Genomic DNA, 288,358 nt, shown 5'->3' on the forward strand with positions numbered 1-288,358 from the left:
TTGCCAGAATTAACAACTGACCATGAAGAAGTAGATGCCCTTCTTTTGCTTACATGCAAAGCATGCATCAACTGATTTCACTTCCAATCATAATTAAGACTCCAGATACGGATGTTCTTCTTCTTTGCCTTGCACAACAAAATGATTTAAACTCTGATTCATATGTGGCAACTAATACCAGCCGATCATCTTGTTTGATCTCTATTAAATCAGTAGCAGAGAAATGCGGACCTGTTATTTCAAGTGCCTTACTTTCTTTGCATGCATTCACTGGCTGTGACACTGTTAGTAGTTTTAAGGGAAAGGGGATAAAACTATTTGAATTGATGAAAGAAACAGAGGAATTTCTTCAAACTTCACACTGTTAGGCTGCAACTGACATTTGACTGACAATTTATTCCAGCAAGCAGAAAAATTTGTGTGCTCTCTGTTTGGACAGAGAAATGTTTCTTCTGTAAATATTGCCCGTTTTAATATTTTTCACATGACTGGAAAATTTGATAATACTTTACCACCTTGCCAAAATAGTTTACGATCACATGTGGAAAGAGAAAATTATCAGGCTGCTATTTGGCGGCAATGTCTTCGCATTAATATTAATGCTTCTTCTCCAACAAACCATGGCTTGAAATGTGAAGATAAAGCACTAGTTGTTCATTGGAGCAGCCTTCCAAAAACTCCAACATTAATCAATTTAGTAAAGTGTAACTGTAAGAAGAACAGCCATGACCCCAGGTGATGTTCTTGTGTTCGTCAAACACTACCTTGTACCGACCTTTGCCAGTGTGTAGATTGTTTTAATGTAGTTGAAAAAAGAACGAAATGCAGCAGTTCAGTGAAATAGAAAATTCTGACTCCTCAGATGGTGAATGATAAGATAAGCTTTCAGGATTAGAGAAGAATCAATTATTTTTCAATTCCTTTTCTAAATGTATTACTTCATAACAATTTTGTTTCAAAATAACTAAAAAATACTCTTATCATATTCTTTATACATATACATATATATATACACTTGTGCCCGATATTATTCATACCCCTCGGATCTTTGAGATTTCTATAAGAATATTGCTCAAACCAGAAGGTAGACAATATTAAAGGGATTTCAAACAATAAATCAAGCATAAGCATTTAATTTAAACTCAACAAATAAATAAATTATGCAAGTTTGAAACAGTATACAAAGAAAAACAATAATGGCACTAGTTCAAAATTATTCATACCTCTCTTACTAATAGTCAATAGTATGCCCTTTATTCTTAATAACTGCCTGTAACCGTTTTGGATATTTATCAACAAGGTTTTTACAAGCATCAACACTGATTTTTTACCATTCTTCAATGCAGTAGTTCTCCAAATCCCTCAAATTTCTAGGTTTCCGCTTTTTAACCTCAGTTTTCAATATGTGCCAGAGGTTTTCGATAGGGTTCAGGTCGGGACTCTGGCTAGGCCATTCCAAAACATTAATTTGATTATCCTCAAACCATTTCTTGACTATTTTGGCAGTATGTTTTGGATCATTATCCTGTTGAAGGACCCAGTTTGGTCCTAAATGGAGCTTCTCCGCATCCTGTCTAATGTTTTTCTGGAGTATCTCCAAATATTGCTCCTTCTTCATGGTTCCATCTATCTTGACCAAACTACCTGAACCACTAGCCGAAAAGGAGCCCCAAAACATTAGGCTACCACCACCATGTTTCACCGTGGATATGGTGTTCTTTGGGTTGTAAGCTTCTCCTTTCTTCCTCCAAACGTAAGAAGCATCCATATGGCCAAAAAATTCAATTTTTGTTTCGTCAGTCCACAAAATACTTGAGAAAACGGACTCTGAAGAATTCACATGGGTCCTAGCAAACTTTAGACGTGCTGCAAGGTGTTTTCCGGTGTGCAATGGAGTCCTTCTTGGTCTTCTTCCTTTCAGACCATTTTCATGCAGAGTCCTTTGCAATGTTTGCCTTGATATTTTTATGCCAGAAGACTCCAGATTTTCTAAAATGTCCTTAGTAGTAGTGGTTGGATTTGCATTAACACTTCTTACAATATTCCTGGTGGCTCTAGCAGACAGTTTCCTTTTCCTTCCTCTACCAATCAAGTTGTTTGTTGTGTGGTGGCTCTGGAATTTTTTGATGATGCTCTGTACTGTTGCTGTAGGGACCTCAAATTTCTTGGAAATTGACTTGTAACCTAAACCATCCTTATGTGAATTCACAATTTTAGTCCTAAGATTATTACTAAGCTCTTTTTTCTTCCCCATTCTAATAATTTTTATTCTTTTATTGGTTTTCAGTTGATATCATTTTAATTTCTGAAAAATGCAAAAAACGAAATGAAATTAATCAAAGGTTGTATAAAAGCATTCAAAATAAGAATCAAACAGGAAACAAACAGTCAGAAACTCGATTAATACTGAAAAAATAAGGGGGTATGATTATTTTTTAACATTGCAGATTTTATAAATAGCTGTATATTTCTTTTATTACAAGTATCCCGAGATTTTAAAATGACGAAAATGATCAGAAGAGGTTTATTAAGAATATGTATCAATATGGACGTAAACAATAAATTCTTACAAAGTTACACCTAATAAACTCAATTTTCAAGGAGGGGTATGAATAATATCGGGCACAACTGTATATATATATATAGTCAAACTTCTTCTAAGCATTAAGGTTTGTATATTAGTCAATGTGCTTGTGTGACAAAATTACATCAAAAAGTAAATGACCGTCCAAAATGAAGAAAAGTCATTCAATCACCAAAAGTATTTGAAAACAGTTTTTCCATCTATGATTTTTGAAAGGCACAAAATTTGGAAACATATATAAATGCTTTTCATGTCTTTTGTCAAACAAATGTAAACTGCAATCTGAGAAACTGATACAACAATACAAAGTAACGTTATCGTTGATATGGCTTTACACTAGTTTATAAAATTATTTGCTAAAATTCCTAATTTAATAAATAAACACATCATATAAGAGAATAGACATATCAACTTCTTGTTGATATGTCTATTATGTGTTAAACCACTTATTTAAATTTCACTTTACATAAAGTGAACCATGAAAATGGATTTTTTCCGTAAATGATACACCCTGTATTATTATCCTTTTTTTGAAGCAGTGCGCACATTTAGCCTGGAGACCTCTTCAGATTTTAAATCAGCATGAAAAATACTCCTAGAAACACTTGAAATTTTCTAATATGAATAAAATGTCTAGCAACTCAAAAACTAAGCCCTTTTTTAGCCTCTGGCTCATAGTCTATATGTATACAAATGTAGGTAAATTTGTGCATATTTTATTGGTTTGAAAATATAGGATCTTTTTTACGAATTGTATTAAATTTTAACTAAGGGAATACCGATTAATCGGCAGATAATCAGTAATCGGCCACTTTGTCGATTAATTGATAATCAGACAATTTTCCAATTAATCGGCCGATTAATTACTTTTCTCCTTCCTATTAAATTGAAATCATTTTATCACTGCCAAGTGACTCATCAGATAGCTTTGACACGTTAGCATAGTAACTGTTAATTTAACTTAACATTTAATTAAGTGTCTGGCCACTGTTATGGCTTTTTGTCTTTATTAAATAAAATTACAACATACAATTTCTAATTCTTAAATGGATATAATTAAACAATCAGATGGGAAAAATAACTTACAAACCAACTACAAAGTACAAATTGTAATTATTTAAGTGAATAACTATAAGCTGAAGTTCTGCACCTGCTGCTGCTATACTTCCTCTTCTATTCTAGCTACCTGCCTCCTCTGTTCTCATAATCTCCTCAGTATTTAAAGTTGAATACTTTTAAATTGTGATGTAGAAACATTAGACTTCTCTATTCTTATGACGTAGCCTGTTCCTCATAGGTTCATACACATTACCACCTATACTAAAGGGACTCTCACCTTCCAAGGTGGTCGATTAATTGGTAATCGGTAATCGGCCAATTCGAAAATCGATACATTCCTACTTTTCACCATAGAATAGTATTATAATCTCATAAAAAAGCCTGCAAGTTTTCATGTAGTTTTGTTCCCTAGAATCCATGAGCAATATACAATTTGGGTATGAGTATATATATATATATATATATATATATATATATATATATATATAGAGAGAGAGAGAGAGAGAGAGAGAGAGAGAGAGAGAGAGAGAGAGAGAGAGATGGATATACTACATTCTTAGCAATTTTATAAGTTCCAAATCTCAGCGACTATTCATCAGAATTCAACAAATGAAGGCTCGTTGAAAAGGTAATGACCTGAATTCTGCAGTGGGTTGTGTGACATTTGCTCTTAAGGTCGCACATCCAGAGTCTACTTTTGACACTTTTTACAGCCATAAAGTGTTTCAATCATATTCATTTGTTTTCCTAGTTTTGCATATGAATTACAAAATATCTGATATTTCCCATAAACCTCTGGCCTTGATAGAGGGGAGACTAAAACTTACTACTATGGTTTCAAATGATCTGAAATAGCAGCAAGGGGAGATTTGATTCCAAATATTTCTCATATGTTATATCTCTCCTCTTTGATTTTCATACATAAAGTAAATTTCACAGGGTATAAAGATTATTTGATACTGGAAATATTCATAATCGGACGCTATTTCCAAAAGAGAGGAGATATAAAATATCAGAAATATTTGGAATCAAGTTTCCCCTTGCTGTTATTTCAGATCGTTTAAAACCATAGCTAGTCTAGTCTGGAGAATATATATATATATATATATATATATATATATATATATATATATATATATATATATATATATATATATCTCATAAGCCTGATAATCCTAGCATGGATGAAATGTGGAATGTTCTGTGTAGCTTAATCGCCATATATATTTTATAACAATATATATATATATATATATATATATATATATATATATACTAGCATGGGTGCCCCGCGTTTCCCGGGTGTTTGGAGGTATATGCTGAGCGAAAAAAAAAAAAAAAGGTCAATTTTTTAACTTTGACCCCTATTATGACCCCTTAAAATTTATCATTTTGGGCTCAAATCAAGTTATTAAGTTAGAGCCATGTCCAAGGAACCTATATCTAAAATTTCAAGTGTTTAGACCCCAAATTGTCGGAGGAGTTTGGTAGAGTTCTCAAAGGTCACATCATTGAACTTTGACCCCTTAACAGCCAAATTTCTGGCCGAAAACCGATCACATCGATTTTCCCAAATCTCAGTGCTCTATATATCAAATTTCAAGTCTGTAGACACAGACGCACAGACAGACACACACACAGACATGTTTACTTTTATAGATATACTAGCATTTCAGCCCGGCGTTGCCCGAGTGTTTGGATGTGTATGTTGAGCAAAAAAAAAAAAGTGGTGGTAGGAAGGCAAGCTCGAACCCGTCCCGCAAAGGAGGAAAAGAACGGGGTAAAACTTAACGTTTATGCTGTTACGACCACCGCCAAACCGGAAGCGACATTTTTTTAAATTAAGGCTAGACAATCTAAAGGAGAGGATAACTTTCAAAAATATCAGCGAAAAAAATCCCCCCCTGTAGAAAAGTGCCTAGTTGAAGGGGAAGATATTAATGTTTTTAGCCACTTTTTCGATATTTGTCATATGAAAGATCGAACTTTAAAACGATACTGATATTGGTAAAATCTGTCGCCTCTATTGAAAGTTTAAGGCAGACATGCAAACAGGCATACATACATTTATATATTGGTAACTAAAAATTTTCCACCCAAACTGATGAAAAAAGCTTGCCCTATCTCTGAATACCCTTTATGTAAAATTTCAAATATTTAGACCAGAAATTGTCTGAGTAATTTGAAAGAGACCGCAGAGGTCAATTTTTTAACTTTGACCCCTATTATGACCCCTTAAAATTTATTGTTTTGGGCTCGAATCAAGTTATTAAGTTAGATTCATGTCCAAGGAACCTATATCTAAAATTTCAAGTGCGTAGACCCAAAATTGTCGGAGGAGTTTGGCAGAGTTCTCAACTTTGAACTTTGACCCCTTAATCGCCAAATTTCTGGCAAAAAACCGATCACATCGATTTTCTCAAATCTCAGTAACCTGTATATCAAATTTCGAGTCTGTAGACTAAAAATTGACAGAGTTATCGCATAGGGAAATGTACACAGATACACAGACACACACACAAACACTTTCACTTTTATATATATATATAGATAGATATATAAGGAATTTTGTTATTGTGTGTGAGTTCGATTCCTATGAATTCGAAAAGGGTTGGGTTGATTTTTGTGAAATTTCACACAAAGATACTTTATGTGCATCGCAGTGTTCTTACATGGGTTTTGTATTGAAATGTCTTCGATAAGTATTGATAATCGAGATAATCCAATGAAAAAAGGAACAGGTGATTTTGACCAAAGTTAACACCTTACATAGCCGTACATCACAAGTGCATTTGAGAAGTTTTATTACCGTACAAACCAAAAGGTTCGACATATAAAATCAATAGTAGGTTCCTTGATATGACAACATTTGATATGGAAACATTTGTTTGTTGCATGACTCCAGTAGAAGTTTTAATTCTTGTTGTGATAGTTATATTCTTTATGTAAGTGAGAATTACATCCAAAATGAGAATGATAGTCAGAATAATCCAAATAATCATTCCTCATCTCAAAAAAAATAGCGAGACATCTTTAAAACTATTGTAAACTTGTAAATATGTAATTGCGCTCATTGCAATTGGTAGTGTATTATGGTGATAGTAACATTTTTGAAGTTCATTTTCTTTTTCTTTTTTTTTTTTACATAGGAGTCACCACTTATCAAGGCCCGGGGGCCACTCGAGGATAAGGGTTATTGAATGCACAGTAGTCAATGGGATAATATCATAGTAATCGTTATTAGTTGAAATTTGGTAAATTTGACTACTTCTCTATTTAACACAGATTCCAGCAACTTACTCATGACGCACAGGAGACTTATTGGTCTGTACTGAGAAGGAAATGACCGATTACCTGAATTCTTAAATACAGAGCATACTGATGAGGTTTTCCAGGGTGTTGGGAAGCAATTTTCCTTCAGACAACACTTAAACAACTTTGTAAGTATGGGAGCTAGTTCTGGTTGAAGCTTTTTCAACACTATAATTGGAATGCCGTCAGGGTCAGTTGCTTTACTGGAATCAAGGTTCTTGATTAGCTTGGCAACATCATGCACGAATATTTGTATGTTGCATAGTTTATTTTTTGTTACAGGAGGAAATAGGGGGGTTGGTGGCTTTGGTTGCATAGGTTACAATTAGCTGCAAAGTTCTTGACAAAGAGTTTGGCTTTGTCTGATGCTGACGAGATTACCTCAGGTCCATTGATGATGGTTGAGATAGAACACATACTTCTATTCAGGACCCTATTTGCTATTTGCCAAAACTGGTGGGAACTAAGCCGCTGCTCAGCTACTTTGGATTTAACAGACGGAGCATATTACTTTCTTGCATTTTCAGTTGTGTGTGTGCATGTGTGTCCGTGTGTGTGTGTCCGTGTGTGTGTGTGTGTGTGTGTGTGTGTGTGTGTGTGTGTGTGTGTGTGTGTGTGTGTGTGTGTGTGTGTGTGTGTGTGTGTGTGTGAGAGAGAGAGAGAGTTTATCTTCTGGGTTGCTGAGATCACTTAAGATATAGCAGCAAGCTTAAAGGAATTTCAGTATGAAACATTCCGGTCTTCTAGTATATCATGTTTTTTTATAAACTAGTTTTAATTCCACATAGGATTGTTAATTTTTTGGAGTTTGAAACGATTTTTATGTGTCGGAAAATATTTTGAGTCCACATGTTCATGTGAAAACCTATTTGCTTTGGAAGTGATGAAGAGAAAGAATCTCAATAAAATGGGAAAAAAAAAAAGGGTAACAATCAAAACCATTTGCTTTTTAGCATTCAATCACGTCGCATCTCGATGTAAAAATCCAACACCAGGCTACCATAAAAGAAGTGAAAAGAAAAGAAGAGGAAAGGGTAAATCGAACGAACAAAGACAAAATATTTGCTTCAATCAGCTCTCATCACATATATAGTAAAAAAAATGTTTTATTCTTTTAATCATGTTTTCATCACTTTTATTTATCTATTTTCAACAGTTTAACTAATTGTGTACGTCTAGGTATATCCAAAGACACAATCATCATCTACATCTCAACCAAGCTAGGATCCATACTAAAAAAGAAGCATTCAAGATGGGTGCAAAATTTGTCATGATTGGAGATTTTTAGTTCTCTGTTACTGCAAAAACTTAGATACCAGGATTGGAAAGTTGAATTGAGAAGTCAGCGCCTCTGAGGAGAGACACTCTGACCTACAAAACGTGGCTGCGCAACCCTGTTGGCATTACCCGGTAAGGGCGATTAGCAATAAAGTAATCCCATCTCAAAGAGAGAAAGCAAAACCTTGGAGGATGGACATCCTAGAACTGTACAAAACTGGCATCACACCGTAATCAGCAGCGACCAGATTATTACAGGAAAGCTCTAATCTCTGTTGATTTTGAGGTCGAAGATGTAAATCTCTAGCCCATGGACTGACTACTATTCCTCTGTTCAAGCACCTCTGGCGACTGGCGATAAACCAATATCCCCCCTCAAATGGGAAGGTAATGCCTGAGAGCATGGCCTTCTAGAGCTGAAACAGGACAATACTTCATTTAATCAAGGATAAAGACCTATGCTAAGTTAGTATTTAGATAGTATGTATCTTATAAATACATTAATATTCAGATATAATATTAATTCTGTAAATAACAGAATAATTAAATAGTAAATAATGTTTATATTCATAATTAATATTTATTTTATAAATAACTTTTAATTAATAGGTCCCGAACTGTCATCTAAACTTCAGCCTGTGTCCCACCGACGTAATGTGGCACCCATCTGCCTGTTTTACAAGTATCTTTATGGTGGATGCTCTGACGAACTACAAGCCTTTATACCCCCTCAATGAAAATACCCCCGACAAACCCGGCAAGCAGCAAAGTCCCACCCCCACACAGTTGACATCCCTAGATGTAAGAAAGCCTTTTACTCTAATAGCTTCTTCCCCAGAACAGCAGGACTTTGGAATTCTCTTCCGGTTTCCTGCTTCCCCAACTGTACTGACATGCAGAAGTTCAAGTGTAATGTAAACAGACATCTTGCTGCTAAACTCCCTACATAGTACCCCTGCAACTTAGGTCCCTGGTAGTAGCCCCCTACATCAAAGTAGCAACGAGCCTTGTTTGGGGTGAAAGTGTAATAAAAAAAAAATTTTTTAATTAATTATATGTTCTCATAAACATGAAAGGTTATATAAAAATAGAAATAGACATATTTCCGTAATCATTTTTACAGTTTCACAGAAATGAAAATACCAGAAAGGGAGGTAACTTCGTTTTTCATTCTTTTTTAATACGTAGTTCCTTCCCTTTGACTATGTTTCGAAATGGTTACATTAATATCAGATGGAAGCTTTTTTTCCTTGCCTTTTTTCTGTTGTTCTTGGCCTTCGGGACGGGATCAAAGTGTAGTATCTGTTCTGCAGATGCTGCACTTAGGATAATTTGTACCAGTCAATGGAGGGGAAATCCTCTATACTGGGACAATTATTATTTTTGGTAACCAAAGTGCCTCATTTTTGTCTACTTTTAGGGGAGCTGGTTTTTACTCCACATTAAAAACGGTCCTGTTCCTAATTTGCTTTGGTGGAGAAGCAAATAAATGCAATAAATATGGCAACGGCTCCCTACTCAAGTTTCATTTTTTTATACGAGTTCAATACCTAAATTTATATCTTAGTCACAAAAAATAGAAAAATCAGTCATTATGATTAAAATGAAATCTACAATACACGCATAACACACACATACATACATTAAAAAACACGCATGTTCGTACATATTTTTTTTTCTTGTACTAGAAAATAAAAAATAAAAAAATACTTTTAATATAATTAACTTGTAAATGATGAGGGTAAAATCCCTTCAAAGCGTATTGATGTTATATGAGAAATTTATAAGCTGTGTATGCATTACAAATGTTTCTTTTCTGTTTCTTATGTCACACATTAGTACATTAGGGGTCATTTCGAGTTAAAAGTTTATTTACTGTACCCATCTGAACTAGAGAAAATCATGATTAAAATGTGTATGTCTTGTGTAAATAGCTAACGAAGAATATGAAATATGGTCGGCGTTCAGTAGACCGACAGGGGATAAAAAAGTCAGATCGAATGTACCGGAAAACGAAATGAGACCAAATTGAAAACTCTGAAATTTAAAAATGAAAAAATGTTAATGGTTAATATTTTTTAAATAAATAATTTAAACAATTGTTTTATTTTTTTACAAATGTGAAATTCAAAAGAATTAAAACAAATTTTATTTATACTTATGTTGAATAAATAAAAAAATTGTTTTAAGTAAATATTTTAAGTAAAATGTATTTTTAATTTAAAATGAAAAATAATTTAGACAACTTTTAATGTCCATTTAGCTGGATAATTAGACATGATGAAGCGGACAATAAAGCCATTCTTAATATGGGAGAAGGGGACACTTTCAAGTTGTCTGAGACGAAGGATCATATCTCACTTATAACCATCGTCCCATCTGCGGAAGTTAAAAAGAGTCAAAAAAAGCAGACAACTTTGACTAATAAGTAAACAACAACACAAAACAATTTTTTATTGCATTATGTTTGTCCCCTTCGAACTCATCATGGTAAAATCCCTTCAAAGCGTATTGAGGTTATATGAGAAAATAAAGCTGTGTACGCATTACAAATGTTTTTGTTCTGCTGTCTCGGCTTCTGTATTCCTATTTCTTTTGTACCACATATTTTGATTTGTGGCATATGACATAGTTAAAGGGGACCTTAATTGTCTTCCCATTAAGGCAGATAGACTTTCTGGCATGCCAGCATGCGGAATTGTTCTATAACTTAGTAATAATCTTGGTAAGAAAGCATCGATTTTCTCCTTCTGTTGCACGCATGCTTTTATGCCCTTCTTTAACATCTGGACCATCCTTTTCGCTATCCCGTTACTTTGAGGGTGGTAGGGAGGGGTCTTGTAAGGTCTGCATCATATTTTTTCTTAACCATTCATGCAACTCAGCATCAACAAATTCTGGCGTGTTATCCGACACCAATGTTCTCGGTGTCCCATTTCTTGAAAATATTACTCTTAATATTTGTTTTACGGTGGTACTTTTTTTATTAGGTACTCTCACCACTTCAGGCCAACCTGAATATGCGTCTACTAATATTAATAATAGTCCTATTCCATTGACATAGGCATGATCCATGTGTACTCTGCTCCACGGTTCTGCTTCTCGGAGTCACACATGTATTTTCTTTTGCTTAAAATTCCTGAGTTCTGCGCATTTTGTACATCTTTTTACATAGTCCTCTACGTCTCTTAAGTACCCTGGCCACCATGCTTCCAATTTTAATCTTCTTTGCATAGCTGCCACTCCACAATGTACATCATCATGCACATTTTTTATAGCTTGTCTCCTCTGTGTTTCTGGGGGAACTACTAAGTCTCCATTACATATTACCCCGTTTTCTATAGTCAGTTTATGTCTTATTTCTTTGAATGGTCTTTCAACCATTGAACAATTTCCCCAGCGATTCTCTTTTATCCTCAACACTATTCTGTTTAAAACTGGGTCATTTGTAGTTTCAGTAGCCATTTTATCTACAGACATTACATCACTTTCTAAAAAGTGCAGGAATGTATCTTCAAATTCCTCGTCTTTTTTGTCCTTATCCTCTCTATAAAACCTCAATCTAGATAAGGCATCAGCGTGCGGTATTGTATTCCCTTTAACATACTCAATGTCAAAGTCGAATGCCATCAGTCTGATCGCCCAACATAATATTATGGACGTTGTAACTTTCGGTAGTTCTTTTCTTGGGTTGAAAATAAATTCCAGTGGTCTTTTCAACAAGAATTTTTTTCCTATCAAGAACTGTCTTGCTCTGTCTATTGTCCACACTATGGCTAGTGCCTCCCTTTCTATATTAGAATAATTGTGTTCAGTCGTTGTTAATCTCCTTGATAAGTACATTACGGGATGACCATCTTGTGACAAAATACCGGATACGGAATGCTCATTAGCGTCAGTAGATAGACTTATGTCCTTCTTAGGGTCAAAAATTTGTACTATTGGCTTTTTTGCCAGAATCTGTTTTAAGTTTTCAAAGGCTTTCTGTTGGTGCTCTAACCAAATGAACTCCGAATTTTTTTTTTCTTAACTTCGCAAACGGTTCTGTCAACTCATTATATTTTGGTACATATTTTCTATAAAAATTTACCAAACCCAAGAAAGACTCCAACTCTTTTTTTATTTTTTGGTGTAGCCACTTTTAGAATTTTCTCTATTAGTGCTTCATCTGGAGAGATCCCTTCCTTTGATATTGAGTAACCCAAAAATGACATTTCATTACTGTTGGTTACACACATTTTTGTATTTACTGTCATGCCAGCGTCTCTTAGCCAGTTCAGTACCTTTTCAGTTTTTTTTCTTTAGATCATCTTCATTTAAATCTCCAACACACATATCGTCTGGATAACAGATGGTATTTTCAACATTTCCTATCACTTTCTGAAAAATTGTGCTTGCCATTTGTATGCCATACAGCATACTTTTCCACCTTATCAGGCCTATAGGTGTGTTTATCGTCATCACTTCTTTAAAGTTTCATCTATGGAAATTTGGTGGTAAGCTGATTTTAGATCTATCTTCGAAAATACTTTCATTCCAGCAAGTTTATGTAAAGCTACTTCCACATTCGGAATAGGGTACGAGTTGGCGACAACTTTATGATTCACCTTTATTTTATAATCTCCATAAATTCTCAAGTCACCATCTTTATTTTTTAATACCACAATGGGTAATGCCCATTTACTTCCTCCTGAAGGAGCAGGTTCTAATAAATCTTTCTTTATTAACTTTCGCAACTTAGCTATTACTAACGGTAATAAATGCACTGGTACTTTTCTCATTTCATAGTAGGAGAGGGGAACATTTACTTTTAATTTCAGGCTAGCTTCGTAATTTTTTAATTTTCCTTTTTTTTTTTCATTTCTATCTCATTAATCAACGTTGTTGAATTTATTTTTAATACATCATTCCCCAATAGTCCATGCGTTTTTCAGCAATTTTAACTATAATGGATACTACTTCATATTTTCTTTTAATTTTATTGAACCTTCAAAGTAACCCATAATTTCTATAACTGAGCCATCAAACTGATGTAATTGTATGTTGCTTCTTTTTAAATGCGGTTTTCCCATTTTTCCCCACAAATTTCAGGGAATTATAGTTACTTCACTGCCAGTATCTATCTGCATTTCAAAAACACAATTGTTGATTTTCATTTTTATTTTTGTATCTCCATTCCTTGATCCAGTATTTTGTATATCATCCTTCTTTACATTAAAAATTTGTCTATTTTCATCCTCTATTCTTTCCACATTTTTCGTTTTACATACTTCTTTGAAGTGATTTTTTTTAAACACTTTGAACATGTTTTTCCAAACGCTGGGCATTTTTCTTTTTTCCTTTCATGAATTTTTTCACAGTACGTACATTTTTTTCTTTTTGTTTCTACCGTATATGTGTCAGTCATTATTTCTTCGTAGGAGTTTTTTTTTTTTAATTTTGGTTGTTGGTATGTATTAGTTCCTGTTGTTGTTTAAATTCTAGACACATATTCAAGGGCATGTTTGTAACTGTTCCATTAGCTTATATCTATGTGCCGAATTATGCATACCTTCAACCAATCTTAGTTGGAGTAACTCTTCTGTAGTCTGTTCTTTTGTTCCTAGTTTTTCAAAGTCACAGTATTTACTCGCTCTTCTTAACCGGTGTAAATATTTTACCATCAGTTCATCCACTTCCTGCTTCATTGTCATAAACTTGGTCCTTTCTGCAATCACCAGTCTTTTCTTTGGCCTCACGTTTCCCTTGATAACTTGACTTATTTTTTCGAAAGTCATTTCTTCTAGTTCTCGAGGGTAAACCATTGTAGCAACCTTCATAATTGCTTCACAACCAGCGTTAGCCATGAACAAGTTGGTGATTTCATTCTCCCTTCCTTGTTTTTTGTTGTCTTTCAACTTTTTGCTTCTCGTATTAGCATCCAAGTATCTACGTATTCCATTATTTCTTCGTAGAAGATTTCATTCCTCCCTCCTTGTTTTTTGTTGTCTTTCAACTTTTTGCATCTCGCATTAGCAGCAAAGCAGCGAATCCAAGTATCTATGTATTCTGGGTCTTCAAAGACCAGAGAATATCCTATCGCCGACGCCATTGATGTCATGTATAATGCTAAGCAAGCATTCAACAACCACCTGTTCTAGTTGGTGTCGGTTTATAAATATGAGCCCTCTGCTCATATGTAAATTATACTTAATTTGCATATCACTACACACACTGAAAATCTTTTTTTAACTTTATGATTTAGTTTATCACATACGCTCTAACTTTTGAGTTTGCCATCTCTGGCAGCTTGTACTCTGCTTAGATCCTTTCAAAGTTGTTTTGTTTGCCCATTTAGATGTTTCCACATCAGGGCGCCTTCTTTTCTTCTTTTTTTTCCATTTTCCTACTCCAAGCAACATTGATACAGTATTAGCAGCAGCTTTAATGATGTTTGATAAAAATGGCAGGACTTCATTCACCTTGGTAATGAGAGATTTTAGTCTTCTCCAATTCACAAATTGGAACTTCGGCGGCTGTTCTAAATTGCCAGCTCTTATCTTCTCATCTATCAATTTCTTTATTCGTCTTCCCATGTTCAATCATTTTAATAATTGTTTCTGTGGAAAGAGTATGATTGCGGAAAGGTTGAACAGTAGTTCCATCTACCTTTGGCACTTCATCAACACCATCATCTTTATTGATATCCACATTCTCTTTCTTAATTTCTCTTTTTAGATCTTCAATTTCAAGGGCAGACAACCATCCCTTATTACCTGGGCTTGTCGTGAAAGTTTTTGTTCTGTTATTTTAAACAGGCCTAGTTCATTCCATATTTGGTGCATTCGTTTTCTGTATCACCTGTTAGGGGCACCACTCTTCATATAACACTTCATTATAATTTTATTTAAGGTTTTAATCCAAATTCTTCTAGCAATAGTGTTTTGAGAGTTTCTCTGGATGATGGCCTGGGAAGCCTCATTCTTTCTCCTACCGGACATAGGACCTACACTTGCTGTTGATGTTTTGATCCCATTTACGTCGTTTTCAGTTTGATAGTTTTGAACACCCATATTTGAATAATATAAGGAATGGTTTGTTCAAGGTTTTCCTTCCTTGATATTTTTATTGCAATATCGTCTCAGAAATGTTCACCTGGGCTAAAGACCAAGTTTTGGCCATGAACGCCATTAAATCCCACCAGATGTCAACCCGGTATTTAAAACTGCTGTTGCTTGACATCAGGTACTTTCTATCCTTTAGATATGTTGCCTCCATTATGATTTAATCTTTGATCCATAGCTGGAGTGATTATTATAATGATAAGCATAATCACGGTTTTTATAATTATTACTAGTAGTTTTTTTTTTTCTTCCTTTGGGGATGATCAATCATTAATCCATTTTGATATGAAATAGATGGTCTCTATGTCTTTCAAGGTGCACATACATGGCTTATGTAACAATGTTATAAGAACTAGGATGGCACTTTTCCCCTTTTATAAATGCTGGGTATAACATGCTTCCAGCATATATATATATCTATAATATAAAGTTGAACGTCTGTGTGTGTGTGTGTGTGTGTGTGTGTCTGGTCACGAATAGGCTCCTATATGGTTGACTATTATAGAAAACTGATCACATATAATGATAGAAGATGTATCGAGACACAAGAATGGGTATGTTTGATCTGGCATAATGATGATTCATTAAATTTGTGAGGTCTGCATACGCGCCTAGTCCACAAAGTATGGAAATAAAAAAATTAAAAAATTAAAAAAAAACGTTTTCAAGTGTTTTTGATATAGATGTACATAATAATAGATTGATAAGTATGTTTTAACTTAAATAGGGATGGTATAATAAAATTGTGAGGTCTGCATTCGCGCCTGGTCCACAAAGTATGGAAATAAAAAAATAAAAAAATAAAAAAAAAACGTTTTCAAGTGTTTTTAATATAGATGTACATAATAATAGATTGATAAGTATGTTTTAACTTAAATAGGGATGGTATAATAAAATTGTGAGGTCTGCATTCGCGCCTGGCCTCCATAGTACGGAAATAGGCACAAACTTTAATAATGACTTTTCATATCTATCTGCGTAAGTATACTTTGATAATTATGTTTCAGTTTGAAGAAATATGGTATAATAAAATTATGGGGTGTTCGTTCGCACCTGACCTCCATAGAATGGAAATATGTCACAAAGTTTAACTAGGTTTTTTTAATATAGACCCACAGAATATTGTGATAAGTGTTTCAGTGTGAACAGGTATGGTATAATAAATTATGGGGTTCATCTATTTTATTTTTACTTTCATCATATTTTGCTTTGGTTTTGATACCCCCGAATTCGACGCTATCTCTTTACAACCCTTTCTTTTCATAACCTATCATACTTTCATAAATCAGAGTCCATTTTCTGTAGACTGTTTTTGAACCCGGTCAACGATGGGTACTTTTGCTAGTATATATATATATATATATATATATATATATATATATATATATATATATATATATATATATATATATATATATTCGGTACGTGCAATTTAATGGTGAAAACTGACAGCCAACATATCATAATTATTTTATAAGTTTCTGAATCCTTTTTGATTGTGTTTAAAAGATTAAAGTCTAAAGCTAATGTATGAGAGGAAAAAATGTATTTTTTCACCTGAAAAAATTATGAAAAATGTTTTCACAGTGAATACAAAAACTAAAAAATTCAGCTTAATTTGAAATTTAGATAGATTAATTATAAAAATCCTTGGAAAAATAATGATTAGTTTTCTGGATCTATTTCAAAGATTATTAATAAAGTAAAGTCTCAAGATACTGAATTTAAAAAAAAAATCACTTTGTTTTTACTTAAAAATCAAAGCAAGTTTCAGAATTTTACTTTTTTAATCCTAGCAGCCATCAAGTAGTTCCAGGAGGCAGGGTAGGATTCGACCCTTTTTTTTTTGCCTTTGTTAAGTGGAATGCCTATACTTCTTGATCTGGTGTGGATGACAGTGGCAGTGGTGGTGGCGCTGAGATTCTTTGCCTGTCATCATAATCAATTATCCCAGCAATCACCTTCTCTTGCCCTGTCAGGAGTGAGGAGGGGCGGTGAGCCAGAAAGGGCTTTTGCCCTTTTCCTAAGTTTTTGAGTTTTGCCTATTTGAGAAGGACGTGCTAATCATAACTCCATCAAGAAAAAAGTTTTTGACATTAAATATTATGTTCTGTATTTTTTTCTTTTAGGGAAAAACGTTAATTTTATTTCCAGTTAATTAAAAAGCAAGAAGTTTTTACCAGCTGGGAACCTATTAGTGTCAAAGGACTAACAGAACAACCGTTTGGTTTTTGAGATTTGGAAGACTATTCTACTGAAATTCCTTTCTCTTCAGGATATTTTTATTTTAAAAGAAAAAGAAAACAAAATCATTAGAATCAGAAGGTTCTAAAAGATTGTGAGGGTGCCTTTCAAGAAAAGGACTGAAAGAAAGAAAAAAATATTTTTAAATACCCCTTTTCGCATGTTTCTTTTCTTTCAGCTTTTACATACCAAGTAAGACTATTTTTGTATGATTGTTTTAAAGGGAACAAAGTATATATTCCCGTTCTTGATTTGTTACTATCGTTTGGATGACAAATTTGACTTTGTTGTTTCATTCGATAGAATTAGTTCTAGAATTAGTTCTAGAATTAGTTCTAGAATTAGTCTCTAAACTAGAGACCTTTTTTGCATGTTCTATTTTTTTTTTAATCTTTATAATAGGTACCTGAGATTAATTGTTAATCCTGCTCTGGGAAATAAAAGCAATTCAGCATTTTATTTCTTTCAATAAAACTTGACTAAATTAATATACTTTTCTGGTCTAGTTTACATTTGCTCCTTTTTATATTTTGCCTCCCTTTTGTTTATTGTCACTTTGTCTTTATTTACGAGATTTTGCTTAAACTCTCCAACACTTTATTTTATCCCCCCCCACCCCACCATTTAAAAAATATTTGTTACACCTAAAAAACGTATTTTAGTAATGACAACTACACAATACATCACAAGAATTTAGCAACAGCAACTGCCCCTTGTTGAATCAAAGCAAACAGCAAGCAGAATTTCTACGGAATCCCAAAATGTCAAAATGTCCAATATGACCCTGGGGCTCTGTGAGTGAGGCCGAGAGTCTCCAGAAGCCCTTTCTTAAAGAGGAACAAAAGCTTTATATGGAAAAATTTGATAGCTGCCGACATTTAATTATTGATCTTTTTTTACTGAAAAGAGATCCAATGTGTAACTAAAATGAAATAAAAATAACTCAACAAAAAATGCAACAATTTTGATTAATCGAAAACAAAAATGGTTGTAAACATTATCATTAGTTTGTGTTAAAATTTGAAATTAATGTTTTTTTATATTTATTTTAGAAATGATTTTGTTCGTGTGTCGCGGTTTCAACCGAAAAAAAAAAAAAACACTCATCAACAAAGGAACCAGATTCAAAGCATAACCATCACAGCCGACGACATTCTGGCGCATATATTGACATGAATAATTATCCTGTGGAACATCGTAAAGGTACAATCTCCACTCGAATAACTCCATGACTTTATCAGCTTCGTTTACGACTGTATCAACTGGATTTGTCATCTCTTCTTAGCCATTGTCGTTCGTCTTTTTCTTGCCTGTGTCATCTTTTAGTTGTAGGGTCGATTGTCACCGACTTTCGGCCCTGCAACAAATGCTCCACTGAAAACCTTTGCACTTCTCAGGGTCTCCATGGTGTCCTGAAGGTTGGAAAACTCTGCTACATGAGATAGGAGTTAATCAGTAGAATAAGAGATAACGTCAGTGTTTCTTTTCTTTTTTTTAATAACTTTAAATAAAACTTTTGTAAAATGTTGTACAAAACTTTAGTTTTCGGTACATATTGGAGTAAAAAAATAAATACACAACACAGAAATATTACCAAAGTCAAAATAAGTTACTCTTTTACTTAACTGCCTTTTTGTGTTTTAATTTATTTTAAATAAAAACTTATGTTATTTTTACTTAGAAATATAAGGATGTAGCAGTTAGCAAACTATTTACTATAAGCAGATCAATGCCCGGTGCCAAAGTGATTCGGCTACACTGACCAATCGGTTCGCAGAGCGCATTGATTTGAGCTGTCCCCTTAAGGGCTATTTTTAGCCCTTTGGGATCTCAGCTGCGATCGCCAGAGAGACGCCAGCAAGCGACCTATATAGACTTCTCTCACTCACCCCTTCCACTGCTACTTGTTGATGACTGCAGTCTGATGGCAGACGACACCTTCAAACACATTTACACTTTCTTTCTTTCTCTTCAGTCTGAGATACAATCTCGCCTTTTCTAAATAAACCCTTTATTATTGTTTTGTTAAAAGCAATGTCGTTTGGTCTTGTGCTTATTTAAGTAATTATTAGGAGAGAAATGCACAACACTTCCCTCCTATAAAATGGTGACCCGAAACGAATACAGACCTTTTGATTACAAAACGGCATTTCTTTTTTTGAGCAAAATATAAAAAAAACGACAAGGGACCAAATCACAAAGGCAGAAAGACTGGAAGATATATATATATATTTTTTCACAAAAAGAACTTTGACGAAAATAACGTTCAAAATCGAAGAAGAAAACAATAACAAAAAAACTTCAAAATGGTTTTCCCGTCTCTCTCTTCTAAAAAAAAAAAAACTGAAGAATTTTGTTCCAAAAATATCTATTTATTTATTTTTTAACGGCCAACTACACTGTATTTTTCACACACACACACACACACACACACACACACACACACACACACACACACACACACACACACACACACAATTCTTAAATCTTTCCTTTCCCAATCCATACTATTGCTATTATTCATTTCTATCTTACTTGTAATTCTTCTGACTTATTTTCCTTCATTTTTCTATCTCTCATTTGTGTCTCTTTGAAGAAGTTTTTTTTTTTTTACTTTTCGACTTGACTTTTTGGTCTGTTCATTTTACTTATTATTCTAATGTCTACCACCTTGCCTGCTTATGCGGATGACGTCCGAGTTTGGTTCGCTCAGCTCGAGTTGTATTTTTCAGCAAATGACGTTAAAGAGCATCAGCAATTGCCGCTATTATTTAGTGCATTCCCTGCATCATTGACGCCAGTGGTCAAAGACTTGATCACTGACACCCCTTCTAACTCCACATATGACTCGATAAAACGGGAGGTCCTGCTCCGGACGTCAGTGTCAGTGGAAAAATGCTTCCAAACATTAGTCCACAACGAGCTCTTGGGAGACCGTTTGCCTAGTGAGCTACTCTGGTGAATGAGAAAGTTAGCTGAAAACGTCCCCGCTGACAGTGCCCTTATAAAACAGCTTTTCTTTTCGATGCTGCCGGCTCAGGTGAAAGCCATTTTAGCTCCTATGTTGGAAAAAAACTCTGTTGACGTTGGAGTGGCATCGGCAGATAAAGTTATGGACTTTACCAAGGGTCCTACCACCGCAGCTATCCCCCAGACTTTGGCTGAAGTCTCTATGCTCTCAGCCAAAGTTAGGGACACAGTCAAGAAGCCACTTCCTCAGCTATACTTGACGCTCTCAAGCGGCTTACTAGAGAGGTGAGGAAGCTGAGTGTGACCAGATCACAATCACTCAGACGCCGCTACAAGAGCCTTTCAGCATCTCCACATCACCACCATCACTCTAGCAAGCCAGAACTATGCTTTTATCATAGTCGTTTTGGCAAGGACGCACGGCGCTGTACAATGCCCTGTTCGTATTTGAACCAGGGAAACGATCGTCTGGAGAACTGAGTACAGCACATTCTCCACAGACCTTCCAAAACTGTGCCTATTTTATCGCTGACTCCTTATCCCAAGCATGTTGCTTGGTTGATACAGGAGCAGCTTGCAGCATTTGGCCCCTGAAACCTCTCACTGAGAAGCTGCCAGTTTCACCCATCACACTGCAAGTGGTAAATCACTCGTCTATTCCCACGTACCGTCAAATTTCTCATTCCCTTGACTTGGAATTACGTAGAGACTTTACATGGGTTTTTACGATAGCTGATTTGCCCTATCGCATTATAGGCGTGGACTTTCTGCATCACTTCAACCTATTAATTGACATACGCAGACAACAGCTGATAGATGTTAATATGGAACTTTCTGTCACGGGTTCAAAATCGAACTTCACATCTATCAGCCCTGTATTTTTCATCGCTTCTGCCGATGATCCATATCATACATTATTAAACTCCTACCCGGAGTTAACTAACTTGAATTTTGTTCTGAGTGAAACAGCTCACCATATTGAGACCACAGATGCTCCTGTATTCTCACGACCTCGACGCCTCTCTGCTGACAAACTTAAAGCAGTGAAGGCAGATTTCAACCATATGCTACAACTGGGAACCATACACCCCTCGTCCAGTCCATGGGCTTCCCCTTTGCATATGGTCCTGAAACGTTCTGGAGATTGGCGTCCGACTGGGGACTACTGTTGGAAATTTATCCTCTTTCAGATAAATTCAACGCAAAAGTAACTAGGCTGAAAAAAAAAAAATAGCATGAAAAAAGGGGGGGTAAAGAATAAAAATATACAGGTCTTGTTTCAAAACAAAGAAGAGATTTTATTCACAATAAAATTAGTTGCAAGTTTTTCCCTTTGCAGGCATTAAATTAAAAAAACGCCAAGGTAACATATAATGAAAAAAATAACACTGGTTCTTATATTAAAATGTCGTATCCATGAACGAACACAATATTATGATTCAAAATCATAGTTCCTAATCACACTCTCATATGTAATAAATTTCAGGAACGTACTCACAAATTGAAAGCCAGTCAGGCACGTGCCTTTTTCTTTAAAGTCCTTTTAGAAATTTCTCTCCTTCCATTTACGTGCAAACCGTAGCCACACAAAATAAAGTTTTTAAAAAAATTACACTCCTTCCAAATACATGCAGACTGTAGCCACGTAGATAGTTTTCAGAAGCATGCCTCGTCGCATGTCTGGGGTATTCTTGCTGGGTTCTTTTCTTTGAAGGAGGCTCATCAAAATTCCAATTTTCAGTGCCGGGCAATGTAACAAACGTCCAATCTCCATGTCAGCGGAATTTCAAAAGAGAAAGAATCTTGCGCTGGGCTCATGACGTCATCACAGAGCTAGCATTTTCCTTTTCTCAAATTAAAGGGAGTTTCGTACAAATCCAAAATATACGAAACTAAAAATCATAAAGGATACAAAATACAGAAAAGCATAGATAAGAACCAGATAAAAAATAATAAATGTAAACGGGGGGGGGGGGATGCACCATTATTGGTACAAAAAAAATTCCAACATTCTCCCCCAACAGGAAATGGCAGTCAACCTACAGTTGGATAACACCTGTAAATATTATAATACACATTTTTTATTTATATATATATACATGTATGGTCAGAAGAACTCCAGGAAACACATGTCAGAACGAAAAAACAAAAAAATTCAAATAAGATTATTCTATAAAAATTCACATGAAAACCTTCATGTTTAAGGTTTGAACAGAGGAGTACCTAACCAGATTCACAAATTTAAAACTAATGATAAGATGCAAGGTTGCAACAGAAGTTTGAATGGAGAACATTCCGCCAGATAATTAACTATTTACATATAAAAGAGTATAAAGGCTTGAGAAGTTCACCTACCATCCAACCTCCTCATCCTTATATTATCTCTGGCGAACATCAAAATATCTCAGCTCCCTCGTAACCACAAGAGCCCAGTGAGATCAATACTGGTGCTACAAGAGGGACGAATCCAATCAACCCTATGCTTTGATAAGTTCTTCAACTTGGTGTAATGAAATAAAACTGAAACCCAAATTCTGCACAAATTATTCAAGGCAATTACAGTTTTAAACGTTTGTATAGCTATATACATATAGCCAAACAAACAAAGTTGAGTATAGGTGTCAGAAACACCCAGGTAGCTGGGGATTTAGTACTTATGGAAAACTCCTATCAAGGAGAGATCCAATCTTGTTGTATTCAGCATTGAAACAAACATCTCAGCATCAGAAAACTCACTCCTAACTAAGTATAAGATGGTCCTGAGTGCCTCAGAAACACCCCTGGACGAATCGATCTTGACTTCGATAACTCTTGCAATATTGCAGGAAGCTACGTCAAGGCATATCTTCAAAAAACATTTAAACACGATAACACCTGCATGTGACTCCAAAACAGGAAACATTCTACTTAAAGGAGAAACTTCATAGAATGAAGGTTCTGCAAGCGATCTCTATACAACATGTCCTACATTTTCGTAGGAACTCGGAGAAGCTGAACTACACACCCTGTAGTCAGCAAATTCGACAGGGTCCATCATGGGATTCTTTATCGAGTTACACTCAACGTGAATCTGGATGCTCCAGTCCATCTTGAGTTCATGTAACTCTTCCAAAACCATTCTCCTCTTGGTTTTTACATGTTGCCAGGTGGATATAGTACTTTCTGCCTTATACCCTTGATGGAGAATTTCTCTCCCAGTGCTAACATTAGCATTTAAAGAAGTGCACAAAACTTGCACTTTCACACAGGATTGACTCCTGTCCTTCAACCACTGACCATTGTCAAAACTACATGACCTGAGTAATATCTCACCGTCATGACTAAGTTCCTCAGTATTCTGACAAGGTTGTGGAAGATAACCACACATGCAAGTTTTCGAACTCACATGGTTAGAGGGTAAAACAATTCCAACATGCCATAGAAATCCCTCCATGAATTTCTCAATATTCATTCCCACACTTAACAAGTCGTGGACACGAGTGGTATCATTCATGATACCTGGGAATCTCACTCCCAATACATTTATACAATATTACTGGCAAACTGCCCGCCAAAAAAATCAAACTTCAGTGCCTGACTACGCAGATCCTCTGACGTGGCACTTGCAACACTGCTTTCAGACTGTGATGCAATATTTTCCAAGCCAAACTTGCCAGCACTCAGCAAACAGTTTTCAGAGTCTGGACATTCGGGCTTAGTAGTTGGTAACTCGCCAAGCATCTCCTTAGGGGTTTTGAATATCACAGGATTACACAAGAAATCACACTCCACACCATCTGCCAACCTCGAGAGAATGAATTGAACCTGGGACGAGAACACTACAAGCGAACAGTCCACGTCCTCATGCAAGGAACGATCACCCAACAACTCAGTTAACCATTTATCGATGATAAATATTCATCGACATCGGCCTTCATTGGTCTGATGGCAGACGACACCTTCAAACAGACATTTATACTTTCTTTCTCTTCAATCTGAGATACAATCTCGCCTTTTCTAAATAAACCATTTATTATTGTTTTGTTAAAAGCAATGTCGTTTGGCCTTGTGCTTATTCAAGTAATTATTAGGAGAGAAATGCACAACATTTCCCTCCTAGAAGTAGTGTTAAAATAATAATTAAAAAAATGGTTGTCTCCTTAGAGCCATAGTCGAACCCTGATGATTATTTAAAAATTGACAATTAAGCAAAATAATTGTAGAACATTATATTTTCCCATGATTGGTGACATTTATTAGATATGTTTGTCTTAGTATTTAGTATATTTTTCAATTTTTAAGCGATTATCGAGGCTCGACTATAACTCTGAGATCACCATCTTGTTCTTCATTTTAACCTTTAAGTAAAAGCAATGCTTTAAATAAATTAAAACACAAAAAAGCATTAAGCTTTATAGAAAAGTAACTTCACTTGCCTTTGGTAATCAACTACCGGGCATTTACTTAATTTACAATTTTTAAGCAGTTATCAAAACTTGACTATGGCTATATAGAGATTTTTTTTGTTTAATTTTAACTTGGTAGGCTTTGCACTATTATTATTTTTAAATAAAAAAAACACTTTAAAATAAGTTAAAACACAAAAATACTTGATTGAGATTGTCGGACTGACTTCCTCATCTTGGTTGTTATAGTTACAACGTTTCGGCCGTTTTGCCCTCCAGCCTTCATCAGGTGTTTTTGTATCGAACTAGGGAACCGTTTGTTAGGAGTCTCGAACCCAACCCTTTATTATTACGGGGAGTACCGTGTTCGGACTCCAGCTAGGCTCTGGGACATAGTTGCTGATTCTCTGTTTTGAATGTTACTTTTCACTGCCTTTTGGTAGCTGTAAACTTTGATACAACGTCTAGGACCACTCGGCCATATGTCACTAGGACAATTCTTAGTTGGTTTTTGTTAATGTTAAACCTATGTTGTTATTCCAGGTTTTCTCTCTCTATCAGAGGTGTCCAAATTGCATTCAGCTCTATGCTTGGTTTGCTCAGTAGGTTGTTATGTCCCAGCATGTGAGCTGTTTCTTTAAGTTTTCTCACTTTCCAGTGGGTCTCTGTTTATTATTTTTACTTCATCCCATGGGGGCGATGGTCCCCCCTCTCCATCCAGACATGGTTGGCTATACTCGATTTTTCCGTCTCCCCTTTAGTTACCGCTTTTCGGTGTTCTTCCACCCTTACTTTAAGGGGGCGGCATGTTTCACCCTTGTAAACCTTTCTGCAACTGCATGGGATGGAGTATATGCAGTTCTTGGTCATGTTCTCCTCCATGCAGGGCTTCACTCGTACCAGGTGTTGTCTGAGTGCTGACTCGCTCTTGAATACCGTCCTGATGTTGTAGGGGGCACATATTCTCTGAATCTTTTCGGAGATGCCTCGTATGTATGGTAGGCAGACCGTTGGAGGTTTTTAGGTTTCATTCTCCTTTCTTATACTATTAACACGTCTGGTGGATAGTATGCTATCGGGGTAGTTGTTACGACGGAGGGTATTCTTCAATCTGACCATTTCTTGGTGGTATGTAATGGTGTCGCTACTTATTGTCTCTGCTCGATGTTGTAAGCAGCATGCGATTCCATGTTTGATACTGTATGGGTGATGGGAGTTGAAGTTAAGGTATTGTCCGGTGAAGGTAGGCTTGCGATATACGAATGTCTTAAACCCATGCTCTGTGCGTGATATGAGTATATCAAGGAAGGCCAGATGGTTATCTTTTTCTTTCTCCATTGTGAACTGTATCGATGGTCTTATTGAGTTCACATGGTCTAGGAGAGCCTGAATGTCTTCCTGATGAGGCCAGAGTATGAAGGTGTCATCGTGTCTTAGCCACATGGTTGGCTTTAAGGGAGCTAAACCTAAAGCCATGTCTTCAAAGTATTCCATGTATATGTTCGCCATCACTGGTGATAATGGCGAGCCCATAGCTAGCCCCTCCTCTTGTCGATATAGGTCAGTACCCATTCTGAAGTAAATTGTTTCTATGCAGAATGTCAGTATTTCCATTAAGTTTGGCAATGGTACACATGTGCGCTCTTCTATGGAGAGGTCTGCAGCTAGTTTGTCTTGAATTACTGCTAGTGCCTCACTAGTTGGGACTTTAGTGAACAGGCTAACCACATCTAGGCTTACCATTTGGTTTGTACTGATGGGTGCTCCCTTGATCAGTTCCGTGAAGTGGGCAGAATTCTTTACATGTGTTGCTAACTTGCCTGCTAATGGGTTTATTATATCCACAAGGTACCTGCTCAGTGGGTGGCATGCTGAGCCTCGGCAGCTCACTATGGGTCTGAGTGGAATACCATCTTTGTGTATCTTGGGGAGACCATACATATGTGGTAGCTTACTGTAATGCTGGACCAGCTGTCTATATCTCATCGGAGCGATGTGTTCCTTGTTTTTAGTAAGGATTTGTAATAGCTTTCTTTCGGTTTTCAAAGTTGGGTCCTTCTTTATTTTACTGTAGCTACCATCTGCGATTAGGCCTGCCATTTTTTCAGAGTATTCCGACATGTCCATCACCACAGTAGCATTGCCTTTGTCTGCTGGCAGAATTATTATACTGCTGTCACTCTGTAGGGTTCTTATAGTCAGCCTATCTTCCCGAGAGATGTTTGATTTAGGAGGCTTGGCTTTCTCGAGTACTTGTCTCACTTTCCATCTTATTTCATCACCTTGGGTTGATGGGATTCTCAAGGCTATATCTTCCATGTGTGTTATGATATCTAAGAATGGAACGCGTTTGGTTGTTGAGACCTTTATTTAGTACTGCTTCCTCTGAGTGACTCAGTTGGTGGCTGCTGAGGTTAATGACCGCTTTCACAGGTGAGCGGTGTTTTGATGTTACATTCCTCTGGTCTTTGAGCTTTGTGAGCTTCTTGATTTGGCGTTCTTTGACCTTCTCATATTCTTGTCTGTACGATTTATCCAGATCTGATAATAATAAATATCGTAATAATAATAAAGGCTGGAGTTCGAGACTCCTAACAAACAGTTCCCCAGTTCGGTACAAAAACACCTGATGAAGGCCGGAGGGAAAAACGCCGAAATGTTGTGACTATAACAACCAAGATGAGGAAGTCAGTCCGACAATCTCAATCAATGAAAACACCTCATCTCAAAAATACAGACAATTACAAAAATACTTATTCAGGTAGGTAGAAAAGTAATTTAGCTTGTGGTTGGTTACATTTATTTGTTGTGTATTTATTCATTCATTTTGCTTTGTCAGCTATTCTAATAAATGCCTCGATAAATTATTTCTTTTTAAGTACTGGAAGCGCAATTAAATTCACTTATTAATCATATTTACAATTTATTACAAAAGTTTAAAAATTATTTAATTCATTGATTATACTGATAATTTATTCATTGAAAAAATGGTACTTATGCATTTAACGAACCAGACATAACTCATCGTTCAACTCGGATTTTCCCGGAACACAACATCAACAGCTTGGGTTTAGTTGCTATTTGACGTAAAATGGGGATCATCCAATCACATCGCCGCATGCTGAGTTTCAACTTGACGCACGTGTGTGCTGCCCTGCCCGAGCAGCAGATGAGAATTTGGATACCAATTGGAAGAGAGAAAAAAAAGAAAGAGAGAAAGAAACAGAAAATTCCATCATTTCTTACTTTAAATTCAAGAAACACTGACGCTTCAAGAAACACTGACGCTAAAATAATGGAGACAATGAACTTGACCATCCTATCTAACCAGCTCCAGACCCCAGAGGCTGTGATACAGTTTTGCCAGCAAAGAAAATTGATGGCAGAGACTATGAAGTGGTCAACCTGTGGCCAGTAATGCATAGTAGCCAAGCGAGCAAGCCTCACGGATGGATACGGCTGGAGATGCAGCAATGTAAAATGTCACCGTTGGACTACTATTAATACAGGGACCTTCTTTGCCAAATCGCAGCTGAGGATCGCCTATATCCTGAAAATTATTTATCTATGGGCATTTGAGATGCCGACTACAAGAAACCTCCAGCGCAAATGTGGGTTACGCCCATGCCACACAATTGTTGATTGGAAGAATTTCCTGTGAGACATTTGCCGGGATTACTTTCTCAAGAATCCCCGGCAGATAGGAGGCCAAGGCCATACAGTTGAGCTCGATGAGTCTGCTTTCAACCACTGAAAACATAACATCGGCAGACTTCTGACACCGGTCTGGGTCTTCAGTGGATACAACCTCATCGATAAGGAGGGTTCCTTGGTGAGCATACTAAATAGGAATGCTAGAACCCTCCTTCCACTAATGAAAAAAAAAATTCTATCAGGGACCACAGGCGTATCAGAATGTTGGAGGGCATATAGCAAACTGAGAGAAGAGGGGTATCACCAATTAACTGTGAATCACAGCCTTAACTTTGTAGATCCTGAAACACAGGCAAACAGCAAATCATGTGGCGTGGATATGGAAGAAAGCTAAGCAGCGCAATAAACCAGAATGTGGAACCAACCGGGAGCTTCTAGACATATATTTTTTAAAGTTCATGTGGAGACAAAAATTTGGTAGACAGTTGTTTGACTGTATATTAACTCACATCACCGAAAATGGATCTTCCTTGCTATCTTATCTCCGTCCACTTTAATCATCTGATGCCCTCTAAAAGTCTGAGAAAAATGTTCCTTCTTGGCATAAAAAAAAAATTCCAACTACTCGTAAAGATTCGGCAAAAAAAAAAAAAAAATTACCAGTTTTTTTTTTTTTTATGTAAATACTTGCCAAAAAAACAAAAAAAAATACAAAAAAGTTTGTTTCAACTTTTCTAAAGTGTAAAAAATACTTTAAAAAAATATTACTAATTATTATTCATTAAAAAAAAATTCTTTTTTATTAAATAAAAAACCTTTGCTTAAATTTTTTTTATTTGATACAAAAAAAGACATTTTCTTTAAACAGTTAACAAAAAATATAAATGAATGGTAGATTTTTTGCTTTTTACTTTTTTTTTCTGTTGATGTTTCTACTTTTAAAATTTTACTTTATTTTTTCTTTTACGTAGCCTTGTTATTATTTCATCGGCAACGCTCGGCTTTATCCGGCTGAAAAAAATAATTTAACATAACAATTATAACAAAGCATACCTCTAAAATTTGACACACAGTTTATTCTTTCTTTATTGCAAAAAGGAAATGCCTAACTTGCCTCTGAAATAGAGCTGGTAACAACCTCGAAAGGTAATAGTTCATTATCTTCAGCACAAACTGGTATCCGGATATAGCATTGTTTGAAGATTGGATTTATTGCAGCCGTTTAAAGGGGGTTGGTATGATGCCTTCTGATGAAAGAATTCGAATCTTGACTTGAGTCGACATTACAGAAGTTCATAATTAGTGTTCATTTGAAGGAAAGTCATTAATGACAGGTCAGTAATTGAAACCTTAAAAACGTCTCTGGGAGACACATATAATACTAACAGAGCCTAATTATTTAAGCTTAAAATAAAGTCTCAAGGAGACGAGGGTAGAAGCGCCCAAATGCCTCATATCCAGAGTGAGTTGAGTTCCTTCTTTCTCATTTGGTTGCATGTCTGGAACTAAAGAAAAAGCATTCAACTTCCTACCAAGCACATTGCTCGGTGGTTAAAACAACAACTAATTTGATTGGTCTAAACAAAGACAGTGGGTGAGCAAATCAACCAATGAGGAGCTTGCTTATAATTGTAGAATTTCTCACGTTGTTTTTTTATAATGTTGCCTATCTATACCTCTTTAAATTCATCGTTAGTAGAATTTATTCCATTTTTTTTTTTAAGATTATACAAAAAAATCTCATGCTTATGTTTATATGTTCATATGTCCAAGGAAAATATTAGAATATTCCATTTAAAATTTACACTACCATTAAAATTACAGGAAATATCTTTTGCAGTTATATTTTTTTGTAAAAATATTAAATAAGCAATGCTTAAGTCAACGATAACATCATATTGATTTCACTGACGCAGACTAAAGGGACTGTTTTCGTAATATTCTTGAAATATTTTTTTAAAACTATAATTTTAGTAAAGATGTTTTTGTTTAAACAAAATAATACATTTCTATTTAGATTCTAAAAAAAAATGTTAGGTTCATTACATTCTATACATTAATAAATAAATACTGAAAATGTCATTAAAATTGATTGATATCCTGAATTTTGGTGAATTTTTAAGTGAAAGGGGGTTCAAAATATTTATGCATTTTAGGGATCGGCCATTAATTTTCCATATACCTAATAAAATCATGTGCATAATTGTGCACACATTTATTTCTTGTACTAAAAAAAAAAACAAGAGCAAATATCATTTGATATAATTAACTTGTAAATAATGAGTTCGAAGGGAACAAACATAATGCAATAAAAAATTGTTTTATGTTGATTTTTGTTTATAGTCAACATTGACTTCCACAGATTGAACAACAGTGACAAGTAAGATACGAGGGGCGTGCAATAAGTAATGCCCCTGACTCAGTTGTCTCATTTAGCTGAAATTTTGCATGTGCAATGATTTATATCTCTACGGGTTATGTGTCAAATTACAGCTCTGAACTAATAGTGGTTTCTGTTTTACAGGTGTTTGAAATAAGTCAGGTGTGAAATGGAGCCTGTTGAATGTCGAGCAGTGATCCGGTTTTTGTATTTGAAAGGACGCACACCACAAGAGACTTTTGATGAAATAAAAGAAACTTATTGTTGTAATGCCCCATCATAATGACCTTGTAAAACGCTGGCATCGTGAATTCAAACATGGCCGGAAGTCTGTGGAAACAGCTCCCAGACCTGGTCGCCCCTCCTTCTGCCATTGATGAGGCATCTGTCTGTCAAGTTGAGGCTGCCATTTTGGAAGATCGGCGCATTAATATTCGCCAAATAGCCCAAGATGTCAAGATTAGTACAGGGTCTGTGGAAACTATCATTCATGACCATTTGCATATGCATAAGGTGTCTGCCAGATGGATTCCCAGGTTGCTCACACCATTCCAGAAGCGAGAACTTGTTGAGTGCTCAAGGATGAATTTGGAGATGTGCCAAGAAGATGAGTCAAAGTTTTTCAAAAGACTGATTACACAGGATGAAACCTGGGTCCATCACTATGATCCAGAGACCAAAGCCCAGTCAATGCAGTGGAAGCACTTGGACTTACCACCTCCAAAGAAGGCAAGGGTGCAGCCCTCTGCTGGCAAGGTCATGCTCACAGTCTTCTGTGACCAGGACTGAGTAGTGATGACAGATTTCTTGGCAAAGGGTACTAAAATTACAGGACCCTATTATGCTTCACTTTTGAGGAAATTAAGGGAAGCTATCAAAATCAAGAGGCGGAGCAAGATCAGCAAAGGTACCCTACTCGTGCAGGACAACGCTCTGGTCCACAACTCGCATGTCGCCAGATAAGAAGTACGGGCATGTGGTTATGAAGTCCTTCCCCATCCTCCCTACTCTCCTGATTTTACACTCTCTGACTTTCACCTCTTCCCAGCCATGAAGTTGTTTTTGAAAGGAAAGCGTTTCCCAGATGATGCAGCCTTGATTTCTGAAGTCACATCATGGTTGGAGGACTAACCTTGGGTGTTCTACAAAATCGGTCTCCAGAGCTGCATCAAACGATGGGAGAACTGCATAGCTTTAGGTGGTTCCTATGTAGAGAAAGACTAATAACTGTACCAAGTTTCGTTGCTCTACTACTATGGGAAGTGGGTCAGGGCATTACTTATTCCACGCCCCTCGTATGACCACTTTCTCTTAGACAACTGAAAGCCTTCCCTTACCTCATGTCAAGAATGGCTTTATTGTCTGTTTGATCATCTCTAATTATTAGGCAGGCGAAAACGGAAGGAGGGAGTTAGTATTTTTGACGGGGGTCTCTTTATAAAAATCTACTAAAAATCAAGTAATTATCCAATCAATACGAAATTTTCACCTATTATTGTGAAGAATGGACTTTATAATGGTGTACTTTTTTTTTGTCATAATCGATATTCATATATATATATATATATATATATATATATATATATATATATATATATATTTAAAAGAGTGTAGCCATCAACAATTGTGGTTTTTTTTTAAAGGTTTTCATCATATTTTTATTTTAAAATATTTTTATAACGCGTTTCGAGCTTAGGGTGTGCTCTCTTCAGATATTTTCGTAAAAAGTTTTTCTTTAAAATGGGAGTTTGTAGATATGCCTCCGCTGATATTAAATATGTTTTTCAGACTGATGCTATGCGTGTGTTCAGTGTTCAGACATTCTGTCTCCAACTGTAAGTGTTCACAGTGTCGGTCAAAGTTACACTCTTTTAAATATACATTTTTTCTCTCGTTGGAACTACACAACCATCACTTTAAATATATATATATATATATATATATATATATATATATATATAACCCCCCTTCTTTATTTGTGAGTACAAATATGCTTAAAATAATCAACCGAAACTGAACAAAATATGTTGCATTGTGGGAGAATGAGAATTATAGATAAAATAAAAAAAGAAAACAAAAAAAGTAACTGAGCACAAAAAAAAGAAAAACGGGTTTCATTTTTTTCATGAGCAAAGGAAAATATTTATTATAAACAAAAAAATTATCTTTTCATATTTTAGGAATATATATATATATATATATATATATATATATATATATATATATATATATATATATATATATTGATTATGAAAAAAATTAAACCCTTCAAATTTACATGGCTAAATGAAGTTTATTTAGTCCTATCAAGGCTGCCATAGTTTATTTTAAAACTATCATTACAGTAATATAAAAAGTTGGAATTATTTATAGTTCAGGTACTTATCTGTATATATAAATTCATATTGCTGTATGTCTGTTCACAATTTTAATTAATATATACAAAGCTTGCCTAACTTTAGTCTTACATTTATTTCTATATATAGTATGATAATTGCAAAAATATACCATTAAGAGATCACCTTATTTGCATATGACATTAAGAAAAATCGATTTTACTAAATAATGGTATCTTAGTTAATGTTTTTAGCGAGAAATTTATTTTAAGTATTCTATTTAAAATTGTTATTTAATAAATTTTTTTAAAATTGTTATTTAATAAATTTTAAACAATATTGATCATATATATTTAATTTAATTTATTTTGGAATTAATATTTTCAACAGCGACCTTTTTTTAAAACTTTTTTTTTTTAGAGTTATTTGCCCCTAAATGCTCACCATAAAAAAAACAAACGTTCACCAAATATCATTTGGTAATTTCATTAAGTTTCTAGCTGGAAAAATAATTCCGTGTAGATAGAAAAATGTTTGGCTTTTATTGTTTTTTTTTAAATATTCAAAAAAAAAAAACTTACAAAAAACTGAAAAGATTTCATTTGTTTATTTTATTCCTTAAATGGAGTGTCGTTTAATACCTAAAAAAAACGAAGATCTATTGCTTCCCCCCTAAATTCCACAATTTCCACTTTTTTTTTCTTTTTTTGCGTTAATTTCATCAATTACAAACTTAATTTTCTAATTAAAAAGTTAACTTTATACGACGTGACCCAGTGGCATTTAACCCCTAAAAAAGTAGAGATCTACTTTTTTTTCAGCCTAATACATTTAAACAGCCTTTATAAATATTATGAGAGAAGAAATTTTGAAAAAAAATAAAATAAATAAAATAACATGTTAGAATGAGGAATCACTTTTCTATATAAATTTAACGTAAAATGGTCACCAAGCGTTCAACGAGACATGTCACCGCTAGCATTTTTTCAAGTTGAGGGGAAGGGCAAAATCTGACAAATACAATTTGTTTTTTCTGGTGTGTGTGTGGGGGGGATTACATTGAAAACATAAAAATAACGATAAATTTAATTATTTTTATGAGACAATTCTCTACTTTCACCTAACAATTTAATAAACAAAACAAACCCCAAAATATGACAAATTCAATTTTTTTTTAGTTTTTGGGCGGGCGGTGGGGTTTACATTAGAAACATAAAGCGACAAATAAAAAGCAATTCGAAAAGCCCCCCCCCCCCTAAAAAAAACAAATCGAAAATTCCCTTTATTTAAAAAATAAACAGTAAAAAAAGTGCCCTTACAAAAAATAAAGGTAAATATGTAGTTTATCGGCATAAATTATTTGACAGACAAAAAATTATGAAAACTATTTATTTTTATATAAAACATTATTAGACCCAAATGCTGAAATAAAACAAAAAATAAATCATTTTTATGTTTTTTATCATTTTTTATTAGACTAAATCTGCATGCCTTACACGTTTAAAATTTGGCCTTTTTTAGGTTTGACAGATTGGCTTTTTTAAGGCCAAATTTTGCCTTTTTACGCTCTTTCATTACAAAAAAAATATGGCAGCCAAAAACATAGTTCATGAAAGAGCTTATATAGGCCAATCTGCCAAACCTTAGAAAGGCCAAATTTTAAAAGCAATATAGTGGCATCGAATAATAAATATAAATGATAAAAATAATAAAAATGAAATTTTTTTCTGGTTTTATTTCAGCCTTTGGGTCTAACAATGTGTTTTATATAAAAATAAATGGTTTTTATATATTTTTCTCTGGCAAATAATTTACGCCGCTAAACTACACATTTATCAAAATAAATGCACACATAAATGTTTATAAACGTTATTTTTTTAGGTTCACAAAATCGTGAGATTTCTTAGGACAGTGATCCCTTCTGCCGAGATATCTGATGGAGAAGGTATCAGATACTTCTTTTTGGGGGCGATTACATTTACATGTTTTTATCCGTTCTTTTATTTTTGAAATTGTTGTGGAGGTATCTACGTTACCCATGATGAAAACTTCATGCCAACCCAGGCAACGCCGGGTACCAATGCTAGTGTTATAATATTTTTGCATATTCTCATAGGAAATCATCCTAAATTTTATTTAGACAAAAAAAAAATTAATTGGTCTAAAAACATTTTTTTTTAAATATTTAAATGTTTATCGATTGAGGCAAAAGTAGCAGTGAATGGTATGGTTTTGGAAATTTTTAAAATTTAAATTCTATTAAAAATAGTAGAAAAAGTTTTATATTATTTTGCTTTGCATATGATAAAATTTATGCTTTTATCTTTCTGGAAAAACGAAGTTGCTCAAGAATAATGGATTTTAATAGATTTTAATTCATTTTAAAAAACAATAACTTGTTTTTTTTTTTTTTTTTTTTTTTTTGTTTTTTCACTTTTTGGCGATGCCTCCTACTTATCTAGCTAAATAGTCATCAGAAACCGGAATGTAAAAAAAAAGCAGGCAAACTTGACTATTACCTGTTTAATTTTTTTAAATAATATTCAAGCGTGGCCGTTTTAACTTAAAATCCACTTAGTGCAACGCATGTAAACTGAAAAAAAAAACAATTGTGAAATGTGAAAATACACTACAAAACACATAATGGAGTTTTATGTTATCATATTTTTTTTTCGTATAGCTCAAGACGAAAAATACTTAATACTATGTAATACTAAATGGATTTTAGACACAAAACCTTCTTAATGTCATAATCTTTAATATAGCCTGAAGAGTCCTAGAGTGGATGAAACGCAGAATATTCAGTGTAACTTATCCGCCATATATATTTTATCACTTACTATATATATATATATATATATATATATATATATATATATATATATATATATATATATATATATATATACTTCAGAATAAAATGTATTCTTTGTCTTACATAGAATAATAAAAATCTTTTGATTTGAAATTTAACCATTTCACGTCATAATTTTTTAAAATTTATTGAATGCTAAAATTTGATATATATGTGTGTGTGTGTGCATATATATATATATATATATATATATATATATATATATATATATATATATATATATATATATATATAAGAATTGTAGGATTCATATTTAAATTTAGTAAATATAGAATTTTTAAACAAAAATGTTTTTATTTGAAACAAGGAATACAAGAATTTTTTTTTAAATTTTCTTCGGATCGAAATGTCTTTAGCAAACGCGCATCTATTGAAAATTAGTTAAAAATATTTTTTAAAGGAACATAGATAAGGGCATCAATTATTTAAGCTGATCCAATGCAAGAATTAGATTAATCAAGAGAAGGATATGTATTTAAAGATACACAGTGTACGAGCCCTTCTAGTCTCGCACAAAAACATGCGTTCCATCTCAAGCCATATTTCTTGTCATATATATACGCGCACACAAACATATGCGCACACGCACTCACACGTAGATATATTCACATACACCCACATTCACGTGCATAAACACACACGCTAACGTACACACACGTACGCACACATACGCGCACATGTATGCACACATGGGCAACGTCACTTCCCCTTTAAAGGAAATCCACACATGCGCAAAAGACCACCGGAAACAACTATAAAAGCAAGAGACAAGCTATTTCCTTCCCTTTTCGAACCAGCTTCCAACCTGAACGGTCGACTGACCAACCACAAGCCCTTTTGGGGCGCATGCGCCCGCGCACATCACATCCCCTGCTGCTGTATGTGGGGTAAGAGCTAACAGACTGTACGCACACTTTATACGCTTTCTCTCTCCATGAACTGGATTGACTTTCTCACTCTTTTTTTCCCTTTTTGCTTTGATCCATCAACCAGACAAGTTTGCGTCCACAGCTAGTGGCCTGAAGACATTTCCACGTGGAACATGTGCGCGCAGCTTTACTGATGTCAACCCTCTATCTTTTTCTTTGTCTACACGCTGGACTGCCATTTCTGTTCCACTACATTACTCACTCCTCTTTCCACGCGTGGACATGAACACGAGTTACACCTAAAACATTCATTTTTCAACAGAAAATAAATGACATATTTATTTTATCCAGCAATTGAGTTTTGTTTCCTTCTTTCCATTCGTTTCATTATTTTCTTTTGTAGCGAGTTAGAATATTTATATTCTGGCCCGCAACAACAGTTTGAATGGTGTCCCAGGAATAGAGATGAAGATTATTTTTATATTCTATATTAGTTAATAATTCCAATATAGAAGGTAAAGCCCAAAATTGTAGAATCCAGCGTCCAGAAAAAATGGCAAAGATCCTTGGCAAAAGTAAAAGTTTACAGAAAATAAATCCCATTTGTGTTGGTATTTGGTAGTCTGTAAAAAAAAGTGTATGATAAAATTCAACCAGAATATGTAAATTTGATAATTTGCAAAAGAAAGCCATCGTACATATATAAATATATATTTATATTCAAAATTCAAAATGGCAATATAAATATTGGTATCAATATTAATACTTAGAATTTAATCCTATCCTGAAAAAAGTGCTCAATATTTGAGATAAGCATTAATATATGAGGGGAATTCTTAACAAAATAAAGAGAGAAACGTGAGTAAACTACATTTTATTGCAAATCAGTAAACGGGGAACAGAGGAGGTTTAACCCGTGGTTGTTGATGGAAGAAGAAAAACGTTTTCCTGAAGTTATGTTTAACAGGTTGATAGAGCAGCTAGAACCAAAAGAAGATTTCAAAGTCAATCGGTTAAAACTAATGTCTTATAAACAAAAACAAGAAAAGTCGTTAGATGATTTTGTAAACAGATGTAGACAACTCGCACAGAAATGTTTGTTATCTGATTCTGAACAGTAAACAATCGAACTTATTATCGACAACACTCCAATTCCAGATTCCCAAAAAGAGTTGTTAAGAAAAGACAATACTTAAACACCGGAAGAAACTGTTTGTATGACAACACATATAAAGCTTCTAACATACATTTAAAACAACTTATTGGCATGCTAAACAATAATGAGGATACAATGTAGAGGACTAGGATATATAAATCCTAATCCCGTTACAAAAGAAAAATAATGAAACGGATGGAATTGAAGGAAACAAAAACTCAATTGATGGATAAGATAAACGTGTCGTTTATTTACTGTTGAAAGAATGAACGTTTTAGATATAACATGTGTCCATGTCCACGCGGGTGTAACCATCATATGTTGCAGGATTGGTAGTATAGAAAGAAAAGGAAATGCATGTTCATCTCACTATCGTTTGTTTGCGTGTGGGAAAAGAAGTGAGTAATATAGTAGAAATGAGAATGATAGTCCAGCGTGTAGACAAAGACAAAGATAGTGGGTTAAGCTGTGCATCATATTAGCAGTTAGCTACGCGAATGTATTCTCAGGGACAAGTTGTATATATATAGAAAGAAAGAGTGAGAATGTCAATCCAGTTCATGGAGAGAGAAAGCGTATAAAGTGTACGTACTGTCTGTTGGCTTTTTGTCCCACATAGTAGCAAGCGGTGGGAGGCACGCACGTGCACGCGCATGCCAAAAAGGCACGCTGTCGGTCCGTAGACCGTCCAGCTAGGAAGCTGGTCTGAAAAGGGCTGGAAACAGCTTGTCTCTTGCTTTTATATTTGTTTCCAGTGGTCTTTTGCACATGTGTGTATTTCCTTTGAAAGGGGAAGTGACGTTGCCCTTGTGTGCGTACGTGTGCACATGTGTGAGTACATGTGTGTACGTTAGCATGTGTGTGTGTATACGCGTGAATGTGAGTGTATGTACATGAACGTGAATATGTTTACGTGTGTGGACGTGGGCGCGTATGTTTGTGTGCGCGTATGTATATGACAAGTAATATAGCTTGAAATGTGAATGCATGTTTTTGTGTGAGACGAGAAAAGGCTTGTGCAATAAGCACAACTGGTCAAACTATAAGAATGTTAAAATATTCTAAGAACGCCGGTAACTACCTCAATTGTGATAGAAACCATGAATTTCACCACAAGGTGTATCAGAATTTTTGTAGGAATTTTTGACACCCCTAACATGAAACTTCGAATAAAATATAAAAAACTCGTAATTTCTTTTTTAAAAGTGGGTTGTTTATTTTCTTTATGGATTATACTTCCAAAATAAAGTATTAAAGTTGTATTAAAAGTAATAGAAATATTATTTTTTTATTTTTTAAAAAAAAGTAATGAAATTAGTTGAATTTTACGAGTTCAGTATTTTTCAATTTTTAAACTTTAAAAATCTATCAAAATTTTTCTATTGATTCTAATTTTACGATATTTTCAGGGTCAATGTGAAATTTTATGCTCTTTTCAATAAACTGAATATAATATTTTAGACAAACGTTTATTTTTAAATTCACGCTCCCCTTTTTTGAAATGTCTATGAAAAAGTAAATAATTAATTTGTGTGCCAAAGTTTTATATGTCACAAATTGAAGGTAAAAGATCAATAAATAATATATTCTAATTTAAAACAAAAACAAAGAACAGTTTTTTTTAGAATTTACCTGTAAAGTCCGAAGTTTAAAACCTTTTTTTTTAAACCACGTTGTTTGTATTTTTTTTTTTTAATGACACCTTGGTCCTTGCCCCTTCAATTGAAAAAAAAATTAGGGTTTGAATTACATTTTTCGAGTAGTTATAAGTTTGGAAAGACAGGGGGTCGAATTAATTCACGCCCCCCCCATTTTGAAATGTCTATTAAAAAGTAAATAATTAATTTATGTGCCAAAGTTTTATATATCACAAATTGAAGATAAAAGATCAATAAATAATATATTCTAATTTAAAACAAAAAAAAATAATAGAACAGTTTTTTGGAAATTTACCTGTAAAGTCCGAAGTTTTTGTTTGTATTTTTTTTAATGAAACCTTGTTCCTTACTCCTTTAATTGAAAAATAAATTAGGGTTTGAATTACATTTTTCGAGTAGTTATAAGTTTGGAAAGACAGGGGGTCAAATTATTCAATATTTTTCACGAAGTTTCTGACACACCTAAGTCGTCTGACCAGCTTTTTGGTCCAGATGCAACACAGGCAGCAGTTTGTTTATTAAGCAAATTAAGACAAAGGTTAAGGTCACGAAGCAGAGATCAATAAAAAAACAAAGTCAGAACATCAACCATAATATCAGAGGAACTAGTCCGAGAAAAGGCAATGTGTATTAATATTGTTTTATTGAGGCATGGTAAATTGTAACAGAAACACTGTTTCTCTGTGCCTAAACCTAAACGTAGATTCCATGAACAAAGCTTCTTTCTTAGAACTGCACGCTCTTGATCTTCATAAGTGATGATGCCTATTTAAAAAATAAAAAAAAAAATTGTTACATGATTAATGATTTATTTAACATAGACTATATATAAGAGAACACACGTTAATGTCCAAGCCTCCAAGACCAGTTTTGGCCCTGTCGGTGGGGCATTAGAATACGCCGACTGCCCCCCTGCAGAGGGTAAAAGTCCATCAATGGGGGTCCTGGATATGATCTTAAACTATATCCAATGGTGAGGCCCCAGCTTGTGGGCTTTGGGGAGTGTGGAGCCACTCTTTAATTACCATTGCTCCCAGGTCCACTCTGACCCGGAGTGGTAGTACCTGTTAGGGTTCCAACTATGGGTTAAATAGAAACCGACGTGAAAACAACAAATATATTCTATTAAAAAATTTTTTTCTTCAAAATCTTTGGATTCGGTATTAAATAACCTGAAAAGGGTTGATATGCCGTAAAACAAAAACAACCAACCAACCAAGACCAGTTTTTCTCATTCCTAGCCAAAGGGTTACAGTTAATGTACATATGAAAGTAGTTCCATGATATTACTACATCCCCTTACTAAATAGAAAAGAAAAGATTGTTCAGATAATTGTTATGTGCAGTAGTACACTTGTTGTTTATATCTTTTTGACCTATGTATTTCACGGCCATTCCTTCTTGTGTTACATGTTAGCTGTTTTGTAGTTAATTGGTGTGAGATATTGCTTGTGTTAGTCCTATTGAAACACAAGAAATGCAGGGATCACTGGTAAAGCTACGGCTTACTAAGGGGTAGAGGAGAACTGGGAGAAATGAAATGCCTAATTTAAAGAACAAAGCAACCCGGAGCATAAACGTTTTATGTTCCATATGTTTTATCAAGCAAATTCAAGTACAGTCGGTGGGCCAAATGAACTGATGTCACAGACTAAATCCATCCTGCGGGCCATAGTTTAGTGACCCCCTGATCTTTGTTAACCTATATATATAAAAGACAAAATGGCTGCACAAGTTTTTGTATGTTCAAGAAAGGCTTTTTTCGTGGGGGTTTTCGATGAGGTTACTATTTTGGAGAACTTTTGTTATACTCCCGAGATGATAACATCTACAATTTGTGAACAGACGTCGTCTCTATCTTAATTTTGATTGAGTTTTAAAAAATTGCCCCCTTCCTGTCCTTTTGCGTGTTTGTTTGTCTTTTTTGTATAAATAAAGCAAAATTAATCAGATCAAATGCAGCTGCCCGGTTTTCCTGTCAGGGACATTTTGAATGCAATCAGCTTTGATCAATGTGGAGGAAACTCTTCACATCAGACAATTGCTATTCATTTGGACACTACCAGAGCTCCCCCTTTTTTGGTCTGGTTTTCCCAAACATCGTGGAGAAAAATAAATAAAACGGCAGGAAGTGGGAAGCTTAACTGGCTTGCAGCCAGAAGTTCATTTCTGTGTCTGCATGAACTCATTTACTTAACTATTCATTTCTGCAAATCAACTTTTTGATTGTCATCACTAAATTTGAACGCGTTTCACTTCCTGTCGCATCATAGCGTAGCAGTAAGATATCAGGTTTTCTTTCACTTTTTTTCCGCCTTCGCGTCACGGGTTTAAGCCTGCCTGCCTACTACAACTTTTTTTTTATGGCTCAGCAGCTACCTCCAAACACCCGGGCAACACCAGGCACCCCCGCTAGTGTATAAATAAACAAGGAATGAGAAAAGAGAAGGGTGTTAATAATGGAATAAGTTCATGGTTCTGGATGGAGAAAAAAATGTTAGAAAGTTCAAGTGAATGTTTCATTAGTAAGGAAAATAAAAATGTTCATTTATGAAGAATGTGTATTGTATATTGACATTAGGTCATGTGAATATGTGTATGCATGTGTGTGTGTGTGTGTGTGTGTGTGTGTGTGTGTGTGTATGTGTGTTATAATCAGTCTACATGTGTGTGTTCTGTAGCAACTATAACAACATAACGGTGCCCCCACAATGGATGATCTCCCAGTAGAGATAGTCTCAGCTCTATGCAGTTATAAGAGGGTGGGGATTCTAATGTTCTCTGGACTACACGATATGAAAATGTAATAAAATTACTGTACATACAGTATAGAAGTTCTTCGCTCAACGGGTTGATGTGTCGTCCTTCATGGAAGGTTTTCACCAGACGATTGATGTGATGTCACTCTCGGTGAGAAGATGAAGAGAAAGAAGCAAAACAAACAGTAGCAATGTTGATTGTCAGAGCAATAAAGGCAAATTTTGACATAAGCTGTTCTTTGATTTGTCAGACAATTGTATTTTCCAATGTTGTAATTCTGGTCTGTGAACAATCAACAATAGATAACAAGAATGAAAAACAGCCAATAAAAGAAAAAGTGGTGCTGTTAATTTCTCTCCCTCCCGTTCTTTTATTTTTTTGTCAGAGGGCTGGGGGGGGGTCGATCTTATTCTGAAATTGAGTTTTTACTTAATTCTTTTTTCACTCCTTTTATTTCTGAGGTTTTTATTGGCCAGATCAACATATTTAAGCTTCTAATTTTTTTTTGATAATAGGTCGAGGAAATATCTTTGACGTTTTGAATTATTGATGACAGTTTTCGTCCTAGGAATTCCATGCTGCTATTTTTCTAGAGAGTTTTCATGTAACTCCAGATAGAATTTTTTTTTTCATCTGTACATCTTTGGCGGAGATGATCTGCTTACACCTATCGAATTCTTGAAATAAACTCCACCGCATTCACTGACAAAAAGCATTCTCCAATCTCATGGACCAACTGCTCTTCACCTAATTCACTGATAATCTGCTGAGAAACAGCTCTGCACTGCCATTCATACTGAGAGTGTGGCCACTACAGCTTTATTTTAAAACTTTTATTGAAAAAATCAATTCAGGTAACTTGATTATGTAGTAGAGCTGACATCTATTCAATGTAGCCCCCTTTAACCTCAATCACCGCCTCGATATGGGTCCGGAACCGGAAGCATGCCTTTTCTACAAACGCTGGTTAGAGATCAGCGAATACTCGGCAGATGTTAGTGATCAGGCTGGCTTTGGTGTTATGGGAGGTCATGTTGGTGATTTTCTCAATGTATAACCAAATGAAGTAATCCAGCTGACAGCTATTCAATGTAGCCCCCTTTAACCTCAATCACCGCCTCGATATGGGTCCGGAACCGGGAGCATGCCTTTTCTACAAACACTGGTTAGAGATCAGCAAATACTCGGCAGATGTTAGTGATCAGGCTGGCTTTGGTGTTATGGGAGGTCATGTTGGTGATTTTCTCAATGTATAACCAAATGAAGTAATCCAGCTGACAGCTATTCAATGTAGCCCCCTTTAACCTCAATCACCGCCTCGATATGGGTCCGGAACCGGGAGCATGCCTTTTCTACAAACGCTGGTTAGAGATCAGCAAATACTCGGCAGATGTTAGTGATCAGGCTGGCTTTGGTGTTATGGGAGGTCATGTTGATGATGTTCTCAATGTATAACCAAATGAAGTAATCCAGTGGATTCAGGTCCAGGGAGGAGAGAAGCCAGTGAGAGAAGGGTGCAAAGTCATAGCACTCTTGAAGCAAAGCTTGGATTTCTTTAGACTTGTGGGCTGGCGCCAAGCCCTGCTGCCATACGCACGGTTTGCCACTGATTGCACCAGGGGATCACCATATTCTTCAGCACATCCAGATACATTTTTGTGTCTACTTTCAAGCCGATTTTGAAGATGTGAGGTAGCATGATGTGGCCCTCAGTTGAAACCATAACCGTGGGTGGAAACTTCATTGAGCTGTGCCCTCAAGCACTGAATCGTCCAGATTTGCATTTTGAAGGTGCTAGCAAGGGTTCTGTTGTCGTAACTTGGATCAGTAAAGAGCATGAGTTGTACAGCGGCGCTTCTCCGATCTCGCTCATTGAACATTGTGTCACTTTCAGACATGATAGAAGGCTCCTATCACTCTTGAGATTTGTACACAACTGGCCAACTAGTAGATGGCCTGTAACACAAAAAAAAAAAAAACGGTTTACATCAAACGGAAATGGAATTATTTCATCTTTTCTAGAATAACAATTTTATCGTTCCATCCTGTAGTGTGTTTAGTTGTTTTTTGTTCATCAAATTTCAAAGTAAATTTCTTTCAAACTTAAAATCAGATTTCTGTTTGCTTGTTTTGCACCCACCTCCTTTTATGGTATGTGTGTGTAAATATTATTTTTGTGCATATGTGGTGCAGTTCCTCTGCCTTGATATGCCCATTTTAGATGACAATAGCATCTTTTGATATAGCTGAGAACCATACCAACTATTGATATAATTTGGGAACAAATGTTATGTTTTAGTGAAGGAAAAAATAAAGAATAAATATATGGACGTGCATGCATATAAGATTGAAATAACCAAAACATTGCGAGAATAGAAGGGCCACCAGTTAACAAGTGCTAACTAAAACATAAACTTAGTTTTGCGAATGAAGAATTGCGAAAACGACATTTTATAACCAAACATTTTTATATCTTAAAATTTTATAAGTATATAAAAGTTGTTTCCAGTAAGTAAATGGTTTGTAGTGCAAACACATGTTTGGTTTTGGTTGAAGTTGAGTGAATAATCTCAAGTCAAAATGTTAATCATAGCTTGTGTTACTATTTTTATTGTTTAAAAATACTTAAGTTCATACATTCCTGTGAAAACTTATTTGCTTTAGGAAGTGAGGAAGAAAACATAGTGAAATAAACTGGAGAAAGAAAGAAGGTAATTAATTTGTTTGGGCAAAAAAAATTGAGTAAATAGTCTCAAGTCTCAAGTTAAAAATGTTAATAACATCAATATTTCTATGGAAGCAATATAGGTAAGTTGGTAGCAGTATGTTGTGTATCTGTGCCTTTAGTTACCTTTTTCTTGTTAGTGAGCATATGAAGAAAGCTAGTATGTGAATCATTGAGTTCTTTATCATCTCCTCCGGCCAAATGCATGAAGGGTTGTGTTGAGCAGACATTTTGGAATCTTGTTAAAGGTGCAGCCGACTTGAGAATTCTAGAGAAAAACGATTTTATTGACCAGATTCTATAAGAGTTTCCAAGTTTGCACTGATTTATTACTTTCACATAGATGTGTTACTTTTTGAGACTTGAAACGATTTTCATTGGTTGAAAATACTTAAAGTTCCCACATTCCTGTAAAAACTTACTTACTTTAGATAGCAAGGAAGAAAGCATAGCAGATGAACTGAAGAAAGAAAGAGGGTAATTAATTCCAGCCATCTGCTTTTAATCTCCTGATTCACTCCCACTACTTATTATGTTGCCTGGTCATAAAATATGCTTAAATATGATATTCTAATTAATACAGATTTCGTATTCATTATTATAGAGCTAATTCTCTATTAATTATTATATTGTACCCAACATAGAGTAGTGATTTCAAAAGTTAATAAAAATAATATGACTTGGCTGCAATCAGCTAGAATCGAAACCAAAACATATCGCTCTCCAGCATTATTTGTTACTATTTGAGCTAAGTCCATATGCATATTAAAACTTAAAAAATAACATTGTTAAAGATGAGTGTTTTAAAGATATAAATGTGTAATTGCGTATATGTAGAAGATACACGTTTAGTCGACCCATGTCTGCCAATTTTAACCAATTTGCAGCCATTTCTACCAGCTAAAAACCAAATCGAATTTGTTCCATTGGTCCAAAGCCGGTATGTATTAAGTTTCAAGCCTGTAGGCCAAAAATTGATAGAGTAGTTTGGTAGAGAAAATTCTACACATACACACACGGAGATAGGAATCAGGGCCAGGAACACAAGAATATAAGATATTTTGGTTCGGCTGACATCTTACAGTAGAAATGCAGTCTTAGTCTCTAGTCTTAGATTTCGCCTCTCGTCAAAGCCATGATAACGTACTAACCTGACAAGCACCAAATCCCATCTCTTCATTGTTCTACTCTAATAGTTCTTCCCTCAGATTATTAGACTTTGGAATTCCCTCCCTATTTCCTGCTTCCCTGACTGCACTAACGTGCAGAAGTTTAAATGTAATGTAAACAGACATCTTGCTACTCAACTCCCCACAATACCCTGTTAGACATGATTTTTAATAGTAGCCCCTTATGTTGCAAATGCCAATATGCCTTGTTTGGGTTGAACAAGAGTAAAAAACAAAAACAAAAAACTAAAGTGTGTTTATGGCTTATCATGAAATTGTGTTCCTTCGTCGTTTGAACTGGATCGCTAATTCCGTAGAAGTGCCGACAAACCAAAGTAACTTATCTTATATACTTCTTCCTTTAGTGTTCTAAATTAAACTAATAGTTTCACCTTGGCTGAGTATGGTTACAAACTATTAGTCATGAGTAAGTCACCTACAAGTGTTAACTTTTGTCACTACGTAAAATCATATTTTCATATTGGTAATTAAAGCAATGGATATCTGCAAGACAACATGATTCTTAAAAATGTTACATTGTGGTGATAACAGTTGTAGAGGACTAGGATATATAAATCCTAATCCCGTTACAAAAGAAAATAATGAAACGAATGGAATGAAGGAAACAAAGACTCAATTGCTGGATAAGATAAATGTGTCGTTTATTTACTGTTGAAAGAATGAATGTTTAAATATAACACGTGTTCATGTCCGCACGGGTGTAACCATCGTTTGTTGCGGGGTTGGTAGTATAGAAGGAAAAAGGAAATGTGTGTTCATCTCACGTTCGGGTCACTATCGTTTGTTCGTGCGTGGGAAGAGAAGTGAGGGATGTAGTGGAAAATGGGAACGATAGTCCAGCATGTAGACAAAGAAAAAGATAGAGGGTTGTCATCAGTTAAACTGTGCGCTATGTTAGCCATCAGCTATGCGCTGGTGTTCTCAGGGACAAGTTCTATAGAGGGAGATAGAGTGAGAAAGTCAATCCAGGTCATGGAGATAGAAAGCGTATAAAGTGTACATACTGTTTGTTAGCCTTTTGTCCCACATAGTAGCAAGTGGTGTGAGATATGCGCATGCGCGCGCATGCCGAAAAGGCACGCTGTCGGTCCGTAGACCAACCAGCTCGAAAGCCGGTCCTAAAAGGAAGAAGCTGCTTATTGCTCTTTCTTTTATAGGTGTTTCCGGTGGTCTTTTGCGCATGTGTGGATTTCCTTTGAAAGGGGAAGTGACGTTGTCCATGCGTGCGTGTATGTGAGTACATGTGTGTATGTTAGCGTGTGTGTATATACACGTGAATATGAGTGTATGTATGCGAACGTGAATATATGTATGTGTGTGGACGTGGGCGCGTATGTTTGTGTGCGCGTATGTATATGACAAGTAATATAGCTTGAAATGTGGATGCATGTTTTTGTGTGAGACAAGAAAAGGCTCGCGCACAGTTAACAGTTTGAGGTGACTCACTCATGGCTAATGGTTTGTAACCATATTCAGCTAAGGTGAAACTCTTACTTTAATTTACAACACCAAAGGAAGAAGTATATATATAAAAAAAATTAATTTCTTAAAATATGAGCATGAGGGGCATTCCAAAAGTAATGTCTCCTATTTTTGCATCACTATTTTCACCGGAGAGGTTTCTATGTTGGGAGTTTTACTAATTATTTATGATTAATTAAGGCAGAACAAATGTATGACAAAGCATGACAACTGCTCATGCTGATTCTCTATTATTATGATATTTAAGCACGTCATTCTAGCAACCTGAGGTTCTTGCGTCCAGAATAAGAAGCAATCGATTTTAATTTAGACTTTAGGGAGTTGAGTTAGTGCTTTTTGGGCACTCCCTAATAAAATAAATAATTCGACACAAGCGACTGAATAAACGAACAAACAAGTTCGTAAAACTTAACAAGGAAAAGGTTTATTGAAGGAAGTCAGGGTAAGATGCCCAAAAGATATAACTTGGATAAAACTTGTCTGCCTTTGCCCGGTAGTTATTCCCAAGTGGGAATTGTCGATACCGGTGTAGGCAGAGAGGGAGAGTGAGGAAACAGGTCTGCTCTCTTTGGCGTCTGGCTGGAAAGAGGAGGAGTTTTTTTTTGTCTGGAACAGAAGCAGTTAGAGTTCCTTAGGGGGTAAGGAAGGTCCCTGCACTATGCCTCTGATTGGTCAGTATGTGCCATATCACACAGTCAGGGGAGGCACTGATGCACAAGAAAAAAAGTTTTATTTGTTTCTGCTACAAGACTGACTGACATTTTGTTTTTCTTTTTATTCTACTAAAAATCTTTGTAAAAAATAAACATTTTTTTTTCTTTTTATACTGACAGGCCAAAATTTGGTAGAATTAAAACAATCCGTTGATATATTTATGCTTTATTGTCATTTTTATTTTTTTTTGTAAACATTTACTATTAATAAAAACACTATAAAACAAACATTTACCATTTTAAAAAAGTAAACAAATATTCATTCAACATTTAGGGTTTTTCTAATTATCTCCTATAAAATATTTTCATTGCAGAAATTCTCCTCTGGACTATAGGTTTTCAACAACAGATGCCACATACAAATTCGATGCATATACCCTGATAGCCACTATCCTATGTAACTTACGACCACCATCCCTACCACATTCACTTGTGATAATAAAATACTACATTATATCTGATTAGCAACACCATCACAATCGCCTCATCTACAAAGGAAGGAGTTCATATTTTTCTCCCTATTTATTTAGTCCTAACATTGCTACCAGTTGAGACCAGGACCAATTCTACATTTTCCAACGCTACTGTGATTAAACCACCCTTAACTCGATATCAGCTACATAGACATAGCATAATCTTACAAATTTCCAATCCTAAAATAATAAATTCTCCCCTGGCAAAGTCTTCTCACTCTAGTTTGCTGTAACCTGCCTATTCCCTTATTCCAGATTGGTGATACTTCACTCTAGCTGAAAACACTATCAATAATTCCCCCCATTCTTTATCTGTGCCTAAACCTAAATGTAGATTCCATGAACAAAGCTTTTTTCTTAGAACTACACGCCTGTGGAATTGTCTTCAGTTTTCCTGCTTTCCAGCTGACTACAATATGGTTGTCTTCAAGTCCAACGTAAACAAGTTCTTGATGAGCCGTTCCACTTAAGTTAACAAATTTACTGAGTTTCCATTACTAACAATTACTATATTGTCTAATTGACTACTGTACACTCTTAACCCTTATCCTCGAGTGGTCTATGGCCTTGATAAGAGGTTATGCCTATGTAAAAAAAAACCCAAAAACATATAAAATAAAATTAATTAACACATGGTGTGGGTTCAATAACTGGAGATATGATGCCTTTGTTTACTAGTGAGTACAGCTTTGCTTTAAATTATTCCTTAAGAACTACTGATATTTGTCGAGGCGAGTGCACAACCGGTGGTATTTTTGGATCTACATGAATGTTACATTCAGTAAGCCAATAAAATCAAATATTATGTTTCCGAATTTTTGAGGTGAAGATTCATATTATTTTGATTATTGTTCTCATCTTAGGTGTTATTTTCACACCATTCCTGTTGATGTAATCTCAAAACTTCTTCAAGAAGGTCGGAGGTTTCATCGACCGAAAAACTGTGCCCTCCAGATGAAAACCAGAATAATCCAAATAACAGGGAAATTCCCAAATCATTTTGCCTTTTGTTGGAAGATTTTTTTTTTCAGACTTGATTTTGCCACTAGTATTGGTTATGACGTTTTGAGCTCTAGCAATATTAATCCCTCAGAATTTACAACATGGAACCATGTTATTGTTGCAGAATTTTACTTCTAAATAATATGTCTTTCCCTGTGCAATTTTTGTTCCCTCAAAGCTGAATAGTCACACTGCAGTTTTTTTAAGGAGCACTTTTATTTTTTTTTCACTGTGGTAGGTTGCTAATAGCTCCTGTATCTACTTTTGCTTGGATATCTATTTGCTTTATTTTTTTTTTACCAGTTTTGAATTTAGCATTTACCTCTGTGGCATTTGAAGGAACATTGTCTGTGCTTCTACAGAATTGGGACAAGATTTTGTAGTTGATAAATGGAGTTTTCAAATAAAAAAACAATGGTTTCAACTGATTTTTTTTGTTAATACTAATAAGTTACAATGGTAGCTTCCAAATTATGCAGTCGAAATAATCTGAATATTACTGAATTATTAAAAAATAACAACTTTAATCGTGTTAGCAGATGAAAAATTGCTGCCATCTTGTTTTTATACAATGAAGCAAAAATAAACGGCTGGAAATGATAAATAAATGAACAAGTGACTGGTTTCTTTTAACTGAATGCTTGGTTTTATTCTTTCTGGCTCTTGGCAGTTCTGCATTTTTCTTTTGTAGGCTGACTTGTCTTTACGCCTCTTTCTTCTACGCATCTTAGAAAAATCTCAACTGTTCCATTCAAACTCAGAAAACTTGCATGCGAGAGAAAAGATGTCTTCTTTTTTTTTCATGCTCTCTCTCTTTCCCTTTCTTTCTTTCCATGTTCTCTCTCATACATACCCGATTGACCTATTCCAGGTGCTATCGTCGACCTCAGCTACCGAGTTTGACATACGTCAGCAACTTAACCCTGGAACTCTTCTTGCATTAACCAATCTTCACAGCAAAATTACAATTTTCAACATGCCGGCGTAACCCAGGATAGATTGCATGACATCTAGTCATTATTTGAGTGTTTTTCATATCTTTGGCGCTAAGGCCAACTTGTATTGCTTTTTCCAGATCTAGTCATGCATCTCAAAGCATTCTCTCTCTCTAAGCAAGTTATTTTAAATACCACATTTCAAACCATCTCTTATCAGTTTATCCGTGAGTTATCCAAATTCGCATTTATTTGCTTTCTAGTGCAATTTGGTCATATATTCATCAAATCTCTGATTTTCTTTCTGTCTGCAAATGAAGAATTGATGGGTTAGGTCAGATTTTTTTCTTGATTGGCAATATGCTGAATTTTTGCGATCACTGTTTTGATTTCATATTTTTGCGATTTCTTTTCAAAATTGAATGTAGTATAAATATTCCTGCTTTTTTTTTTTTTTTTTTTACCGATGCAGATCAACAAGATTGAAGCTTCAACTTTTTTCTGGTTGTCTGTCAAACTCTGTTGTTAGAAGAAATAACTGGACACGTGTGTAAAGAACAAGTACCTTTTATTGACAAACTGCGCTTAGACAGGTTAGTATGGAAGTGGGAGGTTGCGGTCCATTCAAAATAGGATTAGGGGGCAAAAGAAATACCTTCTATTTGACTATATACAACAAGGAGTATTATGAACTTGTCTGTTACGTCCCAGTGCAATGATTCTATAAAGTGTTTAGCCGGAGTAACAGATAATTAGAAGTGAGGATGATAATGAATATAGTTGAGAAGTTTTGGTGTAAGTTCAGAATTCAACCTAATTAAAAAAAAAAAAAAAATACAAATATCTTTATGATTTATGTGCCCGCCACAGAATGAAAATGTCATATTCCAAAAATCACGTAAATTGATCAAGTTCTTTATTTTTAACTAAAAAATCAAATTGCATGATGAAGCGAGAACGGTATGTTTAGAATTGCCATATTAAAAAAAAAAAAGTGAGGCATACATGACGTACTAATATATTAGTAGGTCATGAGACAACTCAATTCGAACTATCGAAATTTAAAAATTAGCCTTATAATGGCTTATAATGATATTATGGATCGTCAAAAATATTTTCTCCATAATATAAAAAAACTACTTCATTAATTTACGTAATTTTTTGAAAAATAACATTTTTGTTCGATGACGGGGACGTACAGTATGAAGATTTTTCTTTTTTTTTTTTTTTTTTTTTAATTAAGTTGAATTTTGGATAAGATACGAAGTTTTAACGTTGAAGTTGGAAAAGTTAGAAGCGTTAGCAATTAATAAGGGAGACAAATCTTGAAAAAATGTCACGGTTGCCTGCCTTTAAAACACTGTCTAAAAATCTTACAAAACAACATGGCGTCAATCCCACGTCCCACTCTCGTTAACATTCACCATCTTCATAATCATAAAAGGTTTACTTAATTTTTTTATCCCATCGAATATAAATTATTTGAAAAATAAGAGCCTTATATTATAATAATAATAATAATAATAATAATAAAAAAAAAAGATATACGAAAAAAAAAAATCGTGATGGTTGTTGTTGAGATTTTCTGCTGATGTTCTTTGTAATCATCATCATTGACAAGAGTAAATAGTAATCCTTAATTTTGTTACTTCCGGCGGAAGAATTACCTGCCCTTTTGTTGCTCCGCGCTGTAACCATTCTCAGTTAACCCCTCCCCCCCAACAATGGCGGTAAGTTGAACGATTTTTATTTTCCAACGCGTTATCGTGTCTTTATATACTTTATTTTCACTTTACTCGTTGAAAATTCTGACTTTTTATTGAAAATCTAAATGTCACTAGACGTATCCATCTTGTACAGATGTTCCTTGCAGTTTTATTCGAAGCAAAACTTGTGTTTTTTGTTTGAATGTTACCTCGCTTCCTTCTCTGGCTCAGTTGGCCTTTTCTTGTGTTTAAAAACGGAAACTTTATTCGAAGAAAAAGAATAAAAACAGTTTTATTTACGCATTTTAAAAATTTACTTTATCCTTTTAACATATTTGACCGTTTATTCGATTATATTTACTGAATAGCATTTACATTTCGAGTTTAAATATTTATTTTACATAAAGGAAAACAAAAACTTGTTTACTGTCCTTTTTATTTGTGTCCCTCATAAGCATGCCGGTAGTGGTCATAAAATGGGGACCCATTTTATGTGATAGTTATAACTAAAAAGCGACCCCTCACTTATTTTGGGCCACGTTGTGTGGGAATATTGAAAAAAAAAATCATTGTTATTATTGTCTAACATAAAACTTACTCGGTCTTTATGTTTTTTTTAGTGAGATAAGTCCTTCTAGTACTTTCTGATCGATCTGTTATCGGTCAATCAATCAGCGACTGCTATTCGTATAATTGGTGTTGACACATCTATCCTTAGGTAGATGATGTGGTTTCGAACCTAAGTCTGAAATCACTTACTACGTCTAGCCACACTGAACAGTAATGATGCGTCGAAACAGTTACATGTGGATAACTTGTACCTATCTATTAAAAAATAATTAGGCATTTTTTTTTGTACAATAGCTAACAAAACAAAACCATGTTTAAAAATATATACAACAAACGTGGGTTGTGTGTGTGTGTATATCTGTCTATCTATCCCTTTAACATTTTCTGATTATTGATTTTTTGATTTCATTTAAAAAACGATACTTGTGCATCTATGTTACTGCGCTATATTTATATACAGTATTTCAAAGTTAAATTCAATTTTTACGATATTTTTGTTGGGTTTGTATTAACAATCCACAGAGGTACGAAAAAGCTGTCAAAAACAAATACATAATAAACATTTTACATTGAATAAAAACACTAAAAACTTATCCAGTTAGGTAGAAAAGTAACTTCTTGCCTTTGCCAATATTTGTTTGTTACGTATTTGTTTTTTTGACAACTTTTTCAAACCTCAGACTTTATTTAAAAATCGATGCTTATTCAAATTGGCACTTATGGCGGCAATTAAAAGAAAATACAAAAAAAATCTGTATGGTGTATTATTGGTGTACTGTACTACTCGTTACAGAACGAAGATGTCATATTCAAAAAATCTTATCTTATGAAGCAAAATTAAAATTTTAAGCAAAACAATATTACGTATTTGTCATGCCGAAAATAGTAATTATATCCAAAAATTACGAAAAATCATTAAATAGAAAATTATTTAGGTTTGTATTACTACACATAGATTCGAAAAAAGTTGTCAAAAAACAAATATATAACAAATAAATGTTATCAAAGGCAAGATAAGTTACTTTTCTACCTAACTGGATAATGTTTTAGTGTTTTTATTTAATGTAACATGTTTATTCAGCTCGAAAAACATACAATGTTTACCGATGTATTTGAAAATTGCAAATGGCGTTAGCACAGGTCAGTGCGTCTGGGTCACTCTGGTGAAACCGATAAGTTTGGGGAAATGAGTTAAAACTAAAAAATACACAAAATACTGTTAAAACCCATATATGTCAGGCTATGTTACGCCGTAACATTGTTACGGTAACATATTGAGCTAGTTACATACAGTATTATTTTAGGTTTATAGTTTTAATTCATTTTCACAAACTTGCCGTGTTTACCAGAGAGTACCCCGCCATTTGCAATTTTCAAATACATCGGTAAACATCGTATGTTTTTCGAGCTGAATAAACATGTTACATGAAATAAAAACACTAAAAAATTATCCAGTTAAATAGAAAAAAGTAACTTATCTTGCCTTTGATAATATTTGTTTTTTGACAACTTTTTCGAATCTATGTGTACAAACCCAGATGTTTATAATTAAAAGCAATTTTTACGTAAAATTGCATTTTTCTTAGCCGTTATAAAGTAGATAGTAAGAGTCTATACGCAGGGGATATAACTCTGATCTAATATTTCAGATGACTTGTTTATCATGTTTATGGCTACAATATTTGTTGTCTTGGCCTTTTGGCCAAGATCAAAGTGTAGTTTCTGTTCTTCTTCCAATTCTTGTTCTCTTTCGGTGGAGGAGCAGTCAGTCCTTCACGACTTAGACAATTTTTTTTTTTATTTTTGTACTTTTTCTCCACGTTAAAAAACGACCCTGGTGTCTAACACTGTCCCGTGGGCATTGTAAATAGGTACATTTGTTGTCTAGACTATTAAAAACATACTCGAAGGATTTTCGTAATTTTTGGATATATTACTATTTTCGACATGACAATTGTTTTTGCTCAAAACGACATATTTAAAAAAAATCGATTCGTCAACTCTACCACAAAGCACTCCGAAAATTAAGTAAAAATCGATCAAGTAGTTATTTTTTAAACTAAAAAAAAAAAAAAAAAAAAAAAAAAAAATCAATTTTCGAGTTGTAGCGATTTTACTACTGAACTATATTGAACATAAGATTGATTTTTGACCTCGGCACTTCGATTTCAGTTGTCTTATTTATTTCATCGGATTTCATCATGTCCGACGAAAAACACCACAACTCGCTTAGTCGTAAAATTTTTCTTGAATAATAAAAACTACTTAATTGATTTACGAAATTTTTGGAATATGACATGGTTCTATAACGAGTACATTATTTTCTTTTAAGTGCTAATTTGAATAAGCACCTAAAAATATAATTTTTTATTTTATTTTTTAACTTTAAGCAATCGAATCGAAATTTTCGAGTTAATATTTGGATTATACGCATTTTTCGTTACACACGTGTTTGGTCACGCATTTTTTTTTCGTTTGAAATCTTATTGGAGTTTTTTTGTAATTTTTTGGTGCTTATGAACTGATGTTACCGTGCTTTTTTTTTTTTTTTTTTTAAATCGTATTTTCAAGTTAAATTCAAGTTTCACAATATCTTTTGGGTTTATTTACAATCCACAGAGTTACGAAAAAGTGGTCAAAACCAATAACAAATAAATGTTATCGAAGGCAAGATAAGTTACTCCTCTACATATCTGCAAAAGTTTTGGCTTTAGTTAAGCATCGGACTTCTTTGTTTACAAATCCATTCGGCAGAAGTGACGCAAATTTTTAGGTACGGATGACCAAAACTATATAATGTATCTTTTTTTAATGCAAATTTAAAAATAGTTTTATTGAAAGTCTTTATTCGAATTTTTATAACAAAATTATAACCTTTATAATAAAAACATGGGCACTTCTTTACAGGGGATGTGGACCTTGCGTAAACTGGTTTTAATTTAATGGCTGCTACCTGAGGTTTTTTTTTTCACTTTCTTCGTATATATCTCGTACACTTTTTTTTTTTTTTTTTTTTTAATCAAGCGTGTATTTGTTTTAGTTTTTGAATTTTTTTTTATTTCTTTAATTTGATTCATACTTTTATTTCGTGCTTGTTTTTATTTTATTTTCAAAACTTTTTTGAAGGTACTATGTAAACCAAAAAAAAAAACCAAAAGCATTTTTTTTAATATGTATGAAAAATAAATGTAACAAAAAAAAATACAAATATTTAGTGGGGAAAATATAACAAAACAAATCAAAATAAAATAAAAACACGAACGAAATAAAAGTATGAATCAAATTCAATTAAAGAAATAAAAAAAAGTTCCAAAAATAAAATAAATACACGCGCGATTAAAAAAAAAAAAGTGTATGAGATATATACGAAGAAAGTGAAAGAAAACCTCAGGGAGCAGCCATTAAATTAAAACCCGTTTACGCATGGTCGACGTTCCCCGTGAAGTGCCAAAACATGTTTATGCACTGTTTTTTATTTTTTATTTTTAAAAATTTTTTTACTAATATGAAATGAGATTTTGTATGTATGTGTATATATATATATATATATATATATATATATATATATATATATATATTTAGTATTGTGATTGATAATTTAAAAATCAAATTATAATTAAATTAAAAATCTGTTTCATAAGAAGCAACAACAAAATCAATTATAATTGATTTTGTTGTTGTTCCCTCTTTATGAAACAGATTTTTAATTTAATTATAATTTGATTTTTAAATTATCAATCACATTACTAAATATTAAATTAGCTCTAGGATATTTACCTATCGAGCTTATTATATATCTAAATTACAACGAGCACTTTTTCTTTCCTGTATTTTAATTAAACTAGTAATTTCACTATTACATTAAAATACAGTGTATAATTGAATACACTCTGCTCTTTAGACTATTGTTCTAATCTCCTTTAAATTATATATATATATAACTTTTAATGTGAATTCCAACGAGATTTTGTTTAAGGAGAGGTCCTTTTTTAAAAGTGCTACATCAATTTTAAAATCATAAACAAATTAGTCGATGGGATGATGTCAGCAGCAGAATTGTACATCACAAACACTGTTAAAAGACATAAAAGAAACAGCCGACACATTAACTAAAAAAATAGTTCGTAAATATTTTGTTTATAGCTATTCTATTTTTATGTTTGATGTAAAAAAAAAATAAATAAAAATATATATATAGAAACACCTCTGATGTTTTAAAAACAGCCCATAATATATTTTTATTGTAAAAGTTAAAAAAAAAAAAAAAACAGTTAATAAGTATAAAAAAATAAAATGTTCATAAACATATTTTTATTATAAAAGTTATAATTTTGGGTGCTAATATGCAGAGAGTAACCCGCGCTATTTTTTAAAATCGTATTTCCACGTTTAATTAAAGTTTTATGATATGTTTTTTTTTTTTATTCAATTGTAAGGTTAAAGTACAGAATAGGTACAAAACACCCTCCCCATGTTAAGAATGGCTTTTTAAATAATAACGGTATTATTTCAGCACGGATCACTCTTTGCATGAGTACCTAATTTTGTTATAAAAGTTCAAATAAAAACTGTTTGAATAAAAGTTCTATTTTTATATTCGCATAAAAAGAAAGTTCTATTTTTATATTCGCATAAAAAGAAAGTTCTATTTTTATATTCGCATAAAAAGAAAGTTCTATTTTTATATTCGCATAAAAAGAAAGTTCTATTTTTATATTCGCATAAAAAGAAAGTTCTATTTTTATATTCGCATAAAAAGAAAGTTCTATTTTTATATTCGCATAAAAAGAAAGTTCTATTTTATATTCGCATAAAAAGAAAGTTCTATTTTTATATTCGCATAAAAAGAAAGTTCTATTTTTATATTCGCATAAAAAGAAAGTTCTATTTTTATATTCGCATAAAAAGAAAGTTCTATTTTTATATTCGCATAAAAAGAAAGTTCTATTTTTATATTCGCATAAAAAGAAAGTTCTATTTTTATATTCGCATAAAAAGAAAGTTCTATTTCTGATTCGACTCCCTATAGACAGGAATAGTTAGTAATTTGAATAGGTTTTTAACAATGAGCTTGTTTTTATAACATTTATGTTCTATATCCATAGGATAAAAATGGTAGAAAAGATTGTCTAGGTGAAAATACATATTGCTTAAGTGTTTATAAAATTTGTCTGCTATTCTATATTTCTTGATTTCGAGCGGTTATCATCCTGGTCGGATGGAATCAGCTTCCACCTGAATACAAGCTGCATCTTAAACCATCGCATTCCAATTACGTTGATCCTGGACCAGTTCACAGAAAATGGCTAACCACTTCCTCCATGTTCTATATCTCATCTAGTTATCATTTTATTGGGACGTTCTGTATTTTTCATTATAGTAGGTATTTATTTGCTCCCCCACCGAACAAATTAGGCACAAGGCCAATTTTTATTGTGAGGAGTCAAGGGAGGGGGAAGGGAAAAAGGGGACCAGCTCCCGAGAGGAGGGAAATGGGAGCTGGTTAAAGGTCAAGCATGTGGGGTTGCCCCCACATCTGGTCTTTGCTAGTCATAGCTTGCAGCATCTGTCGGAACAGATACTACACTTTGATCATGTCACCCGGGCCCCGGAGGGCGTGCAGGCCGGTCTGGCTTTGGGCCAGTGTATTTTTCATTATAGTAGTGATAGCTATAAATATAAAGCTCTTCAAATACCTATTATGTTGCATGTTGGAACAGGCTATCATTAGTGGTTTGGTTTTCACAATGGGATTTTTATTGAGGAGATGATGCACAACCACCTAAAACATGTTACCAATTTTCGTAAGGTTGTCTTAGAATTCATATTTTTTTCCACGGACATGATTTCAGAAAACAACTCAAAAATGGACTCATTATTATGCATGTGGTGTACATTTACTGACAAAAAAACACACACTTGCTTTTTTTCGTAACTTTTAATATAAAATTTTCTCTTTTCCTTTAAAATCTTCCCATTATGCTTCACCCACTCTATCAAAAATATTTGGTACTTTTATAGAATTTCAACCAAACTGTTTCTGTTTTTGTTTTTTAATCCTAACCCTTTTATATTTAGTTTGGTTTGGTTCGGTTCAAATATGTAGAAGTACCGCTTATTCATGCAAAGATCTTTGTGTATCAATCACCAGTGAATTCTGACTTCCAAACACTAAATTTCTGATTTACATTGTTCAAGTTTAAAGGCTGTCTAATTATATGCACTTTAAAAAAAATTTAGTTTTGAAATATTTTAATATGAAAATGCTTAGAAGTTCAAACTTTTGGGTGTTTATTTAAAATGTTTGCCACAAAAAGAAATTGTTACTCGGTCCTCAGAGAAGGAGGTACTGCCTAAAAAGGTAATCTCATGAAAACAGCAGATACAACACTACTTCTTCAAAAGGAGGATGTAATGCCTTGAAGGATGATGAGAAATCAATGAAAATATATATTATGGGTAAAAAAACTAATGTGACTGAAAAAGATACAAACTTTCAAATCAGACAAGTTTGTTAATTTATTTTATATAAAATTAATAAAATTTTCAAATCTGTGCTATTATGTAAAGGGAACTTTGTGAGTTCGTTCCTTATAGACTCCAAAATGGCTGGGCTGATTGTTATGAAATTTCATACATATACCTAGCAGTGTTTTTGATAAGTTTTGTATTGGAATGTCTTTGATAAGTATCGGTAATTGAAATAATTTGATAAAAGAAGGAACAGGCAACACCTTACACAATCTAACATCACAAGTGCGTTTGAGAAGTTTTATTACCACACAAGCTGAATGGTCTGACATAAAATCAACAGTAGGTTCTGTTATATGACAACGCCGTCGTGCGAAATGAATATTTCTGTTTAGAACACAGTTGAACCATGGTACTTGACTTTTCCATTTTAACCTTTAATTTAAACTATTATATAAAAAATAATTTTATGAAATCAATAGTAGGTTCCCTACAGTGCAATGTAGTGTGGATTGTGTCACTGCAAGGAAGCACAGGAAGCAGTGCGATGGGTCCCCAGTTAAAGTAGGCAATTAATTGATTTGATTGAAAGTGAGATGTATCTGATTTCGATAACAATAAAAATATGGGAGTATGAAACATCCGTTGATCATCATTCAATCTCTAGCAATGTTGGGTCTTCCTGCTAGTTTGTATTAAAATGACTCTTCCTTTTCATCATTATCAGCTTAATGTCCATTGGTTTGTAGAGATTGACTTTTAAGCTAACATATCTCTCGTGAGATCTTTATACTTTTTCCTCTCAAGTCCATTGTTATCACTTTCTATGTTTTCTTTGCTGTTCTCTTGTGAACTGGAGTTGCTATCTGTTTTGCATCTACTAACCCAAGAATTCCCATCCATTCTTTCAACATGACAATACCATCACATTACGCATCATTCTTATATCATTTATTTCCAGTCACCATTTGTTTTTTAACCCTCCATGATAAGATTGCATACACATACCTGGTACTCTTTCCTTGGTAGACAGTGGTGTTGCTCTGCTAGTTAGTAAAAGCCGGAGTTCCCTAAATTTAACCCATCCACTCCTTGTAATCACACTAGCACGTGCCTCTCCTTAGTCTCTAATGGTATCCTAGTTCCTACATTCTTCCCTTATAATGTTGAATGTTTAGCAAGAAGACATCAAATATTTTTTTTTTTTATTTTTTTTTTTAGTTTTTAGTATGATTCGACCAAGAATTGAACCTCTGTCTCTGATTCCATTAGTAAACACTAACCATTATACTAAATGGTTACACAAGTACGACAAAAGGCATGAATATTGTGAATTGAAGTAATTGTTAGATTGCACAAGATGAGTTTTTTTTAACTAAAGGATGGTCTCATTCAGTGCAATATGCTTGTGTTTCGGTTTAAGTCTTTTAGGTCTGTTGAGGATATGCTTTGCATGGAGAGAAATGAAGACAGTTATAACAAGATCTGTATGCAGAACAGGAGACTTTGTTAGTTTGTTTACATGGAAAGAATGAATGAGAGCTTTTGAGTTAGTAAATGTGGCAGGCTCAGTTGGTAGGGAAAGGCCTAGTCAAAAATTCAGGAGAAATGGTCAGAACGAATGATGTAACTAATGACCTGGCCAGAGATGGGTAAATTTAAAAGTCAATTATTAAAAGCCTTCAACACATATCGGCATTTAAAATGGATGTTAAACCAAATATGATGGTGATAATATGAGCGTTTAGTAAGATATTTTTTCTTTGCCATTAATAATTAATGTCTGTTAAAGCGTAACTAGATTGAATTATTTTGCTTCTGAAATCTGACACAAAATAAAATGCATGTAAAAATGACTGAAAATTAATTTGGCTTTACATCTAGGCAGGAGCTGCTAGAAAGGATTTGTCCTGCCTTGATAGTTCAAAATAGACTTCGTAGCCTCATAGGAGATATCCTTTTCTCTTCCCTGCAACCTCTATCTCACAGAAGAGAGGCCCTGGATATGACTTTAAACTATATCCGATGGTGAGGCCCCAGCTTGTGGGCTTTGGGAAGTGTGGAGTCACCTTTTAATTGCCATTGCTCCCAGGTCCACTCTGACCCAGAGTAGTAGTACCTGTTAGGGTCCCAACTATGGGTTAAATAGAAACCAACTTGAAAACAACAAATATATTCTATTAAAAAAATATTTCTTCAAAATCTTTGAATTCGGCATTAAATAACCTGAAAAGGGTTGATATGCCGTAAAACAAAAACAACCAACCAAATCACAGAAGAGATGTTGCGAGTTTGTCTCTGCTGTATCATTATTTTCATGGAAAATGTTCGACTGAGCACAGGCAAGTTTGTTTATTAAGCAAATTAAGACAAAGGTTAAGGTCACGAAGCAGAGACCAATAAAAAAAACAGTCAGAACATCAACCACAATATCAGAGGAACTAGTCCGAGAAAAGGCAACATGTATTGCTGTTGTTTTATTGAGGCATGGTAAATTGTAACAGAAACATTCTTTCTCTGTGCCTAAACCTAAACGTAGATTCCATGAAAAAAGCTTCTTTCTTAGAACTGCACGCCATATGGAAGTGTCTACCGTTTTCCTGCTTTCCAGCTGACTACAATATGGTTGTCTTCAAGTCTAACGTAAACAAGTTCTTGATGAGCCGTTCCACTTAACAAATTTACTGAATTTCCATTATTAACGATTACTATATTGTCCAATTTCTACAGTACACTCATTAACCATTAACCTCGAATGGCCACTGGGCCTTGATAAGTGTAAAAAAAAAAAAAAATTGTAAAAGTATTCGGTCATAGTTTATTGTATTTTAAATTAAAAATTCTGCAATATTTGCTTTTTTTTTTTTTTTTTTGCTCGTGCTAAAACAAACATGGCGACAACAGTAGGGATACCTTGGATAATAAAAGCCTTAATATCTTAAAAACTATTTGTTGGGGATAATTATGAATGTGATATTTGTTCTAAACAGAGCTGAATACCCCTAAATATTTAAAAAGATAACTCTTTACTGGGTACTCTAAAACTATTTAAACTATACTTTTTAATGGCTGACATTTTATTTTTTAAATAAGGAAAAACCCACTATTCTAATCCATGGTGTCTCATTATGGGAGGGACAAGCTCCTCAAAATGAGGCACTCTGGATTGATATTTTTAGTTAAAAAAAAAAAAAGAAAACATCTATTTATTAATGTGTATTATGTTTTGTTCCTTGCATTAAAAACTTACCTTGTATTTAGTGTAAATAGTTTTATAAAAAGTTTTTTAAATATATTTAAAAAAGAAAAATGCACTCTACATATAAAATAAATCTAAACAGGTCTGTTATTTTCTATTCATTTACAGAGCTATGTGTGTGTGCAGAGATTCAGGCCAAACTAGTGTCGATCTAAATCTGTCCTGTAGTTGTTCTCTATCGATTGGAATTCTTGTCTTGATCAATTCTTATTTGTTCTATCTAAGGATGGGGCATACTACCAGATGTGAGGCATTCAGACGCTATCTCATATATTCCAACTGAAAGATCTCTTCAGGATTCTAAGTGTCCTATTTATAGTATGTTTTTTTGTATCGTTCTTGCATTCACAAAGCCTCTTATAAAGATAAATAGACACATCTGAACATGCTATTTAGAAATTAAACATGACACACCAATAAAAATGCTATTTAAAATTATAACATTACTCAATAAGTTCATAGATTGTGTTATCGATAAAAAATTTTTTTTTTTTTGCATGGGGGATCACCACTTATCAGGGCCTGGAAGCCACTCGGGGATAAGGGTTATTGTGTGGACAATAATCAATGGGATATCGTAGTAATAGTTGGTATTGGAGATTTGATAAAGTGTCTTACTTAAGGGGGCGGTTTGTCAGGAATTTGTTTATGTTGGACTTGAAGACATCCAAGTTGTAGTCGGGTGGGAAACAGGCAAACGGAAGAGAATTCCACAGGTGTGCACTTCTCAGAAAGAAGCTTTGTTCATGGAATCTACGTTTTGATTTAGGCACAGATAAAGAGTGGGGGAAATTACTGACAGTGGTTTTAGCTAGATGGGTGTTTATCGTGAAAGAGTGGCGAAGGGAGGAACAGAGATTGGAGCTCAGACGAGCACTTGCCATGGAAATAATGATAAGGCAAAGACAGGCTCTCAACGTCTCTTCTGTCGGAGAGAGGTTGCAGGGAAGAGAACAGGGCATCCCCCACTAATGTACGAAGTCTATTTTGTACTTTGTCAAGGCAGGATAGGCTGTTTTTAGAAGCTCCAGCCCAGATGTGGCAGCAGTACTCTATCTTTGGACGTACTTGGCTTTTATACAGATAGAGAATTGCATCAGTAGTGAGATATCTTCTGGAGCGGTAGAAGGATCCCACCATTTTCCCAGCGGCCTGGGCAACAGACTTGATATACGTCTTCCTCTTCAGATCAGGAGTAAAGGTCAAACCCAGGAGCTTGTCAAAACATGAAGCCTCTCCAAGACGAGAGCCATCCATTTCAATTGATGCTAGATGAGGAACAGAGCATTGATGATGTAAAGATAGGAGCTTGATTTTAGCTGCATTAAAAATAATCAGCCACCTCTTCCCCCACTGTACCATGCGCTCAAGATCAGAGGAGAGGGAATCAAAGAGAGCTTTGTCATTTACAGCCTTTGATGTGTTGCCATAGATAGTCGTGTCATCAGCATAGATTTCAACGAATGATTTAAGTATGTGTTTTGGGAGATCATTGATGTAGATCAGGAAGAGAGTTAGGCCCAGGATGGACCCCTGAGGGACTCCAGCATTAACACTGTGGGCCTCTGATTGCTGCCCATTAACCACTACTCTTATGAGCCTATCAGAGAGAAATGATTTAATTATTGAGAAAACATTTCCAGTTATACCGTAACTGGAAATCTTGTGAAGTAGGCCCTTATGCCACACCTTATCGAAGGCCTTTGATATGTCATGAGCAATTGCCCTAGAAAGGAAGCCTTTGTCGAGAGATTCACTAATCCTATGAGATATAACTGTTAGCACATCAGCTGTAGATTTAGCAGAACGGGAACCATATTGCATGTCACTAAGGAGGTTATTTCTGCCGAGGTGGTTGACTACTTCTTTATTTAATATGGATTCCAGTAAGTTACTCATGACACACAAGAGACTTACTGGAAAAAATATTTATCTCTAATGAGGAAATGATATTGAAAACTAAGGTATATTTTGGGACTAAATACAAATCATCTATAAATTAGGCATTGGATTGTTAGACAAATGTATCAACCTGAAAGGAGACTGTTGACAAATGAATTAAAATGTGCTAGATCAATAAAAATATTTTTTTAAAATTAAGCGTGATAGGTTAACTGGTGCATTTTATGCTCTGAAGCCTCAAAAACATTTTTTTTTGTTAGATAATTGTATTCTCTAAAACTTTAGTGCAATATCAAAAGTATATTAAGTTTTTGCTGAAAGCTTTTCTATATTGACATTTCTTCTTTGCAATTTATATTTAATCCTTGCCGATAACTCAAATAATGGCTGAGTCTTTTTTTTTTTTTTTTTACATAAACGTCACCACTTATCAAGGCCGATAGGCCACTCAAGGATAAGGGTTAAAGAGTGTAGAGTAGTCAAAAGGACAATATAGTAATCGATAGTAATGGAAGTTCGGTAAATTTGTTAACTTAAGTGGAACGGCTCATCAGAAATTTGTTCACGTTGGACTTGAAGACAACCATATTATAGAAAGCTGGAAAGCAGGAAAACTGAAGACAATTCCACAGGCGTGCAGTTCTAAGAAAGAAGCTTTGATCATGGAATCTATGTTTAGCTTTAGGTACAGATAAAGAGTGGGGAAAATTATTGATAATGTTTTCAGCTAGTCAAGTGTTTCTTGTGAAAGTTTGGCAAGGGAGACCATAGATTGAAGCTCAGTTGAACACTTTCCATGAAAATAACGATAAAGCAGAGACAAACTCGCAACATCTCTTCTGTGAGACAGAGGTTGCAGCGAAGAGAAAAGAACATCTCCCACCAGGCCACGAAGTCTATTTTGAACCCTATCAAGGCAGGACAAGTCTTTTCTACCATCTCCTGCCCATATGTGGCAACAGTACTCCATCCTTGGACGTATCTGGCTCTTATATAGATAGAGAATTGCATCAGCAGTGAGATATCTACTGGATCGATAGAAGGATCCTACCATTTTTCCAGCGGTTTTGGCAACAGATTTGATGTACGTATTCCATTTAAGATCAGGAGTAAAGGTCAAGCCCAGAAGCCTGTCAAAACTTGAGGCCTCCCCAAGACATCTTCCATGATGATAATAATATATGGCATTTGGGAAGTAAAGAAATTTAATGACTTTTCATTGTTGAGTTTTCCTGTGTCCCTGCAAAGTAATGTTAAAGAATAAATTAATATAAGTAAGCTCACATTTGCCAGAATCCTGTAACTCTGGATAATATGAGGAAATCAAGAAACTCGTTTCCAGTTATTTGTTTGGGAGTAATCGCTGGTTGGTTTGCTTGGCTGCAAGATGAGTGTGTGTGTGTGTGTATGAGAAAAATCATAGCTTGAAAATTAAGACGAATAACATCCTACCTGAGAGCTCATTTAAACTTCTCCGCTTAACATTTGCAGGCAATATGAATTGGAACAAATAAATTGAGGACATTGCTAAAGCAGCTGCAAAGGTGGGCTCCCTCTACCATGCTAGAGAATTATTTGCACATGACAGAATCCTATCTCTACAAAGCTATCATTCGCCCATGCCTTGAGTATTCATGCCATGTCTGTCCAAAATTTTCTGTGAATGTCTATTTAGCAGTTTTGTATGGTGCTGAACTCAAATTTGAATATGTTAAGGCCTTGGGGACTTTTGGGGCTAAATGGGGGAGAAGGTAAATGATGAACTTGGGCATTTCTTTTTTTTTGTATGGTGCAGAACTCAAATTTACATATGTTAAGGCCTAAAACTGTACCGTTTGTTCATTTTTACCAGGATTTGACGTCCCCTGGTGATTTTTGTGGCTAAATAGGAAGGGGGGTGCAAATGCTAAGCTTATTCATTTTTTTTTTTACGTCTCATTCACTGTGTACTCTCGGGGGACCATGCATGCTTCACTTGTTTCATCATACTTTCTGCAAATTAAAAAAGTCTTTGTTTTTTATAATTTCTTTCTTTGTTTTTTGTAAAATTTGAATTGAATACTCATACAGTTTTTCTTACATTTTTTTTTTCTCAAAGGTATTTTGAAGTTTTGGATATAAATTTTGTCACCAGAAGAATTAAGGGCCACGTATGTATACATTTTTTCCCCCTTTAAATGTGTACTAGTTGTACAAAATTAGACTAGGCTTTTATGTAAAATTTATAAAATGCCATGTTAAAGTTTCAATAAATGTTTGCTTTTTAATGGAATCGTTTTTCGGCTCAATCTTTATTGGTTTTAGAAATTTTCTTATGTTTATGTTAACTTTACGAATCAAATGTTAAGAATAATTAAGCAGAATTTTGCAAATTCATTAATATCTCCCATAAAAACATCTGGTTCTTGTTCAGAATTCCCCCTAAATTAAAAAACAAAAATAAAGAAAAAATATCTACATGATGCATGTACCTGTAACTAAATGAAAATATCATATTCCAAAAATCATGTAAATTGATCAAGTATTTTTAAATAAAAAATAAAATTTATTAGTATCTGAAGAGTGACTGTCTCGCCTGCCATTTTGAAAAAAAAAATTCAAGAAATAAAACAAGATAACTCAACAATTCATACTTACTAGATCTATGTCGTAATGCTTACAAATTTCTATTAATTATTTAAAAATGGTTTTCTTTATAAAAATAAAACTACCTATTTAATTTGATTTTTGGAATATGATATTTTTGTTTCGTCATGAGTACTTACATCATATTTTTCTTTTTGTTTTTAATATAAGAGGAATTCTAAACGAGAATCAAGCATTTTTAATTATGGATATATTGCGAATGTCTACAAAGTCTCAGACACGTCTGTACATAAAGTAATTGTAAGTTGTTGCTTTGCGAAAATGTATGAACACATAATCATGATTGAAAAAAATCATTTGAATTTTCAAACTTTTTTTTCAAATCTCTTAAATTAATATTACAAGTCAGGGCTCTATGGACAAATTTATTTTTAGTTGACCTTTGACAACTAAATATTTTCATTTACTAGCCAAATAGAAAAACTACTAGCCAAACCCACATGATTTTTAGAATATGATATCTTGTGTGACGAGTATGTACATCATAAAGATTTTTTTTTTATAAGTGTAAATCTAAATATACAACAAATTTTATGTTGATACTTGAAGGTATAAACATTCTAATTTCTTCAAATATTTTTTAAACAGCTTTCGTTAAAAAAAAAAAAAAAGAGTATATTGTTCTATTAAACTTTTATTGTTTAAATAATTTAACTTTGCTCGTTTTATTTAAAAAAAAAGTTTAAAAGATATTTTTCACTCAGTAGTATGAGCTTTGGAAGATTGTCAGTGAAAGAAATACAATCACCAAAAGATAAGCGTTTCATTATTTCCAGTCGGCACTTTGAAAAATCACTCGCAAATGCGACTGTTTCACTCGCAATGTAGAGCCCTGCAAGTTCTACTATTACTAATAATAGTAATATTAATATGAACCAAACTATTGCACATATGTGAGATTAGCTTAGGTGCCTGGCGTTGCCCAGGTGTTTTAGTGTGTGTTGAGCAAAAAAGGCAGGCTTGAACCCATGACGCGAAGGTGGAAAAGAAAGTGACCGTAAGTCTAAAGCATTCAAATTAAACGTAGACAATCAAAAAGATTACTTGCAGAAATGACGTTGCTTTTAAACCTCCCATGAAGGTTGTTTTTAATGTGGGGGAAAACCAGCTCCCTCAAAAAAAGGGCACTCTAGCAGTATCCACATAAATAATTGTCTCCGTATAAAGGGTTTCCCCTACATTGACCAACGACCAATTACAGAACAGATAGTACCCGGCCCGAAGGCCAGGCATTTGTGTTCGATTAGTTTCACTTTATTCATACAAAAAAGACAAACACACACTCGAAACCATAATACGGTGGGAATTTTTTAAAACTCTATCAAAAAAAAAAAAAAAGAAAAGAAACCGTTCGTTTGCGAATGTGAGATATTATGATCTAGGAAGTATCAAAAAACTTCTAGAATCCAACCGACACGAGAAGCCGATGCAAAAACCCTTTCATGGACATATATATATAAACGATCGCGTCCATTTTGCCCTTTATATAATAGAAAATTTGAGATCAAAATTAGAAATGAATTGTGCATGGTATTAATTAGGAAGAGTTTCTAAAATTATTATGCAAATGAAGCATCTGGATATGTGCATTTTGGGAGCGTTCCAATCAGTATTTCTAAGGTATTTGAAAATATTTTATTGTATAATTGAATTAAGATGTTTTGATATAAATATAGTTTGGGTAAAAGAAAAACAAAACTTTTGCATTTATTCATTTAGATAATCAATTTTGAATTGATGCTGTTCTTTTTTTTTTCTTTTTAATCTATTTATAAAATTATTAGATGTAAATAGCCTCAAAAACGTTCAATCTTTTAATACATAAACATTTCTCTAGAAATTTTAAATCCAGAAATGATTTTTTATTTAACTTCTTGAATGCTTCCATGTTCCTTTCATGGTACTTATGCAGTATAAGGACTGTGCCATATCTGCCATATCTGGGCAGTTTACAGAAACACGGGAGGTGTTGAACGAAAGTTTTCTTATTTTTATTTATTTATTTATTATTTTGTTTTTTTGTGCAAATGCTGGCTAATTTTTTCAGTAAAAAATATATTATTTCTATCCATATGAAGCTATTTGAATGAAAATTAATTAAAAACGAAAACAGTATTCTTGATTTAACCATCAATTTGCCATAAAAATACTCATTCTAAATCAATTGGCTACAACTTTTACTCGTTTTTAATGGGCTTTACAACTTTTACTCGTTTTTAATGGGCTTGTATTATGCATTTTTTTTCTTGATGGATGATGGTAACATGACTGTCAATCTTAAAGTATCTTTTGTGGAATATCAAGCAGAAAAAATATTCTTAAAAAAAACTGTTTTTAAATGACATTTTATGGGATTGGCTAATCTATTAAATGGAATATATCTATAAACAAAAAGAATTCCCTCCCCATTTTAATTTATTTATGTTAATTGCATTTTCAGCTCTTCTTGCCGGCCTTGCTGACCAAGATCGTCTCCATCTATGCATAGTCAAGTCTGAATGAAAGGAAGTTATTAGTTGCAGTGAAATAAAGTAAACTTTTCTTTCCTCTCTCTTTCTTTCTCTTATCTCTCTCTCTCTCTTTTCCTTTCTTTCCTTTCTCTATCTGTTTCCTTCCTTTCTCTCTGTTCTTCCTTTCTCTTTATAACCTTTGTTATAAACATTATCAAATGGTAGGTTTGGTACGTTTCAGTGTCACTAATTCGACATCAAATTAGCGCTTCGTCGTTATAATAAAAATTTTGTTTACATTTAAAAAATTAATTCAGTAAACAAATAACTTTTTCTTGAATAAAATTGAAATAAAAATCATTAAAAGAAAAAAAATCTTCTGAATTAAAAAAAAAAAAAAATAAGTGAAATTTTAATAGGATAATTTTCAAAATGTTTTAAAATTTAAATTCGAGCTAAATTGTTTAAAGTAAAAAAAAAAAACGGACTGGTTAAATATATTTTCTAAAAATGTTTTATTATTGATATTTTATTTAAAAAATTTTTTTTTTTTTTTTCTTGAATAAAATATTTAAAAATTTCAAAGAAAACGTAACAATTTTTAACTTTTCTAAGCTTTAATTCTTGAAAATTCTTTTTTTAAACATGAAAATCATTTATGGATTAATAAAAAGTAAAAAAATTTATTTTTCAGTCAATTTTCAAAGAATTTCAACTATTTTGTTTTGTTTTTTAACTTAAACTAACTGGAAATATTTTTTTTTTTTTTTGTAAAGCTTATGAAAGTTAAGTATTTATTTCACAGTTATTTGCAACAACTTTCAGGAAATAAATAGGTCTAATGATTCAACTTGCATTGATTCTTTTTATCCGTTCCTCAGCATTTCTATATCTTTAAATTTTTGTGGAGAGTGATATTCAGTGATTAACTGTTTGAAAAATGCATCGTGTCCCTTCTGAACTGTCTTTAAAACAAATTTCCAGATGGTAGGATGATGCATTCCTAGTTCTTACTGTAAATGTCAATGGACAGCTTTGGCGTGATGGTAAACAAAAAGTTTTGCAAAAAGATAATTTTTTTTTAAAAAGAGTTACAGTGATATGAACATTAAAAACTTCAAACAGTGTTTATTTAAAATACAACACAAAAGCAGACAACAACACTCAATCGTCTACGAGACTGTTTTTTTTTCATTAAAAAAAAACCCTTGAAAATAACCGTGTTTATTTAAAACAATACAAAAACAGTCAACAATGAGATTATATTTTCGTAATGTTTTTCATAATTAAAAAAAAAAAAGAACTTAATATTTTAAGCTTTTACTCCTTAAAAAGTTATAAAATCTTTATAAAAATGCTGACTGGCATGGTTGATGCTGAATTGTCCCTCTGCTGAAATGGCGATGCTAAAACATTCCTCTGCCGAATCAACGATGACAAAACGTCCCATTCCCCTAAATGATACATACTTCCTCATTTTTCTTTGTTTGATTTTGATGAAATTTCAATGAAATTAGTAAAATACATAAAAACTGCTATAAATTTCAAAATAATGAGCTACTTTTGTAATTTAACGAGCACATCAGTTGTATTTATTAATTAAAAACTGTCACCTTTTTTAACAAGCACATTTGCAGAACCTATTAATTAAAAACTCAACTTTTTTAATGAATACATTAATTAGACTTATTAATTAAAAACTGTGTTGGTTTATAGCCAGCTAACGTATTTCCTAACTTCTGGCGTAGTGCTACTAGAAACGGTGACAAAGTAAATCAGTTTCTTCTTTCATGCGTATATCTCCCCTGTACATGTACTTTTTTTTTTTCCATTACATTTTTCCAATCATTGTTTTTTTTTTTTTTAATGATCATTGAACAGTTTTTTTCAAGAATTGCTGAAATTAGTTTTATTTTTGTTAAAGAATTATTGAAAACACTTGTAATATTTTAAAACTATTTGGGGAATATTATGTAATAAATACATTTTTTTTGATGATGTCTGAAATTTTCTTATTTTGATTTCAATAATTTTACATATTTTCATAAACAGAGATTTATTATATAAATCCTAATAAATAAAGCAATTTTTAAAATTAAAAAAGAAACTTATTTTTATAATTACGTAAACATATTTCCCCTAAAGTTTCTAATAAAATAACTTATTTTTTTTTAATTTTCTTATTAAAAGTGTAAATAAAGATTGTGTTATTTTTATCTGTATATTTTTGTTAATTTTTATTGTATACTTTTCTATAATGTCCTTTTGTTATATTTTATTTCAATAAATCGCTTCACATTGGAAATACTGAACTATTTCAACTATTCTTTCTTGTATATGTTCCCAGAACTTGCTGTTCAGTCGACATTCAACTTTTTTTACACACTTAATTCCTTTGTATTATACTTAGTTGTGCACTATTATAGTTGGGAAAGTATCGACCCATAGTTTTGAAGAACAATAAAAGTGAAGTAACTAACTTGCCTTGTCACCATTTCGAGTAGTGCTATGTCGGAAGTACGCTAGCTGATTATAACCACTGTGTTTTTTTTTTAGAAACTCTTGTCAATGAACCTATTCATATAAAATTATCAATATTTTTGATTACATTAAAAATGTCTTTAAAGGATATTATCTTATTTTTTTCTTTTTTTCAGTTTAATAAGAGGAAACCAATCTTCTTTCTTGCAGGATACAACTTGAACGTCACAATCCCAATCTAATCCAATGATGCGACCGCCGTTTGGGGTAAGTTTGATTCTTCTACACCATCTTTAAAATCATCTTGGAATTTATTGAGACACATGGTTAGCAGTCATCATATAAAAACCTTTCTTCAACCGTTTGCTACTATATTTATAGTATCTCCATTTTCTGATTCAGTGGAGTCCATCATAGGCTTAATAGTAACTCTCACAGGCTATGGAATCTCCTTATCTGAGTTCCATTTTTTTTTTAAATTTTTTTTTTTTTGTTCTAAATGGGTATGGGGCAGAGTGCCAGATGTTCATCCTCTGTTTCGTACATTCCAGCTGAGAACTCTTAAGATTTTAACTGTTCTAAGTTTACTTGTTTGTATTTCTCCTGCACTTGAGTCACTAGGTATATTTGCCAGGTGTTTTTAAAATTCATTTTCATGATCTGGTTGCTCCTATAATTATTGGGATGATGGAGATCTTCCTAAGATTCCAGTTTCTTTTCCTGTCAGGTATAAGACCATGGTATTTTGTTATCTTTTCCCTATCAGCTCTGTTGGATTTCTTTTACCTTCTTGTCCCATATCACTAGGTCAAGTTTAAAAGCTCTGTTTTTTTTTTTTTAGGTACGTAGCTCGAGGAATTGTAAGGTTATATTGAATGGTGTATGACTTATTTTCAACTATTCTTTCTTGTATATGTACCCAGAACTTGCTGTTCAGTCGACATTCAACTTTTTTTTTACACACTTAATTCCCTTGTATTATACTCAGTTGTACACTATTATAGTTGGGAAAGTATCGACCCATAATTTCTCTCCAATTAATTGTACATAAATAATTCTTGATAGTAGGTATTGTTTCACTTGATATGCTCTAAGCAGATAACTCAGAGTAAAAAATTTTAACTATAATAATTACTAGCTGAACCTGTGTCCTGACATTGCTTGGGAAATATGAGGAAATCAAGAAATCAGTTATTTGTTGAGAGGATTTGTTGTGGGTGTAATCACTGATTTGTTTGCTTGGCTCGAGTGTGTGAGAGAGAAATGGGAGTATGTTGTTTTTAATTTACAATTTATAACTATACCACAGTTTGTTAAAAATCAACAAAGTTCACCCAGAAGTAAATTTTACTGTAAAGGACCTTATAGATTGTTTGCACCGAAAAGTACTATCTTTCAAACAGCATGTGTCAAGATTTGACCCCAATTATATTAGTTTACAAATTAGATTTTTCATTTATCTACTGTTGTAAATTTTTCAAACAATGGAAAAATCTGAATTTTGTATGTTAAAGCATTGATTTCTGATGGGAAAAATACTTTTCAAGCAAAGCAATAGCTTGATAAGTGTTATTCAGACTCTGCTCTGTCGAAAAGAGTTGACATCCTGACTTTAAACAAGATTGTAGACATAAATGAGAGTGAATATTCAGGTCGCCTTACATTAAAAATGTCTGCAAATTTTTTTTTCTAAATCGAATTTTTGAGATGAGGATTGATAATTTGTATTGTTTGGATTGTTCAAACTACTGTTCTCACCTTGTGTTATTTTCACAATGTTTTGGTTGACGTAACCTCCAACCTGCTTCAGAATACAATTGCAAATTACTTAGGATGTCTACCAATTCATGGCTGATGTAACAATAGCATACTACTATTGTGGATTAACTAAAGAGTTCCGTTCAAAATTCCACGCTGATTTCCAAGTGTTATAGAAAGACTCTCAAATTTGACAAAATAAACCTGAAGAAAATCGTAAATTACATCAGCTGAAATGTGAAAATAATACTCATGATTAGAACAGTAATCTAAAAACTCTAAATAATACAAAACTAGTTTTTGTATATCATGAATTAAAATTGTATGAAATATTAAGAATTAAGGTTTTCAGGAGACAGTATATTAACCATACATAAACATTTATTAATGAGAAAGCTGTTTCAAAGTGGATACCATGTCTGCTCTAATCGATCGCTGTTGTTTTCAACTATTTTAATGCAACAATGACTTTTTGCATCAATAATCTATAACGGATGAAGCATGAATCCATCACTTTACTCTGGAGTCAAATTGACAGCCAGCTGAGTGAACAGTAGCCGATGAAAGTTACTCAAAGTGACCAAAGATGCCAACCAGCAGGCAAGATTTTAACCACTGTAATTTTTGTATGTGCAAAGTATTTTGTTCATAGCTTATGTTGAGAACAGAAGAACCATTAATAGCGACTATTATATAGCATTATTGGTTTAAATGAAAAAAATTGCTACAGATGAAGATGAAAAAGTGCGATTTTATCACTAGTCGATTACATTGTTTTACAGACACCCTATTCTTTGGCTTTGTGTGAATGAAGCTGTTATACTAGTAATACACGGACGAAAAAAACGCTTTGGATAATCATGTTTTTAGTGTTTATATTTAATGTAACATGTTTATTCAGCTCGAAAAACAGTGTTTACTCTCTGTTTGAGGCGGTAAGTATTGGAAAATGAGTTATAAATAAAAAACCAGACAAAATACTGTTAGAAACTCGCTCAATATATGTTACTGTGACATAGGCAGATATATATTTGGCAGGTTTTTTAACATTATTTAGTCTAGTTTTTTATTTTTAACTCATTTTCCCAAACTTACCGTGTGAAAGAGATAGTCGGCCGCCATTTTTAACTTTCCAATACGTCGGTAAGCACTGTATGTTTTTCAAGCTGAATAAACATGTTACATTAAATAAAAACACTAAAAACATATCCAGTTAGGTTGAAAAGTAACTTATCTTGCATTTGATAACATTTATTTATTATGAATTTGCTTTTTGATAACTTTTTCGAATCTATGTGTACAAACTCCATTATTTTTTTTTTCTACTTATTAAGTGAAAGGTATTTTTACCACCTGCTCCAGCGTAGTATAAACGGCCTATGGAATAAACACCTTCAACCTCGAAAATAGAAAGCAACAAATTTATGGAATTTTCTTCGAAATTTTGTAACACAGTTTCTTATTAAATTAAAACTAAATATAACATTTGCTGACTTACCTGTTGAATACACACATATATTTATATATTGGGAGAGATGCTAGTCTAGCGGCACTGATGAGTTGTGATACAATGAAACAGGACTGTATGTCCATGACTACAACTATATATATATATATATATCTAAAACACTCTTTAACCCTAACAATAACACTAAGTTCGAGTGGCAAGCCCCCCCCCCTCAACAAAATAGCTCTGTAAGCCACATACAAACAAACAAAAAATAGATCCTTCCTTAAAGAAAAATGCACATAAAAAAATAAATTGGTTAACTGTCCTAAAATGCTAGAATGGCCTGGAAATGGTGAATTATTTTGCATTAAATTTTTGTGAAACTAACCCCCCCCCCATATTGTTTTTGTTGTTTTTGTTTCTGTCAAATCTTCAGTATGTTCATACATAATTTTCCTTAGCCCTACAAAGGCACCCCCCTCCTTGTGCGCAGTCCGAATGGCAACCCTCCCCATATTCTCATTGCATAGAAACCCTCTTAAAACCACACATAATCGTCTTAAAAAAATAAAACAAAAAGCATGGCTCCCATAAAACAAAAACGGTTAACTGCCCTAAAACACTAGAATGATCTGTAATGGGGAATAATTTTGCATTAAATTCTAAAATAATTTGTTTATCTTTCATTAAAGTTTTTCATGGCATTTCATGCATAATTGCCTAAAAAGGTAGAATCACATTTTGGAGGGGTGGTCAGAAAGGGTTGGGTGGGGTTAAACAGAAGGTGTTAATCTACAATAATACCAAAGAAATATTGCAATATATTCATTTTTAAATGGTCTTATGTTTAGATTTAAGTTTTTTGTACATAAAGCACATTACAATTCAACTTTGAGTTCCCCAACTTCTTTTCTGTTTATGGATACATGGCATTTTTAAGGAATTGCAGCTTATTTATGCACATTTACTGCAGATTAGTTGGAAACCATGAACTTTGGTAGATTTTCAGTCACATATTCTTATTCCTTGTACAAAAATACACTTATATGGTAAAAATTTCATTGCTTAGTCTTGTGTTTTAACAAAGATATGACAGTTTTACTGAAAAAGTAGTGTAAAAAAAATGTGACGAATCGCATATAGTCTTAAAGAGGGGAAAATATCCAAACGTGTGAGGCACAAAAATAGTCATAACTTCCTTAATTTTAATCAGATTTTTAAAATTTAAAAAGATCCTTTCTTAGCTCATCAAGCTCTTTCTATGTGTACCAATATTGAAATATTTCAAGCTATTTCAATTTTTTCATGTGTATTGCTAGTTATACACTAACTAGAGTTAAAAAAATCATTTCAGTCTATCTCTGTAACTTTTCATATAACTTTTATATAATGTGTGCTATAATTAAGGTCAGTATGAATATATTTGTGCAGATAGATTGGGCTGCCACTTACCAAAGCTGAAATCAACCCAAAGATAAATCAGGGTTTACACAAGCTTGAAAAGTCCTTGAAAATATGGAAAATGTCTTGAAAAGGCTTAGAAAATCGTATTTGTTTATGTCCAGTAAAAATTTGCGTTAAAATATTAAAAATAAAATCAAAATAAATGCTGTTAAATTATTTTTTGAATATTAATAAAAATACCATTAAACTATTTTTTAAATATTGAAAATAAAATTGAAATACATTGTATTATTGTTAATACAAGAGTTACGTCCCTTTATCATGAAACTGTCTGATGTAGTCCATATAATAACATCAGGTAATTTTGTGATAAAGGAACACAGCATAGTCCAATCTACGATGTGGAAAATAACATTTAATCGCACTTCGTTGGACAAATATGATGGAGCTAAAGAATGGAAATATGATTGTCGACAGGTATATTGGTTTCTATGTAAATGAAAATTACTTTTCCTGTTAATTATTAAGTTTTTTTGGTTTATTATATCATTGTTTATATATCAAATTTTGTTTTGAAAACTTGAATTTTGTCTGGAGAAGGCCTTAAAAAACTTTGAAAAGTTTTTGAAAATGGACATTGAAAATCTGTAAAAACCCTGTAAATGTTAATGAGAATATGTTGAGAGAATTGAAAATGGTGCAATGAATGAAAAAAAAAAAGTTCGATAAGTATTTGTTGACAGTGGATTTGAAGATGACTATAATGTAGCCCACAGGGAAGCAATCCCTTGGTAACATGTTCCACAGATGGGGGGGGGGAAGTAGTGGATACCACCAAATATAATTTATAGAAGAAATCTGTTGTTATTTAAAAAAATTTTTTATATACTTTATTGATTTTATTTTATTGCACTTTTACTATTTTATTTACATATTTATTTTTTAGATGGGGCCAGTTCCCCCTGGTCCTGCCCCTCCTGGTTTTATTCCGCCTATGACTGCTGGAGGACCTGGTCCTAATCCTGACATGATCAAACCTCCACCTATGATACCTCCAGGAATACCACCTTCAGGTTAGTCCATAGCTCTGATCTCCCTTTCACGTCTACAGTTAGCATATATTGCTTTAGATCTCGTGTGCTATTTATTATCAACCAGCAGATTACTAGATATTCGGAAAAAAAAAATATATGGAACTTAAAACACTGTCAGCCATGTTACAAGTCAGCTATTTTTATTTTTTGACAAAAAAGGATGCATTACTTTGAAAGAAAGGTACTTGCACAGTTTAATCAAGACATAAAAAAACGAAAATATTGAAAAAAGTTATATTGTATGTATGTTTATTTTGCGCACAAGGAGGGGGGTGCCTTTAAACAAAGTGATTAATAAAAAGCAAAATGAAAAAGGGATTAGAAAAAGACAGAAACTCTGTAAAATAAGTGAAAAAAAACCCTAAAATATTTATCTAAGTATTTTTTTCTGCCCATGTTTCAAAATAATCTTGTCAAATTTTGACAAATTTAAAGCGGTAATGGGATTACCTCCCTTGGCGTCGCTTCCTCTTGTGCACAAAATAAACAAGATGGCGGGATACGATCGATCTCATTAACATTTGGATTTTCCGCTGAAAAAAAAGTACTTGATCGAATTAAGTGAAATTTTTTTTTTGAGAACTGAATTATATAACAGGTACAGACACAACTTGATTTAAAAATTTTTTTTTTCAATATTTTCATTTTTTAAAGTCTGTACTGAAATAAATTTGGAATTATTCAATATTCATTAATAAAAATGAAAAAAAAGAACACATTTTTTTTCTTTTTGATCTCTAATGCATTCATTTAGTTTCTAGTGATCCCCTAAATGAATGGATATTATTATTTTTTTTCTACAACCAAGCTATTATAAGTGGATAGCGAAAAAATAATGCCGTTTAAGTAAAAATACTAATACGTACTTGCGTGTCAATGTCAAAATCAATAAAAAATGCTTTTCAAAAATGCTCAATTAAAAGATCTACTAGAACTACTTTTTACAAATAAGTTTTTATCAATCTGCTATTTTCTAATTTGAAATAGCAAAAGTTCAGTGTAAACAAGGGAGAAAAGTCAGTTTGCCATATGGAATTGGCAGTAATGAGACTAAACCGTTACAACTGCATTATTCGATAAATTTAATTTTATTCTCTAATCATTTTTCATAATTATTGGAATTGTAACTATACTTATATGTAAAAATTAAATGTTATGTTCTATAATTATATTCTTAGACATGAAATCTTCCATCAGTATGTTTTTTTTTTTATGTCTATTTGTGTATTTTTTATTTTTGTTTGCTGTTGCTAACACGTAATCTTTCTTTTCAGCATATACGCCTGCACCAAATATGCCACCATTTGTTCCACCCCGTCCTGGTGCTGGTGGAGTACCTTCTCGGCCTGGTATACCCCCACGTCCTGGTGTCCCTCCTCCCGGATTACCTATCCCACCACCAGGCTTTCCACCAGCCACAGGTAAATAATGCTTTATTTTAAAAAATATTTCCGTGTATATTGTTTTAGGACTTGTATTACATATTGATCATTCTCATATCATTTCTCTCCAGGCAATGAGTATCTTCAACCCTTATTTTTAAAAACATTTTCCATTTAGTTAGTTATGCTTCAGAGCAACACTAGGTAGTCTTGCTAATATAAAGTTAAGTGAAATTTGTTTCTTTTTTCATTTACACTTTTTGTTTTAGTAAAAAAAAAGAAAAAATTCATTTCTTTTAAAATTTATCCACAAAATTATAAAATCTATTTAAATGTAACCAAAAAATAATTTAAAATCTTTAATACTCGTAATTTATTTCATCAAAATCAATTTTTTAATTAGCTTTAATATTCTTACTATGAACTATGATGTTGTTGTTAATTTATAAATTGAAGTAAAGTGGATAAACTTCTGTTCATTTAATGTCACTTTTATTTTATTCAAGAGTTTGATGCTTTCTGATATTACGCAAGCTCGTGCTAGAAATTCATACCTAAAAATATCCTGTATCTCTACAAAGCCACCATTTGCCCATGCATGGAGTGATTTTGCCACATCTAGTCTGGTGCATCCATCACTAATCTTTCTCTCTTGAACAGCGTTCAAAAAGAGTCTCCAATCTAATAGGGCTTGCATTATCAACCAAGCTTCAATCCCTCGGCCTGTTTTACAAGTACTTTAATGAAATGTGCTCTGATGAATTCAATGAATTTGTACCCCATCAATGTACATACCACTAACTCGTTTAGCAGCAAAATCCTGCTCCTTTACTATGGAGATCACTAGATACTGGAAAACCTTCTTCCCTAACAGCTTCTTCCCTCAGACTGCTAGATTTTAGAATTTCCTCCCTGTCTCTCTGATGTACTAAAATTGCATAAGTTTAAATGTAATGCGAACAGATATCTCTCTCATCTCCTTACATAGTCCTCTGTGAATTTGGTCCTAAATGATAACGCTTTATGTCCAAGTGTCAGTGCCTTGTTTGGAGTAGACAAGAGTTTAAAAAAAAACAAACAGTTCACTCTCAACTTAATGTTCATCAGGTCAGCAATTTCCAAATTTCACTTTGTAATTGCTTGACCAATCACTTGACCAATCACTTGCTACCAAGTTTTCTTTGGCTGGTCAAGCTTTCTATAATTTAATACATTTGTGCAGTTCTGCAATGGTTTATGCAGAAAGATGAACATTGCACGTGACCATATCAATCAATTCATCTTTAGCATAACCTCCATGCCATGCTGGCAAGTTTAGTGCTTTCAGAAAATTTGATATTAAAGTCAAGTGGAAAGGACAACAATCTAAATAATATTCGACATTATTTGATGAGAATTAAAAGTTAAAAATCATCTGGTAAAAAAAATGTGCGAATTGTGATATAGGTAGTGTGACATAATTTCCGTTACGGACATATAATCTATATATTAATACGATAGCGTGTGTGTTATTTTCTGTGTCACACTTACATCCGAGTCGTTCAATTGTTATGTACTTCCATTTCTTGTCATAAATAATTTTACCAAGAATTTTTCATAAGTTTTTGTTTTGGTTTAGATTCAAGCTAATGGACCCAAGTCATATGGATATATTTTTTTTATTTTTGAAATCGCAACTTTATAATATATAAAAATCGATAGAACAGTAACTCTATAATTATATATACGAAATCTGCAAGAATTAAAATATCATATTTAAGCATACTTTATAACCGAGCATTTAGTACATTACTTGCCAGGCGTTCGTGCTAGCTTAAATAAATACTTTTGCAGTTTAAACAAAAAACTACAATAATATCAGAGCGTCTCCATTTACACTGAACATCCACAGAATGCCAACATCAAATTATTACATATGAATGAGTCTCCTGTGGAATTTGCACAGGTCCCGCTAGTCTCCATTATAATAAGATATGTATTTTTTTTTTTTTTGTTCTTTCTTTTGTAGGCGCTCCCAATGTTTCTTTACCTGGGTCTATCCCATCCCTTCCTGGCAGTGTGGGCCCAGGCCAACCATCTCAGCAGCAGACTCCTGTTGTGTCTTCCTCGACTGCTCCGTTAGAATCAAAGCCCGCTGAAAAGGTTTGCCATTTTGCTTTATCATTTAATTTCTGTGCATTAACATTAAATGTCATTCAGTATTATTTCTTCTTCTTCATTAATCAGGTCTTGTTCAAAGTTCCACCTGTATTAATATAACTAAAAAAAGACGTAAATTGGTCAAGTAGTTTTATTTTTTATAAAGGAAATCATTTTTAAGCGAGTAATAGAAATTTGAGGACATTAGTACATAAATCTTGCAAGTTTGAATTGTTTTCTCCCATGTTTTTGGATTTTTTTTTCAAGACGGTGACCTAAGACAGTTATATAAAATTTGATTTTTTTTTTTTTTTTTTTTTTTTTTAATAGTTAAAAATAAAACTACTTAATCAGTTTATGTGGTTCCTTCCACCCCTTTATTTGTTTTTTTAATACAGGGAAAATTCTCAAGAATAACCTAATTTTTTATTTTATGTTAACATTTTGTTGAGATATTTTATCTCTTTTTTATTTAATTAAAATTTTTTCCACCATAGAAAGTATGGACAGAACACAAAGCTCCTGATGGGCGTACATATTATTATAACAGTGCATCTAAACAGTCCAGTTGGGAGAAACCTGATGAGCTTAAAACTCCAGCAGAAGTAAGTATAGTGCTTTTCTATACAGTGAAATTCCAACAATCATAAATGTCACATATTTCTTGCACATATTTTTAATTTCACATTTTCCATAATTGTTCTGTTGTAAACTTGTATCTAATTGACCTCTGATATTGCCTCAGTGTTAAATGTTGAAATTACACATATATATATCAGAGTTCGCATGGATTGTAAAAGTCTTTGAATTTTGACTTTTGCCGTGAAAAGGCCTTATTTTTATTATTACCTTGAAAAATACTTTAAAATATGGAAAATTTCTTGAAATGGCCTTGAAAATTGCATTCTTTATATCCAGTAAAAAATTGTGTCGCCATATCTATAAAAGTGAAATTGTTTGTCTGTGTGTGTACATTTCCCTACCAAATTACTCTGTCAATTTTCAGTCTACAGACTCGAGATTTGACATAAGTGGTATTGAGATTTGGTAAAATCTTTTAAATAGGTTTTCAGACAGAAATTTGGCTGTCAAGGGGTCAAAGTTCAATGATTTGACCTTTGAAAACTCTACCAAACTCGTCTACCAATTTTGGGTCTAAACATTTGAAATTTTAGACGTAGGTTACTTAGACATGGGTCAAACTTTTTAATTTGATTTGAGGCCAAAGCAATAAATGCTAAGGGGTCAAAGTTTAAAATTTTTTACCTCTGCAGTCTCTATCAAATTACTCAGTCAATTTTTGGTCTAAACATTTGAAATTTTATATAAAGCGTATTCAGCCAAGCAGCAAGCTTTTTAATCAGTTTTTTGGCGAAAATTTGGCTGTCAAGAGGTCAAAGTTGAAAGAGTTGACTTTGGAGACTCTACCAAGCTCCTCTGCCAATTTTGGGTCTCTAAACACTTAAAATTTTAGATGTAGGTTACCTGGACATGATTCAAACTTTTTAATATGTATATATACATATGCATACAAAATTATGAACAGTACATAAGGCCCGAGCAAAGCTGGGCTGAACTGCTAGTTAAAAATAAAATCGAAATAAATACTATGAAATTATTTTTTAAGTATTAATAATAAAAATGGCATTAAAATATTTTTTAAATATTGAAAATAAAATTGAAATACATTGTTCTGAAATTGTGATAAAGGGACATAACCGGCCTAGTTTTCAATTATCACAAGTTTTTTTTTTCTCACATTTTTAGCGAGGGGGGGGGTGTTAAAATTTTCCTCTATTTTAGCTTTCATTTATAATTTAATTATGGGAGGTAGCGAGTAGTAACAGGCAGCCATAAATAAAATACCCCCCCCCCCCAAAAAAAAAAAAAAACTTCTCCTGTGTGGATAGGACTCCTCAATGGACCCTCCCCTCTTCCCAAAGAAAAATTGTGATAACTGAAAATGAGGCCAGGCCTCAAAAATGGACAAGATGGCAGCTATGTTGGTTGGAAATTTAAAAGCTGTTAAAGGAGTTAGTAGTTGAGATGTAATCAAAAACTACTTAAAAACACCAAAAAATGATGCAGATAGACTGCAAAATAATTTTTATTGGCTATGGTAACATTTATTTATTATATATTTGATTAGTTTTACCTTTTTTTTTGAATCACTGTAGATTATAAAACAAACCCCAAATTTTGTTTTGAAAACTTGAATTTTCTCTGGAGAAGGCCTTGAAAAACTTTGAAAAGTCTTTGAAAATCTGTATGAACCGTGTATATATATATATATATATATATATATATATTGAGGCTCAGATTTGTTTCAATTCACCCGTCTTGTTTGGAAATATTTGCTGATTCAGAAAAAGACAAAAACATCACCAACAAAAAGTAAAACACAGCAAGCTAGCTTAGCCTAGCATGTTTTTTTTTTTAAATCAACAAAGTTGATAGATGAAGAGAGTGAATGTGTTAAGTGATGAATGCAGAGAGAAGGGATTTGCTACCTGGTCTGCTGTGTGAGTGAAAGGGAAAATAAAATGAAATGCATTCCAATGAATTTAACAGAATGGAATAATTGTCTTTCCAATGTGAATGGAATAATTGTCTTTCCAATGTGAATGGAATAATTGTCTTTCCAATGTGAATGGAATAATTGTCTTTCCAATGTGAATGGAATAATTGTCTTTCCAATTTGAATTGCATAATTTTTTTTATGATTTGAATGGAATAATTGTCTTTACAATTTGAATTGCATAATTCTTTTACAATTTGAATCTAACATTTTGTTTGCTATTTTATTTTTTTATTAACAATACATATAATTAAGTAGTAAATTAATAATAATTCAATGTATATTCATCAAAGTTGAAGCGAGAAAAACCCAACATGAAATTCCTTCATAATTTTATCATTATACATTTCTTTCTTATGCTGAAGAAAGGTGATATGTCCTGAATTAAGTAAACTTTATTATTGTGTGTCATAATTCATGAAAAGTTTTCCCCTTCTTTTAGTATTTCTTTTTATCTCTTTTTGTTTTAGTTACTTCTGAGCCAGTGTCCATGGAAAGAATACAAGTCGGACACTGGTAAAGTTTATTACCATAATTCAGTCACAAAAGAATCTCGATGGACCAAACCAAAAGAATTAGAGGAGCTCGAAGGTAAAGAATGCAACTATTTCAACTTTCTTTTCTCTGTTCTGTAAAATTATCAGTTAAAACATAACCCACTCTGTACAGATTTCAAACATTGCTTTAGCAGAAGTTGACTTTGGTTTTTTTAAACTAATATTTTTAGAGGAATAAATTTATTGGAGTAAATAATAAAGCTTGTAAATATAACTCTTTATATATTAATATTGCAGTTTTTTTCAATAGTATATAACCTTTTTGTCACATATTTGCATAGCTAATACAAGTAAATTCGCTGTTAATTTAGTCAGGATTTGCACGGGCTTGAAAAGTCTTGACTTTTAAGGTTTATGTTGAAAAGGCCTTGGAAATAGGTGAAATGTCTAGAAAGGGGCTTGGAAATCATATTCAGTAAAAAATTTGTGTTGGAATATTAAAAATAAAATTGAAATAAATATTAAAATAAAATTGAAATATATTTTAAATATTAAAAATAAAATTGAAATAGATATTAAAATATATTTTAAATATTAAAAATAAAATTGAAATAAATATTAAATATATTTTAAATATTAAAAATAAAATTGAAATAAATATTAGAATATATTTTAAATATTAAAAATAGAATTGAAATAAATATTAGAATATATTTTAAATATTAAAAATAGAATTGAAATAAATATTGAAATAAATATTAAAATATATTTTAAATATTAAAAAATAGAAATAAATATTAGAGTTTATTTTTTTAATATTACAATAAAATCCAAATAAATATTAAAATATATTTTAAATATTAAAATAAAATTGAAATAAATATTAAAAAATGTATTTTAAATATTAAAAATAAAATCGAAATATTAAAATATATTTTAAATATTAAAAATAAAATTGAAATAAATATTAACATATTTTAAATATTAAAAATAAAATTGAAATACATATTAACATATATTTTAAATATAAAAAAAAATCCAAATAAATACATTCATCTGAAACTGCATCATATTATTATTTCTTGTACAAGAGTTATGCTCAAGTGTATTTATGCCGGTAACATAAAAATTTTGTGTGCTAGTGGCGATGAAGTCGCAGAAGTCGTTTTTGATATCGCTTAGGTTTTTTAAGTATTTCTCATGCAGAAAGTTGCCGAGAAGCTTTAAAAAATGGTAGTTGGTAGATGAAAGGTTTGGAGCATATAGCGGATGAGGTAAAGTTTCATAATTCAATTTGTTCAACTTCTGCAGGGTCAGTTAAACAATGTCTTCAGTTATCTCTTATTGAACTCGGGGAATCTGCACAGAATTTTCAAGTTCTATAGAAAGATTTCTGAGTTCAATGAGATACACCTGAAGAAAATCGATTACATCAGCCGAAACGTGAAATAATTCTACAGATTAGGATAAAAGTACAAATGATCCAAATAAAAAAAATGAGCAATTCTCATTTCCAAAATTCAGAACATGACCGTATTTGAATTATGTTAAAATTTAAATTATATTAAAATGCCAAATTGTATAAAAATTAAAAACATTTTTACAGCCAAAAAATATTTACAATAAATTGAGTAATTTTTATTTATTTAAAAATTTTTTCAGCTATGATTGTCAAGCAAGAATTAGACAAGTAAGTAATATTTTCATATCTCAAATTTTTTTCAAATATGTTTATTTACATACTTTTTTTTTTACAGCTTTATTTACATGTGTTTTTAATATTTATTAGATGTTTTTTAATGTTTATTCACAGATTTATTTTCACAGAAATAATCAATATTGAATGTAACATGATTTTTTCACATGCAATAAATTAAAATATGGAAAAGAAAATAGATCAAGCAAAGGACACAAAATATTCGTACAGTTTTCAGATTTAGTAAAAGAACATAATGTGGCAGTGTCGCCAACTTAACTAAGTTTATTTCTTATGACATTCAAAACAGGAAATGGTTTGGAGAAGTTAATATGTATGGTTGCCAAAAGTGTTTTTTTTTTTTTTAAGTGTGCTGGTTGACCACTGGGAGAGCTACCTTGAAAAAGCGGCTTTTTAGGGTTTATTGAGTTTATTTCAGGTGTAATCAGGTCTGTTGCGAATGAATATCATATTTAAAATTCTTGCTGACAAGAACTATTTACATTATTAACACGTTCACTATCCAATGTTTTCTCTAATAGTTATTTTTCAATACCCACCATAGTTTATTGGCAGATAGTTGGTATAATCATTATATAAGCCTATAGTATTAATATTTTTTTTATTCGCAAAGAAAACTTTGGAGATAAATACTCAAAGCTTGTGCAAGAAGATTTTTTTTTTTTTTTTTTACAAAATAATGAAAATTTGGAATTTTTTTTTGTGTGGGGGGATTTTTTGTAACAAAACTTACAAAAAATGGACACTTGTTAAAAAAAATGGGGAAAAAATTGTTAAGTTTGTAATAATAGTAAAAATGTGTTTCGTTTTAAGTTGAAAAAAAATAGAATTTTTTTTATTTGGAAAGAAAATAAAATAAAAATAAAAAAAATCTTGTAGAAAAGTTAAAAAATAGAAAATGTTTTATTAAAATTGGATAAAAAAATGTTGTTTGTAATGATAAAAAATGTGTGACTTTTTTTAAAAAAGTTGGAAAAAGGACTTTTTAAAAAAAAAAAATTTTTTTTTTCTTTGGAAAAAAAAAATGTTACAGGTGAAAATTTGGAAGCACAATTGTTGTCTGCTGTAAAAACTGACCCTCAACTGTTACTGAGCATGCTCAGTAATTACTTTTTACCATTGTAAATGAAGTTTGAAAAAAAATGTCGGCAAGAGAAAAAACTATTAGGGAAAATGTTGGATGGTGAAAGTGTTAATATTATAAACAGTTTTTGTCAGTGAGAATTTTAAATGTGGTATTCATTTGCAACAGATCCGAATATGCTTAAAACAAACTTAATGAACCCTAATAAGTAACTTTTTCAGGGTAGGTCTTCCGATAGTAAACTAGCATACTTTCATCTAAGTTTTCAAATAAATTGTAGCTATGTTATATTTTCAATAACATGGAACAGCAATGTCAAATAGAAATTGGCTAGTCAGAAGAAAAGTTTGATTTGTCAACTTAAATGCTATTTAGATCTGATTTTGAAACTCCGACAAAATCGCTTTGTATATTAGTTTACATTGAGTGAATTTGAATATCTGTGAAGGGCAGATAACTACAAGATGTAAAAGTTAGTCTAAAACAAAACAGGTCAGCTTTTTATAGAATCCAACTGTTCTCTTTTATTTTCTAGTCTTTGTCCAGTTAGTTTTGCTCCATAGTGATTTTGTGCATGTGTTCTTTGTACTGTTAACCAATTTACTTTAAAATATATTTTTTCAATTTTCAGAAAGCCTGTGGGTGACTTAAGTGTTAACTTAGGCTCAAATGTTAGTGGGGGTGTGTCTGTTGTGTCCTCCACCTCTCAACAGTCCACTCAACAAGCACACTCCACATCCTCCGGTGGAACACAAGTGTCATCCTCAGGTCCATCTTCAGCTATCCAGCAAGCTATCCAGGCTACGCTGGCTTCCATTGAACTTCCTCCCCAGCCATCAGGAAACTTACAGCCGCAGGTCCAGCAACAACAACAGGTTCAACAACAACAACAGCAGCAGCAAGTCCAACAACAGCAGCAACAGAAACAACAACAGCAGCAGCAACAGCAGCAACAACAACAAGTGCCACAGCGTCAACAACAACAACCTGCTGTAACCAATACGGCTGTGGCAGCCTCAGCAGGGACCGTCTCGAGCCATGGACAAAAACAGGCACCTGCTCAGGTGATTGTAGATGGTGGTAAGACAGACTCTTCCGCCAGTACGAGGTAAGGATTTTATTTATCTTTTCTTATTGGGTATATTATAAACAATCTAACTGTGCATTGCCCGGGAAGCAGTGTAGTCATTTTAATCTTTATTTTTTTTATTTATTTACCCATTTTAAAAAAACTTTTACTAGCATTATAAGCATACTGTATTTTTGTGGACATCGGCAATATTACATACCTAATGTGCTTCAACAAGTTATATCTTTTTTATTTGTGGGTCAATTTTTCAAAGAATTACATTGCTGAAAAGAGAATAAGAATAAGCATTCCAATGATGTTAATTTATTTTTCTTTTATGTGTTCAATGTTTTTTATGCTCCAAGTTAAAACTGAAAGAACTGTAAAAAATGACAACAGCAAAAAGGGAAACTGTTTTTTCAATGTTTACATTTCATATGTTATGTTTGAATACATATGTGCGGGGTTAAATTTGGATATGGCTGAAATTTTACAGGCTATATAAGCATAGAAGTCCATCTCTACTGGACTTTGATTTATATTTTTACGACCACAGGAAGCAAAGTTACGGCCAAGCAAAGTTGATGAAGAATATTTAAAAATTGATAAGATAAATCAGTATATATTAACCATTTTCATATAGATAATAGTTTCAGAATTATTTTCATGTATAATATGTAAATATTTGATAATTATTAATTGTGTGGAAATTTATTTAAAATGTTATCTTTTCTAGAAATTCAAATCCACTGAACGAGGAAAACGGCTTGCTATCGAGGCCACTTCGTTTGTATTCTCTTAAAAATAAAAACTGTTTTTTTCTGCTTTCAAAACGAAAGCAGAAAAATTAGTTCCATTTTTTATTCTGAGTTTGTCAATTAAAAAAAATTATTTTCAAGTTTTTCAAATTTGATTTCCAAACAATACTATTTTATTGGTTTTTAACGCTTTTAGTACACATGTACTAAAAGCGTCAAAAACCAACAAAATGTACGAAGTTATTGTATTTATACTCCTTACTTGTACTTAAGTGCTTTTTTAGTGGCAAAAAACAAAAAAAAACAAATATATAACAAATAAAAGGTACTTGTGCACCTATGCTACCATGCTGAAATCATAACGTTATTATTTAGAAACCCATTCTTAACATGTGGAAGGAAGGGTGTTTTATTAACTATTCTGTACTTTCACCTAACAATTAAATTTTATTACATTTTCACCCCAAACAAGGCAAATTGCGACTTTGGTGTAGGGGGCTACTATCAGGGGCAACAACTACTGGGGTACTATGTAGGGATTTGGGCAGCAAGGTGTCGGTTCACGTTACACTTGAACTTCTGCACGTCAGTACTGTTGGGGAAGCAGGGACCTGGAATGGAATTCCAGAGTCTTGCGGTTCTGGGGAAGAAACTATTGGAGTAAAAAGATCTTTTACATCTAGGGACCTCTACAGTGTGGGGGTGGGATCTAGTAGCCTGTCGGGTTTGTCGAGGGTGCTCGCGTCGTGGGGGCACAAGTGATTGCAGTTCGTCAGAGCATTCACCACTAAAATACTTGTAGAAAAGGCAGAGGGATGCAACATTTCGTCGATGGGACAGAGGCTGAAGCTTAGATGCCAGTTCAGGGCCTATCAGGTTTGCGACTCTCTTTTGAACCTTGTCAAGGAGCGAGAGACTAGTAGCAGATGCACCAGCCCAGATGTGGCAGCAATACTCCATACATGGGCGAATGGTGGCCTTATAGAGGTACAGGATACTTTCGGGTGTTAGTAGTTTTCTAGCACGGTAGAGAGAGCCCACCTTTCTTGCAGCGGCCCTGGCAATGCCTTCAATGTAATTGTTCCAACTCATGTTTCCTGTGAACGTTAGGCCAAGGAGTTTGAAAGATGGACTCTCAGATAAAGAGTCGTTGGCCATTGCTATGGGTGGTAGAGAGGGTTTCTTGTAATTATTGAATGAAACTAGTTTAGTCTTGGCAGCATTGAATGCGACCAACCACTTTTGTCCCCATTCCACTACAGATTGGAGGTCTTCCTCTAGTGTTTCTGCCATTTCTTTAGAAATGTGTTCATTCGTCTTCCTGTCGTGTCTGCCAAAGATTGTGAAACTTGAATTTATTTTTAACTCATTGTCAAGATCATTTTTTCGAATCTGTAAAACAAACCCGTTTTTTTTTTTTAAGTGAGGATATCTAAATAATAAATAGTTAGGCAGTTCGATAAAGAATTTCATTGTGATGCATTTTGTAAATTTTTACCTTGTTTCCACCTTAACATTTTTCTTTCAAATGACTACCTTTTAAGGTTTTTGGATATGCTGAAAATGAATATCGCATTTAAATTTTCTGCAAATGAGTAGCTTTCTGGATATTAAGCAATGTCATTTCTTATGTTATTGCTGGTGGCCATCTTGGTACGTGTGTTTGCGCATAGTTTCTCGGGGTTGCGCTCACGCGTACCAAGATGGCCACCAGCGATAAGATAAGAAATGACATTAATTAATATCCGGAAAACTACTTATTTGCAGAAAATTTAAATGCCATATTCATTTTCAGCATACTCTAAAACCTATAAAAGTAATCATTTTAAATTTTAAGGTGGAAACAGGGTAAAAAATTGCTGTTTTATTTCTTTGTTTACATAGTTGAATTTTCAGTAAAACAACAGAATAGAAATGACAAATATTACCATCAACTGATGAATATATAGTTGTTGCTTATCAGGATTCCTGGTATCCTGGTACTATGAAAGCTGCGTCAAGGATTCATGTAGAGTACGATTTATGTTTGCATCTTAGAAAATAGAGGTATATTTTGTGCCAGATAGAGGATTTATAAAATTGAAAATTAGACTGGTCCCAAAATGCATAAGTTCTGGTTGACTATGGGAATTTCCATCTTTTACAGAAATCCAAAATCTAAATGAAAAATTTTCTTCGATTTATTTCTGAGAATAATTCTTATCTACTCAATCTTTTTTTTTCTTTGAGGGGAGTAGTAAATACTGGCCATGAATGCTCTTTAGGCATTCAATGGCTATACCCAAGATTAAGCTCTCCTTTGGTTAGGAGGCAGTAAAATGCCTATTCTCAATAAAGCTATATTTAAATACCACTATTATAGTAATTAGTTTTGTTCATGAATAGACACCCACTGTATAATACCATGGCCAGTTTAAAAAAATTGAAATTTGTACATCTTAATTTATAATTCATGGCTTATGGTTAAGAGATACATCAGATTTGACTGCATAATCAGAAAGAACACACAATTTTACATAAGAGTGCCAAGTTTCATGAGAATAGCTTAAAAAATAAATAAATGGTGGCGAAACTACCGAATTTCTTTAAATGTTGAGGTCCATAATTTAGCCCAGTTTTTCTAAAGAAAAATGAAAAATGTTCATGAAAAATTATAAATTTTGGCACTTAAAATTCTCATAACTTTTGAACTACTGATGGTATTTGCATAATTCAAACGGTTTTAATCATCTTTTACATAGCTCCTTTCATGCAAGTTGATAAAATAATTATCTAAAAAGAAAAAATCAACTTGTAATGCTACTTTTACTGAACAGAAATACCATTTTACTTGTAAACAGCTTTATATTATTCATTCTTCAATTATAAATAAATTATTTCATTTGCTTATTTTGGTGAATATTGAAAAAAAATTTCCTATTATCCGTTGCTTAGACTGAACTAAGTAAATTTTTAAAAATTGTAACAAAGTGTGTTATTATATTGCCAATAACATAGTATAACAATAACAAATGAAAATTGGTTACTCTGAAGCAAAGTTAGATTATGCTTTGAAATTCCGGCAAGATAACTTTGTATGTTAGATTACCGAGTTATTTGAATAAATAAAAAAGATCTGCTAAATTAATTTAATTATAAATTTATTTAAATATTCATTAATAAATATTTTTGTTGTTGCTTTCCTTAATTATCAACAAATATTTTGTTAATATTAAAAAAATAATAATCATGCCTAAGAAAATACATTGAATGTTCTCTTTAATTATTTTTGATTTTTGGTAATAAACCTTTCTGATTTCTTTTTTTTTTTTTTTTTTTATTAGCAGCTCCGAAGATGAAGACGATGACAAGAATGAAAAAAAAGAGTACATCTTCAGGAATAAGAAAGAAGCAATTGAGGCCTTCAAGACACTATTGAGAGAAAGGGTAAGTTTTTAATTATCATATATATCATTATTTCATGTATCCACTTAGAATACATCTCCTTATACTATTTTATGTATTGATTTTCAGTATTTACTCAAACCGTGCTCGATATATGGGTAGAGATAGGTAATAAGTTATGAAATGCAATTAAGCTACACATTGTTTTTGTCCTTCATCCCCTTAACCTGACAAGTTCTGACAAGGATGAAACATGGAAAATTCTATAATTGCTATATATATTTTCCTAGAGAATTAAAAACCTAATGTAAAGGAAAAAGGAAAATTGTACGTTCGTTTTGTTCTTATTTAAAGACTTTATCAAAATGATTGATTTAAAGAGTGAACGTTTTTCAATATCAATGTTATATACACAAAAAATTAGCGTGCATATTTTTACTTGTACCATAGCAAAATCAAAACGTATGATAATTTTTTTTTTCTGATCTGCACTTTTTGTAGCCCATATGTAAATGATGATTTTAAATGTGTTCGAACTCAATCAAACCATTACAATAGCCTACTTAGTTCACACTAGCAGGGCTACTTCATGTTGCCCGGGATGAAAGTATAACATATTTCTATTAAAACTTCTGCCTCGCTATCTATTTTTCTATCTTTCTCATGTTCATCTTCCATAGGATTCCCTCCTTTCTCTTCTCATCTCCCTCTTTCTTCTCCGCCCAGTCCATTTCTCTCTTTGGACATACACACACACAACTTGTTTTTATAAATTCATCAAGGATGGAGTTGGCCTAAAGGAAATTAACTCCTTTTTATCTTTAATTATTACATAATGTAGCTGGGTGGAAAATCGACCATCTCCCCTTTCTGATGAAATCTGGGCCAGTTCAGGGTTGAAAAATGAATAATTCTTTTTAGATATTATTCATCCAGGACAATGCTGATCAAGAAAATACTTTGTAGGTATTTGTTCTCTTTTTGACTTTTAGCTGGATATACAAACATACGCATATACTCAAATGCATCTGCGCTTTATATATTAGATTAACTATGTAGAAAAAGTTACATTTATAGCTAGGCAGAAATAAAGTTAGTACACTGGATGCAACATTTTTGACCGCTCAAACTTGGCACGCAGTCTTCATCAGTAACTACTTCACTACTACAACTTTTATCTGCATCCTATATAATAAAATAAATGCATCTTCTATCTATATATATAAAAGGCAAAATGTATGTGATCATTTTATGTATGTCTCGCAAAGACTTTTTTCACCGACGGTCCCAGGGGGAGGGGGTTACTATCGCTTAGAAGTGTTCATATACCTCCTAGATAATAATATCTAGGATTTGGGAACGCAGGTCGCCTCTAGATTTATTTACGTCGATTTTTACAAAATTATTGCTATTTCAGCCCGTCTTGTGTTCATTCAGCTTTTTTGTATAAAACCGAAACTAATTCAAAGCTTAGGCTCTGTTCCCGGCATTTCCACCGGGAAACGTCCAGAAGCAATCAGCTTTGATCAATGTGGGGCCAAACTCCTTATATCAGACAATTGCTATTCAATCTGGACAATGGGGAGCTGGTTTCCCCCTCCCCAACATCTTGGGGAAAAAACCAGTCAAAGTTGGGTAAACAAACCCAAAAACTGCCCCACAGCAAAAGTTAACTGCGCGACTTCTATTTGACCTCATTAATGAGGTCAAATAGAAGCAGCAGAGTTAACTTCTATTGCGGCCACGTGTCAATTCTGTTTTTAATACTTCAATAAATAAATTCAAACGTGTTTCCGTTAGTATTTCGTGGTGGCCCAATGGTTTCGGATTCGATACTCATACTTACCAATACTTTTTTTTTTTATTTTAACCCTCCCTCCTCCGGAGTTTTGATTTACCCAAAACCACACACACCTCCAAACACCTGGGCAACGCCGGGTATCCCCAGCTAGTCTAATATATAAATGGCAAAATGTGTGTTTGTATGTCTCGTAAAAACTTCTGACAGACGCATCAGAACGTGACAAAATTGATATTGTTTGAAAGATCGATGTCTGGGACGACAATTATCGAAAAATTTGCCAAAAAGATTCTTTCATCGTCAACTGGGCCGTTTTTACAAGGAGGGGGTCACTTTTTTCGTCAACATTTTTGCAAGTCATTCAAACCTCGTGTGAACGACGTTGCATAAAACAGGTTATTTCGAACGCCCGTGACGTCACAATCGCAGTGGGCGCATCGATAAGACTGCTTTTTTTCACCTCCTTTTCCTCTTGCGCGTTATGGGTTTGAGCGTGTCTTTTACTCCTATTTTTTTTTTCGCTCGCACAAGTACTCACTGCTATTTTGAGTTGTTTTAATTCATGTTTTTTTTTTTAATGCTCAACTAACCCCCTTACCACACACCTCGACACACCCGAGCACCCAGAAGAAAAAAAAAAAAAAATCTTAACATCTGAGTTTCATTACAGTGTTTTTTGTTTATTTCTTATTAATTTTCTATTATTTTGTTCCTCAGGATGCGCCTTCCTCTGCCACGTGGGAGCAGGCGATGAAGATGATCATCAATGATGCTAGATACGGCGCCTTGAAGCACCTCAATGAAAAAAAGCAAGCCTTCAATGAGTATAAGACACAAAAAGCAAAAGAGGAAAAAGTGAGTACCACCTTTTTTTTTTATTATTTATTTTTAAAATTAACGTTTAGTCATAAATAGTAAGTGAAAAAAAGCTTGGTGTTTGTCCAAAATCTCTCTATATTAAAAAATAAAAATAAAGAAAAATCTATATAATGTACATACCCATGATGGAAAGAAAATATTTTAAAAATCATGTAAATTAAGTAGATTTATTTTTATTAAGAAAATAATTTTTTAAGCAAATTTAAATTTTTCCAGTGTCCCCATGTTAAGAATAGCTTTCTAAAATTTCACAAGTTTAAATTTTTGGAGTTATCTCCCTTGTTTTCAGCCTGTTTTTAAGATGGCACTGCGATATCATCGCTGTTTGTTTAGTTACAAAACTTGATTTTCTAATTTAAAAATGAAAGTATTTGATCAGTTTATGTGGGTTTTGGTGTATATTTTCTTTCTATCAGTAGTACACACATCCTACTGATTTTTCTTTATTTTTGTTCTTTAATATACAAGGAGAATTCGCTATAAGCACCAAAAGCTCTTTCCCAAGCTTAAATATAACCATTGTTTAACTGGTTTTAAAGAATTAATTGGCACGGATGGCCTGAAGCAGTCCTATGACAGGACAACTCTCTCTTCAGAAAGTCACAGTACTCGTTTATATTTCTAGGTGGACTGTTGTTATATCATCATGTTTTATATGTTGGCATATATTGGATGGCTTTTAGAAATTTATTTTCAATCTAATCCATATCTGGCCAGATTTTTATTGATTCTTCTTTCCCATGAATCTATCCTTATTTTCTCCCACATTTTCTTTGGCCTTCCCTCTTACAACTGACCCTGCTATCTCAATTGTTCTACACGCATCTCCTTATACTGTCCAGATTGAATCTTTGAGGACATGAGATCTAAGCATCTTTTTCAGATTCACATTACCCATCCATTGTATCATTTCTATCCATGCAACTCATATCCTCAATCCTCTCTGCATGATAAACCTTTTCCTTAGTTGACAGCAGTAATGTTCTGCTAGTTAGTAATAGCAGAAATTCCCTGAACTTAACCTTATTTACTAGAGTCTTTCAGTGATTATTGTTTTTAGTATTAGTAATTATTAATATTTTTTAATCTAAATCTGACACAATCTCATCTCAAGGTTGCTTCATGTTAAATTTGGTTCACTTCTGTTGGGATGTTTCGGAGCTTATAAGTGACACACACAATGCTTTGGGCCAAGATTATAGCGTAGTATCTGTTCTGATGCTACACTTCACCTTTTTTTCTGTTCTCAGTCAGTGGGGAAGAAATCCTTCATGACTGAGACAATTTTTATTTTTGTCCCTATCCAGAGTCCCTCTTAGAGGAGCTGGATTTTCCTCACATTAAAGGCGACTTTGTGTCTAACTCTGCCCTCATGCGGAGGCAAGTAAATAGGAACAATGCTCAATTCTACTGTGAATAAACAGCTTTTTTTTTTATCTTGTGTTTAATTTTTAAGTTCAGATTCCATGTATGGATCATATTTTGAATCATGTTGATACATATTGTTTATCAGTTGTCTTGCATCTCCCCCTCTCTCTTGCTTACTATTTTTTTATGTTTATGAAAATATATATCATATATGCAGTGTAAAAAGCAGCATTTTTCATGAGGACACGCATCATAAATGGTCCTCAGTTAACTGTAGGTCTCCTCAACAATCTGATAGTACCTTTGCTTCCGTCTAGCTGTGTTACAGTTCTGTTCAGTCCTAGATTGTCCACTCTCCTTGGCTTTACCATTTTTTCTTTAAGAAGGAGATTATTGCTAATGCACCAATGAACCTTGTGTTTAACCACTTGGTGAGGAGGTAAATAAATCTGAGGATAATTCCACTGATCCATTGTTTGGTTTTTCTTGTGATTTTCAGGAGGAACAAAGACTTCGCGCCAAACAAGCCAAAGAAGATTTGGAAAGCTTCCTTCTAAGTAGTGACAAAATGAATTCGACTGTGAAGTATTGGTAAGTTGTAAACAATTCCTCTTCAATTTTGTAAAACTAGTTTTGCTTAAAAGGTAATACTTTAATCAAACTTGGATTATTTGATCAGTCAGAAATTTTTAAAGATTTACTTTTTTCTTTAAATTTGTTACTGGCCATATTATAAGCCTAATCTTAGCCTATAAAAGAAATAGAATTTTAATGGCAATTTTTTAAAGCTTTTTTTAATGCTATCCATTTAATAAATTTTATAAAATTTGAATCATAATATTTAGGATTTTATTTTTCCAGAGAGAAGCAGTTTCATAAGTTGTCTTTTAATTTCTTTTTTTTCTCTTTTGCATCTAATGTTCAAACTTGTCATAATCAAGGCAGACATTTTTGTCTTGGATCAAAAGAGTTTCATAATGACTTTTTTAAGAAAAAAATTCACAAACTCTTCAGTTGTCTTAATTTCTTCTTTTGCATCTAACGTTCAAACTTGTCACATTCATTTTTGTGTCTGGTTCAGCCAAAGTATGCAACATAAATTCAAACTCTTCCAATCAAGGCAGACATTTTTGCCTTGGATCAAAAGAGTTTCACAATAACCAAATTTTTTTATCATTTTAAAATAGAAAAAAAAATCACTAACTTGTTTTTCTAATTCACTAGAATTTAAAAATAATTTATGTCCTCTTTATTTGAAAATTAAACTAAAAGGAAGTGTGCATGAATGTGTATATGTGTGTGCATATATATGTATATATATATATATATATATATATATATATATATATATAATTATTTTTTTTACTATAATAATTAAATACCTACAGACACTAGTGTTTCATATATAGTGAATAAATGACAAAAGACTATATTCCGAAGTTCATGACGTTGATCATCTTATAATTTATTCCTTTAATTCAGTTGACATTTACAATTCTTGACAGTATCTGTTTCGTATCACAAAATCAATCACTTAATCATTTTATCAATTAGTGAATCTATTTTGCCCACAACAATCTGTCAAAAGAAAATAAAGTGTGTTTTGATACTGTCAAGAATTATAAATATCAACTGAATTAAAGAAATAAATTATAAGATGGTCAACATCATGAACTTTGGAATTTATTCATTATATTGCTCTGTAATTACATTGAGCTTCTTAAATAAGGATTGGTATATATTATAAGGAAATAAAATATATTTCGACATATATATATATATATATATATATATATATATATGTGCATTTTATTTTTGTATTACCGTATCTTTCTGTTAAGTTACATTATTGTTTCGGCTATATGACCGTTTTTTTTTGGCCGGCTGTAGCGTCCTCAGACTTTTACAGAAATGTTCGCTATTTTGGGATGAAAAAGTGGAAGAGTGAATGAGGTCAGGGGGGGTTTGCGAGGAGGGCAGAAGAGGAAGGGAACAAGGAGGGAAGGTGGGTGGGGGCGTTTGGTATGTCGATAATGTTTTAGTTTTGGGGTTTAAGGAACTTGTGGGGGAGGGTCTGGGAGGTTCATTTCTGGTGTGGCTGAGGGCATAGGGATACATGAGGGGAAGGGGAATATGTGGGGGTGGAGGAGGGGGGTTACTTTAAAATTCGAGTCTTAGTGTTAAAGTTTTTAGCGTCTCGTTGGTGAGGTGATTTCTTGGTAAGTATGTCTTGATCTGTTGGGTGTTGCTTATGTTTGGGGTGGGGGCTATGATTCGGTTTATTTATTTTTAGTTTTTATTTTGTTGTTAATTGTTTGGAGAGGGTCAGCTAGCGGTCGCAGCCACGGGTACACACATGCACACGTACACACATATATACTTAAAAGAAATGGTCACGGGTACACATACATGCCGCCCTAGCGTGCAAATATATGTGCATATGTACGCCTGCATGCATAGACACCTGCGTTGTTCTCGCTTGCGTCAAATTTTCTTTAAGGTGCTAAGATTGGGTGCACGCGCGTAGGCATGGATGCGCACATACACAGATACATACATACATCGACGCCCCTGCCCCCAAGGAGGCGATTATACGGGCTTCTATGCGCATATTGACTCAGGCATAGAACTGTACAAGTGCCTTTTTATCAAACAAAAATAGAACTTTTATAATGAAATATATATTATGGACTGTTTTTCAAACATCAAAATTTTAAAATTAAAGTTTTATTCTAAAAAAAAAAAAAAGACGAGGTGTTTTTTCTTTTCGAGATATTTTTTTTTCATCATTGATCACTTTCAAATTTTATTCAACAATGAAATGATAAAAAAAAAAAACTTTTCGTTAAATATATTTAAAAAAAATTATTATAAAATATCTCTAAAGTCTATTTTTTATGTCTGTAAAAGTTTGTTTAAAAGTTCAAATAAAGCTTATAATTTAATTGAAAAAAAAAACACCTCATCTTTTTTTTTTTTTATTTTAAATAAAACTAACTTTAATTTTTAAATTTCGATCTTTGAAAAACAGTCCATAATATATGTCATTATAAAAGTTCTATTTTTGTTTGATAAAAAGAATAAAACAGTTAATAAATACAAAAAAAAACCAGTTCAAATAAACACTGTTTGAATAAAACTTATATAAAAAAAAAAGGTTCATTCTATACGGTTTTGGCCATCCGTAGATAAAAATATGTCTGACGTCACTTCCGTCAAATGATTTTGTAAACAAAGGAAGGCCAATCTACACCATTACAAAAAACATTGCTTATTCAATTGAAAATCATTAAAGCATGATCCCTCTTGATCGCTAATTATTTATTGGTTTGATTTTTTTTTTAAGCAAAAGTGTAAACATGCATTTTAGTGTTAAAAACATGTTTAGAAATTAAAATACGTTCTGATAAATTCTCTTAAAATTTATAAGTTATGTACTTAACATTAAAAAAAAAAAAAATGTAATTCTTAAAGTTTCATTCCTTTTGAATTTTTTAATTACCTGTGCAGTCTATCTGTTGATTATGTTTAGTTTCGATTTTAATCAGCCTGTTAGGAATCAGCCTATAAATGTGACATCGTTTTTATGTATGCCAAAGTATGCAACATAAATCGAGACTCTTCCAATCAAGGCAGACACTTTTATCTTGAATCAAGAGTTTCACAATCACTGAATCTTTTATCACTAAAAAAATCTCTATAATTAAAGAGGAGATTATGCTCACCTTTTTCAAGGAGACTTTTTTTTTTTTTTTACAAAGGAATCTCCACTTATCAAGGTCCAGAGGCCACTCAAGGATAAGGGTTAAAGAGTGTACATTGGTCAAAAGGTCAATATCATAGTAATCGTTAGAAGTGTAAATTTGGTAAATGAGATTACTTAAGGCTCATCAAGAACTTGTTTACATTGGACTTGAAGACGGCCATATTGTAGTCGGCTGGTAAGCAGGTAAACGGAAGAGAGTTCCACAGTTGTGCAGTTCTAAGAAAGAAGCTTTGTTCATGTAATCTACGTTTAGGTTTAGGCACGGATAAAGATTGGGGGAAATTATTGATAGTGTTTACAACCAAACGAGTGTTTCTCGAGAATGTTTGACGAGAGAGGGACCCTAGGTTGGAGCTCAGTCGAGCACTTGCCATGAAAATAACGATAAAACAGATAGGCTCGCCACGTCTCTTCTCTGAGAAAGAGGTTGTAGGGAAGAGAAAAGGACATTTCCTACTAATCTACAAAGTCTATTCTGAACTCTGTCAAGGCAGAATAAGGTCTTCCTAGCAGCTCCTGCCTAAATGTGACAGCAATACTCCATCCTTGGATGTACCTGGCTCTTATATAGGTAGAGAATTGCATCAGCAGGTAGATATCTACTGGATCGATAGAAGGATCCCATTATTTTTCCAGTTTATAAAATTTTTTTTTTTTTTATCAAATATTTAAATTAAATCAGTTTTAACAAAGTACAGTTTATAGTCTTTATAGGAAAACTAAAAGTATCTGCCCCATATTAAATAAAATCCATTCCTCAAGCTGAAGTTTTATACCATTTTTGTATCCTCATATGAAGATTCAAATTCAGATTAAATGATACTAATGTTTGTCTTGAATCTTTATTCTAATTTTGATAAATTACATGATTTTGATTCTAGAAAATGTTTAAGATTTAAACTTGTCTTAAAAAGAAATTGAAGTTGAGGGAATGGTTGTCTAATGACCACAAAACAATTTCAATGCAAATCAAAACATAAGAATAAAATACAAAAAAAAACTAACGTAAGGTAAACGAACAATGTAAAAATCGAAAAAACAAAAACAAAAAGAAAACAGAAAAATGAACGTTAAAACTGCTTTAAAAAATCTGAAAAATAAAAACCAAAAAAAAAGAAAAATGTGAAAAATGGCTTAAATAAGCCTGTTTCGATATTAAAATTTAAAAAATCGGTGGGTACCCAGGTGTTTTTGTGTGTGTGGTTGGTCGGGGGGTGGGGGGTGCTAATGAAAACCTAAGAATAAGCGAAGTAAAAAAAAAAAACAAATACGAACGTTACGTGAAAAATGGCTTAAATAACACTGCTTCAATATTAAAATTTAAAAAAAAAAAAAAAAAAAAAAAAGAAGACATCTCACATCACGATTCGAACCCAAAACGTTTAGATAATGATCCAACGATCTAACCAACTGAGCTAACACGACGTACATGAAATTGTGTCGGTTATTCAAATATTTAAACTAAATCAGGTTATGACGTCGTCTGACGCATGCGTAGAACTGATCTCGTCATGAGAGGACGGTTTTTGTTGACCCCCCACCCCCTCCTGTAGAAAAGTGTTGATTTCAGGGTGGAAAAATTAACGTTTTTGGCCAATTTTTCGATATTTTTCGGGCGAAGGATGGGGCTTTCATATGAGACCAAATTTGTGAATTTTTATTCTGTCTGTCGAAAGTTTTTAGCAGACACACAAACATACACACATACATACATACATTTTTGCTTTTATATATATATATATAGATGTAAATTATTTTAAAAACTATACGAATCAAATCCATCTTTATAACTTGTGCGTTCCATAGTATATGCAAGATATTTTGGGTGTAGTAAACTCCGCAATTGTTTTGTACTAAAATCATCTGAAGATGTTTTAAATTATTTTTACAGTTGTATATCTTTTTTTTATTGTGTTTGTATTTCTTTCCAGGAAAGCTGACAATATATTTGGTGATTACGAAGTTTGGAAAAGTGTATGTGACCGTGATCGGCGTGAACTCTTTGAAGATGTCTTGCATATGCTAGCGAAAAGGGAAAAGGTAGGAACAGTTTTGGCTTCTCTTTATCGACAACTGAAATACCAGATTTTAACAGAATTAAAAAACATTTTACGGCGATTGTGCATTATAGTTTACAAAAAGAAAATAAGGGTTCGAGAAAAAATTTAGAACAAATAACTTTTACACAATACAAGAAAACGTAATGTATTGACTTGCATAGCTTTTCAGTTTTGGAACTATTTTTAAGGGTTATATTTTTATTTATTTACACTATAATAGCGAAATTAGGAAAACAAAACATTGATTTAAAACAAAAAAAAACAATGGTATTTTCTGTCTTAATGTCAATTTCAACAAAAAGCAATGATATTGACTTAATTTGTATGTCAGAAGTACTTAAATATTACCGCATTATTTAAAGAAAAAAACACCAGTTTTTGATCTTTATTGTAAATAAAACTTTGCCGTATTTCTTTAGGAACGCATAACATGATAACAAGGGAAGTAACCCAGTTATGCTAAAACAACTCGTATTTATAATTATTTATTTTAAAATGGGCTATAGTTATGTGCTATTTACCTCCCTTTGGAATTCTATTTTTTATTTTTATTTTTTTTTTAGCCAAACATTTCAGTTTCGTTAATTTTCGTCAAATGTTTTTTTAATAATTATTTTTCTGCCTTATTGGTTTTCATAATTTTTGGATGTATTCATTACTGTAATATGGCAATTAAGTAGAGACTATTGCTTTGCCTTGAAATTCAATATTAAAAATTTTTAATTTTGCTATTATAGTACATTTGCACCATTTTTTTTTTTTTTCCTCAAGATTTTGTATCATTGCTTTGAATCTTGTAGAAATGGATTGAAGATGTTTTTGTTTTTTTAATGCTTTTAATACGTAATATGGAAATTTGATGGATGCTGAACAATTGAAAAATGTGAAGTTAATGCAAAAATCCAATTTAGTTTTTAATGTTTCAAAATTGAAAAACTAATATGGTCAGTGGAAGATTAAGCTCTATTTTAGAATTTCTCCTCTATTAAAAAAAACAAAAATACAGAAAAATCTTTGATATATGTATCCATGACATAAAAATAATATCATATTCTAAAAATCATGTAAATTGATCAAGTAGTTTTATTTTTATAAAGAAAATAATTGTTAAACTGTTGAGAATTTGTAGGCATTACAATATTGGTACTTGTACAGTTTAATCAAGACATTAAAAAATAAAAATATTGAAAAAAGTTTATATTGTACGTATCCGTTTTGGACTGAAGATCTCCGTAAAAAATTTCACTTAATTCGATCGAGTAGTTTTTATTTTACAGCAGAAAAACACGTTTTTATGAGAGCGCGTTGAAGTCAGCCATCTTGGAAATTTTGAACACGCCACGGGGAGATAACTCCATGTAAAACACCGACACTCCCTCCCCATCTTTAATACTAGCTTTTCTTCCTAAAAATCGAACCTTTTGCTCGATATCATAACATATTGTCTTTTTGCTGTAAAAAAGAAACTACTTGATGAAATTAAGTGAAATTTTTTTTTTCGGAGAACTTCATTCTATAACAGATACATACAATATAACCTTTTTTTTTTTTTTTTTTTTTTTCTCTCGATATTTTCATTTTTTAATGTCTTGATTAAACTGTACAAGTACCCATTCTTCAAAATGGCAGATGGAAGTCACTCCTCAGATACTTAAAAAAATGTATTTCCTTATTTAAAAATACAACTACTCAATCAATTTACATGGTTTTTGGAATATGATATTTTCGTTTCGTCATGGTTATGTACATCATACAGATTTTTGTATTTTAATATGGAGGAATTCTAGACAAGAACTGGAGATTAAATTTTTCTTGCGTTTGGTATGTTATTTGTTGTAAAAAATTTTTTCACTCCTTTTTTTCTTAACTATACTGCACAATAACGAAAAAAAGCTTGAAACGACTTCATCTTTGCTGACATAATTTTATTTAAGAGTGCAACATTATTAGAATATAATATTGATAACAATCTGACAATTGGTTTAATCATTCATTATCAAGTATATGCGTGATTAACCTAATGGATACTGGCAAGGACTATGAGCTTGATTAATGATTTTTATTTTTTTTTAAAATCTTTATATTGCATTTTCACCCCAAACAAGGTGCATTGCCATTTTGATGTAGGGAGCTACTATCTGAGACATAATTTGTAGGGATATTATGTAGGGAGTTGAGCAGCAAGATGTCTGTTACACTTGAACTTCTGCATATCAGTACAATAAGGGAAGCAAGAACCTGGAAGGGAATTCCCAAATCTAGCAATCCTAGGGAAGAAACTATTAGAGTGAAAGGCTTTCTTACGTCTAGGGATTTCTGTTTAGGGGTGGGACTTTGCTGCTTGTCGGGTTTGTTGAGGGTATTTATGTCGAAGCGGTAAAAAGGCCTGTAGTTCTCAGAGCACCTACCATTAAAATACTTGTAAAACAGGCAGAGGGATGCAGCATTTTTTCAATGGAATAGCGGTTGAAACTTAGCTGATAGTGCGGGGACCTATTAAGTTGGCAACTCTCTTTTGAACTGTTTTAAAAAGACTAGTAGAAGATGCACCGACCCAAATGTGGCAACAATACTCCATACATGGATGAATGGTGGCCTCATAGATGTACAGAATACTCTTAGGTGTAAATAACTTTCTAGCACAGTAGAGAGAGCCCACCTTTGCAGCAGCCTTAATAATGCCATTAATGTATCTGTTCCAACTCATTTATTTCTATTTTTTAAAATCTTCTTTCAGTTTAATGAAATCACTTGAAATATTGCTGATTTAATTATAGCTTTTTGACCCATTAATGTTTTTTTTATGATTTTATTTTGCCAACAATATGAAATATTATGGATAGTACGTTTCTGAACTTTTTATTGTGGTTCTTCGGACTGAAGATAAGATCAGTAGTCTGAAGACTCACAATAATATGAATACTATTGATGGATGTTATGATTATGGTTTGAAGAATGAATCATGTGGACAGTATTAGATTTTAGATGTTAAATGAATCTGAATTCATTCAATGTGTTTAACCATAAAAAGACTATTTTGAGCTTGACAAGAGAAACATAAAGGCTATTTTGAGTTTGAGTGGGGAAGACAAAAGAGCTATTTTACCCTTGATCAGGGAAGACAAAAGAGCTATTTTGAGGTTGATCTGGAAAGACACGAGCCATTTTGAATTTGATCGGTAGAGACGAAAGAGCCCTTTGGAGCTTGATTGATAGATGAAAGAGCTATTTTGAGCTTGATCGGAAGAGACGGAAGAGCTATTTTGAGGTTGATCGGGAGAGACGGAAGAGCTATTTTGAGGTTGATCAGGAGATATGGAAGAGCCCTTTTGAGGTTGATCGGGAGAGACGGAAGAGCCCTTTTGAGGTTGATGGGGAGAGACGGAAGAGCCTTTTTGAGGTTGATGGGGAGAGACGGAAGAGCCTTTTTGAGGTTGATCGGGAGAGACGGAAGAGCCCTTTTGAGCTTAAGCATGACAAATGGAAAATCTCGTATAAAGATGCTTGGCTGTATTTAAAATAAGATGTTATGCTAAGTGATAAGAATATTGTAACTGGAAGTATGACTAACCGACTGATAAACTCTTTCAAACTAAGAAAGGCAAACATCACCTAAAGATCAGTGATTTAATAGTTTGAAATAATTAAAGTTAATGTTTTCTTTTTTCAACTTGATTGTAACCATTTCTATTTTACTTTTCAGGAAGAGGCGAAGGCTTTACGTAAGCGCAACATCAAAGTATTTTCTGAAATCCTTGACAGTATGCCAAGCCTAACTTACTGCACTACTTGGTCTGAGGCTCAGCAAATGTTACTTGATAATCCGCGGTTTACTGAAGACCCAGATTTACAAAGTAAGTAAATTTTGTTGTCTAAAGTCTTTGAGGATCAATATGAAGATTTAAACAAAATGATCAGAAGGGATTTTATTTATCTCTTTGCCATGGTGGGAAAATGAGAAAAGACAGCGTCCTAGAGGGAGAGTAATTTGGAAGGAAGATGGTCTAAAGGGATGAATAGATAAGAACTTTTTGGCAACTTTTTGGCAAGACTTCTCTGATGGAAGATTCTTATTATTATTAATAACAGCCGCCACAATGGTTATATTTTGAATTCATTAAATTTTGAATGATATTTTGGCCGGCCATGTGATGCAACAGATAAAGTTATTATTTAAAAATCAGTTCTAAGTGATGGTCTGACAGACAACTAACTATTTTTAGGATTACAGTTTAAATGTCATGTTCTCTTTGCCTTGAATGGGACTTTACTCAATCCAAGATCTACAACACGCCAGGTGGTCATGGTTTCTCTTGCTTATGATATCCACAATTTTCATTTGAACATTAAACTTTTGCATCACATCCTTTCTTCAGTTGTCTGGAATGGGCAAGTTGGGTATTTCATAGTCACCAGAATGCATTTTACTTTCTTTCATTTATTCAGTGCTAAGCATATAGGTTATTAATATACTAGTGATTATATGTATGTGTGTAATTTTCTAATAAACAGCCGATTGTGATAATTTCTTGTTGACATATATATGCTAACCCCTCCATTCCATAAAAGGAGATTATGCCTAGGTGGATGGTCTCACGACAACAGAACAGCTACTACACTACCCCCTCCCCCTATAAAAAAATAAAAATTAATAAAATTAAAAATAATAATTAAAAATAAAGGAAAACAGTAGAAATTATTTCTGGGAAGATGGTAACATAATGAATGAACATATATTTCATTACCTTTAACTAAAAAAAACTAGTGGAGGTAATGCCTGGGTGAATAGTTTCATGACAACACAACAGATACTATGATACATTACCCTCCTGTTCTGAATTGAGTATTAAAAAAATTACCTTAGTCTGAAATATTAGATGTAGAGTGAGATTTTCCTATGTATGGTTTTAATAAAAAAAAAAAACAAAACTAAATAAATTTGCTGTTGATGAGACAATATGAAAACAAAAATGACTCCTCATTGTTGTTTGCTCTTGAATGTTACCGTTTGTCTACCTTAAATATAACACTCATCCTCGCTGGAAGGTCTTTTTTTTTTCTTTGTTCAGACTTGCAATGAAGTCAGAATTTGAACATGAGCCGTTTCTATCTTCTGACCATTTGCAATGATAATACCCCATTAAAGTGTCAATTGTTTTCATCTCAAATTGATATATGAATGCTATTGGGTTTAATTCAGTTCTATATGAAGAACAAAAAAAGAAAAATCCTGTTCACTATAATGGGTTCTTGTTCAGTAGTTCTGCTATATTAAAAAAAGTATACAAATATCTGATGTATGTATCCATCACAAAACAAAAATATCATATTCCAAAAATCACATTGATCAAAGTAGTCTTATTTTTAAATAAGAAAATTCAATATTATGAGTATCTGAGAAGTGATTGTGATGTCCACTATTTTTTTAAAAAAATCAAAAAAAAAAAAAAATAGAGATAACTCAACAATAATTCCTTTTTTTTTTTTTTTACATAGTAGCCACCACTTATCAAGGCCTGGAAGCCACTCGGGGATAAGGGTTATTGCATGTACAGTAATCAGTGGGATAATATCGTAGTAATCGTTAGTAATGGAGATTTGATAAAGTGTCTTACTTAAGGGGGCGGTTTATCAGGAATTTGTTTATGTTGAACTTAAAGACATCCAGGTTGTAGTCAGGTGAGAAACAGGCAAACGGAAGAGAGTTCCACAGGCGTGCAGTTCTAGGAAAGAAGCTTTGTTCATGAAATCTACGTTTTGATTTAGCACGAATAAAGAATGGGGAAAATTGACAGTGGTTTCAGCTAGACGGGTGTTTTTCATGAAAGATTGGCGGGGGAGGGAGGGCAGGGAGGGATTGGAGCTCAGACAAGCATTTGCCATTAAATAACGATAAAACAAAGACAAGCTCGCAACGTCTCTTCTGTGGGAGAGAGGTTGTAGGGAAGAGAAAATGGCATCCCCCATTAGGCCACGAAGTCTAGTTTGTACTCTGTCAAGGCAGGATAGGCTGTTTTTAGCAGCTCCTGCCCGGATGTGGCAGCAGTACTCCATCCTTGGACATACTTGGCTTTTATATAGATAGAGAATTGCATCAGCAGTGAGATATCTTCTGAAGAATCCTACCATTTTTCCAGCTACCTTGGCAACGGACTTTATGTACGTGTTCCATTTTAGGTCCGGAGAAAAGGTAATCCCAGAAGCTTATCAAAACATGAAGCCTTCCCTAGATGAGAGCCATCCATTTCAATTGATGCCAGATGAGGATCAGAGCGTTGATGATGTAAAGATAGAAGCTTAGTTTTAGATGCATTAAAAGTAAGCAGCCACCTCTTCCCCCACTGTACCACGTGCTCAAGATCAGAGGAGAGAGAATCAGAGAGAACTTTGTCATTTACGGCCTTTGATGTGTTGCCATAATGGTCATGTCATCAGTATAGATATCAATGAATGATTTAAGTATGTGTTTAGGGAGATCATTAATGGAGATCAGGAAGAGAGTTTAGCCCAGGATGGACCCCTGAGAAACTCCAGTATTAATACAGTGGGTCTCTGATTTCTGCCCATCAACCATTACTCTTATAGAGAAATGATTTAATTATTGAGAAAACAGTTCCAGTTATATCGTAGCTGGAAATCTTGTGAAGTAGGCCTTTATGCCATACCTTATTGAGGACCTTTGATATGTCAAGAGCAATTGCCCTAGAAAGGAAGCCTTTGTCGAGAGATTCACTAATCCTATGTGATATAACCGTTAGTACATCTGCTGTAGATCTAGCAGAACAGAAACCATATTGCATGTCACTAAGAGGCTTATTCCTGCTGAGGTGGTTGACTACTTCTTTATTTAATATGGATTCCAGCAACTTACTCATGACACACAGGAGACTTATTAGTCTGTACTGAGAGGGAGATGACTTATCACCTGAATTCTTAAATACAGGGCATACTGATGAGGTTTTCCAGGGTGTTGGAAAGCACTTCTTAAAGCAACACTTAAACAGTTTTGTAAGTATGGGGGCAAGTTCAGGTTGAAGTTTTTTCAACACTATAATTGGAATGCCATCAGGGCCAGTTGCTTTACTGGAGTCAAGGTTCTTGATTAGCTTGGCGACCTCACGCACAAATATTTGTATGTTGCATAGCGTGTTGTCAGTTATAGGAGGAAATACAGGGAGTTGATGGCCATCGTTGCATAGGGTAGAATTCTTACTTGATTTATGTTGTAACTAGTGTGGGTGCCTGGCATTGCCTGGGTGTTTTGGAAGTTTAAAAGAAAAAAAATGTTGGTAAGAAGGTAGGTTCGAACCCAAAGCCTTGACGCGAAGATAGAAAAGAAAGGGAAAAAACCCTGACATCTTAGCACTCCGCCACGACAGGAGAGGAACTGAAAAGTGTTTTAATTTAATGATTAAAAAGTTAAATGACACGTGTGTGAATTTAATGAGGTCAAACATCATGTGACTTCACTTTGACTGCAAGCCAGTGTTCCCAAGATGTTGGGGGAAACCAGTTCCCCATAAAAAGGGGAGTGTCCAAATGAATAGCAATTGTCTGATATGACAGGTTTTTTCCCCCCACATTGATCAAACCTCATTGCTTTCTGGACGCCTCAGCACGAAAGGCCGAGAACTCGACTTCGCTTTCCCAGTTTTGCTTTTTTATATGGAAAAGCCCAAGAAACACTTGGAGAGTAAAAAATATTGCGAAAATAGCATGTAAAAGTTGCCCAAATTAAAGATACACACGACCCCCTTTTGTAAATCGGAGATATTATGATCTAGGTAGCATATAAAAATTTCTAAGAAACAGTGACCCCCACGAGCGCTCCCACAAAAAAGCCTCTTCCGGACATACACAAAAAATGCACACACACACACATTTTGCCTTTTATATATATAGATGCCGACAAATTCCCAGTAATCTCTTAAATATTTTTATAAAAATAAAACTATTTTTGAATATAAAGTTTTCATTTCTTCGCAAGTACATACATCATGCACATTTTTCTTTCCTTTTTGGTCCCTCGACAAAAGGAGAGTGGACCTAGTCCATTTGTCTGTTCATCTGTCCGCACTCTTCTCAATAACTATGCCTTGAAAATTTTAAAAATTTCGCACAAACATTAAACATGCTATGAGTAAAAAAACTAACAGAACGGATTTTCCAGGTAAACTCCTGTTGCCCCCCCCCCCTCCCGGGGGGCCTTTCTGGTTAAAATGGCTAAAATTTACACTTCTGTGCTTATTAAAAAAAAAAAAAAAAAAAATTGGTGCCTTGGATTTTTATAAAAGTTTCTGAAAAGTTGTAACTAACTAATTTCTATATAATTTTATTTGTCTATACTTCGTGATAACTCCTGGGTGTGCCTCAAGTGGCTCTTAAGGCTAATAAAAACACTCCATTTTTGGGACTATTTTACCATATTTGCCCCGAATTTTCTGTGTATGTCTGTTTAGCAGTTTTGCATGGTGCTGAACTCTAATTTGAATATGTTAAGGCTTTGGGGACTTTTGGGACTAAATGGGGGAGAGCTAAATGATGGACTTAGTCATTTCTTTTTTTGCATGGTGCAGAACTCAAATTTACATATGTTAAGGCCTAAAACTGCACAGTTTGTTCATTTTTACCAGGATTTTTACCTGGGTGCTTTTGGGGCTAAATGGGGAGGGGGCGAATGCTGAACTTGGTCATTTTTTTATGCCTCGTTCACTGTGCACTCATGGGGGACCATGCACGCTTCACTTGTTATTTCTTAGTATAAGAGGAATTCTCGACAAGAACCCAAAACTGATTGGATTTGTAATTTGTAAAGATATTTTCATTTTTTTTTTTTTTTTTTTTCGTGGCCTTTTCCTAATTTCTGTAAAATGTTTTTTCCAATCAGATATGGATAAAGAAGATGCTTTGATTTGCTTTGAGGATCACATACGAATGTTGGAACAGGAATACGATGATGAGAAAGAGAGGGAGAGGAGGAGAGTGAGAAGGCAGCAAAGGAAAAACAGGGAGAGCTTTCAGGTAAGTCATATCGTTCTTTTCTTGGGAATAAAGTGTGTGGGGGGGGTAATTTTTCTAGGTTTGTCTAAAATAATCAATCATGCCTGTTTTCATCGTCTTTCTCTCTTACATCTGTGTTTGAAGATACTTGTTTCTTGATTTTAAACATTTTTAAGAAAGTGACATTTTATTATTGAAAACACAATTTTCAAGAAAATGACAACATTTTACTCTTGAAAACAATAACAAAGGATGATAAAATATATTCAATAAATAGAATCATCTATAAAACTATTTTTTAAGATCAAATAGGTTTAAAAAATAAAGTTCCTGGCCTTAAATGACCCTTTAGAGGTCATAAAAAATGAAGAACATATACATACTATTCACAATACATTTAATATACCAACAGCTGTTGCATAAACATCTAATAAGAAGCATATGTAATAAGAAGCCATAATCAATCAGGTCTTCAGATTGCCAGTAGAACTGAAAAAAAAATGATTTTTTTATTTTCACTTTTAATATCACTAATTTCATTTGTATTACACTACTGTATACCTACTTTTGCACCCCCTCCCACCCCACTATGTCAGAAGTTGAATATTGGCTTTTATTTTTCTCTTTGTTTGAAATCGCTGCCAAATTAGCATTAATCAACATCATGAAGCTGTGAAAAGTGTGTCAAATATGTTATTGATAATGTCTGACTTTCCTCTCCTTTTACGAAACTGGAATCACTTAAAAATAAGTTCAGGTTACAGCAGATCTCTTGCATTTGCATGCATTCCGATAATATTCTTAGAAAAGTTTGGACCTTCCTCCACAAAACTCTGCTAATAAATTAGACAGCAGTTCCCGAGCGCACCCATGATTACAACGATTTGCAAACAAAAAAAAAAAATTGAGCAAAAAGAAAAAAGTCTCAATTCACAATAGTGCTATTGCAATGAATATGTAATAAAAAAAAAAAAAAATTTCTCCCTATGTGTGGCTCTGGTGCTATCAGATCAGGCTGTCTGAAGATACTGGCTTTCTCACCTAAAATGCACCAAACATTTATGTTATGGTTTTTTTCCCTTTTTCCTTTGCAAAACTCAATCATGTTCTGCAAAGTCAAAAACAAAAACAATTTTCCTATACAACAAAAATCAACCCAAATTCCATGAATACATATCTGATGCTATAAAAAAACTTTTTGTCCAATTACTGGATTCAGCATTAAATAACCCAAAGATGGTTGACATGTCGTAAAACAAAATAACCAAACCATATGTGGCAGCGTTAAATGCAGGCACAGAGGATAACAAAACCAAAACATGAATAAAGTTGAATAAAGAAAATATAATAAAAATATCAAATTAAGCCTCTTGTAATAGTAGGAATTATTTGGCACTTCTTTGGTATTAAAACCAAATTGAATGGCAGTCGCAAAATTAAGTTTCCATTAAAAACTAATGTTATCTACTTAATTTTGTTAATTTCAACTAAAAGCAATGTTATCTACTTGTCATGTCGCAATTAGTAACTGCATTATTACATAAAGCATACTTTCACGTTCATGGCCATCATTTTTAGGGGAAATGTAACAAGAACAGACTTCAGTTATCTCCCCTTTATTTAAGCATAATTTGCAATTTCTTTGAAATCTATGGGCCACCGCGAAATACTAATGGAAACATGTTTGAATTTATTTAATTATTTAGAATTGGTAGGTGCACGTTTTAATGACTTAATGGGGTCAACTTTGACTACGGGGTAGTATTTTATTTACTGCGGGAACACTTTTTTTTTATTTTAATTTTCCCAAGATGTTTGGGGGGGAAGCAACTCCCCATAACAAGGGGATTGATCAAATTGAATCCCGAGAAGGCTGACGAAAAAAGCCTTTTGCAGATATACACAAAAAGCGAACATACACACACACACACACACATTTTCGCTTTTATATTTATAGATATTAAATACAATATGTAACGAAAAACATAAAAGTTTGACAGAAAGATAATTATGTTTACATTTTAAAAAATTCTACTTTTTAGGCGATTAAACTATTTTAGAAACTTAATCCTATTTGTATCAGAATTTGGGTAAAAATATTGTAATCTTATTTTGTTTTTATTGAAGATGGAGCATTCTACTGGATGCCAGACATTCACCCACTATTTCAGTCACTTCAATTGAGAGATCTTTTTAAACTGTTTTTTTTAATGCAATTGTTTGTATGTATTTTGCACTTGGTTCACCGGCAATATTCGCTAGATAATTTTTAGAATTCTTTTTCATTGTTTTTTTTTTTTAATTTTCTTCCTTTGAAGATTGTAACGTTGGGTATGGGGCAGCCAAACCAACTGCTAACATTGCCCTGCTTTTTATTGAAACCAACCGAGAGCTCTTATTTTTTTTTCATGAGACTGGTTGCTCATATAATTACTGGAATGGTGGAAATCTTCCTAAGATTCCAGTTTCTTATTCATCTTGTACATAAGGTCTTGGTATTTTATCTTTCCACTCTCAGCACTTGGTTAACCAAGCATCATTAGGGATATTAACTTCAACTATGGTTGCTACTTTCTCCCTAGTTTCCCATAAAACTACATCAGGCTCTGCACACACACACACACACACACATATATTTCCAAACAATGAACCTGATCAAATTCAGGTAATTCTTTCGAAACTATCAACAAAAAAAGTCAATAAATGTTTAAAATTACAGATCAATATCACCTTTATGCTTAATGTGAAAAATGTTGTCTATGCCAGCTGAACTCCTCGATGTGTGCTTAATGAATAAATTGTGTTTTTTCACTGCAAATCAATATATTTTTTTTATTAGATTTCACAATAGATGACCTTGTAAATAACCACATTTTATTGCATTCATTCTATCGTCATTCTTTCTTTCCTTTTTGATTTTATGAATTGTCAACCCTTTTGGATTATTTTATGATAGGAAAGGTGCTGTAGGTAAATTATTGATTAAAAAAAACTTATAAATACATTTGAAACCTTTTTGCATATAGGTTTGTGTGTATATACACATAAACGTAAACTTACTTTTTTAAAGTTCATTATAATTTTAAACAATTAGAGCACCTTGATCTAATGATCCCCCAAAAATTTGATTTTAAAGAAAAAGTGACTTGCATGAGGGAGCTCTTTTTTAAAATTCTTTTTATGGAAATCATTTCAGACAAGGCATGAAGCCACTTAATGTAACAAGCTAATGAGGAGAAAAAATGCTACATCAATGTAAAAAAAATATCCAATGATAAGTGCCAGATGGATAAATTTATGCCTAGAAAACAGAAATTTTTCCTCCTTTGCCAGAAACATTGCTCATAGAAAGTGAGGACTAAAGGACAGAATAAGGGAAGCAAGAGTTATGAAGCGGCTGAAAATAAATGTATGGTCTACGTTTTACTCTACTTGACTTTTATATGCAGATTTTAAACTCTCAAAAGATTTTCTGAGTTTGTATTACTATACACAAAGATTCAAAAAAGTTGTCGAAAAACAAATGTACAACAAACAAATGTTATCAAAGGCAAGATAAGTTACTTTCCTTTCTAACTGGATAATTTTTTTGTGTTTTTATTTAATGTAACATGTTTATTCAATTCGAAAAACATACAGTATTTACTGATATATTGGAAAATTTAAAATGGCGCCGCTCTCTCTGCTGAACACGGTAAATTTGAGAAAATGAGTTAAAAATATACAAAATACTGTTAAAAACTCATCGAATATATGTCAGCCTATGTCACAGTAACATATATTGAGTGAGTTTCTAGCAGTATCTTGTATATTTTTTAATTTTTTACTGATTTTTCAAAGTGGCGACTTGAAATAATAAAACGCTTATCTTTTGGCGATTGTATTTCTTTCATTGCCAGTCTTCCAAATCTCACTACTGAATGAAAAATATCTTTTCAACTCTTTTTTTTTTAATAGAACAAAGTTAAATTATTTAAACAATAAAAGTACAATATACTTTTTTTTTTAAACAATAAAAGTACAATATACTTTTTTTTTTTAACGAAGACTGTTATCCTGTGAATATTATTAGCCTGAGGAATCTAAGTAATGAACTCTTAGTATAATTATCCATGTCAATCAATGGCTGATAGATAACGATCTTTGTAATTATTGAAAGAAAGAAGCTTTGTGTTAGTAGGATTAAATGTTACCATCCATTTACACATTGCAGGCTATTTTCTAAAGTTTTGGACATGTCTGGTATAGAGCATTGTGTCCTTTTTTCCTTCCTTAGTTCATACATTATGCTTTAAAAAAAAGGTCAAATACAATTTTTAAAAAGCCAAATTCACAAAATTTGGCTTTCAAAAGTCCAAATTCACAAAATTTGACTTCAACAAGGCCAATCTGGCTACCCTCGATAAGAATGAGTGACCTCCCTTTGATGTAGCCTTGTTTTCGAATATCATAATATACGATCTTTGTTATAATGGTGTGAGAAAGGAAGTTGTAATTTTGATGTGCAGCAGTTCTTCACCGAAGAAAGGAGTCAGCGAAACGTTATGTAAACAAAGGGAACATGAAAACTAAAAAAAGGTAAATAAAAGAACCTTGTCTGCCAAGAAATGCTGGACTGAAGGAGGAGATTCTCTTACAATGTGATTTTAATATTTGTATTAAACTATGTAGCACAATATTACTTTCTATTTATTAGTGCTTAATAATTTATCTCATTTAGGTCAGTTATATATTTAAAATACAATGGATACTATTTTCAGAGAAATGTTAATAAACTCATATTAGCTGTCTGTTAATGGATTTTCTATTCAAAAAAACTTTTTTTGCTATCCAGAAAAATATCTTTCCATTGGTCCTTCTTATGTAAAATAATTTAACACTATTATTTCAACATAATAATTCAACAACATGATTATTGCTTTGAATTGTTAAAATTATTCAAATAAAAACTAAATAACAGCATAAGTAGTAATATTTCTTTACTTTATCTTTTAGTCCTCACATTCTATAAACAATGTCTCAGACAAAGGGAGAAAAATTGCTATTTTCTGGGTCGGAATCTATCCATATCATTGGTTACTTTTTGGTCTTAAAGTGAAATTTTTTAATTTCTTACATCAAGAGGCTTCATGCCATGTCTAGAGCGATTTCCATAAAACAACAAAAAATAGAAGTATAAGCAGATACATTTCCAATAGTTTTTCAAACAGGATTGCAGAGGTGGACTTGTGATAATGCTAGAAATCTGAGTCAGATTTTTTTTTAGTCACCAAAGAAATAACAGTGTGAATTATTTTAATTGGAATTCATTATTGAGATGAATATTATTTATTAATTTATTTATTGCGGACTATTATTCTCATCTTTCTTAGTTGTTGTTTCATGACGTTTCGGCCAACTATTCTCTGCGGTTCCCGGTGAGAATTGTCTGAAGATAGCGGTTTCAATCCCACCCAAAGCCGGTCAGAGGCTTAGACCAAAAACGTGGTGAGCCGACAACAACTACAGAAGGTAGTAATTGCTGATAATGCAATTAGGAGATTTGGAGTTCTTATCCCGTCGCTGTTACCAGCTGACAAAGGCCAGAGGGATAGTTGGCTGAAACATTGTGAAACAGCAATTAAGAAAGATGAGGATAATATTCTGCAATAAATAAATTAAGTGAATATTTGAAGACTTTAAAATAAGAAGTCAAATATTTTGAAATCGGCAATCCTGTTTTTAATTATTGATCTGGAGCTTTTGATGACAATGTTTCTGAATTGTTAACCTAATAGGTACTTTGACTAGTTGGTTGTACAAAGAAAAAGTTTCAAATGAAAATAGTTGAATTGATGAGCAGATGATGGAGTAATTATAATTATGAATAAAGAATTCAGTATAGGTGAGTATTTCAGTTTGTAGGTTATTAGTTCAAAAAAAAATTTTTTTTTGATCTGTCAAGAGGATCTCCTGTGATAGAGGAATTGTTAGTCTAGATAACCAAGGAATAGCATCCATTGTTCTATTGGTGAAGAAAATAAATAAAAAAGATTCTGGTTCATTTAAATACGCCTTTTCTGACCAAATTGATCACCGATTAAATCCTACTATAAATAAATGTCCATGTTTCTTTTTGTATAGAATCTTGCATCTATCAATATCAGCATATATATATATATATATATGTATGTATATATGTATCATATTTTTCTATCAAATCTCTTTTTCTGTGCCGTGTTATCTTACTTGTACAATTTTTGTCATGAAAAATAATGGTGATTCATACTCAGACATAACATTAATTTTTTTAAATGTATCATGGTTCTTGTCCAGAATTCCCCCTGTATTAAAATACAAAAATAAAGAAAATCTGTATGATTTATGTGCCCATGACAAAACAAAATATCATATTCCAAAAATCATATAAATTGATCAAATAATTCTATTTTTAAACAAGAAAATCAAATTTTATGAGTAATTGTCACTATTTTGAAAACAAATGGAGATAACTCCACAATAATTCAAACTTGTGAGATTTAAGTTGTAACTAGCTTGGGTGCCTGGCGTTGCCTGGGTATTAAAAAAAAAAAATTGTAGCAGACATGCAGGCTCGAACCTGTACTGCAAAGGAGGAAAAGAATGTGAAAAAAAAAAATGTGATGTCTTTGCCGTTGCATCCATCCCCAAAGCGGAAGTGGCGAAGGTTTAAAATAAGGCTAGTCAGTCGAAAAGAGGCGATGACTTTCAAAAATATCAGCAAAAAAGCGACCCCTCCTTGTAGAAAAGTGCCCAGTTAAAGGTGAAGGAATTAATATTTTTAGCCAATTTTTTTATATTTATCATCTGAAGGGTCCAGCTTCAAAACGATACCGATCTTGTGAAAATCTGTTGCCTCTGTCAAAGTTTTAGGCAGATATACATACATACATACATACATACATGCATACATACATTTAAACAGACAGGTGAGATTTATATAATAGAAGATTTCGAAAAATTCCCATTAATTGCCTAAAAATGATTTTGCTAAAAATGAAACTGCTTGAACAATTTACATGATTTTTGGAATACACTTTCGTTTTCTGGTATATACATCATATATAGATTTTTCTTTGTTTTTGTTTTTTAATATCGGGAGAATTCTGGGCAAGAACCCTGTTTTGTTTCATTTTTAAATATGTCTTCAGATATTTTTTTTATCTAATATCTCCCTCCCCTTCCTTTTGGTTTGTCTTTGGTTCTTTAAAGCCGAAATACAATACATAATAATGATAATTAAAGTGATACAATTGTATACAATTAGTTGAATACAGGTTGCTATTGTTTATTTCCAGATTGGTGAAAACTGTATTCATACCTTTTGCAATAGAATTTTCTCATTTCTTTGTTGACAATGCTGTCTTTTTATGTTTTTAGGTTCTTCTTGATGAGTTACATAATCAGGGAAAATTGAATTCGATGTCTCTATGGATGGATCTGTACCCAATTGTTAGTCAAGACCTCCGATTTTCCAATATATTAGGGCAACCAGGTAAGAACCTCCCTACTCTTTTTCTCTCTTCACTCCCCACCTATTCCGACTCCTACCATACATTCGTCCTAGATATGACCTTAAACTATATCTGATGATGAGGTCTCACCTTGCGGGCTTTGTGGAGTCACCCTTTAATTGCCATTGCTCTCAGGTCCACTCTGACCCAGAGTGGTAGTACCTAGGGTCTCAACTATGGGTTAAATAGAAACCGACTTGAAAAAAAAAAAAAAAATTCTATTAAAAACTTTTTCTTCAAAATCACTGGATTCGGTATTAAATAATCTGGAAAGGGTTGATATGCCGTAAAACAAAAACAACCAACCAACCTATCATACATTAAATAAAACACAGATTGCCTCATGGCTACACAAAATTTAGTATATTATTATAAGTAAAATATCTGCTAAAAGAGTAAGATAGTTTTTAAAAAATGGGGTTAAGTGTGTTGCTAATTACCTGCCTCATGACAGTGGCGTAGATGATTAAAGAAAAGATAGTGTACCTGAGGCAAGCATTTCAATGGGAGAAGAGTAAGTTAAAAGTATTAAAAAACAGAAGGGCGGGGGGCTTTCGCTTTCTTAAATTTCTAATAACATCTCAAATTTCAAACGGTACTTCAAAAGTGTTAATATTATTTTATTAACCATGTCGCATAAACCACATGTGGCATGAGAAAAGTCAGACCCTACGGAATCAACAGCTCAACGAACTTCTATCATTAAGAGATTTTTATATCTCCAATGGAAAAAAAAATGATGAACAAAAATTTATATAAAAAAACGCTTGAAAAGGACCTTATATAGTTGAAATGACCTGTCAACTAGTCCTCTCCATCCTTCTCCGTCCTCTGCACGTTTGTCTGCCTCCCTCAGTTTCAATCCTGTCCATTCTGTGATATGTCTTCTCATCTCTTCTTCTGTCTTCTCTTTCTTCCTCGTCTGACTTTTCCCTGAAGCACTGTGTTGGCAAGTCTCTCTCCTCTTGTTATGTGGCCGAAACATTTTAGTTTGCACCTCCTGATTGTGGTGAGAAGATCTTTAAAAGGCCCAATGACTTACCTTATTCTATTTTATACTTCCTCATTGGTTATATGGGTCTTGTAAGTAATGCCCAGCAGTCTTCTGAAGCATCTCATTTCTGAGACTTGAATCCTCTTCTTTTATACTACTGTAAGGGTTCATGTTTCGCAAGCATACAAGAAAACTGAATGGACAAGGGAACGCATGTTCAACTTAGCTAGTGTTGCAACTGTCATGGCAATTCTGGCTTATACTTCAAGTTTGAACCCCTCACTTGAAACTATTGCTGTAAGCAGGGTTGCGGAATCGGGGGGAGTCAGAGGTTTTAGCTGGAGTTGGATTTCTAGGAGTCAGTCAGAATTTTTCATCAGACTCCAACTCCTTAAGTCCAATAGATTTATTTTTTACACAGTTTTCCTGTTTGGTTTTACCAGTTGCACAATTTAGCAGTTTTTATAATGTCTTGTTCTTATTTTTTGAGATATATCATATTTTGTACTGTACTGCAATGCTTCTACTTCATCAAGCTATTTTCGTCCATTGGATCACTGCAACTCCTATATGGACAGCTGTTTTCGTTTTGGTTGTGACATCACACAGTATCAATGAAAATTCTGTCTTTGAGTGAGATCACTGTAGATTACATCGGATAACAATCGGATTGTAATCCGAAAGTTATCCAGTTCCTGAATCAAATGGTATTTGGCAATTCGATTAGTCTGGGATCGATCCAAAATTACAATCTTATCCCCCCCCCCCCCAAAAAAAACGAGCCTAAATCAATGAGAAGCAACCCAAGCTACTATAGCTCTTTATAGCTTTTTCCTGTTTTTCTTTTGATCCTCTTTCCATAAAGGCAATATTATCTTTTAAAAAATTTCTTCTCTGTGTCTTCATCCCTCTCTTCTGATGAGAAGTGTTTGATTTTGAAATGCCATGGCCTAAAGAGGTTTCCCTATGCCTAAATATCGTATTTCCTTTTGAACTGATAGCATAATAAAATTTCATCGTAAATTTTTTATCCCTTTGTTATCTTAACTTTATTCTATAAGGTTGGTAGAGTATATATGTGAGTATATTTATCATAAAAGTGAATGTTAAACATAAAAAATAATATACATAAAAAGTATTTATAAAATGCTTGCTGAATAGGTGTGGGAGGCTGGTATAAGGATCTGCCGAATAGATTTCCACATAGGGATCAAGAAGAGGGGAGTTGAGTCGAAAATATGAAAGGAGTCGGAGTCAGCATCCTAGGAGTCAGAGTTGGACTTTTACCATCCGACTTTGCAACCCTGGCTGCAAGGTATTTGAAATTCTTCATGGTTTCAAGCCTTTCTCCATTAGCAGTGATGTCAATTTGGATTCCGTTGTCACTACTTGTCATCATTTTTGTTTTGTTTGTACTGATTTCCATGCCGTAGCTGTAGAAGGTCTGTTCAGTGGCCTGACCAGGTTCTCCAGTTCTTGTTCTGAAACTGTGAGTCCATCTATATCATCAGCGAAACAAAGGTTGCTACCGATGCAAACTTTTTTTTTTTGTTAAAAATTTATAATAATATTAAAAATAATATCTTAAAAGTGTCAATATTATTTTAAGAAGAATATTGAGAACATAAAATTCAGTAATTTTTTTTTCTGTTTGATGGGTGGTGGGCAAGATGTTTTTAACTTAATTATCCTCTTATATTCTAATATTTAAGGGTTGTTAATGCCTTTAACACATTTCAGTGTGTTTTTTGCCATTGCCACCGGTGGTAGAGAAGGTTTCTTGTAATTATTGAAGGAAACAAGCTTAGTCTTGACGACATTGAATGAGACCATCCATATTTGTCCCCATTCCACTACAGATTGGAGGTCTTCAGCTAGTGTTTCTGCCATTTCCTTAGATATGTGCTCATTTGTTTTCCCCTCATGCCTTTTATAGAGCGTGGTGTCATCAGCAAATATACCCATCTCAGAAACAATTTTAATAGGTAGGTCATTTATGAATATCAAGAATAATAAAGGTCAAATATTATATTCCAAAAATAATGTAAATTGATCAAGTAATTTTATTTTTAAATAAGAAAATCATTTTTTAAGTGATTAATGGAAATTTGAAGGCATCTATTATATAAAAGGAGGTCATGTACATGTATCAAACTGAAACTGTTTAAAAACGCTATTATGCAGCGTCATGACAAGCAGTTGTGTCTGTAACAGCTAGCACATTTGCCAGTAATTTTTTTCCCTTTCACTCTTTCGCAGTTCAGGTTCAAACCCAGCTACTGCGGCCCATTTTTTTTTTTTTTTAACTTTCTGGTGGCATGGGCACTCACTGCTATTTTGATTGAAAGAAAATTTGTTTTGATCCTTTAATTTATTTTATTTTTTGTGGGAGAAGAGGGTCCAGCACACAGGCAACAAAAAAATGCTTAATATCGAGAGAATAGCTACTTCTGGCGGGGAGGTTGTTTTTCTTTTTTTGAACGATTCCGTTTTTTTATTTTTGAAATTGTTGTGGGGTTATCAATGAAATTGCTCAATATCCTTAGTATAGCAGCTGTGTCCAAACCAAACATCATATCCACCCGAGTAACGCCAAGTATCCATGTTAGTTACAACGTAAATCTCATAAGTTTGAATTATTATTGAGTTATCTTTCTTTGTTTCTTGAGTTGGTTTTTAAAGTGACTGGCAAGAAAGTCTCTCCTTGATTACTCATAACATTTGATTTAGAAATTGAACGACTTGATCAATTTATATGATTTTTTGGAATATTATATTCTCATTTTGTTATGTGTATATATATGATACAGATGATTTTTTTTTTGTTTATGTAAACTACCCAAATATGTCCTACGATAACTGGGTCCTTATTCTGTATAAGTATCAAAAAGTGAATTAGCAAAGATAATTAAATTTAGAAAAAAAAAAAAAAAAATCCAAAGTTAATCTTTTTTTGTTCGCAATATTTCCATATCTTTTTCTTTCTCTCTAAATTTTTTTTTCCAGCTTTGGGTTAAATAATGTTAGTGATTGAGTGAAATTCCATATTTTTTATAATGTAAACAAACCAATGGCTAAAGTTGCCTTTAGAACTGCCAGTAATCACTGTAAAAGGATTATAGAAAACATAAAAGAGTTGTATGCTAAATCCATCAAGTCCAAAGTAGAAGTACAGAGGCTTGGTTCCCATGAGTTTTGGCGAATAACAAACAAGATCCTAAACAAATGTGTGTCCTCTATCGTGACCATCATCAATGAGATTTAGGTGATTTCATCAACATCTGACAAAGCCAAATGCTTTGTCAAGAACTTTGCAGAAAACTCAACCCGATGCGATTAGGGCCACCTACCTCCCAAATTTGCTCCCAAAACTGAAAATAATCTGAATGACATTCACAAACCTGTTTGTGATGTTGTTTTCTTTAATAGGTTTTTACAAGTAGTCATCGATGGCCAGAAGTTTGAAGTATCAGTGCCTCAAGGATTCATCCTGGACCCAATTCTCTTCCTTATCTTCATCAGTGATCTCTCAAATCACATTCCTTTGTTGACGTATGTAGATGACACTACCATCTATGGTAACAATGACCAAGATCTCTCTCCGAGTCTCTCTCTTCTGACCTTAAGCATGTGGTGCAATGAGGCAGAAGGTGGCTGGTTAATTTTAATGCATTAAAAAGCAAGCTTCTATCTTTTCATTATAAATGCTCTGATCCCTATTCGACACCAATTGATATGGATGGCTCTCGTCTTAAAGAAGCTCCGTGCTTTGTGAAGCTTCACTCCTGATCTGAAATGGAAGGCTTGCATCATTCTACCGCTCCAGAAGGTATCTCACTCTCTATGCAATTCTCTACCTGTATAAGAGCTAGATACGTTCTAAAATAGAGTACTGTTGCCATATCTGGACAGGAACTGCTCGGAGGACCCTATCTTGCCTTGACAGAGTTCAAAACTAATCTTGAAACCTTGCAGCCTCTCTCCAACATATGTTGTGAGCTTGCCTCTGCTCTGTTGTTATTTTCATGGCAAGTGCTCACCTGTCCTTTAATCTATGGTCCCCCTACTTGTCTAGCTACAACCACTATTAAGAATTTCCCTTAAATCCCTTTGCTTAAATCTAAATGCAAATTCCATGAACAAAACTACTTTTCTAGAACTGCCTGCCTGTGGAACTCTATTCTGCTTGTCTACTTTCCAGCTGGCTACAATATAATCATCTTCAAGTCAATCTAAACAAGTTCTTGTTGAGCTGTTCCCTTTAAATAATCAAATTATATCCAATTTCCGATTGCTACACTCAATAATCCTTAGTCTTGAATAGCCTTTGGACCTTGATAAGTGGTAGTGCCCCCCCCCCTGTAAAAAAAAAAAAGACAAAACTATTTCAATCCTCTGTTTTATATTTCTATTATCTTCCACTGTTAATAAACAGAGAGTGACCAGATTAATAGTAGCTGAATAAATTAAGAGGGATGAGGCTGACACACCATAAAGAGAGGATGAAAATAATAAACAGAAAAGATGAGTGACTTAATGAACACATTCAAATCAAAATAATAAAAAAACATTTCCTTTTCAAAGATAATGATAATTGCAAGAAATATTTTGATGTCTATTTTGTGTGATTAAAACATACATTGATTTTTGCAGATTTAGTATAATAATAATAAATGTAGTAATGTTGCAAATATGCTGGAGCTAGTTTAATGCATTTGGAAAATAATGTTTTTTTTCTTGCTACGAATCACAGCATTGTATCCATCCATCTATCTATATATATATATCCTCTTTACACTGAGAAGCTTGATTTCACCTGATTTTATTTTTTCCCTCTCTTTTTTTTTTCTTTTTTCTGCCTGGAGTTTGTCACATGACGCCTCTCCCTCTAAATTTTAACATGTTTTATTTTTTAAACAAATAAGTTTCCTTATTCACTTGAGGACTGGTTTTCTTCTGTGAAAAATATTTTTTTTAAGTTGCCCGACGAGGACTTGTGGTTTTAACCAACCATCTGTCCAAAACATTAGCATGTCCAGTATCATGACCATGTAAATTTTTCTATATCAATAATCTAAATATAAGACAAAACAGCCGCACACATTTTTGTATGTCCAGCAAAGGCTTTTTGGGGGCTATCCTTTAGAACTTTTGATATACTCCTTAGATTGTAATATCTACAATTTGCGAACGGTTGTCTATAAGTTTTATTTGAGCGACTTTTACAAAATTCACGCTATTTTGTTCTGTCGCATGTTTGTTCGGCTTTTTCGTATAATTAAAGCGAAAGTCACTGATGCAAAGGCGTCAGTGGCCTTTCATGCCAGGACGTCTTGAAAGCAATTAGCTTTGATCAATGTGGGGAAAACTCTTCATATCAGACAATTGCTATTCATTTGAGAGTTCCCCTTTTTTTCGTGGGGAAACAAATCGGCGGAAAGCTGAACTGGTTTTCAGCCAACGTTCATTTCTGCACCTGTGTGAACTCATTCACTTAGCAAGTCAACTTTTGATTGGCATTGTTAAATTTGAACGCTGTTCGCTTCCTATGTCTTCTTAGCATTGCGGTAAGATGTCACGTTTTCTTTCACTTTCTTTTCCGCCTTCGCGTCACATGTTCATCATGGGTTAGAGCCTGCCTGCCTATTAACACTTTTTTTTGGAGGGTGGGGTGGGGGAGCTCAACACACACTTCCAAACACCCAGGCAACGCCAGGTACCCCTGCTAGTATATATATATATATATTTACAGTTTTACTATTTACCAGTTTTGCTATATATATATATATATATATATATATATATATATATATATATAATTTTTATATTGATATAGAAAACCTACTTTTCAATTTCAAAGTTATTAAAACAAACTTCTTAATATACTCAGTCATATATATGTGAACAATTAAATAAAGGTTAACTAATCTGCATATTATTTGAAAATTGAACTTTAATTATTTAATTTTTATGGCTTCTTATTATTTAGCAACATTATTTTTTGATTTTTTTTTGTGTGTGAGCATAGCTCAGATGGTAATAAATAAGGTTGGAGAGCTATATGTTTTGGTTTCTGTTCTAGCTGATGTCATGTAAATCATACATTTTAAAAACCTTTTTAAATCACTACTATATATTGGGTACAATATAATAATCAATAGAGTATTGGCTCTATGACAAATACAAAATTTGCATAAATTAAAATATGTTTACCGTATGTACTTGTGTATAAATCAAATTTCTGGGAGACGATTTTAAGGTTATTTTTTTGCGGGGGTCGACTTATACATAGGTAATGTTTTTGAAAATGCTGAAAAGTGACTTGGCGCTCAATCATAGCAAAGAAAACGCCATCTTGTTTATGCACTTACCGGTAATCCTAATAATTAATCGCACTCCTTCTGAACTCCACTGCAGTGTGTTTGCCAGTATGTAAGCACATGCGTGGCTTTTCAGTGGGAGGCTTAATAATAATTGGAATAGCTCTTGCAATCATCTTCTCTCTAGACGTGGCTATAGGCCTAAATTCGATATGATTTTTTAGTAGGTTAGGAAATGTGTTTTTGATGTCATTCTCTCCTAAGTTCAATAAGTTTTAACAGTTTAATGACAACCATTTAATGGCGCTTAACACATGCGTGTACATTATTACGGTGTATTATGGCTCGTGCAATGTATGCATTTAGGATATTATGGTACGTGACATAAATTATATCTAAAAACAATAACTGTGCCTGGAATCTACAGCATGTCATTGATCAGAATATCTAATTAGCAACATTTGTGTTCGTTGCATGTAAGTGTGCAGCGGGTTGGTTCTATATATGAAAATCGTATAAACCATACTTGCGTAAATGCACGTATTATCAGGTTCCCGAGAAGCAATTTATTTATGTCTTGCAAAAACACACCACAAAGGAAATTATCTGTGCAAGAAAGAGACATGAGACAAATCATTTAACTTGTCCGTAATCTACAGTCGACTTATACACAGGTAATACCTAAAATGATATAATTTTTGGTCTTAAAATGCATGTTGATGTGTACGCATTACATTTTTTCTTTTAGATAATTGTTATTTTATCAACTTGCATGAAAAGAGCTATGTAAAAGATGTCTAAGACCGTTTGAATTATGCAAATACCATCAGTACTTCAAAAGTTATGAGAATTTTAAGTGCCAAAATTTATGCTTTTCTGTGGACATTTTTCTTTAGAAAAACTGGGCTAAATTACAGACCTCAACATTTCAAAAAAAGTTTCGTAATTTCTCCACCATTTATTTATTTTTCAAGCTATTCTCATGAAACTTGGCACTCTTATGCAAAATTGTGTGATCTTTCTGATTATGCAGTCAAATCTGATGTATTTCTTAACCATAAGACATGAATTATAAATCAAGATGTACAAATTTCAATTTTTTTAAAACTGCCACATGGTATTATACAGTGGGTGTCTATTCATGAACAAAACTAATTACTATAATAGTGGTATTTAAATATAGCTTTATTGAGAATAGACATTTTACTGCCTCCTCACCAAAGGAGAGCTTAATTTTGGGTATAGCCATTGAATGCTTAAAGAGCATTCATGGCCGGTATTTACTACTCCCCTCAAAGAAAAAAAAAAGATTGAGTAGATATGAATTAATCTCAGAAATAAATTGAAGAAAATTTTTCATATAGATTTTGGATTTCTGTAAAAGATGGAAATTTCCATAGTCAGCCAGAATTTATGCATTTTAGGACCAGTCTAATTTTCAATTTTGTAAATCCTCTCTATTTGGCCTAAAATATAACTCTATTTTTTAAGATGCAAACATAAATCATACTCTACATGAATCCTTGATGTAGCTTTCATAGTACCAGGATACCTGGAATCCTGATAAGCAACAACTATATATTCACCAGTTGATGGTAATTTTTGTCATTTCTATTCTGTTGTTTTACTGAAAATTCAATTATGTAAACAAAGAAATAAAACAGTAATTTTTTACCTTGTTTCCACCTTAACATTTAAAATGATTACTTTTATAGGTTTTAGGGTATGCTGAAAACGAATATCACATTTAAATTTTCCACAAATAAGTGGCTTTCCGGATATTAAAGAATATCATTTCTTATGTTATCGCTGGTGGCCATCTTGGTACACCTGAGCGCGCAAACGGAATCCTGAGAAACTATGGCGCAAACGCGCGTATCAAGATGGCCACCAGTAATATCATAAGAAATTACATTGCTTAATATCCGGAAAGCTACTTATTTGCGGAAAATTTGAATGCCTTATTCGTTTTGAGCACACCCCAGAACCTTAAAAGGTAGTCATTTGAAAGAAAAATGTTAGGTAGAAACAAGGTAAAAATTTACAAAATGCATCACAATGAAATTCTTTATCGAACCGCTTAATTATTATTGTTGTTATTATTTAGATAACCTCAGTTAAAAAAAAGAAACGGTTTTGTTTTACAGATTCGAGAAAATGGTTATGACAATGAGTTCAAAATAAAAAATTATACAAAATGCTGTTAGGGTGTTAAAAGTATTTCGTATATTTTTAAGTCAAAATTTCAAAGACATGAGATAACACGTGGCTATTTTTCTTGTGCTTGTGTAATGCTCAACACTAATTTTTGAAATATACAAACATTTTACATTAAATAAATTCACTAAAAACTTGTTAAGAATGGGTTTCTAAATAATGTTAAGAATAGGTTTCTAAATAATGTTATTATTTTAGCATGGTAGCATAAGTCTACAAGTACCTTTTATTTGTTATATATTTTTTTTTTTTTTTTTTTGATCACTAAAAACAATTCTACCTTAAGTACAAGTAAGAAGTTATAAATACTGTGATAACAGAAACGCATGTACTTAGTACATTTTGTTGTTTTTTAACGTTTTTAGTACATTGTTAAAAATAACAAAATAATTTTGGCTTGGTATTGTTTCGAAATAAATTTGAAAAACTTAAAAATAATATTTTTAATTGACAAACTCAGAATAAAAAAATTAGTCTAGTAAAGCGAAAGCAGAAAAACAGTTTTTTATTTTTAAGAGAATACTTTTTTTAAATTTTTTTTTTTATTACATTTTCACCCCAAACAAGGCACATTGCCACTCAGGTGTAGGGGGCTACTATCAGGGTCAGCAACTACGGGGGCACTATGTAGGGATTTGGGCAGCAAGATGTCGGTTCACGTTGCACTTGAACTTCTGCATGTCAGTACAGTTAGGGAAGCATGATCCTGGAATGGAATTCCAGAGTCTAGCGGTTCTGGGGAAGAAACTATTGGAATAGAAGGATCTTTTGCATCTAGGGATCTCTACTGTGTGGGGGTGGGATTTAGCTGCCTGTCGGGTTTGTCGAGGGTGTCTGCGACGTGGGGGGCACAAGTGTCTGCAGTTCGTCAGAGCACTCACCATTAAAATACTTGTAGAACAAGCAGAGGGATGCAACGTTTCGTCGATGGGACAGAGGCTGAAGCTTAGATGCCAGTTCAGGGCCTATCAGATTAGCGACTCTTTTTTGAACCTTGTCAAGGAGCGAGAGACTAGTAGTAGACGCACCAGCCCAGATGTGACAACAATACTCCATACATGAGCGAATGGTGGCCTTATAGAGATACAGGATACTTTCAGGTGTCAGTAGTTTTCTAGCACGGTAGAGAGAGCCTACCTTTTTTGCAGCGGCCCTAGCAATGTTTTCAATATAATTGTTCCAGCTCATGTTTCCTGTGAACGTTAGGCCAAGCAGTTTGAAAGATGTACTCTCAGACAGGGAGTCACTGGCCATTGCTATTGGTGGCAGAGAAGGTTTCTTGTAATTATTGAAGGAAACCAGTTTGGTTTTGGCAGCATTGAATGTGACCATCCATTTATGTCCCCATTCCACTACAGATTGGAGGTCATCCTCTAGTGTTTTTGCCATTTCTTTAGATATGTGTTCATTTGTTTTCCTGTCATGCCTTTTATAGAGTGTAGTGTCATCAGCATATATACCCATCTCAGAGGCAGTTTTGTCGGGGAGGTCATTAATAAATATCAGGAACAATAGAGGTCCAAGAATAGACCCCTGAGGCACTCCCGCATTTATATCACACTGTTTAGATGTTCGACCGTCGAGGACAACCTGGATTTTTCTATTGTCTAAGAAGGATTCAATTATGCTAAGTATTCTACCAGTGATACCGTATGATTTAATTTTCCTGAGGAGATCCTTGTGCCATACCCTGTCAAAAGCCTTAGATATATCTAGAGCTACCGCTCTGCCCTCCCCCGCTTTATCCAGTGAATGGTATATACGTTCAGAGATTACAGTGAGAATGTCAGCTGTGGAACGGGCTTGTCTAAATCTATATTTGGTCAGTCAGAAGTTTAGCGTCTGTAAGGTGCCGGACTAGAGCATGGTTAATTATGGTCTCAAATATTTTGGCGAAAAGTGGGAGGAGGCTAATGGGGCGATAATTTAATGGGTCAGTTCTTTCGCCAGAATTCTTGAATATTGGTACTACAGAAGCATTTTTCCAACAGCTCGGAAAGCAAGAGTCATTAGGCATTTGTTGAAGAGTTTAGAGAGAACTGGAGCTACTTCGGCTGAGCACTTTTTTAATAGCACAGCTGGGATGAGATCAGGTCCGCATGCTTTGGAAGTGTCAAGATTTATTATGATAGCATGTACCTGAGCAGGGGTGATTTTTAGATCGTCTAGCATGGCATCTGTCCGCAAAGGAAAGTCAGGCAGGGGGTGGTTGGTAGGGTCCAGTGTGGAGTTCGAGGCAAACCGGCTGGCAAGCATATTAGCTTTGTCGGTTGCTGAGCAAATAACCTCGTGATTGTTGGTTAGTGGGGGAATTGTTGATTGCCCATTGTTTACTACACTGTTGTAGATTTTCCGGAAGTCACGATTTCCTAATTTTTGTGCTTTGATGCGTTTTTTAGTGGTTTCAGTAAATTCTCTCTTAGTTGTCACTATTTCTTTCTTAACGTTATTTCTCTCTTCTATGTACTTCTGTTTGTTTGAACTGGACTTATGTCGGTTATACCTTCGGTATGCATGCTGCTTTTGAGCAATGGCAGTTGCACAAGTCGACGTAAACCATTGGGGAGAGTGGGGCTTGCTATAAAATTTCCGCATGGGAACATGTGTTTCCATTGCTGTTTTGAACCATTCAGTGGTCTCATTTGCGCACTGTTCGGCAGGAAGAGAAAAAATATTTCCCCATGGGGCATCTCTGATAAGATCTCTGATGGCTTCCCAGTCAGCCTTTTTAAAATATCTCGTTGTTTTGAGCACTGGCTCTTCAGTTTTGGGTCTAGAATTTAGGGCGATTTCTACCATTATCACTGCATGGTCAGCGTTCCCGAGTGGGCTGTTAGCATTTGTTGTACAATCCTCGGGAACTGTAGTCAGAAACAGATCTAGAAGTGATGCTTGTTGTTCTTGCTGGTCAGGGAAACGGGTTGGAAACGTAACCATTTGTGATAGGGAGTGAGTTCCCCGTTAAGTGGATTTTAATTTCTATAAAAGATAACATTTTAAAGAAATTTCTGCACAATTAATAATTATCAAACATTTACATATTATACATGAAAATAATTCTGAAACTATTATCTAAATGAAAATGAATGATATATGTTGATTTATCTTATCAATTTTGAAATATTCTTCGTCAACTTTGCTTGGTCGTAACTTTGCTTCCTGCGGTCGTAAAAATATAAATCAAAGTCCAGTAGAGATGGACTTCTATGCTTAGATAGCTTGTAAAATTTCAGCCATATCCAATCAAATTTGATCCCGCACATGTGTATCCAAACGTAACTTAGTGTTTGAGAAATAAAGAACTTAAGTGGAACATTCGAATATCTATGTATCTCATATAGACTTCAGGTTGTGGGACCCTTGATTTCTGAGAACTTCGACTGAAGTAAAATAAAACAAAAAGAGATGTATGAAATGTAAACATTGAAAAAACAGTTTCCCTTTTTCCGGCTGTCATTTTTTACCGTTTTTTTTTTCAATTTTAACTTGGAGCAAAAAATAAAAATAAATTAACATCATTGGAAAGCTTATTCTATTCTCATACCATCAATATAATTCTTTTAAAAATTGACCCACAAATAAAAAAGATATTACTTGTTAAAGCACATTAGGTATGTAATATTGCCGATGTCCACGAAAATACAGCATCCGCTGGTAATGCTACAAGTATATGCAATAAGCGTATTTTGCGACTGGGTAATGTTGGACAGCCTGCTAATATCTTTATAAATCTGCCATTTGCTCACGCATGGAATACTGTTGCCACGTATGGGACAGCACATAAACCATTAATCTTCAATCTAATAGGACCCACATTGTCAACCAAGCTCCATCTCCTGTGCCATTGCCGCAACGTTTCATCTTTGTCCTTGTTTTATAAGTATTTTTTGTGATAATGTTCCAAATTTGTCAGTTGTATGCATTTGCACGATAATTTGTTAAAATGTTGTTTCTAAAAATACTCATACCTGACAATATTGTATACTTCTACGAAACTGCCATTCACCCATGCATGCAACACTGCTGTCACATATGCACCTGCACATTAGCTACTTGTCTCTATTAGATAAGATTCAACAAAGGAATCTCCAATCTAATAGGGCCTGCACTGTCAACCAAGCTCCGTCCTCGGTCCCATCACCACAATATTGCATCCCTGTGCTTGTTTTACAAGTACTACTATGAAAAGTGTTCCAACAAACTCGTAACACTGGTGCTCTCTCGATGTAGATAACTAACCGACTAACGTGACAGGTTGTAAAACCCCACACCTTCATTGTAGATGTCTCCTCGTGGCAGAGATTTCTTCCACTCTGAAAGTTTCTTTCCTCAAATCACTGGACTTAGGTATTTCCACCTTGCATCCTGTTCCACAACCATACTAACATGCAGAAATTTAAATGTAATGTGAACAAATATCTAGCTGCTAAATTCCCTACTTAGAGTGCCCCTACTAGGTATGAGCCCTAATTAACAGTTGCCTCTTACGTTTCAGTCGCAATTTGCTTTGTTTGGGGGGGGGGTATACAAGAAATAATAATAAAAAAAGTGACCATAATTTTTTAACATTTTTAAGTAAAGAACAGTAACTAAAACTAATGAGGCTACTAATCCCACCCTGCCTCCCACTCACAAATCCACCCACACTAATTAACGATGATAAAAGGGTATATAGTTAGTAAGACGTTGGTCAGATTGACTTTCTTAATTTGGCATGAACCCTGAATTTAAGAATGTATCTTTTTTTTTTTTCCCTTTACACTTGAGTATTATATTGGCTGATAGTTGGCGTTGTTTACATGATAGCAGCACAGTTTGATCGTTATTGATTAATAGAGAAGGAAAAAAAACAACAAAACTCGTAACTATTCAATAATGATAATCTAATCTATTGGTTTTTATCACAGAAGAAAAACAGGAAATGTTTGGTTTTTTTTTTAATATCTCATACTTAAACATATTTTCTTTTTCAAGAATTTTTACTTTTTTAACTTCAATATTTTTAACAAAGATTCAAGTTGTCTGAAAAATAATTGTGAAGAAAGATGATTTTTTTCTTTTTTTTTGTTTTGTTTTTATGTGTTTGTTTATGCATAAAAATGTATCTCAAAATAAAAGAATCTGGTGGTTAGTTTTTTCCATAATTGCCGGCTTGTTTATCTTGCGAGAGAGCATCACTCATTTATAAATGCTTCCTCTTTCTATATGAATATGAAACGGCTTCATTGATTTTTATAGATTTTGTATTAGCAGTGCCATTTCAAAAATGAGTTGTCAATGTTGTTTTTTTAAGTTTGTCAGATTAGTTTTTGGTATTTTTGAGATAAGGATAATTTGTATTATTTGGATGTTATTCTCACAATGTTTTGGATGATGTAACCTCCAACCTTCTCCACACGTCTTGTTGAACTTAGAATCTTTGTCAAACTCTAAAATCTGTACAGTATTTCAAATGCAACCTTTTATTTAATCCATAGGGGTAGCTTCCTTGTGATTCGTCAGCCATGACTGTATAAGTCTTAAGCAATTCATGATTGTATTCTTAGTATTACCTGTACTGAAGGTTGGGTCTTCAATGTTCAGAAGACTGTTGTTTAGAAATGACTAGCAGAGCTACGCGGCATTGCTCAGAGCAAAAGGTTAACATATGCTTCTGATATATACACAAACACTTCTATAGATTAATCAAGGAATGTGTCGGGATGAGGGAAATAACCTTTGAAAACAGATTTACTTTACTTTAGTTAATGCACCAAATAGGTAGAAAACAGCACCCCTCACCTCCCAGAATCTGTGCAGGTTTAGGGACAAAGAATGAATGATGATATTCATCGGAAGCAATGCAGATAAAGAAAATAACTTTGTGTGTGTTTGTTTTGTAGTACTGGAATTTTAGCTAGATATATAAACATACACACAGACAACTGCTCTTTAAATAATAGATTATTGCTTAGCATTTTTATGTGTTGTGTCATGTGTGCTTGCAAACAGATTCACAAATTCGACAAGATACATCTGAAGGCGATTGAGAATGGCATCGAAGATGAGAACAGAACTCTGAATAATCCAAATGATACAAATGTCAGATTTAATTAGAATAGTTTTTAATGGCATTTACTGTTCTTAAAAAAAAGTTGGGTATTTATATTACATATTTCAAACAGTCATCCAGTTAAAGTCAAGATTGTCTGCTCTTTTTGTTTTCTGGTTTCCGATCTGTAAAAAGGACACTTATGAAGGAACATAAGAAAAATGAACTTAAAAATAAATGGAAAGTAAATGAGAGAATTCTATTCCAGTAGTTGGTTTAATAAAGGGTTCAAATCAAATTCCTGCAAGTTTAACAACATTGAAAAAAGTTATCTGAAGAATGCTGGAATAGTGTAGCAATCAAAATGTGAACAAAACAACAACTATTTCAATAATATAAGTAACAACACTCTTTTGGTCAGGAAGAAAGGGCAGTATCTGTTCTGATACTACATTTCACCTTTTCTGCCCTCGGTCAGTGGAGGAGAAATCTTTCATGACTGAAGCCAATTTTTTTTTTTTTTTGTTCCTATCCAGAGTACCCCTTTTTAAGGAGCTGGATTTTCCTCGCATTTAAAACCGATCTTATGTCTACCTCTGCCCTCGTGGAGAGGCAAGTAAATAGGAACAACACTACCTAAACAATGAGGAGGTGAGGTAGCTGGTTACTTTTAATGCATTCAAAACAAAGCTTTTTTTTTCTTTTCACCACCAATGCTCTGATCCTTACTTGGGCCCAATTGAAATAAATGGCTTTTGTCTATAACCCCCCCCCCCCAGCTTTAACAGCTTCTGGGACTTATCTGAAATGAAAGTCTTACATAAACTCTGTTGCCAAAGTCTCTTGAAAAATGGTTGAATCATTCTACTGTTCTAGAAGGTATCTCATTCCTAACGCTATCCTCTAACTGTAACAGAACCAAATACGATGGAGTATTGTTGGGAATGACCTTTTTTTCCTCCTTAACATCTCTTTCTTACGCAAGAGATGTTAAGTTTTTTATTTTTCTACTCTTATTTTCATGGCAGGTGCTTAGCTGTAAACCATTCACAGCAAAAACTTGGAACAATCTCTGTCAATAGCTCCATCTCTCTCTCTCACTCTCTCTCTCTCTATATATATATATATGTATGTAGTAGAGATTTAGAAGGCTGTCACAATGCGAGGAATGAAATATAGTCGTTGTTGGTAAGAGAAGACGAGAACAAGTGGCGATTTACAAATCAATAAGTGCATACATATATTTTATATATACATATATTTATTCAGTTGTGTTGGTAAAATGTCTTACTTGTTATGTTACCAATACAACTGAATAAATATATGTATATATAAAATATAAGTATGCACTTATTGATTTGTAAATCGCCACTTGTTCTCGTCTTCTCTTACCAACAACGACTATATTTCACTCCTCGCATTGTGACAGCCTTCTAAATCTCTACTACATACCTACCCCACACAATGCTTCAAGCAAACTACATATCAATCGTATATATATATATATATATAAAACTAAACTTTCATGAGAAAAGTTCCTTTCCTAGAACTACCTGTTCGTGGGACACAATACCATGAGTCTGTTTCACAACTGACTACAAGATGGCCATTTTCAAGTCCAATATAAACAAATTCTTGTCGAGCCGCCCTCTTAAATAATCTTCCCAATCACCACCATCATTACCGATCATCACAGTGTTATCTTACCATTTGCCTGAAACTCGTTTAACTCTTATCCTCGAGTGGCCTTTGGGCCTGGATAAGTGAGGACACTTTTAAAACAAAAAAAAAAGTGAATAAATAACTCATCCATAAAATATTGTCAGTAACTGTATTTGGTTTCTTATGGAAGTTGTATATGTGATTCTTTTTATCTTCTTAAATGTTCAGCCTTCGATTTGATACACCCAGCATTTCAACTGCATTAGTTGATTAACACAGTGCCTTTTACACAATGAGTTTCTCAATACCTGTCGAACATTAATCGTCTTGAAATGATGGTGGCATCCTGCTGCTTCAGAATCTGACATGTCAGCTCATTATGTGTGATACATTGACGTGAATTATAGTCATCAACAGAAGGGAGCGTTTAAATTATCGCTATTGAATCTTGTACAATAACCTCGTAAATTTATAGGATTGTCGAATGAATTGCATGTCATAAAAATGATGCATTATCCAAGTTGCTGAGTTTACGTTGGATTAACCATCAACAAAGGCAGCATGAAACTAAGGTTACTTTGTCCGATTATTACTACAACTACTATTCCTTCTGTTGTATGTAGCCCTTTAAGAGAATAAAACAGTAAGAAAAAGGGAAATTTTAGGTGGAGAACAAAAATGAATAAACTATAATTCTATGTAAAATAATAAATGTTAATTAACAAAGCTAAGCAATAAAATTACAATATATGTGTTTTCTCAAATTATGAGAGTATGTTCAAATGATGTAAAATATGAGGTTTTTTTTTTGCGAATTGCATGTTTAGAAAACAAGAAGATAGTAGAAAAAGCTTTGTTGTATCAAACTCTTAATTAAGAAGTTCAGATGTTGACTACAGCCACCCTGCCGGCTCTCTTTTAAATTCTCTCTCTGTCTCTTACTTTCTCTCTCTCTCCCCCTTTCTTTCTCTCTCCCCCTTTCTCTCTCTCCCCCTTTCTCTCTCTCTCCCCCTTTCTCTCTCTCTCCCCCTTTCTCTCTCTCTCCCCCTTTCTCTCTCTCTCCCCCTTACTTTCTCTCTCCCCCTTACTTTCTCTCTCCCCCTTACTTTCTCTCTCCCCCTTACTTTCTCTCTCCCCCTTACTTTCTCTCTCCCCCTTACTTTCTCTCTCCCCCTTACTTTCTCTCTCCCCCTTACTTTCTCTCTCCCCCTTACTTTCTCTCTCCCCCTTACTTTCTCTCTCCCCCTTACTTTCTCTCTCCCCCTTACTTTCTCTCTCCCCCTTATTTTCTCTCTCCCCCTTATTTTCTCTCTCCCCCTTACTTTCTCTCTCCCCCTTACTTTCTCTCTCTCCCTTACTTTCTCTCTCTCCCTTACTTTCTCTCTCCCCCTTACTTTCTCTCTCTCCCTTACTCTCTCTCTCCCCCTTACTTTCTCTCTCCCCCTTACTTTCTCTCTCCCCCTTACTCTCTCTCTCCCCCTTACTCTCTCTCTCCCCCTTACTCTCTCTCTCCCCCTTACTCTCTCTCTCTCCCCCTTACTCTCTCTCTCTCCCCCTTACTCTCTCTCTCTCCCCCTTACTCTCTCTCTCTCCCCCTTACTCTCTCTCTCCCCCCCTTACTCACTCCCCCCTTACTCTCTCTCTCTCTCCCTTACTTTCTCTCTCTCTCCCTTACTTTCTCTCTCTCTCGCTTACTCTCTCTCTCTCTGTGATTTAGAGAGTATCTGAGAATTAGATTTTTCTGTTAGTCTGCAGTCAAATGACTTATCTAACTTGATGATCACCTTAGTGGTCGCACTATGATAAAAACAGCACAAGACAAGTTGTTCTTTGTGTAATACTGTTATATAGCATAGAAAAAGGAACCCCAAATGTTGTCTGTTGATCATTGTCTGGTCGTGTCAATCCTCAGTGATTATCTTCTTAAACGGACCTGCTTTCGCCGACTTTAATCACTCTTGAGTATCCCCGAGCTGCCAATCATAGTCAACTCCCGTGAATTCAGAACTGTTCCAAACTTAACTCAAAACTTATCAATATATTATTGACTTGGGATTGGAAATCCTATGTCCGGTCTTTTGTCTTTATCACCATCACACCTGATTGATAGAAACTGATCACTTTTATGCTTGTCTTATCAGCCAGTCCCAGTTGACTATTCATTCAACTACATTTGTGGGCCTTGGTGAATCATTTCTAATTTTTTTGTCATGTTTTTTTTTTTTTCTGTCCCTCCCGCCTTCCCCTTTTTTGTTATGAATCACTTCTTAATGCTCCCTGGAGTTCTGGCAGGAAGGGGGGTATCCATAGTATCACATATTCACTATTTTGGCATTTTTCTGCTTCAAGATTAAGTCAGGCAGATCACACAGGTTTTTATTTTTTTTATGTTTTTGAATTTTCTAAACGTGGATTGATAATTTGTATTATTTAGATTTTTCAGACTAGTATACACCTAAAACACGAATAGGTTTATGGTTTCTAAAATTTTGCAAAGATTCATCGTTTAATGGATAAAACTACTAAGTGATAATCAGTTCTAAGTGAAAGTTGTCTGGTAATTCAAAGTTAAGATGATAGATACTAAGAATACAATTATGAAAAACAAAAAACAAAAATCTTTTACCCGTTCATGACTGTTGAAATGAAAGCAAGGATATTTATTTTTTTCTCAAATTTAATTTTAATAGTTTTTTTCACATAAATGTTGCATGAAATCATGACTGAATGCATAGACTGATTGGTTATGAACACCTGTCCCACACAGAATAAAATGTCTTCAAATTGACAAAAAATTTGTTAGCAAACATCTAAAATTTCTTTTTTAAATTTTGTTCTAAATTCACCGAAATTTAGAATTAGTTATTTACAAAAATTCTTGAAACCTACTCTACTTTCCAAAGTTATATTTTTGAAAAAATATGCCTTTTTTTTCTTCAAATATCTGAAATTAATTCATTAGTTTTCTCCTGAAATCAACCATGTTATGCTTTGTTTGTTTTTTTTTCTTCATTTTTTAAAAATGTTGATGATTTTCTATCCGTTAATTGTTTCTTAACAATTGTGGTAAATTTTAATTAATTATTGTTTTCTTAACAAATTAATTAATTATTAATTTTCTGAACAAATTAATTAATTATTGTTTTCTTAACAATTGTGGTGGTAAATTTTTACGACGTGCCCCAGCGTATTATAAACACCCCAACCTCCACATGTTAAGAACAGCTTTCAGAATAAACATCTCCCCAACCTCGAAAGCCGTTCTTAATATGGGGAGGTTGAGGGGGTGTTTATTCAGAAAGACGTTCTTAACATAAGGTGGTTGGGGGTGCTTATACTATGCTGGGGCAGGTTGTAAAAAAATACCACAATTGTTATATATAATTTGAAGAATTGCTTTAAATTTGAAAGAAAGGTCAAATTTTATTTGATGTTTCATAATTCCTTTCTTTCTGTAGACATCTTTCTTCTTCCTGCTGGCTGGGTTAGAGATGTTTCGCCTTTAGAGCATCATGGTAGGGATTTTTTTTTTCTTGAACCCTAAATTGGGTGCATTTACCCGCTTGGGAGTTACATGCTAGTTTTCAAGCATGCCTCTTCCTCTGACAGTGTTTTGAATCTGTTTAAAATTCTAACCAATAAAAAAAAAATCCCATCTCATAACCTATTTCCCAATTAAATACACAACAGAGTATCAGACCCGGAATTAACTGAACTTCATGATTCCTACTTGTTACTTCAATCTGCAAATGCTACTAACATCTAAATGCACTTGTAATAAAGGAAGTATTATAATTATTTGTTTAACAATAGTTTTTTTACTGTGCTAATATTTAAACAAACGTTCATTTTAATCTACGCAAAAAATATTAGTCGACTGATTTGCTGTACTTTTGTCATCTCAGTTGTTGGGTAACATGTAAAAACAACAGTCTAGAAAGAAAATGGCTGCTGAGTTCGAATTTTATGTATAAATTGAAACTTCAAAAACTGAAACATAGAAATTATAAAGATAAAAACTGAAACATATAAATTATAAAGATAAAAACTGAAACATATAAATTATAAAGATAAAAACTGAAACATATAAATTATAAAAAACTGAAACATAAATTATAAAGATAAAAACTGAAACATATAAATTATAAAGATAAAAACTGAAACATAAATTATAAAGATAAAAACTGAAACATAAATTATAAAGATAAAAACTGAAACATATAAATTATGAAAAACTGAAACATAAATTATAAAGATAAAAACTGAAACATATAAATTATAAAGATAAAAACTGAAACATATAAATTATAAAGATAAAAACTGAAACATATAAATTATAAAGATAAAAACTGAAACATATAAATTATAAAGATAAAAACTGAAACATATAAATTATAAAGATAAAAACTGAAACATATAAATTATAAAGATAAAAACTGAAACATAAATTATAAAGATAAAAACTGAAACATAAATTATAAAGATAAAAACTGAAACATAAATTATAAAGATAAAAACTGAAACATATAAATTATAAAGATAAAAACTGAAACATATAAATTATAAAGATAAAAACTGAAACATATAAATTATAAAGATAAAAACTGAAACATATAAATTATAAAGATAAAAACTGAAACATAAATTATAAAGATAAAAACTGAAACATAAATTATAAAGATAAAAACTGAAACATATAAATTATAAAGATAAAAACTGAAACATATAAATTATAAAGATAAAAACTGAAACATATAAATTATAAAGATAAAAACTGAAACATAAATTATAAAGATAAAAACTGAAACATAAATTATAAAGATAAAAACTGAAACATAAATTATAAAGATAAAAACTGAAACATATAAATTATAAAGATAAAAACTGAAACATATAAATTATAAAGATAAAAACTGAAACATAAATTATAAAGATAAAAACTGAAACATAAATTATAAAGATAAAAACTGAAACATATAAATTATAAAGATAAAAACTGAAACATATAAATTATAAAAAACTGAAACAGAAATTATAAAGATAAAAACTGAAACATATAAATTATAAAGATAAAAACTGAAACATATAAATTATAAAGATAAAAACTGAAACATAAATTGTAAAGATAAAAACTGAAACATATAAATTATAAAAAACTGAAACATAAATTATAAAGATAAAAACTGAAAAATAAATTATAAAAAACTGAAACATAAATTATAAAGATAAAAACTTAAAAATAAATTATAAAAAACTGAAACATAAATTATAAAGATAAAAACTGGAACATATAAATTATAAAAAACTGAAACATATAAATTATAAAAAGCTGAAACATAAATTATAAAAAACTGAAACATAAATTATAAAAAACTGAAACATATAAATAAAAAACTGAAACATATAAATAAAAAACTGAAACATATAAATAAAAAACTGAAACATATAAATGATAAAAAAACTGAAACATATAAATGATAAAAAAACTGAAACATATAAATGATAAAAAACTGAAACATATAAATGATAAAAAACTGAAACATATAAATGATAAAAAACTGAAACATATAAATGATAAAAAACTGAAACATATAAATGATAAAAAACTGAAACATATAAATGATAAAAAAACTGAAACATATAAATGATAAAAAAACTGAAACATATAAATGATAAAAAAACTGAAACATATAAATGATAAAAAAACTGAAACATATAAATGATAAAAAACTGAAACATATAAATAAAAAACTGAAACATATAAATAAAAAACTGAAACATATATATTATATAAAGATAATTGTTTATTACAAGCAGTTGGAGGCCGCTTGTGAATTTGATATTCCTATAAAACTTCCTCCTTCGGAGGGAGCTGGTTTACCCTGCCCAGGGTAAGTGCTGCTTCAGTACAGTATGATTATTTTTAAAGAAAGTTTGTATTTGTATTGAATGATGAAATTTGTCTTTTAAACATTTCCATCACCAATCATCAATTGATTGCAAATCACAGTTCAATGTACATGGTAAATTACAGATGCCACACCTCTAAGAATTGGCTGATAACCAATGCTTGGCAATCCATTGAATCAATTCGAAATTATTAGTCAACTTCATGACAAGTTAGAATATTGCTATTTCTTCAGTCCGCATGAAATCATTGTCATAAGCACCATTTAATTGTTGGTCGCATTCTAAGAGCCATTATTTATTGCTTTCTATGAACTATTAAAATTAAACTTACAGTTTTTGATGATGGTTCTTATTTCGTATTTCACAGTATTGAAATTCTGAATAGTATTCATTAATAAATTACAAAGATGAAAAATTTCTTTTGAATAATAAATTTGAAATAAAGTTAATTTTGAATAAAATATTTTATATAATTATTAACATCACACTTTTAAGTTTTCTTTCAGTTTTAGTTTTTATATAAAACTCTAATTCAGTGGCCATTTTCTTTCTAGGCCACTGTATATACACATTATCACTCTGTTGTTGTTATAATAATGATTCAGATCCGTCATAAAATTACTGTCAGAAAAAAGTCCATAACTTAACGGAGAAAGTGCTAAATAATAATCAGTTTTAAATGACATTCTGAAGCTCCTCTGTGCAGCTTTTACTAAGAATACAATTACAGTTTAAGATTTTCACGCACTTATGACTGACAGAATGAAAGCAAGCTCCATGGATTAAATAAACGGTTCCATTCAAAATACTGTATTGAATCTTGATTTCGACCAGATATACCTGAAAGTCTGATTATCTATCTTGTCAAAATGTGAGAATAGCATTCAAGACGAGAACAGTTGTCTGAATAATCCAAATCATTATAGCTTGATAGACACCATTTCTAAAGGAATATTAGTTTCAATGGTTAACTAGCAACGAATAATTCACACTCTTATATTTTTATTGTCATCGAAATCAGTGAAATCGCCCAGGAGGAAGCTTCACATGCCTCCATGCAGTAACTTAGTCCAAAAAATATTTTATTCTACATTCCACTCTAGAGAACCTATTGTTTCTTTTATAAAATTATTTTATATAAAATTTTTTCCAGGGAACAAAAAAAAAAAAAAAAAATATTAAGAAATTTATGTGCAGAGTTTGAACCTACAGACCACATCATGCAAAAAGAAAAAAAAAACCCATAAATTTGCAAGTGTTATAAAATTCTTTGCAGTTAACGAAAAAGAATTAAGAAATTTTTCTGTGGAGTTTGAACCTACAGACCATGTAATGAAAAAAAACAAAACAAAACATGCCATTAACTTACCCACAGTAGAATTTTCAGTCTGTTGTTTTATCTGTGTTGCTAAGCGATGACATGGAAAAAATGGCTCTACCGATGATAAATAAATTAAAATAACGGTTTCGATTATCGGTAATTATCGGGGGTATTCTGAGACAAAATCTAACTAAGATCACTCCTAGATTTATACACTAAAGTTCTGTAAATTTTAAAGAAAATCTGTTCAGCCATTTTGGATTCTATAAGGAACAAACTCACACAGACATAAACAAAGTTGCATTCATATAATTGTAGAGCTTATACATATTGATCTAAAAAGCACTGGAAATTCCACCATGTTTTACTAATTTTTTAATAATTGACTATATTCTAGATAATATCAATGCCTTCCCAATTTCTCTTTAAAATTGGAGCGTTTTTCATCAGAGAAAGAGAAAGTTGAACCTTTTTTCTTTTTTTGTAAATGATTTTCCTTTTCTTTTTATAGATATTTAAAAAAAAATTATGTCTGCGTTCATTCTATACGTGTTTTAAATTTAACACCTATGAAATTTCGTTGTAAGGCTGAATGCAGATTGTTAAGTAATAAAAATTAGATTGTTTTACATTTGTGATTACCAATTTATGCCAGAGGGGAAAAATTCTTTTAAACTATCGTGAGTTTCACTATACTATATGTTTGCTGTTCTAGAAATGAAAAAAAATAAATGCCTATTCATTCTATTGTATGCTATCCCGATGATTGTTTATATAGTAAAATGAATCCTCACTATAAATTCTAAATATTTTTTCTATAATAAAAATGTTGACATGCAGAAAAATAGAATAACATTTATATTTTCTGTTCTCAGTATAGTAATTAAGTCTAAAAAAGAAATGCAAAACTTTATTTTTAAAAATGTTCATTTATAACAAAATATGGTACTTGTGCAGTATAGTTAAATTTAAAGAAATGAATTTTAGGTAAAACCACTCTTACATACTTACATGTCATGTCGAAATTAGTAAAAAGTTTAATAATTCCCAAAAATGATAGAATAGAAAAATAATTACAAGTAAAAATATATCAAATTATACAATTTTATTGTAACTGTTAATGAACAGTTCTTAAAATCCAGGGGAGGTAACTGCAGTATATGATTTTGACAAAATATTGATTTTTTTTTTTTTTTTTTTTTCTTTCTTATAAAAAAAATAGTTTTGACAGATCTGGTCAATCATTTTTCATAATTTACTAATTTTGACGTATCATATAATTTTTTGTTTTAAACCTAAAATGCATTTTTTAAAAAATTTAATTTTACTTCACAAGCACTCAAAAAATAATTTATTTGAATTGTAATTATGTGACTTTTTTTTTTATCTAGAATTAATTTAATTAAAAAGAAAAACAAAAAAAAAAAATTTTTTGTCAATTCAAATTTGAAGTAATTCAGGTTGATTAAAAAGTACTTTTGAGAACAATGATAAAAGCAAAAAAAAAAAAAAAAAAAAAAAAGTTTGTGCAGTTTAAAACTACCATTTATTAAATCTAATTTATTTCCGTTGTACTAACTTAAGTTAGCACTGGTGATGGCCATTACAAATTTATCAATATCATGATTTAATTAAATGATATCAACTCAGATCCTTGTCCAGACAGTCGACTCGAATAAATAATTCATAAAAAAAAAAATAATCATTAATTTTAAAGGAAAAAAAAATCAGACTTGTCAGCTGAAATATTTTTCCCTTTCAAAGTTTTCTTCTATCTTTTATTAGTTTATAGATTTTTTTTCTCAAGTGCTAATTGAATTCTGAATGTTATTGAACAACTGTCTAAAGCAATTAATGTTTGGTTAGCGGTTGTCAACATGAAGGTTCCCTATAGGTTGATGGGTTCAGACGAAATAAGAATAGATTTTCTTAAGACGCATTTATTCAATCAGCACACTTAATGATGAAAATGTTATTTTAAACTTTTGACTTCTGATGTAGTGCCTTATAGAAATGTTATTTCTGAATATGCTATTTCAAATTTCAGCATAGCAGAACCTCTTTTAAAGGTGTTGACATTTCTGAATATGCTATTTTTTTTAAGCATAACAATCTTTTTTTTAAAGATCTGTTGATATTACTGAAAATGTTTCAAACGTTAGTGTGACAAATAGTTTGATGGTTGACAACACGTCTTTTAAAGATATTGACATTTCTGAAAATGTTATTTCAAACTTAAGCGTAATAGATTGAAGAATGATGTGTAAACCTCTTAGAGATGTAGTGACATCTATGAAATTGCTGTTTTAAATTTTAGTATGACCAACCAAAGGACAACAGCCAGAACTTGTTTTAAAGATATGATTGCAATACTGAAAATGCTATTTCAGACTTGAGTGTGATAGGCTGATGATAGAGCTGACTAGATTTCTCTAAAATAAAAATTCAATCTGAGTTTCTAAAAGGTCCTGGATATGACCTTAAACTATATCCAGTGGTGAGGCTCCAGCTTGCGGGCTTTGGGGAGTGTGGAGCCACCCTTTAATTGCCACTGCTCCCAGGTCCACTCTGACCCGGAGTGGTAGTACCTGTTAGGGTCCCAACAGCATGAAATAACCTGAAAAGGGTTGATATGCCGTAAAACAAAAACAAAAGCAATGGGAGTGTGTAAAAATAAAGACACCATTTTAGACTTCAGTGAGACAGACCGACAAACTGATGGACAAAATCCCCTTACAGATATTTATAGAAACATCTAAAATAAAACCGTTCATTTGGTTTTAATATCTTAGGAATTGATCTGCTAAAAGTTTATTTTGTTGTCTTATTTGCACATACATATACTCAACACATATTAGATAATCATTCTATCCACTTTGCCTGGCAAATCATTTCCTACTGACGATGATCCATAAGTTTACATTAATATTAAATGAAATGGTTGCTATAGATTCAGCAAGTTCACTCTTGATTTTAATCCAATTTAATGCACAAATGAGACTGTACAATGTAGAGCTCTGTAATATTAAAATAATTCATTGAATTTAAAATACCAGTAAAAGTAAAATCTATAGATTATTCCCCACAAGTGTATTCTTATATTTGAGAAAATATATGCACAGCTAACATGTATTTTTAAGGTAATCCAAGAAAAAAAATAACTATAAATTTCAAAATGTTTATGTGTAAAGAATTGGAATCGGTAAAAATATTGGAATCGTCCCATTACTAAAATAAACATTTATTTAAAATCAACTTAGGTTATGTACACATATCGTCAAGACAATCCTTAAAATGGTAAAAAAGTCAAAAGTTATCAAAAAGGCATCCAATGAAAACGTTTCTTGAAATAAAAATGTATAGTAACCCTGAAAGTCTTTGTAAAAGGATGAGATCTGAATTAATTTCAATTTTATATTAAAAACGTGGAGGTGTATATGTTTGCATTGAATTAGTATAGACCTTATTTAAAAGTTATATTGCGTGTCTATGTATACGAGTGTGTCTCATGTTGGCTTTATTTTCCGGCTGTGAGACAATAAAAAAAATGTGTAAATTGTGAAGTTCATGATAAATCATTTTACCTAAAAATGAGTATGAATATACATCAACGCATAAAATCAAGCGTAGCTTCTACATAAGCTGTTTCTGGGCAGCACTTATAGATCCTAGCCGGTAACTCATCTTCACTAGTGGCTTTGTTATTTTTCAATTTCTTTATGACTTCTGCAATTTCTGTGGGGATATTGTTATCACATTCATAAGAAGTTGTGATTTCTTAATTAGGAAGAAGACCTTTTGTAAGCGGTTCGTCGTTACAAAGCTCTGCAAAGTGCTGATGCCAATGTTTGGACCTTTCCACTAGATTTTGCAGGATGCGATTCTCAAGACAAGGAAGATTGAATCATTGCTAGTTTTTGCATTCAGTGTTTCTTCATCCAGAGCAAGTGTATGTTGTGGAATCTATTCCTTTCGATGATGATTAGAAGCACATAGTTCTTTATGAGCTACTTTTTGGACATTCTCGTTAAAGGCGGACCAATTCTTTTCTGGCGATATTTCAGGATCAGTCAATAGGAGACTTTTTTTTTTTTACATAGGCATCACCACTTATCAAGGCCCAGAGACCACTCGGGGTTAAGGATTAAGAATGTACAGTAATCAATTGGACAATATAGTAATCGTTAGTGATGGAAATTGAAGCGGTTTTTAATTTCAACTTGAAATCATATGGTGACAGCATTGCATTGCAGCTTATTGGCATCTAATCTCAACAAAGATAAAGACTTAGGGATAGCTTTCAAACATAATTGAAGCATATGATCTAAACCATTGAGATTTTTTCTTTTCTCTACCCTGCAACCTCTCTCCCACAGAAGAGACGTTGTGAGCCTATCTTTGTTTTATCGTTATTTCCATGGCAGGTGCTCGTCTGAACTCCAATCTCTGGTCCCCCCTCGCCAATCTTTCACGAAAAACACCCGTCTAGCTGAATCCACTGTGAAAAATTTCCCCCACTCTTTATCTGTGCCTAAATCAAAACGTGGATTCCATGAGCAGGGCTTCTTTCTTAGAATTGCACGCCTGTGGAACTCTGTTCCGTCTGCCTGCTTCCCACCTGACTACAACTTGGATGTCTTCAAGTCCAACGTTAACAAATTCCTAATGAACCGCCCCCTTAAGTAAACACTTCATCAAATCTCCACACTAACGTAATGTACTTGCAATAACCCTTATCCCTGAGTGGCTTCCGGGCCTTGATAAGTGGTGACCACTGTGTAAAAAAAAAAAATAAAAAAAAAAAAGATTTCCTGTTTTAGCAGCTTTGAACACTCAGTGGTCTAAAACACAGCTGCTCCATCATTTGTCATATGAGCATCGATTGCCTAATCCAAAAGAGCATGATGACATCATCTGATTATCCATTTCATATTTATGTGGTGCCTCTTGTCCTCTCCCATTGGGACAGGTGAGAAGTAAGCCAAATGAATTTTTCTCAGAAGAATATCAGCTATGTTGCATATTGGAATGTGAGAACCATACTCTCTTTTGAAATGCAAGCTCGGACAATTCAAGCTCTCTACAAATATGGCATTGAAATTGCATGCCTTTCTGAAGTTAGATTCCTTAATTCGGTATATTCAGTTATTCCACTTCTGGACTCTTTTGCATATGAATATCTCTACCATAGCAGGTTTTGATAATTCTGGCTGTTGTGATGTTGCCATCACATTGAGCACCAATGATAAGACTTCAATCTTGGAATGGGATCCAATTTCTGAACGCCTCCTTCAAATCAGCCTTTAGGGCTCAATTTTCAACATCACTGTTGTTGTGATATATGTTCCTATGTTTAACAAGGATTATAGCGCCTTTTAGGACATATACCTTCAAGCGGTTTGCTGGTGACTGGAATGCTCAAGCATGGAAATGAGGTGGATCATTGCAAGTTATTATATAAATTTTAAAACAAGACAAATTTTGAAGAATGGATTGGAAGATAAATGATAAGCATGAGGTTGGTAGAGGAGGAAGATAAATAGGAGGGATTGAATAGAATGTATGATTCTAGTAGATCATAGAACTAGAAAATATGAACAGTAACTATACCAATAGCTGGTCGGCAGAGTAGGCAAAAATAAGGATATGGATAACTTGATTGTGGAAGTGGAAAGAAAAACTAAAACTCTCCATATAGTTTGGGTCTTAACTTTTGTCTGAAGTTGAAAGAAATTAAGTTTGATCAAGACTAGATGGTTAACTATTTGAGAAGAGAAGGTTCTATAGATGGGAGGATGATTTACAAAACTAACAATGTCAAAGATTGTGAACTGACAATCACCAGCATAGGTTTATATATATTGTCCCAGCAAATAACCATGCATTTAAATAATACTAGTGCTATATATAAACATTTGATAAAAGAACATAACTGTCCACCCTCCAATCTTATAAAAGTCCTCGTTGACAACATAAAATTATACATGAAAATAATATTAAAAAATTAAAAATTCTTGAAGCGTCATATATTACAACCCTTCAATCTACTATAAATGATATTGCATTCGAGAAAAGCAGTAGCATTCTAAAATACCTTGCATAATTGTTAACAGTGTCCACGAACTTGCTGATTTTAATATTCAAATTTTTAATCGACCTATATTTTTAATCGACTTTTCATATTTTAACTTATCTTCACCTAACGCCATTTACTGTATCTTTTAGTTTTCACTTTTAATTCTCATTTTCGCTCTTTCACACTTTTACTTCAACATCTGGAGATGATTCATGGACAAATCAAAAGCGCTTGTGACAGAAACAATTATGGGACTTTTAATATTTTTGATTCGATATAAAAAAGATTATATGGAAAATCAAAAAATTAAAAAAAAGAATAATAAAGCAAAGTGTTCCTATTGCATTGAATAATATTTGCTTGAATATATATATATATATTCGCAGAAGTATTTATGACTGCTTTTATTCTGTGTCCTTACGTTTAATATATACTACGAGACCTGCATTTCTTTCTTTTCGCAAGGATAGTTTGCCTTACATCCAAAATAGCAATATTGTATATCAATTCAAATGCTAGTGCGATGTTGGTTATGTTGGCGAACATCCTTGCATCTTTTGACTTGTATAAACCAGCATGTTCCATCGAAGATCAGACAAGGGAGGATGGGGTCTGGTAGTCTCCCTCCTTCTGCAGCCTTGGACTGTGCTATTGGCCAGCATTTGGTTGACAACCTGTGCTGTGCCGATAGATATAAAATAGAATGGTTCGAGGTGCTACATAGAGCGGACTCCAAAAACCATTTAAATATTTTGAGAGTCTGTCTCTATTGCGGTGCGGAAACCTTCTTTGTGCCGGCTGAAAGAAACATCTAACGCATTGTTTCTCTTTGGGGAACTTTGAATCTTTTCTCCCGTTTTTTTTTTTTCCTTCCTCCTCGTTGTGCCAATATTTTAATCGTTTTTTTTAAAGTTAATAAACTTTATTTTAATGTCCCCGTATTTTTGGCATATTCAATAGTTTTCCCCATCAGAACTCTTTACTTTCGACATAGTATTATTATTTTACGCTATCGATTTTCTCCTGATGAGATGATAGCTGAAAGAGCTCTCGAGAGACTTCTGCCCATTATATTTAAAACTATATATATATATATATATATATATAATGGTTCTACAGTTTTTGTTTCCTAGATGTAGATCCACTGAAACTTTTCTGTTTATTAAAGAGTGCTCCATGAATGAACTTAGTGTGTTTATAATGTTTGTTTATACAAACATTATTAGCTACATAGGTGCGTACATGTATGTACATATGTAGCTAATAATGTTTGTATGAATAAACACGTGTATAACAGGGTGACCTCAAAAAAACAAAAGCTAAATGGAGGCCATCTAGAACATATGCTGTAGAACGAAGAAAAAAAGACCAAAGATCCGAGTGTTTTGATGTGATGTTTTGAATATAATAAACTAGTTATGACCTAAGTTTCATTTCATTCAGACAAAACACTAAGAAACGGGGCCTAATTAGAGTTGGTGCCCATTTTTTGGGGGTCACCCTGTATTACACATACAGACACAAGGGTCAAGTAAAGTTAATTTCGTAAAATTTCATAGAAATCAAAAGTATTTGAATTCTCACAAAAGGATTTCATCTTTTATTTGCCTGTGTTGCATAAAATTACATTAAACTAAATGTAGCCTGTATTATCCATCATCATATCTAGCAACTATATTCCGAAATTCATAATGGTTGATTAATTAGAATAAGAGTGAATCCTCTAGATAATTGTAAAGTGACCAACAACTTTATTGCTTTGTGCAACCACGTGCTTCCCCTACTAAGTGACAATCGTTAGCCCCCAACATTGTGTACTGTATTTTTTTCTTTTGTCTTTGTCCCTTCTGGTTCTTCTTCTAACCGTGTCACTGTCTCACACATTGGAAACTGCTGAGGTGAACACCAGTTTACAAGAATAAAAAAAAAATAAACTTAAGAGAAACAAAGAAAACACATTTTGTAAATATCAATAGGATTCTGGGTGTGTGTGTGACACGTCGACTTTCTACATTCACATCTTAGTCATCTGTAAAGGCCCTTTTGTCTCTAACTGTTGTAAACTGTTGCAAAGCTCACTACCACTCCTTAAACTGTTTGTGAATTAAATGTAAATGTATTGATCACTAGGTTCAGTCTTTTATCCCACTCACCGCCACACCTTGATTAACAATCCTTCGAGTGTCTTGGTGAACCACCTCCCCCTTCATTGTTTTTCTACTAACATCAGTTCCTATACTTTTGTTCTGTTGATCAACTAATTTCTTTCTTTATAGTTTTTCCCCCCATTTTTCTTTCTTTGTTATATTCTGACACTGGGGAGAATATTAATAACATTACAGTTGAATAACAACAGGTTTAATAAAGTGACACGGATGTCGCTAGTGTTTAGTGTAGCAATTGTCCTAGTTCATTAAATTTGAATGAGTAAATGATCGCCATCATTCTTTTTACACTGGCAAAACTTGTGAGCTGGTGGTTGGGGGTTTTCATGAGGTGCTTATCATTTATCTGTTGTGTATTATTTGGATTCGTCAGACTACTGTTCTCATCTTGAATGTTATTTTCACAACGTTCCAACCGATGTAACGCCCGACCTTCTTCAGGCATGTCTTGTTGAACTCTGGATGCTGCACAGAATTTCAAATGGAACCCTTCAACAAATCCATGGGTATAGCATGCTCTCATTTCCTCAGCCATGACTGGGTAGAATTCCTAAGTAATTCGCAATTATATTTTGAGTGTCGCCCACACTGATGATTAAATCTTCAACATGTAGAAGAGTGTAACTTATAAACATGTTACAAGAACCCATGGCGTAGTGGATAAAATATTTAGTAAAACATTGTGAAAATAACACCCGAATAATCAATTCTCATCTAAAAATTGAGAAACATTATTCTATGGGTTGAATTTTTTTCTAAGTCTGGCTCAGCATTGTTTGAAAGTATGGAAATCTCTGCACAGTTCAGCACTTTTAATTCAATTGCTTTTCTCAAAGTTTTCTTGTTTATAACTAATTTCGTCTCAGACTCAAATGTGTTGAGCTGAGAAAAATAAATGAATTCATCCTCCAATCCTTTCTTCTCTAAAGATTCTACCGTTTTCTTTCCACCCCTTTTCTTTGATTCCTGATAAATTCCCTTTTTTGCTGCAAAGAAGGAAAAAAAAAAAATTAAATTTTTAAAACTTTTTTCTTTTTTTTTTTTAAATTACTCTCTCCCCTCCCCAGCTTTTGTTCTCTATTTTTTCCCATTCTCTATTTCTTTATTTTTCTCCTTCCTCCTTTTACTTTTTTATTTTCCTTTCCATTTCCTTCATGCTGACTCTGCTTCAATTTTTTTCCTTATCACTGGTTTTATTATTGGTCATTTAATTCTTCATTTGCCAAGCATAATTTTTTTTTTTCCTGTTTTCTTCTATTACGTCTTCTAAATTACTTTTGTCTCAGACTTATTTTTTTAATTTTGACTCCAAGAATATTTTGGGTTACTCTTATCTGGCTGGTGTGCGGTCTGGCCAGTGACCTATTCTAAATGTCACCTATGTAATTTCTGTGTTACTGATTTTTGGTCAGCTAAATTTTTCGGGTTCAGTTCTATCCCTTTTTAACATCCCTCCCCCCCAAAAAAAACTCTGCTCTCACTAAAACTGTATTGGTTCAGTTCCAACACAACATTGCATACATCTATACACACCTAATTTTATATAAACAGATTTAATGTTATTTTCTAAGTGCAATTTTATGTCTAAGTTAAAAGTCTAGAATATGAATTAGAGGGGAAAAAATCAATATTTGCTTTTAATCAAAATGAAGACTTTATTAAAGAAAAATTTCAATGTTCTGATTTCTACTTTCACTTAAGTTGTTCGTTGTAGTTTGAAATTGGAGATTAGATTTCCTTTTCTACTTTAAAAAAATTGTGGCAGGATTTATGCATTTCTATTGATTATTAAGTAATGCAACGATTCTAATATTTTTTTCTTGATTATCTGGAATTTACTGATTCTGATTCTTTTGAAATGTCTGCATATTTAGCTATAATGTTTTTAAAAAATTTGTTTTTAATTTTTTGATTACCATAAAACCCCCATGTAATATGTGCATACATTTTCGCAAATGTAAAAATACACTTGTAGGGTTCAATCTATAGATGTAGGTTTTACTTGTATTTTAAAAACAATATTTATCATTTTATTAGTCGTACCAGCAATTGAAAATTAAGTTTTATAGCTAAAAAGAAAATGGTATCTGCACAGAAATGTACTTATGTATAGTCTCAGATTTTTTTTATTAATGAAATAAAGTTATTTATGAAGGAGGAGTCTAAAAAAAAGTTATGTGGAAAAATAAATTTTAAAAGATTTATAGATTTGAGATGGGTTCATTTTTTTTTTTTTTTCTGTTGAAAATATACACTGAATATACATTGTTAGAAAAATTTTTTTGTTTATATTTTATTTTTGGATCCCTGACAAAAGAAGGGTGGACCTGTAAATTCACCCTTGTCCATTTTCACTTTTCTCAATAACGACGCCTTGGAAATTTTGTAAATTTTCCACAAACATTAAACATGATATAAGTAAAAAAGTAACAGAAGAGATTTTCCGGGAAAACACCGGTTGCCCTGCTAGGGATGCCTTTCAGGTTAAAATGGCTAAAATTGATACTTTTGTGCTTATTAAAAAAATTTGATGCCTTGGATTTTTATAAAACTTTCTGAAAAGTTGTAACTAATTGATTTCTATAAAAATTTTGTTTGTCTATACTTCACGATAACTCTTGGGTGTGCCCCAGGGGCTCTTTATGGGCTAATAAAAACACTCCACTTTTGAGACTATTTTAATATATTTGCCCAAAATTTTCTGTATATGTCTATTGAGCAGTTTTGCATAGTTTTGAACTCAAATTTAAATATGTTAAGGCTTTGGGGACTTTTGGGGCTAAATGGGGGTGGGGGCAAATGATGGCCTTAGTAATTTACTTTTTTTGCATGATGCAGAACTCAAAGTTACATATGTTAAGGCCTAAAAATGTACCATTTGTTCATTTTCACCAGGATTTGACATTCCCTGGGGACTTTTTTTGGGCTAAATGGTGTAGGTAGGGGGGCAAATGCTGAACTTAGTCATTTTTTTTTATGCGTCGTTCACTGTACACTCACAAGGGATCGTGCATGCTTCACTTGTTCTTGTTATAAACCTGTATTTTGAATGAATATGATGATGATTATGTAAGAAACTAAAGTACAAACACTTTTGGGTTTTAACATTAAATAGGTTTATATGAGGTAAAATAAAAAAAAAACATCATTTCACGTATGTGGGTGTATTATATATAAAATTTAGAAGTAAAAATTAAGTTTACCAGCTAAAAGCTTCTTTAAACGTGAAGAAAATATAAATATTAATATTTATATAGTAATTTCAGCCAAATAAAAAAGCTTCATACGACCAAAATATGAAATAGAGCTTGTCGTAACAGAACACAATGAAAGACTGTAAATTATAATTTACTAGCAGGACCTGTTAACTGGCATTGTCCGGTTGAAGCCTGGTTGTTGTTGGTGGCCACTGTCGTCCCTGAACAGTTGCGGACACTGATGGTTATGGGCGAAATGAAATAATCTGGCCTTCACTGGCGATTAGTTTGGGTCAATAACATGCAGGTACTGTTTGAATTTAAAGAAAGCAATTAAGGGAATACATAAATCAGTATGAATTAATAAAAGTACGAAAAATGGTCCATAAGACTAATGGAAAGTAAAAACAAGTTTTAGAGGTTAGGGATTCTCACTGTATATAAACTGTTTAGAGTGATCGAAATCATTGATAGCAGTCCTAACTGTTTCCATTTGTTGTTCAAGTCTTCCTCTTCTTTTCATCTCTTCCACCAATAATATTAAAGTAAATTTCAGCTTAATGTCTTTTTATTTTAACGTGTAAAGCAAAATAATTGACTTTTTTTTTTTTACTTCACTTCTTTTAGAATTGTCAGGTTAAGAACAGCGTTTGGAATAGACACCACCAACATCCCCATGTAAAGAACGACTTTTGGAGTAGACAGCCTCTTTTTTTGGAAAGGGGTGGAAAAATAATTCCCCCCAAAATTTAATGGTGATAATCATTGTCAGCATACCCACCCGTAAATGCTAAAAAAAAAATAAAAAAAAAAACAAAAAAAAACTGGGGGTGGGTGGTGGTGGCATTGTCGGTAGGAGAGAAGTAGATTTGTTTATTGCACATGCGTACAAACCTGGCAGCCAGTGAGTTACAGTGCATAATACATCTAAGTACCTGTCTCCAAAATTTGAATGAGATTTTCTTAATCAGCATGATCAAAAACTTAAAGAAGTCGTCATTCTAAAAAAAAAAAAAAAGTAGTCTGCAATATTGAGAATCCAGTAGATGGTAATGCCAAAATATTTATTTTTAATTTGGCGATGATTGTAATAGATTACGCAGGTTTAAATGATGATGATTGGGGGGTGGGTGATAGGAGGACTTGATATTTAGAGGGAAAAATAGGAACTACATCCTCTAAAGATGATTGTGATGATGTCACTTCTAGGATGAAATGTAAGATTTTATTATAATGATTAAATGTGTGTAAAATGACGTTCTAAAGTTACATAAAATAGTGGCTAATAGTCTAGAAATAATAAATTTGTATGTGGCATCTGTTATTAGAAACCTATGATACTTTGGAATTTCTGCATTCAAAATATTATACATAGAGATGAGAATTTATTGTTCGACAGGATACTCCAAAAGAAATATTCAGATTTCCTTAATCTGCAGATTAAAAAAATTGAACATTTCTTTTTGAGTATCCTGTTGAACAATAAATTCTTGTAAATTATAATTTACAGTCTTTAATTAAAAGGAACATTGTGTATGAGTTTGTTCACTATCGACTCGAAAATGGCTGGTCTGATTTTTTAAAAATTTCACTTGAAGGTACTGGATGTGTCCGAAAGTGTTTTTACATAGGTTTTGTATTGGAATGTGCCTGATAAATATCAATGATCGAAATACTAATTTGATGAAAGAGAGAAGTCTGATTTTGACCAAAGTTAACATTTTTAAACAACCTGTCACAAGTAGATTTGAGAAGTTTTATCACCGCCCAAGCAAAAGGGCTCATCCCATAAAATCAACGGTAAATTTTTACGACGTGTCCCAGCGTATTATAAACACCCCCAACCTCCCCATGTTAAGAACGGCTTTTGCAATAACCCCCCCCCACACACACAAACCTGACCATTACTCCTGATCTGAAATGGAACACGTGCATCAGATCTGTTGCCAAGGTCACTGGTAAAATAGTGGAATCCTTCTATCGATCCAGTAGATATCTCACTGCTGATGCAATTCTCTACCTATATAAGAGTCAGGTACGTCCAAGGATGGAGTACTTTTGCCACATTTGGGCAGAAGCTGCTAGAAAGCCTTATCCTGCCTTGACAGAGTTCAAAATAGACTTTGTGGCCTAGTGGCGGATACACTTTTCTCTTCCCTGCAACCTCTTTCTTACAGAAGAGATGTTGCGAACCTATTTCTGCTTTATCGTTATTTAAATGGCAAGTGCTCATCTGAGCTCAAATCTATGGTCCCTCCTCACCAAACAGTCATGAGAAACACTCGTCTAGCAGGATAGAGTGACAAACATGGAACACTCGTCTAGCTGAAAACACTATCAATAATTTCTCCCACTCTTTATCCGTGCCTAAATCTAAACGTAAATTCCATGAACATAGCTTTTTCTTAGAACTGCACACCTGTGGAACTCTCTTCCATTTGCCTGCTTTCCGGCTGACTATAATATGGTAATCTTCAAGTCCAACATAAACAAGTTCTTGATGAGCCGTTCCCCTTAAGTAATCCAATTTACCAAATTTCCACTACTAAAGATTACTACGTCACTGTCCCATTGACCACTGTACACTTATCAACCCTTATCCTCCAGTGGCCTTTGGGCCTTGATAAGGTGACTCCTTTGTAAAAAAAAAAAAAAAAAACGGAAAATGTGACTCATGATATCTTTTTGTAAAGAACACATCTCAAGGTTGAAAAGTAAACAAAATCGAAAGAAACACGATAGCAAAGGTAGGAATAAAACGTGTAAGTGAACATTAGGTATGGTAAGATAGAAGGAGCCGTGTACTTTGGCATTTATGGACAAAATGGTGTTCAAGTACATCTCCAAACAAAAGCTATAAAATATTAAAGAAAGTGAAAAGACAAAAAATAGGATTCAGAAAATGAACTAAAACTAACTTAGTGCCAGCCTTGCATACACACGTTTTATTATTTCCTTATTTTTTTATTATTTCTTTTGTTATTCTTTTAATGTTTCTAACTAGGTGAAAATTGAAGTAAAATGCAAATAAATATTTAATGTGACATGGGAATGTAATTGTGATAGGAATCATATGATGTTAAAGATGTAAGATGGTTCTGTATATTTTTCTAATGGTAAACTGCTATTCCTGCTTTCTATTATTGAAAGGGAAAAAGCGTACTTGACTCAAGTAATCTGTTTAGTAAGAAGTAAAATACAAATAGTAGTGATTTGGCAAAAAAAAAAAAATCACTCTATTAAGAATAGTCTCCAGTGACACTGGGACTGTCAGAGTAGATATTAGTGTGGCATTAAAAATGCCTGCAACCTCCACTGTAAATGACTGTTGGGAGAAGCAGCTTAACTGAAAAAAATGTAAGAAATTTTGAAAAGAAAAATAAATGCATACCTTCTGGAAACATGCATTTTTTTTAAGGCTCTCTTTCTTGACGGAATCTACCTATTCTTATTGTTTTGATAAAAAACAATAAATGAAGTATTCTAAATATTCATGTAATGCATGATAAAAATATCAGTTAAGCACAAAAAAGAAATAAAAGTTTTCCTTGGAAATATTAATTCTACAATACTTTCTTCTTTCTTTTTTAAGAACATTTATTCAGTTTTGTTTTTATTTTCAGGTTCTACTCCTTTAGATTTATTCAAATTTTATGTTGAAGATCTCAAATCTAGATTTCATGATGAAAAGAAAATTGTTAAAGAAATTTTGAAGGTGAGTGGAAATTATTTTCAAATTATTTTGAATAGATTGAATTAAGTTTAAAATTAAAAAAAAAACTTGTGTGTTTTTGTTTTTTCAGTTTTTTTTCCTCTGTTTGTTATCCCTTGTTATGCAGATATATAGAGGGAGGGGGGAAATAACCAACTTTGGAGTAATTTCTTTTTCTATCCTAACTCTGACTCCTAAATCATGGGAAAATGGCTAACTCCAACTTTCTAGTTTAGAGGTGGGTCAATGGTTGATAAAATTTCACCTTTTCCATCAGACTATTTTTTGTTTTGTTACCCCAACACAATTCTTACACATGGTAGTGGTCAAAGCATTTCTTAAATAAACATTTATCTCTAGCTTTTTGTTGTAGTCAGAAAGTAAATTTGGATGAATTTTCCGCAGTAGACTGCATCTTTGATCCATCAACATCGTAGCAGTAGTAGTCATAGTCATCTATGTGACACATAAGTGTTTCATATCACATTTGGTGCAATTATGCCCAATAGTTTCTAAGCCTATATGTCTTTGTTTTTTAGTGTTAGCAAAAGTATTAAAAAAGCTCCACCCATCCCCACCTCCGGTTCCTCTAATACCTAAATTTATCCTGCATTTTCAGAATGATTTGTTAAATTTTGTACAATTATGTTACATAGTTTTTTAAGATGGATAAAAATGATGTGTTGATTATGTTTTCAGTGTACACTTATTTCGGTACTAGTGCACTTATTGATCCGTGCTGAAATAATGTTATTATTTAAAAAAGCCAATCTTAACATGGGGGGGAGGGTGTTTTGTACTTATTCTATACAATTGAATAAAAAACATCTTAAAACTTTAATTAAACTTGGAAATACGATTTAAAAAATAGCGCGGATCAGTAAGTGCACTAGCACCCTTATTTCTAAACTGGTTTACTTGTAGCCATTCAACAGTGTGAAAGATGAGTTCTTCTATTTTAATTGTCATGGAATCTGAATTTGCTATTGATTTCTTTTGCATGATTTGTGTTTCTCACATTTATTTTAAGCCATTCTGTTCTCTTTCTCACTTTGATTTTTAAATCTTTTTCTTTAAAATCTGTGTATTCAGCTACAATCATAGCTTCGTGTCCGAATACATTGAGCCAAGACTGGCCAGGTTTTCACTCAGCACCAAAGTCAACAAAGTCTTGGCCATTGTTGGGATGACTTGTTTTCTGTTGACTAAGGTATGGCTGTACTGTTCTAGAAAGTTCTACCACCTAACTTTGCCTCCTGTCTTTCAAGTGGAGTAAGTTCGTTGCTGACTGCCTGAGCAATCCTGACCAAGGAATGCTGACAGAGTTGCCCAGGCAATTAGTAAAAGGTCAGAGTGCTCTTTTGTTTAGGGGCGCTGACTTGATTCTCTTCACCTTTTGACCTTGTGTCAGATCTTCCTGTGTTGAGAAGACAGTAAATATGAGCTTTTAAGTATTAAGTATGTCTAGGTTGCCAGTTAGAATGCATACAAGCCAATGATAAAAGAAGGACTGCCTTGTTTCGATTGGTATTACTTCCTCCTTTAAGATGGGGCTTTGGTTCATTTCCTATTGCTTAGGGTGTCCCTTTCAGGGAATGCCAATTATTTTTGTAACCAACTAGAATACCTCTTCAAGAAATTGTATTTTGCCCAATTTTGCTGTTGCGATAAACAAATAAAGGCAACCAATATGTCTGGTTGTACCAGATAGGGCTTTCTGAAGATATTGGGTCCCTGACTTTAATGCAACAAACATTGATAATATTGTTTTTTTTTTGTTTTCTCCGCAAAACTCAATCATGTTCTGCAAAGCAAAAACAATTTTTCTCTACACAAAACCAAACTAAACACCATGAATAAATATTTGAAGATATAAAGAACTTGAAGCATAAACACCTTTTCTCCAAAATTATTGGATTTGGCATTGAATAACCTGAAAAGTGTTGATAAGCCACTAAACAAAACAGCCAAACTAAATAAAAAGAATAAATATTTGAAGATATAAATAACTTGCATCATAAAAACCTTGTTTTTCTAAATTACTGAATTCTGTATTGAATAACTGAAAAGGCTTGATAAGCTGTAAAACAAAACAACCAAACAACATTGTTTTCAATTGCACGTGACTTTAAACGTGTTCAGTCTATACGCATTACCACTAGTTTAAAATTACTCTGCAGCATTTGTTTTCAGGGAGCTTTATTGGCCAAATGAAACATTAACTGACTATGGAATTGACCATACTTAATTTAAATCCTATTGGATGTTCTGTATTTAGCATTACAAGTTGATTTTTTTCTTTTTAGATAATTGTTATTTTATCAACTTGCATGAAAGGAGCTATGTAAAAGATGCTTAAAACCGTTTGAATTATGCAAATACCATCAGTACTTCAAAAGTTATGAGAATTTTAAGTGCCAAAATTTAGGCTTTTCCATGGACATTTTTCTTTAGAAAAAGTGGGCTAAATTACGGACCTCAACATTTCAAGAAATTCGGTAATTTCGCCACCATTTATTTATTTTTAAAGCTATTCTCATGAAACTTGGCACTCTTATGTAAAATTGTGTGTTCTTTCTGATTATGCAGTCAAATATGTTGTATCTCTTTACTATAAGCCATGAATTATGAATTCAGATGTACAAATTTCAATTTTTTTTAAACCGGCGCATGGTATCATACAGTGGGTATCTATTTATGAACAAAACTAAGTATTATATTAGTGTTTAAATATAGTTTTATTGAGAATAAGCATTTTCCTTCCTCCTCACCAAGGGAGAGCTTAATCTCGGGTGTAGCCATTGAATGCTTAAAGAGCATTTATGGCCGGTATTTACTACTCCCCTCAAAGAAAAAAAAATTGAGTAGATATGAATTAATCTCAGAAATAAATTGAAAAAAAATTTTCATATAGATTTTGGATTTCTGTAAAAGATGGAAATTCCCATAGTCAACCAGAACTTGTGTATTTTGGGACCAGTCCAATTTTCAATTTTGTAAATCCTCTCTATCTGGCCCACAATAAACCCCTATTTTCTGAGATGCAACCATAAATCGTACTCTACACGAATCCTTGATGTAACTTTTACAGTACCAGGATACCAGGAATCCTGATAAGCAACAACTATATATTCACCAGTTGATGGTAATTTTTGTCATTTCTATTCTGTTGTTTTATTGAAAATTCAATTATGTAAACAAAGAAATAAAACAGTAATTTTTTACCTTGTTTCCACCTTAACATTTAAAATGATTACTTTTATAGGTTTTAAGGTATGCTGAAAACGAATATCGCATTTAAATTTTCTGCAATAATTAATTTTCCAGATATTAAGTAATGTCATTTCTTATGTTATCACTGATGGTCATCTTAGTATGCGCAAGTGCAACACCGAGAAACTATGCACAAACGTGCATACCAAGATGATCACCAGCTATAACATAAGAAATTACATTGCTTAATATCCGGAAAGCTACTTATTTGCAAATAATTTAAATGCGATATTCGTTTTCAGCATACCCGAAAACCTTAAAAGGTAGTCATTTGAAAGAAAAATGTTAAGGTGGAAACAAGGTAAAAATTTACAAAATGCATCACAATGAAATTCTTTATCGAACTGCCTAATTATTATTATTATTTAGATATCTTCAGTTAAAAAAAATGGGTTTGTTTTATAGATTCGAAAAAATGGCCTTGACAATGAGTTAAAAATAAGTTCAAGTTAGGTGAAAATACAGAACAGTTAATAAAACACCCTTCCTTCCTCATGTTAAGAATGGGTTTCTAAATAATATTATTTCAGCATGGTAGCATAAGTGCACAAGAACCTTTTATTTGTTACTAGCGGGGGTACCCGGCATTGCCTGGGTATTTAAAGGTGTGTGTGGGGGAGGATAAATTAAAATAAGCGAAGTAATAACCCTGTTTAAATATTATATAAAAAAAAAAACAATGTTAAAACTTAAAAAAAAAAAAAAAAAAATGGGGGGGGCGAATGTGATGCAAACGATCGATGTTAGAATTTCTTAAAATTGGAAAAACAAAAAAGAAAACACGAATGTGATGGAAGAAAAAAAACAAAAAACAAAAAAAAACAAACACGATGCAAAACGAATGATGTTAAAACGTCTTTAAAAAAATCTGGGGGGGGGGGGAAATTACGAACCCGAAAAATGGCATAAATAACCCTGTTTCAACATGGTATTGTTCGAAAATCAAATTTGAAAAATTTGAAAATAATTTTTTTAAATTGACAAACTCAGAATAAAAAATGACTAGTCTAATAAGACGGAAGCAGAAAAACAGTTTTCTATTTTTAAGAGAATACTTTAGTCAGTTCAGCGCAGTATGTTAGCATTAATGCTTAGTGAGCTGTTTATCTGTTAATTTCTATAAAAGATAACATTTTAAAGAAATTTTCGCACAATTAATAATTATCAAATATTTACATACTATACATGAAAATAATTCTGAAACTATTATCTGTATGAAAATGGATGATATATGCAGATTTATCTTATCAATTTTGAAATATTCTTCGTCAACTTTGCTCGGCCATAACTTTGCTTCCTGTGGTTGTAAAAATAAAAATCAAACACCAGTAGGGATGGACTTCTTTGTTTACATAGCCTGTACAATTTCAGCCATATCCAATCAAATTTAACCCGTGCATATGTATCCAAACATAGCGTATAAAATGAAAACATTGAAAAAATAGTTTCTCTTTTTGTTGCCATCATTTTTTTATCGTTTTTTTTTCATTTTTAACTTGGAGGATAAAAATATGGAACACATAAAAGAAAAATAAATTAACATCATTGGAATGCTTATTTTATTTTCTTTCCATCAATGTAATTCTTTTAAAAATTGACCTACAAATAAAAAAGATATGACTTGTTGAAGCACATTAGGTATGTAATATTGCTGATGTCCGCGAAAATACAGCGTACGCTTGTAATGCTACTGTATTCATTTACATATTATCATTAGGGAAGGTATGAACTTGTATCTCCTCACTCAGCTATGGTGAAAATGTAACTCATGTTTAATTAATTAAAAATGATAACTTGTTTATATGGTAGACATTATTTGTTGGTATTAAATAAGTACAAAATGTTGATATGCCATAAAAAAGACAAAGCAAAAGTTTATCAATTCTGAAATAAAAATGTAACAGAAACTAAATTTATATTCAAATGAGTTTATTTTAAAATTTAATATTTTGATAATTTGGATATTTTATATCATACAAGTTATTGAGTAGAGACAAAATGTTTCTATTTTATATCTCCCTCCCCCTCCGGTCCTGGATATGACCTTAAACTATATCCGATGGTGAGGCCCCAGCTTGTGGGTTTTGGGGAGTGTGGAACCACCCTTTAATTGCCATTGCTCCCAGATCCACTCTGATCCGGAGTGGTAGTACCTGTTAGGGTCCCAACTATGGGTTAAATAGAAACTGACTTGAAAAAAAAACCCCCAAAAAACAAATATATTCTATTAAAAAACTTTTCTTCAAAATCACTGAATTTGGTATTAAATAACCTGAAAAGGGTTGATATGCTGTAAAACAAAAACAACGAACCAACCAACCCTCCCCCCCCCTCTTTTCTCTTGTGTATTGCTTGGATGAAATTGGAAGGCATATTTTAAATCTAATAGTTATTATGAAGAGATTTCCATTATTAACAGTTTTAATGGCTTCTTCTTTCAATGCTAAGTGTATGTTAAGTTTACTTTTCTACAATCTCGTAAATTTTCTATATTTTCAAGATCTAGACGAATGTTTCCCTGCCTTTTTACCTTTGTGGAACCCCTCCAATAATAGTGGTGTTCTCAGGAACCTCTACATGAGAAAATATTTTACAATCTTAGTTATTTATTTCTCTTTCATAATGCAAGCAATATTTTTCTTTTTAAAACCAATTTAATTTAAAAATGAATATGTTTCTTAAATTTATTGACAATTTTGAAGAAAAGAAATTGCTTTTTTCTGACAGACACTTGGATTCTTTGTCCTTTTTATTCACAACTCTGTATACATAAGAAAAAAACCCCCTGGAAAATGCATTTGTATTTTGTGTAACAGCATGATAATTTCTGCCGATCTATCATTATTTTCTGGCAAGCGCTTAAGAACCCTGGTTGGGAAACCCTGATGTAGATATGATCCAACCCTGTCCTGAAATGTCATTTTTATTTTTTGTTTATCATATAGATGTATCTCCTTTTCTCTCTTAATATATACATATATATGCATGTTTTTTTCTTTTTGTAGGATCTAGGTATCATTGTAGAAACAAGCACCAGTTATGAAGACTTTTCAACGTGTTTGAACTCTGACAAACGTTCTGGAAATTTAGATTCTGGGAACATCAAACTTACCTACAACAGTGTAAGTAAAACAAACATAATCTCAGCTTTTTTATCCTACATAAACATACGATGAAGTTGAGCATGTTTTAAGTAAAAAATTATTTAAAACATTCTCAATTTCATTTCATATGTTTTGATCAATACATTTTATTCTTAGTCCATAGATCTTTCAATATTGTTCCCTTATTATTATTATTATTATTATTATTAAATACCACTTTTTTTTTAATGTTCTCAACATTGATATGTGTGTGTGTGTGTGTGAGAAAGAGAGGGGGGATATAGTTTTATTTTATGCATCGATTTTCAGTATCAGTATATATAAATTCATTATTTTAATATTTTTTTTCCAAAAATATTTGAAACTGATTATTTCTAAAATAATCTTATTACCTCTCGAAGAGGGTATTTTTTTTTGAAAAATCTGAGATTTAAAGGACATACTTGAACTCACTTCTGATGATTTTTTTTGTTGAATGTTATGAAAAATGAATATATGTGATATTTTTTTTTTTTCTTTTTTTTTTTTTTTTTTTAACTTTTTTTAATATATATTTCTGTGGAAATACGATCTTTTCAATTATATTTCACCTTTTATTTATACCAATCCTTAATTTATAAAGCTCTATGTAATTACAGAACATATAACAAATAAATGACAAAAGTCTATATTCCAAATTTCATGATGTTGACCATTTTGCAATTTATTCCTTTAATTACATTGACATGTACAATTCTTGACAGCAACTGTTTCATAGTGCAAAATCAGTCATTTAATTATTATATCAATCTATGAATCTACTCTGCAGAAGAAATAGAAACTATCAATCCATTAAAATAAAATGTATTTGAACATGATTACAAAATCTGAAAAATTGGAAGAGAAGTGGCAATTACCTTTTATTTTATCTTTTATCACGCCATTTTAAATTTTCAAGAAAAGTCACTAAAATTTAAATTTCCATTTAAATAAATTGTATTCACTTTGATATACACTACTAAAAATATTTTATTTAATATTTTATTAATTTATTATTTATAATTAATCTATATATATTTACTAATATTAATAATTGTAATATATATATATATATAACATGTCTATATATTTATTTCATTTTATATTAAATAAATTACAAAATATATGTATTTTATTTTGAGTAATAACAATTGTTGATTTGATATACATTTTATGTCCATATAGAATTCTATTTTTAAATTGCAAATGAAAAGGCAAATTGATTTAATAGATAAATTTTTATAAAAATTACCAAAATATAAATATTTGTCTATATGAATAAAGAAAGATTTTATTTATATTATTCACAAAGTTATTGATGAAATGTTTATTCTTTAAAATTAATGTCTCAAATAGTGAACTTCATGGGGCAATAACAAGTTATAAAGTCAGCTAGCAATTGAATAAATTATGTTTCTTTTAATTAGTCATGACCACTGGTTTCACACCGTAAGTGATTCAGCAGATGACTTTTTTTTTTTTTTTGGGGTCCATTCACCTCAAACAAGGCACAGAGCCACTTAGGGGTTATTATTTGGGACAAGATTTGCACGGATACTATATAGGGAGTTGGGCAGTGAGATGTCTGTTTACATTACACTTGAATTCCTGCATGTCAGTACAGTCAGGGAAGTAGGGGCCCCGGAAGGAAATTCCAGTGAGTAGAAAAAGCTATTCAAGTAGTGCGGGGGTAGGATTTAACACGCTTTCTTTATGTAAAGTAAACAATGCACAAAAAAAATAAAAGAAAAAGAGTGTTAGTCATTTAGTTAAATGCTTTCAGTGTGAAAGCAGTGGTTATGATTGATTAAAAAGAATAGTAGGAGGGTAGGACAAGAGATCAAAATGCAATAGTTCATAAAAACAATTCATTTAACATTTCAAGCAAGTGTATAATCCATTAATTGAAAATAAACGTCAAAATCTTCATCAGATTTTGCTATGTAAGAAAAGATCAATATATACAAAATAGTCAACAATCCTTTTTAAATATTAGAAAAATGTCACGATAAATAAATGAGCATGTTGAAGAAGGATGGAGGAAGGCACATAATGTAGTGAAATGTTGAAATACCAATGTTGATGATGTGATGAACAACTGAAATTAAAATCAATGTCAATAAGAATGACCGTTTGGGTCAAAATAAATTTATTTTATATGTAATAAAATTTAGTTATTTTAATTTTGTAAATAAATAATAATATCTTCTATTTTCTTGATTATAGCTTATAGAAAAAGCAGAAGCCCGAGAAAAAGAACGGTTGAAAGAAGAAGCAAGAAAAGTAAGTAAAAAATGAGGGAATAAACACTTTTTTTTAATTTATTACCCATTTTAGTTGAATTCTGTTGTTGGTAAGAAATACTAAACCCACCTTTATACTCAATAAGTTTTGTGAAAAAAATAAATAAAATAAAATCCTGGTGCTTAGTAATTGCAGTATTTAATGAGAATAGAAAATGGACATTGAGTTTACTTTCAGCAACATCAGAACTTTCGCTTCCCTTTTTTGTCCACTAGTCCTCACATACCGCGAGTAATGTTTCTGACAAAGGGGGAAGAATGGCTGTTTTTTTTGAGTTAGAATCTATCCATCTTACACTTATTGTTAGCGAGTTGTTGACTTCGAAATAATATATTTTTAGCTCCTTACATTCAGCGGCTTAATGTTTTGTCTGGAGCGATTGCTATAAAATAAATTATTTGAATAGAGAATAAAAAAAAAAGTTTTATTTTTATAAAGAAACTCATTTTTAAGTGAATTGGGAGTTTTTCCAACACTCCATCCATGTTGAGAATGAGTTTTTAAAATCTTGCAATTTGAAATTATTTGCAGTTATTTCCCTTGTTTCTTCAGCCTATTTTTAAGATGGCGTAACAAGATTTCCACTCATCCTTTAGACAAAAAAATTGATTTTCTTTATAAAAATAAATGTACTTGATAATTTTTTTGTGATTTTTGCATCTGCAATATTTTCTTGCCATCATGGATACATACATCATATAGATTTTTCTTTGTTCAAAAGGTAGAGTTTTGGACAAGCACAAAATAAAATAAAAATACCTTTTTACTGTTTCCGTTGAATGATATTATTGTAGGTAAAATATTTACCTCCTCCTATACCCAACAATTTTTTGTATACAAAAAATAAAATAAATGAATCCTGACACTTAGTGATAGCAGTATTTCACGAGAGTAGAAAGTGGACCATAGATTAACTTTTGTCAGCCTCTTAATTCTCTCATCCTTTATTTTGTTTGTTGATCCTCACATTCCATAAGCAATGTTTCTGACAAAGGGAGGAGTATTGCTGTTTTCTAGATCTGAATCTATCCATCTAATACCTATTCTTGTCTACTTTTTGATTTCGAAGTAGTATTTTTTTTTTATTTATTATAGTTAGCTTTTTACATCAAGTGGCTTCATGCATTGTCTTGAGCTATTTCAATTTAAAAAAACAAAAAACAAACACTTATCAAGACCAAGAACCACTCGCTGATAATGGTTAAGAGATTGTCAGTTGAGTCAGATGAGCAATAAATTGCACTAAGCTTGATTATTTAAGGTTCAATTATGTTTATGTAATTCATTTTCTAAAAATTGTAAACATGTTAAAAAAATATAATGTTTATGTAATTCATTTTCTAAAAATTGTAAACATGTTAAAAAAATATAATGTTTATGTAATTCATTTTCTAAAAATTGTAAACATGTTAAAAAAATATAATGTTTATGTAATTCATTTTCTAAAAATTGTAAACATGTTAAAAAAATATAATTTTAGGAAAAATATAACTTTTACTTATACCAGCTTATGCTCATAGGTTTAAATAATAAATTTCAATAAGATATTCAAATGAACATCGCCGAACATTATACCTTTTTTTTTTAAATTATTCCTTGTGATATCACTAACTATGGATTGTTAACATTAATTAACCTCCTTGAAAACCCGCAGAATAAAAAATCTCATAATAAATAATAAGTAGGAAATTGTTAATTAATAAAAAGTACCTCTAATTAAAAATTTGTGTTGTGTTAGATTCACAGGTTTTCATATGCAGTCCGTTTGAATTCTAAGTTATTTGTTCAAAAAATTAAAAAAAAAACAAAACATTTTATGATTGTTGGAAGGGGAAGGGGTACTTAACCATAGGAAAAACTTGTTTTTTCTTCTTTAAACCTTTTGTTAATTGGCTTGTAGAAATAACTAGGAGGGGAAAAATGTATCTCCCTAACCCTCTGTATTTGTCTATCTTTCTCTCTTTCCCCTATTTCTCTTCCATCCAGCCTATTTCTCTCTGGGCACACACGTACAGCTCTCTCTTATATAGATTCCTCAATGAATGCATCGGCATAAGGGAATTAATTACTTGAAAAAAGAAAATCAGTTATTTGTCTTTAGTTAGTAATTAAAATGGCTGGAAAACCTACTCTGCTCCTTCATGAAATCTGCATCAGTTTAGAGTCAAAGAATGAATAATCTTTTCTAAATTTTTTGTATATACATCTGGGGCAACGTCCATCAAGAAAATACCAACTTTGCGTGTGTTTGTTTTGTATTTTTTGTTGTTTTTGTTTGTTGTATATAATAGATTATTGCAAATAAATGGTTTTTCTTTGTTTTTGCTAGATTCGAAGATTAGAAAGTGCCTTTAAGGCCATGCTGAAACAAGCCACACCATACATTGATTCTCTGTCACGATGGGAAGATGTAAGTAGAATTTCTTTGATCATTTTCAGATTGGAATCAATCGTTTCACTTTGATACTTCTTTCATATATTTAAGCTTTTTATCTGCTTTTTATTTTTATTTTGTCTTGATCCCTCCTTCCTTGCCATTATATCTTGGTACTCCTCCTCTTTTAAATCTAATTTTTGATAATCTGTATACCTTTCACACTATGTCTATTCAGTTTTACCTGGGAGACTTTCTGTTTTTATTTATTTTTTTTCGTTTCACAGAGAAGAAACAAAATAAATTGAAATAAATATTAGGACATTTGTGAAATTTGAATAAATTTTATTAAGATATCATTTGTTTAGTAAATTGATTAAATGAAATTGTACTAAATTTCAACTTTATTTAAATGAGTTTTAATGAGTTTGCTTTTACTCCTGAAATCAAAAGTAAAAAAAAAAGAAAAAAATTGACCAGTGATTGCAAGAAAATTTTTGAATTTTTACTTATTTCGACGTGGCACATTTTTACTTCATTTTTTTATTCTTTTGATATTCAATTATAACGCATAAACACTGAATTTTGTTGGGAACCAATATTTGTAAAGAAAATGAAAATTGTATTTTGTCTCACAATACTTTGTTTATTTTAATATCCTTATATTTTAGAGTAAATTTTCTGCCTTAATATGTATAATTTATAGTTCCTATTTACAATGCCTCCCCACGAGACAGAGTTAGACACCAGGGTCGTTTTTTTAATGCGGAGAAAAGGAACAAAAATAAAAATTGTCTCAGTCGTGAAGGATTTCTCCTCCACTGACAGAGAACAAGAAATTGAAGTGCAGCATCTGAAGAACAGATACTACACTTTGATCTTGTTCCGAAGGCCAATTTACAGTTGCAAAACATTTATTACTGTTACTATGTCTGTTTATGAAGCGGCATGCTTGTTGTTGGTCATTTTGTGTTACAGCATATCAACTCTTTTAAGGCGGTTTAATGCCGAAGCTGGCAACTTTTTGAAAAGAGGCAAAGAAAAAGTAAAATAAATAAAAAAGTAACATCAGGAAGACAATATCTGCAAACAGCCTAATCTGGTAGCACCAGTGTGATATAATTAATATCAGCAGCAGCTAATATGAAGCATTAGTATTGTTTGTAAATAAGATAACTATTATTTCAAGTGACTTTAATTATGCAAGTTATATATAATTTGGGAATCTGAAAAAAAAAATGGTGTCATTTTTTTTTTTTTTTATAACACTGGCACATGTGTAGTAAAATAAAGTGTATTTCTTTGTTATTTTCTCATTCAATTAATATTTTGCCTTTCAGAATAAAACCTTACATTTGTTGGCATTTTTTAATTATATAAATCTTAGATTTCATGTGAAACTTGTTTGGTCTATTAGCAAGAGAAATTGTGATTTTAAAGAAAAAAAAAAACGATTTGTCATGTTGATACTGCCAGTAGTCAAGATAGATGACAGCAATGATGTATATATTTTATTTCTTGCTTCTCTCTCTTCATCTTAACCCCCCCCCCCATTCTCCTCTCAATCTCCTCTCCCTCTCCCATCTGTTAGCTATTACTCTCCCCTCCTCTATTGTCTCTCCCCCTTTTTATTTCTCTTCCCTTTTCTTCAATCCCTTTTACCACTTTCATTTATTATTTGCTCTCTCTCCTCTTCCTCCTATATATTACCTTCCTCTCCCTTTTCTATATTCCTTTCTCTCTTGCTTCACTATCGTTCTTCTTTCCTTCCTCTCTCTGTGCTTGCTCTCTTTCTTTCCCTTTTCCCTTCTTCCCCATCTTCCTCTCTCCATCATTTTCTCATCCTCTCGTTCCTCTTCCCCACCCTCTTCCTCTTTCTCACCCTCTTCCTCTTCTCCCTTTCTCTCTCTCCTCCTATATCTCATCTTCTTCCATTCGTCTCCCTCTTCTTATTCCTTTCAATCACCTCCTGCTTGCTTCCCTCCCTCTCTTTCTCTTTCCATCCTTTCCTCTCTTACCCCATTTTCCTCTTTTTCTCTCCCCAACTCTCAATTATTCTTTGTATAACCCTTTTCATCCCATCTTATTGATTCTTCCTTCCAATTCTAAACAAATTGCATTTGATAGGATAACCATCGATTGAAGCGACAACACCAAAGTGTTTATTTTTTTTAAATGGCTTGTCATTATCACATGATGTATTAAGCTCCACGGATGAGATAATCCGAGATGAGAATTCAAGCAATAAATGAAAATAAACCCTGGATGTAACGGTATCGATTTCTTTACAAACCAATTCTTTTCATTTTCTTTTTTTTTCTATATGAAAGGATTTATTTATTTCAAGCATCCAAAAAAAGCAAAAAAAAAACTTATTTCTACTGAGGATAGTCAAAAGTGCTGACATTTCAATACCATTGACTGGTGTTACCAGATCAGGCTGTCCAAAGATACAAGCTTCCTGATTTAAAATGTAGCAAACATTGATGTTGTTTTTTTTGTCTTTTCCCTTTGCAAAACTCCATGTTCTACAAAGTCAAAGACAAAAACCACTAAATCAAACACCATAAAATATTAAAAAATAAAAGAACTTGAAGATTAAAAACTTTTACCAAAATGACCGAATTTAACATGAAATAATCTGAAAAGAGTTGAAATGGCATAAAACCAAATCAATAGCATCCCTTTTAAAACAATACAATATTCAGTAGTTATGGATTTGACACCAAACCCATGTAAAATTATAATTTTAAATTAAGACTGATTTTCATAATTTCATAATTTCAACGTCTAAATTTTCATCCTCTTTCTTTGCCTCCTTTATCTTGTTCAGCATCCCACACGATGAAAAACGAAAATATAGAAAAATCTGTATTATTTGCATACTTATGATGGAAAGAAAATGTTGTACACCAAAAATAACATGAATTGAATGATTAGTTTTATTTTTATAAGCAAATTTTTGTTCAATGAGTTCCCATATTAAGAATGGCTTCCTAAAATTTTGTAAGTTTTAATTATTTGTAGTTATTTCCCTTGTTCCTCCAGCCTGTTTTCAAAAGGGTGTCGCAGTATCATTGCTGTTTTAGTCACAAAATTTGATTTTCTTATTTAAAAATAAAATTACTTGATCAATTTCCATATTTTCGGAGTATGATATTTTCTGACATAAGTACATATCTCAATCAGATTTTTCTTTATTTTTGTTCTTTTCATATAGGAGAAACTCTGGACGAGCACCATGAAATGTTTTCCAATTCATGTTTCTGTTTAAATTAAAGTTGAAATCTTTTTTTTTTTCATGCCATATTTCTGCTTCTATATTTAGGTACGTGTCCGGTTAGAAAAAGAAGGTGCTTTTGAGGCGATAACCTTAGAATCAGAAAGGATTCGACTCTTCAAAGAATTCCAGGTTGCTGTTCTTGAACAATGTTCCCATCACCACTCGAAAAAGAAAAAATCCAAGAAACACAAAATCAAACGGTCCAGATCAAGATCCAGATCAGTAAGTGGAATTGCTATTCAGCTTCCTCATCTCTCACAGAATAACCTTGTCGTGAAATTAAATGATGACATCATAGTTTTTTTCTAATCAAGGTTTTAGAATTGCTTTAGATGTCACGTATTAGGAATCTTACATTGATGATCATTAAGTCGCACGGTTCGTACAAGTTTGAAAAGTCTTTGAATTTTGACTTCCTTGAAAAGGCCTCATATATATTAATAGGATAGCGTGTGTGTTATTCATTTTTTGTGTCGCTCTTACATCCGAGTGACTGTCATTTAATTTGTTACAAACTTCCATTTCTTGTAATGAATGATTTTACCAAGAATTCTGAAGTTTTGGTGTTGTTTTTGATTTTGATTATAGCTGATGGCACTCAATAAAAAATTTTCCAAGAATTCTTCGTAAGTTTTGGTTTTGGTTTCTATTATAGCTAATGGCACTTAAGTCAATCATTTTCTAATAAATAATTTTTCCAAGTATTCTACATAAATTTTGGTTTTGATTATAGCTGAAGGAACTCAAGTTATATATATATATATTTCTTTATAAGTTTCAGTTTGGATTAAAACTGATACACCCAAGTCATATGGATATATTTTTTTATTTTTGAAATAACAATTTTATAATATGCAAGACTTTATAGGAAATTGACTCTATAATAATATATACAAAATCTGCATGAATTAAAATATCATATTTAAACGTATTTTATGATCAGGCTATGCTAGGTTTCCTTTCTAACTTAGATAAATACTTTTGCAGTTTTAACAACTGAGCTACAATAATATTAGAGCATAAATATTGAAAATAAAATTGAAATAGATAGTTCTGAAAATACATTGTATTATTGTGGATACAAGAGTTTTATCACAAAACTATCTGATGTTTTTCATATATTAACATTGGGTAGTTTTGTGATAAAGGAACGTAACTCTTGTATCCACAATACCGGAAATACAAAATTTAAAAGTAAAATGAACACAGTATAGACCAATCTACTATGGGGAAAATAACATTTAATTGGAGTTGGTTGGCCAAATATAAGTTGGTCAGGGATTGTAAGTATGATTCTTGACAGGCATATTGTTTTCTATGTAAATGAAAATGACTTTTCCTGTTTATTAATTTTTTGGCTTTATTATATCACTGTTTATATATCAAATTTTGTTTTGAAAATTTGAAATTTGTCTAGATCTTGAAAAACTATGACAACTCTTGAAAAGTCTTTGAAAATGGACATTGAAAATCTGTACGAACCCTGTGTTGACTAGTGTGAATTTTGACAAAGGTCATATTAGGTCCATTATAACTCAGATCTATGAAACCATTGTTCCCAGGGTTGAATGAAAGATGCATGACGTAAATTTGAGATTGGAGGGGGGGCAGAGGTCAAATGTTTTTGATCAGTCTCTGTGGGACTCTGCACATAAGACACTGTCAATAATGTAGAATAATCTAAGTGGAATGTGACCTAGATGTTCTCTGTCTGTGTGTTTCAGTTTGAAAGTTAATAAGTAAATAATTAGCAAAGTGAACATTAGTCTCTTTCTCTTCTGAGTCGATTCTCTCCAAATAAAATGTTGAAGAAAACTCTGAATATTTAGTGTTATTTTCTTCATGAAAAATTGCAGAAAGTGTATGAAAGGTCAGCACATATAAACATCCATATGTGTATAAATACTAGTTATTGAAAATGTTTATTTTGTAATTGAAATAAATCTAATGTTTAATTTTTTAATTGTAAATTTAAAATTTCCATGTCTTTAATAAACTAATATGTAATAATAAAAATAATTTTTAGCTTATGTTATAATGAAAAAGAGAATTTCAATGTGAAATAAAGATGAAGTCAATGCTATATTTATAGAAATAAAAAAAGAACAACTAGTTGAGCCATGGAAAAGCAAATTATATTAATGACAGCACAATTATGAATTTCTTTTGGAAGAAAAGTTTTATTCAATTTTCAGTTCATAGAATAAGAGATTAAAAAAAAATATAAATTTGATTACTAGCAAATACATATTCAAAAAAGAAAATATTGCAAAAAATTGCATCTTGACAAATATGTTTAAAAACAAGGAAAGTATTGCATCTTAGCAAAGAATTTAATCTAAAAACAAATAAAAAATTTACTTCTTGGCAAAGATATTAATCTAAAAACAAATAAAATTTGCTTCTTGGCAAAGATGTTAGTATAAAAACAAATAAAAAATTTACTTCTTGGCAAAGATATTAATACAAATAAAAAAATATATTTTAGTAAATATGTTAATCTTACTAACATCACCAATTTTGAGTTGAGTGAAAAATTAAAATAACAGAAAATTTAATTACGTCTCAGCTGAAAATTCCAAACTAATTAAAAATTTATTCAGAAATAATTCCCCTTAAAAACCAAAAATAAAGAAAAATCTGTATGATGTATATACCCGTGACGAAATGAAAATATCATATTCCAAAAATTATGTAGGGGCAGCTGTGCATGTAGTTACGAGGCAAGTGTCGCACAATCTCCAACCACACCTCTCTTGAATCAATGGAAGGTAGAAGTTCAGGATGACTGTAAAAAGTGCTGAGATAAGTGGAGAGCACATACAACACCTGGAAGTCCCAAATGGTCACCCCTTTAGTATTGACCAGGTTCAATGTTGCTTAACTTCTGTGATCCAGCAGAACCCGATATGTCCATGTGATAATGCCATATTTTTTAAATAAGAAAATGAAATTTTATGAGTATCAGAGGAGTAACTGTCTTATGCACCATTTTGAAAACAGTTTTATGAAACAAAGGGAGATAACTCAGCAATAATTCATACTTCCTAAATTTGTGTTAATGCCTCTGAATTCCCATTAATCACTTAAAAATGATTTTTTTATAAAAATAAAATTACTTAATTTACATGATTTTTCGAATATGACATTTTTGTTTCATCAGGAGTGCATACATCATATTTCTTTATTTTTAAGGGAAATTCTTGGCGAGAACTACACATTTTAAACAAATGTTATTTTATGATCACTTATATAACTAACATGTTTAAGAAAAAATAAGAATTGACTATTTCCTACACAATGATTATCTGATGACGGACCAGGTTCGCCTGTTGAATTTTTTTGTTATGAATGTGTGTGAATTTCAGTTGTGTACTGAACCTCAACTCATTACTTTGCAGTCAGAATCGGACGATGATTTGTCATCTCGTCACAAACTGAAGAAAAAAAAGAAGTCTCGATCAGCATCACGGTCACCGAGTTATATGTCTGAATCAGGTCAGTATATTTTTTTCTTTTTTTTTTTTGACAATTTCATTCATTCTAATTACAGAAAGATGTTTAAGCACTACACAAATCCGATTTTACTGATTTTTTTTTTTTTAAATTTTTATTTTTTAAACAAAAATTGCTCCCAACAAGACATGAAGCCATTTTTTGTAAGGAGCTAAAAATAAAGAAAATACTTCAAGGTGAAAAACTAGCCAACGATAAATGTGACATGGATAGATTCTGACCCAGAAAACAGCAATTCTTCCCCCTTTGTCAGAAACAGCTCATGGAATGTAAGGACTAAAGGACAGAATTTAAAAAAAACTATCAGAATGTAAAGAATCTCAAAGGAGATACGTTTTATTTATAACTTCAAGGGTTTTACAGTAATGCTGGTCAGTTTGAAATACAATATGGGCATCAGAAGAGGGTGATCCCCCGTTAAAAATGCCACCCATGGAGTCATTTGTTTTTTTCTATAATTCAACAAACAGTGATTGATCATAATTCACATTGACCAGAAGACTCCTTTTTCATTAGCTATTACATCGAGCTATAGGGGAGTGCATTTTTCAGGACTACTCCACTCCTAACCTTATAATACTGAATAGTTAGCAAGGAGGCATCAGGTTTTGAGTCTTTGGTATTCCTTGACCGAAAATTGAATCCTCGTTTCCCGGCCCTTTATTGAACATTTTTACACGTCTTACAATAGATTGGTAAAATCAGATACAGACCAAGTTCTAAACTAATTGGCTGTTGTATATATGTTTATGAATTTATACTTATTGGTACAATATGAGTCTACAGTTTTCTGACAGCTATGATAACAACTTGTGTTCAGTTAATCATATACAACAAATCTACAACGGATTTGTGCTTCAACATTAAATAACCAGAAACTAGTTTGATGTGGCATAAAAAAAATTCTAGCAACAGATTCATGTTTTAATAGCAAAGTTAATAATATTATGAATGAAAGATTCTTATTTTTTTAAAAAACTTTTTTCTCAAGTATATGCATGGGGAATATTATTTTCTGTTAATTTAGATTACTAAATTATTTCTTACTATACCAAAATCATTAGTGTTGGGCCGATTAATCGGGAATTGGAAAAATCTTAACTTTTTACGGTATTGGAATACAAAAAAAAAATGATGCCGATTTTCTGATTTTTTTTTTTTTTTTTTTTTTTTTTTTTTTTTTTTTTTTTTTTTAATAATTTAATAATTTAATTTCTCTTTGCTGGGTATTAATGATAAAATGAAAATTTTTATTGATTTGAAACCAGTAAAACTAACATCAATACCCCCCCCCCCCCATGTAATTTTATGTTTTCGAAATATATATGCACATATTACATTTCAAAAGAAATACATTGAGGCAATTGCCAAAACTGCTGCAAGGAAGATGGGCTCTTTCTATCGTGCTGGAAGGCTACTCATACCTGGGAGTATCCTATGCATCTGGGCCGGTGCATCTGCCACTAGTCTCTCGCTCGTGGACAGGATTCCAAAAAGAGTTGTCAACCTGATAAGTTCTGAACTATCAGTTAAGCTCTAGCCTCTGTCCCATCTCCAAAATGTGGCACCCTTGTGCTTGTTTTACAAGTATTGCAATGGCAAGTGCTCTGACAAACTCTGAGTACTTTACCCCCCCCCCCGACAACAACCTTGAAGTAGTATTTAACAAAATTTTTTTTTCACTCACTACATCAAGTGGCTTCATGCCTTGTCTGAAGCAACTTTCATTTAAAAAAAAAAAACTAACCTCATCTCAAAGATAAGGTAAAATTTGAGAGGAGTGAACCTTTTAAGACTGAAAGATACCATACTGCAACCCGACAACAAAGTCACTGTCCGACTGATTGTCGAAGATGTATCCACAATTTGTATAAAACTTTAATTATTTTTCAGATTGTAAATGATATTTTCTTGTCTCAATTAGTTGTTAATAACAAGAGAAATACCATCAAAATAATAGAAAGATAAATAATATTTTAGGTTAAAATCAAGTGATGTGCTCGTCGGGCATTGTTAAATTACTTAATATTCAAATCTGTATTACTCTGCTAACCCCAGCACTGCTTTTAGGATGTCTCTATCATTGGCTTGAAACAATATCAGTTAAAAGGAGTAACCTTTGCTTGACTGTAAAATTATTTTTAGGTTCTCTTTCAAGGAGTATCCATTGTTTCTAGCGATGGTCCCCCCTCACCAATCTTTTACAAAAAACACCCGTCTAGCTGAATCCACGGTCAAAAACTTTCCCCACTCTTTATCTATGCCTAAATCAAAACGTAGATTCCATGAACAAAGCTTCTTTCTTGGAACTGCACGCCTGTGGAACTGTTCTGTCTGCCTGCTTCCCTCCTGACTACAACTTGGATGTCTTCAAGTCCATCGTAAACAAATTCCTGATGAACCGCCCCCTTAAGTAAACACTCTAAAATATCCACACTAACGTACTGTACTTACAATAACCCTTATCCCTGAGTGGCTTCCGGGCCTTGATAAGTGGTGACCACCTTGGAAAAAAAAAAAAAAAAAGAAAAAAAAAGGAATTCAACACAATTAAAAATTTAAAGTTTGAATAAAATGATTTTGTGTATTCCTTTTCTTTTCAGAATATTAAATTCAAAATATACATTTAAAAAAACTTTTGTGTTTAATTTTAAAGGAAGGTTACATTTATTATATATAGTGGGAGGTACCCGTCGTTGCCCAGGTGTTTGGAGGTGTGTGTTGCGGAGGGGGGGGGGTTAGATCAAAACAACCCTGTTAAAAAAAAACAAAAAAACGTTGGCCATGTGTTTGGAGGTGTAAAAGGAAAAAAAAGTTTTCGTAGGAAGGTAGGCTTGAACCCTGAAGCCTTGACGCGAAGGTGGAAACGAAATGGAAAAAAACCCTGCGACCTAACCATCTTGGCCATGAGGGGAGAGGAAGTGATAAGTGTCTTGTTAACGTTTATACTGAAAAGCGTAACAAAAACATGGCGATCGAAAAAAAATCTCGAAAATAGCGCATAAAAGTCGTGCAAATTAAAAATAGATGCGAACCCCGGTCATAACTTGTAGATATTTATAAATTTATATATATATATATATAAATTATTTAATTGCAATTGTTTATCTATTTCATACTTTTAATTGAATATTTATTGATGCATTTTATTTTAATTTTTGAAAACAAAAAAAAAATAACTGGGCAACTCGTCATGAATTGTGTCAACATTGGTTCATTGTATATTTGTATGTGTGTGTAGTACTCTTAACCAATTATGAAGGTAAATAGATATTTTTAAGTACATTTATATATTGGTAGTTTATACAGCATGTATGTATTTGGATTATCTTGACTACTGTTCTCATCTTGAATATTATTATTCTCACAATGTTTCGCTCAGTGTAACCTTCCAACGTTTTTCTGTTGTATCTTTTTGAACTCAGAAATCTGCACAGAATTTCAAACAGAATCCTTTATTTAATCCACAGAGTTAGCATGCTCTTGTTTTGTCAGTTATGACCTGGTAGAAGTTTTCAGTAATTCGTAATTGTATTCTTCGTATTGCCTGCACTGAAGATTAACCCTTCAAATGCTGGAAGAGTGTTATGTAGAACTTAACTTTACTTAGCAGGGCTCTACATTGTGAGTAAAACAGTTGCATTTGCGAGTGATTTTTCAAAAGTGTCGACTAGAAATAATGAAACGCTTATCTTTTGGCGATTGTATTTCTTTCATTGACAATTTTCCAAAGCTCACTACTGAATGAAAAATATCTTTTCAACTTTTTTTTTTTTTCATAAAACAAACAAAATTAAATTATTTAAACAATAAAAGTTTAATAGACTAATATACTCTTTTTTTTATGTTTTAACGAAGGCTGTTTAAAAAAAATATCTAAAGAAATTAGAATGTTTATACCTTCAAGTATCAACATAAAATTTGTTGTATATTTAGAATTACACTTATAAAAAAAAAAAAACACAGAAAAATCTTTGATTTATATACTCGTCACAGAACTAAGATGTCATATTCTAAAAATCATGTGGGTTTGGCTAGTAACTTTTCTATTTGGCTAGTAAACGAAAATATTTAGTTGTCAAAGGATAACTAAAGATAAGTTTGTCCGTAGAACCTGCTTAGTACATTATCCGTTATGACACAAGGACAGTGCAAGGGTGATACTAAGAATACAGTTCTGAATTATTTAAGACTTTTACCTAGTCACGTTCACAATTTTTTTGTGTAAATTATTGTTTGATAGAAAATTCCAGAGTTTGACAAGATACACATGAAGAAGGTTAGACGTTACTTTGACAAGAATGTTGTGCGGATAACATGCAAGATGAAAACAGTAGTTCAAATAATATAAATTATCAATCCTCATCTCAAAAATTCAGAAAGTTATATCAAATTGTATAATTATTTACATGATTCCCATTTCATATATAAAAAAAAATGAACCTTTTTTCCTCATGATCTGTATAGTGAAATTGATTTCATGAATATATTAAAGATGAATTGCAAACGTACTGTCTTTACAGTGATTTGGATTCAGATTTTAAATTATAAAAAATTGTTTTAATAAATTCCCTTCCTCTCATCACTTATCTCATTCAGTATGTAGACAATCAACTAATCAGGATCATCAGTTTTTATTATGTTTACGTTGTTGAAATATTTTTGTTTTCGTAATTGTTGTATCTGTATATTAAGCCTTTAACATTTTTTCTATGCATGAAGTTGTATTTGTAACAAACAAAAATAACTAACGGTTTTAAATAGTAATAAAAAAAAAACACCATTAAGTGTAATGTTTTCGAAAAAAAACAAAAACATTGGTACTTATTTAGAATTTCCCTTTATCTACAAAAAAAAAACAGAAGAAAAATCTGTGTACATACTTGTGACAGAAAAAAAAAAATTGTACACCCAAATCATGTAAATTGAGTTTCATTTTTTAACTCAGAAAATGAAATTTTATGGCTAAACTACAAGATGCAATCTTGTGACGCCATCTTGAAAACAGGTTGAAGAAACAAGGGCGATAACTGGTGAATTTTGTGTCTCTGCTGGCAACATTTTATCTCTAGTACTCAAATTAGGACACAATGAAGGATCACCTTTCTCAACCAATTACTTTTAAAGCAAAAATTTCACTGGTTTTACCATGTATGCTGTAACGCAAAAGAGTTCATTCATAAATCAATAGTTCCAGAATCCCTCCAAGATTCGTGAAGATGCCTGAGAGGCCAATTGAAGAATTAGTTACACGCCATCAAAGCTGGCATTGGACATAGTTCTGATCATCAGGTTTACAGTGTTTGCTGCTGATCCTGGAATTGACTGCTCATCACTATCTTGGGTGTTACAGACTGTCACACGTGGGCTGCATTCATCTGAAGCGCTGTGTATTCTACAGGAGGAACAAGCTCAACCCATACTGTGTTAATCTCACATCAAGTCAAGCTTTAATAAATTTGTTAGATAAACTGATTTCCCAGTTGATGGATTAATGCAGGCTCTTATGCTTAATTGTAGAATTGTCAAGAAAGAAATATATAAATATGATGCCATAATAGATAAATATTAGTTACCGAAAGTCATTCTTTATGATTTGCTTCATTTGAATTGTTCGGATTACTGTTCTCATCTTGAGTGTTATTTGCACAATGTTTCGGCTGATGTTTATCTTGACAACGGTTTTTATTGGTGAATGGTGGAAAGAATAGTTTTATTCTTTTTTTCATACCATTAGCCAGATACACCCGAAGAAGGTCAGCGATTACATCAGCTGAAATGATAGATATATACATAGATACAACAGCCAAAATGAGAACAGTAGTCTGAACTGTCCTTTAAATAGTACATATTATCAATCCTTATTTCAAAGAATTCAGAAGCATCCTTTTTGATGTTTATAATAAAAATTAAAAAAAAATGTTTTTGTTTTAGTTACATGTTATTTTTAAAAAAAAAATTTTTTTTTTTTTTTTTTTTTTGCTGAAAAATATTTGGGGGGAAAAAAGTTAATTATTAAAAAAAAAATTTTAAATAATTTTCTTTATTTTGTTTGCTTGCAATTTTTACTTATTAATCTAAAAAATATTGCTGCAATAAGTAAGAGTATTTTCATTGCAGTTTGGCATAATTGATTTAATTTTAATGATTACTTTAACGTTGGTGTACAATTATGATTTAAAAATTTTCAAGTAAAGAAGCCACATAGTAACAACAATCTTATATACTGCGAAAAAGTTGGGATCTTGTCTCCATGTACATAGGTAATGACATGGTTAAAGATATTTGAAAGAGATCATTTATGCCATTAAAAACGATGAAGCAACAAAAAGATGACGTCATCCATTAAAATGGAGCATGGATGACCCATGACCCTTGAAAAGTACCATAACTCCAATTCTGATCTCCATGTTATATTAATATAAAATTCTTACATAATTTTATATTAAAGTCAAATCACGTGATTTGCATATATGTAAGCATGTTTTAAAGCTAAGTATTGAGCTTTTTATTTTGTGATTGATACTCTATCCCTTCAGGAATCATTTTGATGTATATAATTTTAATTTATACTGATATTTCTTCTCTCTCTTTCTATATATGTGTGTGTGTGCGTGTATATATATATATATATATATATATATATATATATACATACACACACACACGATTGATGAATGGTGGTTGAACCATAAAACAATATTTGCTTTTAAGATTTTTTTTACAATTATTTGAAAATATTGAAGAATACATAATATTAAAAACATTTGTTTATGCTTCAGCCACTCATCTAAATATATCTTGAATATGTGGCATATCAAACTGCCCTATTTCTGTGTGCATATATGTATATATAAGAGCAAATAGTTAATAAAGCATGTTAAAAAAACTTTGAAAAAGAGTTAAAAACATATTTAATTTGAAAAGGAAACACTTAATAAGTGGATAGTCCTTAATCCGCGGAGTTTCAAAGAAATACTTTCCTTCTCATCAGAGGGTAGGAATTAGCAAAATGCAGGATCGGATTTTGCATACAAAAGTATTTGATGAAACTGCAAGTAAGTCAAAAATCTTATTTGATAACAAAAAGTGAAGCATAGTGAATAGGGTGAAGAAAAAGGTGATTCTACGTGAATGGATAGTCTGGTGAAATGTAAAGTATCCAATGACAGTAAGATCCAAAAAAGTAAATCAAAGAAAGGTAGTTAAATTTCCATTCGCACAAGTAAAATCCAAGGAAATCACGTAATTGGAAGATGGCCCAAAATAATCCAAAAGGCCGAAATCCGTGGAATAATTCACAAATAGGTACAAGGAAAAGGGTAAGAATTCAAATAATATTATTAAAAGAAAAATAAGATATGCGTTATCTCGGCTGCCAAGACATGGTGTAATTAAGAAAAATGGATGAAGAAGAGAGAAAAAAAATAAAAGATTGAATGGTGATAGAATTAAATATAAAATAGAAAAGCAAATGTCAAAACGACCCAGACAAGACGATGTTAAAAGGCACCAAAAATATAGGGCAAAAAAGAGGTCAACTGAAAGGTACAGGTTGTTACTTAAGAAAATATCAGAAGTTATTAAAAGACACTAAAAAAAAAAAATTTAAGGGGAGAGGATGGCCAGTATCTGAAATTCCGGATAAAGCAAGCAAGTAAGTATGTAAATGCATATATAAAATGTAAGTAAATATATATAGGATATGAAAGTGTAGGTAGATTGATATATTTGATAGATAGGAATATTTAAACACCAAAACGGAAATTGCAGATTAAAAAAAAAAAACAGCCAAACAAAGAAGAAATAAAGAATTAAAATAAAGGATTATCAAGTTAAAGTATTAAGAATGTATGTAGAAGAAACGACAATGTTAAAGAAAATTATATATATCTGACTGGTTAAAGTAATAGCTATGTAATTTCAAAATTACCATAATTAAATTTGGTCTTATGTTTACAGAAAGAGATCAGTTCGTTTTTAGAATTTATTATATTGTTACTTTGAGGGGAAGTAATTATAGTTATAGCTTCAGTTGTGCAGAGGCGACGTGACTTAGAGCCTGACTTAACTTTTTTATGATAGTCCATTTGAGTGAGAAGGGAGTATTATTAGAATTAAGTTTTTTAATTAAAGTGGTTAGAGAAGTTCCTTGGTTATTATTAGAATTATGGTTGTTAAAAGAAGAAATGTGGTTTGATATTCTTTTCTTAATTAATGTTTAACTAGCGCCGATATATGTATGTATTTTATTAAAAGCTAATTTGCTGATTTGTATTAGGGAAATAGTTTGAATTTTGTTCATTGTGTTCAACAAAGGGTGGGACAATGATAGTACGACGACTGTTTTGGAGGGGATAATAAGTGTTGTTAATGTTAGGATGGCTGTTAGGAGAAATATTCTCATTAATATTATTATTATTGCTAGTTGTATGATTGTAAATGGAGGGGCTGCTTGAGTGGTATATTGGATTAGTAACTATGTCAGATGGAGGATGGGAAGAAGGAAGACAAAATATTAGTATTTGTTATAGGAGGATTGAGTGGGACCCCTATATTTTTAGCACCTTTTAACGTCGTCTTGTTCTGGGTTATTTTGACATTTGCTTTTCTATTTTATATTTAATTCTATCACCATTCAATCTCTTCTGCTTCACTCATTTTTTCTCTCTTCTTCATCCATTTTTTAAGAATTTAAGATGGATTTTATTTAATTTAATAACAATTTTGAATATGTGTTATCAACACATATTCAATTCTTAGTCATAAATTTAAATAACATATGAGGAAAAAAAACTTGCAAGATTTTGACAATAATTACGAATACTCACACTGACCAATAAATTAATGAAAATATCTTTAGATTAGACGTGATCGTAGCAAAATTTTCTTTAAATCATAACTTTTATTCTTGTACGTTTTTTTTTCTACAAGATCAATTTGAATTTTATACGTAATCAGACTTATTTTCCTTTTATTATCCCTTGTTCGATATGCATGTATCTTGAGCATCACCTCCTAATCAAAAGAGAATAAAATTCAATTACAAGATCAAACTCAAGACAAGCAGCACTATTCAACAGCACCCACCCCCATCCCTGGCCCCCAAATGAATGATGTCTAAGCCATTTTTGAAATGTGTTTTTCTCTGTTGACTGGTGATCCTGTGCAGTTCTAGGAGGTCCACCCTCTTGGACTTAACTTTCTGTCTTTGAGAAGGAGTTAGTTTATTGGTTATTGCCTGAAGCACTCCTCCAGAGGAATGCCAACTGGACTGCCCGGACATATTTTGTGGGCCAGAGTGCTCTTCCTCTATGGCACTAGCTCTACAATCCCATTTTCCAACCCTTGTGTCACATCTTCCCCATGAAAGGGAAATAAATATATTTAACAGTTTTAGTAACTTGAAAGAACTTCAGTTTATCAAAGGAACGCTTATGCTGGGTTTCCAAGCGTGTTGATATTTTGTATGCAACATGATTTTTGTTTAATCTGCCGTTTGTTTGATCTTTTTAAATCTGTCTTTCATTACTCTTAGTTCTCATCTTTAAGTTCACTTTTATTTACATTATTTGCTCTTCCTCGCTCCTAAAATATACAGCATAATTATGTGGACACACCAGTTCCTTTTACATCACTGATGTTAAACCTGGTCATTACTAACTGGGTTATCCTTTACAGAACAGCACGTACTGTGTGTATTCTCTACTTATCTAACTATTGTTTCTAGTCATCTAGTTTTCCCTTTGAAATTAAAGTCAGGCAGTGCCGATTTATGATAAGTGTAGTTGCTCTTTAATTACATGCGCAGTTACCCTTACAGGGGCTACCTATTATCTCTTCGAACTTAATAGAAGCCATATAAAGCTCCTTCTAAAACATGTACAGATGAGGTGTGCATGATGACAAGCAAACACAATAACATTTCACTGAGTTTTTTTTTTTTACAAAGGAGTAACCATAACCACTTATCAAGGCCAAGAGGCCACTCGAGGATAAGAGTTAATGTATAATAGTGTGAAAATATAGTAATCGTTAGTAGTGGAAGTTTGGTAAAATGAATTACTAAAGGGGGCGGCTCATCAAGAACTTGTTCATGTTGAACTTGAAGACGACCATATTGTAGTCAGTTGGAAAGCAGCAAAATAGAACAAAGTTTCATTGGCAGCAGTTCTAACGAAGCAGCTTTGTTCAGGGAATCTATTTTTGGCACAGCTAACGAGTGAGGGAAATTATTGATAGTGGTTTCAGTCAGGATGGGAAATATAGATTGGAGCTCAGACGAGCATTTGCCATAAAAATAATAAGGCAGAGACAGGCTCGCAATGTCTCTTCTGTGAGAAAAAGTTGCAGGGAAGAGAAAAGGGCATCCCTCACTAAGGTACGAAACTCTGTCAAAGCAGGATAAGATCTTTCTTGCAGCTCCTGCCCAGATGTGGCAACAGTACTCCATCCTTGGACATACTTGGCTCTTATATAGGTAGAGAATTGCATCAGCAGTGAGATATCTATTGGAGCGGTAAAACAATCCCACCATTTTTCCAGCAACCTTGGTAACGGATTTGATTATGTGTTCCATCTCAGATCAGTAGTAAAGGTCAGACTCAGAAGCTTGTCAAAACATGGAGCCTTTCCGAGATGAGAGCCATTCATTATGCCAGGCAGGGATCAGTGTTGATGATGTAAAGATAGAAGCTTGGTTTTAGATTAAAATTTACCACCTACCTGTTTTTCTATTGCAATACGTGTTCAAGATCAGAGGAGATAGAATCTGAGAGAATTTAATCGTTTATGGCCTCTGAAGTGTTTTCTTAGATGGTAATGTCATGAGTATAAATGTCTACGAATGATCTTAGGATGTGATTTGGGAGATCATTGATGTAGATCAGGAAGAGGGTCTCCAGCATTAATGCTGTTAGCTTCTGATTTTTGCCAATCAAATACTATTTTTATGAACCTATCAAGAGAAAATAATTTAATACTTGAAAAGACATTTCCAGCTATACCATAGCTGGAGATTTTGTGGAATAAACCTTTATGCCATACCCTATCATACGCCTTTGATCTGTTGAGCAATTGCCCTAGAAAGGAAGCCTCCAACAAGAGATATAACTGTTAGCACATCTGCTGTAGATCTAGCAGGATGGAAACCATATTGTATGTCACTGAGGAGGTTATTTTTGCTGAGGTGGTTGACTGCTTCTCTATTTAACACAGATTCCAGCAACTTATGACTCCCAGGAGACACTGAGCATACAACTCTCTCGCATTCTTTATTACTCTTTTACAGTGGTTGCTGGCAGTCTTGAGGTTGGCTTTAATCTCTACATCTATTACATTGGAAACAATGAAAATAGTGATTTCTATGCACAATGGCAGCACATTCTGGAGAGAATCATGGCTGGCTGTTTTTGCTGGAATTTTTTGGAGGGTATGAAGCGATCTATACCTGCAATTAACTATTCCGTAGGTCTGATACTATAGAGGTCACACTCCTTTTAGACATGGAACGCAGAAGTAGATCTGATATAAATGTATGGAAGCTATCCCAGTCAGCCATAGAGTATCCATATACTGTATGATGAAGCGGTATGTCAGAGGACTTATTACATTTTGTTTTTATCTTAACTGAGACAACCGAGTGGTCGGAAGATTCCAGTGAAGACAGAATGGAGGATGAACATAGCTCGAGGCAAATTGTGAGGAAAAGATCTTGGAGACTTGTATATTGATTATCAGTGTCGGACCCACAGTTAGATTGGCGGACAATCTGAGTGAGGTCATAAGCAATGGAGAAATCGTGACAGAACATCCTATCATCATCTGTCTTGTGTCTTTCAAAAAATTCAAGGCATAGTTATTAAGAAAAGTGCGAATGGGCAAACAGACAAGGGCGAATTTACAGGTCCACCTTCCTTTTGTCGGGGGGACCAAAAAATGATAATAAGTATTCTACTTAATATAAGTTCAATTGACCTGCTTAGGGTAAAAAACGGTGATAGGTTCCCTTCTCACCAACTGAAATAAAGAAAGAATTCAGCTGCTAAAGTTAACGTATGTAATTATTGAGCAACTCAGCTGTTTTCTTCGAATCATTTCTGACTTGACGAATGGAAATTGTCTACTCCTTTTGCTAACATTTGATGCTAGGTGGCACATTTATTAGTATGACTGTTTGAAAAGTATACTGAAAAGGAATGGTGTCAGCATTTTTTTTTTTTTTTGTTTTGCAAAAGAATGTGGGCACACATTGATTCAAAATTAGAGAATGCGTTTATTTTTAGGAAAATAGCAAATGAATCACAAACCGCAGATTGACAACAAAAAATTCCAATAATAAAATTTTACAGTCGTATTTATTGGGAGAGGAAGTATATAAGGAAAAACTATTGGGTAAATAAATTAATACATAACTGAAAGAAATACAGACTTTAAAATAATTTTTTTCTGGTTACCAAAATTCAATTACCAAGGTTTATGTAGTCCTCGTATGAGATTTCAGTTTCTTGTACATAAAATGCATTCAATTCAACCTTTGAGTTCTCTAACTTCTTTTTTTTTTAATGGATGTGTGGCATTTTTAAGGAATTGCAGCATTTACTGCAGATTACTTGGAAACCATTAATTTCTGGGGATATGCAGTGTGATATTCTGTTTCCTTATACAAAAATACACATATAGGACAAATTTCATTGCTTAATCTTGTGTTTTAACAAAGATATAGCATTTTTACTAAAATGTAGGGTAAAAATGTGACAAGGCACATGATCTTACACCTTATCCTCGAATGGCCTCTGGGCCTTGATAAGTAGGGATGCCTATGTAAAAATAAAAAAAAAGGGAAAAATATCCAAATGTACAAAAAAATAATCGTAATTCCTTATTTTCAGTCAGATTTAAAAAAAATTTAAAAAGATACTTTCTTTGATTATCAAGCTCTTTGTATGTTACCTAATTTTCTTTTTATCTTTTTATCTTTTTTCTTCTCCTGTCTCTCTAGACGACCCAGAAATGGAAAGAGTATCCAAGAGACACAAAAAGAAGTCGAAAAAGAAAAAGCATTTCTCCAGAGTAAGTAATGGATGGCATGAACGCTACTAGACATTTTGGTTGCACCTTGACTGCTTCTCCCAACGCTTTAATCTCCAGTGTTTCCACACTGTTGTTATATACGACCACTGTTATTAATAAATTCCTTTTTAATATGCACCTCTCTTTCTCAACTCCATTATAAAAATAGACATGAATCTATTTATACAATTTTTTTTTTTTTCCAAACTCATACTTGAAGAATGATGGAAAAATATTCTCTTCTCTGTAATTACCTTTTTACGGCATTAAAAATTTCATGAAAAACCATCACTACAATTTTAATCTCTTTTTACCGTTCTGAAGTTTCGTTTTGAATTTCCGGTCGTTACTTTTGTTACCTGTTCTGTTTTTTTTGGATGAAAAATCTGAGATTTTTCTCACCATTTCGACCTAAAATGTTGCTTTTTAATTATTAGCTTTTTTTATGTTTATCTCATAACTCATCAACAGACCCCCCCCCCCCTTTATTTTTTTCTATTGCGTTTATGAAAGATCTATATTTCCAAAACTATTTACAATCAGTGGAATTTTTATGTTGTAAAGAAAATTTGTGTGTAATTTCCGTTTTGATTCCATTTTATTATTGCAAATTTTCCTTTGTATATATTGATATGTGGTTCTTTCTGTCCATCTCCTTCTTTCTCTTACTCCCTCGTCTTCTAAGCTTTTGTGGTGCCCAATTATGTGTTTTCTCTTTTGCGTGTATTTTTCTGTATTGTGTTTTGTGTTTTTGTTGTTTATTTTCAGGTTTTAACATTTGCCAGTTGTTACTTCACTGGTAAAATGATTAACGAAGTTAGCAAACTCATATAGTTTTTTTTTTTTTTTTTTAACAATGTATTGCATCAGGATTTTACTATTTAAGTCCAACAAAACTAATAGCGCTGTCTGATTCTGTTTGTGTGATATTTAGGCACATTTAAGCAACCTGGGATTCTTATTTAGATGGATTGGTATGCTTTTTTTTTTTCTTTTTTTTTTTTTTTAGATACTAAAAAAATTATTGCTAAAAAACAAACAAAAGAATTTTTTTTTCCCCATAAGATTTAGGGAGAATATAAAAATAAATGAGTCTAATATAAAAAGAAAAAGAAAACATGTTCCTTTTAAGTTAACCCCCCCCCCCAAAAAAAAAAAACACTGTCATAAAAAGCAAAGAAAAAACATTTTCAATTTAAAAAAAAGCAAGCAAATGTATATATATTTTTTTATATTTGATTCATATATTTTTTTCAAAAATTCCTTCCCCAGTCTAAAAAACAAAAACACTTTGTTTTTTTACAAATATTTTTTAGCAGATAAAAAAACAGCATTCCAGTCGATCTAAATTTAAATCTGTTACTTTTTGTTGTTCTTGACATAAGAATCCCAGGTTGCTTGAATGACGTACTGAAATATCACATGAATAGATCATTAGCAGGAGCAGTTGTCGTGCAAATAACAAAACGATATTGCACCATATATTTTGCATAATGTAATAGTGTTGCATCATCGATCACTATATGAGTTTGAATGACAAAATATTTTCACACTGTCAATTTAGGAACCATTAATGTATCGTGTGTAAAGGTTAAAAAAATAGATTTAAAAAAAAAATCTCGATTTCAGACACATGAAGGAGTTTAAAATGAAATGTGTTGCAGATATAAGCCTACAATAAACACCTTTTGTGAATTGAAGAAAAAAAAGAAGCAAACTTTTAAAGTCAAGCAAAAATGTCTGCTAGATTTGATTGTTTCATTCAGTTCTTTATTGCTACATATACTTTTCCAAAAGATCGAAATATGCCGAGTCATTTTATGTGTGTACATAAATTATCACCTTTTATATATATTTCAATACATGAAAGCAACACCATGGTGAATGATGGTCTATCTGATGACGCTGACTTTACACATTTTAAAACAAATTCTTTCAAAACCATTTTGTCCCTTCAATAAAAACAGTACAACTTTAAATGTATTTATTTCAAAAAGTGAGTTTTGTTTTATGGATTTGAAGATATTTAATGTATAATTATGTTTACCATAAGTGATTAATTAAAAAAAATTTTTTTATTGCATTTTCAACCCAAACAAGGCATGGTGCCACTTTAATGTAGGGGCTACTATCTGGGACACAATTACAGGGATACTATGTAGGGAGTTGAGAAGCAAGATGTCTGTTTACATTACACTTCAACTTCTGCATTTAAGTACAGTTGGGGAAGCAGGAACCCAGAAGGGAATTTCAAAGTCTAGCAGTTCTGGAGAAGAAACTGTTAGAGTAGAAGGCTTTCTGGCACCTGAGGATCTCTACTGTGTAAGGGTGGGACTTTGCTGCTTGTCGTGGTTTACGTCAAGGGGAGACAAAGACTTGTAGTTCGTCGGAGCATATACCATTAAAATACTTGTAAAACAGGCAGAGGGATGCAACATTTCGTCGATGAGAGAGAGGTTGAAGCCTAGCTGGCAGTTCAGGACCTATTAGGTTGGTGACTCTCTTTTGAACGCTGTCCAGAAGTGAGAGATTAGTGGCAGATACACTAGCCCAAATGTGACAACAATACTCCATACATGGGTGAATGGTGGCCTTATAGAGCTATGGGATACTTTCAGTCATAAGTAACTTTCTAGCACGGTAAGAGCCCACCTTCCTCGCAGCAGCCGTGGCAATGCCCCCATATATCTCTTCCAACTCATGTTCCCTGTGCACGTAAGCCAAGAAGTTTGAATGAAGTACTTTCAGGTAATTTATCATTAGCCAAAGCTATTGATGGTTGAAAACGGTTTCTTGTAATTATTAAAGAAAACAAGCTTAGTCATATCAGGAGTAATAACCCTCCACCCCCACCCCCACCCCCATCCCACGTATACCTGCCATTCATACCATTTATATCATATTGTTTTGACATACGCCCATCGATGACAACTTGGATTCTTCTCTTAAGAAAGATTTTATGTTAAGTATTCGTCTAGTAATACCATAGGATCTGATTTTCCTGAAAAGATCCTTGTGCCCTACCTTGTCAAAAGCCTTAGATATATCTAGGCCTACTGCCCTACTTTTCCCTGCTTTATCCAGTGCATGGTATATATGTTCAGAGGTTACAGTTAGGATATCTGCAGTAGAACGGGCTTGCCCAAATCCATATTGTTGATTGGACAGAAGTTAAGCAACTGTAAGGTGGTGGATTAGAGTTTGATTAATTATGGACTCAAATATTTTAATGAAAAGAGGGAGGAGGCTAATGGGACAATAATTTTATGGGTCAGTTCTTTCGACAGAATTTTTGTAAACTGATACCACAGAAGCAGTTTTTTTTTGTGGTCAGGAAAGCAAGATTGGTTAAAGCATTTGTTGAAAAGTTTGGAGAGAACTGGAGCAACCTTAGTGGAGCATTTTTTTAATAGTACAACCGAGATGCGATCAGGTTCACATACTTTTGAGGTGTCTAGATTTTTTCTATCATGCACTTTCAGATCATCTAATGTGGTTTCTGTTCACAAAGGAAAATCAGGGAGGGAGTGATTTGCTGGGTTCAATGTGGAGTTTAAGGCAAACTAACTGGCAAGCATGTCTTGGTTGGCCTTCAAGCGACCTCATGATTGTTGGATAGTGAACGAATTGTTGATTGCCTGTTATCTGCTATACTGTTGTAAATTTTTCCAGAAATCATGAGTTCATAATTTCTGCGCTTCAATATGTGGTATCTGGTGGTTTTGGTGTATTCTCTCTTAGCTGTCGCTGTTTCTTTCTTGCAATTACTTCTAGCTTCTATAAACTTTGTCTGTTTGTACTGGACTTATGTCAGATAAATCTGTGGTGTGCATGCTTTCATTTGAGCAATGGCAACTTCACAAGTAGAAGTAAACCATTGAGGAGAGTCGGTTTTGTTATAGAACTTCCATGTGAGATCATGCGCTTCAATTGCTACTTTGAACCATTTGGTGGTCTAATTTGCGCTTTGTTCTGCAGGAAGAGAAAAGTTATTTCCTCGGGGGTATTTCTGATGTCATTCATGATGGCTTCCCAGTCAGCTTTCTTATAGTACCTTGTCGTTTTAACCCTAAACTTTCAACCCATAGCTCTTCAGCTTTGGGTTAAGAGTTAAAGGTTTTTTTCTACCATTATTACTTGATGATCAGCATTTCCGATTGGACTATGAGCATTTGTTTACACAATCCTTGGGAACTGTGGTCAGAAGTTGATTTAGAAGTGAGGCTTGTTGATCTTGTCAATCTGGGAGACAGGAGGTCAGAAATGTAACTCTGTGATAGGGAATGAGATGTAGAGAAACTGTGTTATTCTACCAGCTGCATCTGATTAAGTGTAGAAACCAAGCTAGTTACTGTGATGGACATCAAAATCACCAAATACATGTACTTGCACACTCTATATCTATGCTGTAAGAGACCTGGTTTATTAGAGAGCATTCCTAAATATAAATAGCTAACGCTATGTTGCAGGTTAAGTCTAAAGCACACAAAGGCCTGGTTGTTTGATTCTAATTTTGATTCTCAAGTCAAGGGAAGGGTATTTCGAATATAGACTCCAAGTCCGTGCATATGTCTGTTTGAGTCCTTATGGCAAAGTGAAAGATAACCAGGCATGTTAAAGAGGTTAGGGGATGGAGGAGTGTAGGTTAGTTTCATTTAAAGCCAGGATATCTGGGAAGTTTGTTAGGATAAATAATTCAACATCATCTAAATTAGTTCTAAACCCGCAGATATTCGTGAATGCAGGCAGTGACAGTAATTTTTACAAAAGAAGAAATTTTTTTCCGTTAATCCTGTCAGACATTTATTATTTCAAAATGAATTTTATTTCAATTATTTCATTTATTAATTACAGTAAATTGTACAGATTAATGTAAGAATATTGTGGAATTTTTACGATGTCCTGCTAGTCTTCTGTTATATAAATGACAGTTGTCTGTGTGTATGTCTAGCTAAAAGTAAAAAATTACAAAACAAAGACCCACAAAGTTGGTAAATTCATGAGCAGTGTTGCCATGAATGAATGATATCTAAAATTACAAAAAAAAAAATCATTCATTCTTTGAGGGGCTAACTGGGCCAGTTTTTGCTAGGGAGAGGGGGTTGGTTTTTCAAACATTTTATGTACTAATTTTCAAGAAATTTATTATATTGAAAAGAGTTGTTAGTATGTTTGTATGTTCAGAAAGGAGTGAACTGGGTGGAGAAGAAAGGGAGATGGAGAAACAAGAGAAGATAGAGAGAAGTAAGAGAGAAGGTTTAATAGAAATGTGTTAGACTTTTACTCCAGGCAACACAGTGTTGCCCTGCTGGTATGATACAATGCTTCTGCTTCAAAAGGTGAAATTGTGTCTGAACTTTCATACTAATTAAGGTTGGAGTTTGATCTTAAATTAAAATCGAATATAGACTCCAAGTCCGTGCATATGTCTGTTTGAGTCCTTATGGCAAAGTGAAAGATAACCAGGCATGTTAAAGAGGTTAGGGGATGGAGGAGTGTAGGTTAGTTTCATTTAAAGCCAGGATATCTGGGAACCAATTTGCATATCTCTAACACATATGACATCAGCATTTTAGCCAGGACATTTGAAGACCAAGGATCTGATCTAATCTTATTTTGGGATGAATCTATGCTAAAACAATTTTTAGAGCATGAAACAAACATTAGAAGTAGATTTCACTAAGAGCAAATGATTTGTGTATCACACTTCAAATTTGAAACGGCTGAATTTTAGTATTACTTGATTTGATCGAACTATTGACTGTTATTTCAGTCGATATCGCCTTCGACCTTCATCAGGCATGTTGGTTGCCATCTTTGTAAAGAAAGGAGAAAAGCTACTGGCTCCATAGGTGGTTTCGTATTCTTTATCAACCAAATTTTTTCATACATGTGAATCATGGCGAAAAAATTTCAAATTTCACTTTCCGATCCTTGTGTCACATCTTATGTGAGAGAGAGAGAAATAATTTCAACATGTTGATCAACTTCTTTGCATGCTTCAGTCATTTTTCTTGCATCTGAAATCCTCCTTTCCTTATGTCGTATAAAGTGTAGCGGATGTCCTTATGAATCACATGCTTAAAGAGCTTATCTGCAGATTTCTCTCTTGCAATGACATGCATCGACTCGCTGGATTCATTGTTGATTTTTTCTCCTCTCAGATTTTATCCTTTGGAGTTGATTAACAGGTTAAGCTATTTTTGATTTAACCTCTCATTTTAGTATGTTGTATTCTATTAGATTCAAATGTGGAAAGTTGGTCAATTTTTTTTTATGTGTCTGATTGACATGTTGCCATTTAAAACATGTTAAATTGAATACGATGATAATGACTGAATATGCATCAATATATCTATAAAAGTGAACGTGTCTGTGTGTGTGTTTGTGTACATTTCCCTACGCAATAACTCTGTCAATTTTAAGTCTACAGACTATAAATTTGATGTACAGGGTACTGAGATTTCGGAAAATATTTGTGAACGGTTTTCGGCCAGAAATTTGGCTGTTAAGGGGTCAAAGTTCAACGATTTGACCCTTGAGAACTCTCTCAAACTACTCTGCCAATTTTGGATCTAAACACTTGAAATTTTAGATATAGGTTCCTTGGACATGGATCTAACTTAATAACTTGATTTGAGCCCAAAACATTAAGGGGTCATAATAGGGGTCAAAGTTAAAAAAAAAAAGTTGACCGCCTTTTTTTTTTTTTTTGCTCAACATACACCTCTAAACACCTGGGCAACGCCGGATGAAATGCTAGTTTGCGGAAGTGTTTTACGGATTTCTTTATGTATATCATGACCTGTATTTGTTATATATCATAATTTCTTAACTTTGGCATTGGTTGATAATCATGTTATTACAAGGATTACAAAGTCAGAATAGATTGTGATGTTATAGTAGACACTCTTTCTCCACAGCCTTTGTCGATTTCTTTTCATCTCATATTCTTCCCCTCTACCCATCACCCCTGTTTCTCTTCCCATCACTCTATCCCTCACCTTTTACTCCCTTACTCAACTACTTTCTTCCTCTCCCCTTAACTTTCTTCCCTTCCTCCTCTTTTTCTATACCCCTCCCTCTTTTCTACCCTCTCTCTTTTTCTTTGTCCCTCACTCTTTTTCTCCATCCTCCTTTTTCCCCCCTCTTTCTTTTTTTCCATTCCACTTCTTCCTCTCCTCTCTTTCTTCCTTCGATCGCTTCTTTTTCTCCAACCCCTTCTCCATCTTATATCTCACTTAATTCTTCCTCCCCCATCCTCTCTTTACTCTCTCCTCCCTATGAAATTGACACTGGTCCATCTATATTTATTCAAATATTTTCCCAATCATCTTGGATGTCTTTATGTCACTAAACCAACGATACGGCATTGGTTTTATAATTGTTCATCTCCATGACTTTTCACCAATTCAGAGTATGTCGATGCATTTTCACACACAAAATCGATACTTCATTAAATATTAAAATGGGTTGTTGTAACATCTTCCATTGTTTAAAACTATTTTTCAATCGAAAACTGCAGATTTAAAAAAAATTTACCAGTTTTCTTTCCATTTCTCACATTAATTTATCTTTTGTTATAATTCTCAGAAAAAGAAAAAAGAAAAGAAAAATGGATACAAACAATGATTTCTAACATGAACACTAACACAACACCAATAACAACTGTCTAGATTGTGAATGATAGTATTCATATTCCTTTCAAAATATTCCTTTATGTAATTTGAGGCTTCTTTTTCCATCATTCGAAGTTGTTCCTCATATTGTTATTGCAGGAAAGAATTTTCTGGACTTTTGAATACATTTATTTTTTTTATGCAAATGGCTCTAGACAGAGTATGAAGCCACTTGATTAAGGAGCTAAAAAAAAAATACTTTGCCAATGATAAGGAGCTAAAAAAAAAAATACTTTGCCAATGATAAGGAGCTAAAAAAAAAACTTGCCAATGATAAGTGCTATTGGAATTCAACATTTTTGATGAGAAAATTTTTTTTTTTTTTTGACATCTTCATTTTTTAGTTGAAATTCTCATAAATAAATCCCTTTTGATATAACTAGGGATTTACATCTTTACGTTTATTAAATTCCAATCATTTTGAAATCTGTTCTCCATCGTTATTAGAAATTGATTTGATTTCAAGATTGTGTAAATGCATTTTATTTTTAATGATTTTTCTCTGTAAATAACCTTAGCAATTAGAGTAAAGTTTGAAAATATTTTGAACACATGCTTAAGTCATAGGGGAAGACCAAGGAAAACATGGTGGGAATTGATAAGAATAGATTTGAGAGAGAGAGAGATAAATGAAAACCTGACCAGAAAATTGTTAAAAGAGATTGATTTCTAAAAAGGCTGTATGTAAAACGAATGTTGCACTAAATATGATGATGGAACTGTACATTACTAAGATTTTAATATGGGAACGCCTTTCTTCAATTAAATTTGTTTTTCAAATAAAATCATTATGATAATCTGAAAATATGTGATATTAAAAGCTGTTGTGTATTAAACAATAGCTTGCTATTTGAAAAATGCTTTGTATTTGGGAAAAAAGCTTTTTATTTAAAACACAAACAAGCTTTATTTAAAAATGCTTTGTCTTTAGAAAACAAGCTTTGTATTGAAAACAAAAGTTTTTTTATAAAACAAATGCTTTTTATTTAAAACAAAAACAAGCTTTATTTAAAAATGTTTTATATTTGAAAAAAAAAACAACCCAAAACAAGCTTTGTATTGAAAAAGAAGCTTTGTATTTAAAGAAAATCAAGTTTGATATTTAAAAAAAAAACTCTTTAAAAATTGATTAGTCAGTATAACATTTGCTCAACCTAACTTTTTAAACTTGTATAATTTTTTTTTTTTATGTAAATTATTCTACCTGTATTTTAACTGAAGAAGAATTTGTGTTTATTTAACAAGTAGAATGCGCAGTTAAGTCAGTTGTGATTCTATAAATAATCAAGCTATCATTGCTGACGTCACAGTTGGTGACTTAAAGGAGCTTACTACTAAATTAGATTATTGCAACTTTAATAATCAATCATTGCTCTACATAAAAATATTGTATTTTCAAATGATTGGGAATAAGGTGAAGTAGACTTTACCCATAGAGTGAATGTGGTTATTTGGTGACTGACACAAGTTTAAAGAATAGACCAAGAGGACGACAACCGATTCCCATACTAACCCAATTTTGGCTTTGTGCCACATCTTATGTTATAAAGTAAAACGATAAATTAAAATTTTTCTTTTAAATTTAAATATGTTTAAAAAATAATCTAACAATTTAAATGATAAATTCAGTTACCATATACTTATTTGGAAAACAATACATTATTTACTTTATCTTAGTAAAAATCATTGTTTATTTTGACAATTACTGCTTTCACTTCATTTCTGGTTGCCCCTCTCTTAAGAATTTTTTTTTTTTGCTAAATAATAATGTTATTATTTAGAAAAGCCCTTTTTAACATGGGGAGGTGTGTGTGGGTGGGGGGTTCCTTTACCTTTTATGTATTTTTACCGAACAATTTAATAAATAAAAATGCAGTAAAAAAATTAATTAAAAATGAAGGAGTACGCAAAAAGTCCAGTGAATGAGGTGAGTGTTCCACATCTTTGGAGGCAAAACAAAAAAATATTGGTTTAATTTGAAAATTTAGAAAACAAAATAATATATATATATTTTTTTTTTAAATTATTAAAAACATTTTTTTTTCTTTGGTTGTTACAACAACTTATTCATAGAAGATTTAGTGGTTTTTTTTCTTCTTCTCTTGTTTGAAGGTGGTATTAACTTTAGGGGTCGGCTTCTTATGGTTGCATGGTTCGTATGGATTTTGGCCTTTAAAAAATATTTTTCCTTTTCTTAAGCCATGGTCAAGACAGAGGCTACTGAGCTAATTAGGGAATGCATAAAACTTAGGAACATCACCGTAGTTATCCAATACAGAACTCCGAAAATGTGATGGTGATACAATTTCATTCACACGATTCTGAGATAGTACGTTCAGCACACAATGCGAAAGAAGATTGCTGGTATGTCTCTGTGTGATTATGTAGATGGTCTAATGTGAATGCATATCGTTGCAGGTTTGGTCTGTTCACCACAGAGCGGTATTTAAGCATTGCGGTGCTCGTCTGAGCTCCAATCTATGCTCCCCCACCCCTGACTTTCACTAAAAGCATTCTTCTAGCCAAAACCACTATCAATAATTCCCCCCACTCTTTATCTGTGCCTAAACCTAAACATAGATTTCATAAACAAAGCTTCTTTCTTAGAACTGCACGCCTGTGGAATTGTTTTCGTTGGCTTGCTTTCCAGCTGACTACAATTTGGTCGTCTTCAAGTCCAACGTAAACAAATTCTTGATGAGCCGACCCCTTAAGTAATCCAATTTACCTATTTACACTACTAACGATTACTACAATATTGCCCCATAATCTGTAAGCGACAGAAGCAACTGTTACATTCCAGTGAGTAGACAGCAGATCTAATCCAAGCAGATCACATCCTCCAGAGAGAACAGGGTCACGGCAAGGAATATGTAATCTATATATCTGATGGCATGATGCTGTAGATGCTCAAGAGAATTCGAGAACATCTTGTCAACTCTGGCGAACATTAGAGACCCGTATTCCAAATGGGGACGGATCATTAGCTTGTAAAGCTTAGTCAGCAAATTCCATTCATGAAAAATTTGTTGCTCGGGATATGCAATGGAGAAACTTGGTCACATATTTGAAAATATCTTTTTTTTACATAGGAGTCACCACTTATCAAAGCCCAGAAGCCACTCGAGGGTAAGGCTTAATGAGTGTACAGTAGTCAATTGGACAATATCATAGTAATTGTTAGTAGTGGAAATTGGTAAATTGGATTACTTATGGGGACGGTTCATCAAGAATTTGTTTACGTTGGACTTGAAGACAACCAAATTGTAGTCGGCTGGAAAGCAGGCAAACAAAGAGAGTTCCACAGGCGTGCAGTTTTAAGAAAGAAACTTTGTTCATGGAATATACATTTAGGTTTAGGCACAGATAAAGAGTGGGGGAAATTATTGATAGTGGTTTCAACTAGATGAATGCTTTCGTGAAAATTGGGCCGTGGGGGGGGGCATAGATTGGAGCACAGCATAGCATTTGTCATTAAAATAATGATAAAGTAGAGACATGCTCGCAACATCTCTTCTGTGGGAAAGAGGTTGCAGGGAAGAGAAAAGGGTATCCCCCACTAGGCTATGAAGTCTATTTTGAACTCTGTCAAGGCAGGATAAGATTTCTAACAACTCCTGCCCAGATGTGGCAACAGTACTCCATCCTTGGTAGAGAATTGTATCAGCAGTAAGATGTCTTCTGCAGTTGTAGAAGGATCCCACCATTTTTCCAGCAACCTTGGGAACTGATTTGATGTACGTGTTCCATTTCAGATCAGGAGTAAAGGTCAAGCCCAAAATCTTGTCAAAACATGGAGCCTCCTCAAGATGAGAACCATTCATTTCAATTGATGCTAGATGAGGACCAGAGCATTTTTATTTCACAAGTTTTAAGTCTTCTTCTATGAATAAGTTTTAACGACAAAAATCTTAGAAAAAAAAGGAAAGATTTTACTCATTTAATAAAAAAATTTGTAACATTAAGTTTTCATAATTATCAAATTAAACTTGTTAAATCTGAATATAGGGAGATGTGTGCAGAATAGAAGACTTTGTTGTTACAGTCACATTTTTAGAATGAGTTCTTGAGTCAACAGATGTAGAACAGTTGAAAGAGAGGGATGATTTGGCAGGGGAAAACCAAGAAAAACGTCAGAGGAATTGGTGATGAAGGATAAATAAAGAGCTGGACAGAGATTAGTTCTTGAAGACAATTTCTAAAAGCTGTTTGATGTCAAGCCGATATGATCAAGAGTTATTTTGAAATTCTGGGAATGTTACAAAGACAAAAGACACCAAAAAAATATTCCAGACAAAATGTAAACAAAGAACAATAAAATAAATTTGTAAAAAACTTTAAACTAGATTAAAAAAAAAAAAGTCTTATGAAATATTGTTTCTGTTTGCAGATAAACAACAGACTATAAAATATTATTTGACTCACGAGTTCACATTGTAAGAAATGAGTTTTAAAACATCTGAAAATGAAGATGGTGTCATTGTCAAACCCAGAAAAATACAATCACAAAAACTAGGGTATGTTGATTTTACACTTTTTTGTTTCAAATCAACTTTGGACGAATCAAAATAGTTTGGAAGGAATCTGATAAAAACTTATACCAGATATTTGATTGTTAGTTGTTACCTTAGTTTAAAGAAATGTTATAAAAAAAATCACCATCTAAAATGTATTGAAAAAAAAAAAAAAAAAAAAAAAATGCATTTTATTTTCAATTTTTGGTAGAAAAGTCATGCCATTTTAATAAAAAGGATTATATATATACTAGCAGGCTGCCCAGCATTGCCTAGTCATAAGATACATTTAAATATGATATTTTAATTCATATAGATTACATTTTTATTATTGTAGAGAATTCTCTATCGATTATCATATTAAACCTAATATGTAGTAGTGACAGCAAAATTGAAAAATAAATGTATACGATTTGAGTGCCATCAGCTAGAAACTAAACCCAAACCTTCCATACTCATTCCTTTAGCCTCTGAGCCAAGCCCATACGCATATATTTACATACATACATATATATATATATATATATATATATATATATATATATAAATTCACCTGTTATCCCTTTTTTAAATGATGGAATCGCCTGATTATCAAAGATGAGATTCAAGCAAACAAGGTCCACAGAGTTTTATGATTTTTTATTTATATATATGTACACACACACACACACATATATTTATATATATGTACACACACACACACATATATTTATATATATGTACACACGCACACACATATATATTTATATATAATGGCACACTTTGTTTACCAAATATTAAAGATAAAATTTTTTTTTTTCAATAAACTTTAAATGATGATTTTTGATAATTTGTAAATTTATAGCCCCATTTTACAGACTGTTTATCATTGTTTATGCTACATTTTAGGATTTGCTCAACAGTTTTTAAATGCATAATTGTTTAGTGGTATGTTGGCCTCCTCCTCTAAAACATGCCATGGGTGGTTTAGATGAAGTTGGATGCAGTTACATTTAAGATATGGAGCTTAAGTGTTTATTGATTTGACCATTAGGATTTTAACCTGCTTATAAAATACTCTGCATCTGAAGGATGGAAAAGAAAACTGTGAGGGGAAGCAACACATTCTGGAACGTCATTAAACCAACCATTCTTAATTGCATTTTTTTTTTTTTTTACTGGGTATTTTGTCACAAAAAGATAAAATATCACACCACTACAAATAAAAAATATTTTTTATACTTACACATATTCAAGTACATATTTATTGTATTTGGGCAGGCTGTATAGACTTCTTTTTTTTTTTTTTTTTCACTCACTTTTGAGTTAAGAAGTTTTGGTGATCTAGTTTCTTATCAATGTTTAAAACTGCTTGTACCAAGAAAAAAAATGGCGCAAAATGTTTATTATTTACTTATGTATTAAATTTTAAAAAATGGCACAAAATATTTATTTACTAATGTACTAAATTTAAAAAAAAAAAACAGTATACAAAAAATTATGCAAATATATGCAGTATTTTTGTTGTAAAAAGAAAATTTTATTGCAAATTCTCTCCTTGACCATTTTTGGCCTTCATTAAGGTCAGTGGCAAGTAGAAATACTAAAGAACAATAAAAGTGAAGGAACTGATTTGCCTTGTCACCACTTTGGGTAGTAGCCAGACCGGAAATTAGCAGTACGGTAGCTAACTATAACCAAAAAAGCTTTTGCTGATAAAATTTGATTTTATTTAATAAAAGCAAAAATACTTGTTTAATTTGTGTAAATGTTGCTCTACAGCCTTTTTTAACCTAACATGTATTTACAGAAATATTTTGTGTAGTTATGATTTTTTACTGTTGGGATCAAGCTGGATAATCACCAAAGTTTCTCAGCGATATTAAGTTCACAAGCCGTCCTCATTAGTTGCATGTATATCCTGGTCATGGAGGATGATTGTGATGTTAGTTTTTGCAAGAAGGTATCATGTTCGAATTATTTGTATTCAAACTTTGTAAGGTAATTTGCATGAAGCCACTTATGCAAATTACCCACTATTACTTGGAGTTGCTTGCAACAATAAAAAAGAAAAAAAAAGATTAACAGCGAGCACTTCTCAGAAATTACTCTCTTTTTCTGCAACAAACAGAAACTCCTCCAGAACAACTGTTTTGGAAACTTTAACCTTTACTTGTAAATATACGTTATTTTAAATACAAGAATTTTATTGTGTTATTCTTTCTCAAAATTAACCAAGTTGTTCGGATAACAAGGAACCAAGAAGAGAGAGGCGCGTTAGAAATAAAAAAAAAAATTCTAACAATCATTGTCTCACATACATTGCTAAATGGTCACTCATTTGCTACTGGCCAGGCTAAATTTTGCAAAGCTTCAGTGATCCAACAAGGACCAATATGTCAAAGTGATTATGCTGTGCTATGTCAGGTATTTGTGTCCACTGCTGAGCCGTGGCAGATTAAAAAAAAGATTGCTTAATTGTGACAGCAAATGTTATAAACATGTTCAACCTTAACCCCAACTTTATCTGTAAAGAGAATTCTTCAAAGATTAAAGGTAAGAAAAACCAAAATTGCTTTTTTCTATAAAATAATGTCAATTATATGTTTTTACAAACAAAATTTTGAATTTTCATAATTATCTTTATTTATGGTTGAAAATAATAGCCAGCTTGATTTTTTTTTTTGCAAAGTGTGTTAAAGGATATATTTAAAAACAAACAAACAAACCCAACTATATGTATTAATATATAATGAAATAACATCTTACCATTCTTTTATGATGGCGGAAGTATAGTTCTTGTTCAGAATTCAATTTTGAAAATGTCATATTCCAAAAATTGTGTAAATTGATCAAGTCATATTTTTTTATGAGAAGCAAGGTGTGTCTTGCTCTGCCATATTTAATAAATAAAGAGAGTTAACTCAATTTGAACTATTCAAGACCGAAATACAGCTCCAAATATACTTTGTAATGGCTACAATTTACAATTAATCATTAAAATAAATGATTGTATGTATATATTTTATATAAATAAATTACACCTTTTATATTTGAATTCATATATATATATATATATATATATATAATATACTTGATCAACTGATATAATTTTTGGAACAAGACATTTTCATTCCATGATGGCTTAATACATAAAGATTTTTCCTGTATTTTTTTTTTTTTTTTTAATTGAATTCTGGACAACAACTGGAAGTACCTACATAAATTTGCTCCTTAACATATGCGGTTTAATGGCATCCTAAGTACACATCTTTGGCGTATAAAAATCTAAAGGAATGTAATTAATTACCTATTGGCATCTCACCAAGTCTCACTTTACTTTTGAGGTGAGGAGAATCAAGCCAGCGCCCTCAAAGGAAGAGAACTCTTACCTTTTAAAAATTGCTTAGGTAAATCCAGTATTAAGACACCTCAGACAATAAACAATAAACTTACTCCATCTGAAAGACGGCAGGCAGGGCTTGGGAAGGTAATTGTCATAAGACTACCCAGAATGAATGCCTCAGCCTACGAAATCTAAGGCCACTGAAATGACCCAGTTTCTGTTGGACTGCCTGTCGAGATCGGAACGTCAACTAGTATGTATGAACGACCGGAGTGACTAAATGAATGGCATAAATCTTTACCTGCTTACAAATTGTTTGTGTGTGCTGTTCTGCAACTTTGTTTTTAAAACAAGTTTGTTTCTAATTTGTAGTGAATGAAATTACTGCCTTCGTCATGGTATTTCATTGTGCTTTACATGCTGTTGTGTGTTGACCAACTTTTAAAAAAAAATTGACTTTCAAACTAATCTACCTCAGTGCAAGACTTTATTTTACCCTGTATCTCTCAAGTCCATCCTTATCTCTTCTTTCCGTGTTTTCTTGGGATTTCTCCTTTGCACTGATCCTGCTACTTCAAGTGGTCTACATCTTCAAACCGAAAAATTAATTTCCTATAGTGTTCAGACTTATCTTCATTAGACTTCATCAGGTCTGTTCATGAGCTTCTTTTAAAAACTCGCATCACACATCCATTGTACCATTCTGATATCATTTCTTGCCATAAAACGCCTGTCCTCAACCCTCACAGGTTAGGTTTCACTTTTATACGTCTATACTATATTTCTCTTAGTCTGTCCGTCTGTTCCACTTTTTCTCAGAAAATACTTCATCGATCTGTCTGAAATTTTGTCATGATAAGGTGCAGCAAACTAAGTATTATGGTATCCATTTGATGCACAGTTAGGCATTAATAGGGATTAGTTACTGCAGTATCACATTTACTCTAGAAGTTTTCTCTGAAATTACTGGCCTGCTCTGGCTGAAAGTTTGTATGGACCATTGTCATGATAAGGTGCAGCAAACTAAATATTATGGTATCCGTTCGATGCACAATTAAGGATGGATTGAGATTAGTATTTAATGCAAAAATGAACATAAATTTAACCATATTCAGTCATCAATTTGGCATAAAGCACTCATTCTAAGTCACGGACTATAACTTTTGCCAGTTTTTAACGGGTTAAAATGACCAGCAGTTATCACATGTCTTGTGGATAATATAAATGTCCTCGCTTGCTTTCCTATGAAGAGTCAGAGATGTTTGAGGTTAGGTGTTTGACAGGGCTGTGCCCTCTCCCCAACTCTTAAACTATGCGATCGATTATATCCTGAACACAGCTCTTCAAGGTTACGAGGGTGTTATGGTTAGGTGAAATGTGACATTGATGACCTTACTTGCAGCGAGGAGGTGCTAACTAATCAACCGAGTGCAGACTGTCACTTGTAGATTAGGTATGTGCATTAATGCCTCTAAATAGCAATATCAGACACCATACAGTTCAGCGCTGGACAAGGCACACACTGCTACTTAATTTGACATTCATAGTCTTTAAATCAGTAATAAGTACATTTCTCCTACATCCACCAAAATAAAATTATATGACTGGATTCACAAAAAAATTTACTTTAAAATGATATTTTAATATTTTTGTTGTGATTTGTATATTTGAAGAAATTGCTATTTAAATCCGACTATTAAAAACGAAACATGCCAGCATAGCATGCCTGCTGGCTGTAGATCACTTTTTGCAAATAGGTGGTCAGTGTGTGTTTACATAAATACTCAGTGTTACTAGTTGTTTTAGCTAATCAGGGGAAAGAATTGTTTTTGCTATGGAATTTAAACACAACATCTATGTCTTTCCACTCAAAAGTTAGAATATCTCAAAGTTGAAGCTTTGTAGTGCAAAGCTAAGTAAAGATAGAAATTGTGTTCAAATGCTATTTAATAGTGACTATATTAATTTCTTTTGTTTTAAAATTTTGAAAAGAATTGGATAAAAACTTTCCATGCTCACATCGATAGAAATAGTGTCAAACACATATAGCATGAGAATTTTTGAGTTGTGACTCGCACAAAAATCTCCTGTAAACAAAGCATTTGTCAACTGACTTACGAACATAAAGTATTCATATTTTAAAAATTTTTTGTTATTATTTAGAAAACATTTTTTGTTTTACGAGTTCTTGACTGTTAACTATTCTGAACATGTTTTCCGTAGATAGTTAAATTTAATTTTTACGATATCTTTTTTTTTTTTTTTATTATTAAATTGTTAGGTGAAAATACAGAATAATTATGAAACACCTTCCCCTCCCATTTTATGAATGGATTTCTAAATAATAACATTGTTTCAGCACAGTAACATAGGTGCATAAATACTGAATGTTTGTTTGTATAAAACTAAATGAAAAACACACTTGAACAGGATAGAAATGTTTAATACAACAAATAAGATGTCCAAAAATGTTATGATATAAATATGTATAAAAATTATATTCTGTTACTGTTAATTAATAAATACTAAAAATGTCATTAAAATTGGTTGATTTCCTGAATTTTGGTAAATTTTTAAGTGGTGGTGGGGGGTTGCAACTCTAAAACAGAGTCCCCCAAACTTCTGAAACACTTTTAGATACCCATTCTTAGCATGGGGATAAGATGTTTTGTAACTCTTCTGTACTTTCACCAATTTATTAAAAAAATCATAACTATATTGTACTAACGTTATTATTTAGAAACCTATTCTTAACATTGAGAGGGGGAGGGGGTTTGTAACTATTCTGTACTTTCACTTAATAATGTAATAAAAAAGGATATTGTAAAACTTGAATTACCTTGAAAATATTACAAAATAACACTGTAATTTTGTTTTATTTTGTTAAAAATTGTTTTTGTTTATTTTTAATTCAAACGGCTTCACTGAACACTGCTTGATTTATTTAAGTAAAAAATAAGTTTAAACCCACAAGTTAATTATCCAGTTAAGTAAAAAAATACCTTATCTTGCCTTTGATAACATTTATTGGGTTTGTTTTACAATCCACAGAGATATGAAAAGTGGTCAAAAAGCAAATAAATGTTACCAAAGGCAAGTTACTTTTCTACCTACTACTTTCTACACTAAATTTTTGGTGTTGTAAATGTTTATTTTGTTTGAAAAACAAGTAGTGTCGAGTTTTACATGAGAACAAAAAAAAATGTCTGCGAGGTCTGTTAAAATCTTTGAAGTCTCCACAATAACTTAAAAATAAAAAATAATACAAAATAAATGTCACTGCATCTTGAAGTCGTTAAAATAAAATTTAATTATCCTAATTAGTTTAATGTACTTGAGAATATAATTGTAATCTGTACAGAATTTCCTTTCATTTGATATGCTACAAGCCATATTTTGTTAATTTCTTTGAATCATGTTGTGGTGGCCATCTTGGATTTCCCGTTATCATCTTGGATTTTTCATCATGTAATAATGACAAATGTCCATCAGAATAATACTTCCTATGATGATAAAGCCTTACTTACCATTTTTCTTAGCTGTTTTTATGATGTTTCTACTTAAAGCATTAAAATAAAACTGAAATATGCTAATTAGTATGCTAATTAGTCCATAAGTTACCAAGTGAGATGATTGTAAATACAGCCAACTGAACCTTCATGGTATTATGATATTATGATATGTTCAAAATTTCATCATATCTTAAAAAGATCCGAAGATACAGCTTTTTAAAAATGGGTTAGTTTATAAATTGTTCAAATTTCCTACCATTTTCAGTCACAAACTTCTATGCATTTGAATAGTTAAGATAAAATGTCGAGTGAATTATGCAATTTTGCATACTTTGAATAGTCATAACAAAGTTCTAATGGGCCGATTTGAAAAAACTAAAGATAATATTTCTTTGTTTTTTATGAGCTTTTCAATAATGCTGGGTTTGAGTTTATTCATGTAAAGAAAAAAAAATGGTGTGCTATTGCTACTCTAAAACAAAGATTTCTTCGCTGGCAGCATTCACACTGGATGAGTACTCCCTTGTCTATCTTGGTTCTAATATTACACTAGATGGCGAAATAGTATAAGCATGGTCCACATTCTTCCATCTCAACTGATCTGTGTGGTTTTCACGGGAAATACACTTGGACACAAAGGGACACATATATCAGGCCATGGTGAGAATCATCCTTCTTTATGGCTGTGAGACCAAGCGAACTTGCACACACTGGAAGTCTAACAACGACTGTCTTCACAACATGGCTTGACCATTACTCCTGATCTTAAATGGAACACGTACATCAAATCTGTTGCCAAGGCCGCTGGAAAAATGGTGGGATCTTTCTATCGATCCGGTAGATATCTCACTGCTGATGCTATTCTCTATCTATATAAGAGCCAGGTACGTCCAAGGATGGAATACTGTTGCCACATCTGGGCAGGAGCTGCTAGAAAGGACTTGTCCTGCCTTGATAAAGTTCAAAATAGACTTCGTAGCCTCGTAGGAGATGTCCTTTTCTCTTCCTTGCAACCTCTATCTCACAGAAGAGATGTTGCGAGTTTGTTTCTGATGTATCGTTATTTTCATGGAAAGTGTTCGACTGAGCTTCAATCTATGGTCCCCCCTCGCCAAACTTTCACAAGAAACACTCGTCTAGCTGTAAACACTATCAATAATTCCCCCCACTCTTTATCTGTGCCTAAACCTGAACGTAGATTCCATGAACAAAGCTTCTTTCTTAGAACTGCACACCTGTGGAATTGTCTTCCGTTTTCCTGCTTTCCGGCTGACTACAATATGGTTGTCTTCAAGTCTAACATAAATAAGTTCTTGATGAGTCGTTCCATATAAGCTATCAAATTTACCAAATTTTCATTACTAATGATTACTATATTGTCCAATTTCTACTGTACACTCTTTAACCCTTATCCTTGAGTGGCCTCTTGGCCTTGATAATGTGGTGATGCCTATGTAAAAAAAAAAAAAAAATAAAAAAAAATAATGCTGCCATCGAGATTGTGTTCTGGTTCTACTCTTCGTTGAAGACTAAACATACACCCCTTCCCATCTGTCTTTCTTCAACAACGTCTCTGGTGGTTTAAACATGCAGCTCATCGACTAGAAGGAGAGCTTGTCCGCAATCCCCATCTCTCTCTTCCTGGCTGGCACAAACGTGCTGGTGAGCAGCTGAAGACCCGAGGGACAACAATTAAGGACGACCTGACGATACTAGTGAGCCTATAAGTAGTTGGCCTCCAGTAGTGGAATCGGGAGCGGTTAGCAATTTCCTGCGACCTGGCCCGGGATCGTTAAAGCTAAACTGTGATTGGTAGAAAAGCAGTTTGTGCTCAGAAGGAAGCCTGCTCAATGCAACAGGAATGATAACTGCTACAAGTACAAGTACATCTATATATATATATATATGAATTGAGCTCAGTCATTATAGTATTCTAAAAACCTGCTGGAATGAAAAGGACAAACTAGTTAGGCAGAATCAAATATCGTGTTAGATTCAATGCTATTCAGGTTTAAATTTAGGAATCATACTAGATAACTATATATTAAGTACATCACAACTCCACAAATAATTAGCAAAATAAAAGGACACTTTATAATTACGTGTTTGTAATCACTTACCCTTTTGCTGTAAAATTATTGAAACGAAAAAAATATTACAGGTATAATTGGAACCTAAAAAGCAAAGAAAACATATTTTAACTAAATGTAAATTTAAATAACTATATATACTAGCTGTCTCAACCTAGTGTTGCCTGGAATAGTTTTTTTTTTTTTTTTTTTTTTTTTATACATGGGCAGCACCACTTATCAAGGCCTTGAGGCCACTCGAGGATAAGGGTTAAAGAGTGTACAGTAGAAATTGGACAATATAGTAATCGTTAGTAATGGAAATTTGGTGAATTTGTTAACTTATATGGAATGGCTCATCAAAAACTTGTTTATGTTAGACTTGTAGTGTATCTGTAATTTGTTTTGTTTCTTATATTGAAACTATACAGCTTTATAAAAATAACCTATTTTTTCTTTATATTTAAAAAAAAAATATTATCCATTTTCTCTCTCTCTCCCTCTCTCTCTATACACACACACACACAGGGTGTGTCTGGTGTTTGAAAACACTTAATAGATTCTTAAGGATCATGAAAATACAAACAAAAATGCATTTGTAATTATATATTTCGGAACATAAGCAACACGCTTATTTAATAATTTCATTCAATGAAATCTCCCTCTGCTTCAACGACAGCTTCTATTCGAGACCTAAACCTTTGGCAGACACATATAAGATGACCCTCCTCGATTTTGTCCATTGCTCTTACTATGGATGCTTTCAGAAAATCTTTGGTGTTGTGAGGATGTCTATTAACATCTCTCAACAACGTTCCACACTTAATAATCCAACAGCTTAATGTCTGGAGAGCTAGAAGGCCACAAGTTGGGGGTAATGTGGTCAAGAAAATGTTCCGCTAACCATTCTTGAGTGGTTTGAGCCTTATGTGATTGTGCAGAGTCTTGATGAAATGTGTAGGCCCTTCTACATCTTACTCTATCAATCGAAAGGAAACAACAAAAAAAAGGTCTGTTCTTTCATCAAAATTCTTGTACACTGGTACCAGAGAGGCCATCTTCCGGCTATTATTACATATCCCCGAAAAACCTGCTTAGCAATAAGATTGCACCCCGTCACTGTTGATGTCCCTAAACGCCAGAAAACTTTCTATTCTAATAGTTTCTTCCCTCAAACAGCTAGACTTTGGAATTCCCTGACTGTACTGATATGCAGAAGCTTAAATGTAACATAAACAAATATCTTTTTAATCTTTCCTAGACATGGCCCCATATAGTAGCCTCTTACGTCCATGAGTAAAAAAAAACAAAAAAAAAAACAATACCCAGAACATCAATGTAAGCAGCAGAATTAGCCCTAGTGGAAAGAAATGCAGTGGCAGCACATGTCCTTCATTGCTAACAACTCCTAAAACCATAACAGTTGCGGGAAATTTTGTGTGCATGATTCTTGGAACTTTAGAGGGGGTCATCACATAGCCATCTGTCATTCCTTCTGTTTACTTTCTTTTCGTTTGAAACAAAAAATAAAAAAGCATGTCTTGATCAACAGGATGTTTCAGTTTGCTTAAAAGTCTCTTGAATCGCACAAAATGATATTCTTTGATTTCATATGTAGCCGTTTCAGAGATTTAAAAACAGGGCACCTGTAAAATATGACTCTCCAGTGGAACATACCCCTTCCCCAACATCCCTTTACAATAGAGATCCCTAGATGCAAGAAAGCCTTTTACTCCAATAGTTTCTTCCCCAGAACTGCGGGTCTTTGGAACTCCCTTCCGGGATTCTGCTTTCCCAACTGCACTGATATGCAGAAGTTCAAGTGTAATGTTCACAAACATCTTTCTACTCATCTCCCTTCTTAATGATCCCGCTAATTAAGTCCCTGATAGTAGCCCCCTGCTTCAAAGTGGCACTGTGCCTTGTTTGGGGTGAAAATTGAATAAAAAAAAAAAAAAAAATGCAGTTACAATACAGTTACTATTTATACTAATATATAAAAATATGAAATAATAATAATATATATATATATATATATATATATATATATATTTAATAATAATAAGATTATAAGATCTATTCTGCAATATGTTAATTAGCATATAAATTTTATGATAATAAGAATACATTAAGGCTTAAGTACCTTTGGTACCAGACAGGCAAATAGATAAGAGGAAGGAAACCTAGCCATACAAATTTAAAAACTCAATAGTTCACGTATGTTTCTAGAATAGTGATTTCAAGGTTATGAGGGTTTTTTTTTTTTTTTTTTTGAAGCATGAAAACGATGTTATTTTTTTGTATTTAATATTTTATTTTTTCATATTTCAAGCGATCCTCTGCTCTTGGTCCCAAAAAACGTATCAAATTAAAAAATCTTTAACTAGAATTGTTAAATTTTCATTTCGATACTTTTTTGTGACCAAGAACAGAGGACCGCTTGAAATATAAAAAATAAAATATTAAATACAAAAAATAAACTGGTTTTCATGCTTTGAAAAACACTTGTAACCTTGAAATTACTATATATATATATATATATATATATATATATATATATATATATATGTGTATTCCAGGTAGAAAGATATCCAAAAATTAAGAATTATTGAATTTCGACAAGAGTCGTTGATAGTGTTTAATCAAAGAGAAGAAATTATATTGTTTTTATTCTTTATGTAAATACAGTCATATCTTGCTACAATGTGCAGACCGTTTCAATTATATTTGATTTCATCAGGCAAGAAAAATTAAAATACAAACATTAAAAAGGTTCCAGACCTTTTCAAATTTTGAGGAGAGAAAAAAAAATGGCATGACTGGTAAGAAGCAAAAATTCAAGTTCTTATGAGTTTAAATTAATTACAAAAATGAAGGTTCTGTTAACAGAATTCAGAATTTGAAAGGTCTGGAACCTTTTTAATTTTTGTATTTGAATTTTTCTTGCCTGATGAAATCAAATATGATTAAAATGATCTGCACATCGTAGCAAGATATGACTGTATTTACATAAAGAATATATATATATATATATATAGACTGTCAAAAGTATTAACGTTTTGATATTTTCCTTTCTTTCTCTTTTGTTTGTATATTTTGTTCTTGTCTTATTGTTACCCTTGCTCAGCATTTTTATCTTCCTAATTCTCTCCAAAAATGACATTTCACTTTCAATCTCCCTACCTCCCACTGTTGCTCTTTCTCTCTATCTTTTCTTGTTCTTTTTCTTCTTCCTTACTTCTTTCCTTTTTGAGAGCCACTTGTCCTATTATCAAACTTGTCTATCAAAAGCAATATCGTCAATGTTTTTTTGTTCTTTTCTATACTAATATTGTATCCATGTTAAATATCTTGTATCATGATAACCTGAATATTTATATATGACTTGAAATCGGAAAGTATTGATTTCTGTTTTGTTTTAATAATTTCAATCACAGATTGGCAGATGCAAACCGTTCGAATATTGATCTTTCTGCAAATTACTCTTCCATACATTCTCCGAGACAAAATATGTCAAATATTATATTAAAAATAGAAATGAGCTAGACTTTTTTAACTCATTAAAAACGGGCAAAAATTATAGTTCATTTACTTAGGAGTATTTGTGGCAAATTGATGGTTGAATATGGGTTAAATTTGTGCTCTTCATTAAATACTAATCTCTATTAATCTTTAACTGTTTATTGATACCACGATACTTTGCTTGCTGAACCTTATCATATATATAACAAAGGTCCATACAAAATTTCAACCAGATCAGCCCATTAGTTTCTGAGAAAACTGCTGGGGTAAATATGATATTGTGATGACTAATCTCTATTAATCCCTAATTGTGCATCGAATAACTACCATAATCCTTACTTCATTACACATTATCATAAAAGAGGGTTGAAATAAAATTTCGACCTGATAGCCTAGTAGTTTCTGTGCAAAAGTCGAACGGACAGATAAATATAAATACAAATAATCAACTTTTTTTTTTATGCCTGTACAAATAACAGAAATAAAAACTTTACAATGGCAATAGATACAACTTTATTTTCCAAATTTTATTCAGTTGTTTACTGTTTTTTCTTTTCTGTTTAATTCTTTGAAAATTTCCAAATTGGTAAAATTTTTAGTAAATGATGACCCCCCCCACACACACACACCAGAAAAAAAAAAAAAGCAAAAAATAATTTAACATTAATTTATTTTTCTTCGGACGATTTTGCTGCTGGTTGAGTTTGTTGAGAATATTTATGTTGCGGGCGTAGAATTACAGTAACTTTAATAGGGATGAAGCCGTATCAAGTAATACAGTTTTGTAGAAATATATTTAAACCAGCATGGGTACCTGCTCTTGCCCGGATTGACATGAAGTTCGGTTTGGGCACACTTGCTATACTAAAGATATTGAGTACTGTCATCGATACCCCCACAACAATTTCCAAAATAAAAGAACGGATAAAAACACAAAAATGTAATTGCTAAAAAAAAAGTATGTGATGAACTTCCCACCAGATATTTCGGCAGAAGAGATACAAAGAGAAGCTATTCTCTGGATATTGAGCACTTTTTGTTGCTCGTGTGCTGGAAAAAGATCTTCCCCCTTCAAAAAAATAAAAAAATTAATGAATCAAAACAACTTTTCTTTCAATCAAAATAATGGGGAGTGCCTGTGCAACTGCAAAAAAAAAAATAAAAAAATAAAATAAGCCGTAGCAGAAACGTGAAAGAGGGGAAGAAGGCAACATTCCTGGCAAATGGCTATGAGTGCGTATTATGTCATAACTAGTGTTGAGACAATTAATTGGAATTGGGAATCAAAAAAAATCAGAATTTTTTAGGGTATCGGAATCTGAAAAATTTGTGCCTATTTTCCGATGCCAACAACGATTCTTTTAATTGGCTTTTTTATTTGATTTTCTTTAAAGAAAAATATTCTACCACTGATAATAATACTAAAATATTTAATATATGCTGATTTTAACCTATTAGTAAAACTAAAGTCGATAGATCATCCCTCGCAAGCGTATCCTTACGTTTAAGAAAACATCTGCGCATTCAACATGTTTTTATGGTATCGTGAAAAATACTAACTTTATAGTTAAATATATAGAGATTTAGAAAGAATCGGAATCGGGAATTTAATACGGAATCGGTAATTGTATTGGAATCGGAAAAAAATTAATGTTGCAAAACAAGTGTTTTAAACATAGTTTTAGCTTGATATTCGTGAAAAATGTGATGCTTAGATGGATCCCCTCCTTCCAAAAAGTGGTCCAATTAACCACTGCAGAATTAAGCTTCTTTTTTTTTCTAATTTTCACATATAATGCATCCGAGGCATTGCTCTTTAAGATGGTACCGGTTTTGACTTGGTCGGATGCAGCTGACAACAGTTTTTAGCAGACATACAAACATACACACACACACACACAGACGACTTTCTTTTATATAATAGACTAGCGGGGGTGCCCGGTGTTGCCTGTCTGTTTGTTGGTGTAAAAGAAAATAAAAAGTTTTGGTAGGTAGGTAGGTAGGCTCGAACCCGAAGCCTTCACGCGAAGGTGGAAAAGAAAGGGGGGGGGAACTTGCATTTTACCTCTCGGTGATGACGGGAGAGAAATGAAAACCGTTTTAATTTAACGATTAAAAAGTTAAGTGAAAGGTGCGTGAACTTAATGCGGTCAAACATCACGCCATAGGGAAAACTTAACTTTGGCTGCAAGCCAGTGTCTGCGTTTCCCCCAAGATGTTGGGGAAAACCACCTCCCCATAAATAGGGGAGTGTCCACATGAATAGCAATTGTCTGATATAATTTTGTGAGGTAACATAGGTGGTCCCTCTCATAGTTCAGTTAGTTCTCTTGTGCCGATGTGTCCCCTATCCTCTCGCCTGATTCCGTACTCTCTGGCCTTTGTTGCAAGAAATAGCAAAAATGGTAATTGCTTAGTTGCTGCTTTTAGAAAAGCTAATATATTTTTTAAGCACTGCTAATTGCTACATACACATGCACATATCCCTGCATATGCACACAAACACATGCACACTATATATATATATATATATACATATATATATATATATATATATATATATATATATATATATACACACATATGCACATAGACACCAAAACGTCTTTTGGAATGTATATATGTGTAAATATATACATCAATGAAAATGTATATGTTTGTAAAGATATATAAGGGTATATGTGCATTAGGTCCTACGACCAGCAGTAATTATCACCTCCTGAACTGATTATTGCATAAATATGAAACACTGTCTGTAGGTATGAAAAATTATTGTTCATTGAAAAGATATAGTTATATGTAAGTGAATGTATATACCATCATCTGTGAGAATGTATGCGAATGTACATATATATTATTTGTTTCTTGGTCTCTCTCTCGCTAAAAATTGCTCATAAGTTTTTTAATAAACAAATGTATGCAAATTACAATAGTAATATAATATATTAAAAAACTTCTATTTATCACGTTATATTTTCTTTGTGATAAAAAAATGTAATATATAAAAGGTCAAATGTGTGTGTGTTTGTATGTCTCCCAAAAACTTTTGACACATCCGGCGGACCCTCACAAGATCGTATCGTTTTCAAGCACGATCCTTCAGGCGACAAATGTTGAAAAATTGGCCAAAAACATTCATTCCTTCACACTCAACTTGGCCGTTTTGTGCAAGGAGGGGTCTTTTTTTTTTGTCAACATTTTCATAAGTCACAGTCACCGTTGGATTGACTACACTTAATTTCAACACTCTCGACTTCTCTTATGCCATGGACGCATTGACCAAGACGTTACGTTTTTCTTTTTTCCTCCGTGTTACGGGTTCGAGTTTGCCTGCCTGCCTACTACCACTTGTTTTTATTTATTTATTTATTTTTTCAACAACACCTCTCTCCACCCAAACTGCCTACCGTTATTTTATTTCCTGCCACTGCAACTACCACTTTTTACCCCCCCATCCCCTCCCCGGCCCCGGAGTTCCTTACTACACCTCCACACACTTGTCAATACCAAATACCCTGCTAGTTTTTTATTAAAAAGAAAATTTTCATCTGTAAAAAAAAAAAATGATAAATTCTTGAATCCAAGATCCAATAAATGCAAAAATGTTTCAAATAATTAACTATACATCATGGTGAAAACATTATTTTCATCAAGTTAAAGATGGAATTATGGAAAAAGCTGGAAGTTCCATTCTTTATTGTTCAAAAAATTATAAGAAAACATGAAAAATATGTCACCATCAACCACTTAGGAAGGCCAAAAAAAAAGCTGACAATCATATAAAATGTCTAAAGGAAATCTCTGCCAATAATTTTTTCATCATGTAGAAAATTAACAAAAAAACTTATTGAAACTATTTAAATAATATTGGTTTATACTAGACACCCTTTCTAGAGGCCGTTATTAAAGCGACAACATATTAATAATTGATTTGAGGCAAGCAGTAGAGAAATAAAAATGATATTCAGTGATCAATCTAAATTATGGAAACAAAAAATATGGCGAAAGTTTGAGCTAAATCAAAAGAATGTATATAGAAATGTAAAATTTGGAGGAGGGTTTGTTATGGTTTGGTGGTGGTTTTGATATTAGGTTGTGTAAGAATCAGTTTTCATAGATGTTAAAATAGGCGCAGCCTATTATTACAACATACTAAGTTTTTAAGTTTTTCCTTGTTTAATTCTGTAAGAAAATTTGTCTCTTTGTGAGTACATTTTAGTCCAGGACAAAACCCGTTAGCAATCTTAAAAATGAATTATTTTTTAGAGAAAATTACTTGACCATCGAAAGCCGCCTGGCACAATCACCAGATTGCAATTCTATAGAGAATTTTTGGGTAGTAATAAAATCAAAAATTGGCAATAAAATGTTCAAAAATAAAGTTGATCCCAAATCAGCCATAAATGAAGAATTTTCTACTTAATGAAGATTTATCAGTAAAGATTTATTTATTTAAAAAAAATTACATTAGTACGTGTCAGCTTTTTTGGACTTCCATTTCCACCTGTTATGTTTTCTTGCAATTTTTTGAACTATAGGGAATGAAAATTCTATAAACGTTGAAATACTTCTTAGTGGTTTCTAGCCTTTTTCATGCATATAATTTCACCTATTACTTGATCAAAATAATGCTTTTCCCATGATGTATTCTTATTTGAAAATATCTTGTATTTATTGGATTTTGAATTAAAAAATTGAATTAACCATTTTTTTTTTTATAGATGAGATATTTTTTTTTAAAAATAAAATTCTTAAAAACCTTTTTATCACAAAAAATATATATAGCACATGGGAAATAGAAGTTTCTTTAATGAAATATTGTAACAGATTTGCATAAATTTATGTTTATTAAGAAAAATATGTGACCATTTTTTTTTATACACCATATATATATATATATAAGGCTGATGCGGTGCGCATATTTTTGTATGTCCAAAAAAGGCTTTTTTCGCTGACGGTCCCGGGGTCATTACTATCGCTTAGAAGTGTTTATATACCCCCTAGATAATAATATCTAGGATTTGGGAACGTGCGTCGCGTCTAGATTTATTTACAGTGACTTTTACAAAATTATTGCTATTTTGGCTTCTCACGCGTTGATTCGGGTTTTTCCTATAAAAACGAAACTAATTCAAGCCTAACACAATGTTCTCGGCAATCCCTTTTTATGGGGAGCTGGTTTCTCCCCAACATCTTGAGGAAGCAAAACCAGCCAAAGTTGAGTAAACAAACCAAAAAGTTGAATAAAAAAAAAACCTGCCCCGCAGTAAATGTTAACTCCGCTACTTCTATTTGACCTCATTAATGTTTTTTTGTTTTTTTTTGGTTTTAACGTTCGTTTTTCTGTTTTCTTTTTCGTTTTTTCGATTTTTACATTTAACATCGTTCGTTTGCCGTATGTTAGTTTATTTTGTGTTTTTTTTTCAATGTTTTGATTATCCCCCTTCCCCCCCTCCCTCTTTTATTTTCAAACTTCACCTCAAGGTTTCGGATTCGATCCCCCCCCCTCGGTTTCTTTCTTATTTAAGAGCACACACACCTCCATACACCCGGGCAACGTCGGGTACTCCGGCTAGTATATATATGAAAGTGTGTGTGTGTGCGCATTTTTTCTGTATGTTCGCCAAAGGCTTTTTTCCAGCTGCTTCTCAGCTTGCTCGCTCATTCTTATAACTTTTTATGTGCTACAGAGATCATGCTACTTACGAGACGGCATTGTAAAAATCTTTTATTTCAACCACTTTTATCTTACAAAATTTGTGAATTCGGTTTTTTCTGCTCCTGCTATTGCGTGACATTTGACCTAGAAAACCACCTTCGTTTTTAAATGCTTATTTTCGACTCTTTCTAACGTCCCTGGCTTCAAGGCTTCATGGTATGTCATCAGACTATTAACCTCAAGGCTTCGAGTTCAAGCCCACCTCTTTTCCCAAATTTTTTTCGCTGTTTTTTTTTTTGTTTGTTTTTGTTTGTTAGTTTCCCTCTTACATCCTCCCTCCAACACACATACACACACCTCTACAGTTTTAATGTTGAAACAGGGTTATTTATGCCATTTTTTTCTTTTTATTTTTCAGATTTTTTTTAAGAACTTTTAACATCGTTTCTTTTTTGTTTTTTTTTTCATCATGTTTGCGTTTTCTTTTTTAGTTTTTGTTTTCCCGAATTTAAACAATTTTAATATCGTTCGTTTACTGCCCCCCCCCACTTCTAAACACCCGAGCAATGCCGGGTACCTCCGCTCTGACATTCTCTCTCTTTCTCTCTCTCTATATATATATATATATAGAGAGAGAGAGAATGTCAGAATATAGATACTAATATTTTGATATTTTCTGTAACACATATCTAAATAAATGTTACACTCTTTCAAATTACTTTATTCTCTATTCAATGTAGACAACATAATATCTTGAAAATATAACTAGAAGAATCTGTTAACCGGCATTTCACAGTGAAAACCTGCTCCTCCCCCTTGCAAAAAAGTAAACTACGGTTGTTGTTGATGACCAGTGGCGGCCATAGTTGAAATGAAATTATCTGGCTTGGCTTTCACTGCTGGTTTGGGGTGATAACTTGCAGGTACCATTTGAATTTAAAAGAGGCAATTAAGGAAATGCCTAATATGAATTAATAAAAGTACGAAAAACGGTCTGTAAGAATAATGATGGAAAGTAAAAACAGAAGTTTTAGAAGTTCGGGATTCTCATTGTATATGAACTGTTTACAGTGATCAAAATCAGTAGTAACAGCCTCATCTGTTTCTCTTTCTGTTGTTAAAGTCTTCCTCTTCTTTTCAACTCTTCCACCAATTGTATTGAATTAAATTCCAGTTTTATGTTGCCTTTTTTTAACATGTAAAACAAAATAATCACGACTTTTTTCACTTCACTTCATTGAGTATTGTCATGTTAAGAACGGTTTTCGGAATAGACACCACCGGCCTCCCCATCTTAAGAACGGCATTCGGAATAGACACTCCCAACATCCCCATGTAAAGAACGACTTTCGGAGTAGAACCCCCCCCCCAAAAAAAAAAAAATTTAACTGTAATAATCCGTTGTCAGCATACCCACCTGCAAATGCTTACAAAAAATATTTTTTATTAAATTGGGGTGGTGGCAGTATTGGTAAGAGAATAGTATATTTGTTTATTCTGCATGCATGGAAACCTGGCAGCTAGTGAATTACAGTGCATAATACAGGTCTTTATATCTCTATAAGTACTTGTTTCCGCAAAATTTGAATGAGATTTTCTTAATCAGCATAGTCGAAAACACATGTGGCGCATCTTTCAAAGATTTTATGTTGAGAATTGGATGATTTGAAATGGGGATGGGGTCAAATGAGGTTATATCCGCGATCACCAATCTCTATACCATTGCACATAGTTAATCTGTTTTCATTTTTATCATTTACTGTAAAATCTATAAATATAAAAGCGAAAATGTGTTTATGTATGTATATATGTTCACTTTTTGTGTATGTCTGTAAAAGGCTTTTTTCCGGGAAGCAGTTGGTCGGCTCACAACTTCTTAAAACTTTTTATATCACATGTAAATCATAATATCTATTTATATCTATTTATATTATCTGCTATAGTTAACAACGGAGGTCGCCTCTCTATTTAATTTGCTCAACTTTGAAAAGATAAATATTCAACAATTTTTGCTCGCCGCATGTGGATTAGGTTTTTTCGTATAATAAAAGCGACACTAATTCTGGTGATATTTTTCTGGTCGCGACCACTGGAAATGTCTGAAAGCAATCAGCTTTGATCAATGTGGAAATATTTTCCTTATATCAGACAATTGCTATTCAATTTGAACAATCCCCTTTTTATGGGGAGCTACCCCCCCCCCCCAACATCTTGGGAAAATAAAAAGAAAAAAAGCGTTCCCGCAGTAAATGAAATACTACCCCTCAGTCAAAGTTGACCTCATTTAGTCATTAAAAGGTGCACCTGCGAATTCTAAGTAATTAAATAAATTCAAACATGTTTCCGTTAGTATTTCGCGGTGGCCCAGTGGTTAACATCGCACATTTTTTTTCACACTTTAATTTCCAACTTTGCCTCAAGTGTTCGGGTTCGATCCTCATACTTACCTCCCAAAACTTTTATTTTTATTTTACCCCCCCCCCTTCAAAAATTAGTTGTATATATTAGATTTGTTATTGTTGTAGCATGTTATTAGCAATATAATTAGTAATGTTGGGATGATTGATAGGAATGGGGAATCAGTAAAGTCAAAACTTTTTTCAGATATTGATACCAGTATCGGAAAAAGTGTGGCAATTTTTTGCTGCCAAAGACAATTCTTTTGTTGGTCCCCCAATTTATTCGAGAGGGATCCATGTTTTCAGTGGCATCCATCCATGCGTCCGTGAGTCTAGACGATTGCCAGATAACCGTCCATTAGTTTTTCCTGAAATTTTGCCACAAATTGTATTTCATTAAATAGATGTACAAAGTAAAAAAGATTTTTTTGTTCAATTGCTGTTGCATCCCCAGAGGCTCAAGAGGTCAAAAATGCCCCAAAATTGCAAAAAAAAAATGACACTTTTTATCCCTTAACTTTTCCCATCCATTAGATCTTTCTGAAACTTGGCGAAAATGTGAAGGCAATGTTTGCCCTTCACACTTCTCACATTCATCATTTCTTCACTATTTTTCATGGCGTTATCTCACATGCAGCACCAGAGAGGAGACTACATACGCACGGCTTGTTTGTATAAAACTCAATTTGCCATTGCTTTTCCATCATCATCATGACGGGCTCCTTGCCCGGACCAATGTGACTCTTCCTCTCCAGAGTTTCCTGTCTTCCATCAGCTGCCTCAGATCTTCAGGTTCACAGTTGGTGTCGTGTGCTATTTGCTGGATGTACGTGGATCTAGGTTGTCCTTTGCTTGCGCGTCCGTGTTGTGGAGTCTGTAGCAATACATCACTCACCAATTCATGCTTGCTCCTCAGACAATAGCCGGCAAATCGTAGGCGTCTTTCTCTGATGGTGTTAGATAGGGCAGGTAGGTTGCCATAAAGTTGCTGCTTCGTGGGATGATTTTGCCAAGATATATTTAATACTGTTTGTAGCATATGGGTGTATGTGCCGTCTAGTTTTCTTTCCAATCTTTTGGTGAGTGTCCAGGGTGTAGCACCGTAAACAAGGACATACTCTACCACTGCCCTCAAGAACTGCTTTTTCAGTTTGTTAGTTAGTCCCGAAGTCCATACTAAACGCAGCTCATCCAATGCGGGCCATGCTTTTGAGATGCGAATTTCGATATCTCTCTCTCTGGAAGCTATGTTGCTGCCCAGATACGTAAGCTCAGCGACTTCTTTCAGTGTTGATCCAATCAGAGCCCTGATCTCTCCTTTCACATTGAAAGTCATAAACTTTGTCTTATCCTTGCATATTAATTTGAAAAACAGCATTTTATTAATTGTTATTGTTTTGATTTTAATGTAACGAATAGTTTTGTTTCACAGTATTTTATATTTTGGACAAATATTTAACATTTGAATTATGATTTTTCACAAATTGCGATCTATTTGTAAATTGAAAGGAGAAAGACAAATTGATTTTTGTCTTTTCCTTTCTTTACAGTTCAAAATTTATGAATAGATTTGGGTACTAATGCACTTACTGATCCACACTATTTTTTTAATCCTATTTCCAAGTTTAATTAAAGTTTTATATGTTTTTTTTATTCAGTTGTAAGGTTAAAGTACAGAATAGGTACAAAACACCCTCCCCTCTCCATGTTAAGCATGGCTTTTTAAATAATGTTATTATTTCAGCAAGGATCAATAAGTGCACTAGTACCTAGATTTGTATTGAAATGAAGAGAACATTTAATATTGTTATTGAAAGTATTCATAAGGATGTTTTTTAAAAAATTATGTTACAAGCTGTAACTACCTGGTGTTACCCGGGATGCAGTGAAGTTAATTTAATTTTTATTTGCTTACACATTTTTGTATTTAGGGTAGACACCTAGTTTATATTCTCCTATTTAAAATAATAATCCTCCTTCCTGATTTTTATATGATTATTTAAAAATGATTTATATCAAGAGTTGTCTTGGCTGAATTAAGTATTTTTTTAAAGAAGTTGTAGCAAATTATGCTATTTTATTGCCAATAACATGGTACAACAATAACAAATGCAAATTGGCTTGTCAAAAGCAGTTTGATTTTTCAGATAGAATGCTAATTTTGTCTGACTTTGAAAATCTGACAAGATAACTTTATATGTTTTTTTTTTTTTTTTTTTTTACATAGGCATCACCACATTATCAAGGCCAAGAGGCCACTCAAGGATAAGGGTTAAAGAGTGTACAGTAGAAATTGGACAATATAGTAATCATTAGTAATGAAAATTTGGTAATGTTAGATAATTATTAGGTCCCCTTGTGGAAACTCCACTTCAGTTGGACTAAGTAATTTTAAAAATAAATTATTGCTTACAATTTTATTATTAGTGGTGGAATGATACCAGTATTTTTTTGTGGAAGCAAAAGATGGATTTTGTTCTAAATTCTTGATTCTAATTCTTTTAATAATGTTCAATATTGAACTATAGAGTTGCTTTTTTTTTTTTTTTAAATTTTTTTTTTTTATGCAATATGTGCATATCTTTTTGCAAACGTTAGTTGAAGTTAAGGTGTGTATTTTACTTTTACTCATAGTTTAAACTCACCAAATGTTTATCATCTATTATTGTTGTAACATCTTGTAAGCAATATAATAAGTAATGTTTTTTTTGTTTTTGTTTTTTTTACATGGTAGTCACCACTTATTAAGGCCCGGAAGCCACTTGGGGATAAGGGTTATTGCGCGTACAGTAATCAATAGGATAGTATCGTTAGTATTGGAGATTTGATAAAGTGTCTTACTTAAGGGGGCTGTTCATCAGGAATTTGTTTATGTTGGACTTGAAGACATCCAAGTTGTAGTCAGGTGGGAAACAGGCAAACGGAAGAGAGTTCCACAGGCGTACAGTCCTAAGAAAGAAGCTTTGTTCATGGAATCTACGTTTTGATTTAAGCACAGATAAAGAGTGGGGAAAATTATTGACAATGGTTTCAGCTAGACAGGTGTTTATCATGAAAGATTGGCGAGGAAGTACCAGAGATTGGAGCTCAGATGAGCACTTGACATGGAAATAACGATAAAACAAAGACAAGCTCGTAACGTCTCCTTTGTGGGAGAAAGGTTGTAGGAAAGAGAAAAGGGCATCCCCCACTAAGCCTATTTTGTGCTCTGTCAAGGCAGGATAGGCTGTTTTTAACAGCTCCTGCCCAGATGTGGCAGCAGTACTCCATCCATAGACGTACTTGGCTTTTATATAGATAGAGAATTGCATCAGCAGTGAGATATCTTCTGGAGCGGTAGAAGAATCCTACCATTTTTCCAGCGACCTTGGCAGCTAACTTGATATACGTGTTCCATTTCAGATCAGGAGTAAAGGTCAAGCCCAGAAGCTTATCAAAACATGGAGCCTTCTCTATACAAGAGCCATCCATTTCAATTGATGCCAATCTTTTTTTTTTTTTTTCGCAAATACAAAACAATAACCATAAAATAGAGACTAACTCAAAGAATACAAAAATATCTATGGAGCCAGTGACTTTTCTCTTTTCTTTTCCGAACGACAACCAACATGCCTGAAGACGGTCGAAGGCCAATCCGACCGAAATGTTGCACAAATAACACTCAAGATAAGAACAATAGTCCGATTGATACAAGTAATCTAAACATTCAGCCCTCATCTAAAAAAATTCAGAACCTTACATAGCATTAGTACTAACAATTGTTTCAAACAAACAAAATAAAACAAAAGAATTGTCTTTGGCAGCAAAAAAATGGGCACACTTTTTTTTATTCTAGTCTTAATATCTGAAAAAGTTTTGACTTTTCTGATTCCCCATTCCAATCAATCATCCGAACGTTACTTATTATTGTGACAACAGCATATTCTTTTTATTTTGGAGTATATATCCGACATAGACACAGTTAATCAACCGAGAACCACATCAGAAAAAAATAATATTTAAAAATATAATATATTAGTATAATAGTAGATAAAAACGTATAAGATATTAACGGATATATACTCCAGAGTCAAAACAATGAAAAGAATATGCTGTTGTCACTTATTATATTGCTAATAACATGGTACAACAGTAACAGATGATAATTGACTGGTCATGAGCAAAGATTGGTTTGCCAGCTTAAATGATATTTGGGTCTGCCTTTGAAAATCCAACAAGCCAACTTTATTATATGAAGATATATGTTTTATCATTTATTTAAAAGCTTTCTGGAAATGATCTCTTTTAAGTTATACCTGAAAGGGTATATTTTTGTGGGAGAATATGCAGATTTCAATGAATCCCATAAATCGATACAGAATTGTATAGAAATATTGTTTTTGTATGCTTTTTTTAAATTTTTTTTTTATATTGCAAAGGTCAAAGGTTGAATATGAACGTTTTAGTAATAAAACCCCAAGGAAATGTTTCCATATGTGAAATGCCGGCTGCTCTAGCATGCAAACGACTTTGCCATTTGATAAATGCGATCCAACCTTTCATTGTGAGATGACAAGATAAAAAGCTGAAGGTTGTACATTCAATAGCAAAAAAAAAAAAAATTGCATAATCAATTGACACTGCTGATGAAACAAGATGGGGATGTTAAAGAAATATCTGATCTGAAACTAGCTAAATCGCTTGTCTACGTAGGGGTGTAGAGGATGGGGAAATAAATTTTTATAAATCATCATCGTGTGACTGTTTCGATAGTCTTGCTTTTATTGTTGGCATTGGTTTTCCCCGATTCCTTCTAGAATCAGATATTTACAAGCATGGCTGCATAAAGGTTAAATTCGCTTTGTTCTATCTATGCCTATCTGTTATATTTTCATATAGTCTTTTTACATGTTTATACTCGATTTCTGTTTCTAGTAATTGCTATAGAAGTAAACTTCTTTTAATGAAGAAATACGACACAAGGAAACATTTGCTGAGAGTTTTCTTCACTTTGGAGACAATAGATATAGGAAAGAGAGCAAAAGGGACTAATGTTATCGTAGCTAATTATTTATTAATTAACTTCCTTACTTAACTAAAATGAGTGATGCACACGGACAGAGGCTTGAGGTAATATTCCGTTTAGATAATTGCATTTTCTACATTATTGACAGTGTCTCATTCGCATGGCTACTATAGAAAGACTGATTTGAAAACCTCTGTTTTTTCAAGCTCGAAATACGTGATATTTGTTATATCACTCTTTTTTTGGCTATGGTGTTTGACTTGCATCCCCTTGTCTAAAATTCTGTGAGAACGATTCGGTTTTGCAGATCTGGGTTATTATTATACACTCAATGTGAATCTTGTCAAAATCTGCACTAGATAATTTAATCACCATTGACGTGGAATCCCTAATATGTGACACATGCATATTAATAGGGTAACTTTGTGAAGGATGTGTCACATTCATACACATTATTTTGTTCATTTACTATTCAGAAGCTGTATTTTGCTCATCACATGGTGTTGGGATGCATCGAGACCAGTCATATGTATGCCATGAAAACAATCTCCGACTTACTTTACATATTCCTTGTTGAACTTGAATTGGCTTGGAATTATCAGTAAAACTCTTTCCCTGAGGATAGCATATTCTCATTCTGTTGGTCTTGACTAGGTAGTAATCAAGTAATTTTTAGTTGTATTCTGAGTGTCACTTGAACTGATGATTGAACCTTTAACCTCCAAAAGAGTGTAACTTAGAACTGAATTTTACTAAATATTTTATCCACTAAGTGAAAATGTAAAGGCGAGCCCACTGCGCGAGTGAAAGTGCTGAGGCGAGCCCACTGCGCGAGTGAAAGTGTTGAGGCGAACCCACTGCGCGAGTGAAAGTGCTGAGGCGAGCCCACTGCGCGAGTGAAAATCTTAATCACAGTTGACTACATGGGTGAAAAGTTTAAAGAGTTGTCTGCAGTGATTCTTGCAAGCAGAATTAATATTTAGACGCTGCCGAAATGGTGAATCCCAGATCATGCGTTGAGAATGAAACATCTTCATGCACATGATGGAATGCCAATTATGTTTAAGATAGACCTTAGAGATTTTATTAGTCAAATTATGAACAAACTTTGTTTTGGTTTTCATTACTTCAGCAGTTGTCATGGCAACAATCTAGGTAACTATTGATTAAAGATGTTTCAACACACACAAAAAAAAAAACAAAAAAAAATATTAAAAAAAAACATATTGTTTTCTGCAAATGAAGTGAATGGATTGAATGTAAGAAGTTAAATCGATTCTTCAACAATGCAATGGCTTCTGTAAGTCTGCAGAATAAAATCCCTTCAAGCAGCTGAAATTCTCTTCCTTTTTCACCTAATCTAATTATTTTATTGAACGTGGTGCCATTCGTTATTTTATTTTTTTTTTCATAATGAGATCGAAATGAAAAATATTTTTTAAGTTTTAATATTTAATATTAATTTTTAGTTTAAAGGGGAAGGGGGACTGTAAACAAATTTCATGTATAATATTTGTAACTTTTTAAAAAGTTTAAGAAAAAATTTATATATATATATGTATATATATATATATATATAATAATAATTATATATATATATATATAATAATAATTATATATATATATATATAATAATAATTATGTATATATATATATAATAATAATTATGTATATATATATATAATAATAATTATGTATATATATATATAATAATAATTATGTATATATATATATAATAATAATTATGTATATATATATATAATAATTATGTATATATATATATAATAATAATTATGTATATATATATATAATAATAATTATGTATATATATATATAATAATAATTATGTATATATATATATAATAATAATTATGTATATATATATATAATAATAATTATGTATATATATATATAATAATAATTATGTATATATATATATATAATAATAATTATGTATATATATATATATAATAATAATTATGTATATATATATATATAATAATAATTATGTATATATATATATATAATAATAATTATGTATATATATATATATAATAATAATTATATATATATATATATAATAATTATATATATAATGATAATAATTATATATATATATATATAATAATTATATATATAATGATAATAATTATATATATATATATATATATATATATATAATAATTATATATATATATAATAATAATTATATATATATATATATATATATAAATAATAATTATTATTATTATAGTAAATAATGTCAGCCGAATGGATTGGGTCTTTGCTAATGAAGCCAGACATGACTTCTTTTGCCGGTGACTGTTGTTAATCATGACACCCTTCACTGATGATACTCGAAAGGATGAAACACTAATGTAAACACTAATAATTATTATAGTAAATAATTATATAATATATTATTAGTAGGGAACCCTGATGATGCCCGGGATTGAATGATGATCAACTAATGTTACATCCTCCCATATTTTCATTGTCATTGGTGAAATCACCCATTTTTTAATCAAATCTATTCAGTGCCTGATCTAGTTGCAGTGTAATAGGAGAAAGCTTCACATGCCTTGTCACAGCGATGTAGTCCACAATATATTGTAGTCTATATTGCACTGTAGAGCAGCTATTGTTGATTTTTATGAAATTATTTTTATATAATGGCTTGGATTAATGTTACAGATGCAAAAATCAAATATTGTTTAGTTATGCTCCAAATAGAAACATTTAGTTCGAACATGTCCATGTCTTATAAAATAAGCTACTGTTGATTTGAACTTTTGTAAAAATCCGACTTCCTTCTTTAATCGGATTCTTTTGAGTATCAATTTTTGATACTTATGAGGAGCATTCCAGTACAAAGCCTACGTAAGAACATTCCCATACACATCAAGTACCTCTGTCTGAAATTTCAAAATAATTGAAGGTAATTGATGTGTCTGGGAGTGTTCTTATGTAGGTTTTGTAGCAGAATCTGTATGATAAGAATCGAAAATTGATAATCAAAAAAAATCTGATTAAAGAAGGAAATCTGATTTTGATCAAAGTTAACACTTTTATACAACCTAACATCACAAATGCATTTGACAAGCTTTATCACTGCATAAGCAGAAAGGTCCAGCCTATTAAATCAACAGTTAAAGTTACAGATGCAAAAATCAAATATCATTGTTTAGTTATGCTCTAAACAGAAACATTTAGTTCGAACATGTCCATGTCTTATAAAATAAGCTACTGTTAATTTTAACTTTTGATTCTTTTAGAAGACAGGAGCATGTTCAGAATCAATGTTCCTGTTTAGCGTACAATTGAACCATGATACTTGACTTTTGCATTTGAAACTTTAAGTGAAGCCATTATTTACAGATAATTTTTATAAAATAAAAAGTAGATTCTCTACAGTGCAATATTAACTATAATGTATTGTGGACTAAGCCACTGCAGGGAAGCATATGAAACTTTTTTATGGTATACTGTGAGCGGAGGGAGTCTCTAACTAAAGCGGGCAATCAATGGATTTGATACAAAAATGGGTGATTTCACTAATTTCGATTTCGATGGCATTAAAAGTATGGGTTGGGGGGTGGGTGAAACATTTGTTTATCCTCATTCAATCGCGGACAACATTGCGTCTCACTGCTAGTTTTCAATAGAGATAAATGTGCAGAGAGTGATGTAGAAAAACAGGGAAGGGAGAAAGTTAAAAATTTTTATCTCAGGATGTGACACACACTTTTTGACCTAGTTTGATTTTTATCATTCCGGGTAACACCAGTTAACCTTGCTAATTTTAAATAAGTTTTTCTATAAAATTTAGATTCTGTCGGCTCCCTTTGAATTTAACCCCTGCTAAAAAAAGCTGTCTATGGAGCTGTTTTTCATAAACTAATATTGCTAAAACTTCCTAAGGAAGAAAAATAGATTTTGGTTATGTTTTCTTATAATACAGCATTGGGGGACTGTATAGAAAACGATTTTTTTTTTTCTCATTTTAAATTGACTAGTTTTAATTTAGTTATATTAAAACAATTACTGATATTTTAAAAAAATACTTTTATTACTAAAATTTTAAAATATATTATAAAAAAATATATATAGGAAACATTTTTGAGAAAAAAACAAAGTTATCTCCAACATAATACATACAAATCAATCAATCAATTAGCCAGTACACGAGTTTAAGCCTTGCTTTCGTTCCATTCACACATACACAGTGCCATTTCTGGGTTGGCCGGCATGACGTTCACCTCATCATGCATTGTCTACAGAAATAAATTAATCAGTGGATATTTTGATGTTCTTTTATTTTTTACTAGCCTGGGTGGCCGGCGTTGCCCGGGTGTTTGGAGGTGTGTGTTGAGCAAAAAAAAAAAAAAAGTTGTAGTAGGCATACTGCGAAGGAGGAAACGAATGTGGAACCCCCCCCCCCCAAAAAAAAAACGCGCCCATTGCCAAACCGGAAGTGACATAGGTTTAAATTAAGGCTAGTCAATCGAAAAGAGAGGATAACTTTTGAAAATATCAGCAAAAAACTGACCCCTCGCTGTTGATAAGTGCCCAGTTGAGGGTGAAGGAATTAATGTTTTTAGCGAATTCTTCGATATGTGTTGTCCGAAGGGTTGAGCTTCAAAATGATACCAATCTCATGAAAATCCGTCGCCTCTGTCGAAAGTTTTAGGCAGACATGCAAACATACATACATACATTTAAACAGATAGGTGAGATTTATTTATTTTGATGAAATAATTTCTTTTTAATTGCTTGTTTTCAGAGTTTACTTCAAAATGACATTAACAGCAGAAAGGCTTCTTGAAATAAATTGTTCAGTGGTCAGAATATGAATACAAGATTGGATATAATTGCCTTTCAAATTCTTAACAGTGTAATGGAACAAGGTTCCCATTAATAATAAAAACTTTACAAAAACACTTAAGAAACTGTTTTTTTTTCACATTATTTATAAACTTTGATATTATTGTATATTTTATAAAATAAAATACACTGAGAATGGGTATATTGACCTTGATTGCTATAAAATATGAATGTTGGCACACAGTTAGCAAAAGGTTGCCGACCCCTGTAATAATCAATTGCTTCTATAATAAAACATATCATGTTTAAGCGTATTGTACAACCAAGCAATGCTGGGCTGGCAGCCAGTGCTTTAATAAAAAGTATGAATTGATAAGAGGTTAACACACACCATATTGGACTAATAGATGCGAAACTGCATAGCTTTTTCTACAATTATATCTTAATTCGTTTCAGTTTGTGCCCATATATTCCATCTTCACATTGTATTGCCTACTATAAACTTGAATTTCTTCTTATAAATTTCTTTATTATTTTTATATTTTTTTGGTTTCTATTTATTTTTACCTTTTCTTTTTTCTTTTCTTTTGAAGGCTGATTGGAACTCTTCGGAAAGTGACCTGAGTGAGGGTGAGCTTGAGAAACGGCGCCGTCATCTTCTCCAGCAGCTGGAAGCAGACACATAGCTGAAACACAGAAGGAGACAACACAGGAAGCAATGGCACACATAGATGTTTAATGCTTCATTTTTTGCAAGTCGAATAGGAAAAAACAACAACCTAAGCCAGTCCCCTTTTTGTTTTTATTCCCTAAATACACACAGGGTACACAGCAAATGAAATCCATGTATTTTATATGCACTCTTTGTGTATGTGTGTGTATTGTCGGAAAGGTGGATCGTGGTTTTTTTCTGCCCTACTTCCATTCTTGTTTCTGAAACTTTTCTAACCGAAGCAAGAGAAGAAAAAGAACTTGCAGACTGGAATTTTTCTTAACAACAAAAACAGTAACTATCCATGTTCTGCTAAAATAAGACAATAAAATAAAACTTTAGGAATCCCAACAATCTGCAGTGAAAAAAAAAATGAAATAAAATTGTCAGGTTCTTTATTTATCTAAAAAAAAAAATATATATATATATATATATATATATATATATATATATAACATCCCCAGCTGTTTTGTTATAACCATATTTTTCCGTAACATAAAATACTGAGATTGGATGAGTTTATTGTAAAAGAATGTTTAGCTATGTCATATACGCAAGTTTAGCCGAACTCTCAACGTTTATCAAAATAAAATGGGTTCACAGTTCTTATGTCCACAGTCAAAGAATCCTTGTTTTAGGTTTCGGAACAGAACCACAAATTATTTATCAAATAAGTAGTCGGTTCTTATCCAGAATTCAATCTAATTTAAAACAAAAATATAAAAAAAAAAAAATCTATATGATATATGTACATGTCATATTCCAAAATCATGTAAATTGATCAAGTAGTTTTATTTTTAAGTAAGAAAATCAAATTTTATCAGTAATCAAAAAGAGACTGTCTTGCGTCGCCATCATGAAAAAACGAGCAGATAACTCCACAATAATTAAAACTTGCAAGAACAGCCTTGTGTTGCTAACGATTTCATTTAAAATGATTTTCTTGATAAAACTATTTGATCAATTCACTTAATTTTTTAAACATGACATTTTCGTTTTGTGATGAATATATATATACATCATAAGGATTTTTCTGTATTTTGTTTTTATTAGATTAAACTGTGGACTTTGACTAACTAAGTCAACTTGCATGGTTTGTTTATGCTCTGAAACCAAAGTAAGATTTCATGTTTTTATTTGATTTCATATTTCATTTAAAAAAAAAAAAATTTCTTTTTAATTTTTACTCCTAAACTTTCACTTGTATTGAAAAGGATGTTGATTTCATTCATTTTAAAATACAATTATATAATCTAGCTGTCAGCAGTAATTGAAAAAGAAAATCAAGACTCTTTGAACTTAGTCTAGTAATGAAATGCATGTTTTATTAAACTGACCAATTTTTATAAATTGTTGGGACGGAGACTGCTTTCAAGTCAACGGATCAAATTCTACCTCCGTCTATTTTTGTATGATGTTTTTATTCTTATAATCAATGCACAGGAATCTGATTATTAATAATTAGTTCGCATCAAGTTAGAAAAACATTGAATTTTGTTTGCAAAATATTTTTTTAATATTGTTCAAGGAACAAAAAAAGAATTAAGTATAATTTCTATTTCCACAAATGACCCAATAGTTGTTTGTTTCTCAAAAAAAAAATTGAAACTCATCTTTCTTTTTAATTTGTATACATACATACACACACACACACACACACACACACACACACATATATATATATATATATATATATATATATATATATAAGGAACATATGTAAAATAGTTCTTATTTAAGATTTAATTTTCTCTTAATTTTATTTAAAAAAATAATCATCATACCATTTAGAAACATGATTTTTTTTTTATTAAATTTAGAAAAAAATTAAGTTCAATATTATTGTGATTTAATTTAAAAAGCCCAAAATAAATTGAGATTAAATGTGAAAACTTTGATATTTCGTATTAAAAAAGGTTCTTAATCAGAATCGTACATAATTAAAAAACAAAACAAAAAAAAAAAATGGAGAAAAATCTTTATTGCTGTATATACACATTACGGAATGAAAATGTTATATTCCAAAAATCACATAAATTGATGAAATAGTTTTTTTATATAGAAAATCATTTTTTTAAAGATTTTTACTGATTAGCCATTATAAAACTGATTTTAAAATTCTAGTAGTTTAAATTGACTTGTCTCTGCTTCATCATAAAATTTGATTTTCTTAGTTAAAAAAAAAACAACTATTTAATCAAGTTGTGTAATCTTAGGAATATATTTTTATTCCATGTAAATTATGTACATCATAAAATTTTTCTGTATTTTTGTTTTTAATTAAGTTGAATTTTAGAATTACATCAAAAAGAAATAAATAAGCAAATACAGTAATTTCTTTATGATTTTTTTTATCCAAATTTAGAACCTGACAATCCCATTTTTATTTTTTTTTCCAAACTGATGAGACACTATCGATAAAATGAACCCCCCTTCCCATCATCTTCTTCGCTTCGGTCCCCCTCTCCCCACCAATCAATCAGTCTGTTAATTTGCAGAGAATCATTTCTCTCTCTTTTTTCCTGCTGTCATCTTTCTCTCCAGACAAAAATCTTCTTCCATTCCTCTCAGAAAAAAAAAAAAAAAATGAAATATTTTCTTTGTGGAAAGGAAAAGAAAAATAAGAGACACTTCAACATTCATTCATTTATATTTCACATGTTTTTTTATTATCCAATTTTTTTTTTTATTAGGGGAGAAAAAAGTAAAGAAAAAAACTTCAACAAAATTGTTGAATATTTAAAAGAATAAACATTTGAAAAGTTGTCTAAATTGTTTTTTTTTCTTGATTTGTTTTTTCTTGTTTTGTTGTTTGTACGTTCATCTTTATAATCAAGAAAACATCAGCGAAGCACTGATTCCCAATGTGAACAGTCGACTAGCTTATTACTTTTAATGAGGGTCGCTTCAGGGGTCGTGTTACACAAAACAGGGCAAGGTGGTAGCTGACCCTTGCACTTTTGTGTGAAAATAATTCTGAGAACAATAGTCCGAATATCTGAAATTATACAAAAATTATTAATCCTCCTCCTAAAAATTCTGAAGACTCTTTAAATCATATACACTAGATTTTTTTAGTCCGTTAAAACCCGGCAAAACTTGTAATCATTGACATAAAATGGGTACTTTATTCTTAATTGAGGACTGAATATGCTTAAATTTGTGTTCAATTTCACATTAAATCTCTATTAATCTCTAACTCTTCATCGAACAACTATCATAATACATAGTTTTCACTGCACAAAGGTCCATACAAAAATTCAACCAGATCACCCCAATAGTTTAAAAAAAAACAAAATGGAACGGATAGACAGACATAAGAGAAATATAATATAGATGCTATTATTAAAATGGAAAACGGACTAAAGCTATAAATAATATAATAATCCTATATTTGGAATACTTGGACGTTAATATCAATGTTTCAGCAAATGTAATCTCTGACCTACTTCAGATGTGTGTGTGTTTGTGTGTGTGTGTGAAATGGCACTAACCCAATTTGAGTTTAACCGAATTCCTCCAAAGGAGGAAATTCCGTGGGAGTATAAAATTCACAAGCAGTTCACAGTTGCATGTATATCCTCATTAGGGAAGATGACAATGTGTGGTTTTTGCAACATCCTCCTACGTACAGCATATGGAATTCCCAAATTGGTCAACCATTTTAGTAATGACCAGGCTCAACGTTGCTTAACTTCAGTGATCGGACAGGAACTTTTTCAGGTGTGTCTTGTTGAACTCTGAAATCTCCAGGAAATTTTGAATAGGTAGTAGTTTGCCCTTGTTCTGTCAGCCATGACCTAGTAGAAATAAATTAGTTTGTAATTGTATTCTTTGGATTGCCTGTACTGACGACTAAACATTCAATCTCCGGAAGAGTCATTTAGAACTGATTATTTTTTTAGCACTTTTTTTAAAATAAGTTTTTTCTAATGCAAAAATTTTAATATGAATTTTAGAAGCCATAAACCGATTCTTGCTTTAGGTGTGTAGTTATACTACTTATATATGGCTAACTTGAACAACTTCCGTACATTCATATCTGATTTACCTCTGCATTCCATGTTTAAAAAGGATGTGTTCTCTATAGTATCAGATCTGACTGAATGGTTAATTGTAGGCATAGATCAATTCATACCATCTAAAAAATTCCAACAAAAACCTAACAGCCAGCCATGGTTCTCCCCAGAATGTGCTGCTGCTATCGTGCACAGAAATCACTTTTTCCATAACTACCAACGTAATAGATGCACTGAGACTAAAGCTGATTTCAGGACTGCCAGCAACCACTGTAAAAGAGTAATAACAAATGCAAGAGAGCTATATGCCCAGTCTGTTAAATCCAAAGTAGCTGATCAGCGGCTTGGTCCCACCAGTTTTGGCAAATAACAAATAGGATCCTGAACAGAAGTGTGCGTTCTATCCCAACCATTATCAATGGACCAGAGGTCATCTCGTCAGCGTCAGATAAGGCCAAACTATTTGCCAAGAACTTTGCAGCTAATTCTAGCCTATGCGACAAAGGCCATCAACTCCCCATATTTCCTCCTATAACACAGAACAAGCTAGGTAACATACAAATATCCGTGCATGAGGTCGCCAAGCTAATCAAGAACCTAGATTCCAGTAAAGCAACTGGCCCTGACGGCATCCCAATTATAGTGTTAAAAAAGCTTCAACCAGAACTTGCTCCCATACTTACAAAACTATTTAAGCGTTGCCTTAAGAAGAAGTGCTTTCCAACTCCCTGGAAAACCTCATCAGTATGCCCTGTATTTAAGAATTCAAGTGATAAGTCATCTCCCTCTCAGTACAGACCAATAAGCCTCCTGTGTGTTATGAGTAAGTTGCTGGAATCCATATTAAATAGAGAAATAGTAATCTTAGTGACACACAATATTGTTTCCATTCTGCAAGATCTACCGCAGATGTGCTAACGGTTATATCTCACAGGATTAGTGAATCTCTTGACAAAGGTTTCCTTTCTAGGGCAATTGCTCTTGACATATCAAAGGCCTTCGACAAGGTATGGCATAAGGGCCTACTTCACAAGATTTTCAGCTACGGTATAACTGGAAATGTTTTCTCAATCATTAAATCATTTCTCTCCGATAGGCTCATAAGAGTAGTGGTCGATGGACAAAAATCAGAGGCCTGCAGTATTAATGCTGGAGTATTGGAGTATTAAATATTGGAAAAACCGACACAATTTCGTGGACGTCGTCTTAGCTCAGTTGCTTAGAGCGCGGTTTTGGGTTCGAATAGTCGTGTAAGATGTCTTTTTTTTTTTTTTTTGATTTTTTAAATTTTAATATTGGAGCAGGATTATTTAAGCCATTTTTTCAAACGTTCGTTTTTCTGTTTTTTTTACTTCGCTTATTCTTAGGTTTTCATTAACACCCAAAAATACCCGGGCAACGCCGGGTACCCCTTCCCCCCCGCTTTTTCGATTTTTTAAATTTTAATATTGAAACGGTTATTTAAGCCATTTTTCACATGTTTTTTTGGGGGGAGGGGAGGAGGGGTTATTTTTCAGATTTTTTTTAAAGAAGTTTTAACGTTCGTTTTTCGGTTTTGTTTTTCCGATTTTTACATTTAACATCGTTCGTTTGCCTTACGTTAGTTTTTTTTGTGTTTTTTTTTCAATGTTTTTAGGTTTTAACTTTTTTTATATAATATTTAATTTTTATTTAATATTTAAAAATATTTACTTAGCTTATTCTTATGTTTTGATCCCCCCCCCCCACTGCCCAAGCACACACACCTCTAAACACCCAGACAACGCCGGGTACCCCCCGTTGGTATAATAATAAATACAAAATCTGCATTAATCAAAATATATTTAAATTTATTTAACGACCGGGCAATGATGGGCACCCTGCTAGTGCACATATATAAACGGGCTGTGCATTCATATTTGTGGATGTGGCTGAGTTGTTTAATGGTTGGCTAGAGTAAGATGTGAGTGCATAGAGCTGAAAATATTTCTGGAAAGAGTCAGACCACCCAAGAGATATTCTCTTTATTATTATTTGCATTATTTAGACTACATCCTCAGTGTTATTTTCACAATGTCTCAGCCAATGTAATCCCCACCGATCTTCTTCATGTGTATCTTGTCAAATTTTTTAAATCTTTATATCAAACTCAGGAATTTCGAACCGAACCTTTTATTCAATCCACGGCGTTAGCATGATTTCATTCCATCAGCCATGACTGAGTAGAAGTTCCAAGTAATTCAAAATTGTATTTTGAGTTTTACCTGCACCGAAGGTTAAACCTTCGACTTCCAGAAACGTAGTCTGAATAATCCAAATAATTCAAATTATCAATCTTCATCACAAAGATTTAGAAATGATATTGATGTGAGAGAAACAATATTCAAAGATCAGTTGGATGTTATCTTCAGTGAATGTCTCCTCTGAGTGGCTGAACAATGACCATTAATAAAAGATTGGAGTCAGGTAGACATGAAGATATCCGGAGGAGATGGCGCAAGAGTGAGAGTTGAAGTAGAGGCAGTTTCTAGTGATAGGTATGAGACAGTTATGTAAGTTTGCCTTTCTGAGCAATTGATGTGAATTGTGTGTCTTAGTCTGGCAAAAAAAACCCATTTAATTTCTACAAGTCAGCCATCCAAACAAGGTAAATCAAATTATAAATATTATCTATAATAGAAAAGCGAAAATGTATAGTGTGTGCATTTTTTCTGTATGTCCGACAAAGTCTTTTGGAGGGGGGGGGTTGCTCGGAGTGGTTAATGTTTCTTAAAACTTTTTATATGCTACCTAGATTATAATATCTACGATTTACGAAACGAGCTTGCATGTATCTTTAATTTGACGACTTTTACATGCAATTTCCTGGTTTACGTTTGTTTGGCTTTTCAGTATAAAAATGAAATTGAATCCGTAGCATAAGGCAGCTCCCTGGCACTCATGGTAGGGACACCTGGAAAAGCAATAAGGTTTGATCAATGCGGGGCAAACTCCTTATATCAGACAATTGCTATCCACGTGGAGACTCCCTTTTTATGGGGAGCTGCCCCCCCCTACCAGCTTGAGGAAACAAAACCAAAAAAACTGCCTTGTCAAGTGAGGGATTTCATTCCCTCTATGGCATGATGTTTGACCTCGTTAAATTCATGCACCTGTCACATAAGTTTTAAATCATTAAATTCAAACGGTTTTCAATTACTTTCCCTTCGTGGCTGGGCGGGTAAGATGTCAGGGTTTTTTTCCCTTTCTTTTCCACCTTCGTGTCAAGGCTTCAGGTTTGAGCCTACCTTTCTACCAAAAGTTTTTTTTTCTTTTACACCTCCAAAACAGCCAGGCAACGCTGGGCAGTCCTGCTAGTCTATTATATAAAGGGAAGTTGTCAATATGTATATATGCATGTCTGTATATCCACCTAAAACTAAAAAACAACAAAACAAACACACATAAATTTGGCATTTTCTTGATAGGTGTTACACCGGATGAATGATACTAAAATTTAGAAAAAACTTATTTTTTGGATCATAAACAAGTGCAGATTTTGTTCAGAGGGGGGGGGGCAGTTTTCCAACCAGATTATGTACAATCTAAAGGCAAGTTTATCTGATTTTTAATCAATGAGTTCTCTTACGAATTTTCTGTATGTGTGTGCAAAAAAGTGGGGAAGAGAGGAGGAGGAGAAAAGAGTGAAAGATAGAGAAGAGATTGAAGTTTTAATAAAAATATGTTACACTTTTTTTTCGCTGAGTACCTATTAAGGGCAGGTGTATGGGCGTTTGTATGTCAAGCTGAAAGTAAAAAAAAAAGTCGGTATATTTTTGATCAGTGTTGCCTCAGATGAATAATATCTAAAATTTAGAAAAATTTTTTTTCATTTTTTGTGGGTTAACTGAGCTAGGTTTCGTCATGGAGGGGGTTTAATTTTTTAATCATTTTATTTAAGAATTTTGCTCATTCTTTGAAGAAAAAGAGTTGTCTGTGTGTATATGCTATTACACTCGAACTGTGTTTGTTACGGTTCAAATTTCTCTTGGACCCCCACGCTGTGAAACATCATCAAAAAGGAACAAACAAAACAAAACAAATAAAAATCGAGGTCAGCATTTTTCTTTTTTAACAAAAGCATTTATTATTATTACTCTCCCGTCTCGACACAACTTCAAAGGTCTCTCGCCTGGCGTACACTTTTCTTCTCCAACCTCACGCTGGCATTAGTCAACCATTTCTTGCCTGTGACTTTACACGTCCATTTTCTTCGATGCCGACCCCCCCCCCCCCACCAAGCACGTGGTGTCCTTTTTAGTCTTTTTTTTTGTCACACCAACTCGGGCAAATTTCCTAATTTGCATATGCGCTTTTTCGGCTGCTGCTGCTAATCTTTTTGTGTGACGGGACACTGGACGATGCCGGCTGTCCCGTTCAGCTAGGTGAAGATAAGAATGCTTATGGCCGGGGGGGGGGGCGTGCTGATACTGTGTCAAAGATTAAGACAGGCGTTTATGAGATTTTTGGGAGACATGATATCTGTTTTAATGGCGGAAAAAAAGAGATTATTTTTCTAGTTGGATCTGGTGAGAATGAGTTTTAACTAACGTAATTGATTCGGACAGTCTCGAGAATTTGGGTTCCAAAATGTCTGCTCGGAAATCGGGGACCCGTGGTGTTTTAACTCGGAGACCACCAAGCTAGTTTGACAGATATGTTCCCAAAACAATAGAGAAAGGGAAAAGAATAAGAAAATAGAAGGATGGAGAAAGAAATTCACAAGAGAAGAAAGAGGGGGGAATAGAAGATAATGGAGAAAAGGAAGGAAGATGCTTTTTATAAACAACGATGGCTTACTCGAAAAGAGATAGAAGGGTTTTGGGCAGTCTTTGGTCAGCAAGCGAAGCGTACACATCGGCTCTCGCCCCGCCTGGGGTCCGAGGGGCAGAATTCTCAATAAGAACTAACTTGAAAAGATCTTGTTCTTAGCTAGAGAATTAACCTGATATCTCAAGTATACAACCTGCATCACGATGCGCGGATAACGAAAACACGACTTTAAACAAATGTAGAATGATTGCAAATAATTATTTTATTTGGTTTAAACGAAAATGACTTCAGAGTTTTTTCTTTGTTTTTCGATTGCCGGCATAAGTGAAGGTGCAGTTTATTTCAGGTATGCCCTGACGCCAGACGACGAAGACACAGACACAAAACCAGAGTGACGGCCGAAGAGGACAATGTTGCCACATGGACTTGAGGTCATGCACGTTTAACGTGCCTTGAGCAGCGGAGGTATGTTTTCCAGTGACCAGTGCGAGTCTGGTCACGCTGGAGGGGTCCACCACTAGACGACGCATGCCCGGGGAACGAAAGTGTCACATTCACGTGCCTGTGACATATATCAGTTATAATCTGGTGCCGATGACTATCACGATCTGAAGCCGTGACTCTTGTGTCACAACGTGATGCGGCACATCACTGATGCGCGTGACACCGTCCCGTTACACTTGCAAGCCAGCCACCCTTCATTGCTATTGATATTTTTCCACGATCTCATATGCACTGTGTTACGTATATGTCCAGCCAGAGAAGAATGGGCTGGATAAGATGCAAAAGCGGGGGGGGGGGAAGAGAAAGGAAGAAAATGAGATTTTAACAGAAATATGTTATACTTTTGCTTTGAACAATGTTGGCTAGCCCTGCTAGCTGTTTATAAATTGGACTTGCGTCACTTTTTTTGGATGGTGAACATTTCATTGTAACACTGAGAGAGTCGACAACAACTTTAGCCCGACACAATGCGTGGAAATTCACAGCTAGGTGAGTGCATGTTCACACAAGAAAATTGGGAAATGATTTGCTTTTCCCAACCTCATCCTCAACCACAAGGTAGAAGCACGTTGAAAACCATGGAGCGACATGCAATTCTTGAGAGAGTGTAGGTCACTGCTAAGAAACCTCCCAAGGTCCAGCGACCTTTCATGGCTGACTAGAAAGGATCTATATAAGGAACTAATTAGGGGGGGACTGCCGACGACCCACTCGTTGAGCATCTGGGGTTGTGGAAGGAGGAGATCTGCTCCCGGTAGAGCTGGTCGACAGGTTTGTCATCTCAATAACTCTGAGTTCTTCTTGACTTGATGATTGGCCCTCAATGCGTTGCCCTGCAACGCCATACTAAAAGGTGCCGGACGAGTGAGGTCATCAGGGTGTCCCTGTTGCAGGACTCCAGCTGAAGAAACGTCAGAACACGTATTCTTCGATTGCAGTGGACTCAAATCGTCCTGGGCGTATGTCAATGAGGTGACGGCTTGCATCGATCCCAAGCAGCCTCGCCTGATGGACATATCCTACGTCATCCACAGCGCAGAGGACAGGGAGAGACAAATGGTGTTTCTTGCAATTCTGCCCATGGCCAGAATGGTGATATGGAGTGCAAGAGAAGCGTGATTGAATCTTTTCCTGATCAGGATCTGGTCCCTTTCTTTAAGCACTAGCTGAAGGTAAAGATCAGATGTTATAAGAAAAGATTGGGAGAGTCTCACTATCATTTTGGATATTTTTTAGACATTTTCCCCCATCCCAAGCCAATGAAATAAAATTAAACAAACGACTTTCTATAAAATTGTATGTTTACCAATTTATTTTATTGTTTATTAAAAACACACACACAATATGATTTGGAAATCCTAGGTAGGTCGACCCCCGGTGTGCTTGAGGTATTGTGGTAAATGAGAACTTTAACTAGGATCAAACATAGACTAGCAAAGGTATAGGGACGAGGATGACCATAAACACACCGCCCCAATTTTTGAGTGGCCTTGTGCCTGATTTTTTGTTTATTACTGTTTTGTTGTAAACTTTTCAGAGTAAACAAAAAATATATAACTCAATTTCGCCTCATAAGTTTATTGACGTCTGTGATTGGCTGAGAAAAACAACTTGCATAGGCAGTAATATAGGCTAGTAAGTACTTTTTTACAACCCATATAGTATAATCACATTAACACATTCGTTATATCAGCTGAGTCAAGCAACGTTGAGCCTGATTAGTATCAGATGGGTGACCATTTGGGAATACCAAGCACTGACTATAGGAGGATACTGACACTTCTCTGCAAAAACTTCAACAACCTAGTGTCTTCATTTCCCCTAACCAAGATATACATGTGATTAGGGACCCCTTGTGAATTTGATATTTCCTAGACACTCTCCCCTTCATGGGAAATCAGTTCAACCCACCTCGAGTTAATGCCACTGGCTTATACAACCAAGTTTTCCCAAGTTCGTGCTGGTGTTGGCCATTTGAGAAATCCACTGTCTCCTTCCACTGCAGATGCAGCACACAAGTAGATAGTGTTTTGCCCAACAAGGATGGCCATTACCATTGGAGGTAGTGAGCAATTAATTTTGATATGATAGATGTCACAAGTTAATCAATTTAGTGTGCAGAAATGGGTAAATATGGCGAATTACATTTCATTTTAAATGTCATGGTTTGAGTAATTTTTATAAAATGTGGTTTGGTTGTTCTGTTTTATGGCATATCCAACCTTTTCGTGATATTTAATGCTGAATCTAGTAATTTGGGGAAAGTTATTTATATCGATTGTGTTCGGAGAATGGGATGTCGGAAATCATTGGAATTTGAATAATAAGTAAAAATAGCTCATTATAATTTAAATACAATTTATTCACAGCAAAAACATTCATTATTTACAGAACGATATTCATGTGTCAGACGAAGCCACCATATTGTCCTCCATTCCTCTTTTTGGAACTCCCTAGTTTTTTTTCCGGATCCATAAAGGGCGATAATTCTTACTTTCTTTATTAGAGTTATTTTCCCTTTGATTGCTATAACAATATTTTCAAATATTTATTCATGTTTTTTTTTTTTTTTTTTTTTTACACGGTGGTCACCACTTATCAAGGTCCGGAAGCCACTCAGGGATAAGGGTTATTGCAAGTACAGTACATTAGTGTGGAGATTTATTGAAGTGTTTACTTAAGGGGCGGTTCATTAGTATAGGAATATTGTTGTTTTTGTTTTTGATTCACAGAACATGATTGAGTTTTGAAAAAAGATTTTTGGTCAGAAAGCAAGTATCATTAGATAGTCTGAACGGGTAGCACCAGTGCTAAAATTTGGAAGTAAAAAAAGTTGCTTTTCTTTTTATAAATGTACAATTTATTTTTTTTGTGTCATAAATATTTTTGTTTTTCAGGTTATTTCAAGTTAAGTTACTATTCTTAGTGATGGATCCAAGTTATGACAACTAAACCATTGCCAGGACCCTCAAAATGCAAATTCGGACAGTTCACTGCTTGACGGCACAGCTCAACAAAGTTTCTGACCACTGTCATGGTCTTTGGTATGGTTTAAAGTGAAGGCCACATCATGCCACCTCACATCTTTGAAGTTGGCATGAACGTATACACAAATGTATATCTGGATGTGCTGAAAAGTATAGTGATCCCCTGGTGCAATCAGGTGGCCGCTGGCAGATCCTGGGCATAGCAACGGGACTTGACGCCGGCCCACAAATCAAAAGAGACCCAGCCTTGGCTTCAGAAGGAGTGCTATGACTTTGTACCCTTCTTTCACTGTCCCCCTCCTCCTCTCCTGACCTGAACATGCTGACTACTTCATTTGATCATATGTCGAGAACATCACCAACCTGACTTTCCATAAAACAAAACCAGCCTGATCACCACCATCTGCTGAGTATTTGCCGAGCTTCCGCCGGCGCTTGTGGCAAAAGAATGCTCTCAGTTCCAGATCTGTATCAAGGTGGTGATTGAGGCTGAAGGCGGCTACATTGACTAGATATCAGCTCTACTACATAATAAAGCTACCTGAATTGATTTTTTCAATAAAAGTTTAAAAATAAAGCTGTGGTGTTGTTTTCTTTAAGACGGCAAATTTATCGTTTGCCCTGTAAAAATAGGCTTCAAGATCAGTACTACACAAGATTGCAAATTTTCTGATTTCCAATGAACTTTGAACAGTCATAATTTAGTGCCTAATTGAGCTGTCAAGATTAATTTGGTATCCTTGTTTGTTTTGAAAAGATCTATGTGCCAACATTAAAATTTTGGTACTTGTTCAGAATTCCTTCATATTTAAAAAAAAGAAAGAAGAATCTGTATGATGTACGTACCTGTGATGACAAAAAAAATATTGTATACCAAAAATCACATAGTTTTATATTTAAATAAGAAAATTGAATGTTGTGGCCGAACGAACAGAGACAATATTGTAACACCATCTTCAAAACAAAGGAAATAACTCCAAACAATTAAAACTCGCAAGATTTTCGAAAGACATTTTTAACATGCGGGACATTGGAAAAGCTCAAATTCGCTTAAAAATGATTTTCTTTATGAAAATAAAAGTACTTGATTAATTTACGTGATTTATGTTCTTTCCATTACAGGTTTGTTCATCTTACAGATTTTTCTTTCTTTTTTTAAAAAATTTTTATATGGAAAAATTTTGAACAAGCACCAAAATTTGTAAATAGAATGAGAGTAAAAATTTAATTTGACATACTTGCCATTAGCTCCACTACATTAACAGCAAGGTATGAATCCGTACGTTCGATCTTGAAGAAGGAATAAAACAGTAGAATAGATCAATTAATCTAATAAGCCTGATATGACGTCAGCAACTGTATCTATGTTTGAGATCTCAAAAGGGGGGGGGCAAATCCTGATATGACGTCAGCAACTGTATCTATGTTTGAGATCTCAAAAAGGGAGTAGGCAAAGCCTGATATGACGTCAGCAAATGTATCTGTTTGAGATCTCAAAAAGGGGGGGGGCAAAGCCTGATATGACGTCAGCAACTGTATCTATGTTTGAGATCTCAAAAGGGGGTGGGCAAAGCCTGATATGACGTCAGCAACTGTATCTATGTTTGAGATCTCAAAAAGGGGGTGGGCAAAGCCTGATATGACGTCAGCAAATGTATCTATGTTTGAGATCTCAAAAAGAGGGGGGGGCAAAGCCTGATATGACGTCAGCAACTGTATCTATGTTTGAGATCAAAGAGATATCTCAAAGGTGGGGGGGGGGCAAACAATTTGATCCATGAAAGTTCCAGAGTTGTATCCTTCTATTGTATTTTACTCTCCTGTTTAAAAATATTTCAATTTTATCGACGTCCAGTGCGAACGTAGACCCAGAATATTACTCTGTAATCTTTATTCAAGTTTGGAACATGCTTATTTAAGCATTAAAGGTTAATTTAGTTTGAAGATATATTTGGTAATGAAAGTTTATCTCCAAAATCCTTACTAAAAGTTTGTGACATATTTCTATTCTATGGACATCCAGTGCGATTATTGTGCCATCTTGTAACAGAACAGATACTACACTTTAAATTATTTATATGCAGAAAATATAGAATAAACAGATAAACTGTTTGAAAACACGTTAAGATGCAAAAAAAAAAAAAAAAAATGGGAAAAAATGTTTTTTTTCTTTCTTTTTTAAGTTGAAATATTAATTTCGGATTTAAAATCCATCGTCAGTGAAAGAGTTTTTTTTGTTTTGTTTCGTTGATCTTTTTTTTTTTCTTAGAAATAAAAATCATCTTCGTGTTTTTCTAGCAAGGTTGCACTAGCTGCTAATGCATGTAGAATTCTTTAGTATTCAGTCGAAAATGTGTTAATTGTTGTATTGGATGACTTACAGTGCCTTCAGGGATCCTGTCTCTCAGCAGGTAAAGTTGATGATTGATGTTGCATTTTTTTTGTTTTTTGAATCTTTTGAGATGAGGCTTCATAATTTGTTTACTCCTTTGTTTTTTGTTTTTTTTGCAGAGGTTTGTCCTCATCTTAATAGCTGTTCTTTCACCACATTTTGGCCAACTAATCCTCATTTTTGGGGTCAGTGACACTGTGGATAGAGACGTTGACTCTCTATGGTCCCAGGTGAGCATTGTTTGAAGATAGCGGTTTCAATTCTCCTCGAGCAGGCCAGAGAATTAGTTGGCCCAAAATTTCGTGAAACGACAACTATTAAAGGCAGTAATTTTGGGGAATACAGTTGCAAGACTCAGCATTCCTATTCAATCATAGTTAATCACCTGAAGATGGTCACAGGATGAGTTGGCCAAAAGATGCTGAAACAACAACTATTAAGATGACGACATAAGTCCGAAGAAGAAGAAAAAAAAATACAAACATTTATGATTGATATATGTTTATATAGGATCGATCTAGATTATGACCCAAAGCAGCATCAGCATCTTCTGACAGTTTGTAATAAGCAGTTAGAAAAAGCATGAAGATGAAGATGAAAGCTTCATCATGGTTATATATCACCCCAGAATTGGATGGGGAGTTGATATTGGGCATGGACTGGTTGCAAATAACCTTTCACCCGAGTTAACTAAAGGTTAGAGGGTGAACATCCCACTTGGTAGTTATACCAGCGATAGATTATTTATGAAAAAAGAGTGGCCGGCATGCACTACTGAATCCTACACTGTGAGAGCGGTTCCTAACAAACACGAAAGGAATCCACCCCATCAGTATAGGACCCCAGTATATGTAAAAGAAGCGATTAAGGCCCTCCCCTCATCTACCCACATCACAAAGGCCTATGAAGTGTAAAAGTTTAAGAATACAAAGAAGGCAGAAAGTAAAACACTCCCAGGCCCGAAAAAAAAAAAAAAACATTTGGGAAAACCATAATTCCGAAGATTCAAAAAATTACGCCCCTCCCCTAATATACAGATGATAGAAGGCGATGATAAAAACGAAAAGGCTTCCAAAACGGCCAAGAAATTTGAAGCAGAGAGAAATTGTCACACCTTAAAAAAAAATAAATATAGTTGTAGAAAAAAGTATAAGGACAATAAATGTTTTTCAAAAATAAAAAGAAACAATTAAAAATATAAACGTCAATAGACTTAAAATGTCATATAAAAGGAAAGTACAATGATTGTTAAAGAAACGTAAAAATTAATTAAGTGCATTGTTATTTAAAAAAATGAGAGAAAAGAGAAAATAATTTTAATGAGAAACCATTGTGCCTTCAAAGCAGTATGAACATTGCAATTTGGAGCAAAGGTCACAAAAAAGGGGAAGACGAATGTGGGACAATGGATGATAACTTTTTTCGGGGGAGTCTTTGAGCTCCCCACATTTTGCGCCAAACTTCCTCAGTTATCATGAGGAGGCAAGCGCAATCTGCCCGTGAAATTTCAAAATATCAGTATGAGTCTGCGTGAGCTTGATTGACAAGTGTTTTGTTTAATTGATTACGAAGAGTGAATCAATAACACAGATCTCTGGGGGAGAACCAATCAAGAAGAAGAGATTAAAAGAAGATGATGATGGATCGGGCACACCCTGAAGAACCACCCAACAAGAATCACATGCCAGGCCCTGACCTGGAACCGCCAGGGAAGAGGAAAAGAAGCCAGCTAAACACCTGGAGAAGAGCTCTAGAGGCGGATGCTAAGCAGATCGGCTATTCTTGAGGGAAGCTGGAGCGAATCACCCAGGACCGTGGACGCTGAGCTGTTACGGATGGCCTATGCCCCTCCAGGGGTTCAAAGATGTGATAATGAGGATGAGTGTAAAGAGGTGATACAGACCAAACCTGCTGGAAAACAAAATAGCATTTCATTTTAAGATTGCGTCACATTCTATGCATGTGTCCTTTTCTCTTTCTATTTCTATTTTTCACTCCCTTTCTCTAGTTGAAAGTTGGATTCTGTCCGCGACGTATGTTAGCAGTTGAAGCCTGCGCACATCTGGTCTTAACAGGTCTTAGTGGAAATACTCATGTGTTGTTAAAATAAATCTATATTTTTTATAAAAGAGGATTCTTTGTTCACTTATTCTATGCAGTGTCCAATATATTATACAATTATTATATAAATATAATTATACAATACAATTATCATAAAATATAATGATACAATACAATTATTATACAAATATAATTATACAATACAATTACTGTACAAATATAATTATACAATACAATTATTATACAATTATAATTATACAATACAATTATTATACAAATATAATTATACAATACAATTATTATACAAATATAATCATACAATACAATTATTATACAAATATAATTATACAATGCAATTATTATACAAATATAATTATACAATACAATTATACAAATATAATTATACAATGCAATTATTATACAAATATAATTATACAATACAATTATCACACAATATAATTATACAATACAATTAATATACAAATATAATTAGACAATACAATTATTATACAAATATAATTATACAATACAATTATTATACAAATATCATACAATATAATTATACAATACAATTAATATACAAATATAATTAGAAAATACAATTAATATACAAATATGATTATACAATACAATTATTATACAAATATAATTATACAATACAATTATTATACAAATATAATTATACAATACAATTATTATACAAATATAATTAGACAATACAATTAATATACAAATATGATTATACAATACAATTATTATACAATATAATTATACAATACAATTATTATACAAATATAATAATACAATACAATTATTATACAAATATAATTATACAATACAATTTTTATACAAATATAATTATACAATACAATTATTATACAAATATAATAATACAATACAATTATTATACAAATATAATTATACAATACAATTTTTATACAAATATAATTATACAATACAATTATTATACAAATATAATAATACAATACAATTATTATACAAATATAATTATACAATACAATTTTTATACAAATATAATTATACAATACAATTTTTATACAAATATAATTATACAATACAATTATTATACAAATATAATAATACGATACAATTATCATACAAATATAATTATACAAAACAATTATTATACAATACAATTATTATACAATACAATATATTATAAGCTTTAATTTTCAGCAATAGAGAAGCGGTTCCTGTCAATTAATGCCGGACGATGAATTCTGCCCGTAATGACGACGCAAAGAAGACTCACTTACGACCAGACCTGCCAGTCGATTATATCCGACGCTATATCCACCCCTTGATATAAAGAAATGGACCTATCGTTTCATTGGTTTTATTGTCCTGTGGAGCTGGTGCCGTTCCAGGACGAAGCAATCGTTTCAGGAACGTCTCCACGACATGGACACATGAAGAAACATTCCACAGGAAATAATCGGGTTTTAAGGTTTTTTGTGCTACACAGTGACACATCAATTTCATTAAAAAAAGAATCTATGGATAATTCCTATGCATAAAGTAACACAATCTGATTTTAACAGTTTTGCATCACAAAACCTTGGGTTGCAGTGTTTTCCAACAAATGAAATTTATTCAAGTGAATTCACATTAACAATTCACTCGGTCCTGGATATGACCTTAAACTATGTCCGATGGTGAGACCCCAGCTTGCGGGCTTTGGGGAATGTTCAACTTATAATATTTAATTGGATTCTGCAATACTTTTATGCCCAATATTTTCTACAAAAAATAAACTTTTTATCACGAAAACCGCATTCACTTTTAAATTGAAGTCCTCTGCAATCCGTCGACGGATTTGGTTTCAAAATACATTTTCACCACCCCACCGTTGTATTTTAACACAAAAAACATATATGTGTGAACAATTATCATTTTCTGAAATCCACGGCATAATCACGTTGACACGCCTGTTCCCGTTGGATCAACAAAGTTTAGCAACGCTTAATCTAGTCAGTACTAAATGGGTGACCATTTGGAACTTCCAGGTGCTGTATGTGCTCTCCGCTTATCTCGGCATTGTTTCCAGTCGTCCTAGACTTCTCCTTGCCACTAGATTCAAACACTGCCGATTCAGGGAGTATCTTTTGTCTTTCGAGATTGAATGGAGGCATCGAATATTTGACATTATTTAGTGATTTTCTGAAGCATCAAATCAAGGGTCGTTCTTACATATTTGTGAAAACGTTTCTTAACGTTTATTCGAAATCCTTAAAACAAAAAGAACATATTTGAACATGTTAGCGTTTTAGTTCATTTAATATAAAAAAAAAATCATCACGATTTTCATTTACAACCTGACGACATCCTTGTAAACTTTTACAACATATAAATATTTTTAGTGAATATGAAATAATAATTTTTGCTCGCCAACCCATTTCTCTTGGAAAATCGAAATTTCCACATTTGGGCATGTACAGGGTATAACGATAAAATTGTCGCCCTAGAAAAGATAACGTGATTCCATTTCCGTTTGATGAAAACTGTTTTTCTTTTTTTGTTGCAGACCATCTACTAGTTGACAAGTTGTGTACAAATCCCCAAAGCGATAGGACCCTTCTATCATGTCTGAAAGTGACACAATGTTCAACGCGTAAGATCAGGAATTCGCCGCTGTACAACATGCTCTCTACCGATCCAAGTTATGGCAACAGGACCATTGCCAGCACCCTCAAAATACATTCCTGGATTGCCACGAATATCAGTAACGTGTCCAGGGTAACGAAAACAAAGTTTTCGGCTACGGTTATGGACTTTGGTGTGGTTTCAAGTGAGAGCTACAACATACCACCTCACATTTTCGAAGTCAGCTTGAAAGTCAACACCAGAGTGTACCTGGATGTGCTAAAGAGTGTGATGATTCCCTGGTGCAATCAGGTGGCCGCTGTCAAACCCTGGGGGTAGCATCAGGACTCTGCGCCGGCCCACAAGTCCGAAGAGACCCAGGCTTATCTTCAGAAGGAGTACTATGACTTTGTATCCTTCTCTCAATACCCGCCCCCACCCCCACCAACCGTCTCAACCTGAACTAGAGTACTTTGCTTGGTCATACGTTGATAACATCACCAGCATGACCTCCTACAACACCAAAGCCAGCCTAATCGCTGAGTATTTGCCGCCAGTACTTGTGGAAAAGGCATGCTCCCAGTTCCGGACCCGTATCGAGGCGGCGCTTGAGGCTGAAAGCGACTACATTAAATAGATGGCAGCTCTACTACATAATCAAGTTACTTGAATTGATTAATTGATTTTTTTTTTCAATAAAAGTTTTAAAGTAAAGCCATAGTCTTGTTTTCTTTATCGTTCCACCCTGTACTAACTATTAATTTTTTTAAATATTAATTGTTGCTAGCGTACCAAATCGGCATAAAATTTTTGGCCTTGGAAAATTTAGATCATTCGATGTTATATGATCGGTGTAACCTCAAATGACATAGTCTCGTCTTTTTTTTTTTTTTCATCCGTGCCGTCTTTCAATCAACCCCCTCCCCACTCCACCGAAAGATCCGATATTTTAAAATTTAGAAACAAAAGTTATTTTGCTGTTTTTTTTTTTTAAATTGTTTATTTTTTATTTTTTGTAACTTTGTGATTTTATCGATCTTAACAGTCAAACAAAAATAAACTGAAAAAAACCCCCAAAAAACTGTTAAAGAATCTTCTTTTCAACGAACAATGAAAAAATATCTTTAATTAAAAAAAAAAACATTGGTTTAGGGTTAGGGTTAGAGTTTTCATAAGATAAAAGGAACCAAGTAAAAAAATAAAAAAGAAGAAAATGAAAGACCGAATTAAATAAAAGAAAATGTTTTGTTTCTAAATATAAAAAGTCTGATCAATCGGTTAAGAATCTTCAAATACCGCACGGATCAATGAAATAAAAAATTGCCAAAACATGAAAAACGAAACACAAAACATTGATTAATATATATATATATATATATATATATATATATATATATATATATATATATATATATATATATATATATATATATATATATATATAATTTCTTTCTCTTCTTTTTAAAATCTATTAATAAAATCGTATATTTCGTTGGAAGGGAAGATTGAAAGACAGCACAGATTAAAACAAACAAACAAAAAAGATGAAGCTACGTAATTGGAGGTTACACCGATCGTATAATATCACGTGATCTAAATGTTCCAGAAATTTGGTACCGATCAGGTACACTAGCACCAATTAATCTTATTTTTATTCACCAGTCAGCCTTATATATAATACATTGTCTATACGTTTACATATATTGTCAGGTAAAATACAATGAAAATGTAATACCATTTTCTGGACAATAATTTAAATTCGTTAATATGAAAAATCTCCCTCTTCTCTATCGGTTTCTTTTTCGTCCGGACAGCATGGGGTGAGCATGCAGATTTCTGTCTCTCCGTAAACGAGAGAGGGTACACCATCCTCTCATTAGTTAGATTAGTTAGTTTAATTAGTTAGGTTAGTTAGTTTAATTAGTTAGGTTAGTTTAATTTTGAAGATTATCACTTGTAAATTGTAAAAGTATTGTAATATATCTTGCATACATAATATAGAATAAATAGTTAGTTATGTTTCATACATGTTACAATTCTGTCGTGTTGTGTGTCTTCTTGTGTCTGCCATAAATATCTCAATTAAGCAACGAAGCGGTCCGGAGAACAAGGAAAGAAAATTCTAACTAGAATGCCGCCATCTTGAGAAAATAAAGGAGGCACACACACCTGCATCCAACATCTCAGGTATGTTTTTCTTCTTGATACACAGACCCTAATGACTGGCCCATCTTTATATCTTCATGGGACCGTTTCTAAGACATTTAGTGTAACACGTGAAGCCAATCACACGCCATTGACCGACTGATCGTGTTATATATATATATATATATATATATATATATATATATATATATATATATATATAAAGAAGGATATATATGTGTGTGTGCGTGCGTGCGTGTGTGCGTGTGTATATAGACCACTTTTCGTACAAGTTTAGAAATGTGGATAAAACTACTGCTCAGAAGACCATGATTTTAGCCGTCATCATCAGTGTGTTGAATGCCCGTCAGTTTAATTGACCACAAACGAGATAGGCTACTCTGATCCTGTTCTCCACATCCTTCCTACATATGAGATTAGATGTTTCGATGTTTCGACGCTGCTAGGTATGAGAACTGATATACTCCCTCTAGTGGTTGCTCATTTATACTAGTGCTAGTCTTTGGAAGCAGAAGACCAGGTGGGTATTGGACGAGTGTCTTGGACTTGTTTATATTAATTTGTATCCTCAAAAGTTTATAGACAGTGTTGAATGTGTCCACTAACGTTTGGAGGCTATTTGCAGTCTGGCTTAGTGTGGCATTGTCGTCAATATACTGCAGTACCTGTATGTAACATGGTTGCCCTAGTTATGACGTGAATTTGAGCTGGATTGAAAACACCCCCATCGATTATATCTCTGGGGAATCTCTGAAAGCATTAAGCTTGTGTAGAGAGAAAAACACATTGGAACCGGAACACCTGTTTCATTGTACCTTTGATGGGGAATGATCTAGAAAAGCTGTGATGAAATACTCTCGCCACCATTCCGTCATGGAGGGTGCGCATCGGAGTAACGAAATCAGGTGGGCAGCTGAACATGGAAGGAATTGCTCATATGACTGATCTTATCAAAAGCCTATTTTTAATTTCTAAAAGATAAACATGATGGGCTTCTGTTGTTCGAAGACTCTTCTCTTGTAATTGTCGTGCACATAAGATCATATCTACAGATCTGTGGGATTGTGTAAAGCAGCATTGGTATTTTCGTAGGACGTCTTCTGCGAAGACGAGGAGACGATCAAGAAGAATACAGTCAAATATATTACTTATGATGCTAAATAGTGATAATCTCGGATAGTTATTACAATTTTCCAGAATCTACTTTTACAAAATGTATTCATGATAAAAGATCAACTGTTTTCTAAGATACTTAAATAGCAGGACATGTGCACCGGCGTTGCTCTGTGAAAGATAGTACACGCCCAGATTCCCGAGTTCGAGAGAAACATTCTTGAATTCGCAAGATACTACTGAAGAAGGTCGGATATTACGTCGACCAAAACGCTGTGAAAATGACACTCAAAATGAGAACAGTATTCCGGAAAATCTAAATAATGCAAATAACACATCCTCATCTAAAGAATTCAGAAACGTTAAGTTTCGTCACCGTCTTCAAATAAGCATCTTCATCCGTGTTCCAAGAAAGGGTTGATACGACAATCTGATATACAATAATATCGTTTAAATAATATGCATTGCAATGGAATGAAAATATATCGTAGAACTTCATTAAATTATTGTATTATACGAGAAAATTTCGTTAAAATCTAATTCCATTTTGCTCGTGCCGCAAGCTGGATCATTCTTGACACCAACCGCGTTCTGCAACGATCCGATTGACACACGACAGCACCCATCGGCGCATCGTGCCACGTATATTGTAGATGCTGGTCGGACGTCACGCGGGAATTAATGTGACTGTTGATTGGCAGGAAACGAAACTTGTCAGTCGACATCCAAGTAAATTATTATGCACGGCGAAATGATAACAGCTGAAAATCGGACGAATTGGATGGCGGATCGATTATCAGTTGCTTATCGGAATAAAAGTGTTCAATCATTTATGTACACATTTATCAACTGATTGCTTCATAAAATCATTTTCTTTCTAATATATATATATATATATATATATATATATATATATATATATATATATATATATATATATATCAATATATATATCACTGCTACTTCTTGACAGAAGTTTGCCAACTCTTCAATTAAGCGTTGTGTTTGTGCGCCTGTGTGCACGTAGGTGACTTTTTAAATCATCTTAGTCCTACATGAAAGTACACATATGTAACATAAAAAACTTTTCTTCTTGTAAAGGTGATCGCATGATAGTATTGTGAATTCTCGAATGTCGTGTCAGGCCACTTTTAGATTTGCAGATTAGACCACAAATATGGCAACTTAATATTGTCGGATATGATGTAAAAGCCTCCTCATAATACTGTTGTTCTTTTCCTTGATTGTGTGATTTCAGATGATTTACAAAACCAGTTTTTGAACAAAAGGTACCTGCCACATACAGTGCCCTTCGGTTCCTGTTGTAATTTCTTTGACATTATATTTTCATCCTGATTTCCTTAAAATAACAAGATAATACACACTACTCTTAAAAAAATCCGCAACTTTCTCTGATAGCTTTCCTCCAGTGATCGATCATTCGCTTGGACATCCCAGTTATGTATATCCATCTTTTTTTTAGAATCCGTAAACCCTTTTCTTTATATATATATATATATATATATATATATATATATATATATATATATATATATATATATATATATATATGATGATTGCTGCATCTTTCCAGATGATCTCCGTCACATAGAGTTCTCTCAATCTTGTCGTCCATGCCATCTCAACAACAGACCGCAAATAAATAAATAACTAATCTTTTTTCTCTATTACTTAACTTAAAGGGAGTCAGAAAACTTATTTTTTGCCAACATTTTTTATATCCAACTGAAATCCCAAAAAACATTTTTACTTTGTTCACTTTGCGTGCCCAAAGGTTCGCCAAAGGTTTTTTTTTTTTTTTTTGGTAGGGGTGTGTTGTTAATTCGTCCATATTTAAGTTTACGGAAAGGTGTTTTTTGCGGGGGGTGGGGTCTATGTTCTCTTTTTTTGCTTTTTCTGCTTCTTCAACTTTTTTGGGTGCGGGGTATTTTTACATTAGCTCCACCTGCACGATTTTCGTAGGTTTTCTATGCTAATTAAAAGGTCATTTTTATTTGGCGGAGGCAGGTACTTTTAAAGATAAAAACACCTGCATTCTGCACTGTAATTCAATCCGACCAACACTGCCAAAACCCAATTTAAAAAATATTTTAATAGTATTTTCGATTATCAAGGTCTGATTTCAGGCAAAGTTTTTTTTATAGCCACCCCCTTCACAAAAAATAGGGGGTCTATTCTGACAGCCGTTTTCAACTGTTGGAGTTTCTATTCCAGCAAGTATTTTTACCATGGGGAGGTTGGAGGTGTCTATTCCGAAAACTGTTCTTATCATGCGGATTTTGGAGGTGTATATTCTGATAGCAATTCTTAACATTGGAAGGTTGAGGGTTGACCACCAACAACAACCTTACTTTATCTTTTTACGGAGGGTGGGGGGCATGCTTCTACCAGGCAACGCCGGTTAACGGATCTTGCTAGTTTTAAATACATTAAAACAAGAGAGATATAAATTGGCTCGACGGACGTGAAAGAGAGCAGAGGAAGAGAAATCGGGGAAGGAGGAAAGATAGAGAGACGGATCGAGGAGGAGTATGCTCACTTGACGGAATAACAAATTAATGGATTAACTGATGTTTTCTAATTGTTCGTTAACACTCGCTATCATTATCATTACTTTTTAATATTTTATTACTTTTAATAGAGTTGAGATGACATTAAAAAGTATATTATGTAAAATTATTTTTACTTCAGACCAACGCATGTTACACTTAACTACGCATTTTACTTTTTCTAATTAGTATATATTGCAAATTTGTTTAAAACTATCGTGTTATAACGTATGACTTCCAATCATCATCATCATCATCATCATCATCATCATCATCATCATCATCATCATCATCATCGTCGTCGTCATCGTCATCATCATCATCATCATCATCATCATCATCATCATCATCATCATCATCGTCATCGTCATCATCATCATCGTCGTCGTCGTCGTCATCATCATCATCATCATCACCATCCTCCTCCTCTTCCTCCTCCTCCTCCTCCTCCATTTCGAGGTCTATCATCGAGCAGTGTCCAAAGCATGCTTTTGGGTCGTGAAAGAGCAGTGTCTTGCTTAGGGAAGAGTCTGTGCGGATGTACGATGATCTGCACATCGGCGCAGCAGGGACACCGAGCGTTCTGTACATAACCCCATCTGTGCAGGCTGTTCCGTGTTTTGGCAACCTTCGCTCGGGTCCGCTTGAGTGTTACCCATTTTTTCCGGGGAGTTCAGAGCCTGCTCGGAGGCTTTCTCTCGGTGATGTAAGAGCCAATCAAACCTGACGAACCTATTTATATTTTCTGCTCAACGGAGTACATTCCATCATTCCGATTTCACCTGCTGCTGGTTTTCCCATTTGATGTCGGTCATTCCACTTTTAACGGCTAGTTGCTATGGTGACAGAAAAGGTTGTTTTGATCTATACAAATGAATTTGCATGATCGCAACAGCTGCTTACTATTGACTTCTCGCTAGCAATGACCATTGGTCATCACTGAGTTTTGTGTGGCAATAAGCCTCCCCAAGATTCCAGTTCTCCTCGCATTGATCTAATAGAATCTATTTAGATTCACACGGCTCATCCATAATAGGGTGTCGATAGAAAAGATTAGGATATTTTGTGGGCTAGATCGACTTTTAACGAGTCATTATATTTTAAACTAGCTGGGAGACCCGACGTTGCCCGGGATTGAATGATTATCAACAAATATTTCATACTTCTATATTTTATTGTCAACGAAATCGGTGAAATTGATCATTCTTTTTTTAAAATCAAATCGATTTTCTAGTTAGGGACCGCCCTGGCAGTGTTTCGAGAAGAAGATAGCGTGCCTCCCACCAGTGACTTAGTCCACAATACATTGTAGTCTACATTGCACTGTAGAGAACCTACTTTTTCTTTTTTGCACAAATGGGGCTTTTTTATTTTATAAAATCATTTTTTATATAAAATGGCTTGAATTATAGTTTAAAATGCAAATGTCAAGTATCATGGTTTATTTGTACTCTAAACCAAAACATTCATTTTGGACGCGCCCCTATAATATCAAAGAACCTACTGTTGATTTTATATGCCTGCCCTTTCGGCCTGTGCATTAATAATGGCTGAAGTTTAAAGTGAAAAAGTCAAGTATAATGGTTGAATTGTGTTTTAAACAAAAACAGTCATTTCGAACGCGCCCTTGTCATATCAAAAAACCTACAGTTGATTTTATATGTCGAGACGTTCTGCCTGTGTGGTAATAAAAGTTCTCAAATGCACTTATGATGTTAGGTTGTATAAGGTGTTAACTTTGGTCCAAATCGCCTATTCCTTATTTCATCGACTGTTTCGATTATCGATTATCAATACTTATTCAAGACATTCCGATACAAAACCTAACTAAGAAAACTGCCAGATCGATATATAGTATAGTATGAAGTATATTTGTGTTTAATTCCATAAAATCGGCCAAGCCGTTTCGGAGTCTATAGAGAACTCTCTCTCTCTCTCTCACATACACACAGACAAAATTTCCTTTATATAATAGTAGAGATTGGCATTTAAATGTTCCGTTATGCCAACTGACACCCAAAATTGTGTTACAGATAGGATCTAAAGAAAAATAGTATTTTTCTGGTAGAGTTAATGACAGTTCAAACGGTAAAGGGAGGTAACCCTCTAATGCATTGCCACGTTATTTCGAAGAGGAATATGCACATTCCCTGTCACTTGTGATATTCTTATCATCGACCAACCATCTTTCGGGCGATAACTTCCATAAATCCTTTAACGCTTTCGTTATGCACACTGTGCATGAGTTATTTCTGTCTTTTTTTTTCTTTGATAATTATTAGGGTTAGCATTGAGGAACAACGCCTTTGTGCTATTTTGAATCCAGCACAACACGTCAGGTAACGGGAGCCAATCCTCCCAGACATTACTATCTCTTTTCGAGAGGAAAGAAGTTATTATCTCTCACCCGATGTGCGCACATCCATGAAAGAGTGTTGACAAGATTTACCAGCATATATTTGAATGAAGTTGACTTTTAACTGTAATTGACATTCGGACACTAAATTGATTTTTAACGGTTCCATTACGTCTATTTCCTTTTCAATTTTCTACTCGAAATGTTACTTTGACGAATATGAGCATCGGCAGCGTTGCTTCAGGAGCAGTAAAATACCCTATTGTTGTCATGACAACGGTATGCGTCCAACTAGAAGACTACGCATAACGATATTAACGTTTACTCGCATTCATATGCGTATTAATCCACTGTAAGCGTTCGTCTATAAAACAGAATACCATGGGTCTGTTTTCAATAGTCATTTTCATGTCTGAAGTAAATAAGTTCGTGTTGAGCCGTCCTCTTATACTGTTGTATTGTCGATCGAACAACATATTGTATTTCGTGTTTATATATTCGTGTCTATGTATGTCTTAAGGTATATATTTATATTATATTATATATAAGGTATACGTGTTTCTGTAATCGATGCTTGTGAATTGTCTAGTGGTTAGGATTATGGGTGTTTTTTCTTTTACATGGGGGTCATCACTTATCAAGGCCCGAAGGCCACTCAGGGATAAGGGTTATTGCATGTACAGTAATCAATGAGATAGTATTGTACTAATCATTAGTATTGAGGGATTTGATAGAGTGTCTTACTTAAGAGGGGCGGTTTGTCAGGAGTTTGTTTATGTTGGACTTGAAGACGTCCAAGTTGTAGTCAGGTGGGAAACAGGCAAGCGGCAGAGAGTTCCACTGGCGTGCAGTTCTAAGAAAGAAGCTTTGCTCATGGAATCTACGTTTGGATTTAGGCACAGAGAAAGAGTGGGGAAAATTATTGACAGTAGTTTCAGCCAGACGGGTGTTTCTCGTGAAAGATTGGCGAGGGGGGGACGAGGGATTAGAGCTCAAACGAGCACCTTCCATGGAAATAACGATAAAACAAAGACAGGCTCGCAACGTCTCTGGTTTTGGATGCATTAAAAGTGACCAGCCACCTCTTCCCCCATTGTACCACGCGCTCAAGATTAGAGGAGAGAGAATTAGAGAGAACTTTGTCATTTACGGCCTTTGATGTGTTGGCATAGATGGTCGTGTCATCAGCATAAATGTCAACGAATGATTTAAGTATGTGTTTTGGGAGATCATTGATGTAGATCAGGAAGAGAGTTGGGCCCAGGATTGACCCCTGGGGGACTCCAGCATTAATACTGTGGGCCTCTGATTTCTGCCCATCAACCACTACTCTTATGAGCCTATCAGAGAGAAATGATTTAATGATTGAGAAAACATTTCCAGTAATACCGTAGCTGGAAATCTTGTGAAGTAGGCCCTTATGCCATACCTTATCGAAGGCCTTCGATATGTCAAGAGCAATTGCCCTGGAAAGGAAACCTTTGTCAAGAGATAGACTAATCCTATGTGATATAGCCGTTAGCACATCTGCTGTAGATCTTGCAGAGCGGAAGCCATATTGCGTGTCACTAAGAAGGTTGTTTCTGTTGAGGTGGTTGACTACTTCTTTATTTAATATGGATTCCAACAACTTACTCATGATACACAGGAAACTTATTGGTCTGTACTGAGAGGGAGATGACTTTTCACCTGAATTCTTAAATACGGGGCATACTGATGAGGTTTTCTAGGGTGTTGGAAAGCACTTCTTAAGGCAACGCTTAAACAGTTTTGTAAGTATGGGGGCAAGTTCTGGTTGGAGCTTTTTCAGCACTATAACTGGAATGCCATCAGGGCCAGTTGCTTTACTGGAATCAAGGTTCTTGATTAGCTTGGCGACCTCACACAGATATTTGTATGTTGCCTAGCGTGTTGTCTGTTATAGGAGAAAATACAGGGAGTTGATGGTTATTGTCACATGGGGTAGAATTAGTTGCAAAGATCTTGGCAAATAGTCTGGCCTTGTCTGATGCTGAGGAGATGACCTCAGGTCCATTGATGATAGTTGGGATAGAACGCACGCTTCTGTTCACGATCCTATTTGTTATTTGCTAAAACTGGTGGGAACCAAGCCGCTGATCAGCTACTTTGGATTTAACAGACTGAGCATATAGCTCTGTTGCATGTTTTATTACTCTTTTACAGTGGTTGCTGGCAGTCCTGAAAGCAGCTTTAGTCTCAATATTATTATTACTATTACTTTGGTAGCTATGGAAAAAGTTATTTCTGTGCGCGATGGCAGCAGCGCATTGAGGGGAGAGCCATGGCTGGCTGTTAAGTTTTTGCTGAATTTTTTTGGATGGTATGAATTGATCTATGCCTACAATTAACCATTCGGTCAGGTCTGATACTGTAGAGGACACATCCTTTTTAAACATGGAATGCAGAGGTAGGTCAGATATGAATGTATAGAAACTATCCCAGTCAGCCATAGAGTATCGATATACAGTACGGTGGAGAGGTACCTCTGAATACTTATTGCATTTCATTTTTATCTTAACTGCTACAACAGAGTGGTCAGAGGATCCCAGAGGAGATAGAATGGAACATGAACACAGCTCAGGGGAAGTTGTGAGGAAAAGGTCTAGAAGGCTTGCATATTGACCGGGTGTATCGGGCACACGGGTGGGTTCGTGAACAATCTGAGTGAGGTCATAGGCAATGGCAAAATCATGACAAAACCTCCCCTCGTCATCGGTTTTATTTGAGTGGGTCAGCCATTCCACATTATGGATATTGAAGTCACCGCAAATGTGAATGTTAGCCGAAGGATGAGCAGACAGGATGCGGTCAATTTTCTCAGATATGCTCTTAAAGATAGTAACCCCACTGTTGTGGAGGCGATAGAGGGCAAATATAAATGCAGTGGTGTAAGCTAGTGCAACCCAGAAGCACATATAAGGTAAATTAGGGTCTTTTCTGGAGATATCCCTACCACATGGAAAGCCATCTTTGATGTAGGCACATATTCCATGCCCATGACGATCTTGGTGGTCAGATTTAGATGTTAAGTTGGAGTATCCTTTAATTATGAATTCGTCTAGAGAAGTGGTTGGCCCTATGCCAGTTTCACTTAGAAAGAATATGTCCGGTTTCGTCTCCAGTAATTGTGTTTCAACCTCTGGAAGGTTGGAACGTAGACGCCTGATGTTGGAGAAGGAGACCTGGTAGTAGGGGTCTACGTTGGTGGATGGGGTTCTAGGTTTATTCGTGTTTCTGTTTTGGAGATTTGTAATGATTGAGGTTTTGGGGTTTGTGGAGCAGGTCGGTAGACTTGGTTGGAGCAGGACTGAGAGGGAAAATAAGAGAGAAAAAGACGAGAATTTTTTTTGTGCCACATGATAAGGTAAAGCCGTAACAATTACCCACTAGTATGGCATCGAGAAGCCCTACCAGAAACTACTATATGGTCCAAAATCCACTCACCAAATGGCAATACAGCAGCCCCGGTACTTTGCACCTGCTGATAGGACAGCCTCTTTAGTGGTTAATCCAAGGTCCGGGTCCTTGACTATCAGGCGGGTAACATCAGCCCAGATGAAACGTTTACCTCCAGCACCCTTACTTGTGACGTGACCACAAGGATAGAAATAAAAACAGAAATTTTCTGACATCTCAGGCTACTCTTTACAAAGTACTACCGACCTAGAAAGCAGCATTTTCTTCACCCTTTGTCAGAAAAATCACTCATTGGAAATTAGGACTGAAGGACAAAAAAGAAGAAGCGAGAGTTACTGGAGCTGCCGATAACACATCCACATGCATTATCTACTCTCCATTAAAAAAAAAAAAAAATAAAATAAAAGGTGAGAAGGACTTATTAATATATACTTAGTATAAGTCCGTTGCCCCATTCAGGGCTTAGGATAGTACTTGAAGATAGTCTTCCCTCCCATGTTTATGCATGGATACTTTTTGTCTTTATATAGGTCGAGCTGGGATGTTAAACTGTTATCAAATTGAAAAAGTCTGGTTATTTTTAACTCGTTTAAAAAGCTGGTAAAGAAGTAATACCTTTAGGGTTATGTATTAACTTTAGCTAGAAGTAATGCATACTTTAGAGAAAAGAAAAAAAAAGCTGCATGTTTTTGAGTTCAGATAATATGCAAATATAAATTGGGAAATGTTTCATGGGAGACTTTATTTTGTTTTTCGTTTTAAATATAAGAAAACGTATTGGTTAATAATAGTATTTTTGACAAAAAAGATTTAGGAAAAAGATAAGAAAACAAGACAAATATTCAGGATTAAAGTCCAACCTATAATAAGTAAAAAGAAAAAGCTGGAACATCATGATAAAAAATTTAAAAAAAAATAATAATAATAAAGTTATATATCCTGGATTTTCCATAAGAAAAATAAGCCGCATTTAACCAACTATGTGTTTTCAAATCGAGTTCTGTACGTTTCAATCTGTTACGTGTATATTTAATAGTCTTTGTATGTGTATGTGGGTGTTTTCACATATTCACGACAGTATCGAACGGGACAATAACGAGCAGTCTTTAACAATGACGAATAAACCTTTCTCTGCTTGACACATATCTTATTCGTTGTTTCTCTCTCCTCTGGCAACAGGTACCTGAAATGAAGGCATCTCTTCCGAATGAAACATCCAAAATGCCGAGTTATAATTTCTAGACCTTTATTTCCAATATGTTCCACGTCGAAATCTGCAGTTCTTAATCTTCTCCCTATATTTTCTCGTAGTTGGTTCGTAGATACTTCCATTGGACTCAAAAACGACTCCTGTCCGCTAGCTAACCCAGTCTAGCTAATTCACAACTCGTCTCGTCGACGTTCCGTTCAAAACTGATTCCTAATTCTGTTTTTTCCTGGCTTACGTGTTTCTGACATCAGCCAGTGTAGACAATCTTCTTTGTTACATACACCGCATCGTTGTTTACTAAACGAAATCCCAAACTAACCTTGTTTATGCTTTTCCTCTATTCTTAACATTTTTATTTGAGCCAAAATTCCCCAGTTAAATATTTTAACAAAATATTTGAACTCATGTTCTTTTCTTTTAAAACATTTTTCTGAATATCTGTTTAACTCAAATAATTTAACAATTAATCATAATAGTCGTTCTGACCCTTGGCATTGCCCGCCACAACACAACACAGATACTACGCTGTGACCATAGCCTAAGGGACACCACATAACAATACAATTCAACCATACCCAAGTTCACCATTACTGATCATCACGGTGTAGTCTCACCGTCTACCTAACACTCATTAACACTTATCCCTGAGTGGCCTCCAGACCTTGATAAGCCGTAATCCCCAAATAATAATAATAATAATAATAATAATAATAATAATAATAATAATAATAATAATAATAATAATAACCTCGACTATAGCTCATTAAAACTGGAACAGTAAAACTTTCCCGGTTTGATCCTGCGTAAAGGCGTGCTAACTTTTCCTTTGTTTATAATAAATAATAATTATTTTATATGCGCTGTATAATTTAATTGAATAATAAAATTGCAAGCAATTTAATTATGTATAATAATAATGAGTTTAAATACCTTTGCAATTTACGACTACATGACGTATGACAATAAAAATTAAAATTATTTCGTATGAATCAGATCATTAAACTGCTAGCATTGTGTTTCTGTGGAACGACCAAGATTCAAATTATCATAACGAAGGTTTTAGTCTGTGTCGTTAACCACTGAACCATCGATATCTCACATACGGGGGGTGGGCAAGGAAAATATGATGTGTAATAAAGCTAAGGATATCCATGCTAATACTACTATTACTAATGCTACTACTTCCGTTAATAAGATTTATCTTTCCAAATGACAATTTCATTTAATGCAGTAAGTATGTGATACACTGAAAACGTTGTTCTTCTTTCCGCCCGTACACTCCTCTATTCCCTTATCTTTATAATAAAATTAAGTCATTTTTCACCCATTTCATTGGCGAATATTGCTTTGTATCGTCAATTTTTTATTCGTGTTTTCCGAAAAAATGCGTTCGAGTTGTTTGCTTTCTATAAATTTTGCATAATACCTGGCTCGACAGCTTAGATTTTCATGGATTTTCACTCATATACTCAGATCTACTACCATTATCACGCAAGTCAACCGGGAAGTTATTTTATCAAAGAACACACATTTTGGTAGCGCCGTTATCTTTCATATTTTTCGATCTTGCTATTGTCTTTTAGATGTTTTACATTTTTCGCCAAAATATGACACGCTCCCTTCCTCTCTATTTTTTTTGTTCATCTTTAGGAGGGCACTAGAATTTTTTTACATTCTCGAATGACAAATTAACCGATTTTCAGATTGGTATTAAGAGCGGCATTTTAACTCAATACGAAATTTGTTCATTCACAGTCACTTACATTATAACTACTTTTTAAACTGCATTACTTTTTATTAAATTTTCTTTCGCATTTCGACTCATAGTTTTTATAAAAAATAAAATTGATTCTCGAATAATACCTACCTAAGCTACTTATCTGTTTTTCTTCTTTTGTGGCCCTTTGATCGTCCAAGTCACTTTTTTGGTCAACAGCCACTAGATGTGACTTCTTTGTGCGGCAGAAAACCCGTTGATCGCGCTGGTTGATCTTCAATTCGCGGTCGGGTATTCGTCGGTGCTTCTCGCGTCAGGGTAGATATGCCGTCGCCTCCCCGATCTGTCGTATGCTAGAAGAAAAAATTCCCAATTCGTCCTCCGTCAGGAAGACAATTTCATGCACAAAAAACAACCCAGTTCTTCTAGTCTACTGATTAATTTTCAGGAAAATGATATACTTATATATAAGTATATACAATTGTCTTTTCAGTACAATATTCAATAATGTCCGACTTCACTGAGTCAATACTTAGATTTCACTTCGATATAGCGGTGAGGTTGGTGTGGAAAGAGAGAGAGAGAGAGAGAGAGAGAGAGAGAGAGAGAGAGAGAGAGAGAGAGGGGTGGCGATTCTCTACAAATTGCCCTGTCTCGAACTCTGTCTCAATTCCCAGACTCAATTGTCGTTTTTTCGACTGTGCGCTCTAATAAATATTCAGGGGTGGGGTGAAACCGGGGCTGTTCTCTGGACCAATCATACTAAACAAAATCACCCCAAGGGAAGTTCCACCCCCACGAGTACATCCGTCGATCTGCAAACGTTTCTCATGACATAATGAGGTCACCCCCGTGATCTCTAGGTCGAAGCACTGCACTTGAATTATAAACATAATTTCTCCAGAACCCTTAGTCATTACTTGGTTTGGAGTACAACTTCACAAATTACATTGTTTATCAGTTTTCATAAAAATGAAAGTCACAAATCCTAATCTTTTTACTCAGGAGGGGTTTCCGCTGTCACCCGGGCACACCGATAATTATTAAAAGAATAAAAGAATAAGATCTGCCCGGCTTTCTCCAGTACTCCAGGAGTCTCAGCCTCCCCTAGTGGGGAGCTCAACCGCTCATTGGGACGGTTACGTCACACTTTCAGTGTTCTTATGCCGTGGTAAAACGTACTCTCCTAGATTATGTCGAATTAAACGCTCGACGCAATAACACCATTCACAGGTTTTAAACATAATGCGGACTTTTGTGTCGTTAAAACAATCAAATGATCTTTTTGAGTGTTGCTTCTTTTTTTCTTCTCAAATACACAATCCTATTTTATTTATTTAATTTTGAATTATATTAATCTTCGGATAATAATAAGAAACGTTATTTCTGGCCAACGCCAATTACATTTCGCTTTCTACAAAGTAAAATTCACTGTGTTTTAACGCGCGAGTTAACACCAGAAAACACCCTTTAAATTATCAGCACTCTATGTTTACAGATTTGTGTTTCTCATGTCCACCAACGGGAGCAGTGAACCAGTCAGTTGCCATGGTTACGAAAATTATTGCCGCTTTTTATTTGAACTTGGACTTAGATTGGATTTGAGCAAAAATATTGCTGCCGACAACTAGGCTTGTATCATTTAATAAATTATCTCATAAATTATGTACCGGAAAATAGATGGAACTATCACTGGATACCATCCTCCCCATGATTACCACAACATTTCGGAGGGTGGGTTGTTTACTGTGTGTCGACTAAATTATCCCTATCCATGAGGGAATGCCGATCGTGCTTCAACGTGTGAATTGCATTCTTAGCATAACAGAATTCGTTCCACGGTTCCATGCTCACCTGTGTTGTTGTACGTCTATCAGCGGTTTACTATGGTAACGAACTTGTTGCCGGCTTTTGATTTGGATATATGTTCTGATTTCAACACCGACATTCATCTTTTATCTTATCCAAATATTTTTCCCTTATTTAAGTGACCATTATAGCCATGAAAACTAAAGAAACATAGCGAATTCTGTTTATGCGTTTCACTTACAAGTGGTATCTGCTGACAGAAATTAGTTTCTTCCGCCTTCAACGAGTTTTATATATTATCCGATTAGCTATTATCTCTTTGAGACAACTTTGAAACAAATAAAGCTTTAATTACAGTAAATATCAGGGGTTTATGCGTTCTACTATTTTAGAGGCGGCTCCCGCTCCTAAAAGAAGGAGCACCCCATTTCTGGAAATCCTGCTGACGTGTTAATTTTAATGAGTGCATTCACGTTCTCTGCTAGTTGCTTGGCTTAATTTCTCTTTGATATCCTGATTGAATTACATCTTTAGCAATTTTCCCCATAGCGATTTCATCCTCAGCTTTCCAACAATAACCAGAAAATCTCGATCTGTTTTTGATCAAGGCTGACATCTAAGGACGATGTTCATAAAGTTGCTCTTTTATAGGACACTGTTCATAAAGTTGTTGTTTTATAGGACATTGTTCATAAAATTGCTGTTTTATAGGACACTGTTCATAAAGTTGCTCTTTTATAGGACACTGTTCATAAAGTTGCTCTTTTCTAAGACACTGTTCATAAAGTTGCTCTTTTATAGGGCACTGTTCATAAAGTTGCTCTTTTATAGGACACTGTTCATAAAGTTGCTCTTTTATAGGGCACTGTTCATAAAGTTGCTCTTTTATAGGACACTGTTCATAAAGTTGCTCTTTTATAGGGCACTGCTCATAAAGTTGCTCTTTTCTAGGACACTGTTCATAAAGTTGCTCTTTTATAGGGCACTGCTCATAAAGTTGCTCTTTTCTAGGACACTGTTCATAAAGTTGCTCTTTTATAGGGCACTGTTCATAAAGTTGCTCTTTTCTAGGACACTGTTCATAAAGTTGCTCTTTTATAGGGCACTGTTCATAAAGTTGCTCTTTTATAGGACACTGTTCATAAGGTGGTCGTTTTCTAGGACACTGTTCATAAAGTTGCTCTTTTATAGGACACTGTTCATAAAGTTGCTCTTTTATAGGACACTGTTCATAAAGTTGCTCTTTTATAGGGCACTGCTCATAAAGTTGCTCTTTTCTAGGACACTGTTCATAAAGTTGCTCTTTTATAGGGCACTGCTCATAAAGTTGCTCTTTTCTAGGACACTGTTCATAAAGTTGCTCTTTTATAGGGCACTGTTCATAAAGTTGCTCTTTTATAGGACACTGTTCATAAAGTTGCTCGTTTATAGGACACTGTTCATAAAGTTGCTCGTTTATAGGACACTGTTCTAGGAGATATTGAGAAAAGCTTGTCAAATTTGTTTCATTATCGTTTGATTAAGGTTCAGATATTATTTCCATATACCAAAACTGATGTAACAATGATTCTGAAGAAATAAGGTTTTATATTAATTTCTTTGGTTTAATTTGCTTATCTTGAGTGTTTGTTATAGCGTTTCTGTCGATGTAACCCCCGAGCATATTCAGGTGTATATTGTCGAACTTGGAAATCTTTCTCTCGAACTCACGTTTCTGCAGGAAATTTTAAATGAACCCCAATTAGGAGGTAGCATGCTCTCGGTCAAATAGCTATGTCTGGGAAGAAGTCCTTAATAATTCGCAATTCTATTTGGAGTGTTGCCTGCACTGAAGATCGAACCTAGAATAGAGGAATGTTATAACTGAATTTTAACCAAGTACTATATCCACTACGCCACAGGTCCTTGTGTTGTGACAATGACACCCCAGATCAGAGAATCCAAAGTTCAAAAACTCTAAATTATACTAATTATCAATACTCATCGCCAAAATTCAGACACGAAAATTAACGTTTCACCTTGGTAGGAAGATTTGATTACCAGATTTCTTTCACCTTGTCTAATGCTTGCATCAATTTCATCCTCTGTGCATTTCTCTTTGCAACTTTACTAGAAAGCTAGGTAAAATCATCGACATTGTTTTTGTAGATAACTCTCATTTACGGAAAAAAATATTACCTTCTTAGGTAAGGAAAATGAACACAATTCAATTTGCATTTGCCACGTTGTCGTAGCACTTCTCTTCAGTTCAACCAGAAAAAAATTACAACACCATCAGCATAATTTACATCAGTTTTTGCAGGTATCAATATTATTGTCTTTCAACTTTGAACGTAGAATGTAATCAAAACAAACTATGAACAAATAGATGGCGATGGTGTTACCCTGAAGTTCATGCATTCTTCATTGTCGTGGCAACGTATTAGTATTAGAGTTACTCAATTAACAAAATTCTGATGAAAACACTGGAGGTATCGGCATCAGGTTCTGTCGTCCTCCCGTCCTCTCTACTTCTATATATGGCGAGTAAATCCGCAAATCAATAGCGTGAAAAGTGTAACCATGTTTCTGCACGATCACTTTGTGCGTTCTAGATCCAACCTTTCCTGACATTGCATGCAACCGCTAAACCTTGTTGCTTTCAGCATCACTGCATCCAACGAGGAGGACTTTATGCAGACCATATAATCCTGATAACCGCTCCTCGCGAACTGTACGCATATATCTGACTCGTACAACATATACAAAATCTTGCAAGTCTTCGTGATCTTTTCATGGCAATTTATCCTAGAGAGTTTTCATTCACTGTCTCCGCTGGTATCATCTGATCACTCGATTGTTTCAAGATAAAAACAAATAAGACATATGCCATAACTTTTCATCGCGCAGTATAACAATACTCAATGGTTGACTTGGTCAGCCTCAGATTTTTCATATTAGAAATTCATTTGCACTCCATGTTTACAAGAATGCTGCTTGTGTCAAAGTCGATATAACTGACCTGTTAATCAATAATAAGCGTCATATCCCCCAAGAAATTTCAACAGACACCAAACACTCAGCCTTAATACACCTGTAAATATACTGCTGTCATTGTTCACAGAAATCAATATCCAAACAAATAGATGCTCTGAAACCAAACTCGGATTTAAGACTGACCACAACCATTGCAAAGGCTTGTAATCTATAGAGACTGAGCAGATGCTTGATTCCAAACAGTTTTGGCGAATTACAAACAAGGTCCTGAACAAACGTATGAGCTCTATTCCTGCAATCACCAATGCTCCAGAGATGAATTTCTCATCACCTGATGAAGTCAAATGTTTTGCAAAAAAAAAGAAGCTCTGCATCAAATTCTACTCTTGTCAATCAGGATCACCTACCATCTGAATTTCTCTCTGACAACATTCTAATCATAGTGCTTGAGAAGTTTCAACTGGAACTAGTTTCCATTCTTGTAAAACTGTTGTAAAATTGTTGCTGAAAGGGGAAATGTATATAATAAGTGATTCTTTTCAATTCCACTCATTGTTTCTAATCTGCTCGTGATGCCGATCATCGTCCAAATAACAATCTCTTCAACCTTTATTCTCAAGTGACCACTGAGCCTTGATAAACGGTGATATATTAGTAAAAATACAAAAAAAAAAAATGGTGATTATAACAACCCTCCACTCCACACATGAAAATCAGGGCTTGATTTCTTTCTCAGGCGAACAATCGTATGGGACTTTGAGTATGTTCTTGCATATTAGAGCACACACACACACACACACACACACACACACACACACACACACACATATGTATACGTATGTATATATGCCTTTTTTGTCTTATTTTACGTCAGTCGAAGTTCTCAGAAATCAAGATTCTCACAACCTGGGGCTAACATTTGAACTCTATATCTGATACATAGATATTCGAATGTTCCATTAAATCTCTTTATCTCTCAAACACTGTGTTAGTAAAGAAATTAAGAACACAATAACATAATTGCCATCTCCCCAATTAACCAATTTCATATATTGTAGTACATCTTTCGTTTTAGTGTCTTGGTCTTACTGGATTCCAGGACTAGAATTTATCTATTCTGGTGGAGTATCCAGCTTCGTGGAGTATCCAGTTTGAAGTAACATCACTTGTATTCCTCGTAAAAGCAAATGTGAGTTAGCCAGAGTGAAGAGATCTTATTTGAGCAACGAATTCTATGAAATTTTGAATATTTAGTCAGGGTTTACTTCTCGGGAGAAATATCCTCATGCCAGATTATTCTGGCAACCCCCTGTACAGAGAGACCTTAGACACCCGAGAATAGTGTCTAGTAGGCATTCAAGTTCTTTCCAGTAGGCATTCAAGTTCTTTCCTGTAAGCATTCAAGTGCTCTCCTATATGTATACATATATATATATATATATATATATATATATGTATATGTATGCATATGTGCGTATATATATAATATATATATAATATATATATAATATATATATCTATCTATCTATGTATATATATATATACATATATATATATAGACGTAGGAATCATCACTATCATTATCTATAGCGGAAGTGTGAGTCTTATAAATAAACTTTTTATTTAAAAAAAAAAGTCCAGTCGTTTTTAATACTGATCAGTTGGATTTTTGTTTTCATCTGATTCCTACGTCCATTTATTTGTAAAATAATGTGTGAAATTTGTGATCATCATTATCTACAACAGAAGTGTGAGTTTTATAAATAAACCTATTATTAAAAAAAAAAGAAAAGAAAAAAGTCCGGACACTTTAAACGCTGATCGTTTCGATTTTGTTTTCGTCTGATTTCGACGTCCATTCATTTGTATAGTCGCACAAACACTTCAACGAGTTACTGTGTCTTCTACAAATTGTTCGTATTGGATTGTTTTTTCTTTTTTCTTATTCATGTCAAACTCATTTAATCGTACCCATCACTATCATCGTCGTCCTGATCATTGAGGATTTATGGCTTTTGGAACGCTCCTTCATGTGTATTTTACATGTATGTGTATCCGTACGTGTGTATATGCATATGTATGCATATGCGTATGTGTGTTCTTCTTTGTGTGTATTTTTGCATGTGTGTACATGCGTATGTATGTTTGCGTGCATCTGTATGTATGCATATATATGTGCATGCATGTATTTATGTCCATGTGTATGTGGGGTGGAGAGGGTTCCTGTAACCTGTGGTGAAAGCAACCCCTCTAGGAGAAGCAAACCTCTGATTTAAAAAACAATAAAGCGGGAGACCAGTGCCTGCATAAAGCTGGTCTGCAGTGTGACTTGTTGCTGGCTATCTTGCTCTTGCTTGTTGCTGGAAGCATGTAATAATTGATATACCATCATTATATGTATGTATGCATGTATGTATGTTTATATATGTACATATGAATGTATATGTATATATCTATGCGTATATGTATGTATATATGTATGTGTGTATATATGTTCATGTGTGTTTGTATGTATATTTGTGGGCCAAGATTCTTTTAACCAAAGGCTAAGGGTGAGCTTACGCCTTGTCAGCTGCGGCATACATGACCCACCGGCGTGTGGAGTATGCTCTGGTGTCCAGCAACCTAAGTCCAAGTCATAGATCAAATGGCATGGTAGGTGGAGTGGAGTAAGTCGTGATGAAAGTAACCTCTCTGGGAGAAGGAAACCCCTGATATAAAACCTGCGGCGACTGCTGCTTCCAATGAGGTTGACTTGCTCTTCCTTTTGGCTCAATGTTGCAATTGTTTAGAGAGTAGGATTGTCTCAGTGCAAAGTCTTTCCTCACTATAAAAAGCTTCAAGCACAGACATTACTTGATATGCAATGGAATACACAATTTGCAATCAGTGTGTATCTCGATAACAAAAAGGCTGACTGTAGCCTGAAACGGCAAACGGACATTCAATAAGGACTAATGCATGAATGGCAATATAAACTCCGGAACTTCCAGGTTCTGGCCTGGTAGGTGTTCAAGGTACCACAGCTGGGACCCGGTCATCACTGGATGTGCTGGATTATAGAAGGTTCATAGAGGTGACCGTCAGACACGTGTTGCTAGTTGCGCTCATGTTTGCGTCTTTTGAGTCAGAGATATATTAAGTAATGGTAATACTCAAGAACGAGTTGCTGCCATCATGTATATATATATATATATATATATATATATATATATATATATATATATATATACATGTGTGTGTGTGTGTATGTATATGTATGTGTATATATGCATATATATGTATGTGCATAAATGCATGTATATCTATTCTGCATGTATATGTAGGTAAATATATGTGTATGTATATATGTGCATATATGTGTACGTATTTGTATGTGTATATGTATGTATATGTGTGTTTGTATTTGTATATGTGTGTATATATGTGTATGTATATATGTATATATATGTGTATGTATGCATGTGTGTATGTATATGTATGTATATGCATGTATATGTATTATGTATTCTGTATGTATATATGTATATATGTCTATATGTTTATAGATATGTATGTGAATTATGTGTATGTATGTGTATATGTGTGTATGCGTGTACGTATATATATATATATATATATATATATATATATATATATATATATATATGTATGTATACCAATAACCGTCTTCAGTGTCATTTCAAGTGATTAGACTCAAAATTGGCAGAGGAGTTTGGTAGTCTACAAAGGTCAACCCTTTAAACTTTGACCTCTTGGCAGCGAAATTTTCGACTTATTAAAAAGCTTGCTGCATGTCTGAATACCATTTATGTAAAATTTCAAATGTTTAGACCCAAAATTGGCAGAATAGTTTGCTTGAGACCGCAAAGATCAAATCTTTTGACCTTTGACCTCTTGGCAGCCAAATTTTCGGGCAAAAACCGATTAAAAAGCTTGTGTTATGGCTAAATACACTTTATATAAAATTTCAAATGTGTAGACCTAACATTGACTCAGTAATTTGGTAGATACCACAGAGGTCAATTTTTTTTTAACTTCGATCCGAATTTTGAGCTCTTAACATTTATTGTTTTGGACTCAAATTAAACTAAAAATTATGATCTATAGTCAAGTAACCCACATTTAAGATTTCAAGTGTTTAGACCCACAATTGACGGAGGAGTTTGATAGAGTTTTAAAAGTCAATCGTTAAACTTTTACCCCTTAACAGCCAAATTTCTGTCCGAAAACCGATAAAATAGATTTCCTGAAAATAGACAAAGTAATTTGGTAGGGAAATGTACACACACAGACAATTTCACTTTATATATATATATACATATATATATATATATATACATATATATATATATATATATATATATATATATATATATATTAGCATTGCTCATTTGGTAAAAACAATTTGAGCTCTCTTGCACTTGTCAGTGTTTACATTAAAACTTCACTTTCAGATTTCGAACCAGGCTTGAAGCACTTGCTCGTCTAGTCGCATTGACAAACTGTGATAATGTTAAACAGCTTGCGTGTAGATGACTATATCCCCTTTTCTTGGGTAGAGCTCTTATACACGCATTGGTATTTGAGAATATATATATATATATATATATATATATATATATATATATATATATATATATATATAATCCATTCATGTGAAATCTTTTTATCATTTTTCTTTCGCCTCCTGTTCCCCTTACCTCACCCTTTTTTCTTTAACCAAGTAAGATCTGTGACTTACTTGTAGTTTCATTAAATACTTTTATATGCAAAATCCAATCCTGCATTTTGCTAATTCCTGCCCTCTGATGAGAAGGAGAGTATTTCTTCGAAACTCCGCGGATTAAGGACTATCCATTTATTTTGTGTTTCCTTTTTTAAAATTAAATATGTTTTTAACTCTTTTTCAAGATGTCTTTTAACATGTTTTATTAATCATTTGTTCATATATATATATATATATATATATATATATATATATATATATATATATATACATACACACACACACACACACACATATATATATATATATATATATTGAAAAACAGCTTGCGTATAGATTTCGATATTATATTCTCAAAGGCTGATGCGTGCATGAGAGCTCTACCCAAGAAGAGGAGATATATTCATCTTCACGCAAACTGTTTTGCATTATCACAGTTTCTCAAAGCGATATATATATATATATATATATATATATATATATATATATATATATATATATATAAATTTGATTTTAATCAATTTTTTATCATTTTTTTCATGCATACATATCTAAGTAATTAGACCTTATCTTAATATCGTATCTAAAAGGATTACTCAACGGGTAGAACAACTATCATGTTAACCATAGTTTGTTTTGGGAAATCAGAGTGATCATAACAAGACAATATGTTTCCAACAATCAAAGATGGCCGCTTTCTAAAAGAAAGTCTCGCCGATATAGAAATGTTCACTGTTCTGTCACAAATAGTTAAATAGACGGATACGTTAACACTAAACAAGCCACGCGGTTGCCTAAGCAAGTGAAAGATGTAAAAATAAAATAAAAATAAAAATAAAACAACATTGAAGTAGAATGCAACAAATAAATACTTATTTATTCTGTTTATTTCAGAAAAAAAAAACAAAGACAGAAAGAGAGATAGAACTAGAGGAAGAGACAGAGAGAGGGAAGAGAGAAAAATATGGAAAAATGGTGAGAAATTTTTTCGTCATCAGTCGCCGATGGCCGACCGATTGGACAATGCATTTATTGACTGCAAAAACAAAAAACTGGAAAGAAATGTAGCCGAAGATAAAGGGAGACTAGATTAATGACGTAATACATACACCGCGACACAGGAGACTCATGTAGATTTGGGCTAGTAGTAGTGGTAGTAGTGGTGGTAGTGGTGTGTTGGAGGTAGAGGAGTAAATTAAAGTAGGAGGCAATGAAGTCAGTAGGGAGAGAAAGAGAGAAAGAGAGAGAGAGAGAGAGAGGGTATTAAAGGAGGAGAAGTAGGAGGAGTAAAAATAGGAAAAAAATTAGAGTGAGAGAAAGTGATAGTAGGAGGTGGGAAAAAAAAGAAAAAAATGGGAGCGAAGAAGAAAGAAATATAGGAAAAAAAACTAATCGAGGAAAGGGTGAAGGGTCTCGAAAAAAATAAAGAAGAAAACGAAAATAAAAGAGGGAAAACCCTTTTGTTGTGAAGGAAACGACAGCGTCATATTAACTGATCTTGGAATGGTCACGTGACGTCTGTCGCAACTACTCGTGCCATCGACGAATAATTACTTGCTGCCTATAAATATAAAAAAACAGAATGGTTTTAGCATTAAAAATATAAAAAATATATATTAAGATATATATTAAAAATAGACAGAGTGGTCGATAGAAAAGCGGGAACTTTATAAAACGGTAATTTATTTTTACAAGAGATGGAAGTTTGTTTTATTTTAAAAATCTTTTTTGGCCCCCGTTCCTTGTTGGCGTGTAGCACCTTCTCGGTTCAAAGATGCAACAACGTTATTAAACTAGTGCTTTGAAATCACTGAAAAAAAAAATACTAACGCAGTTGGGAGGTGACCGTGGTCAAGTGATTAACGATACGGACTGACAACCATGGTGTTCTAAGTTCTAATCTAGTTCGTTTCATAAAAATCACTTCCACTTAAGATGTTGGCAACCTTCTCGTGAACCCTCCCATAAGTGCCCGATGTCTTTCTAAGAAATAATTTTGACTAGAAAAATATCGGGGAAACTTCTCTACAACTTCTTTCCCACAAAAGAGACGTTGCTAACTTGTCTCTGCTCTATTGCTATTTTCATTGCAAGTGCTCGTCCGAGCTCCAATCTATGGTCCACCTTGCCAAACCTTCACAAAACACTCATCTAGCTAAAACTACGATCAACAATTTACCCCACTCTTTATCTGTGCCGACATATTTCTAAGAAATAGTTAGCTTCTTACCTAGAACTGCCTGCTCCGCTGGTCTGTATTTCAGCTGATTGCAATATGGCCGTCTTCAAGTTCTTGCTGAGCTGCTCCCTTAAATAATAAAACTGCACCAAATTCCACTACTAACGATAACTCTCGTGCACTCATTAATTCTTATCCTCGAATGACCTTAGGCCTTGATAAGTCGTGATTTTCTTGTAAAAAAACATTAGAATCTTCGGATCCATACGATATAATTATGAATAGCACAGCTAGAAAGTTTTTCAGTCAACAAACCAGATTTCATTTTTAAAAAGAATAATAACTTGCATTTACTACTACTAATAACGCCATTGCCTATATATATATATATATATATATATATATATATATATATATATATATATATATATATATATATAAAGGCAGCATTTTTTCATTCAAGCAAATATTATTAAATGCAGCGGAGACACTTTGCTTTACGATTTTTTTTTTAATTTTTCGATTTTCTGTATAGTCTTTTTTGTATCAAAATTTACTTCAACACCTGATGATGATTCGTGGCCGAATCGAAAGCGCTCGCGACAACAACAATTATGGAACTTTTATTAATATTTTGATTTTGATACTAAAAACGATTATACGGAAAATGGAAAATTAAAAAAAAGAATCATAAAGCAAAGTGTCTCCGTTGCATTTAATAATATTTACTTGAATATATATATATATATATATATATATATATATATATATATATATATATATATATATATATATATATATATATATATATAATCATAATAATTTGATAAACGTTCCTCATTAAAAAACATCTTTATTCATACACTTGTTTCTTGATTTGTTTTCTTGATAATAAATTCAGGATCTTTTTAAAAAGGCTTCCTCACTGAAGCTTTTAGCTGCACAACTAATACATATTTTGATTATTGGATGCTAGATAATTAAATAAATGTAAATTCTGATTGGTTGGGCAAAATGACATGTTACGTTAAATAGAGTGAATCGGACATGTTAAATTTAGTCAGTTGTCGATAGAGAAACCGATCAGCAAGTTAAACGCTCTTCATATCTGTTCTGGAAAAGCAAATGAACAATAAGCCACAGATAATTAAGAAGAAACTCACAACACGGCCAGGAACGGTGATTATTGTCTGAATGGTTTAAATTGGCTATACATCTCGGATCTAACTAAAGCCACTGCGATAGTCAAAGATGGATATGCAGTAATCTATATATTAATACGATAGCGTGTGTGTTATTTTTTGTGTCAAGCTTACATCTGGGCCATTTAATTGTTATGTACTTCCATTTCTTGTCATAAATAATTTTTCCAAGAATTTTTCATAAGTTTCAGTTTCGGTTTCGATTATAGCTGGTGGCACTCAAGTTATATATATATAGACATATATTTTTTCATATGTTTTTATTTCGTTTTCGATTCAAGCTAATGCACCAAAGTCATATGGATATTTTTTTTATTTTATAAATCGCAACTTTAAGATATATAAAAATCGATAGAACATTAACTCTATAATAATACATACGAAATCTGCAGGAATTAAAATATCATATTTAAGCGTATTTTACGACTTTGCCAGGCGTTTATGCTAGTTTAGATGAATACTTTTGCAGTTTTAACAAAATAGTTACAATAATATCAGAGCGTCTCCACTTACACTGAACACCTACAGAATGCCAACATTAATATATTACGTATGAATCAGTTCCCTGTGGAATTTCCACAGGTCTCACTTGTTACCAATGATTATAATAAGCGGAATCATTTACAAAGGTTAAGTATTACATCCTAGACTTTTTGTTCGTTATTACTCTAGCTTGACAAATACGACAAACAATAACACAAGAGTTACAAGAGTTAAATAAAGAGTTACAGGAGTCCAGTCAAATGATAATAATACGCGGAAGTTTCTGTATATGAATCGTTCTTGAGTTTCATTTCATATTTTATGAGTATAAGAAGCGATACATTTCTTACCTGTGCGCCAACATGGATATGCGATATATCTCTGGTTAGCCGTACGCCTGAGACAGAGGCCTTGGTAACCACGCTTGCTTGGGACGCCATTGTCAGTACCAGTAATGACTTCTGGATTAACTTTGCCATCGGAAACAAGCTGAAACAAAAAAAAGCAAAAACAATTTTTTACATTCTGATAACATTATAAGTAGATATGTCATAGAATACATATTTTTAAGTAGCTTAGTAGGGGATGCCCTTTTCTTTTCCCTGCAGCATCTTTCACAGAAGAGACGTTGCGAGCCTGTCTCTGCTATATCGTTATTTTCATGGCAAGTGCTCAGCTGAGCTTCAATCTATGGTTACTCCTCGCCAAACTTTCACAAAAAACACTCGTCTGGCCGAAACTACTATCAATAATTTCCCACACTCCTTGTCTGTGCCTAGAACTAAATATAGATTCCACAAACAAAGATTCTTTCTTAGAAATGCACGCCCGTGGAACTCTGTTCCGATTGCCTGATTTCCAGCTGACTACAATCTGATTGTCTTCAAGTCCAATGCAAACAAGTTCTTGATAAACCGTCCCCCTAAGTAATCCAATTTACAAAATTCCCACTACTTATGTCTACTACGCTATAATCACATTGACTAATGTATACCATTCACCCTTATCCTCGAGTGGCCTCCGGGTATTAATAAGTGATGATTCCTGTGTAAAAAAAAGTATATCACACGTAGTTTTCAGTGATACACTGTCTTCATTGCCAGTTTCGAGTGCCGCATCATATCGGCTTCGACAGAAACACCAGGTTACCTCTTTGAAAGCATTCAGCTACGCACGTCGAGATTGTAAAATGCTTTTTTAAGTAACAATATTCGACTGCCTTTATAGAGACACATAAGCAGACACCAGTCAAAGAGAATAGTTTCTATCTTCCTATATAATACCATTCCTTCACTTTTTCCTGTATAGATCATTATACCATTATATACAGTTGCTGAAGCAGTAAAAACACGCAAATATTGTTAATACAATTTTAATTATCATTTTTTCATATGTTCTAAGGAATAAAAAAGCCAAAGAACCTACATATTGCTTAATAGTATAATCTTGGCTGTGAAAATTAAAAGTTTGATTCTTATCCAAATTTCCTTTTTTATTATAAAACAACAAAAAACAAAACAAAACAAAAATCCAAACCTGTTCGATGTACGTAGCTATGATAAAACTAAATTATCATATTCTAAAAACCACTTAAATTAAACGGGTATCTTTATTTTTGCAAAGAAAATAATTTTAAAGCGATAATGGGAATTCATAGGCATTCTAACATAAACCACTCAACTTTGAATTATTGCTAAGTTATTTCCTTTGCTTTTTGAGATTATTTTTAAAATAGCTGTAGGACACTTATTTCTCAGTTACTCATACATTTTTATTTTCTAAAAATAAAACAACGGAATCAATTTACATCGTTTTTGGAATATGATATTTTTGTTTCGTCACGGCTACGTACGTCATACAGATAATAATTTTGGTTTTTAATATAGGAGTAATTCTGGGCAAGAACTAACTAGTTATAAAAGGCGATCACGCATCATTAATCATAGAACATAATCAAATACATTCTTGAACTCTAAAAACTGAATACTTTAAAAATAAGACTAAAATAACTAATACGATCTTATAAACTGGGTCGGCAATCTTTTGGAGTGTGAATGCCAAAAAAAAAAAAAAAAAAAAAGAAGCTATGCTGATTATAAGAGGAGGTTCAAACAGCTTTGTCTACATTGTCACGAGGGACAACAGTGTAATGAAACAATGCAAATAAATTTTCTGTGCGTTTGAAGAAAACCATTTTTGAATAACTATGATTATATCTAAACTATATCGATTATTTTATACTACAGAAATATAAAAAAAAAGAAAAATAACAAACATATTTTACAAAAAAATCTTTATTTTTACTGCAGAAATAAAGCAAATTACTATTGCAATAAAAAGAAAAAACATTTCTACACCGAAACACATCTGAAACGGTAAATGATTTAATGATAAACTGTCACTGTAGTTTGGTTTGTTTATATGCGATATTCCTTAGAAACTTCCTTCTTCGGAAATGCATTGGTGAATGTCGTTACTCATATATATATATATATATATATATATATATATATATATATATATATATATATATATATCAAAAAATGTCAAAACATCGTTAATTCCTTATCCACACAGCATCAGCCGTATAGCGTAATGGTGAGAAGCCTTGACTGTCATTTGGGCGGTCGGGGTTCGTTCCTAGCTTGAGTGCCTGTCTAGCTGCACTGATGAGCTATGAAACAGCGAAACAGTGGTGTATGTGGATGAGTATAACGCTCCCTATCTTGGGGTGAGCATTCTTTTAATACGGTTGGTTATTGGGATAGTCAAGGTTTCTCACAAATTCGCTATATGGGTGATGCTGTGTGGGTAATGAATTAACGATGTTTTAACATGTATTGGATATAAATATTTATATATATAAATATATATATATACATGTATAAATATATATATATATATATTTTATTTTTTACATCGAGGATAAGGGTTATTGTGTGTACAGTAATCAATGAGATAGTATCGTAGTAATAGTCAGTATTGGAGATTTGATAAGGTGTCATTACTTAAGGGGGCGGTTCATCAGGAATTTGTTTGGGTTGGACTTGAAGACATCCAGTTGAAGTCGGGGGAGGGGGGAACAGGCAAGCGGCAGAGAGTTTCACAGGCGTGCAGTTCTAAAAAAGAAGCTTTGTTCATGGAATCTACGTTTTGATTTAAGCACGGATAAAGAGTGTGGAAAATTATTGATAGTGGTTTTAGCTAGTCGGGTGTTTTTCGTGAAAGATTGGCGAGGGGGGACCAGAGAATAGAGCTCAGACGAGTAATTGCCATGGAAATAACGATAAAAAGAGACAGGCTCGCAACGTCTCTTCTGTGGGAGAGAGGTTGCAGGGAAGAGAAAAGGGAATCCCCCACCAAGCCACGAAGTCTATTTTGTACTCTGTCAAGGCAGGATAGGCTGTTTCTAGCAGCTCCTGCCCAGATGTGGCAGCAGTACTCCATCCTTGGACGTACTTGGCTTTTATATAGATAGAGAATTGCATAATTAGTGAGATATCTTCTGGATCGGTAGAAGGATCACACCATTTTCCCAGCGACCTTGGCCACATACCTGATGTATGTGTTCCATTTCAGATCAGGAGTAAAGGTCAAACCCAGAAGCTTATCAAAACATGGGGTCTCCCCTAGACGAGAGCCATCCATTTCAATCGATGCCAGATGGGGATCAGGGTGTTTATGATGCAATGAAAGCAGCTTGATTTTAGATGCATTAAAGGTAACCAGACACCTCTTCCCCCACTGTACCACGCGCTCAAGATCTGAGGAGAGAGAATAAGAAAGAACATTGTCATTTACGACCTTTGATGTGTTGCCATAGATGGTCGTGTCATCAGCATAGTTATCAATGAATGATTTAAGCAAGTGTTTAGGGAGATCATTAATGTAGATCAAGAAGAGAGTTGGGCCCAGGATCCCCTGAGGGACTCCAGCATTAATACTGTGGGCCTCTGATTGTTGCTCATCAACCACTACTCTTATGAACCTATCAGAGAGAAATGATTTAATGATAGAGAAAACATTCCATTCATACCGTAACTGGAAATCTTGTGAAGTAGCCCTTTATCCATACCTTATCGAAGGCCTTTGATATGTCAAGAGCAATTGCCCTAAAAATAAAGCCTTTGTCGAGAGATTCGCTAATTCTATGAGATATAACTGTTAGCACGTCTGCTGTAGTTCTAGCAGAACGGAAACCATATTGCGTGTCACTAACAATGTTATTTCTGCTGAGGTGGTTGACTACTTCTCTATTTTATATGGATTCCAGCAACTTACTTATGACACTTAGGAAACTTATTGGTCTGTATTGAGAGGGAGATGACTTATCACCTGAATTCTTAAATACAGGGCATACTGATGAGGTTTTCCAAGGTGTTGGAAAGCACTTCTCCTTTAGGCAACGCTTAAACAGTTTGGTAAGTATGGGGGCAAGTTCTGGTTGTAGCTTTTTCAACACTATAATTGGAATACCGTCAGGGCCAGTTGCTTTACTGGAGTCAAGGTTCTTGATTAGCTTGGCGACCTCACGCATAGATATTTGTATGTTACCTAGCGTGTTGTGTGTTGTAGGAGGAAATACGGGGAGTTGATGGCCTTCGTCGCATAGGGTAGAATTGGCTGCAGATTCTTGGCAAATAGTTTGCCTAGTCGGATGCTGACGAGATAACCTCTGGTCCATTGATAATGGTTGGGATAGAACGCACGCTTCTGTTCAGGATCCTATTTGCTATTTGCTAGAACTGGTGGGAACCAAGCCGCTGCCCAGCTACTTTGTATTTAACGGATTGAGCATATAGCTCTCTTGCGTTTTTTATTACTCTTTTACAGTGGTTGCTGGCGGTCCTGAAAGCAGCTTTAAATATATATATATATATATATATATATATATATATATATATATATATATATATATATATATATATATAATAGTGATGGGACGATTATCTTCCATATCCCAACTTCGATACAATGAACGATTCTGATTCTTTTTAAGTCCTTAAATCTTAAAAATAAAATCTAGGATCACTGTAAAATCCATGTAATTTATGTATATGTTTTCGCAAAAGTAAAAGAATACGCTCGTGGAAGGGTTCTGTACATGTTAGTATTATTAGGAAAATAAAATCAATAAATATCATTCCATCATTGGTGCCAAGTTAAAAAAAAAGAAGAGTTTTTTTATATAGGATAATAGGAACAATTTTTCCGATCCTAATATCTCCAGCTGTTCTAGTTTTTCCGATTAATCGACCCAACGCTTATATATATATATATATATATATATATATATATATATATATATATATATATATATATATATATGATGAAAATAATGGAAATAGTATTCCGACAAAGGAACAAACCGTATTATGTGTTCGTCAACGTTTCATCTTTATTTCGAGAGAGGAAGTCTCGAAATAAAGACGAAAGGTTGATGAACACATAATACGGTTTGTTCCTTTTTATTTTCTCTCTCTCTCTCTCTCTCTCTCTCTCTCTCTCTATATATATATATATATATATATATATATATATATGTTAGATTAAAATGAATTTTCTCTTACTAACCGTCGATTTTCCACGACTCTTATTAAAATAAGAAAAACTCGAATACAATCGTGATGAGTGTCGTTTTTATGATTATAAACAATTGAAAATTTAAGGGGCTTTTGTTTGGTGAACGACAAAGCGAGAGTGGAATCTTTACAGAACATCTGCTCAGAGAGAGAGAGAGAGAGAGAGAGAGAGAGAGAGAGAGAGAGAGAGAGAGAGAGAGATCTGAAACTCAATTCAGCAAACATCGAAGACAATAATTAACGTGAATGAACATTTGGCACCGTCAAAGGATGCTATGCAAGAGTGTTTCAACGAATTGGAATTCAATAAAATATGATACGGAGAAACAAAATAATCAAAATATTATAGAAAAATTGCCAATAAAAGATTGCGTTTACTCTATGCATCTCGACCGGTAGAACATTTATTCAGATTCTAATTTTCGGCCCAAACAAGAACCTTCGATATTTATAAAAAGAACTGCATTGCGAGTTCTTGTAACTATTATTTGTAAATTTCAAGACATCCAAACAAACAATTGAAAAATCATTACCAATAATTCAAACTCGTGCATACCAGAACACCTGCTACTGAATCCGACACAAAATATGTGAAATCATCCAAAATAGCAGAAGACTGTTTAATAAAAAAGAAAGGAAAAATGTATTTTTCTGTCGAGAGCTCTACTATGGACCGAAAACTAGTATTTAAATAAGTGGACATATTTATGAAACATAAATAGATATATTTATTTACATAAAAACTGCGTTGTATTTACTATTTTAAGCAGTACTATGACAGGGATGTATGCGGAATGAATGTTTCTCTTTAGAGCACAATTGAACCATGATACTTGACTTTTGTATTTTAAACTTTAATTTAAGCCATTATATATGAAAAATAATTTTATAAAATCAACAATAGGTTCTCTACAGTGCAATATAAAGTCACTGCATGGAGGCATGTGAAGCTTCCTCTTGGTGCACCGTGGTGGGTCCCGAATTAGAGCAGGCAATTAATCGATTTGATTGAAAAATGTGCGATTCCACCGATTTCGATGACAATAAAAATATAAACCTTCGTTGATCATCATTCTTACGCTTTGTTGTTCAATTTTAACCATTGAAGCGAGCACCTGTTACTGTTCATTTACCTGCAAATATTAACATCCATTACAATGGATTTCTTTTAATACGGTTGGTTATTTTTATTTTAATATTGAACTCTGAATGAACTGTCCGCATGAACTCTTTTTCATATTTATATTCTTATGTTTTTTTGAAAGTTTTGTGATTACAAATCATAAAAGTTTCATCCTGTGCAGAAACCAGCAAATACATAGAAATGTCAAAATTTTTAACGTGACTACCTGATTATTTTGCTAACAATTTTTCCTCTGATGAGAAGAAATAGCATTCTTTGAAACTCCGCGGATTAAGGTACACCCACTTTGGAGTATTCTGCCGAATAATAAAAACATTTTGTAAATTTCTACTTTGTTTCTTCTGCTTCTTCTTCTTCTTCTTCTTCTTCTTCTTCTTCTTCTTCTTCTTCTTCTTCTTCTTCTTTTCTTCTTCTTATATATATATGTATATATATATATATATATATGTGTGTGTGTGTGTGTGTGTGTGTGTGTGTGTCTCTATTTTTTGTTAATTTTTTTAACAATATTTAAATTTGGTATAGACCTGAACAATCGCCCATATATTTTTGGCAAATAAATTTTTATTTAACTAATAAAACAATTATCTACGGACGCGTATTTCTTCGTACCACAAGTCACCAGTACCTATGGTTTGAAGTTCAAGCATCTAGTCAGCTAAACCGAAGATCCGTGGTATGGCGAAACAAATTTTCATACAAGACTGTTTTGTTAGTAATATAAATAAAGAAATAATTTATATATATATATATATATATATATATATATATATATATATATATATATATATATATATATATATGATGTCAGGTCATGTCATATGCTACTGGTACCATGTAACCCAGTACTACCTGCCTCATGGTCGGGTCACCGGCGACTAAACTGGTTCCCCCACCAGACTTGTTTGGTGAGGAGGGCGGCTAGTCTCCCTGAAGGATTAAAAACAAGACCTTCCAAAGGGCGAATGAACTCTTTTTCTGGGTCAACGGCCAACTAGCATCGTGTATATTTGTGTGTGTGTATATGTGTATTGGGGTGGAGAGGGCTCCCGTAAGCCGTGGTGAAGGCAACCTTTCTAGGAGAAGCAAATCTCTGATTTAAAAAACCATAAAGCGGAAGACCAGTACCCGCATTAAGCTGGTCTGCAGTTTAATTTGTTGCTGGCTATCTTGCTCTTGCTTGTTACTGGATCTCAACATTTTGAACCAA

General features: G+C 33.2%; 2 protein-coding genes across 17 annotated transcripts in view; one reads left to right on the forward strand and one right to left on the reverse strand.

The window, feature by feature from the left end:
• The first annotated feature begins 52,780 nt into the window (after nt 1-52,780).
• On the forward strand, nt 52,781-233,560 carry LOC145291467 (pre-mRNA-processing factor 40 homolog A-like). 13 transcript variants are annotated; one of them, XR_013869422.1, is made up of 28 exons: nt 52,789-52,873; nt 67,150-67,201; nt 70,138-70,228; nt 72,805-72,895; nt 78,187-78,313; nt 79,609-79,755; nt 81,725-81,858; nt 82,353-82,460; nt 84,904-85,024; nt 86,593-86,620; nt 88,363-88,839; nt 92,882-92,984; nt 95,461-95,598; nt 97,490-97,581; nt 102,688-102,796; nt 106,520-106,670; nt 111,704-111,837; nt 119,215-119,329; nt 140,031-140,087; nt 158,865-158,956; nt 165,232-165,348; nt 167,575-167,631; nt 169,982-170,062; nt 173,355-173,531; nt 176,711-176,807; nt 189,826-189,896; nt 201,966-202,092; nt 232,998-233,134. XR_013869422.1 is itself a non-coding variant. In XM_080137330.1 (27 exons), exons 4-27 carry the CDS (start codon nt 72,875-72,877, stop codon nt 233,088-233,090), a joined length of 2,847 nt encoding a protein of 948 aa, XP_079993456.1. In that variant the 5' UTR covers nt 52,789-52,873; nt 67,150-67,201; nt 70,138-70,228; nt 72,805-72,874; the 3' UTR covers nt 233,091-233,560. The 13 variants fall into 13 exon arrangements, 12 of the variants coding, with proteins under 12 accessions (XP_079993461.1, XP_079993458.1, XP_079993454.1 ...); XM_080137330.1 differs by lacking the exon at nt 201,966-202,092 and having other exon boundaries at nt 232,998-233,560; XM_080137335.1 differs by lacking the exons at nt 140,031-140,087; nt 201,966-202,092 and having other exon boundaries at nt 52,781-52,873; nt 72,839-72,895; nt 232,998-233,560.
• Nucleotides 233,561-277,409: 43,849 nt separating this feature from the next.
• The window catches only part of LOC145291469 (uncharacterized), a 149,278-nt gene continuing 138,329 nt past the window's right edge, over nt 277,410-288,358 (reverse strand). For all 4 annotated transcript variants that reach the window (XM_080137340.1, XM_080137341.1, XM_080137339.1 and 1 more), the window contains 2 exons: nt 280,773-280,911; nt 277,410-278,119 (listed from right to left, as the gene is read on the reverse strand). In XM_080137340.1, coding sequence (XP_079993466.1) covers nt 278,109-278,119; nt 280,773-280,911 — 150 coding nt within the window. In that variant the 3' untranslated portion in view covers nt 277,410-278,108. The remainder of the gene's footprint in view (nt 278,120-280,772; nt 280,912-288,358) is intronic.

The sequence above is a fragment of the Euprymna scolopes genome, chromosome 12 (genome assembly GCF_053919585.1).
Source record: "Euprymna scolopes isolate OS-2025 chromosome 12, ASM5391958v1, whole genome shotgun sequence".
Classification (NCBI taxonomy): domain Eukaryota; kingdom Metazoa; phylum Mollusca; class Cephalopoda; order Sepiida; family Sepiolidae; genus Euprymna; species Euprymna scolopes.

Excerpts from the sequence above, each read along its gene's own strand:
- LOC145291467 (XM_080137326.1), top strand. The coding sequence starts at position 72,875 with ATGATGCGACCGCCGTTTGGG. Across the intron at positions 79,756-81,724 it reads AGGCTTTCCACCAGCCACAG|GCGCTCCCAATGTTTCTTTA; the intron begins GTAAATAATGCT and ends TTTCTTTTGTAG. Across the intron at positions 88,840-92,881 it reads GACTCTTCCGCCAGTACGAG|CAGCTCCGAAGATGAAGACG; the intron begins GTAAGGATTTTA and ends TTTTTTTATTAG.